General features: G+C 39.1%; 2 protein-coding genes across 2 annotated transcripts; one reads left to right on the top strand and one right to left on the bottom strand.

Moving 5' to 3' along the window:
* Window positions 1-5874: 5874 nt before the first annotated feature.
* Window positions 5875-7490, bottom strand: LOC129724625 (uncharacterized). Its single transcript, XM_055679673.1, has 2 exons — window positions 7073-7490; window positions 5875-7014 (listed from the first exon to the last, which is right to left on the bottom strand). The coding sequence occupies exons 1-2, from the start codon at window positions 7409-7411 to the stop codon at window positions 5899-5901; spliced, it is 1455 nt and encodes a 484-aa protein (XP_055535648.1). The 5' UTR covers window positions 7412-7490; the 3' UTR covers window positions 5875-5898.
* A 65998-nt stretch (window positions 7491-73488) lies between these two features.
* On the top strand, window positions 73489-281804 carry LOC129721924 (acid sphingomyelinase-like phosphodiesterase 3a). Its single transcript, XM_055675038.1, has 10 exons — window positions 73489-74330; window positions 120844-121798; window positions 148206-148274; window positions 159470-159629; window positions 202325-202533; window positions 203187-203650; window positions 242393-242591; window positions 242666-242775; window positions 242858-243036; window positions 278213-281804. The coding sequence occupies exons 2-10, from the start codon at window positions 121666-121668 to the stop codon at window positions 278580-278582; spliced, it is 1893 nt and encodes a 630-aa protein (XP_055531013.1). The 5' UTR covers window positions 73489-74330; window positions 120844-121665; the 3' UTR covers window positions 278583-281804.
* Window positions 281805-288358: the final 6554 nt, after the last annotated feature.

Here is a 288358-nt window from a genome sequence, read left to right as displayed (position 1 = left end):
GTCGCTGTACAAGATTCTGGAAAATTATTTCCAGAATCGAGTACTTGTTTACGACACGGAGGAGGGTCAGAAGTGCGTCCCAATTACCGCAGGAGTTCCGCAAGGTTCTATCCTGGGCCCGGTTTTGTGGAATGTCATGTATGACGGAGTGTTGAAACTCAAGTTCCCTGCAGGGGTTGTGATCGTCGGCTTTGCAGACGACATAACGCTGGAGGTTTACGGCGAGTCTATCGAGGAGGTCGAGTTGACGGCCGCGCACTGTATACGCAAGGTCGAGGACTGGATGCGCTCCAGGAAACTGGAGCTCGCGCATCATAAGACGAAGGTCACGGTTGTGAACAACCGTAAATCGGAGCAACAGGCGGTGGTCAGAGTCGGAGACTGCACCATCACCTCGAAGCGATCCCTGAAGCTCTTGGGGGTTATGGTGGACGACAAGCTCACGTTCGGGAGTCACGTCGACTTTGCCTGTAAGAGGGCCTCATCGGCTATTGCAGCACTATCTCGTATGATGTCCAATAGCTCAGCGGTTTATGGCAGCAAGCGAAGACTTCTTGCCAGCGTGGTTTCGTCCATACTTAGGTATGGTGGGCCAGTGTGGTCCAGAGCGCTAGGTACTAACAGTTACCGTGGTAAACTGGAAAGTACCTACAGGCTCATGTACCTGAGAGTTGCGAGTGCGTATCGTACGGTGTCATACGATGCAATCTGTGTCTTGTCCGGCATGATGCCTATCAGCATCGCCATTAAGGAGGACGTAGAATGCTTTGTAAAGGGTAGATGGACGCATCGACTTATTCCGGACGTATCCAAATGGGTCGGGAGGCGCCATGGAGAAGTTAACTTCCACTTGACACAGATTCTGTCAGGTCATGGTTGCTTCAGGCAGTATCTACACAGATTCGAGCATGCGGGGTCCCCCATGTGTCCCGAGTGCGCGGATGCGGAAGAAACTGCTGAGCATGTCTTCTTCGTGTGCCCTCGTTTTGTGCATGCGCGGAGCGACATGATGGTAGTGAGCGGGCCAGACACCACTCCGGACAACCTAGTTCGGAGGATGTGTAAAGACCCAAACATTTGGAGGGCGGTTTGTACAGCCGCCTCTCAAATAGTTTTAGAATTGCAAAACAGGCGACAGGTTGACCACCGACACGCCAGTGTTAGCTAACGGCCAGTCTCCAGGTTAGTTAGCTAAGTTAGCAAAGATACCTAAAGAACCAAGAGGGTGCACAGAGCACAAAAGCCGCTCCCCGAAGCAATACCTAGCGGTGGTCCCGGGGAGTATTATGGGCTGGAGACTGGAGGGGTTTTAGTGAGTCGGGTCACTGATTCAAACCAACCCCACACTCCCCGAGGTTGGTCACCTCAGGGGTTTGGATGCAATTTTCCCCTCCACCTGAAACAAAAAAAAAAAAAAAAAAAAAAAAATATATATATATATATATATATATATATATATATATATATATATATATATATATATATATATATATATATATATATATATATATATATATATATATATATATATATATATATATATATATATATATATATATATATATATATATATATATATATATATATATATATATATATATATATATATATATATATATAATATGAGCGGGGGCCTAGTGTGGTTGGTAACGTCTCCGCCAACCACGCTCGACGCCTGGGTTCGAATCCCACCGCCGGCATAGGTGTCGATGGTTGTGAGGTGGCGTGATCCACTCACAACCAACCCAACTGGTCTAGATTCAATCCTAGCCGACACCGGGAGATTTTCTGAGGCGAAAAATCTCTGGGATCACGCCTTCCATCGCATGAGGAAGTAAAGCCGTTGGCGCCGGTCCGTTAATAAACGGGTCGTGAGTTAGGGTCCTGGGTGTGGAGTCGCCTCCCTGGGCGTCGGTGATTGGCCACAACAGTGGCGGAACTAGACCGACGGAAAATAAGCGAGAATAAAAAAAATATATATATAATATATTATGAGATGCGATAATTTCTATGCCCTAGTTGTTTATAAACAAACTTACTCGCTGGCAATTTTTTTTAATATGGCCGATTCTGCTTATGACATACTGTTACACCATGTCTTTATACATCATGGTTCAAATCACAAGCTTTTAATTACAAATTGGGATAACCGAATCCAAAATTTACACATCTCCAAGGGTCACGTTATATCCCAAGACTATAGCCTAGGTACTATGGATTAGGGATTTGAGAATTTAATCCCAAGAATTGTGTCTCAAGTTTCAAATCTCAATTCCCAAAAACCTCTTCAGCTTAAATTCTAAGTTTAAAGTTTCAATTCGGAAGGTTAAAGGATCAAAATACTATTGAGCTTCAAGTCCCAAATTAGAAATATCAAATTCTGAAACTAAATTCAAGTTACAAATTTTGAATGCCTCCTCAATTATTATTCTATATTTTAATCATAACTCCTGAATCATAGATAAAAATTCTCAATTGCCAATCCGAATTCCGCAATTCCGAATTTCAAGTCCAAAGTCTAAGTCAAAGGTATGTTTCCAAATTCCGAATCCTGATTTGCAAACCTCAAACGTTATGTTCTAAGTTTCAAATTTCAAGGCCCAAGACACTAATCCCAGTAAATTCCCGATCCAAGTTCGCAAATCATGATTTCCAATTTCATAGTCTTACGTCACAAGGTCAATGTGGTAGTACGGAATCGAAAATCTTGAGAATCATTGATATCGAGTTTTAAATTCTGGTTTACAAGTCTCAAAAAGCGAATTTCGAATCATCATTCTTGAATTGTAAATTTTGAAAAATATAAATAAAATCCCATCAAAATCCTTGAACCTTGAATCAGGGATCCAAAACCAATTCTAATGTTTGAACGATCCTATACGACCAAACAAGTTCCAAATCTCAATTTCGAAGTCTTAAGTCTAAAATTTCAAGTAATTCTTAGTAACTTCTCAGTCCAAACTTTCACATCACAAGAATCACGTCTTTGATTTTGAATGCAAAGTCCCAAGTTTAATCCCTGATGTCTCATGACTTAAATTCTGAATTCTAAACCCAAATTCAGACTTCAAGCTCCTAAGTTACAAGTACATAGACCCAAGTTCGAAAGCTGAATTTTAGGTTTTCGATTCCGAATCCGCATTTTTAATTTTCAAATTTCAACTCCAAAGTTGCCAGTCTTAAGCCAAAGTCCCAAATTCGTTACCCAAAACCGTCAAACAGTAAATTTCTGGAGATGTTTCGAACAAATGTCCCTCTGACCAGTTTCATTGTACGAGAGGGATTTTTTTTGTCAAGAGGTATTCGTCAATGTGCTGTCAAGAGGTATTCGGGTCTATGCTCAGCGATGTCGGTCGGCTAGCTCTCCCACACGGTTGTTATGTTGTATTCGATTCCCGATCAGGTCGAAGATCTTTTCGAGCTGGAAATTTTCTCGACTCAGCACTGGGGTATCTAGTTGATCGAGATCGCATTAGCTCTCCAGGCTAGTGTGCGAAATTTTATTGTTTGCTGTAGAACTCAACGTAGAGGAAGAGTTAGTGAGGAACCTGAAAATTAAATCATGCTTAAGTCCGTTGACATTAAATGGCCTAGATTCTTCTCAAATTTAAACCCACAATTATCTGCTCGCCAAAGAGAGCTCTGTAAATTTGCGGTTACGAAGCTCTTTCAAGCTCAAGTTCTGGGTTCCAAACCCCCAATACTAAGGCGAATGCCCTCAATCTTGATTTTCAAGGTTGAATTTTTAAGGGCTTCAAATTTTCGAGTGCTCAACACTTCGGTCTCATATTTTAAATCAGAAGACTTAAATTTTTTGCTATCCGAATTCTGCTATCTTGAATCCAAAGTTTCAGTTCTCAATTTTAGGTTCTAAATGCGAATTATAAATTACAAATCCCAGTTCCAAAGTTATCAGTCGATGGGATTTCATCTTAATCTCATGTTTTTGATCGAGTTCATTGTTGTATGTTTTAAATTCCAAGTTCCTAAGTCTAAAGTCTCGATCCAAAATGTTCCATCGCGAATTATAAGTCTTATATCCCATTCTCAAAGTCCCAAGTTTATAATCCCAAGTTAGTAGCTTATGATTTGTGTATCAAGTCTCCAATCCCAACTGCCTGTTTCTCTTAAACTCCAGGTCTCAACTTTGAAGTTTTGACACTCGGATCCGAACACTTAATTTTTAAATCGGGAATTAGAAATCCTGTATACCGAAGCCAGTTTTTAAATGTCAAAGTTCAAGTCCTGAGGCTCAAATCTAAAATGATAGATTCCAAGTCTCAAAATCAATGTTTCAAGATTTGAGCCCCAGGACCATAATTAGGAGTACTAAGCTCGATTTCTGGATTTCAAATTCTGTAACCCTAAGTCATAAATCCTAAGCAGGTGCACAAGTTCCGAATACAAATTAGTCTTAAAATTAAAGTTTCATGTTTTAAATCCTAATTTTAAAATCTCATGTTGCGTATAATATGTCTGAAATCCAGAATCCAAAATCATATATTTATATCATGTCTGATTGTTTTAATTCTCACGTTTATAAACTTCAAAGTCCTGACTTAATATTTATGTCCCAACACTCCTGATTCAGGTCCTAATTCTGTAGTCTGAAGTTGAAAAATAAATACTCAAACATAAAGTTCCGAGTCTCAAGTTTTAAATTCCAAATCCTGATTTTCCCCAAATACAAACATTAGGTTTTAAGTCTCCAGATACAAAACCCAAACATCAATCTCGAGTTCTTGATTCCGGTTCCGAGTTTCTGAATCTCAAATTCTAACCTCAAAGTTTGAAATTAGTTCTAAAATCAAAGTCGTAGTACGAAATCCAAAGCCGCTAAATCATCGACACCAAACTCTTTGTTTTCAAGAATCAGATCTCAAAATATTAATTTAGAATTCCAAGTTTTTGAATAAAATTTTACGTATTCCGTATTCCATGTTACAAATCTTAGAACCTGCGTTTTTTGTAACGCGTTTTAAATTTAAAATCATCCTTAATTGTCCTAAGTTTTATTTACCGAATCCGAAACCAACTCGCTTATTTGAAATTATCAATGTAACTCGATTGATTTTTATCATTTTGAAAATATTTTTTAATCTTAACATTTATACTTGATCTAGGCGTTCTGAAGGTACTGTCAATTTGGAATTCAGAATTATATAGAATAACTAGACCTGGAAAAAATTACTCTCGATCTGAAACAATTTACTCTTGAAGCAGACAAAACTTGTGTAATACAAGAATGATACATATTAGAAATGTTCATTTTATTTGAAGTGGATTCTAATGCAGGAAATTCGGATCTTAAAGAAAAACAACTCGCAAAACCATGTGGAAATTGTGTAACAGACAAGAAAACTCTGCGAAAAATTTGCTAACGAAACACAACTGCATCTTCTAGTATAAATAAAATGCGAGGTCAGAAAGAATTAAAACCTCGTTCGAAGCTCGCAAAAAAAATCCCCGCTGGGAGTCTGATAATACGGAACGAAAACTCTAAACAAGGTATTATTAAATTGTGTGTTTATGTAAACTTAGTTTGCTGAAATTTGATGCTGAAACTTCTAAGTTCTGGGATCGAAATAACTGAAGCAATGCCATTGATGTTGAATTTTTCTTTAAATGAAAATGAATAGAACATGGTTAAACAAACTAAAACTTAAAACAAACCATTTTAATTGAATCCTATCCTTTCTCAAAAAACAAGAAACTAGACAAATATAATAGTTCCAAACTCCGTTCACCGCGGTGACCAAAACTCAACCAAATGACAATGAGGCCCACGTCGCAGGACAAAATTTACAGCGTCATATAAATGATAATTATGCCACGGAGTGCAACCAATTCGAGTCAATTTATTGCCGCATTCAAACCCACAAACTTTCTCATATTACGTCAGATTGTTCCGGCTCGCTGCGCTTCCGTCGCAAACAAAGTATCCTTACGAGCCAGCAGGAATTTTTGGTTCCGACGAAGAATGCTTCTCACTCGCTGCTCGTGACTTATTTTCAGGTCACACTGTTTGCAATTCACCACCTCAACAAACCAGTTTTCTTTGAGCACCTGAACTAACTTTTTGCCCCCGTTTTTGCCCAATGGAGTGCAATTCATGTGGAGTACCTTTAGCGACCGATGGAAACCAAGCAGTTGTACTACTCTGTAGGCACCTTGCGCCCCCAGCTCACAACCGGTAACGTTTAGCTCCCGCACGTGTTCCGTGTTTTTGATTGCTCCACCCAGCATCAGCACACCAGCCTCGCCGAAAGGATTGTGCGATAGGTCGAGTTTATCCAGAACTCCCTGGTAAACATTGATTCCATAGCTGAAATCTTCTAGCTGCTTATCGTTCAAAAAATTTCCCATCAAGTTAAGACAGGTTAGAGTTGCGGGACATTTGCTTATGTACCTTCCAAATAGAATGCCCGTTTCTACCCCCAAATAACAATAAGATAACTCTAACGATTTAAGTTTCAACTGCGCTAATGCTCCTAAAAGCACCTTCAGTTTGTCGGGTGACATTTTACTTCTAGCTAGAGTGAAACTCTCTAAAACCACCAACTTTGGAAGCGCTTTCGCCAAGTTTTCCATGTCTTCTAGGGAAAACTGGAAGAATCGTCGCTCATAACCATTAACAACACTGTCTAGTCCAAAAACTAAACTCAAAGAGGTGAGATTTGTTAGATGTTTCAAAATTTCCAGCGAACCATGGCTGCACAACTCCGAAGGTACATCGTAAACTCTGTACTCTTCATAACCCTCGGCAGCTTCGATTTTTTCCAAAGATAAGAGCTCCGATATGACCAACTTTCGCACAAACGGAGCCGAGTTGATTAGAATATCTTCCAGAATGCCTTCGAACCAGTATTCAGGTTTCTCCCGCTCGATCGCTTCCGCCACCAGCAATTCCATTCCCAGCGGTTTCCAGTGAACATCAGAATCTCTCTCATGTTTTAAAAAATCAACAAGACGCTTTGTTTTGGATTTTACAACACGTTTCCAATACGTTTCATTCTAGAATTTGAAAAACAAACTAATTTCAAAACATCTCATTTCCCAACCCGAAACGAACCTCAAACTCCAGTAAATCCAGTATGGGCAACTCCAACGGTAGAAGTAGCCCGAAATCACGCACCTGCTCGCAAGTCAATCCACTTGGCATCGGGCCACTCGTATGGGACTCCACCAAAGCCTGCACCGCCAGCATTCCCAGCGACTTCGGGTGGAAGGTCTTGGAATCTTCCTCCTCGGCGAAGGCGATTGCTTCCGCATAAATTAGTCGGCCCGTTTCACTTGCCAGCCGACGCGTAATGTCCGAAACCCGGTAGGTTTGCCAAGAATTCAGTAAATCTCGCTCTGCGCCACTGCATCTGAGATGGCAAATTTCCTCCAGCAAATCCAGTTGGGACATTCTTTCTCCACACTGACAGCGGTATTATTTCTTTTCTTTTTTTTTGTTTTTCCTGACCAGCGAAGTGTTGACAAAGTTGTCGCCCAACTGCCACATCATAAATTAGTAAGAGTTCACGACAGAGACAGCTTGCTTTGGTTCGCCTGATCTGGTCAGTTGTAGGCGGAATCTTCACTTCCGTTCGGATTTTTTATCGTCGTTTTTTCTCCTGTCTTATGGGCAAGAACTTTTAGGCAGTTTGGTCTCCAACGCACTGGAGCAACCCAGATCAACGATCAACGGTGGTGGCCCGGGAGGGGGATGGGGCGAGAGTTAATTTTAAAACATATTTTATGGTCGTCATAAAAGAAAAGTTCGCCTTGTCATAAAAATCCCCGGTCCGAGCAGCGACCGGTTTCCTTTCCCCTAGGGAGAGGTTTGGAGGTGCAGCACCAAAGGGAGTAGAATTTTTTAATTAATTTTGCATTTCTTGCGCTTTCAGTGCGAGTAATTTTCTTTTTCTGCTGACTGGCGTTCGGATTTCGATTTTATCTGGAAGTTATACTTTCTTTCCTATTGTGACCAGTTTGTAGCCGGGCTTACGACAGTATAATGTGGATTAACGGCCGGATATACTGCAGCAGTAGAGTACACTTTACCACTTGTCAGCGGTTATATACGTTTGGCGATAGGTTCTAGCGTTTTTGCCATTATTTTGAATCTTTTCTCCCGACGTACGTATTTTGTGGAATTAGTTAAACTGCCTCGTAACTTCTACTTTGTTAATAATCCTCATAACTTTGGCTAGACCTGAGTTAATTTTACTTTATCTCCTGTAACAAATCAGTATCATAACTTTGGTAATCAAATTCCATTCTACCATAAGAAAAAAAAACCTAAATTAATCCACCCAGCGGTCAGACCAAGCCTTTCTCATTCGTACTTATTATTTGTTAAAATAGATTTACACGACACACTTCATTTCAGAAAAAAATACCCCTTGATAATATTTGCTGGATTTATTTATCACTCTAAAATAACAAATCATTGGTAGCAGTGAAACCATACCGAACATTTAAAACATAATCTTCAAACATATATGAACATACATTAACACATGCGAATAACATGAAATATATATGTTTCAAATATATGACGCGAAATGTTTTTTTGATCGTGGTATAATCGAAACGTCACTGTACTCATATATAGGTTGGACTCGATTGTATGTAGGCTCGATATATCATTCGTTAAATTATAATTTTTGATTCGATTGTTTAAAGTAAGATTTTTTTTTTCTATATAAAATATGACTTGCTTTTCACAGCTTTTGAACCACGTGTACAATCATAATAATTCGTCAGTTAACCTTTAACTAGCCCGTTCATCTGAAATCAGTATTGTTCAAATCGGTTGTATAGTTTCTTAGATGATAAAGTTTCGTGATTTTCACATTTTGATTCATTACAGACGAAGTTAAAGTCCAATTACAGTAAAATTTAATAGGGTGTTATGAGAAAGTTAGACCTTTCATTTGACACTAATTTTGTGAAAATCGGTTCAACATTCTCTGAGAAAAGTGAGTGAGTTTGAGTAGTCTTCGGAATATTTTTTTTCTTTTCATAGCTGGATTTCACATTTTTAAACACAACAGGCAAAGTAATTGTTCGATTGCAGAAAAAATCAATAGGGTATCAAAGGGCAACTTTACCTTCCATATGACACTGATTTTATGAAAATCGGTCGAGCTATCTCTGAGAAACATGAGTGAGATTCAATAGTCTCCAGAACACGCTTCTGTCCATAGCTTTAGAACTACAAGTCCAATCTATATAAAATTCAAAAGTTAAGGGTTTTTTAGGAAGCCCGTTTATTTAAAACCAATTTTGTTCAAATCGGTTGTGTAGTTTCTGAGATAATGAAGTTTCATAATTTTTACATTTTGATACATAACAGATATGATTATAATAAAATTCAATAGGGTCTTATGAGGCAACTAGAAACTTCCCTTTGCATTATTAGTTTCATGAAAATCGGACTAGCCATCTCTGAGCAAATCGAGTGAGATTGGGAGAGCGTTACATACATACATACACACACACACCTATACACCCACACACCCATACAGAAAATGCTAAGCTCTTCGAACTAAGTCGATTGATATACGACATTCGACCCTTTGGAACACTTTTATACCTTTGGTTTTTGCAGTGATTGCTATACCTTTCTAGGAGAAAGGCAAAAATCAATAGAGTCTTTTGGCGCAACTAGACCTTCCATATGATACTGATTTTATGAAAATTGGTTCAACCATCTCGGAGAAATATGAGTATTACCAAATAGTCTCCAGAACACATCTCTTTCCATAACTTTTAAACCATATGTCCAATCTTTATGAAACTCGACTTTTAAGGGCTTTTTTTAGGTAGCCCGTTAATTTGGAACCAATTTGGTTAAAATCGGTTGTGTAGTTCCTGAGTTAATGAGCTTTCGTTATTTCCACATTTTGATACATAACATATAAACTAAAAATCCGATTACAAAATAATTTAATAATAGGGTTTCATGGGGCAACTAGACCTTTCATTTGAATTTTTTTTTTGAAAATCGGTTCAGTCATCTCTGAGGAAATCGAGTGAGGTTGAAAGCTTGCACATACACACACATACACACACATACACACACATACAGAAAATGCTAAGCTCATTGAGTTGAGTTGAGTTGGGTGATATATGCCATTCGACCGTTTGGAGCACTTGTACACCTTCGGTTTTGCCAGAGATAGTTATACTTTCCTTGAAGAAAGGCAAGAATTCGTGAATGATATAAACTCATCGGAAAACGTTTATATTTATAACTTCTGGACCACATGTTTATTCATTGTTAAAATCATCGATGGTTCTGAAGACAGCATGTTCATTTGATACCTGTTTTGTTCCAATCGGTTGTGTAGTTTCTGAGATGATGAAGTTTCGTGATTTTCACATTTCGTTACATAAAAGACAACGTTACAGTTCGATTATAATGAAATTCAATAGGGTCTTATCAGGCAACTAGACCTTTCATTTGCAACTTACTTCGTAAAAATCGCTCCAGCCATCTCTGAGAAAAGTGGGTGTGTTCAAGTAGTCTCAGGTTAATGTTTCTTTTCATAGCCTGATTTCACATTATTATACATAACGAACAAAGTTAAAGTCCAATTACAATAAAACTCAATAGGGTCTTATGGGGCAACAAGACCTTCCATATGACACTAATTTTGTGAAAATCGGTCCTGCCATTTCTGAGAAAAGTGAGTGAGATTAAACAGTCTTCGAAACACGTTTCTTTGCATAACTTTTGAACTACATGTCCAAACACTGAAAAGTTAATTTAGAAATGGTCCAAAAAACAAGCCCGTTCTTTTGATACCAATTTTGTTCAAATCGGTTGTGTAGTTACTGAGATATTGAAGTTTTGTGATTTTCACATTTTGGTACATAACATCGAAACTAAAAATCCGATTACGATAAAATTCAATAGGGTTCTATGGGACAATTGGACCTTTCATTTGCAATTAGTTTCATGAAGATCGGTCCAGCCATCTCTGAGAAAATCGAGTGAGATTGGGAGACCGTTACATACATACACACACACACACACACACACACACACACACACACACATACAGAAAATGCTCAACTCGTCAAACTAAGTCGATTGATATACGAGATTCGACCCTCTGAAGCACTTTTATACCTTTGGTTTTTCCAGTGATTCCCTTGTAACAATATTTGTTTTATCAAAGTTTTATAGCGCTTAATACAACCAGAACAGCGCTATAAAACTTTGATAAATTCAGTTTTGTTACTTGGGTGCTATACCTTTCTAGGAGAAAGGCAAAAACAATCCAGACGCTGATACTCTAGGAAAACCTAACGCTTACAAGTCTAATTTCAGGCCCGAGGAAGACAGCCCTATGTGCCAGTTCGTGATATCCTCGCTCAGCGAAACTTGCCATACATGCGACTTGTTTACAGCTATTTTAAGAGCAACAAGGTGCCCATTTAACAGCGAAACGAATCTCGGATAAAAAAATACATGTTAATTTTAGAAATAGATTTAATTCCAGCTCGTAGTCGGCAGCGAGGATAAAAATTTTTCCTTCAGCTAATAAGATATTTTAGACCATAAGGCATTAGACTTAATTGGCTCCGTAAAACATTAATTTGTATTGTGCCGTGTCAAATAAATGTTGTGTGAAAAAAAAGTCTAATTTCAAATAAAATTTAAGTGAGAAAAAACTAATGATACTGAATCCAGCTTTTCACAAAAATCTGTTTACATCATCAATTGGGCAATTGAAGTTAAAAACAGTTTGAGTTCAAGCAAAGGCTCCAGACCTAGTGGATAAAGCTTATAATTTGAAACTTTGACCGTGATATTTGAGACTCAAAACTTGGAATTTGTTACATGAGACCTAGAACTTGGAACTCGAAACCGAAAGCATTGAATTAGTAACATAGAAAATGCTACATAGGTATCACTTGTTTTGTGCTATTGATTTAAGATTTTCAGTTTCGGATTTTAGGATTTAGTTTGAGTTTTGGTAATTTAAGTATGAAACTCTGGCTTGACACTTGTGATCTGAAACATGGAGATTTTTAAACTTCGAATTTAAATTGAGGTTATTGATACCTATAAGACTTTATTTTCGGGGTGGTTCCTTGAAATTTTAGAATTGGATTTTCAAATTTTGGAGCTAGGATTTGTGATAAAGAACTTGAAAATGGGATTGATTACGTAATTGAGATTCAGGACTTGAAATTTAAAATTTAGAATTTAAAGTTAGGAACCCAGAGTTGAGATTTATATATATTAGAATCTGATATTTGGGATTGAGGTTCTGAGATCTGAAATTTCAAATTAGAAACTTTGACCTTAAAACTTGAGTTCAGGGATACGGAACTTGAGTGACGGGAACGTTGGGCTTTGCCTTGGGTTATGGGAAATGAAAAATAGGTCTTGTGACTGGATATTTGATACTTTTAACTAAGGGTTTGGAACTTGGGATTTGAGAATTAAACACTTGAGCTTGAGAATGAAATTTTTTAGGATCTAAAATATGTGCTTCAACTAAGGATACCCGATCAGTCAAAACTATCAGGATTATAACAAATGTTGATATTTTGTTATGAACTTTTTGTATCAACTTGTGTTCTAAACTTGGTCTCGTGAATAGTTAAACTATCAAAGTTCCTATCAAAATTACCTACTGATTATTACAAATTATAGCATGTTTTGTAAGGTTTTTGGCAGAAAAGATAAGAATTAGTTAGAATGTACAATATTCTGTTAATTAAAATAACAAATTTTGTTATAAACATGCTTTAAAAAACACACTTTTGAACATTCAAGTATGACATAATTCTGTACTTTTTATCATTCTGCCATATCAAGAATATTACAGGTTTTGATATTTCTATCAAGTTCAGATATGATTGTGTTACCCGTTTGTTATAATCGTTTGATCGGGTATTCAATATTAGATTAATACTGACTGAATGGAATTCCGATTCGGAATTAAGGATTCCACTTAACCCTAGTGTTGAGACCTGAATCTTGGGACTTACAAGTCGCAATCTGAATCTTGGAATTTGGGATTTAAGAATCGAAACTATTTTCTAATATATGTTCGCACCATCACTGTAAACAAACACTGACTATGAAAACAGAAAAACCCACAAGTCTACTGAGATGAATTTCAGGTAAGTTTATGTGACAAGGTGTGCTCATTTCACCCCACCTAAAGGTGACCATTTCGCCCCTATCGAATTAGTTAAAGTTAACATGAGATTTTAACACAAATTATAGCTTAAAACCAAAACTTCAATGATGGTGAAATTTGGGGTACGACCCATACGTAATATCGATGTGTCTACATACTTGATTGAGCCATTTAAACGACCGTAGAAGCTTATTTTGTAGTGCGCAATAATAATAATTTTTCCAACATCCGGGAACCAAGTTGATTTTTTCAATATATTTCCATATTTCAAACAGACAAACCACTTTTGTTCTACATAAAGAGATACTGTAGTAACTACGGAAGAGTTCCACATACCATATTGTATTAAAAAATGCGTAGTTTCGCATTAAAGAGGGGTGCCCATTTCGCCCCGTGTGTTCATTATGCCCCTAATCCCCCTAACTGCAGTCTATTGCGTCAGTTAGGAGGTCGTAAACAAACAATCTTTGGGACAACACTCTACGTTTGACTAGTGTGCTTAGTTGTATCAGCTGACATCGGTTCTCATAAGCTGGGAGGTGTAAAGGATCTTGCCATGGAAGCAGTATGGTTTATATAGGGTGTGGCAATGGTATTGCAGTTGTATTGGTGCCCTACATCACTTTTTAATATCATGTGCAAAACTGCTATGATGTTATTTACGCTACCGTTGCTAAGAAGGAGTGCTACGTCATACCAATGTTTTGGTTTCGTCTTCCTGCAGTGTTTTATTGTAAAGTGATGGCATTGTTTTAGAAATTCTGATAATTGTCCGCGAAAACTATAGCGATTGATTATTGTTTAAGTGTGCAGTCTCCTTGTAGTGTATTACTGACTATAGTCATGAAAAAAGACTAGTTAATACTGCTTCCCGGAAGAAAAAGCCTGGAGATTAAAATGGATACGGACACGTGTGCTCAAAACGTTCTCGTAGTTCTAGCTGTTTAATCCGTTCGAGTGCCGTCACATAAAAAAATCTGACCGAGAGGAACAACTGGAAGGGCGCCAGGACAGTCCTATATGAATTGTAGAAGAAATGCTAAGTATTGTTTTTTGGGTGACTGTTATTCATAATGAATTCGGATTCAAATATCGCGCAGGAATCTCTACCATTTTCAGTAAAATAACCGGTGGTGAGTTGCAGAACGTTGGCCTTTGCAGATTCAAACACGAATAACATTGGAATACTGTGCCAGAAAATTCACGAGGTATGAATTTCTGAAGGAACAAACCAGCAAGATTATTTTGTACAACGTAGTCACGATCTCATCGATATGCAAAAAAATATCCAAGTTGAGAAGAAATAGCCTCAAAATAGCAATAGCTAAGATAAATGACAAAATATTATGCATATCATGAACCGAATAAATATGATAAAAGGCTAATATTTTCTTCGATCATCGTATCAGACATTACTCATATCCGAAAGTTTTATTTAACCTTCTATCGATATAAATAAAATTATTTTGTTCTCAGTTCAAAATTAGCAGTAATTTTCGAAAGTAGTGCGGAAGATGTTATAATCGAATTGGCATGCATATTGGATTATGTTGACAATTTCATAATAATACCAGTGAACGTTTTCGAAATAATTTTGCGAATTTGGTACTAATATATCATTGCAAAAATAAGTTGATTTTGATATAGAACAGCAAAAAAAAGTGGTGCATGATCAGTACACTTCCCCGGTGTATCTAGAATATGTTTTCATATCAATTATTTGTGAAATAAACATGAACATACAAATCGAAAAACAATCTCCATAAGAGCACGTAAACCCATTTGTGTTATGACGTCACTACTGTTCACCCGGGCGTTGATGATATTTTTTGACTCGCCAACACAATCTCACGTATACTTCTTCCACACCCTATATAAACCATACTGCCATGGAAGGCGACGCAAAGCAAATCGAACGAAAGAACGTTGTATGCTTTCTATTTTGTTTATGAGTCCTGTGTAGTATGGTGCCCACACTGGTGCAGCATACTCTAAGAGGCTGCGAATCAAAGAGCGGTAGAGTGCTTTTAAGGCGTAGATATCTTTGAAGTCAGAGGAGTTTCGTTTAAGAAAACCAAGTATGGCGTATGCTTTGGATGTGATAGTGTTAACATGCTCGTTGAATCGAAACTTGCTGTCGATTGAGACTCCCAGATTCTTTATAGAATTGCATTGCTTCAAGGTGCTTTCGTTAATTCTGTACGTTAAAAGTTGTGGGTTGCGAAGCCGGCTAAATGTAATAATGTTGCATTTGTTCTCGTTAACTTCCATACCGTTTACTAGACACCAGTACAATAGGTTATCTACATCACGCTGCAGAGCATCACGGTCGGAAACTGATGAAATAGTGCGAAAAATTTTGAGGTAATCAGCGAACAATAACTTCTCGGAAGCAATGCAGTCACAAATATCATTCACAAAGAGTACGAAGATTAGCGGTCCTAATATACTTCCTTGGGGTACTCCAGAAGGAATGGGAAAGCAAAAGGATAGGCTTCCTAGAACATTAACGGAAGTCGTTCGACCTGTCAGATATGAAAACAGCCAATTGGTTATCCATTCGGGTAGACCTAATCGTTTCATTTTCTCAGCAGCTAGCATATGGGAAACCTCGTCGAAAGCTTTGGAAAAGTCTATGTATATTGCATCTACTTGTTGGCGTTTCTACATACTAAGTTTAGTAAAGCGGTCAATGCATGCAATTCGCGAGGATGCGAGAATGAACGGGAATAGAAGGTGTGACTTTTAGGCTTAGAAAAAATTTTCCCTCGTCCAGACGGGACTCGAACCCGCAATCTCCGTTGTCTCCGGCAAGGTGTTTTCGCCAATTATCGCGGCGTGCTGAGATACGGGAACACAATAGTAGAGGGTGATTCGACTTTGGTTTAGAACTAGTTATACCTTCCCTAGTAGTTTAATTGGCGAAAGCACCTTGCCGGAGACAACGAAGATTGCGGGTTCGAGTCCCGTCTGGACGAGGGAAATGTTTTTCTAAGCCTAAAAGTCACACCTTCTATTCCCGTTCATTCTCGCATCCTCGCGAATTGCATACATTGACCGCTTTACTAAACTTAAAATGTAAGTCATATGACAAAAAAATATAATAAATATAAAAATAACAAAAAATCATTATGGTAAGAACGCCAACAAATACGTTCTTGTTTAAAATGATCTGGACAAGTTTTTGAATGATTTTCGGTGAAATTGGTGAATTTAGATTATTTTGAAATTTATTAACTAAAACCTAAAAGTTGAGATTTCTTGAGATCTAACGTTTGCATTAAAAAAATGGACCAATTTCGGAAGGTGATAAAAAAAACTAAGACAGATAATTGAGTTCGATTAAGTTCCCATGAAAGGTAATTATATTAGCTTACGTGCAAAAAACTTCTACTTCCTTGCCAGCGGCCTTCCGGCAGTTTACCCGCACATGCACTATGGCGGACAAAAACATGCGTGTGTGCATGTTTTTGAGTTCTTTCTTAGTTTTATTTATCAATTCCTTATAAGTTTTCGCGACAAAATTTTTGGAGTAGGTCTCATGCTTCAAGTTTGCCCAGAAATTCTCGATAGGTCATCCACCTCCACCACCATCACATCGTGATTTGCCGGGAAAAGCGATTTAACCATCTTATTCAGCCGCTGCCGATGTGTCATTGCCTGTAACTCAGAGACCAATAATGGATGGGACTGCCGCTTTCTGACATATATATCCATGTTCGCCAGGTACTTTTTTACTGTTTGGCAGGATGCACCGACCTCCCGGTCCAGCGCACGTAGCGATGTAGCCACTTTTCCGTTGGTCTTCCTCTTCAGCATCCTTTGGAGCTTCTTGTCGCTCAGGGTCGTCGGCCGTCCGGAAGAGCTTTCTTACGATGCTCTGATTCTTGTCCAAAAGTGCCACTTCTGAACGGAGTAGCTTCATTGTTTTCGCCATAACGGTTAAAATTCGACTGATAGACCTGTCAATTTTTTTCTGCTCACTTACGGTTTAATACGATTGATGCTGAATGGGTGGTTTCGTCAGTGCGTGTGAAACTAAACCCTGTTACAGTTAGGCAGGGAATATTCGGGAACAAATAGGAAAGACGTCTACTCTTGCGTGAGGTTGAACTAGTAATGAGAAAATTTTATTTTTCATTTGGTTGCTATACAAACTACATAACAACCAATTGCTGAGAGATGTATGATGTTGCACTCCATCAAGGCGATGGTTGCCTAGATCCGTCAACAAACCCTTACCCTAATACATCACCACATACCTTCCGCATGGAGACTAGTACAGGTAGTCTTCATACCAAGAGCAGGGAAACGCGACAAGTCACTCCCAAAAGCATTCAGACCCATTAGTTTATCATCAATTCTGCTGAAAACGTTGGAGAAGGTTATATAAAAAAGCAAAGCCTTGGTGCTACATTCCGTATCGGAATTCGACGTTCTGTTTTACTATACACAGACTTCGCAGCCGACTGTTAAGTGTACAGAACAATTGCGGGGCTAGCGCTACGATCCTACTGACACTAACAGTCTCTCCCGAAGGGACTCGAACATACGACGACTGGCTTGTTAGGCCAGCATCGTACCTCGAGACCAGCTGGGAGATCATAAGGAGAAGGTTATATACAAATACCAAAAATCTGAAAACATGACTAAATATCCACTATCTGAGTTCCAGTTTGCTTATCAAGCTGAAAAAATCAACGATCACAGCGTTACACTCGCTTGTGATCAAAGTAGAAAAATCCCTCTCTTTGAAAGAAGTAGCTTCATATTTATCGATAACACAAGCCATGAAAAAGAGACACTTCGATAATTGCATAGTCGAATGGATCCATAGCATGCTCACAAACAAACAAATAACCTCAGAGCTGGCAACCATCGTGACTGCAACTAAAGGTTGCCCGCAAGGGGGCGGTTCTCTCTCTCTCTTGCTATAGTCATTGGTGGTTGACGACCTTCTAAGGGGCCTTGAGGCAGAAATTGTGGACTTTGCTGACGACCTAGTTATAGTGGTTCGTGAAAAGTTCGACAATGTGATATCAGATAGGTTGCAGCAGGCCCTAAACCTTACAAGCTCTTGGTGTATTAGAGAAGGGCTGAGCATCAACATCAATTGCTCCTTTCACAAAAACAAGAAAACTGCACCTGCAGTCTTTACATTTTAGTGGGATGGAAAGCAAGCATAAGCTCAAACGACAAGAGATGATACTAGACGGGGATAAGATAGGTCACTTGAAAATCTTGAATCTCCTATCTGCTTAACCAGCAACGAACATGAACAGTGATTGGATGGAACCCAGATTCAACTACGACATCCCATACTCAGTGTATGAACGCTTTCGCGCAGTATGGGATGCTGGAGGACCTAGCGTTCGTAATGGATCGATCAAGTTCTATACTGATGGTTCAAAATGGAGATCGTAACTGGGGCGGGAGTGTACGGTCCTAGAACAAAAATATCAGTAGCTATGGGAAACTAGCCAACAGTCTTCCCGGCTGAAATAGCCGCCATTATAAAATGTGCAAATATCTGCTCGAAAAAAAAAGTATAGACACGACAACATCTGCATTTTCTCGAACAGTCAAGCGGCACTTAAAGCCCTGAAAGCCTACAAGTGCATGTCTAGGAATGTCTGGGACTGCATTTGCCTTCTACAACAGATGAGTCAGCTTAATTCTGTAAATCTTTACTGAATTTCTGGTCACTGCGGAATAGAGGGCAGTGAAGTTGCAGATGAACTCGCCAGATTTGGTTTCCAATCAACCTTCATCGGTCCAGAATCGTTTTGTGGTATCTCAGACTGTGTCCTAAAGGCTGAGCCTAAGAAATGGGAACAATGAGAGATTACAGCCAATCTCTTAACCAATCAAAAAGTTATTATAACACCAAACACAGAAATTTCTAAATTGTTGCTGAGTCTTAATAAGAACGATCTCAGTATATTCACTGGCCTAATGACTGGTCACTGTCCAAGCAAACATTATGTTCAGAAAATTGGTTTCACCCAAGATGATGTTTGTTGTTTCTGCAACTCTGAAAGCGAAACCACGGAACATTTGCTCTGCAATTGCGGACTAGTTAGACGCAAACTTCAGTACTTCAATAAGGGCTCCCTAGAAGAACCCAAGGAAATCTGGTCTGCGCCGCCAGTCAGGGTAACTAGTTTCATAAAACAAGTTATTCCCGTTTGTCAATAAGTGGTAGACTAGCTTGAAGCGCAGTATAACAAATCGAGGTATACCTCAATAGTTCAAATAAATGGACGCAGTGGTTTAAAAAAACCCTCAACAGAAAAAAACATGAAAAATCGGCAATTTTTATCCAGTTTTAATGCAAACGTTATCAGCGATATATAGCCTCTATTACAGAAGACGAGGCGAGCAACTCACCTCGTCAGTAGTCCCTGAGGAGGCGAGCAAAATGTTTCATTAGGAAACGCGAGGGAAACTTGGCTGGTGACAGCTTAGTGACAGATGAGCTACTCGTCCCAAATTTAGCTGACTCGTCAGCTGCAATACCAAAATTGGTCAGACGAGTAACTCGCCACTCGCCTCGTCTTCTGTAATAAAGGCAATATCCACTTTTTAGTTGGCTTTCATAAAAATTTGTTTTCGCGGCTAAAAATCATAAATAGGGAGACATACACTCCCCCCACAATAATGGAACTCCCACAATTACGGATCACTTTTTTGTCTCATGTTATTTAACTCAGTTAAACTAACGGCTCGAAGGCATGTAACATTTTTGCAATAAAATATACCATATTTGCTAGCTTGGAACACAGAAAACATCGTTCTTATTCCTAGATTGATGTGTTTTCTATTAGCGAGAAATATTGTCTTCCAGAATCTATCAAAATATTTGTCGTTTTTCTCAATCAGTGTAAGTAGCACGCTCATCAATCATAAGGTTCATATGTGATATAATCGCTAATTCTCGTGCAAAAAATAACTCATACACAAATATCAAGGTAAGTTCTTCACGATTCATCAACATGTTGATGGTTGATAACGATTTTTCTGTAAAAACTAGTTATTTTCTAAGTGTTCCATAATAAAGACCGAGACAAGACAGTTCTCTATAAATTCAAATGTGATTTTTACCAATTAAAACACCCTCTCAACTTCTATTGAGCTCTAGACGTAAGCTCAACAGTGCTGAGCCTTTGAAAAATATTATTTCCAAGGCACGAGGGACAGGAAAACTACGTTAAGTGGGAAACTGATATGATGTACCGTATACAATGGTTCATTGCTACCTTCGGGAGCGACAGACCTGGACTCTCGATCTAACTGCAACCTCAAAAGCCACATAAAAGGTGACCAGGCCATGCGGGATCTTTAATACGATTTGAAATATGTTATTCCTTCAAATTACATAATTTCAATAAGGTTTATTGAATGAATTCGTTGCCAAAAGCTATTTTCATTATGCTGATCCATAACATGATGCGAATTGTTTCATAATTAGAACCGCTCTCAAAAGTGATCCATAATTGTGTATTTGGTGAGTTATGAAATAAATATATTTTCTATGCTCTCTTATACTCAATGAAGTGAAAGATTACATATTTCTGTGACTGAAAACATTTATAGATTACTTATAAACAATAAAATTGGTCAGAAATGATGTTTTGCATTCATACATCTTCTTAGGTGATCCATAATCGTGAGGGGACTGTATTTCATATCACAAAAAGTAAACCGTTTTCTAGTTCCAGAATTAGGAAAAAAATATTTGCTTTACACATACTTCACGTACATCCATGTGGTTCTGTTATGTCCATTCATATCCAATCGAACGAAGACTTCGTCTAACTTAAATATGACTACGTGTTTCTCGAATGGTCCCCCAGTCGATGGACCCAAACGCTAATCAGCAATTGAAACAAATGCCCACTAATTCCATTCACAGCCCCCGATTTGACTGCAATCACCATTTCGTTTGTTGTCGTTGATTTGGATCGTATCAAATAAAATACTGTTACGAGAGTCGCTTTCCCGTCGAATGGGCAGAAGCGACGCGCTGCTATAGTGCGGTCAGTTTACAGAGCTTTTTATGGCTAACTTTCTTTCTGCTTCTATCGTTGTTCTGCTGGACACGAGCAGAAGCGCATAGGGTAACTTAATTTTCCGATCTTCACGCCTTGATGATTTCATATGTATTCCCGGAAATGTAAGGTTTTACTAATCCGCTTGCCTCCACTGGACGACTCTATCAAGATTATAGTGTCTTATCTTGGTTGGTTCTGGCCCACAGAGGGGTGGGTTAATTCGAGTTGGGGATTTACGTTTTCTTTTCTTCTCTCTCTATCATATCAAGCAGTTGTAAGCTGGTAGTATACATATTTTATTGCCTAAGGACCGCCATGCCATCAAAGAGAGTTACTGGCAAGTGAGGAGTCCGAAAACCGTTGATGGCACTAAACTAATAAACATAAACGAGCGTTTTCGGATAGCTTTATTGGCAGAAGTCCTTAAGAGTGGTGTAATGAGATGACAGTGTCTATTAGAGGCTGGGATTCTGGAGCTGCTTCTGTTTCATGATTGCACTAGTGAATATTTATTTAATTGTTATATTGTCTTCGGGGCAAATGCAGGGTTTGATTACCGATATTTTTTCATAAAAACTTAACGATGTTTTCATCGTTTTATTTGTCCAAAGGTTCTGCGTTTATACTCGTAGCGAATTTATTTCTCGAGTGTCGTAATAAAAGAAAAGTGTAAATGTCCTCGGAGTCTGAATTATATGAAATCTCAATAGTGAAATCAACAACATGATTTTTATAAGGCTGAATATCCGACATCACAGAAATAAAATCTGTAATTATCGGCACTCATCCGACCCTGTCCTTATTGCTAATTTGTTTTCAATTGCAAACCCTGACTCGGACGATTCCAACGTAATTTAATTGAGTTGAAACTGATACGGTTAGTTAATTTTGCATGATCGGTATGTCATCGATGTTATTATTGATATACTTCCGACATGCTTTTGATGAAACAAAAAATAAACCAAATGTGGGAGCGTAGCTCAGTGGGACATATTATTGCCTATTAAGTTCAAGCTTTTATTGGAAGAATTAAAATGTGTTTTCCACAGTACGGAGACAGTGAATAATATACTGATTGTTTTACATCTCAATCGATACACGGTATTGTTTTTACATAAATTATGTAAAACCAGCTTGCAAGATGTACCTCGAAAACTCTGCACTGCTCAGGGGCATCATTATTCGAAACTAATTGCAACAGCTCCTGTTATGATAACCTGAAACCAAAAGCTTATTCGATCAATATCAATGTCGGTTGGAAATGTCGACAATAGCACGCATAACTAACCATCCGTCAGGGCAGACCATTGATTGAGAGCGAATATTGGTTTGAAAAACAGACAACAATAATGGCATTCCGCAAATCTCTGGTCTCGATGCAACATTGGCTAGCTATAATAATGTTTGATTGCTGTCTGCTTTCGACAAATGACTTCTCCAGGCCGTTACTACGTAACTGCAATTATCAGTCACAATGGTCTTCTCACACCATACCGTGCCTTCCCAGCCACAATGGTGAGCTTCCAGCAAATTTAATAAAATATTAATTCGGTTTTAATTGAACACTTGGGAGGAGACGAGCGGGTGGAGCCTTATTCGCATACCGATAATGGACGATGGATTTCGAATGTCTTCTGCTTGCAACTGGGCCGAAATGATTGAAAATGATGCAGCCACATCGTCTTCACTTGATCGGTTAACATTTACCTGAGAAAGCTAACCTTTCTAACTGGATGCTGCCTCCCAGCATCCCACCGCAGCACACACAGTAGGGCTGTTGGCAATTTTCCTCTCTGCAGATGCAATAGATTTCTCGTCTCTTCATTAGCACAAAGCACTGACGTCCATTGCCGTACGATATCGTTTCAGACGGGATTCCGTCTTTTAGGCCACCTAAGTCGGGTGATGAAGGCCTACGACGGAGCCTGGGGCAAGCAAGGATCAACTTTTGATAAATTCCGTAATTGAAATGCTCCACCGGTTTAAGGGTGCTGGAAGTTGCCAGGTACCGTGCAACCTGATAGCCATCAATTCCATGGCAAACGTTGATTTGGATTCGCTGGCAGCACTGTGCGGCTAACCGTCCCCCAGGCTGCAAGAGCTGGTATTCCAGCGGGGCAACGTGGTCAGAGCCGTCTGCCGAGAGGTAGTTCATAAAATATGAAACGAGCTCGGAACGAACAGTAAATGACCTCTCGTCTCCAACTGCTTTCGACTGCTGCTGCTGCTCCAGTGTATGCATTTATAGTGAATTTTCTAGCCATGGGTGTTGAAGTTGTTAATTAAAGGGCTTTGACAGAGGTCAAACTGCAGCAGTTGGTCATTTGCGGGTAGGCGGCTGGCTGGCACGATTCAGGCGATGCGATGCGATGCGGGAATGAGAGGGCATGCGGTTATTTTAATAATTGCATTTGAGTGAATTTATTTGACAACCCCGATGGAAGCAGGACAAGTTTAGTTCGAAGGGTCAAATTATGTGGCAGGAGAGTGCAACATAAATGTCCGAGCGGGCGAATATGAGCTTTTGGGACTGGCTAGTAAAATGTTCCGTACATAGGGAGACTAAGGATGGGCCGTTCTCCGCTTTGGCTAAGACTGGTTCTCTACTACGGTTGGACTATAATGAAAGTAGTTTAGCGACCGGTTAATTTTGGCACTTGAATTTCGTTGTGATATATGCTAATTGAGGAATTATAATCGTTAATGTAATGTGATAGAAGTTATATTAGCAATAATTTTATTGACATATTAGTTAAGTTCGACACCACCGAAACTCCAACAGTTGACAACAGGCCTGTCCTAGTTCAACGCATAGGCACCTGCACGGAAACATCGAAGTCAACAATACCGGTGCCAGGTAGCAACGGACGCATGGTAACATCGATCATCAGAATCGGCGCGGACAACGTCACCAACGGCTCATCGATAGTTTGTGCAAGGCAGGCATCGGGAAACCACAGCACTCGAAAGCACATGTGGCCCATCTGCTAACAAACACACCACGCAGGGCATTTTGTATTACTTTTCGTCGCGAGCTCAAGACAAAACACTGGAGAGCCATTCGTAAACACGCCAACCGAGGGTTTTTAACTTCGGCACATGAGGCAACCGAGAGCTTGCAGTTTCGGAGAACACACAAGCATTAGTCGCCACTAAGAGATTGACAATGGAAAAATAATGGATGGTTGGATGTTAGCCATCGCATACAGTCACCTGCAATATTTGTTTCATATGTACTTTTGAAAAAATGAAGCGTTTGTGAAAACACGTGTAGGCATGCGGGCTCCCTCGCGAAGTTAAGAACACTCAGGTCTGTGTTTGCCGAATCTTTCGAAGGGCTGTTTTATCTAGAACACTGCGGGTTTTTTGTTTTGTATACGCACTGAAGGGCAATCTAAATACCCTCCGTGGCATCGCTTGAAACACACACGCCGTGGTGTGGTGGGTTTAGACATGTCTGGTGCGAGGTCAGCAGTTTTAGGGACAAAGCCAGGGCATGTATCTTCGGAATTGGCAATAAAATCATTCTCAGTTAGACCTTCTAACAGTTCAGTTCTAGTTTTAACTTTTTCAAAAAGACTCCTAAACTTCATGCAAACTTAAGTTATTATAGGTACTCATATAGAAAAAAAACAGAACTTCCTATCAACACTTGAGTACACTAAGTGGCAAATAACACACGCTACGAAGGCCATATACAACCGTACGAGTCAGCAGGAAGATCCGATTTTTATACCATGTTATGCTTCAATAGACTGGCTTCAGGAGTAAAATTTGCTCTTAGCACATTTCAAAAACCTGATCACTGGCAGTGAAGAAGTAGAGTCTGCAGAGCCGGATTTAAGGGGGGGCCCAGGGGGCCCGGGCCCCGGGCCCCCACATTTTCAGGGCCCCCACGAAACGAGAAAAGTACTTTTCTCTATCAAAAATGAGATTCAATCAAAAATTTGAACAGACCATTTCAATTTGAAACTTTTCTTCAGTGCTATTTTTTCGCGAGCGCCAATATCACGAATGACACACATTAACACACCATTTGAATCGAACCAGCGCGCATGGGAGATCAAGCAGGAAAGAAAATACATAATCCACAAGTTTTTATAATGCATTGCTGTTGATTCCGAAAATAAATTTACTTGTCCGAATCAGGGATACCAGATTTGCGTTGTAAAATGCAGATTTTCAGAGTCCGTGTGCAGATTTTATCGACCTGCAGATGTGTGTAGTTTTTTCCTAGTTTCTGTAGATTATTGCCAGCGTAGCCTTATATTTGCGCAGTTTTACTCAAATTGTGTGCAAATTTTTGCCTGCGGATCGCATATTTTTTTTTCAAATTGGGGTAGGTTTTTTTCAGATATCAAGAAAAAATTTCCGGATTTCGAGCAGTTGCAGACATCTTTCGAAAACATCTGGCACCTCTGGTCCAAATCATTCAACAGTTAGATCTGTCTATAAACAGTGAGCAAGAACCGAATTTATTATTACATTTATTCAAAATGAGCTGTCACCACAAAACCCCGCGTATATCAAAGTGGAGCTCAAAAAAGATGATTACATGAAGAAAAAAATCAAAAACTCGTTAGTGCCTTGCAAAAATCATTTTATTTAAGGATTTATTTGTGCCTAATGATCTCGAACGCAACTGGAGAAAGGTCTTTTTCGAAGATGAAACTGATTGAAAATAGGTTGCGTACGACTATGAAGAGTGAAAGGCTGTCAAACTCAGCATTGTTAAGTTGAGAGTACAATATTCTGAAGGAGCTGAATTTTGATTATTCAATCAATAAGTTCTCTGCAAAAAAAACTCGTAAAAAAATTCTATCAAATTTTTGGTAACTTTTCAATAACAAATAAATGTTTTTAACTCGTACGATGAAAAAACGGGTTTGTTTTATTTTGGGGCCCCCACTGTAAAGTGGGCCCCGGGCCCCCACAATCGTAAATCCGGCTCTGAGAGTCTGTCTGAATGACTTCATTATCCACACTTCTAGGAAACCAATTCAATTGGACTACACCGGTATTTGTACTACCTAGTAATCGTCGTTTCTTTCATCAAGTGGTAACAAATCTTCCACCATCGAGAATTCTTGAGAGAGTTTTTTGCAAGGTTTGGAAAACCTGATACAATGGTTACGGATAAAAGAAGCCTATTTAAGTGGGATATACAAGGAGTTTTATGAGTCCGAAATCATAAACAGTCAAATGAGCAGGCGGACCGATTTGTGGACAACTCCAAGCTTACCTTACCTTACCAAGCAGTCCTAAACCGTGGTGTTTTTTTTTTTTTTTTCAAGGTGGTAAAGAATATACTATCAGACACCTGAGAAGACAACTCAGGGAGTGAGGTTGAGTTTGTTAGACCCGACCCACTAAAACTTTCAGTCTCCAGCCCTAGTAATGTATGCTCCCTGAAACTACCGGTAGGTATTACTTCAGGGAACCGGCTTTTCTCTGATTGGGCTAACCACCAGGAGACAAGAAGTTAGTTTACTCCAGAACTTCGATTGTTGTCCCGTCAACGAGTGCCTTGTAGTGCTTGGACTATCCGGGAAGCAGTCGCGCTGACCGTTGTACAGATGCTGCTTCGTATGACACAATGCGGTACGCGATCGCAACAGTTTACCTCTGTAACAGTTAGTACCGTCTTAACTCAAACTTCGAACACTTTACAATAAAAATCGAATTATTGTAAAAGTGTAATAAAAAGTATGATTATTATATACCATTTCGTTCCTCGGAATGTCCTGCACCCAATGGTGTATAGCTCTTTCCTGTAGGGCCACTTCCAGGTAATTAGCAGGCGTTGAAAAAGTGACAGTCAGTATTCAGATTTGGTACGTAATTTGTTTGCGCAAAATTTTTCTTCGGGTAAATAGGGTAGAGCGGGGTTAGTTGGTCATTTTTGGTTAAAATATTCTGTAACTTTTTGTAGGGAATGTTTTGGCAAAAACTCACTAGGGGCCATCCACATACCACGTGGACAGATTTTTAACAATTTTGACCCCCCCCCCTTCCCCCTCCGTGGACAACTGTCCATATAAATTCTAAAAAAAATATATGGACCGTGGACATTAACCAACCCCCATCCCCCGCCCCCAAAGCTGTCCACGTGGTATGTGGATGACTCTTACATGAAAATGTTGCGTTAAGTCTGTAGCTTCTAGAAAAAATATGGACGACTCGAAACAGTCTACGATTTTGCGAATATTTTATGTTTTTTGAGTGGATGTCAAATTGGTCAACTAACCTCCAAGTTGGGGTGAGTTGTTCAGGGTGTGGGGTAAATTGACCATTTTTATTTCGGAAGGACAATTCAGTTATCCTTCCTCACTGCGTTTGCGGCAGCCTGTAGCGTCTCAGCGGAAGTCAAACCTCTTCCGGTTTTTTGTTTATACGTTCGCTTTCCGAAGTCTCAAACCATGAGATAAGTACGCGGCACGTATCCTTCGCGTAAAGAGCGACTTTAGTATAAATGGCTTTGCTAAGCACATGCTGTTTGCGCTTAGTTTTAGTTTGCATTACGCAATGCGCCGTTCCTGGAACTGCATATACTTGGCTACTTGAATTCCTTGATGATGTGCACAGGAGCAACCAGCCCGCTTGTTTGTGACAAACTAGCCCCTCATGTATTCAATATAAAAATAACTTGAAATATATGAACAAAAAAAATTTTGGCGAAAATTTGCTTTACACAACTTGAAACTAACAAAAAGAACATTCATTATGCATTGAAGAAGGTTTATTTCAATTTGGCTAGCTTTGTTTAGACAAAAAGCTCCAAATTGAAAATCGAGTAGAATTGAAGACCAATTTGGCACCAACCTGTATTTATCATACGTCCTAAGTAAAACTGTACTTCATTTTGTCATTGAAATTCTCTGGTTATCTGCTACATATCACCCATATTACACGATTTTTTTGATACGTAGATTCAAAGATATTCTCATTGACTAACTTACCCCGTAACCAACTGGCCCCACTCTACCCTACTTTTGTTACGCTATTACACTATAACAAATATTTGTTCAAAATTCTGTTTGCTCGAATGACATCAAAGTCTCGTCGCTATTTTTTTGCAAACATATCTGGTGTCGTTTCAGAAGTAGGCTGGTCCGATCATGGTTTAAAGCTGGTCCGTTCATGATACAAAACAGGCTTTCGCGTTTCACCAATAATTGTTCCTACATTGAAATTAAATGTTACAGAAGCATATTACTGGAAAATATACTGCAATCTTTAAATATTCGATTCTAAAATCACTGCTTGAAAGCAAGACTTGGTAACAATTGTAGAGGCAAATTGTGCTTGAAAATAGACCATTTTTTAAAACTATTTTAATAATAGTAATACTTAAGTTATCTGAATGAAACCTTCTGAACATCATCAGAAGAAGTTTTTTGATGACGCGGGTGCATATTTGATACAGTTTTTTTATTCAATAGTTGAGAAATCTCGCATATGAAAAATGGTCCGATCATGGTACATTTTCTGACTGGTTCGATCATGATACAACACCCTGCATACAGTTGCAATTTAGGAATTGTAGAAATTCATTTCATATATTTCCGCTAATTCAAGCATGTTTTTGGAAATTTGAGGTGAACATTTCAAAGATCAAAGTATTTTTAGTGTAGTGAGTGATTTTGTTTAGTGATTAAAATAAAGAGTGGTTCACTAGTGATGAAAAAAACTTTGGTTGGCTGCTGAACGAGTCCCGTTGTAGTAGTATAGAACAATGCGCGGATTTTGTTTTCTGAGGTAGTTGATTGAATTAAATGAGTTTTCGAGTGCAGATGCCCGACTGTAATATCATATTTAGTTCTTTTAAGTGAGTTTTTGAGGATTATACTGTATGAAGAATCTAAAGTGAACTGAGAAGAATCCATTCCATAGATTAGCAGATTGGTTTAAGAAGAAAATATGCGTTTTTCCCTGTTTTCAATTGTGTTTTCATGTTGTATGAGATGAATATATGGGCTGAGATGAACAATGGAGCAGTTCCCCTATGTCAAGTCGCATTTTCGAAAAATCAGATCAATTTTCAATGTATTAACATCGATTATAGATTAAATTGACCATATTACTTGAACCTTCAATTATATCTAGTTCAATTAAGTTCGATTTAGAGATTAAATAATAATTAAATAAAGCATGACTTGTAAATTTGGTATTAATATTTTTTTTTAACGATTCAAGAAACCTTTACTTAAGTAGAATTATACCAGTTTCACGTGTATTAATAACTACAAGGACTACTCTCATCAAGTAGAAGCAAAACATTTTAGGTAAAGTGACATCCATTTGCTCCAGTTTGCTCATACCGAATTTTAGTATGAACAAAGAAAAAATACAAGCAAATATTCGGTCGGTTGTGACCTCACTAGCAAAGAACGACATTAGACGAATCATATATTTGCCTAGATTTTTTTTTTAGCAAATATGATGGCAAATATTTTCCATCAAATAATTCAGGCAAATACTTTGATATTACACGGGCAAACCAATATTGACCGTCATTTCAGGCAAATATTTGCTTCGTGTAATATCCGCTTTAACAATTACGTTGAAGTGTTAGGAATTTGAATCTAAACCTAGTTCTGAATTCTCGGTATTTTAATATACAAAACATATTCAAAGCTATCACAATTATCACAATTGAAATTTATGAACGATTCTCGTGATTCTGGCGCTAAGTTTAGATAAGATTTTATTTCCAAAGGAAGTTTTCTCCCATATAACATATAAGGAAGTTACATATGAGGAAGGAATCCCTTCATCATTCGCATAAGTTGAGTTAATTTGACTGGTGGTCTACTAAAGAACTTGGTTCATCCAACGTATTTTTTCCCTTATCTGCAGCAGAATCACGAGAAATAGTTGCAGCTCAATTCCAATTTATGGTAAATTGACCTTTAGTGGACCTCTTTCTTCTAGTGCAGCGGTTCTCAACCTCTTTTTGTCCTCATATCCTTCGACGATATTTTCCCAATCAATTGTACCCCCTAGGTTGAAATGTTCTCGCAGTGTGGGAGTAAATTTTGTCGTGGTAGTCTAGTTCAGGTTTCAAATTGAACTATGGTTTGTTTGATTGCTACAGACATGTTTCAAGAGCAAGTTTGAACAACAATTGGAGTATTATAAAAAAATTGCTTTGTCTGCCATTACCGATTTTTCTTTCGCGTACCCCCTGAAGGCTTTCGCGTACCCCTAGAGCAGCGGTTCTCAACCATTTTTTGTCCGCGTACCCCTTGGCGATATTATTCAAATCAATTGTACCCCCTGGCTTGGGATGTTCTCGTAGAGTAAGAGAGAGTAGTGGTAGATCATGTTGTGGTAGTCTAGTACAGGTTTCAAATTGAACTGTGATTTGTTTGATTGCTACAGACATGTTTTAAGAGCAAGTTTGAATAACAAATGAAGTATTTAAAAAAAAAATGCTTTGTCCGCCATTACTGATTTTTCTTTCGCGTACCCACTGAAGGCTCTCGCGTACCCCTAGGGGTACGCGTACCCCAGGTTGAGAGCCGCTGCCCGAGAGGTACACGTACCCCAGGTTGATAACCGCTGTTCTAGTGGACCACCCACCAGATTAACTTAATTTATGCGAAAACTCGAGCGATTTTCAGAAAACTTTTACCGGGAAATATCTTCTCCAGCCGGTCTGCATCACAAACATTTGTAAATTCTTATTTATATTATCATAAATTGAATTAACCTGTCGGGTGGTCCATTACAGGTTGACAGAATTAGAAGGTTCACTATAGGTTGATTTACCCGGTAAACTGGACCCCATTACTTTATTCACCTATAGTGGACCACCCATCGTATTAACTCTATTCCTTCAACAAAAATCGGAATTTATAAACGTTTGTGATGCATACTGGCTGGACAAAATATTTCCTGATAAAAGTTTCCTGAAAATCCCTCGAGTTTTCGCAGAAATTGAATAATTCTGGCGGGTGATCCACTGAAGGCCGTGGTCCACTATAGATTAATTTACTTTAATTTATGTATGTTTAAGATGCAGATTGGCTGGATAAAATGTTTCCCAATGAAATGTTCTGATGTACCACGAGTTTTTGCATAAATTGAGTTACTCTGGCAAGTGGTCTACAATAGGAAAGAAATCCACTATATATTAATGTACCCTTTATAGGGTAAAAGTTTTAGTAGTCTTAGGGTAAATTAAATTATAGGAATTGTGGTGCCCCTAGCCACCAACATTTTTTCAGTGCCTTGAATGAGTTTTCTTGTAAACATAACGTTGAAGCGACGAATCCTGCGAGCAGTTACTATGCGAACTCAAGTTGACGTGTTTTGGTAACGTTTAGGAGAACTAAAACTCACAGGAATGGTTAAAAAGCTATAACACTGGGCAACAATTTTTTTGCCTCGGCTTTTATGCATGATTTCTTATGTATTTTGACGCAAAGTACAAATTTCCCCGAGTTTGAACACAGTAAGGTGCAACAGTGGCGCCAGTTTGATTTTTTGAAAAATCGGAAATTTTTTTTCAGTCCGCAGGACTGAATTTCAATATTTATTTCCAAAAAATTTAGTAGAGTATAACGGAAACCGATAACTATTTCTTTGATTGATCTCAATCACTCTGCTAAGACGCACGTTATAGATTTTCTAGATTTGACATCATTTTGTTTAATGCCAAATATCAAAATTTCAAGAGTTTGTCCACATATGACCATTTTCTCACCCAGATAACAGATCTTAAATCGGACAAAAACTGAGCTCAAAATGGTGATTCTACGAAAACTATAGTATAATAATATCGAGTATAGGGGATCTGCTCCATTATTAATTGAAAACAATTGAAAACAGGAAAAACGCATATTTTCTTCTTAAACTAATTTGCTTATCCACGGAATGGATTCTTCTTAGTTCACTTTAGATTTATCATAAAGTATAATCCTCAAAAACTCACTTAAGACTCTAAATTTGATATTATAGGCGGGCATCTGCACTTGAAAACTCATTTAGTGGAACAACTGAAAAACCTGTGCAATTCCACGCAACATAGGCCAAGCACTTCAATCAATTATTTTTTATCTGGCTGATACTTTACACAGATGTTTCAATGGGCTAAAAATGTCGTTTTGTGCTAACGTATGCGTTAAAAAAAGGACTTTTTCGGATGGTGATAAAAAATGAATAAGACATAATTAGGTTTGATAAATCTCCTATGGAAGGTAATTATGCTACCTTACTGGCAAAAAAAAATCTTGCGTGCGGAATTTCGGCAGTTAACCGGAACGTTCACCATCTCGGACGAAAACATGCGTGTAGGCATGTTTTTGAATTTTTTATTCATTTTATTTATCAATTCTTCTTCAAATTTCGCGACAAAATTGTTGGAGTAGATCTTACGCTTCAGGCTTGCCAGAAATCCTCGATGAGACGCAACTCGGGGACGTTCGCCAACTTGGGTACCACATCGACATTTAGCCGTTCCAACTCCGTGTCTTCGGCCTACTAGTTATTTATAGTACTTCGTACTATAAATTCCCCCGTTCACGGCCAGTCCGGAGCGAAAGGAGAGCAGCTTTGACATCCCCTTCTCGCCGATTGTCAGCCACAGCAGCACCGTCTTGAGGAACTTGGTGTGTGGAAGAAATTTCACCTTAGTGCTTACTTTTTTCGGGGGGAAATAAAATACTAAGTGCCCTACCAGTCGTTGCCAACCAGGGTGAGACAGGTCTCGTCGTTCATTACCACCGCCACGTCGTAAATTGCCGGGAAAATCTATTTGACCATCTTATTCAGGCGCTGCCGCTGCGTCAATGCTTGCAGCTCCGAGACTAGTGAACGAGACTGCTTCCTGACATGTATGTCCATGTTCGTCAAGCACTGTTTGGTCGGTTGCACCGACCTCCAGGTCAAGCGCACGCAGCGATGTAGCCACTTTTCCCTCGGTCTTCCTCTTCAGCATCGTTTGGAGCTTCTTATAGCTAAGGGTCGTCGGCCGTCCGGAACCGGGCTTTCTTTCAATGCTCTGATTGTTGTCCAATAGTGCCAAGATGTTATGAATGCTGGAACGGGCGTATCCGGTGTCCACGAACTACCGCACGATGTTTGTTTTCGACGCGGCGAGGGTACTGTTATTTAAACTGGCAAATCAAATTTTTTCTGATGACTCACGGTTAATATGATTAATGCTGCATGCGTAGTTTCGTCAGTGTGTGTAAAGGTAAACCCATGAAAAATTTGCAATTTTTGTCCATTTTTTTAGCGCAAACGTTATTTAATAACTCTAATGGAGTTATTTAAAAAAAAATTCTGCACCAATGCCAACAATTAGGGGGGGGGGAAGGGCCCCCTGCCCCCCTCTGGGTACGCCTATGCCTAGGTTACCAATTTTGCACGTAAGCAACTGCAGCGGATATCTAGGTAACCTACTACGACGGGCTGCGGCTACGTTCATTCATGATAATGTGATTCATTCATGATTATTAGTGTGATGGATATGGGGAAATCGTGAGATGAATAATTGAGCAGTGATTCAAGTTTTTAAATGGATATGGAAGCGTTGTGAAAAATGGTTTGTTCTACAAAATTCAGGATAAATCTAGCTATTTTTACTAAATTTCCAATGCTTAACGATTCCATAAGAGCACGTAAACATGTTTAGTTTATTTGTTCAATGATTTCGTGAAAATTCGGTGTGTAATACGTGCATTCTTAGTGAATATCGACTTAATGAGATGAATAATGGAGCAGTTCCCCCATATACTCACAGAAAATAAAAATAAAATTAATTAAACACTATAATTTCTGTGAGCTTTTGGTTTTCGTTTTTTCAAGCTTTTGGGTAAATATTGCAGCTAAATAGTTTTGATAATTATGAATAAACTTTATTGCAGCGTGGCATGGATTCACGACAACTGTACTATGATAAGTTCAGCGGTTTGAGATCGAATTTAGAAATATGTTTTGGCTGAAGTGCGTGTTTGCATTCTCAGAAACTCGTAGGGCTTTGGATGCATGGAATTTTGCCAGTTTTTCAATTTTAATAGATAGTTTTTGCGTCAACAAGTTCCTGCCTAACCCTCAATCCAACTCCGCAATACTTCCGAGAGTTTTTCTGAGTCGGTGGCCTCTCATTAAGTAAGTATTACATCATCAATATCCTTTCTAATATCCCCAAGCTACGGTAAAGATGATCGTGGCCAGCAATGATGACTATCGGGCCTACTTCACCTCAGATTGGTTTGAATGTTACTCCCAAACACCTCATACAATCCGGGTGAAAGCGTTAACGAAAGCATAAATACCAGTTTCACTTGATTTTATAAAAAAAACATCTTTTTGTTGCGAAACGTTGGGTTGTGGCATTGATAAGCGTAAAATTGTTTAAGGATAGCACATTTCTCGGCAGATTTGTCTCAGCAGGTTTCTTTATAGAATGTTGTTGATAAAAATTTGAAACATAATCATTAATTGTAGTTTGTAAATTTTCTTTTTCACAACATTGTGAAGGCAAAACTTAAAAGCAGAAAACTTATGTGTTGCACGGAATCAGCGAACTAAAATTATCCGTAAAAGTAAATTCACAACTTTGCGCCAAAATTGCTGTTTACTAAAATATTTGGCAGCAGAACAACAATACAATTAATACTAATAGCATCGACATCTTAAAACAGCCCCCACCAAGTCTAGTCCACTGTGAGCCCGCTGCGATTCTGTAAACGGAGCAGTTTTCACTATCCAGCATCGGAACGAGGACCAGTAAAGACGTTACAAAAGCGTGGCAGCAAGGGGTGCTAAAGGCCAAGAGGGGCACCACTGCAACAAGTTCACCACAAGTCGAGACAGCCATTGTTGTTATTGTTGTTGTTGTCGGTGCTTGGTGGGGGTAATAAAAAAAAGTAGATGAAACTACAAAATATGTAATAAACACACCATAAATCAAACGTATTTTTTGTGCTATAAAGGCTCCTCCAGGGGATCGGTAAAGTTACCGGGAACTCTTTGTGTTGGTGTGTGTGTGATGCAAGGAGTGGATAGTGCATCACCTTTTTACCGCAGTGCTTTGTTCGTACGTGAAGTCCCAATAGTGGGCATCTGGGAGGGGAAGGGGGCGAACGGGGGCTTCGCTTAAGGGGTAGTAAACCACTCGCTTTCTATTGTTTTTGAGTGTTAGTCTAAAACTCTTTCCGTGTTGGCTCCTTTGAGCCTGGTCTCTGTATGTATACACGCTGTTGCAAATACGTATATGAATAATAATGCCCATTCGGGAGGCTTGGAGTGCGGATCGGAGGTCAAAAGCGAAACATGCACCATAAAAATTCTGAAGATGAATACAAAATGGCGTTGACATTATTTATGCAGCTGAGGTTGTGGTGTGGAGCAGCCAGCAGCGGCTGTGACATTTGGTAGCCGAGACGATGCCAATGGCTGGGGATAATAATGGCTTCGGGAATTCCCTCGTTGGCTGGTACCATCACCTTTCGCCCGTAATAATTCCGATGATGTTTCCGGGTGTCGGAGGAACGACGGTCGACGGTCGAAGCACAGACGCCATGAATATTCCATACGAAGAGTGAAGCATATGAAAAGCTTTTTATGTCGTGTTCGGCAGGTTTCACACAAACAATGGTGGCAGAAATTTGAATCTCCGGCGGCATCCCGGGTCGGACGAGGGGGCGCCGAAAGAAATGCATACCATGTTTGATTCACAAGCTTTTAGCGCCCTGAGCTTGATGCCCTCGGGTGGGTGCGGTTGAAGTGTGATGTGCTTAAAAAGTTCAACAATGTGCAATAATTTGAACAACTGCATCATTTTGTGCGGCCTTTCGCGATGATGGTGTGCGTCACTGTGATTTCAGTGTCGCGATAGTAGTGGGCTGGCTAATTGAGAAATAGTTGAAATTGTACGTAGAAAAGGCAATCAAATGCATTCCGCGTTGTGTATAAAAGTTAACTGATTTTTTTTCTTTAATTTTACTGTTGACGATTAGAAAATTACAATAATTTAAAGTGCTGATCAACACGTTCAAGACAGCTAGTCGAAAATAAGCCAGCCAGTAAGTCAGCTATTTTCTATGAACTTCTTACTTCTGCACACGTCAATTGAATCTTCGGCTCGAATTATTGATTTGAATGGATTAACACCAATCGCCGGTTTATCCTCAAACAGCAACCATCGATGTTGTTTCATTTTCAGAAGTTGACGAGCTTTCACTCGAAGTGATGCTCTTACTAGGCCAAACATTATTTACACCATTGCTGCTGCAGCGCTAGAGGATGGGGGAAACGATCCGAAAAAGGATAAGCCGCGTCATCATTTAGCAGACGGCAAACGTTAGACTGGGTATTTATTTTTCTGCTTCCATTCAATGCTTCACGATGATTATTAGTGTGACCAAAATCAATCAGGCGTTTATTTTAAATTGATCTGATAAAAAAATAATTACAGGTCACCCTATTTGAATTTTCGCGAAGCAAAATAAAAAAATTCCATAAAAGCGAGACTATGGTTTGATTCCGGTTCCGGTTCATGAGCAGAGCATGAGGCCTTCCTCGGGAAAGCTGATGAAGCTCGCGCCGGCGGTCGCTCCATAGTTCTATAGTGTGCTTTTCCATCAAAAGGATTTGTAACATCATCATTTTTATTGCATCGGAGCGGGATTTGCGTATAATAAAATGTGTTCTCTACTATTGATTGATTACTCCCGCGGATGCCGTCGATGCGTTCCACAGAGTAGAGTTACTGTCATCGGAACCTTGGGTGAGAGGCTCGGTTTTCTGTTTGCTGTTACGAAGCAGCGAAGGAAGCAACCTTTGAAAAAACTTAAATTTAAATATTCGCTTGGCTCATGCTGATCTGGTGTTCACTCTGGTGTGATAATCATAATAATTTCCAACGCGTAATGTCGCAAACGAGTGATGCATGAAGCGCAACGACGGTGGTTCCCACTGGCGATGATGGGGATGATGCTCGAAGGCAAATACGGTACCGATTTGCGTATTTTCACACCCTCTTTGCGCCGTAGCAAATACGAGCCAGTGAAAATTACTAGCAGACTGGGGCGGCCTAATTGTGCGTGATGATTTGAGTTCGGATTTGATGAAACCGCAGTGACGCAGGAAGGCGGCAATGAAAAACTCGAAAATGATTGATTGCGACCGATCGAGACAGAAGACGCGCTTCATAGTTGACAAAAGCGTATGGTTACTAACGCACTACAGTGTCAGTGACAATAAAACTAGATTCAATATCATTCAGTGCTCATTATTAACGTTTGCAACATTCATTCCAATTGCTTCGTAGGATGCTTTTCCCGTTTACACAAACCAACCATATTCAATTACCCGCACTTGCCCTCACACTCCGGCAACCCAGGACACTAGGCCGCCCATAATCATTTCGGTCAGCAATTGACTCGCTCATCACCGCACAAGTATCCCATGGAATACTCGAAGAGGCGCACCAGAGAAACGAGATCAGTTTTCAAATATTTACTCCCACAAGGACCATTCCGATCTTATTCGCTCTGATTACCGGTAAGGCTGCTGCTGCAGTAGCAATCCGTTTCGTAGGATCCGTATCTCAAAGTGAGGCACCGACAAGTCGAGCGACCGCACACAGCTTCATAGAATATAATTATTATGAAGATAGAAACAAACACAGAAACTTCCCGATACGAGCGGGGGAAACTGCGTGTGACCTTTTCCTAGTTTGTGGAAGGCGTACATTTTCTCTCTGTCTCTCTCCGAAATGGGATAGCTAACTTGGGCTATTGGCATTTCACTTCGACCTAATGGTATCGAGTATAATAATAGTAATAACAATAATAATAATAACGACAATGTTGGCTGTTCATGACACGCCAACGGACGATGAAGATGATGACGATCCTCTCGGTGACGACCGACAGAAGCGATGAGGACGAGAATAAGATTGTTCTGATTGTCGTTTTGCTTAGTGCAGTGCATGCTGAGTGGCTAAGCGCAGGATTCCAATAATTGGCGCAGTTCGAGGTTGTAATGATGACATGTTACAAGTCATGTCCTACCGAATATTTTTTTTCAGGCTTTATCAGGGTTTTACTTGATGATGATATAGATGGTAGAGTAGTGAGGGGCAAAAGTACGCACGGGGTAAAAGTACGCATTAGCCTTTTCGAAGCATACGAGCAAAATAAACTGGCAACATTGTATGAATTTGCAGTATTATAACGTCAGTTAATCACACATGTAAACACATAAGATTCCGTTTAAATCAGAAACTACAGAAACTCGAAAACAACTGAGCCCAAAAAACTCTTGTATAATTGTGATTTGTTGTGCCGAAAATATTCTGATTTTTGTCATACTACTTAAACCAGTTGGAAAACTCATTGTGGGGCAAAAGTACGCATAAACCGCGGGGCAAAGTGCGCACTAAGTGCCATTAACCGTAATGAAAAAATGTGCTTAATAACGATGTTTTTGTACAGAAATTACTCAAAAATAACTAGTGATATGCGGATGTGCTTCGAAACTGAGGAATATTGTGGTTACATAATTTTTTAAATGGAATCTTACAACCATTTTTAAAGTTTTGTTGATATGCTTTCAAAATGGTCCTTCCGGTATAGATAGGGGCTTCTAGAAGCCAAAGAAACAAATAAAAACACAAGGCCAAATACCATCCAATATTTATTTTCGCAACTGGGGTGATGTCCACAGCTCGGAAAATGGCCCAGACGCCATTTTGAATTTCAAGATGGCGACTTCCTAGAAAGACTTTCTAGAAAGCAACCTAAGATGGTCGAATACCTTACAATATGTGATCAAATACTAGGTAATATGAGTATTTTCGGAATCGGAATGATGCTCTGACTTCTGAGACCATTAAATGACCCCAGACGCCATTTTGGATACCAAGATGTCGACTTCCGGTTTCTAGGAAATAACCCAGAATGGCTGAGTACCCCCCAATATGTGTATATATTAAAATCAAATGACGCCCTGAGACCGGAAATCGACTTAAGACGCCATTTTGAAATTCTAGATGGTGACTTCTGGTATGTCTGGTATTCAGGTCTTTTGGCATCATACTCATATGCGATGGTATTTGGTCAATTTTGGATGTTTTCCAGAAACCGGAAGTCACCATCTTGAATTTAAAAATCGCGTTTGGAGTTTATTTCTGGTGTCTGCGCATCATACCGATCCCTGAAATACTCGTATTGATATTCGGCCATTTTAGGTTGTGTTCCGGAAACCGGAAGTCACCATCTTAGAATTCAAATTGGCGTCTAGGATCGTTTTCAGGTCTCAGGTCATCATTTCGATTCCGAAATAACTCATATGGGGTGCCATTTGGCCAATTTTTACGTTTGACCGCAAACCGGAAGTCACCATCTTCAATTCAAAAATAACGTCGGAAGTTGATTTTTGATCTCAGAGCATCAATTTGATTCCGAAAATACCAGTATTAGGTGGTATTCGACCATTTTTGGTTGTTTTCCGGAAACCGGAAGTCGCTTTTTTAGAATCTAATATGGCATCTGGAGTCGTTTTCGGGTCTCTGTATATCACCCCGGTTCCGAAAATAAATTTTATTAATTTGTTTCTATGGCCTCTAGAATCCCCAGTGGAATCTCTTCTGGAAGGTCCAGTTTTGGGATATAACGCAGCTAAAAAGATTCAGTGCAAAATCAGCGAAAAACAATTAACTTTTTTAAGCATACCGCGACGACGCGAGACAGGACATAACACTTTTTATTCTTACAAAACAAGAAACAAGAGTTTTGTAAGAATAATAAGTGTTATGTCCTGTCTCGCGTCGTCGCGGTATGTGATTTTTCTTACGTTGGCACAAGAAAATTAATAGAGTTTTTTAAGCATAGTGTAATAAATACACTGTTCATACAGTGCGAACTTTTGCCCGCTAAACTGCGTACGTTTGCCCCGCATACTGGGTAAAAGTTCGCATCTGAGTATTTTTTCTAAAAAGTGAAATTCTCATGCTACAAACAAATTTCGAAAAACTCTGGTAGTACATTTTGGAGGCGAAAGATTCATGTACCGCTTGGAAACAAAACCGAATTTTACATCAATCAAGTGCGTACTTTTGCCCCTCACTACTCTAATGACGATGAATATTTCTGTGCATAATTCACCACTTTCGAAGCATTTTTTTGAAATTCAGAGCTTATTTTTTAATTTAGCCTTTTCTGTCCCTGGAAAACACTTTTCGTAGATTCTAAGCTCAATTAGGGAGTATTTTTTATTTTGGCCTTTTCTGAGAAGAATTTTGTTGCCGATTATGAACTAAGTTGGGATCATTTTCTATTTTGGCCTTTAGAGAACAATGTTTCCTGAAGACCAGTTTTCGGCGAATCTGAGCTCATTTTGGGATCATTTTCTGTTTTGGCCTTTTCTGACCTTTAGAAAAGGTTTTCAGCGATTCTGAGCTCAAATTGGGATCATTTTCCATTTTGGCTTTTTCAGACCTTCAGAGGCACTTTTCGGCTGTTCTGAGCTCAGTTTGGGATTATTCTCTATTTTTGCCTTTTTTGACTTTTAGAAGGGGTTTTTAGCGATACTGAGCTCAACTTGGGATCGTATTCTATTTTGGCTTTTTCTGGCCTATAGAAGCTCTTTTCGGCGATTCTGAGCAGGTATGCAAATGTTACAGTCTTTTTTTACTGTCTTCCAAGAATGTGTTTATTGTTGCTATTTGTTCGTGATACCCATTCACGCTGGCAGTCCGATAGTCACATAGAGAACGTATTGGCAACAGAGCATCACAAAAAGAAACGAAAAATGTACTCCGTGTGTCGATTCGGCATTATTTGGAGGATGTCTTCGAAATTGCGAATGTAGAAAAGAGAAGAAGCTGTTTTTTATACAGACGTTCGTGTCCGCACTACACAAACAGTGTGTTTCGGTAACAGCCCGAATACACCGGAGACATTTTCCCTCTCTTTTTTTATTTGCTTATGATGGATGTTGGGTGACGGCTGTTGAAAAAGGCTGTGGGAAGAAGAAGCATAAGGACTGCTGGGCAACTCACCGATAGCCTTCGTGCAGAGAAAAGCAAACTCGGCAATAAAGCGGCTGTGCACTGAAGGATGTGTGCATCGTATACCGAATGTTATATGCAACCATACATGAGCAATTCTCGCTAAAACTAGGCCACTAGGTGCACAAGGTCTTTTGAATTTGATATGAATGGACATAGTTGTAGAAATAGAGAAAAAATGATAATGCCATTTTTGTTTGATCGATTTTAGTCACAAAGGGGCGGAACAGTTTTCAGAAAAGTTGAAATTTTAGCAATTCTTGATTTATTATTTGAGCTATGTCTGTAAAATTCGTTACGTGGAGTACTACAAGTAGCATTTTACTGTAAAAAGGAATGATAGGGCTTTCATTTGAAATGATCAGAATTTGGGCCGCCATCTTGAATTTGACCGCCATCTTGGATTATATCAGAGAATAGCGATTTTGACAGTGTTCGCACTGCCGAATTTCGACCTGAGACCAGCATTGGAAAGCTGAGAAAAAATGCTTTAAGATGAAAGAAAAAAATTGGGTGAGTATCAGTGTTAACCAATCAATTGAACCTATTTTCCAAGCTGAGTTTTAAAGTATTCAACGTACACCGAGCGATCAACCTAGTAACCTGTCTATTGAGACCAAGTAGATGCACATGTCATAATTCTACTAGCTCCATATATCATAATCGATCGATGCTACAACTAGTACGCCACTACTGATTCTTTTGAGTTTAGTGAGAATAATGAAAACAACACTAGCATGTTTGATACTAACAAAGCGTAAGGTTTTTCATTACTGAGCAGTTCCACAAAAAATGTCCCAGTTTTAATATTTTATTTGTATTGTCATTTTCGATTTGGCTGAAACTGTGCATAGACGTTTCTATAGGCAAAAGATGTCATTTTATACTATTGGTTCAACTTTTTGGAGCACAACTCATTTTTAAGGAGCTATTGAAAATGCTATTTTGGGAACGTTTGTTTGATCGGTATGAAGTCTTCGATTAAGTTGCAGATAATAATTTAATACGATCAAACAAAAATGGTATTATCATTTTTTCTCTATTTCTAATAACTATGTGCGTTTATATCAAATTTGACGACCTTGTGCACCTAGTGGCCTAGTTTCAGCGAGAATTGCTCACATGCTCACATGTGAATAAGGGGAACAAGAAAAGAAAAAAAAACATTCGTGTACGGGGAACTAGAAAACAACGTTATATTTGCAATATATTACGTATAACGTACGAATAAGTAACAACGAAAAGAAAGATACCAAAAGATAGGTCTTCGAATAATGAACAAAATGGCAAGAAAATCCCACATTCGAAAAAATGGCCTTTATGTCACTTCGTCATCTCACGGCAGCATAGGGGGACGCTCTCAATATCAATATCGCACGCTAGCCTGGGGGCTAATGCGGTCTTGATCAACTAGATTAGCTGAGAGAATTCGTTATCGATATTGTTTTTGGCACATTTTGCATGCCTAGGATAAGTACAACGATACGACGTGCCCCAGTGCTGAGTCGAGAAAATTTCCAGCACGAAAAGATCCTCGACCTGACCGGGAATCGAACCAGATATCACAACCGAGTGAGAGAGCTAGCCGACCGACATCGCTAACCACAGAACCACGGGGACCTCTCGGACGTCATCAAAAAACTGTCATCGCTCGGTACATTTGTTCCCCTGATCCTGAGCTCAATTTGGGATCATTTTCTATTGTTGCATTTCCTGGCCTTTAGAAGCGCTTTTCGGCTGTTCTGAGCTCAGTTTGGGATCATTTTTTATTTCGGCTTTTCCTGGTGTTTAGAAGAAGATCCCAGCGCTTCTGAGCTCAGGTTGGTATTACTTTCTATTTAGTTCTTTTCTGGAATTTTGAAGGGATTTTCAGCAATCCTGTGCTAATTTTGGAATTTTTTTTATTTTGGCCTTTTCTGGCCTTCAGAAGCACTTTTCGGCGATTCTGTGCTCAATTTGGGATCATTTTCTATTTTTGCCTTTCCTGGCCTTTAGAAAAACTTTTCGGCGATTTTGAGCTCAACTTAGGATCATTTTTGTTCTGGCCTTTTCTGGTCTTTAGAAGAGGATTTCAGCGATTCTGAGCTCAATTTAGGAACATTTTTTTATTTTAGCCTTTTCTGACCTTTAAAAGAGGTTTTAAACAATTCTGGAATCAATTGAGAATCATTTTCCATTTTGGCCTTCAGAAGGGTTTTTCAGCAATCCTGAGCTTTTGTGATTATTTTTCGTTTTGGCCTTTTCTGGCCTTTAGAAGCACTTTTCGGCTAATCTGGGCTCAATTTGGGATAATTTTCTATTTTGGCCTGGTCTGGGTTCTGGTCTTCAGAATCTGAACTCAATTTGGGATCATTATCTATTTTTTTAGCACTTTTCGGCGATTCTGGTCATTAGAAGGGGATTTCAGCGATTCTGAGCTTAGTTTGGGATCATTTTCTATCTTGTCTTTTTCCGGCCTTTAGAAGGGGTTTCAGCATTGCTGACCTCAGTTTGGGATTTTTTTTTTGCCTTTTCTTGCCGATTCTGAGCTCAATTTGGGATCATTTTCTACTTTGGCTTTTTCTGGCCTACAGAAGCACTTTTCGGCGATTCTAATCTCAATATGGGACCATTTATTGGGCTTTTCTGTTCTCTAGAAAGGGGTTTCCGCGATTCTGAGCTCAGTTTGGAATCATTTTTTGTTTTGGCCTTAAAAAGCAGTTTTCGACGATTCTGAGTGTAATTCTGGATTTTGGAAGCTCTTTTTGGCGATTCTGAGTTCAATTTGAGTTTTTGCGTAATTTTCTATTTGATTTGGTTTTTGATGATGAGGATGAGGATGAGCAAGCCCTGCTTACATCGGTCGCGTTTGGAGCTAGTATTCGAGAGCTTGTGGACCAGTCATAATCTCTCGTCGACTGGCAGTCAAACCAGTAGACAACGACCAGATGTCAATTTTATGCGCTGTACATTGTACGTTGGGAACTAACGGGTTCCCATCACAGGCGAGTACTCGTCTCAGAATTATCCTTCTCAGTCACTCAATTGTCATGTGTTATAGCCCGCCGGTGTCACTCCGATTCTCGCCCACACTGCCGCGTCTGTCGATCTACTACCGAAATGTCCGAAGTGTGAGGACTAAAAATGATGACTGGTGATCAATAGCAAAAGTCGTTAACGCGCATTCTGTCAAATCGCAGTTTCGGTGCTATTGCATCGATAAGTGAACAGAATTCTAAATGTCGATATAATTGAATTTTATTTATTTGAGTTCTTAACTTAGGTGCCGTCGGTTATGTTCTGTCGCTTTGATGTTGATTTTGCTGCGCCACTCTCAGCCATTTTCGCTCTACGATGGACTTTTCCCTATAGTTTGGAAGTAATCGTACATGGTTCCCGACGAGAGAAACGTAAAACATTATCGAGGCATGACAAGCCTATCTACAGCATCAAAATTATTAGAAATTATCATCAGTGATGTGATTCTTAACCAGTCAAAGAGCTACACCTATAATGATCAGCACGGTTTCGTACCTGGGAAATCTGCTACCACGAATTTGCTGGACTTTACCACAATCTTCTTTAATGCAAAATGTGCCTGTCCTGTCGGTATTATTTCGATTTAAGAATTGTAAGATCATCGAGCGATCACATTATAGTGAGTTTTGACTGTCAAAAAAACTCAGGTGGGATTTTGAGAAAGCGATATCATTAGCGGGAAAAATTTGGATAATTGGTCGGGAGGGTTAAAGCATTTTACAAGAGTCGATGATTTAATACTAACTTGAAGGATGAGGCGCAAACTCCATGAAAAGAGTGAAAAAGGCTGGAGACAGTAAAAAGTCGAAGAAGAAAAAAAGAAAGTGTAAAATTGAGAAGTTATAGGTAGAGAAAACAGGCGTTACGGAAATCTAACGACTACACCCCGTAATTTTATATTTATTTTATCCGGATATCCGGAATCGGATATCCGACAAATATCAACCGGAAATCCGGATATTTTCCGAGCATTCGGATCAGAGCATTCGGATTTTCGGATAGTCGGACATCCGGATTTTGTATCCGAACATAGTTTAAAGATAATTAGGCCGTTACAAATTTTATTTTGGTTTTATGCCACCCCCCTTTCCCCCTCCTTACTTTCTACCAGTCAGCTCCAGGCCGAAGTGTCCCTTGCTGTTCGAAGAAGTCGTCTCCGTTCAACTCGGTCCAAGGCTGCAGCTCGCCAGCCATGTCGTCTGCGGAGGCCCCGCAGGTCGTCTTCCACTTGATCGAGCCACCTTGCTCGCTGCGCGCTCCGTCACCTTGTTCCAGTCGGGTTGTTATCAAGAACCATTTTCACCGGGTTGTCGTCCGGCATCCTAACGACATGCCCAGCCCACCGTAGTCTCCCGATTTTCGCCGTTTGTACGATGAGTGGTTTTCCCAGCAGCTGATGCAACTCGTGATTCATCCGCCTCCGCCATGATCCATCTTCCATCTGCACTCCACCACAGATGGTACGCAACACCATTCGTTCGAAAACCCCAAGGGCGCGTTGGTCCTCCACGAGCATAGTCCAGGTTTCGTGGCCGTAGAGGACTACCGGTCTGATCAGTGTTTTGTAGATGGTTAACTTCGTGCGGCGGCGGATTTTATTCGAGCGGAGCGTCCTCCGGAATTTCTCTGCTGGTGTCGTTGTCAGCAGTCATCAGTGAGCCCAGGTACACGAACTCGTCTACCACCTCGATTTCATCACCGCTAATATGAATTCATGGCGGGAGGTTGACACTGTCTTCTCTGGAACCTCTTCCTCTCATGTACTTGGTTTTCGATGCGTTTATGGCCAGTCCAATTCGTCCGGCTTCAGCCTTCAGTCTGATGTACGTCTCCGTCATCTTTTCAAGGGTTCGTGCTACAATATCAATGTCATCGGCGAAGCCAAAGAGCTGAACAGACCTTCTAAAAATCGTGCCACTCGCGTCGATACCAGCCCTACGTATCACACCTTACAAAGCGATGTTGAATAGCATGCACGATAATCCATCACCTTGCCGTAACCCTCCTCGAGATTCGAAGGGACTCGAGAGTGTCCCCGAAACTCGAACTACGCACATCACCCGATCCAACGTCGACTTGACCAACTGTGTCAGTTTATCCGGAAAGCCGTAATCGTGCATAATCTGCCATAGCTGGTCTCGAACGATTGTGTCGTATGCCGATTTAAAATCGATGAACAAGTGATGTGTGGGCACGTTATACTCACGGCACTTCTGTAGGACCTGCCGTACCGCGAATATTTGGTCCGTGGTGGCGCGGGCACCCATAAATCCCGCTTGGTATTGCCCCACGAATTCCCTTGCAAACGGTGATAGTCGACGGCACAGAATTAGAAAGATTACCTTGTAGGCGGTGTTCAGCAACGTGATTGCGCGGTAGTTGCAGCAATCCAACTTGTCGCCTTTTTTGTAGATGGGGCACACTGTACCCTCCATCCACACCTCCGGTACTACCTCCTCCTCCCAAATGTTGGCAATAACCCGGTGCAGCGCCTTAGCCAGTGATTCACCACCATGTTTTAACAGCTCGCTGGGGAGTTGTTCAGCTCCAGCGGCATTATTGTTTTTCAGCCGGCCGATCTCCTCTCTAACCTCCTGGAGGTCAAGGGCTGGGATTCTGTCGTCATCTGCGCGTACACCGAGATCTACTACCACTCCGTCGTCGTCCTCTGCTACATCGCCATTAAGGTGCTCATCGTAGTACTGCTTCCACCTGTCAATCACCTCACACTTGTTCGTGAGAAGGCTGCCGCCCAGGTCCCTGCACATGTCGGCTTGTGGCACATAGCCTTTGCGGGAACAGTTCAGCTTCTCGTAGAACTTTCGTGTGTCATTCGCACGGTACAGTGCCTCCATCGCCTCGCGATCTCGATCTTCCTCCTGGCGCTTCTTCTTCCGTAAGACCGAGTTTTGCCTGTTCCGTGCGCGTCGGTAGCGCTCCACGTTCGCCCTCGTTTGGTGTTGCAGCATTCTCGCTCGTGCTGCATTCTTCCCTTCCACTAACTGTTTGCACTCGTCGTCAAACCAGTCGTTTCTCCTGTTCGGAGCCATAGTACCAAGCGCCGCTACAGCAGTACTACCTATGGCTGATAGAATGCCCCTCCAGCCATCTTCAAGAGTAGCTGCGCCAAGCTGCTCTTCCGTTGGTAATGCTGCTTCCAGCCAGAGTTGCCAATGTTCCAGTTTAAACTGGATTCCTCCAGTTTTATTTTTCAAGTGATCCAGTAAAATAGTTTATTTCCAAAATCTTCCAGTTTTTTCAGATATTTGCCAGTTTTATCCAGTTTTTTATTCACTGAAGCTCTGATTGATTTTCGGAAATATCTTCAAAAAGTAAATTTTGTAGATTGATAAATTATTTTGACAACTCTTAACAGCATTTTCAGTACTCTATCTTCTCGCACGAAACACGGTCAAATTAAAGATTGCATAGCATGGTTGAGATAAAACCAAGCAAATAGATTTTACCAGACCATGTAAAAAATTTATATTTATTTTCTGTTGCGTAGCAGTTAAAAAATAGTTAGGAGAATTAGATACCAAAGAATAGCGAAGTCAGAAATAATTGAAAGTTAAACTTCACTGATGTAACGTAAGAAAACGTTGCTCTATTTTCTTAATTTTGAGATAGATTGATTGCGTTATTTTAAATTTTGCTGCTGTTAGAGGAAATTTGTCAGTCCATAATTTTAACAAAATGTAAGTCCGAAACAAAACAGATCTGATTAAAATGAGTAATTTTTTGCGAAGAGTTATCTCTTTAGTTTTATTTGGAATCCAGTTTTTTCCAGTTTTTTTCTCAGCTTTTCCAGTTAAATCGAAAATTTTATTGGCAACTCTGCTTCCAGCTGCTGCGCGTACTCCCGTGCAACCTCGGCGTCCCGTAGTTGCCCGATGTTTGGTCGCGGTGGGTGACTTTGACGCGTGTTTCGCACCGTCGAAACTTTTGAGCGCATGCATACTGCAACAAGGTAATGGTCCGAATCAATATTCGCACTGCGGTAGGTGCGAACATTGATGACGTCAGAGAAGAATTTACCATCGATTAGAACGTGGTCGATTTGGTACTCCACTTGTAAGTCAGGTGATCTCCAGGTGGCTTTGTGGATGTCTTTGCGGGGGAAGAAGGTACTTCTGACTACCATACCGCGGGAGGCTGCAAAGTTCACACATCGTTGGCCGTTATCATTTGATGCGGCGTGCAGGCTATTCGGCCTATCACTGGTCTGTACATTGCCTCCCGTCCTATCTGAGCGTTCATATCACCGATGACGACGTTGCGGACAGCTATCATACACCTGCTCCAGCTGCGCATAAAACGCTTCTTTCTCATCGTCGGCTCTTCCTTCGTGTCGGCAGTGCACGTTGATGATGCTTTAGTTGAAGAACCGGCCCTCAATTCTCAACTTACACATCCTCGCACTGATCGGCTGCCACCCGATCACGGTTGGCGCATCCTACCCAGCACTATAAAGCCCGTTCCAAGCTCGTTGGTAGTGCCACAGCTCTGATAAAAGGTAGCCTCTCGATGTCCGCTTTTCCATACCTTCTGTCCCGACCAGCAAAGTTCCTGCAGTGCTACGATTTCGAAGTTGCGTGGATTTAGTTCATCATATATGATCCTGTCGCAGCCGTGAAAGCCTAACGATCTGTAGTTCCATGTACCGAGTTTCCAATCGTAGCCCTTATTTCGTCACCTAGGTCTTTGCCGATTGTTCCGATCCGTATTAACTTCTTCGATATTTGCAATATTTGGTGTTTTTCGGGGCGGCTTGTTGGGCCTTCCCCAACCCCCTGTCTCGCCGGAGGGCCATCGTGTAAGCTCTGATTAGAGTCCCACGCTGACACCAGGACGTTGATCAGCCGCTCCTAACATGGAGATCAGACGCTGTTTCGAGCCGCACCATCTTGGTGAACAGACGCTCGGGTTGGGTTACCGCGCCAACGATCGCGTCGCACCTTCTCACTTAGCTATTTTCAGATGACAACATTGCCCAGGCAACGCCAACCAGTTGTGTCCATGTTTTAACTGGTAGTCTATTGTATCATATGACTCGCGGAGGCGTGAGATAGGAACTTGTGAGGACCGGAGCTAAGTTTAACGCTCCTTCCAAGTTGTCGACTCACCATTTGATCATTTGGGCCATTTTGATCATTTTATTGGTTTTTCGAGCCTCCCCAACTGGTCTCGAGATACGATGGCCTAACAAGCCGGTCGTCGTAGGTTCGAGTGTCGACTCGGGAGAGACTGTTAGTGTCAGTAGGATCGTAGCGCTAGCCCCGCAATTGTCCTGTACACTTAACGGTTGGCTGCGAAGTCTGTGTATAGTAAACAGAAGGTCAAGTTCCGAATCGGAATGTAGCACCACCCAAGTAACAAAACGGGTTTTATCAAAGTTTTATAGCGCTGTTTTGGCTTTAGTGAGCGCCATAAAACTCTAATAAAACCAATATTGTTACTAGGGCAAGGCTTTGCTCTTTTTTTGGTTTTTCGACAGCATAAATGCTTAATTTAGCAACAAACAAGTCCAGTGACAGTGAGAGTGTCGTCAAAAGGCAAGCGAAATAAATAATAATAATAAAGTGTTATTTTTCAACATTTATTTGAGTGCAAGTTACAAACGTCATAGCTGGCACACAAACTTTTATCAAAGGTATTTCTTTTTTTCGTCTCGGTGTTATTTATTTTTTGCCACCCCCTTTGCTAACTTTGATAACCTTGGACTTAAAAAGAATTCAAAATTTGTATCAGCCTTATGTAAATAATTACTAGCGAGGGATAGTGAAAAAAGCCATTTTCCGTGTTACGTTATATTTGACGGGGCTTTTAAAGACAGAAGTATTTTTAAATATTCCGATAGTTAATATCCGGATAAACAAATTCCCAACTATTTGATTGTCCGTATCCGAATATCCGAGTATCCGGATAGTATTCGATTACCCATCCGTGATCCGAGCTTCGGATAACCGGATAACGAGTGTACCTGGTTAAAAGTCCTAGCACTAATCGCTACGACGCCATCGCAGCGCCGCAATTACCAGCCGTTTTGGCTCTAACAATTACCAGCCACTTAGATATACATCCCGAGACCACCGCATTACACCATATAGAACGGCCGATAGCGCCCGGCCCCCACTATCCGGTGACCAACTCGTGAATAACTTCCGGCTACAAAAAGGTCTGAAAAACTTATGTCACTTTTGTCATCTTACCCTTAACCCTCTTGTGCCCAAGTTAATTTGTAGACGGGCTTCGATAGAATGACTATGAATCATTATAAACACTTTTTCAATATTTATTGAAGCTTTTTAGAGGTTTGACTGAAGCCCGCCAAAAGGCGGCATTGGGCACTAGAGGGTTAAACATCCTATTTTACTAAAGTAATGATCTGAATTTTCAGCAAATCTATCAAGTCTAACCCGAGCTCTTGCAGTTTTGGTGATTTTGACGGCATTTTGGAAAGAAAATCTACGAGGAACGTTTTACCCCAAATAGCTTATCTTCTGGTAAAGTAGGTAGTTCTGATATAGTAGAGTAATTATCCAAATTTTCAGCAAAATCTATTAAGCCTAGCAGTAAATAATATGATTTCAGTGATTTAGACGGTTTTTGGAGAAAAAAATCTGCATGGGCCGTTTTACCTCATTTGGCGTGCTGGGCTTGTACATAAAATTAAATCTCTTGAGTTGCTCTACAAAACGCTATATTCAGATATTTTCTCTAGCGATGTTGAGAAGAGTAGGGTGACCCTGAAAATTAGCTTCTTTGCCATACATCGTTACCTCTTTGCGATATATTGTTACCATGCGTTTTGAAGTACTCTTAGTGTGGAATAATAACACAAATTTTGAGAAAAATCTATCAAGTAGTTATTGCCCTTTTTAGTATTTGGACGTTTTTGGACATATCATTTTCAAGGGCCACTTAAATTCAATGAAAAAAATTGAAATTTTTCAGAACTTCCTACCTTGAATAGTCAAACAAACGCTGAACATTTCATCGGAGAACATCAAATCAACATGCGGTTGCCCCTCTCGCGAACTGGCTCCTCAAGGGTTTAGGGGTTCTCAAATTTGCTAGAGAGGAATCTGGCCCGTAAGTAACAATATACTGCTAGCCAAACTGTCTTGTTTTGGATCGTCTTCGAAGCTGTCTTCGTGGATTAGGTATTATTTAAAAGGTCGTGAAATCCGTGTAAATGTTGACTCCTGTGTATTCACGAGTTTTTGCAACTCAACCGGAGTACCCCAAGGCAACAACTTAGGTTCGCTGTTGTTCATGCTATTTTTCAACGACGTTGCTTCGAAGTTGCGTTTGGGTTGCAAACTCATCTACGCCAATGACTCGAAAACATATTTTATTACTCGTTCGATTGGGGACTGCCATTGTTTGCAAACCCGGAATTGAAAAAAGAAAATTTTTTCTTTGATCTATTGACACAAAGTTTTGATCACCGTGTAATTTTATGTTCTTTGGACAGTTGGTTCGTTCCGGTGAATGAAACAAACTGCATTTGTTTTAGCGTAACGTTTCAACATCGACATTAGGTCTAACAATTTATTCAGAACATTATTTAACTATTTCATACAATTTAAATTCGAACCTACAAGGCAAGCAACATTTTTTTTCCACCAAAATGGTTTTCTGTCCAATTTTTTTATTGGTTTAGTTTTCCCAATTTATCACTTTTATGCTGCCGCTTTGTTGATAAAATTCTATCCTACGCAACAGTGTGCGATATCGCTCGTATTTTACGCACTAGGTCATTGTAGGCACCACATTCGCGCTGCATGTTAACCATTTTATCATCACCCACTCGCCGTATGTGGAATGCTTCCGCAATGGTTTTGTCTCCTAGTTTCCGAGGCGTTCTAGTATTTTTGTGTTGTGAAAATCAAAATTATGTCCTTGATCTGAGTAGTGCTGTACAAACACTCATCTTCAAATCTTCATAAATTCGAGTGTTTATCGAGCGTAAATTAGTCAAACCTCATTTCACGGAACCGCGACGACAACTTTAATATTATTTATTATTTGATGAAACTATTCCCATCCAGGAACCAAATCGCGTGCAATAAATTATTCAAATGTTTCCTAGTGCAGGCCGTGGCGAACGCTTTGACGCCAGCCCTGCGCTGTCTTCGGGTTTTGATGTGGTCTTCTTCCACTTAAGGGACGCGACGCTTGTTTCGTTCGTTTTCTTCCGGGCCATTGCAGCCGGAGGACGGAAAACCAGCAAACCAACCACCCGCAGAGCAGCGACGCGGAAAAGGAAAAACGCGCGAGCCCAGATCCGGATCCGGAATGTGCGACATTAAAATTCAATGTTCCACCGAGGGAGCCGGAAGGAGCGGTTTACTTGAAGGTGCGAAACTGGAACAAATCTGCGGTTGTAATGCGACGTAATTTGCATCAGATTGAGTCGTTTTCCCCCGTTGGGCTGTGCGCGCTCTGTGAAGCTGATGAGAGGAAGACAAAAAAATATAAAATAAATCCAGACTAGAGTCCGTCTCCGACGGCGGGCAAACGAAAGAACAATCACTTTGGTTTTATTGCTGAGCAAGTTGTCAGGCCGTTATTCGTTACCCATCTGGCAATGTCTGGGGATACGTATGATTATCTAGCGTTCTTCATATCCGGTCGAATTGAAGTTAAGCACGCCTTTGGGTACGGCCACTGTCCTATTTCAGGCGCTCTTGTTCAGACCATGACTGCAGATGTGTCTTGCTGGAGGCAGCAAAAAAAGTAGAATAATAATAAACGTCAATTTTCTCTGTCAGAGAAGTGACATCAACCCTCATATTTTGTCATGAACGAAACCAAGATGATGCGGTGCACTAAAGTCGCCACAAGCCTTACACATATTTCGGGTTACAATTTCGTAGGAGTTGGATTTTGTGCGTGACATGTGTGATTACGCTTCGGCCGGAAAACTTCCTCTGATTACTCACCCGATAGCGGTTGACCGCAATCGAAAGAAAAGGAGCATCTTGCAGCCGATGGGCCGAGAGTCACCCGTTTCGGTAAGGCTCTTTATGATCAACGATGTTGTTGCAGGCCTTTTGTCATCTTTCTCGGCAGAAGCAAAAGTTGTTGTTGCTATGGTAAGAATGAACGGTTCGAGTTGTGGCAGAACATTAGCGTGCACAGGCTGATGTAGTAAGCATTATTCAAAAGCAACGCCCCCCAGCTGCATCACTGGTATGTACATACGTTCGTATGACTAAATGAAATTCGGCAGCTTAGAAATTAATTTCGCTCTTTTCTGGGGCGGAAATGTATTCTGTGTTTGTCCATCTCCAGCCGATGGGCAGCTCGTCAGATATCGCCGGATAACTTTGCGCTTTTTGCCTCAACACGAATTTGTAGGTAAGAAGGAATCATTTGGCACAAACCTAATCATCTATATCGCTCCGAGTCAGAGCATGCAAGCTCGGCCGGGAAAAACACAATCATTCGAATTCCTTCAGTTTCGTTTGGGGCTTTTTTCCGGTTCAGTTGACCGGTCGGCTAGTTAGCCATTCAAGCTGCCCAACGACCTCACTGCCCATTGACAGTGCCTAGACTTCCGAGCTGTGGTTATCGGGCACAGAGAATGATGATATCAAAATGTCATCATCGTAGCAATTCCTCCTAATCACAAATGCGCACTGTTGGATGTAACGGCCCTACCCACACATCAAGGGAAATACATCGTGTTATCATTTCAACCGGATGCTGCTGCCGATGACAAGTCCCACAGGACGACGATGCTGGTTAGGAAACTAGTAGAAAAAACGAAAAAGAAAATTATGCTGGAAATGATGATGCACACACGGGGCATACCGAAAAAGTCGAGCATAGAACGCAACAACAGTGTGCGCCACAGTGATTCCCTAGAGATGATTTCTTCAATCGTAAATCGTCTTGGGAAATGAGTTGGGTTGATCATTTCAGTTTGTTGGAATTTGGTCGGAATCCAGCTCGATGTCAGCGGTTTACCCAAACGATAAAAGTCCACGTGGTTATTGATGATTTATACCAGTGAACATTCAGATTTGTGTTCATAACTTCACCCTTATCAAAGTTCACGCATATCTGCACTGTGTTGTTGTGTTGAAATCAACAGTTTTCCACCCCTTGTGGGTAACATTTCTTTGTCGCTTTGTCTTGAACCGAAACCCCAGTGCGGTGTACGTCTCCGAAGGACAATTTTATGTTTTGTTCACACGGTCGTTTTGCAGATGGCAAAAAGCAAATGAAAAAAAATCAAACATCACTACGTCAAAGGGGTAGAAATTCCGACGAAACGGTTCATTGCAAGACCAAAAGGAGTTTTACTCAAGTTGGGAAAGGTCTAAAGACGAGAGAGCTGCTGCAGCCAGAAGAATGGTGATCAAACATGATTGTCGAAAAAAAAAACAAATTCTGCCAAACCGTACAAACCATGGGGCAGACCGAAGCCGAACGGGGAAACGGAACGGTTGGAATTGTTTTGTCTGATTCTGGATGGCTCCGTAAACGTTGGAAGAATGATGAAAAAGGTTCCACACAGGGTTCATCGAGCCGTTCGGACTGTCTTTAGTGGCCAGCTTCGATGCTCTTCGATGGCTTCGATTGTCATATGCAGTGGTTTGTCGCATTGGTCGAATTTTCTATTGTGATTCTGAAGATCAACATTCGCTGCCAAGTTTCCATTCCGTGCTTTGGAATGTGGTTTGCTTAGCCGCAATCGGGTTAGTACCTGCACCACACTGCGTACTGAGTACTAAGGCGAGAAGGTGAATTTGTAGATAACTGTGTCACTCCACTGTTTCAGATTTAATGAGGGCGGATGGTGTTTAAATTCGAATTTTCCGTTTTAAGATTGTTTATTTTTCTAACTCATTTGCGTAAACTTGACGGAGCTGTGTTCGCGATGATCGTTGGGAACTTTACAGCCAGTAATTACATTCAAACTTCCATTTTAGAATACAGTCCTAGAATTTTTCTTTTAGTTTGCAAAAACATATTCGCTACTTTTCAAGGAGGTACGAAGTTATTGTTTTTCGTGTTTTTTGCAGACAGTTGCAGAAAAGTTTCGATATTTTCTTATTCTATTAGCAAAAATGGAAAATTGCATTAGAAGCATTAAAGCTAAAACTAAATTGATATATTTTCCTCATAAGACTCAGTTTCTTTTCTCATATCAAATAATAACCACGTTTTTCAATTAATGAGGTTATTTAAAATTGGTCTAATAGGGCTATGTACTTGGGACTAATTTACGATAAAAAAACTTATTTTCAAAGAGGCTACAGTGTTTAATTATGATTAAGGCTTGACAATTTCCAAGGCTTGATTACGTGTTTCAGTGCCGTATTGTAGCAGATAACATAAGATCCCGCTGTCAGTTACGCAACATTTTATTAGGCTGTGTTGGGTTTTGTTGTATATTGTTGAAGGAAAAGAAAATTCATTTCGTGCTGAGACGTTCAAATGAAGTCGAATTTACAACCGTCTTTGAGAAGGGTTTTGAAAAATAAATGTAATAAATAAACGACGAAATATTAACTCTTCCATCAAGAATATATTTTGTTCTCAAAAGGACAATTTGTTGTTAAATTGACTATCAGCTGGGGTGCTGATCGCATCTCTATGCTATTCTCGACAGAACATTTGAAAATACATAATTTTACTGAACAATAAATTCTTCATCTGGTACAGAGTGACAGGGTATTTTACTTAAAGGTTACTTAAAAGTTAGTTTTTTGTACCTAACTTTTTTTTCTGAATAGAAACTTTGGCAGACCACACATCTTCATGACTTTTCCAAACAAAGTTATGTTGAATTTTAGCTTATTTTTTCGATAAGTTTCATATTTTTAAATATTCTACAAATTTGCTGAATCAACCAGTCCTCTATCTCCTAACACAAAAAAAAATCTTTTTTATTTTGAGTATAGTAATTCTGGCAACTTTTAAGAACTTGTAATTATGCGAGTCATTCTGAAGACACTATTAAGCTAGAGTTAAGGTGAAAGGCGCCATGGAACTTAGTTCCACTTTTTGCCTTATTGGACCACTGTGAATTGCCTCTTCTGATACCCGCTGCAGCTACCAGCAGCACTGTTGCTACTGTTGCTATCCACTGCTACTTGATTAGGACCGTCCGAGTCGCCATCTACTAGTAAAACGATAAGTTGGAGTAGAAACAAGCTCTTTTCTAACCAACGAGTGCACTACCGGTTAACTAGGTTTATGATTCTGTCGATCCCCGATCAAAAGAGCATAACTAAAAAATTACAAAATTCTATCAACACGAGATACAAATAACAGATTTTAATACGATTCTGCATTTTTCCATATGCTTTCGATATCAAAATTGAATCTGAATGTGTTATAGAAACAAATCCTGAAGTGAAGTTGTTCTGAGACAAATCTAACATTTTCTTCGTCTCTATCAAATCCTGTTGTTTTTAACAATGGTTGTTATTATACTGTTCTATATGCTATCTAATTTTGTTAGAAAGCTGATACGTAAGTTATAATGTTCGATATGGGTTTGATATTAGTAGAATATTTTTTGTTACAAGCTTCTGTTACATTTTTGTTTTGTCTTTCTAATCGGGTCGTTCTAGAGAAAGCTTAGCTAAGTGCTTAGCTAGAATTCTGTGTTCAAACAAAGCTTGATAATATTCAATACTACAAGTGCTCGAATAAGCAAATTACCATTTCCGATTGCTTTGAGCACGAAAAAAATCCATTGAAAAATAACCGATTTGTGAGCATATGGAATTGGACATATTTTGAAGTAGAATACTTCTCTCAGGAAGTTCGGCTACATAGGGATGTGAAATGAAAATCTAAAACCGAAAAAAGTGAAAAATATGTCCAATTTCAAATGCTAACAAATCGGTTAGTATTCGATGGATTTCCTTCGTTCTTGCAGCAATAGATTGGAAAATCTTTTAAGATTCTTCCCAAAATAAGATAATTGTAATTTTATTATTCACACTATTGTACTATTGAAAATAGTCAAGCCTTGTCAAAACGAAAAATTCGACCTCTGATTGGTCGTTATATGCTTGCTTCCCAAGCACGGTTGACAGGATCATATACCTTGCAATTGAAAACATGCTATTTGGCCTATATAAGAGCCTGTTTCAGCCGGAGTCGCTCATAATAGTTCTAGACAGCGACAACAGCAGTCGTCCTTCCTTAGCAGCAGCACTAGCCCTGTGGTTGGTCACCACGTCTCAGGAGCAGCGCGGTTTTTCTCAGCGTGTGTCGCCAGACAGCCATTATTCTCCCCGTGTTGGGGCAGCATGAAGATTGCCATCAGGAAATCTAATTCTGGAAATCAAAATGTCTTTTTCAAGGCAAATAAACAAGTCATTGAAAGTTAATAATTTTTGTCAACGCAAGCAAGCATTCTGTGTTGCATCCTAGCAATTTAAATCTGTCGCACCCGTCGAATTTACTGAATCTAACGTATGAGGAAAAAAATCCGAACAAACTTTCAATTCCAAATTAAAATCTTGCGCAACCCTTTTTTTATACTTGTTTGTTTATTCAAGTAATGTAACTCATTCACAAACCTTATAGGAAAAACTCAGCTCCACATCGCGCTGATTTCCTGATACTTTGGGGTACTTGCTTTATAGCTTCCTGAATTCCGGATGTTTCAATTGTTTTGAGCTCCATCTTGATTTTTCTCTCAAACAATCGACGTTTTTTGCTCTGTAACCTTTATGGTAGACCATTCGCTTCAAATTTGCTCGGAAAACTTCGATAGACTGCACTGCCGCTCATAGCAAGTCCGTCCCATTTGCGTTTTCGTGCTGATGAGAAAACAGCAATTAAAAATCGTAACGCTTTGAAAGAAATATTGCACTCTTATGCTGTTTTAAACAAGACCATCGACAGAAATTGTTACTGCAATGTCAATTAAATACTTTAGCATTATAACCCGTTCATAAACACCAAAATTCGATTAAATTATGTTGCAAACCATAAGCTGGGACCCATATGCGATTACTTTTTCGATACCTAGCCAGAATGATAGCAAACCAGTCCCATAGCCACCTACGACTGGTGATGAAAAGCAAACTTCTGCAAAGCGATCCCGATGAGAGCTTGAATTTGAAACAAATCAGCTGCTGGACGATCACCTTCTTGCGTGCTTCCACAGAATCGATTTTGTAGTGAGAAATGTATTACAATATGGTTGTATAACTTGCCCGCTTGTTTCTTCATCTAATACTATGATTAAATTCTCAATCAGCTCAGGTGGAGGAACTTGTTCTAAAATTTTTCGAAAGCGGTCAAAGTGTGACGGCGGCGGACAGCTTTCACGCATTAGGCAGGGAAACCAATATAATAAAGACCCTTCTATTACTCATTTAGATTTTTACTACGTTGTGAAAAAGCTAAGAAGCGTGCTGAAGTATTCGGTATGACTGTTGACACGTTGTTCAAAAAATAAACCACCGTTTCTCAATTGTTATCCACGGCCCAACATGGATAAAAGGGGGTAGTATTATTGTATATTGATTGGATGCTCTAATTAACAGTACAGTGACACACCTAAAGGCGATGGCAGAAATGCTGTTCATTCAAAAAAAAAAAAAAAATAGATGAAAGAAACTTAGCATTGATAAATTTTTGTAGTTTTACTTTTAAAATTATACAAAGACATTACCAATCAACTGTCAAACAATAGATTTTAATTTTTATCCCATCCTCAAATACACACATATGTAATTAGCTTTGTTCTCTCGTGATTACCTATAACAAGATATCGGCACAACAACTAACGATTCCAGCAGATTATAGAAATCAGGTTTCTCTTATAGAAAACGAAATGTTCTATTTTTGCAGTTTTAAATGCGAAACTATAGTAAAATTCGATCGGACCGCCTATTGAATTTTACTTGGTCAACTGGTACATCGAATTCTCCAATTCATAACATGTTTCATAATAAATTTTTGGCTGTGGGACTGATGATTTGTTCTATGGGACCGACTTGCGATCATTTTTGTTATGGGACAAACCGACTTGCTATTTTTTTCATAGTTCCTCAGAACAAAGTATTCAAAATTATGTGTTCGATCGAAAGTAGATGTAAAAAGGTGATGATTCCACCAATAAAGCCAAAATTGATAAAAATGCAATTGGGACGGACTTGCCATGAGGGGCAGTGCAGCAGTGGCACATTTTGAGGATTGTTTTCTTTCGGAATAAACCCGATATTGCCTTGCCACAAATCCGCTAAAGTTGCATTAGCATAGTTTGACAATGCAAGGTCTGGCCAAAACATTATTTTGTCATTTTTATGGTACTTATATTTATAGTTTTAAACCCATTTTATGCAGATACTAGTTCATCGTTTTATAATCAATCGGTTATTTATTGCCCAACTCACGATATGATTACGCGCACCGACCAGGCGTTTCCACCCTTAATTTCGCTCGAACTTTGCTCACTTGCAAAGTGCATTTTCGTCCGGAACCAAATTTTTTTAAGGTATTTCCATTCTCGAAGCGTTTGTCAATAATGTATATAAATGTTTTTTTCTATATCCAAGATCTTGAGAATAGTGGAACACTTCACTTATAGATTTTTCTTCATTTCGCTCACAAAAATTGCAAATCAATTTACGACGATCTTCTTTCGACCACGCCTTTTTCCCAACTAAGCGTTACTTGACAGAATCGACTAGTCGTGTTACCAGTTATATAAAAGTGGATCTTAATTTTGTGGAAAAGGATTTTTCGATTTGTTCAGCACTTCGCAATCGCAGACCAATTTAAAAGTTGTTCGGATTTTTTTCCTCACACGTTAAAATAGCTTCCACAGTGCATGTTGTCCGTGTATCTTAATTCCCCCAATGTTAGGGCAGCTCAAATGTTGTAATCAGTAACCGATTTTTTACCGCAAAATGCTTTTTTCAAGGCAAATTATTAATTGAAGGTTAATAATTTTCTGGCATCAACACAAGCAGACATTCTGTGCGGGATGCAATCAAATTCTGTTGTAGTTGTCTAATTTTCACTTTATTTAGTAAACCCCCCACTGTAGGGGCAGCGCAAAGGCTGCGATCAGCATGACCAACATTGAATAACAAACGGTTAACGTTTATTCACTAAAAGTTCATCCAATTCAAAACAGGTTTTTGTCTGAGTACAATAATTTGCACAAAAAGACATTAAAAATTTTACCGCATTATCAGACGCGTTTCTCCAGTCATGCTTCGTGAACGTGTAGGTTCCCTTTCACAGACATAGATTTCGTGCTCCAGCACGTTACAACACGTGGAAATTGTCTTTTCAAGTAGAATACTTCTCTCAGGAAGTTCGGCTACATAGGGATGTAAAATGAAAATCTAAAACCGAAAAAAGTGAGAAATAAGTCCAATTTCAAATGCTAATAAATCGATAAATTTTCGATGGATTTCCTTCGTGTTTGCAGCAATCGATTAAAAAATTTTCTAAGATTCCTACGAAATGCAGGAAATTGCAATTTTATTATTCGAACTATTGTACTATTGAAAATTGTCAAGCCTTGTCAAAACGCAAAATTCGACCTCTGATTGGTCATTATACGATTGCGTTCCCAAGCACGATCAACAGAGTTATAGACCTAGTAAATTGGGAATGCATTATTTGGCCTATATAAGAGCCTTCGTCAGATATCAAACAGACATTTCATCAGATATTAAATTAAACAACTGAAATTTGAAGAACACAAATGAATATTTGAAGAGTTAACATTTTCTCGTTTTGCGCTATAATCCAAAATTAATTATCTTCATCTACATGCTGATACTCTGACTATTATTACGTGTTTGCGCCGCTTAGTGATTGGTTACGGTTATGCAGAACGAAAATGACGGCGCGATACGATTCGGCAAGATGAAATGTGTTGAAATGTATAGTCCTACTTCGCCGTAAAAAGAGCTGTACATTTCACCACGGTAAGGCGAATCGTATCGCGCCGTCATTTGCGTTCTGCATAACTGTAGCCTTCGTTCCGTTCCTGTTTAATGATGTCGTATTAATATAAATTACAATACTGCCAATGAACGGTCAACGTTTATTTACTAGAAAAAACACAGCCGGGTTATCTTTCTTGTAAAAGTATTCTACTTCAACCTTGCGGTCGTGGCTTTGCATACAACCCTCCTGTGATTTTTCCCTTTCTCCGTTTTTAGATTTTCGTTTTAAACCCCTATGTAGCCAGATTTCTTGAGAGAGGTAGTTTTTTGTTAAAAATTTCAGTTATTTCATTTACCTGATTTTAGGACCACCCTTATTTTCAATTCAATTTGTATGTAAAACTACTTATAAAAAGCAACTTCTTCATAATATGATATGGCTCCGGGATTACAAAAAAAGCAAAACTCCATTTCTGCCTAAATTATACACGGCATTTAAAAGAACAGTATTATTTTTACTGCGGATTTCGGAATTCACACGGTATTGTTACGCGAATTTCCCGGATTCAGAGTGTTCGATGAGCTTACTTAAAGGGCAACTCTATACTCTTAAGGGTCGAAGAATAATGAAGTTTCGTGACTTTTTTCGGATGTTCACAGTAATGTGAAGTGTTTGGGTGTTTTGGCTGTTGGTTAAAGTATATCTGAAGATCTCAAGATCTGTTGGCAGCTGGGAACGTGGATGCCCTCTCAAAATCAGTACCTAACTGTTGGTATGCTTTTCTCAGTACCGTGGAATGGGGTGAAATGGATCACCTGAAAATTCGTGATAAAAATTACTAATCAAAAGATACTGATCTTCCAACACTAGGCAATGATTACGTGCCCTAAAATGCAACTTTTGAAAGATTCACATACCTGTCAAAGGTAACCTTTGCATGCCCGGTGCAATTTTACATATTTTCGAAAAATTCTTCTAACTCACTCAAAACTCAATCAAATTTGATCAAACAAGTTTCTAAGTATTTTTCGAACTGAATTTCTATTTTTAACAACGGCTTTTCCCGTTAACACGCAAGTTCATTAAGCAGACAGTATATGAAGTAGAGAGAACGAAAATTAAGCGAACTGGAAATAAGATACAGATTTAGAAAAATATACCGCATCCCGACGGGACTTGAACCCGCAAACTCCCTGTCTCCGGCATGGTGTTTTGACCAATTAAACTACGGGGGACGGTGGTACTGTTCCACAATCTATATCGTATCACATTCCGCTGCCGACTTATTCTATTGCTCATCCCTAACTACACATACTGCTGTGCAAGCATTATTTATAGACTGAAAGGAATGTCTCATCACACACAGAAGAGTCAGCTGATGCTGATAACTCTTATAGACCTATGTGATCGAGAGTTTCTATGTAATCATCGTTAGATCGATTTCTTTTTGTTTCTAAGCAACAAAACAAGTATTGAATTTATATAAAGTAATCTTAATTGAGGGTTAATTACGTTAAATTTGGAGATGTGAGTAAAGTTTGATAAAAGCTCAAAAAATATAATTTTCAACAATGGTTTTTCCATACCATCAAAGTAATACTGATGAATTCGCATGAAACCATAAAGATTTTAATCTCATAGCTAGTTTTCGAGCTTTTGCAACAAACCGAATTGAAATCGATCTAACGATGATCAAATGAGAGCAAATTTAGCAACAAGCAGCTCGTGAACCAAAATGAATAAATTTTAACCTGAAACGTCCATTTTTATCGTAGCTTGGAAATATTAGAAAGGATATGGATGATGCGGTACTTACTTTAAACGAGGCCACCGACCCAGCGACACTCCCGTAAGTACTACAAAACTGGAAATTTAGGGGATAAGATAGGATTCGCATCAAGCAAGCGGTATTTGAGTCTTTCTAGCATTGCCCAAGTTGCACCCCGGGGAGACAGACTCTTTTGCAACTTTCAACACAAGTGAAGGCCCTAGACCTCAAACTGGAAATAATATGAAGATTTTAACTTTTTAACCATTTTTGAAAATATTGTAAAACGCAGAGTTATTGCGCGCCGGGCATGGTGCCGGTACGTTTGCTTATGGGAAGTGTTGCTCCAAATAACAGGGCTAGGAAAAAGTTATTTTTGAAAATTACCGAATGTTCGGGTTATCGAATAATGATTGGAGCTCGAGCTTGTCTAGGGTCATTCCCTTTAATTCAAGCGTAATTTGGTTTCTAATTTTTCTCATTTAATCATTCTATTCGGCCGCATATTCGCATATGTTTTTGACTTAATGTGTATTACCCTAGACAAGCTCAAGTTTAAACCATAATTCTGTAAACTGTAAATTCGGTACATTACACAAAAAATCTTTTTCTCTTTTTCATCAGAATTCTCAATAACAGTTAAAAAGCTATGGTAAATTAACCTACAGCGGACCCTTTTTTTGTAGTGGATCATCCGCCAGATTAAACTAATTGAAAATGGGAAGCGAATACCGCGTAAAAATTTTGTGTTAATTTCCAAATCCGTGGTGAAAAAAAATTTGTGTAGGTATTTGTATCTATATTCTATGCAAACAATTTTTCAACAACTATTCTCTTCAAGAGTAACGAATGACTCAAAGTCAAAGTCACTATAACTATATAAATAAATTAATAACTATTTCCTTTTGTTAAAAATTGGCATTCGTACAGCGGTATCCGCTTTTGCTGTACTTCGTTGTGATTCGGGTATGACATATGATTTTGAATGCAGTGCATAATTTACATGCAACTTGGACACGACCATCACAGATTTTGCTCAAAGTTGGGGGAATTATTCATCTACTGTCTCTTTGGAAAAATCCCAATTTTGGTATCTATTGGAATACCCCCCGCTCTCTAAGACTCCCCTCGTTATTGCAAAGTCGCGCAATTTTTGTCAAAAATCTCTTTTTTCTTTTTCTTACAATTCATAGAAGTAAGATGTCCGAAATACTGATAGATGCTTTTTGAAGAAAATGAACCAATGGAACCAGAAAAAATATAAGTTGTGACCGGAAGTGTTGCCAGATAATTTTTTTTGTATTTGAAAACTAAGTTTACATTTTTCGGCAAATTCAGCCATTTTGATTTTAAATTTGATAATTTCATCGTGTTCCTTGAAAATTTCACATAAGTCACAACTATCATCCCGAGGTAATATGAGCCAATCTCGAGATATAACATTTTTACGAAAAAAGTTGTAAACTTCGTAATTATTTTATTTTATAATTTATAGACATAAGACACCCGAAAAATAGTGATAGGTGAATTTTGAAAAAAATAAACCAAGGAATCCAGAAAAAATATTATTTTCGACCGGAAAAGGTGCCAGCTAGGTTATTTTTGTATTTTAAAACTAAATTTGCATGTTTCGGCAAATGCAGTTAATTTTATTTTAAATTTGATAATTTCATCGTATTTCTTGGAAAATTTTACGTAAGAAACACTTATCACCCCGTGGTAATATGAGCCAATCTCGAGATATAGCATTTTTACGAAAATAGTTCTGAATTTCGTAATTAATTTTTCGAAAAATGTTATATCTCAAGATTGGCTCATATTACCACGGGGTGATAAGTGTTTCGTACGTAAAATTTTGGATTTTTGACAAAAATTGCGCGACTTTGCAATAAAGAGGGGGGTCCTAGAGAGCGGGAAGTATTTCAATCGACACCAAAATTGGGATTTTTCCAAAGAGACAGTAGATGAACAATTCCCCCAACTTTGAACAATATCTGTGAAGGTCGTGTCCAAGTGGCATATACACTTCTTTTGAAATGACCCATATTGTCAAGCCTTTTTTTTCTTCATCTATAGTTTATTTGACACGGCACAAATACAATTTAATGTTTAACGGCGCCAATCATATCTGGTAGCTTACTTTCTAAAGTATCTTAATAACTAAAAGCAAATTTTTTATCCTCGCTGCCGACTACGAGCTGAAAATAAATCTAACCTAAAGCTAGAATGTTTTGCATTAAAAGCACTGATTTGTTGTTTGATGGTTCTCCATCGCAATAGGTAAGCAGCATATTGAATACGTTCCGCTGCTGGGCCAAGATATTACGGACTGGCATATTGGGTTGTCTCCCTCGGGGCCTGAGAGTATCGTGCGGGTCTAGTTGCTGTTTCCGGATCCGGGGTCTTAACGTGTTCTTGTCGTTTGGTTGGATGTAGGCGGAAGGGAATAGGATTAAACTGGGGCGTGGATGGATTTCAGGAAAACGTATATAAGGGACATGTAGGATGGGTCACGGCTCGCCAAGACATCACGAACAGGAACAGCCGGCTGCCTACTTTCGGCCTGCAGGAAAGCTATTAATTTAGACCTGGCGTCACGGTGTACAGGGCATGACCAAACCACATGCTCTATGTCGTGATAACCCTCACCACAGGTACCACTTTCCCCGAGCCCAACACGACGGAGATGCGCGTCAAATCTATAGTGATTGGACATAAGCCGGGACATCACGCAAATGAAATCCCGACCTACATCCAACCCCTTGAACCACGGGTTCGTCGATACTTTGGGGATTATGGAATGTAACCACCTTCCCAGTTCCCCTCTGGTCCAAGCATTTTGCCAACTGATGATCGTATTCTGACGTACAAAGGCGAAAAATTCATTAAAAGCTATTGGTCTTTCATAAATATCACCGTTTGTTGCGCCCACCTTAGCCAAAGAGTCCGCTTTCTCATTACCCGGTATCGAGCAGTGAGAAGGGACCCACGCTAAGGTAATCTGAGTAGATTTTTCGGATAAAGCACTCAGATGTTCCCGTATTTTCCCCAGGAAATACGGAGAGTGCTTAACATCTTTCATCGATCGGAGAGCCTCAATGGAACTGAGACTGTCCGTAAAGATGAAATAATGGTCCGTGGGCATTTTTTCGATAATCCCTAGGGTGTACTGAATTGCAGCCAATTGTGCGACGTAAACAGAAGCAGGATTATCAAACTTATGGGAGACGGTTAAATTGTTATTGAAAATACCGAAGCCAGTGGACCCATCAAGAAGTGATCCGTCAGTGTAGAACATATTGTCGCAGTTGATGTTTCGATATTTATTGGAAAAAATTTTGGGGATCTGCTGCACGCGTAAATGATCCGGGATTCCACGAGTTTCTTCTATCATGGATGTATCGAAAAACACAGTAGAATCAGAAGTATTTGATAAGTCAACACGATTTGGAATATTCGAAGAAGGGTTAATATTTTGGGACATGTGATGGAAATACAATGTCATAAAACGGGTTTGAGAATTAAGTTCGATCAACCTTTCAAAATTTTCAATCACGGGACGGTTCAAGACCTCACATTTGATAAGAATACGAGAAGACAGGCTCCAAAAGCGGTTTTTCAATGGTAGTACTCCAGCTAAGACCTCCAAACTCATCGTATGGGTCGATTGCATGCAACCTAAGGCGATACGCAAACAACGATATTGTTTTATTTTATTTATTGTTTTATTGTTTATTGTTTATTTATTTATTGTTTATTGTTTATTGTATTTATTGTTTTATTTTATTGTTTTATATTCGCTCCAGTTTGATCAGATGTGTGTTTGCTGCGGAGCGGAAGCAGAAACACCCGTATTCAATAACAGACAGTATCGTTGTTTGGTAAAGCCTTATAAGGTCTCCTGGATGGGCTCCCCACCATTGTCCGGTTATTGTACGAAGAAAATTCACTCTTTGTTGACATTTTTTCATCAGATACCTCACGTGACAACCCCAGGTGCCTTTAGAGTCGAACCAGATACCAAGATATTTGTGTACCAAAACCTGAGAAATCGTTTTACCCATTAATTGTGTTTGAAGCTGAGCAGGTTCATGCTTCCTAGAAAAAACTACTATCTCAGTCTTCTCCGGAGAGAATTCGATACCTAGCTGTAAAGCCCAAGCAGACAAATTGTCCAAGGTATCTTGCAATGGTCCTTGCAAATCGGCACCTTTGGCTCCTGTAACAGAGATTACACTGTCGTCTGCAAGTTGTCTTATCGTGCATGAATTTGCCAGACATTCGTCGATGTTATTTACAAAAAGTTGTAAAGAAGGGGGCTTAAACATGAGCCCTGGGGTAGACCCATGTAGCTAATGCGAAAAGTTGCCAAATCGCCGTGCGTAAAATGCATGTGCTTTTCAGACAGCAAATTGTGCAAAAAATTGTTCAAAATTGGAGAAAATCCTTGTCGGTGAAGTTTACCCGAAAGAATGTTAATTGAAACGGAATAAAAAGCCCCCTTAATGTCCAAGAACGCAGACGTCATTTGTTCTTTGCGAGCATACGCCAGCTGAATATCTGTTGAAAGCAACGCAAGACAATCATTCGTCCCTTTGGCACGGCGGAAGCCAAATTGAGTATCTGATAGTAGACCATTTGATTCGACCCAATGGTCTAAACGACGGAGTATCATTTTTTCCATCAATTTCCGGATACAGGGTAGCATTGCAATCGGCCTATAAGAGTTGTGATCAGAAGCTGGTTTCCCTGGTTTTTGGATGGCGATCACCTTCACTTGCCTCCAATCCTACGGTACAATGTTTTGCTCCAGGAACTTATTGAACAAGTTCAACAAGCGCCTTTCGGCATTGCCGGGTAGATTCCTCAACAAGTTGAATTTGATTCTATCTAACCCAGGCGCGTTATTGTTACAGGACAGGAGGGCAACTGAAAATTCTGCCATCGTAAAAGGTGATTCTATCGCGTCGTGGCCCGGAGACGCATCGCGAACAATATTTTGCTCAGGAACAGAGTCCGGACATACTTTCCTGGCAAAATCAAATATCCACCTACTTGAAGACTCCTCGCTTTCGTTGACCGTTACGCGATTCCGCATTCTTCGGGCTGTGTTCCAAAGAGTGCTCATCGATGTCTCCCTCGACGTCTCGTTCACGAACCGACGCCAATATCCGCGTTTCTTTGCTTTAGCCAAGCTTTTAAGCTTGAAATCATGCTCCGAATACCGTAAATAGTCGCCAGGTATACCTCCCTTCTGGTAGGCCAAAAACGCGTCGGATCTTTGCGTGTAGACATCGGAGCACTCTTAGTCCCACCACGGAGTGGCAGGCCGCTCTTTAATCGTTACGCCGGGATATTTCTTCGTTTGGGCTTGCAACGCGGCGTCGAGAATCAAGCCCGCGAGGAGGTTGTATTCTTCAAGTGGTGGATGATGTTGAATCGACTCGACCGCTTTTGAAATCATTTCCTCGTATAACTTCCAATCGACATTCCGTGTGAGGGTCATACGGAATGTCAACTGGTCGCATGCGAGTTGACCCGTTATTAATTGAAATAAGAATAGGCAAATGTGAGGATCGAGGATTACCTTCCATGTGCAATTCAACCGTAGCGACGTCGAACATAAGGATAGATCCAAAGCGCTTGGGCACGCTGGAGGTTTCGGGATACGTGTCATTTCGCCGTTGTTTAAAATAGTCATGTCGAAGTCATCGCAAAGGTTATAGATTAAAGAGGAGCGGTTATCATTGTAAGGGGAACCCCAAGCCACGTCATGAGAGTTGAAGTCTCCCAAAATCAAACGTGGCGAGGGAAGAAGTTCTATTAAATCAAAGAGCAGCCGTTGCTCAACCTGTGCTCTGGGAGGAATATATATTGAGGCAATACAAAGCTCTTTACCTTGTATTGTCATTTGACATGCGACAACTTCGATGCCTGGAATCGAGGGGAGGTTAATACGATAGAAAGAATAGCACTTTTTAATCCCTAAAAGTACTCCTCCATATGGGGTGTCTCGATCAAGGTGAATAATATTAAAATCATGGAAGTTGAGATCAATATTCGAAGTAAGCCAAGTTTCACAAAGGGAAAATGCATCGCATTTGTTTTTATTTATCAAAACTTTAAACGAATCAATTTTTGGTAAAATACTTCTACAATTCCACTGTAAGACAGAGATAGAATCCTTCATATACGCAGTTGAATTAGGCATCGAAGGATACAATCGCAGCAAGGAGGGGCCATTGGGCAGTCAACTGCTTCAAAAATGATCTAACTGTTGGGAGAAATGCTGTAAGAAAAATTTTAATTGGATCGGGTACATTGAAAGTTTCAAAAGTCCAGTCCACAATGTCAGAAAATTTCACTAATCCAGAGTTTGTTTCATCAACTGGATGTGCAAAAGGAACAACTGGGGTTTTAGATGTTCCTGGCAGTGCTGGGAACTCCTTCTGAGACTTTAAATTTGCAAGCCCAGGAGGAGTTTGCTTCGGTTTTTCCGCAGCACTGTTTGGTTTGCTTGTAACTTTCATTTCACTTTGAGAAATCTTAGGACCTTTTCTGGGAAGTTTAGGAGAGGAAATATTTTTCCTCTTTCTAGACTCCCCAGGATTGGCGTAAGATGTTCCCGCTGGTGAATCGTCAGAATCGGTTTCATCAGAGGACAACAGATCATAAGGGTTTGATGTAATGGTAGAAGTGATAACGGTCTTCTTCAGCATCTCAGCGTAAGAACGCTTCGAACGCTCTTTGAGAGACCTCTTTATTTTATCCCTGCGCTGCATGTACACCGCACATGTCGAGAGCTCATGCTGACTCTCCCCACAGTGAATGCATTTTTCAGCATTTTTACTGCAGGAATCATCCGCATGATTCTCCCCACACTTGCCACAACGTGCCTTATTGCAGCAGTAGGCGGCGGTGTGGCCTAACTGCTTACAATTCAGGCAGTTCATGACGCGAGGCACATATAATCGCACAGGGAGACGAACCCGGTGGATCGAGACGTGGCTTGGTAGCGCTGACCCGGCGAACGTAACTCGAAACGAGTCTGACGGGGTGTATACTGTTTTGCCACCGATGATCGATGCTGACCGCAGTTGCTTGCAGTCGAGCACCTTTACATCGGGACAGGTTTTGTTTTTAAAGCACCCTTTGGCACTTTCCAGTATACACTCGACGGACAGACTCGAATCGGTTATGACACCGTCGATCTCCACGTCTCGTGCGGGTATGTCAACGCGATACTCGCGTGTGAAGAGCTCAGAGCAAGCTATATCGTTGGCCTCTTTCAGGTTACAGACCACGACACGGAGCTTGTTAGGCCGGACCTTGGAAATTTCGGTCACGCCCTTGTACTCCTTCGTCAGGTCTTTAGAAATCTGCAAGAGGTTCAACTGTTTCGATTTCGGTCCCACCTTTGGCCGAAAATAGACAGTATAGCTGCCCTGGGCTCCGTCTGGGTAAAGCCTGGGGCGAGGGGGGACTGAAGAATGAACAGGGGAGGGGGTAACAGAAGGGTCAGGGTCAGAGGGGTTCGGGGATGGTGGCGCGGGAGGCGAGGGATCTACATCCATCTCGCTAAGTCTAGCGCACTAGCGCCGACAAGAGCACGTACCTTTTTACTTCTCCCTTCCAGTAAGGTTGGTTGTCCGATCGTTCGAAGTTGCAGCCGTTACAGCCAGCAGCACCAATACAGCAGCACCAAACAGCCACCAGCAGTGAGCCAGGTGTGAGATCACTCCACACAGCGATACAACTCACTGTCAACTGATGGCTTCTTCTTTTCCCTCTTTTGTGTCTCGTCCACTGCTGTAGCACAATTCAGCCAGCAGCCAAATCGGCTTACGCACCAGCTGGTAGTCACGATGCGAAACAGTTGCACAAAGGCGCGACCTTGAACCCGGATTTATTTCACTCGACCAGGCAAACAATGCCAACACTTGTTCACACGTCTTTTGTTTTATATTCTATCGGAGCGATCACCGATCACACGTCCGATACTGATGCGTGTTCGGCACAGAATGATTGTCAAGCCTTGTCGAAACGCAAAATTTGAGCAGCACTAAGCACTAAGCTTTCCCTAGCACGGTCGATAGATTCATACACCTAGTTAACCGGGACTGCACTTTTTGGTTATAAAAGAGTTTGTCTTTGCTCCAACCGATCATTTAACCAGTAGATGGCAACGCGGACGGTCCTAATTAATAGTGAATTTCTTTATTCCACTGCGTCAGGGCAAATCTGCCGAGCAATGAGACAACGGCATCGCGATTTACGACGCAAGTAAGAAAGAGATGCCAGATAATTGTTTACGAACTAAGCACGTGCGGTAGTGGGTTGAAGCTGACAATATTTATAGTGCGCTTCGGGCAGCACGCTAGGTCAAAACTAGGTCAAAATCGAGCGAATAAAAAAGGGTTTTGACAGCAGAGGTGAGCAATTCGCTATAAGTAGCAATGGGTAGCAGCAGTAGTGGCATTAGCGGCAGCTGATAGCAAAGGGTGCTGCTGGTAGCTGCAGCGGGTATCAGAAAAGGCAATGGCAGCAGCGGCAGGTGCAATGGTACTTCCTCTATTAAAAAGCTGTTTTTGTGTTCTAATGAAAAGCTGCCGTATTTTGACCACACACAAACGATTTCTGATGCTGGCAATTTATGTGCTGTCAAATTTTCAGTGTGAAAACAGTTTTTCACTCTGTTATCAGGAGAATTTATTATTCCCTCATAAATAAATTTCGATTTATTTTTGAAGAAATTGTGTTAATCTGACGGGTGGTCCATTATTTAGGTTATTAAAGCGAAGGTTACTTTACCCTATAATCTTACAAACCTGCTTTGTCAAAAGCAAAAAAAAATCCTTTGAGATCAAACTGGAAAAAATGAAAGATTAAAGTTTTTTTGCCCTAAGCCAGCTCGGAATGCATAAAGATTTCAAAGATTTAAATGAAGTTTTCTCGCAATCAAACGTGACGGACCCGACGAGCAGTAACTATGTATCCTTTTGACGCACTTTCGAGTTGGTTAAGGGAACCAAATTTCACAAAACTGGTTGAAAAGTATAATCTTCTATATTTTTCTAGGTAGAGCTTTGAAGAAAAATTTGTATTGTCCAGTGAAATCATATGAAGAGATTTTCGATTGTTTGGTATTCATTCATCCTAAACTAGTAAAAGTATCTGCAAAGTAATAAAAAGAGTGTTGTAAAACATCTATGAAATAAATTGCTGCACTGAACAATCATCGGAAATTGTGTAAATTCTCAACAAACATATATTTTAAAGGGACGACTGATAAATATTTTAATTCTAGATTTTTGATTGACATTGCACACAAATTAATAACTCGTAAGTTCCGATATATTCGAAATCATAGGAAAAACAGAATTTTGCTTGTAATTACTTCTATCCTTTAGCAGTTTAAAGATAGTTTCGTCTGAAACGTTTTGATAGAAAGAAAAATTCGTTAGTAATAGTTAAAAGTATGTATGAAAAAACGACTCTATTCCTTTTTTCCAATCCAGCAATTTTGTGATATGAAATTAAAATTTATAATGCTTTTTCAGTGACCTATTTGTTTAGCCATCTCAGAACTTATTATTTAAACAAGAAAAGTTGAAATGAAATAGGTATATGCGCATGCAAAAGTGTAATTAAATCGAAATAAAGTTGTTCGGTGACGTTGCTCAATGTGTACAGATTAAAAGTAATTTCAATAGTGTTTTCAAAATGAGTTTTATTTGTTTCTAGTTTATTGGTTTCAACGAATGAATGATTGAAAATCCCACCAACTAAAATAAACCCTTTAACTAAAAACAGAACTACTAATCCTTGACCTATTATGCCATGTCCCGCGTGCAGTTAATTCATAGTTTTTAAATACATCTAAACTTTCTTCGTCAGCACCATCATAAGCCTCGTCATCCTCCCTCAAGCGATACACTCTACACTGTTAAGCCAAACAGAACTTTCGTCTGCCGTGCCATGCAAGACACGTTATATTGAAGTTTCAACGGAATTATGTCGACGATATCTTCCCTTTCGTTTCTCTTTGTCTAACGTTAGCCAACCAGCCAGCCAGCCAACAAACCGGAGTCAGTCAGCCAACCGACAACGTACAGAAACATGTTGGTTATGTTTCCTACGTTTGCTCCCGGTTTCGTCATTCTTCCGAGGCACCATGAATAGGGAAAGTCTTATTCAAGCCAAACAAACACACGCCAGAATCCACCGAGAGTGTGCAATCGGTATTGTCTTGTGCACTGCTTTCCCTTCGCCGTTTCGTCTGAATCTAGGTTATGGTTGTGGAATCCGGCAGCAGGGGAGCTTTTTTCCCGAACATCAGATGCAACAGTGTCGGCTTAGAGCTCTTACTCTTGCAGGTACTCACGGTTTTGACAGTCCGGTTCGGGCTCCTTCCAGCGGGCATGCGCTGATCCACCCAAATAAGCCGATTGCTCGCGGAGAAAACTTCAAATCATCATCTGGAAGCTTTGCGCTCTCTCTCTCTGTCGTGGCCAACAGGACGACAACAGGAGGCCACTAGGACGACTTTCGGCCGCTGCTATTGAATTGATCAGTTTAATGTGATACCGTCAGCCCGTTCGGACGTGGTTTTCTTCCGTGGTGTCCTCGCGGTACGGTTGTTCCGACCAGTGTGTGTATGGTCTATACCACATCAGCTGGGTGTGCTTACTGTGTGAGTTTTTCTTTCGGGAAATCTGTTCGCCCAATTGGCCCATTTTGGGTGCTGTTCACATTTCCTAGGATGCTTTTTCCAACGGTCCCGAGCGGAACAAGCAGAGATTAATTTCTTTTGAAAATTTGCCAAAAAGGTAGAGGCGAAAAAACGTGTCGAAACCACATCACGGTGCGTAGGACGACGACGTGTGACGGAACGCCCCTATAGGAGGAAGTGTCTGTCGGTTCGGTGTGGTGGCGTTAGTAGGCTCATACGGATCATACAAGGATACGTAGCGCTAAGATATGAACGTAGCGCAGGTAAAAGAAGGTGTGTGAGTGTATGCCCGATTTGCATTAAACATAGATTTCTGATTAACGAAAGTGGCGAAGGCAGCAAACGGCGGTGGGAAGCGAGCTCCGGTGCCAATAAGAAGGAAATATTTACGGGTCTCGAGCCGGGAACTCGTTAGGAAGCGTGATTCTTCCTTCATAAGGTGGTTCGATCGAATATTCTGTGCGTTAGGAGTGAGTGTGTAGTATTTTTTTTTGTTCAGTTCTGCTTGCTCCTTTCACTTTCTTCGATGACTGAGAAGATACTGAAGTCGCGAAGCACGGTGCGGATAATCTGAACCAGGCGAAGAGTAAACTGGAGAAAGACTGCATTTTAACCAACGGGGGACCAATTACCGAAACGTTCCAGCTGGCTCGATGGCGGAGGCTCGCTAATGGTATTTACGATTCTTTTTCGATTTTTTTATGAGATTTTATTCTACTGCTGCTTTTGGGTGAGTTTTTTGCTTTAGGGAAACACTCGGCTTGGTTAACGAGAAACTTTTGTTCCATCAATATTTACTGCGACTGTTTTTACACGCGCAAGTAGCGAATGGGAAAAAGTATGAGAGGATTTTTTTTATTTGTGTTGAAAAATGAAAGTGGTGGCATGCTAGGTCACATGATACTATGCTCACGGCATGACACTGGAGAAGTACCTATAGAAGCTTTAGTACTATTTTTTAACGGAAGTCAAATATGTCACAGTTTAATAGTTTTTGTGGAGTTTTATCTGAAGCTTCAAGTTAAAATGTCGTAAAACCAATTTTTTTTTAAACCTTATAGCATTTTTTCCTGTCGAGTTGAGTATTTGGACTGTGGAGAAAATAGCAACTAATTCCGCTACGTTCTTTTTCAAAGGAAAAAAAACATCAAACAATAACCTTAACTGCACGCCACAAGGCTAACAATACACGAACCCCTCCTCGGTGAAATACCGCGAACGGATCATATTTAGCTTTCCGTTCACGCGAAACGTTCAATTTCCACTATTCTTTCCGGACTGCCGGAGGGAGAGTAGCTAATCCAACCGCAGTCAGTCCGTGCCGCAGCACGAAGCAAGAGGCAACCGGCCCCGGGCTTAGAAATGGTTCGAAACCGAGCTTGAATGAGTGGTTGTTTGGGTCTTGTTGTGTGGAGAGAATGAAAAAAAGGAAATTACTTCATACTCGTGTCGACATATTACGAGTTTTGAAACATATGGGGGGGAGCAGAGGGCAATTAAAACGCTTTGCCATAATATTTCCGATTGAAATTCGCCACTTGATTGAGATGTTCTACTACAAAGTTCAGACTGCGGTTATTGATACAATATCAATTTCGCACGAATTGGCTTAACGGAAGAATAGTGAACTAACATTAAGCTCAAATTCTTACACACGCGTCAACTTTCATGAAATCTGTAGGAAAAGCTGTAGTAGCACAAAATTGACGAATAATAATTTCTATAGCTGTGGTGAATTTCTCCATTATTTGTTAGTGGGATTTGGGTGAAAAAAATTACACATTAATCTTGTTTATAGCGAAATATCAATTATTTCTGACGTACAATGGAAGAATTTTTGGAAAACAGAATTTTTAATCGAATATTAGGTGCTTGGTAATAAACATTTTTTTTAAATATGATTTTTGTTATTTTTCTAAAACTTTCGGTGTTCTTATTTGGTTCTTTTAGTAAAGGTTTGCCCAATTTGCAGTTTAACCGGTTTATTCTGGTCAGTCTGGAATTAAAGCGGTGTAAATTCGTAGGATTAATTTCTAGTATTTTTTTGATTTTTCAAATTTTTAATTTGGTGCAATTAAAATTTAAAGAATAACGATCGTTTAATAATGCTAGATGGGACGTTGAATTAAACTCGTTCAATCAGCTCCGAGTTATCAACATTGATTCCCAGAAGATCAAAAATAAACAAACGTTTACTGCAACGTTACTCCAATTTGTCAGATTGGGCAGTTGTAGGAGGGCGTGTTCATAAACGAGACAGATATATTCAGAATAAGCGGAATATTTCTTAATTGATTGATTTGTGTAAAATGATATTTCAAAGCATCGAATTAGTGTTTACTCTTGCATATAATTATTGTCAAATATTTGTAAAGCAGAGTTTCGAAACCATATTACCATAACGACACATGGTCGTTTAGAAGCTGATTTCACTGTCGATTCTTTCGAAAGTACGGTACTTAGTTGAGCCTGGACAATTACGGTCAATTAATACGTGTCTTAAAGCTTGTGAAATCCTCACGCCTTCCATGATTAATTTTCCGAGCATTACTTCAGCAGGAAGAGGAGTGTTAATTCTTTTCTTGATTGGATTATTTTGGAGGAACACCGAGTAGCACACCAAAAGCTTTGAGGAAGAGAAAAATTTGAAAAAATTATAGTCGACTTCATTACGTCAACCAGCTTATTAAAATTTCCTGCAAAAACCAATCGAGTAAAGCTACAATAACGGCGGTATAATCGCTAGTCATTAACGCCGACTTCGGTACCACATCGATATTCAGCCGCTCAATGTCCTCCAACGATCGCTTCGAGTAGTGGCCCGACGCCAAATCTGGCCAGAACACCGTGTCTTCGCCCTTATGGTATTTCTTGATGAACGACGCAACTTCTGGCAGGCACTTCGTACTATAAATTTCCCCGTTCACGGCTAGCCCGCAGCGAAAGCAGAGCGGCTTTGACATCCGCCTACTCGCTGATTGTCAGCCACAGCAGCACCTTCTTGGGAAACTTGGTGTGTGAAATAAATTTCGTGGGAGAAGTGAAATAAAAAGTACCCTACCAATCGTTGCCATCCAGGGTGAGACCTATCGTCGTCCATCACCACTGCCACGTCGCGATTCGCCGGGAAAATCAACTTGAGCATCTTATTCAACCGCTGTCGCTGCGTCATTGCCTGCAGCTCAGAGACCAGTGTACGGGACTGCCGCTTCCTGACATGTATGTCCATGTTCTCCAGATCCTTTTTCACTGTTTTACCGCATGCACCAACCTCCCGGCCAAGTGCACGCAGCGATTTAGCCAGTTTTCTCTCGGTCTTCCTCTTCAGCATCATTTGAAGCTTCTTGTCGCTCGAAGTCTTTGGCCGTCCGGAACCGACCTTTCTTTCGATGCTCTGATCGTTGTCCAATAGTGTCAAGATGTTGTAGATGTCGGAACGGGCATACCCGGCGTCCACAAAGTGCCGCACGATGTCCGTTTTTGACGTGGCGGGGTACCGTTTTTCGAACGCGCACACTTCTGAACGGAGTAGCATCACTTTTTTCGTCATCACAGTTAGAGTTTGACTGATAGAGTTTTCATTTTTTTTTGCTAACTCATGGGTTACTATGATTGATGATGCATAACTAGTTTCGTCAGTGCGATTAAAGGTAAACCCATAAAAAATCGGCAATTTTTGTCCATTCTTTAACGGAAACGTTATGTTTGCAATTCACCTTACAGATTTCGAGTATTTCGTGTCAATACACATGACGCCTAGAGCTGTTTAAAACATGTTTCCTGCCCTAGTATGGACAATTAAAATCATTTGATTGATGACTCTAGAACAAGTGACAGATGTAGAAGAACATTAGTTTTATATTTGGTTCTGTGGTTTGTAATCAGAACAAGTAGTAAACGGAGTGTTATTGCTTGGTTTCCCTCCGGTTTATTAAATAGTGTATTGAAAGATCTTTGATTGCTAAGAAGTTGAAGTGCTAGAAGCTGCAACCATTATTATAAGAATCGAAAAAAAAAACATTTTATATGAGCTATTCTATGACTGTAGCTTAAATTCGTTATCACCACATATGTGACCAATAATTCTCATCTCTTTCTATCGAATTATGTTACATCCTATTATAAATTTGAGGGCCGCAGATCAATGAGCACCATTAAACAACCTAAATTAATCCACCTAGCGGTCAGACTCAGCCTTTCTCATTCAAACTTATCATTTGTAAAAATAGATTTACATGAATGCTTAAATCCAATAAAGGTATATTCACTCTTTGGGTTCTAAAACATTGATGTTGTTATTAAAGTATAAAATAAGAAATTTAACGTAATGTTAGTGCTGAAGAAATAGCGAAAAAAAAGAAATGGCTCTTAATTTCGAACAATTTAATCACGAGCGATACCGGGAACGTTCAGATAGTACGATATCACATTTAAATCACGTTGAGGCCATATTGATTAAAGCAGGTATATTGTTGAATAGTCTTCTTAATTCATAATTCATCAGTTAAACCTTTACTAGCCCGTTCATCTGAAATCAATATTGTTCAAATCGGTTGTGTAGTTTCTGAGATAATGAAGTTTCGTGATTTTCTCATTTCGATACATTACAGACGAAGTTACAGTCCGATTACAGCAAAATTCAATAGGGTGTTATGAGGCAGCTAGACCTTTCATTTGATACGAATTCTGTGGAAATCGGGTCAACCATCTCTGAGAAAAGTTAGTGAGTCCAAGTAGTTTTCGGAATATGTTTCTTTTCATAGCTGGATTTCACATTTTTAAACATAACAGGCAAAGTAATAATCCGTTTGCAAAAAACCAAAATCATTGGGGTCTTATGGGGCAACAAGACCTTCCATATGACACTGATTTTATGAAAATCGGTTCAGCCATCTCTGAGAAACATGAGTGAGATTAAATAGTCTCCAGAACACGTTTCTTTCCATAACTTATGAACCACAAGTTTAATCTTCATAAAATTTAGGTCGCCCGTTCATTTGAAACCAACTTGTTCAAATCGGTTGTGTAGTTTCTGAGATATTGATGTTTCGTGATTTTTACATTTTGATACATAACCTTTACACTAGAAATCAGATTACAATAAAATTCAATAGGATCTTATAGGGCAACTAGACCTTTCATTTGCAATTCATTTCATTGAAATAGGTTCAGCCATCTCTGAGAAAATCGGATGAGATTGGGAGAGCGTCACACACACACATACACATACACACACATGCAGAAAATGCTCAGCTCGTCGAATTGAGTCGGATGATTTACGACATTCGGCCCTTTTGAGCACTTTTCTACCTTTAGTTTTTGCAGTGATATCTATATATCTTTCTATATATCTTTCTAGGAGAAAGGTAAAAAGTGAAATGATAGATATGAATTTCAATTTCAACTTCAATCCCGAGCAAGGCCGTAAACATTAAATTAGTACAATATCAAATTTAAATGATGTTGAGGCCACATATTTTGATCGTAGCCACACTGCCCTTCCAAGCATAGTTGTCCCAGCGTGCATAAGGTTTGTGTAGAAAATGGTACTACTATGATTGGAACGGCAGTACAGTTTTGAACAGTCTGCGGGTCACGCTTCTTTCTATAACTTTCAAACCACATGTTTAAACATTATGAAATTCATTGTTTAAGGGTTTAAAAGCCCATTAATTTTAATTCAACTATGTTCATAGCTTCTGAGATATAAGAGCGTTTTTCACATTCTGACGCAGCGCCAAAACTAAAAGTTTGATTACAATGAAATTCAATAGCAACCTAAGCGGCAAATAGATCTTCGATTCGACACCAAGATAGAAAGAATCGGTCAGACCATCTCTGAGAAAAGTGAGTGCGAAAGAAAGGTGCACATACACACTTACACACCCACACACAAACTTATACACTTATACATGCATACATGCATAAATGCTTGGTTCGTCGAACTGATTCGAGTAGTATATGACATTTGGCCATTTGGATCGCTTTTCTACCTTTTAATTAGCCAGTGATCGTTAGGAGATAGTCAATATTTTTACTTTCATTTTGTGATTTCACATTTTTATGAACAACGGACAAAGTTACAATTCGTTTGCAATGAAATTCAATAGCAACCTATGGTGCAACTAAACCTTTCATTTGACACTAATTTTGTGAAAATCGGTTCAGCCATCACTGAGAAAAATGAGTGAGTTTAAACAATCTCAGGTTTACTTTTCTTTACATAACTTTTGAACCATATGTTCAATCATAACGAAATTTAAAAGTTAAGGGTTCTGGAGACAGCCCAATCATTTGAAAGCAGTTTTATTGAAATCGGTTGTGTGGTTTCTGAGATATTGATGTTTCGTGATTTTTACATTTTGATACATAACCTCTAAACTAAAAATCCGATTTCAATGAAATTTAATAGCAACCTATGGCGCAACTAGACCTATCATTTGCAATCAATTTTATTAAAATCGGTCCAGCCATCTCTGAGAAAAGTGAGTGAGAAAAAAAAGTTGCACATACACACACACATACACACTTACACACATACATACATACATACATACATACAGAAAATACTCAGCTCGTCGAAAGGGGTCGAGTGGTATATGCCATTCGGCCATTGGGACCACTTTTGTACCTTTGGTTTTTCCAGTGATTGCTATACCTTTCTAGGAGAAAGGCAAAACAAAATGATCATAAAAAATGATTATAAAATTTTCATTTCAATGAAATCACATGTAGTTTGAAAACAAATAAACTCTACATTTTATCATCTATCTCTTTACTTTTAATTGTCATGAACTTCTTATTCATAAATTACCTCCTGTTATTCAAGGCTTCCCGTGAATTAGTTAAAGCCTGTTCCATAGGCGAAAAACTCCGAATTGCTTCATTCCAGTAGGCAGGTCTGTCTTTGATCTCATCGCTTTACGAGCATCTGCCGCGGTAAAATCTTTCATTTCGGCTTCTCGGCCTGAACTGTTTAACGCGGGGATCAAAGCGAGCGCATTCTTTGGTTTAAATCACCTGTTTCAAAATCCAATTCGAGAAACGCATCGAAATAAAGTTAGCACCTTCTACAAAATTATTTTTTCTCATCGTTTTTGTCATATATTTCAAGAAAAACCGATTTTTGTTATATACCTACGGCATTTTATACCCTCTATTACTCTAACAGTATGCTCAAAATTTTGGCAGTTTTTTCATTTTTATCAGTTTTTGTTCATACAGTTCTGGAAAGGGGTATTAAAAAAATGTTAGTTCTTTCCGATCCAAGAACATCGATAGCACTTCCCTTGGAAAGGTTGTTACGGTTTTCTTCGACTGATTTTTAATAAAACATCTTAGTAAATTATGCCTGTATTGAGCACAAAAGGTTTGCACATACTCAAAGTACATTTTCGAAACAAAACAATGAAACTGAATATTTCGCGCTGCCATTTCGATTCCAACAGTTTCATTTTCGTTTTCTGGTCTCCGGGCGTCATCCTGGTTCCAGAAGCACCAATATTAGAAACCGGAAGATTCCATCTTCAAAAGTGGCGTCTGGAGTCGAGTTTTGGCTGCTGTGCATCGACCCTATCATTTTACGCTGTTTACGGGAAAACCTGGTTGAAATATCTGCTAAATTTGTATGGGAGACATTCCTCCCCTTCCAAAGTACGGAGGAGTGCCAAACCACCATAGAAATTTGTGTTTGATTTATATATAAGAGCCCACCCATCCAGAAGTGAAAGGGGTGCCGAACCACCATGAAAATATTTTTGCCTCCAAAACCTCAACATGCCAAATTTGGTTCCAACCCAAGTAACAAAGCTGGTTTTATCAAAGGTTTATAGCGCTGTTTTAACAGTATTAAGTGCTTTAAAACTTTGATAAAACCAATATTGTTCTAGGGAATTCTTGGTTATTCCTCAAGATATGCAGTAATTTGTGTTTCATGTGAAGGAAACCCCTGTCTTCCAGAAGAGGGAGGGGTGTCAAACTATTATGGACATATTTGTTACCACTAAAAACATTCACCTTCTAAATTTGATTCCATTTGCCTGGTTAGTTTTCGAGATGTGCAGAAATTTGTGTTTCATTTGTATGAGACCCCTCCCTCATAGAAGAGATAGGGGTGTCAAACCAGTATGGACATATTTGTCACCTCTAAAAACATTCACATGCCAAATTTGGTTCCAATTAGTTGGTTAGTTCTTGAGATGTGTAGAAATTTGTGTTTCATTTGTATGGAACCCCTCCCTTCCAGAGGAGTGAGGGGTCTCAAACCAAATAGGAACCTTTCTCGGTCTAACAAATCTCTACATACAAATTTTCACGTTGGTAGATTCTGTAGTTTCCAAGTCTATATAGATCAGACAGACAGACAGACAGACCGGACTGCATTTTTATACGCATAGATATATTTTGCATTGAATATTTTTGAAATTTTACCTTCCGAATTAACCTTCGGAAAGGCTCATTTTAAAATAGATACAAGTTTTTTGAAACACGTCCAGGAAAAAATCTGTGCATGTTTGCGCATTTATGATGCATCATGATTTTATTCCTGCCAGTATGTGAGTCATTAACCACACAAGAATAATTGAGAAAAAGCACAAACATAAAATTAAAACCAGATAATCCTATTACTAGAAAATCTTATATGCTAGAGGCAAATTTTTCATCTTCGCTGTCGAATACGAGCTGCAACTAAAACTAGAACTGAAACTAACGCCTGTTTTTTTGACGTAGGACTACGTCTAACCGCACTATATCAAGATACATTTTGCGGAAAACCAAAACCAAGGTGTGACGTTGGAATGAAAGATTTCAAACGGTAATACTGATGTAATCACATGACGGTTTACAACAATCAATATGTCTTTGAAATGATAAAATGATGGACAAATTTGTGATTCTTCAATTATCATTATTACTTCATTGTTAAACAGTGAAAATTGATAAAAATTTTCAAGGTCAAATTTCCACGAGCAATGTACCAATCACATGCGAGCACACCTGACACAGACTTCATGTGTAGACACCAGCTGCCCGTTATGACAACCTCTATATCAGTGGCAAAAAAAATTTACAGAATCTTCCCGTCCCAGTAGGTCAACAACTAAAATTTGCTTCTATGAGCCAAGACTATTTTGATGTCTTGAAAGTGAAGCTTTTTCGGAAAGTTCGTGACAACCTCCTCTATTATGCCTTGTTCAGACTACGCCGGATATCACCTGATATCGCCAGATGATATCGGATATCACTTCGAGCGTTCACATTACAGTGAGCTAATATGATTTGACATTTGCTTGGAAATTGAAAAAAGAAAACAAAAAAGGCAATGGGATTAGGATAGAGATGTCAGCTAGTTGGCTCGCACCAACGCAACTATCATATGCAATTGTTAAAATGTGCGGCATGAAAATAGCAAAAATATTTCCTTCCTTGTTTCTCGCATGCAACGTGAATTGCGAACTTTGTAGGGTTGCGTCAAATGTCTGTTGGCCGTGTTGCCAACTGCTGGAAATGTGGTTATTATTCGTTTTCGAACATGATATCCGCGATAGCATGTAGCCGAGGTGATATCCGTTGACAGCTCGATAGTATGGGATATCAGGTATCTGGATGGTGATATGGCCTTGATAGCACGAATCGCTTAATATCAGGTGATATGCGGTGTAGTGTGAATGGGGTATTAGACAATTAAACGATCTGCTGTTAGAATGTTATTAAAACTGATGTCTTGAAAGAAAACATGCTGGCACAGGTCACAGTACTGCACCGAGCCATGAATATAGTGCTGGTCGCTCGTCGTTAGTGTAGTAGAACCAGGCTTCTTCCGTTCTCTTGATTTTTGCTCAAATGTACTTCTCTACCTGGCAAACCCCTTGGAGAACTCGACTTTCTCTCACACAGAGTGAGTAATTATCCACATTTAGGCGTAGAGTATTTCAGTCGCAGAGTCCCTTTTCACTTTTAATCATCGCATGTGAGGGGTGAACATTTGTTTGCTCTCTCAGTTTAAGAGATAGTAGTTTTCGTTAGTTTACTCGTTAGTTCCTCTACTAGAAGAGAAGTTGGCCAAATATCAGAACATTTAGGTTCACATTGAAGCCACATTCTAACCGTTTTCGAATTTAATATTATTCACAAGATTCACAACTCACCATGGGTGCGTATTCTGCAGAAAGTTCGATTTTATACTGTTTTTGCCGCACCCCAGAGCGATGAGAACGGTAACGCAATGCTCAGTTGAATTTATTTTGCTTTTCTTGTTTGCGCGGATGAGCAATTTACAAGAGTTTCACTGGGTTTTTGCTCTGTCAAATTAGGAGTGTTTTTTCGTCAGAGAAACTATTACTCTGCGCTCTCTCTACAGCAGATGGTGTGATGCACATTGTATGTAAGCTCAAAGTTTTTAGGAGGTAAGAAAACTGTTTTCTCATTAAGATGAAGATGAGCAAAACAAAGCCTGGTTCCAACCTCTAACTAATAACACGTTGATCTGTTTCCCTTACATGACGAAATCGACGCCTCGTTCGCCTCTGATGACGCCAAGGAGAAAAACAGACAATTTCAGACATTATTCTAAGTTAGCATACGACCTAGTTTACCACCAAGGATGGGACCCGATCTTCACTAAGGTTACTCTTACCAAAGTTAGCATCCCGAACAGGTAAAGATAGGGACGTTCTCGGAAGAAGTGACAGGTCGCAGCAGAGCCTTAAGTAACACTAAAGTCTAAATTTTCTAGTCAACCAGCATTTTTGAATCAATTTACCCATTGAGTAACAAATGCAGGTGCTTCGCCAAATATTTTAGTTTGAAAAAGTGCTCCTTCGAGCAAAAGATCTGGGAACCCCTGATCTAGAGTTATAACATTTTTACATTTATTTTTTATTTTATTTTTACAATTTGAAATTTCTTAATTTTCATCATTTGTTTTGAAATGTGTGATAACTTTTTCACCCAAATTCTTCACTAAACATACATCATCAAAATTGATATTTTTCAAAAACTGAAACAGATAGAGAGTTGGTGTCAGAAAACGAACTGTAGAGCGGTTTTAAGGGTTTAATTTGATTATTCCTTTTGATTCGGTTAAGGATCAATGATTTTGATTACGTTTTTTGTGAGACAACATTAGAAGACAATTGAAACAACATCACTTTAAAACATTTTTGCGTCCTTAATATGAAATGTTGTATTGAAAGAAAATTCTCTTAACCTTCAAATAAATACAATAAAATTGCTTCAAATGTATACATGTAAGTTTACAGTCACTTCAAGAAAAAGCATTCAAGAAATTTAAAAGTTGGATAATTCTGAGAAGATTAACGTTAGGGCATATGCATAGCGGAGTTTTTCTTCATCAAATATGGCCCTCTATCGATCTCTCAAATAATCCCAACAAGTAACTCATCCGTAATCATAAAAGCGCTCACATTGTACAAAATTTATGTGAAAAATTATGTCTCTAAAACGCGCACGTTTGAACGTGGCGCGTCGAATGTTATAACCGATCATCCTGAAACCCGAAAAAAAATTGATTGAAAAGAAAATTGCCTATTTGTACAAACAAACAGACCGCCAAATTTCCATCCGTCTACCGACTGTAGGCATTCAGCTCTCTCGGAGGCAGGGCAGCTTTTTTGGTAACAAAAACAATAACATGGCACAAAAGCCCCTGAAAGCCGCTCTGAATAACCCTACCGTAATGGGCAGCTATAACACGGGCTTCAAGGCCCAGCCAGAGTTCAACAGAGGAAATTGATAACCAGCTCGAATAAATAAATAGGATTTTCTAGCCCACGGGGACAGATGGGCGAGGCTCGTGTGCAGCAGCGGTGTCTCGATCGATCATTGAAAATTCGATTTTACTTTTTGTAGCTCCCTAGTACGAGTGCGAGTAACATCAGAAGGTCCCCTGGGATTTTCTAAATCCAAAAAAAAACAAAAATAAAAACGCTTACATGTGTGTAGTATATTGTGATCAATGTTGGCAAGTGTTGTGCTTTTTATTCGCGTTCGGCCGGAAGTCAGGTTTTATATTTGCATGAAACAGAATAAAAACATATGCATGCCGGGGTTAAGAAAAATACCGACTAAGATAAAAGCAATTTTATTGCGGCACCACACACGAACGGTTTTATTGATTAGTTTTTGTTACGGCAGAATCGTTTTATCCAGTAAGGGGTCGCTTGTTTCTACAAATGGTTCGCAGTAAATTTTATGGGAGCATAAAAAGTTTGCGAGTCAGAATCGTAAAGGTCACTAGTCGAATTGTTGGTGGAGTTTCGATTTAGGCAAATAAATTACCAGCAACATACGGTTAGTTCGGCGACAAATTTTTGTTCCTCCAGAACAGAGACCAGTTCATCTTTAAGATGATACGGAACAAACCGATTGAAGAACTCTACTTACCACTCACAAACAGGTTCTAGTATCTGCTTACCTCGGGAATTCCCCGTAGAGTACCCTTCAAGCGAGATACCAACTCCCTAACAATGACTATACGGCGATGCTCACCTGTTAAATTAATAGGGGTCTTCACATCGAGCTCGTATACAAATACCCAGCCGTAAACCGTGTATCTTCCGTTACTCGTCAATGGAGGTGAGTATTTTTACGGCTGGGTATTTGTTTACGAGCTCGACATGAATACCCATAATGATTCCTTGCGATTTACACACTTTCGCCTGAACGTGACGCCACTCATTATTTCGTTTTTTTTTTAGCCGTCTTTTTTTGTTGTGCTCTTGCGTGGAAAATCCCGTAAGCCGACAAACGCCCACGTTCGGCGGCACAGCCGGTAGCAAATAGAAAAGTCCTAACGACGACGATGACTACGACAACGAGAACGTCGATGGTTAGACGAAGAAGAATTGACTTGCCGATTGGAGTGCTCACGTCAGCACAGGTGTCAGAAGGTGTCTGTTCCGTTGCGGCCGACGAATCGAATCAGACACTGGAAAAAGAAATTATCAATGAACGAGGAGAAAATAACGGGAACATCATTACCGAAATTGTTTGTTCTGCTGCCGGTGGGGGTGGGAGGGCCGTGAAAAGACTTTCCGCCATGACTTGACAGCCGTGGCAGGCTTCACGGACGGAACCAACCGACATCCGGTGCCTACTGTGAGGCAGCACATATGATGGAAATCGATTTTCACCCCGTCGTCACCGATGCGGGCTCACCCGAAAAAAAATGGGAATGTCGGAATGGTAAACTGGATTCGTTCGATTTTATCACGTTAATGAACCCTTTCATGGCAACACCAACGGGTGCCGCTATTAAGTGGGATTGACTTTGATTTGGCATACGGTTGGACAGTGTTTTATTTGTTCTCACTCCACCCATGGATCTAGTGTCGAACGAGCAATGGAGTTGGAATAGTTATACGATGCCACCGACTGGCAACACATTCGGAAATATGCGGAATGCATCAGTTGAATTCAATTATTCAAAACGAAAGCGATTGAATTTATTATTAAAGCCATCTGGGATTAGATGCATGCTCTGGATGCCTCGGTATTGTTCCGATTTTGATTGTGCAACCACATTCGAGATATGACTGCAAGGTGAAATAGTCCACTTAGATCTTGAACAAACCATTTCAAATTGATATATGATGAGGGATTTCTCCTGGAGAGAAATGTATGGTAAGTTTAAAAAAAAATCTGTTCATTTACAACCAAAATGTTTTAGGTTCACGGCTTAGTAGTCTCTTCGATTCGAACAACATCGCAGTTCATTACAATAATAAGGCTCATGGGTTCTGAAAATGCTGCAAGTGAGTGATAGAAGTTGAATTGAGAACCTAAATTTATATACAGGGTGATTGGTTCTCTGTTGGGGGTGTTACAGGCGCTAAAAGAGGGCCACATTTGATGAAAGAACTCATCTACACATATGTCCTAACGTTAACCTACCCGAAGTTATTCATCTTTTATATCTCTTGGATACTCTTCCATAAAGTAGCTGTAACTCTAAGTGTGTACCACTTAGAGCAATTCTAAGGGTTTTATGCTGCATGAAAAATGAAATTTGTCGAAAGCTAACGCAGATAGAGAGTTTGTGTTAAAGAATGTAGTGAAGAGCGGTTAAAAACGTTTAATTCGAGCAAAAAAATAATGATGTTAACTACGGTTTTTTTTTAGATAAAACATAAAAACACGTTCAAAACAGTACTACTTATTATTATTTTTGCTCTCAGAATGTTACTTTTAACATTTATTTAGACATTTAACAGTTGTATGTGGTAGAACATTCAGCGTTCAAATGAAGCTAATGGAATTGTGAAATGTTTTACACTTGACGTAATAGTTACTTCATGGAAGAGTATCCAAGAAACTAAAAAATTGATTAATTCCGAGTAGATTAACGTTAGGGCGAACGTACGGGTAGAAGAGTTTTTTTCATAAAATGTGGCCCTCTATTAGCCCCTGAAATACAACAAGGAACCAGTCACGATGTATGTTATTACTCCAATACACATTGAACACTTGAATCAACAAAAAACAATTCAATGTTTTGCAGTTTGCGCTACACAAACGAAATGGCGTTAGGTGTGAATAGCTCATGATAAATATTTTTCTGCGTGGTAAAACAGAACACTCGAGTTTCGCGTATCATACTATCGAACCTAAGAAATAATTTATGTTGATGAAAGCAATATTCCATTATTTACATTTAATTCTGATATATTTAGTTTTCAAGGCAATTGAGAAAAATTATTTATATATTTTTCTATCTATTAAAAAGCACTGAGAGATTCATTGTCTTCAAAATCACACCTACTCCCGCGAATTGAAATTGAATATAATTTTCTGGCAAGAGAAAGCAAATAAAATTTCCACTACAACAATGCTATTCCACAAATAACTCCCAATACTTACGATTCAGTATAGCTCAAAAGCCTACAGTTGATGATTTTTTCCACGAGGCTTAGACGAGGCTTGTTGTGGATCTTTTTATAGACTGACTCAACCGATGCTTTGACGAAACCAAAATTGAGGGCTAATTTCGTTATTTTTTTCAACTCCTAAAAAGTCAATTTCGCACACCGCAATTAGTAACGAAGTAAAATTTTACAATTTGTGCTTTTCACATGCGATTTTCTTGAAATTCACTTTAGGAATGACTTCCTAAGGTTTTATGTCTGTTTTCAATTATTGCGGCAGCCTTATTGTCGTATGCACGCTGAAAAATTAGTTGACCAATAATCACAACCAAAATCAGAGTCCGCGATGACAAGCGGGTGGTCGTAAGTTCGATTCTTAATATAATTCAGGCCAATCGATTTGAACGGACCTTCCTCTCGTTACATTTTACCCTTCATTCAACAGTGATATTGCTAATAAAAGAAGTGCGAAAAATACCAAAAACCCAAACAGTATATCACTTAAGATTAATGTTTGAGATTGCAGTTTGGGGTTCATACAGAAATAATAACTGCACGACTTTCAAGATAAAAATCGTTTCCTTTCGATGTTGGCAACCCGCTTGCGAACTGATATAAAGTGCTAGCCCAGCATAACATCGTTGGTGGAAATCGGTTCAAGTATTTAAAAGTTATATACAGGTACATATAGATCCTGAATTTTAAGTAAATTGAAGGATTCATTACGAAAATAAGGGGAAAGATGCATTAAGTAACAATTCTGAGATAGGAGGACTGTTATCCTTACATTTTGCTGCAAGTTTCGAGAAACAAAAAATTTGGAAAACATCATAATTTTTGGTTTTACAAGCTCACCCCGGTTGTGGAAAAACCGGTGAACGTGTAAAGAAGTATTTGAATTCTTTTTTTAGTTGCCTGTAACTTTTTAGAAACAAAAAGTCTTTTTGTTTTAAATAAGGGGGGTTGTTAGAAGTTTAAGTAATTATGATAAATACTATTATAAATGAGTATGTGTGTCCAATCACAAATGGTGATTTCTCAACACTGTTAGAAAAATTGTAATTTTAATTGTTAAGATTTGTTTGCTTTCGCAGAAAGGACTTATCAATCGTAGGGATTTAAACTCACTTGTCAAAAAGGGGAAGTAGACTTACAACTAACTTTATTGCTAATTTATTGGCTATAAAGAAAGCTTATCGTAGCAATTAAGGATTGATACCAAACCAAGGAAGACGCTTCAAAATCATTTTCAGAATTTTATTTTGAATTTTTTGCAGCGTTTTCTTCCTTGTTAAACAACAACTTGACCAAATCGGTACAGCATAAAGTATGCACTTTTCTGCAATCGAATGCAAATGACACGAAGACTTTTTCCTTTTACATATACCATATTATTGATAATTTGTTCTTAAATGACATTATCTTGAAAAAAAATTTTTTTTCTTGAATGTAGTTTTATTTATTGTTACATCGATTAATTAATAACATTTGTTATAACATAACAACATTCTATTGAGAGGTGCGTTCTGGCCAAAGTTAGTTCTTCGATTACAGATATAAAATAAGTAGCGTAAATCGGGGTAACATTGATCATTTCTTTCACTTTTTCGTGGGTATTTATGTATTTCATAACTGAAATTACTGGTTTCATATTTTTAAAACCAATACTGGCATCCTTAGAACTTGAGAAGTTAATTTTTAAAGCCCTTCGAAAATCTTGAACATTACTTACTTTACTTTTATGGCGACAGATCATTAAGATCCTATGCCGAATCCAGAATACGTTTCCACAAAACTTGGTCTTGGGCTGCTACTCTCCAGTCTCTCCTTACACCCGCTGCTCTGGCATCCTTGTCGACAGCACACATCCAGCGCGTACGCGGTCTGCCTCGAAGTCGTCGGCCTCTATCCGGTTCTCTATTAAATATTATCTTTGCCGGTCGCTCATCCGCCATCCGTGCTACATGGCCAGCCCACTGTAATCTGCCGTGTTTCATCAGCTTGACAATATCAGCGTATTTGTATACTTCAGCTCGTGATTTATGCGCCTGCGCCACATCCCGTTCTCTGGTTTGCCTCCGAGTATTGATCGCAGGATTCTACGCTCGAAGACCCCAAGCGCTCGTCGATCGGCCTCCTTCCACGTCCACGATTCATGTCCGTAGAGCGCCACCGGGAGGATCAGAGTCCTATAGAGCGCAAATTTCGTACGGATCTGTAGGCTACGGGACCGAAGCTGGCTACGCAATCCGTAATAAGCCCTATTCGCCGCCGCAATCACATGTCACATGTCACATGTCACGAGAGTACCAAGATAAATAAATTCGTCGACCACTTCGAAAGTATCCCCATCCATCTCCACCGCAGCACCAACACCCGTAGAACTACCACGCTCTCTGCCAGCCACCATGTACTTTGTTTTGGCAGTGTTTATGGTGAGTCCAATTCTCGCAGCTTCCCTTTTGAGAGCCGTAAAGGCCTCTTCAACTGCTTTACGGTTAACACCAATTATATCAATGTCATCCGCAAAGCCCAGAAGCATGTGAGACTTAATGATGATGGTGCCGCTCCTCTGCACACCTACCCTTCGTATCGCACCTTCCAAAGCTTTGTTGAACAGCAAGTTCAGAGCCCGTCACCTTGCTTCAGACCATCTAACGTCACAAACGCGTCCGAAAATTCACCCGCTGTCCTGACGCATGATGTGAAACCGTCGAGCGTCGCACGTATCAGTTTAATCCGTTTAGTTGGGAAACCATGTTCTAGCATTATTTGCCACAGCTCGTTGCGTTTCACTGTATCGTACGCCGCTGGAAAGTCTATAAACAGATGATGTGTCTGCAGGTTGTGTTCCCGAAACTTGTCGAGGATCTGTCTCAAGGTGAACATCTGGTCCGTTGTAGATCACCCCACTCGAAATCGCATTGGTATTCTTCAACAAAGGCTTTCTGCACCGGCCTCAGTCGCTGGAACAGGATACGGGAGAGAATTTTGTAAGCGGAATTGAGGAGGGTTATGCCTTGATAATTACTACACTCGAGTCTATGTCCCTTCTTGTAGATAGGGCATATGAGTCCTTCCAACCAGTCCGTAGGTAGCTATTCCTCAGACCATACCCTTAGGATAATCTGGTGAATTGCACTACACAGCCGCTCGTTCCCAACTTTGAAAAGTCCGGCCGGTAAGCCGTCCTTCCCAGCGGCTTTGTTGTTTTTTAGCTTTTTGCAGGCATTCTTCACCTCGCCCAATGTTGGTGGGTCCACAGCTTGTCCGTCCTCCCCAATTTCTATCCTGTTCCCCTCGACGACTCTCCTCCCTTCCTCGCCGTTCAACACCACTTTGAAATGTTGCTTCCAACGCCTGGCCACCTGCGATTTATCGGTAATCAGGTTCCCCTCCCTGTCATTGCACATGGCAGGTACTGGCACGTTCCGGTTCCTGATTCCGTTGATCGTTCTATAGAAGCTCCTCGTGTCGTGCCTGGTGAAGCAATTCTCCACCTCCGCGAGGACGCGATCGTAGTGCTCACGTTTCTTACGGCGATGCAGCCTCTTTTCGGCAGCTCTTGCCTCCCGGTATTTCTCCCGCATCTGACGCGTTACACGATTAGCTGCTACTAACTTGTTGGCGTAGGCTCGATTATTCTCCTCCGTCACCTCTAGGCACTCAGCATCGAACCACCCACTACGCATGGTTCCCGTTGTCATGCCTATCACCTCTCGCGCTGTTTCGCTGACCGCATCATGGATGTGCTTCCACTGCTCGTTCAGGTCCACTTCAGTTGGTTCACCGATCCGTCTATCAACTTTCCGAGTATACTCTGCAGCAACTCCTTCCGCTGATAACCTCTGGATGTCTAGATGTATCTTCCTCGCCGATCTCGATTTAAATACATTGGACAACCGGGCGCGAATCTTGCATACCACGAGATAGTGATCCGAGTCGATGTTTGGCCCTCGAAAGGACCGCCCATCTATGACGTCTGAAAAGTGCCGGCCGTCGATCAGCATGTGGTCGATCTGGGAGCAGGCCTCTCCATTGGGTTGTCTCCAGGTGTGCTTCCGAATATTCAGACGTGCAAAATGGGTGCTACAGATGGTCATTCCCCTGGCCGCGGCGAAGTTCACTAGCCTCAAGCCGTTGTCGTTGGTGGTAGAGTGAAGGCTTTCCCTACCAATAACGGGACGAAAGAACTCCTCTCATCCGACTTGTGCGTTCGTATCTCCGATGACGATCTTTATATCGTGCTGTGGGCACTCTCCATACGTTTTCTCGAGGAGCTCATAGAACTCCTCCTATACGTCATCGGTTTTATCGTTTGTCGGCGCGTACACGTTGATAAGGCTGTAATTGGAGAATCTGCCCCTGATCCTCAATACGCGTAGACGGTCATTAATAGGCCTTCACCTAATAACACGCTTCATTTGGTTTCCAAATAGTACGAAACCGACACCCCGTTCCGCTCTTTCGCCGCTACTGTAGTAGATGTGATACTTGAAAGAAGTGCCCGCGGTCGGATCGACCGCCCGGAATTCACGTTCCCCGGTTTTAGGCCAACGCACCTCTTGTATGGCTGCTACCTCCACTTTTGCCTTCCGTAGCTCTCTGGCCAAGATGCCCGCACGTGCCGGTTCGAGCAGAGTCCTAACATACCAAGTGCCAAGTTTCCAATCGTTGTCCTTTTTCGTTTGCCTAGGTCTATACCGATTGTTCTGATTCGCAATATCTCTGAATTGTTCGTAGTACGTTTATTTTCAGCATGCTGCCTTACTAGGGCTGCGATGCCTAGTCTCGCGACGGGGCTGCCGTCTTGGGTGTAGCTGGCGAAACACCGCATTTCAGAGTACAGCCGTCCGCTCCGGATCAGTCGCTGTTTGAACCGCCCCTGACCTGGGGAACAGACGCTCAGGCAAGCTGCTCTCCAAGGAGAACAACTCCCCCTTCCCTGTCAGCATACGACCAAGTTCCCACCGGTTCACCGATCTTCCCTTGGTTGCTCGTATCCCAGTCGGTACCACGTGGAGGTAGGGATAGGAGTTGCTGGGCATTATGCTATGGACCACACTGGGGTCTATTCTATGCCAAATAGTACGGGTGTACTGCTGGTACGCATTGCCCAGCCGTTTACCAACCATCTTGAACATTAAAAACATTTTTTTTTCGTCGTTGTTTCAATTTTCCTTATTTGGGGTAACTTTGATCAGTTTAAATTTCGAATAGTTTCGAAACCTTTTTGAACTAAAAATTTTAGATAATGCTATGATAACATGTTCAGAGACGCTTCCCGGATTGACATCACGTTCTCCTTGACTCCTCATACTGCGGAGAATAGTCCTGTCCTTGCACCTAGCCGCGGTATGTACTGCGAGTTATTTTTATGCCATATGTTATTTTACCTTTCAATGGTGAAAACGTTGGTCACGAAATGTGCCAGAAGTATTTTGTAAGTCAGCAATCGTTGTAAAATGTTTGTGTTCAGAAAACGGATGTTGATTATGATCAACATCCGTTTTCTGAACACAAACATTTTTCTACGATTGCTGATTACAAAATACTTGCAAATACTTGCAAGTTCTACTTACAAATACTTGCAAGGTCTTTCGAACAACGGAGGTATCAATAGGCCAGCTCTAGTCTCTTACGTTCTATGCTCTAGCCAAGACAACATCCTGGCATAGGCCAAGATGGTGTCTTGACTAGAGCATAAAACTGGACTTTCTTAACAAATTAATTAACTGTAAATGTAATAAATTTGATTAAAGTTTTTTCTAGTTGATTGATAAAATTAAATAACAGATTTGGAAAACATGTCAATGAATACGAAATGTTCAATATTCGACTAGTATAAAATGCTTTTTTTGGCACCTACTGAGAGTAAGCAATATAATGGTCAAATTAAATTCAAAATTTGGTCATCAAAACCATAAAAAATTCAACCAATGCAATATTGTTCAGACCTCGAATGACACAAGACTAAGATGTTATACTCAAATTTAGCAAAAGTAATCACGGAGCACTTTTATTTCAACTATTCATGAGAAGGGTAAAACTGATCAATGTTACCCCACTGATCAATGATACCCCGTTTGACGGTACCTACCTATTTCTTAGAGAACGAGTGGAGAAAAAGAGCAAATTCGCTAGGACAAAAGTTGCTTTTGTACTGACTGGATACGATTCACATATGTATGGCGACCAAACTATGCCACAATATACAAGCAAGAGCTTAACGTGGGCAATGTACAATATTTTGATTGTGTATGGATCTTTGAGGTGCAAACTAATTCTTTTTGTAGCTCCAAGCATTCTTTCTGCCTTATACATGTATAATGTTTTTATAATGATCAACATAGGTTAATTTGAAATCGAATGTTTACTGTTCCCTTCAAGTTTTTATGTCTGTAGTCTCTTGCCCTATGTATTATTCTATGTTTCTTAGTAAAAGAAATGGAATTACATCCTTTCACATTGGGCTCCAACAGACTCTTTATGCAGCATGTGTGAAGATTATCAACTTAACATTAATACCTCCAGAAAAGAATCTTAACGTACTTCAAGGAAAAATTTCATGTTATCTGCGTATATCAAACCAATTTGCTTACAATGTGCACTGCATCGTTCACAAATACGTTGAATAATAGTGGACCTGGATGAGTCCCTTGTGGCACACCGGATGTTTTATTTTCTACGGATGATAAGCTACTTTTGAACCTTACCCTCTGGGTTCTATCAGTCAAGTATTAATAAATCCATTTTAAAAGTCTCGGAATTAACCTTATCTTAGATAATTTGAAAAACAGGGGAGGGATGTCAACTCAATCGAATGCCTTACTAAACTCAATATGGGTCATTCCATACGAAGTGCAGATGTCACTTGGACACGACCATCACAGATTTTGCCCAAAGTTGGGGAATTATTCATCTAGTGTTATTTAAAAAAAAATTCATATTCTAGTGTCGATTGGAACACCCCTCGCTCTGATAGTGCAAGTTTTTGTCAAAACCACTTTTTCTATTTTTTACAATTTAAAGAAGTAAAACACCCAGCTTCCAGCTGGTCTCGAAGTACGATGCTGGCCTAACAAGCCAGTCGTCGTATGTTCGAGTCCCGGCTCGGGAGAGACTGTTAGTGTCAGTAGGATCGTAGCGCTAGCCACGCAATTGTCCTGTACACTTAACAGTCGGCTGCGAAGTCTGTGTATAGTAAAACAGAAGGTCGAATTCCGATACGGAATGTAGCACCAAGCCTCTGCTTTTAGACGTAAAACACTCGAAAAACACTGATAGGTAATTCTTAAAGAAAACAATGTAAGGAATCCAAAATTGTATTATTTTTGACAGGAAGTGTTGCCAGATATATTATTTTTTTGTATTTTTAACTAACTTTGCATTTTCGACAAATGTAGCCAATTTTTTTAAATTTGATGATTCCATCTTATTTTTCGGAAAATTTTACAAAATTTATCACCTCGAAGTATTATGAACCAATCTCGAGATATATCAATTTTACGAAATTAGTTGTAAATTTTGTAATGTAAGACCCCCGAGAAATACTTATAGGTGATTTTTGAGAAAATAATCCAAGGAATTCAGTAAAATACTATTTTTGACAGTAAATGTTGCCAGATAGATTACTTTTGTATTTATAAACTAAATTTGAGTTTTTCGGAAAATGTTACGTAAGAAACACTTCTCACCCGTGGTAATATATCGAGGGGGTTTTCTTCACTAAAACAAATTTGTTGACGTTTCGGTCTACTTGTCCTTTATTTCGACCATCTTCAGACTAATATTTTTTTCAAAATACACATAAACAAGAGAAAAAGAAAATCAATAACAAAACAAACCTGATATTTATTTTGTTTTTTTTTTTTGTAATTACAGAGCTCTGGGTTCATGATATAACTATATACTGTGGATATTGAACTTTTAATTCAGTTCTAGTGGTTAAATTTCAGTTTGTAATAATTGTGGTTACTGCTGCGTGATAAAGGTTTTAGCATTTATGTTTTTGATTAAAAATTAAACACTTTTGTGTTTCGACTTCCAATTTTGCATTTTAAATTATGAATTATTACATTTTAGTGCTCTATTTTTTCACAAGTTATGAGTACCAAAAATGAATCCTGTATCAAAAATGGAATATCCTCGGATTTCATTTTTGCTTTTGCGGCAAACCCGAAGGTATAAAAGTGCTCCAAAGAGTCGAATGGCATATATAACTCGAGTCAGTTCGACGAGCTGAGCATTTTCTGTATGTGTATGTGTGTGTGTATGTGTGTGTGTGAGTGTGTATGTGTGTGTTTGTTTGTGTCTGTGTGTATGTTTGTTTGTGTCTGTGTGTGTATGTTTGTTTGTGTCTGTGTTTGTGTGTGTGTGTTTGTGTATGTGTATGTGCAACTTTTCAATCTCTTTCGATTTTCTCAGAGGTGGCTGAACCGATTTTCATAAAATTATTCTCAAATAAAGGTTCTATTTGCCCTATAAAACCCTGTTGAATTTTATTGTAATCGGACAACAACCGATCTACACAACCGATTTTACAAAACTGATTTCAAATGAATGGGCTACCTAAAAACCCATAACTTTTGAGTTTTACTTTGCCTTTGCCCCTATTATATTGCCTGTTATATTCCAAAATGTGAAATCCAGCTATGAAAAGGAACATATTCCGAAGACTACTTGGACTCCCTCACTTTTCTCAGAGATGGCTGATCCGATTTACAAATTTGTCAAATGAAGGGTCTAACTGCCTCAACACAATTCTGTCGACTAGCCACCGTAATGAGCTGCTATTTCAAAATAGCGAAGTACTGCTATCCTCCAAGAATTAGTCTTCCTTTATTAGCCGAGTTTAGAACGAAATTCGTAATCGATCGGTGTAATCAATAAAAGTTCTTGCTCTCGAAGCTAATCATAATAAAAAGCCAAAATTACTTGCAACATGCAACAACCATCAATGTTGGCCAAAGCACCAAAACTCGGCACACGCGTATCCCTCCGAGGCAGGAGCAAAGAAAAGCACTATACGGCAGATGAAGAAAATAGAGAAAAAGTACGGCCTGGGGGCCACTTTGCGTAACCTGCCTGCATCAAACGGCTTCGGTGAGTCCTCGTTGTAGAGCAAAACAAGTCCGCACGCTGGGGCAGATGAAGAGCGGGTTAATGAACAGAACATGTGTAATTTTCGTACCACTTCAAGGCTGCTTCCTTCGAACAATTGCCGATAAATTACGGATCCGATGCTCCCCCGGGGGCCCAATTTTCGGCCTTCGAGTAGAGCTGTAGGTATTTACGGACTGCTGTGGTGGAGTGCGCCTAACGGGAACAGGACGGCCGCTTTGATGGGATCGAGTTAAATTTATGCCTCCCCAAGTGTTATGTACCGGATAGGGTCTGCTGTTGGTTGCTAACCAATGGTTGTTTGGTAGGGTGTCTCCATATTTTATTGATGATAATTTGATACCGTGTTTCATTTCTAAAGAATATATTTAGGTCACCCTAACTTCAACCAACCATGGCTTATGTTCGTCTCCTGGCTAACTGTGGCACGAATAGAAATTCCCTTGCGGCTTACAATTACTGTGTAGATTGGCAATCGGGCATTCTGAAATGCGGGTGATAAATTGGCTGCGGCAGAAAAGAGGTGCGTTCGGTTCGTGCTGCTTAAATTGGATAGTGATATGGTGAACCACCAGCTCACCATTTTTGTGGCGCAACGTTCGTCAGTTCATTGGCTGGGAGGCTTAATTGGGTGGTAATGAATGGGTTGGGAGCCATGATTACAATAATCAAAGCCTGTTGAAGAAGGAAAATCTTAGTGATGTGGTATCACGAGTGAATCGTCTGATGTGGCTATCGTTAATATTTCCATCGTCTAGAGCCTTTCTCCTGTTGCTTACCAACAACGATATCGCTCATTGAAACGTAAGAGTTTTGTGAATCAATTTCTGAGCATAAATTAATTTCATTCAATCAACCCGGCTAAACAGTGAACATTTTCTGCAGCAAGTTGTTTTCTAGAGACGCAGATTCGTGCTTTAAGTCACGCTTTGTTTCACGCACCAAACAACGAGCTTTCTGTCGAAATTCTTCGAAATTTCTCCGACAGGAACATTTTTCCGTCATGAGGTGTAAAAGTTCAAGGCCATTATCCAAATTTGCCGGTGCCTCGAAAGTCGTCTGCTTCGTATCCGACAGAAATCTATCGTTTTTCATGCTGATGAAGTAAATTGAATTTTCAACTCGTTTCCGCAAGGGTGAGCGAAAACCTTTTAACAGCTAAATTTTCTCTTAGCCTATGTGTCGTCTTTTGCTGCAAACGTAAACAAACCGTTCCTCGGGCCCCGGCTGGCGTAACGACGTCCGGAAAATTAAATGAATAAAATATCCACATTTCGCTTCTCGCACCGTTGCCGGTTGATTGTTGTTTCCCATTTCTAGCTGGCGAACAAATTCCGACTCATTACTGACGAACTGAACCACGCAAGAAAGACCGCTTTCTTTGGGTCCCACCTCGGCACCGCTGTGAGCCAGAGCCGGTGCCTTCCATCCACGCCGCGACCCGGGGGCTAGGAGAAATAGTACGCTTATTTATTTCATGGCATCCGGACATTAGCTACCTTTTTATCTTCTGCTGTGCCATTTTTCAACTCTTTCTACTCAACGCCGTATTTCTTGCTTAGATGCTGATGTCCGGACCGTACTTCCGTTTTATTTTATTTTTTTTTTCTTTCTGCTTTTCTTAGTAATGTGGCAACCCATTGGCTTTCTGTGGGTAAATTTATGTCCCCCTAGATTAGGGTGCTCTGTTTGTGTAACAAACACAAAAAGCGCACAGTTTATCATTTGCTTTCAAAAGGTCGGACGGCTGCCGCTAGTCCGGTGCTAATCCAAACCGAGCGAACAACTTATTCACTAGATAAACATAAACATTTTCACACATTTAGCTCACCCTAAGGCAGTTGTCGTCCTTAACGAACACAGTACCGGATCGGGAAGCGACAAACGAGAAGAAAGTAAAATTTTCGCTAGGACCATTTCGTGTTTGTTGTCGTTTCCTCCGCTGGAGTCGCTCCCAGCGGGGCGTTTCGGTATTCCAACCACCACACTAGCTGATGATGATTTCAACTTCGAGGCTCTGGGCTTGAGATAAAAGGACATTCGCAGCGCACGGACAGCAATCGGCCAGAAGTTGGTGCCGATGATAAACAGAACACCGAAACGCGACAGCTAAAGCCAAACAATGGTGGTCAGGGTGATTACCGGGTTTGGTCTCTTGCGGCGAAATGGGTCAGCCACGTTTGGCTCGGACGACGGAGTGGGGGCGATAACTTGGACGTGGTAATGCGGTTAAACCTTTAATGTTATGCTTAAAGATGAACAATCATCCGGGAGGGTAGGAAGTCTTTGGGTTCTTGGTGCGTTAAATTTGTGGTCGACAATTAGCAATTTATTAGATGATTAACATCTAGTGGCCGATTGCGGAAGAAGAACCGAAACATGGAATTAGAATTCGAAAATTCAGATATCATTTCCTGAGTTCAGAAACAGAAACGGAATCCCGTCCATTCGCAATTGGAACCCAAACATTTAATATCACAATTCAAAAAATTGATCTGCAGGTTCGTAAAGAATATTAACCAACCCTGGGCTACCCTACTACGGTTAGACTCTACGGATGTGACGTCTCAGTGGAAAATAATTTCCTCTCAAGAGACTCACTAATTTACTACTACATGCAAATGTCTTTACTACTGGTCGATAAAATGAAAAAAGTGCATTCCAAAAGCTCAAACCGGAAAAAATGAAGATTACAGCTATTCAACCATTCCTATGAATTTTGGTGCCCCTAGCCATGCGCGCGTTGATGATAATCAAAAGTTGACAAATCAGTTTCTGTTAATACGAAAAAAAGCATACTAAAAATTAATTGAATTATTCCGACATAATTAACTGCACTGCAGTGCTTACCTAGATTACCAATTTTTCGCGTAAACAATTAAAGTGGATACCTAGGTAACCTACTACGACGTTATGCGGCTACGTTCATTCACAAAGTGATTAACAATGTTATAAATATTGAGGTGTCGTAAGATGAATAATTGAGCAGTGATTTAAGTTTTGAGAAGAATATGGGAGACTTGTGAAAAATGGTTTGTTTTACAAAATTCATGATAAAACTAGCTAAGTTTACTAAATTTCCAATGCTGGGCGATTTCATGAAAGCATGTAATCATATTTTGTACATTTGTTCAATGATTGTGTGTAAATCTGGTGTTTAATCCCTGCATTTTTCGTGAACGTCGGCTTAATGGGATGAATAATGAAACAAATACCCTACTTCACTTCATTGAAGAAACTTTTTTTTTCGATAGGTATGATATGTTCAAACCAACAAAGTGTTGGGTCTAAGGTCAACCCCAAGTATTGAAATTGTACAACTTTCTCGATTTTACAAGCTTTAGCTCAACATTCCCATGCTGTTGCACAGGCATTTTAGGAGGGTGGAAGAATATGCATTTTGTTTTTAAAGTATCAAGTGAGAGTAAGTTGCATCTGAAAAAATTTAAAAAAGTTTCAAATCACTATATATGTTCCGTACTATAAGTTCAATATCACGATGTGGATAATAAAGAGCAGTATCGTCTGCAAATAGGCGTGGAATGCCTGTCAACCGGAACCTGTGCATGTCATTGGTATACAAAAGAAAGAAAAGCGGACCTATATCACTTCCATGCGGTACGCCCACTTCAATGGTCGTCAAAGAACTTTTGCATATATAAAATGTTTTTCTTGCTGACAGATAGCTACGGATTATATCGTTTGCGATACCTTTAATTCTATAGCTTTCGAGTTTACCCAATAGAATGGAGTGGTTTAATGTATCGAATACTTTCCGTAAATTTAAATATAGTATATAATTAGAATCAATTCCTGAGATAAAATCGTCTAACAGTTCAGCAATTGCTGTAGCTGTACAGCTTCCTTCCCAAAAACCATACTTTAGGTTATACAATACACTATAAAGTTTTTTTTTTTCAAGAATTTCATTAAGAGCCAGTTCGCGAGAGGCGCAATCACTTTTCTTTAGTTAAGTGAGGTAAAACTTAAAGATGTTAAGTCCAAAAACGTTCAAATACTAAAAAATGCAATAACTCCTGCTAGACTTGATGGTTTTTTTTTCTGAAAATTTGTGTTTTTATTTTATACTTAAAGTACACTTACACTTAAAGTGACAATTTTTAAAAGAAAAATGCATTTTTTTCGTCATGTTACCTCTCTGCCATATATTGTTCCCATGCGTTTTGAAGTACTCTTATTGTAGCATAACAACACAATTTTTTAGAAAAACCCATCAAGTCTAGCAGGAATTATTGCACTTTTAAGTATTTGGACGTTTTAGGGCATATCATTTTTAAGGGTCATTTTACTGCACTTAACCTCAATGAAAAAAAAATGAAATTTTGCAAAACTTCTTACATTGAATAAACAAACAAACGCTGAAAGCTCTATTGGAGAACATCAAAACAACGTCCCTCAGAAAAGTGGTTGCGCCTGTCGCGAACTGGCTCTTGAATACCGACGGCGTTGAAATCGGACGATAATAGCTTGAATCGCTAGTGTCACCAGATTTAATATTGGAAACTTTCTCATCAATTTTCAAACAAAATGAACTATGACAAGTTTTTTTTTCTTGCTGTCGTGGTTGAGTTTGCCCTTGGGGTGTAAAATTTTTGCATGGCTTTTTGCTTGAAGTAGAGGGTGATTTACCGCTCTTTTTTTTTTTTTTAAAGGGGGGGGGGAATGTTTGTAATGATTTATTTATGTACTAATATCTATTCAGAATTAATATTGTGTGTTCTGCCACAAATGGTGACATTTCAACACTATTATATATATATATATATATATATATATATATATATATATATATATATATATATATATATATATATATATATATATACATATATATATATATATATATATATATATATATATATATATACATATATATATATATATATATATATATATATATATATATATATATATATATATATATATATATATATATATATATATATATATATATATTTGTACGCTTTTTTATATTATTGAATGTTATTAGCTTTCGCAGTTAAGTTAATGTAATTGTAGGAAAATTATTAAACCTACTTGTCAAGGAAAAAAAGGAATAAAACAAAACTTGAAATAAACTTAAAACTATCTTACTGACTATAAAGTGAGCTAATCGTTGCAATTGAGGATTGCAACGATTTTTGTCGGAATAGATTTACCACTCTTAGACAAAGAGTTAGCACAGCAGCAGAAATTTAACACGTAAGAATCCAAAACCGAGAACCCGGAAACCACCCGATTCTAGTTTTCGGCTAAGAAATTAAAATTCTAGATATATTTCATTCCGAAATTTTTCGAGGTACTTTTAACATGAACTATTTTTTTTTATAAAAGTGGTTCGTCGATATTGTTCCTTGGTGATCTTCAAGTAGTCAATTTAGATGTTCCTGGAAGTAGTAAATATCGACAGACTTAGCAGCGAGCATTGTAGGGACTCCCTGATTAACTGCCTCAAGGTCGGTTTGCTTAGGGGAAATTTCGCGAGTTACAGGAAAATGCTTGTCAGAAATTACAACTTTTATTTACAGCTTTCTACCTTTCTTTTTTAACTATTCTTCTTCGAGGCCCCGTCAAAAGTGGATTTTCGACGCTTTTTAATAAAATACAGCGGGGTTCTGGGGAATATGCGTTGGATTTTGCCTAATTAGCTAATTGGGGATAAGGTAATTATTAAGGGACAAGGAAAGTGCTTCCCCTGCTGTTCACTATTGCCCCACACTTTTTACTTTTTCTAGGTTTACTTGTGGATTTCCGTTCACTTTGGGATCTGATTAACAATTGCACATTGTGGCAAGTCAAAGACCTTGTCTAAATTTTCGCGCCAATAATCGTAGCGTAGCTTCACTTTTGGATCTATCCCTCCATTACTTACCTTACTTACCAGTCAGTCCCAGGCCGAAGTGTCCTTTGCTGTTCGAAGAAGTCTCCATTCAATTTGGTCCTTGGCTGCAGCTCGCCAGCCATGTCGTCTGCGGAGGCCCCGCGGGTCGTCTTCCACTTGATCGAGCCACCTTGCTCGCTGCGCGCCCCGTCGCCTCGTTCCAGTCGGGTCGTTATCAAGAACCATTTTCACCGGGTTGTCGTCCGACATCCTAACGACATGCCCAGCCCACCGTAGTCTCCCGATTTTCGCCGTTTGTACGATGAGTGGTTCTCCCAGCAGCTATCTCTCCATATGTCATCCATATTTTCGCCTGCTCTAGGGGCCTGAGAAACCAATGGGTGGTGGGCTGCGAGCTTTAGGATGTGGTGGTCTATTCAAGGCTTATCTCTGTATGCATTTCATTCAATTCCTCACCCCGCATAATTTAATACTGCAGGAATCCTCAGCATGATTTACCAAAATGTTCTCGGCAGACAATACGCCGTCAATCTCTATGTCCCACACGAAACTCACGTGCGAAGAGCTCAGAACCAACTATCTTGTTGGCCTGTTTCAGGTCATTAACCACGACACGGAGAATTGGATTTGAATTAAATTTTGATTGAATTTGGAATGGATTTGGATTGGATTTCGATTGGTTTTAGATTGGATTTGAATTTAATTTGGATTGGATTTGGATTGTATCGGATTGGATTTCGATTGGATTCGGATTTAAATTGGATTGGATTTTGATTGGATTTGGATTGGATTTGGATAGGATTTGGATTGGATTTGGATTGGATTTGGATTGGATTTGGATTGGATTTGGATTGGGTTTGGATTGGGTTTGGATTGGATTTGGATTGGATTTGGATTGGATTTGGATTGGATTTGGATTGGATTTGGATTGGATTTGGATTGGATTTGGATTGGATTTGGATTGGAGTTGGATTGGATTTGGATTGGATTCGAATTGGATTTGGATTTGATTGGATTTGATTGGATTTGGATTGGATTTAAATTGAATTTGTATAGGATTTGGATTGGTTTTGGTTTGGATACGGATTGGATTGGATTTGGATTGGAATTGGATTGGATTTGGATTGGATTTGGATTGGATTTGGATTGGATTTGGATTGGATTTTGATTGGATTTGGATTGGATTTGGATTGGATTTGGATTGGATTTGGATTGGATTTGGATTGGATTTGGATTGGATTTGGCTTGGATTTGGATTGGATTTGGATTGGATTCGAATTGGATTTGGATTTGATTGGATTTGATTGGATTTGGATTGGATTTAAATTGAATTTGTATAGGATTTGGATTGGTTTTGGTTTGGATACGGATTGGATTGGATTTGGATTGGAATTGGATTGGATTTGGATTGGATTTGGATTGGATTTGGATTGGATTTGGATTGGATTTGGATTGGATTTGGATTGGATTTGATTTAGATTGATTTTAAATTAGATTTGGTTTGGAATGAGATTGGATTTTGATTTAAATTGGATTTGGATTGAATTTGCATATGATTTTTATTGGATTTGGTGTGACCTTTTAGCTGAAATTAGATTGTATTCGGGTAAGTTTCGAGTTGGATGTAGATTTTATTTGGGTTTTGATAGGAATTAAATTACATTTGGATGAAATTTTCACTTGATTTGGATTGGATTCAAATAAGATATAAGTTGGTTCTGGATGGGATTACGATTGGATTTTGTTTAGATTTTCATTGAATTTGGATTGGAATTGTGTTGGATTCGAATTGAATTCAAATTGGATGTAAGTTGGATTTAGATTGGATTTTGAATGAATTTAAATTGAATTTTGAATTGGACTTGGATTGGATTTGAATTGGATTTCGATTAGTTTTAGACGCGATTTCGATTATCTCTTGATTGAAATAAAAATTGATTTGAGATTGGATTTATATTGGATTTGGATTGAATATTATTGAATTTCAATTCGATTTGAATTAGATTTGAACTGGACTTTAATTGAATTAGAATTAGATTCAAATTAGATTTGGATTTGATTTCGGTGGGATTTTTTTAGATTTGGATCGAAAAGGGATTGGATTTATTTTGGATTTGAAATGCATTTTAATTAGACTTAAGTCGGATTTGGATTGTATTTTTTTAGACTTTTCTTAGATTTGGATTAGATTTTGAATGGGCTTGGATTGGATTTGGAAAAAAATTCAGTTGATTTCGGTTAAACTTGAATTGGGTTAGGATTGAACTTAATGGGTTATATACCTTTTTGCTCGAGAAAAAAAAGTTAAGTCTGAATTTTTTTTAAGCGTGTAGCACCTTTTTTATTGCATAAAAGTAGTAATTTTTAGAAATACAGGTATTCAACAACAACAAAACACGTTTGTTTATAAGAAATTCCAATTATTAGTGGAGTAATGACCGTTTCCCCGAAACGCTGTATTTTTTGCAGAGGTTTGCGGTGTTTACGATAGTGACCCAGAAAATCAACTGAATGCATAAAACTCACATTATTTCATTAGTTGAGAAGTGTGCCGGGTGTTTGAACATTTGGTGAGCTCGGTAGCCGGTAACAGAGTCTACTTTGGTTAGCGTGTGGTCGTGGGTTTGAATCTTAGTAGAATCAGGCCATTTGGTTGTGAAAGGACTTTTTTTTTCCCCTCCCTTCAATCTGAATTCTACAACACCCCTGTTGACTCTCCTTCTAACAAAAATAAGTCTCTATTATAATAAAACTGTTGTGAGTATCGTTTAAAAGTTCTCTCCAGGGAATTGCAATGAGGCGATGTTCTTAGGATGGACAGTGGATCGGTATAGTAGAGCAGTAAGCTTGAAACGGAAAGGTAAAACCTACACACAAGGACGGATATAAATGATAAGCGTATCATTTACTTCAAAAGTAATACTGCCAATAATGTGAAGTGTGGAGCGGAGAAAACACCTGGGTAATATTACAATAGATCTAATCTCTGGTCGCAGTGATGAGTCCACACAGGGAAAAATTTTTCATAAGTGTTTTGTTTCCAGTCTAAACGGGAACGTTTTTCCCGAAAAAAAATGTTTTGAGCGTAGAAAATTCCACTCAAAATTTTTGTTCGGCAAAGTTTAGCTTCGGGTATCAAAAAACAATCGTTCAATGACCGGGGAAGTTAATAACGAACATAAAAAAAATTAAAACGGTTTAGTAGTTTGACCCCAATCGTAAACACGGCATAGTCATTTTTTGAGAAACACCATTCCGAGCTAAACGCGTATAAAGTTTCAAGTTTAGTTTATGCGACCGTAGGGAGGCGCGCTTCAAATCGCTCTAACTTTCTACCTGTTGCTTAGATCTTTATTAAAATTTGTAGAAATGTTCTCGAGAAAATGTACTTCAAGACAAAACAATAATATAATCCTCAAATATGGTTAAGATTGAATTTGGACTGAATTTGAATTGGATAGAATTTGATTCCGGTTAAATCTGGATTGGATTCGATTATGTGTTTCTCAAAAATTAAGTAAATAAAACAAGAATCGAACTGTTTATTAAGTGCAATTCCCATGTCAAAAATGGAGAAACAAACCAATTTTGCTATTCTGGAAGTAGTGAGAAGGAGGTATTTATTTTTATTTTAGATCAAAGTCACTGTAACCACCATGCGTCTCGATTGAAAAATCTACTACAATGCTGATCGTTCACGAAACTCGTTCTGGAAGCGGATTTGTTGGATGCAGCTCAACTGCAAATATTTACTCACGATTAAGTTTAGTTTTTGCTTATAGTTCCTACTTATACTTACAAACTTCAAGTTTCATTGCTATCTGCACGTGAAAAAACTTTCTTTACACCTTTCCTGGATTTTTTCAGCTATCAACAATATATATTTTTATTTAATTCCACCTTCTGTCTTTTCTGTCTCTACTCACAGGTTATTACAGGTCAAAAGTTGCCAAATCAGTTTCTGTTAATACGAAAAAATCATACTGAAAATGTTGAATTATTCCGACATAATTGACATAAATCTACTGCACTGTAGTGGTTACCTGGGTTACCCATTTTGCACGTAAACAACTTCTATCTTTTGCTCTACTTACAGGTTATTACAGGTAGTTTGCGGATTCAATTTTTTCGAGTGTACGGGAAATTCAACACGATTCTATTTTCACTTTATCAAATCTCTGCTGATTATCTACTTGAACACTTCCTACGTCTCATTTAGTCTTTGACAGATCCGTGAAGGTTTTTCTAGCTGGAGACTGACAGATTAGTCGTCGGTATAAGCAAATTGCAAGGGTTGTCGGATTAAAGACTGGTAGTTAAGCTGTTAGGCTTGACAGCGTTGTGCGAAACGTTTCAGCGGCAACAAATGGAAAAATGTCAAACTAAAGGATTTACTAGATCTCTAATCTTCCAAAGTGGCAAAATATGGTTTGCATGATGATACTGCATCGCAGTAGCTTTTTTAATGGAAACGCATGGTGGTTCTGAAGAATATAAGAGATCACATGAATTCCCACTCCAAAATAAAGACATGTACTTCAAATAATGTTTGATATTCAATGTAAAATTTTCTGAGGAATCCACAAAAAAATTGAAACTATAGGGTCTCTGGGTCTCAAACTTGGAAATTGAAAGTTTCGAAATAAAAAACAATTTACAGAAAATGTAAGTGTGAGTCTGAAAACATGCAATAGAAAACAACCATATCAAATTTAAGTATGATTGGAGCCAAAAACATTTTCGAATAAATTCGATTTTGCAAGAGATCGCTGATATATCAAAAATAAATGATAATTAGACTTATCGCATTCCGTATTGCATCAAATTTCGAACACTTAGGATACGATATAGCTTTCTGCATTAAAAATTATTCAAAATTGGGTTTGATTCAAATTCCGAACACTTCAACGTAATCGCTAAGATATAGATAAGCATACCGTCTAAATACTAATTGTCACTTTTTCCAACGACTCTCCCTGGAAGTGTTCCTAAAATAAAGAGCTGTATACTGCCGGTACCCGGATAACTGTCCCATAATGAAAAACAACATGTTGAGAAAACGGTGGTTTTATATTATCCGTGAATTTTTGGATTTCCAGCAATTATATCCAGAACCAATGACCATAACAGTTTCATGGCACCACAAGATTATCGTTGAGAACAAAAAACCATGGATGGAATTGGTTTTACGTTGTATAACTTGAAAAAAAAAGACAAAATGGGACAAAATATGCGGGTACATTTCAAAAGTACTCGCATATTTTGTCCCATTACATATAAATTCAACAAGTAACCGGCAGTATCATTGGCAACGTAGATTGTACTACTGAAAAACAACACTAATTAAATGACATACTTCTATATGCCTAAAATAATCCGATATACACTAATCTGGAGCAAATTTATATGTTTGCAGTTTGTACCACTATGCAGTGGACGGTAATGCGGGTACTTTCAATATGGGACAAAAATAACATGGTATTTTTTCCAAAAGTATCAATTTTAATTTTTTTCCAGAAAATTTGATAACAAAAGTCGATTCCCGATGATAACTTAAAAGTGACCAAAATCAGTATGGGACAGTTATGCGGGTACCGGCAGTATACCCAAATAACAATGTTGGTTTAATCAGAGTTTTATAGCGCCTAATACAGCCAAAACAGCGCTATACAACTTCGATAAAACCAGTTTTGTTACTTGGGTATCGCTGTGTAAAGGACTTTCCAAGGAACGGTACATAATAATCATACTTTTTATTACACTAGTTATAATAAATCGATGTTCATTTTGAAGTGTTTGAAGTGTGAGACTGTTCGAAGTTTGAATCTGAAATTTGTTTTCATATTTTTCTTAAACTTTAAGTGAATGAATTTTCAAGTTGACATTCAGTATCTACAAAAAGTGTTTAAAAATTTCAATTTACTAACCCTCAATCGATCCAAGTGGAAGTCATTTAACACCGTTTCCGAGCAACCATATCTCGGACTCTGTTGACCCATCATCAAGCAACGGAATTCACCCTCGAATCAACAAACCAAAAAAAACAGAATGACGCAAGCCGAAACCCCGAACCAGAAATGAAATTTGTCTCAATTACGTCCCATCGTTCCCCATTGCACATGTCGGGCCTCCACCGAAGGACAGCATCAGAAGACTCGCAACGAATGAAACCCACGATTGGTTTAGCACAACAAACCCGTGTGCCCCGCCTAACGCTCGGTCGGTCGACCGTTATCGCATTTCTTTGCCTCGGGCCTCGAACACAATCGTCTGGGATATTGGAATTCCGACAGAGTTACCAGTCAGTCCACTTTTGACGGGTGGAGCGATCCGAAACGATATATTATGCTTACTTGCAGAACCAGAATTATTAGATACGTTGGTTATTCCGTCCGAAGGATGTCATTGTTGAATCATTCGCAAATTCTATTCTCTCCGTGGAAGAGACGATTGCAAAATTCAATCAAGCTTCACGGTGTTTCAACTGTTGTTTTTGAATTATCTTCGATATGCTCAATCACCCTTTTAGGGACCTTCCGAATGTTGGGGAAACATGTCGTCTCATCGTGTTTCAATGCTTGGTAAATATTTACCCCGCCCAAATCTTTTGTACTTTGGTCAACGAAACAAAAAAGAAGAAGATTTGCATGAAGAAAGTCCGTAAACTCATTTGAATCATTTGTCCAATTGGAACGGCAAAGATGTACGATGGAAAGGGGATGCCAATGACGTTGGCGCGGGTTACTGTCCGTGTCGTGTGATGGATGGTTCTTTATTTATTCAGGCTTTCGTATATTGATTTAGGTCCAGAACGGAAAAGTTCAAATTGTCTGCGCAAAAGGGTAACAAAAAAAGCACAAGCTATGCTGTGGATCTGAAGAGTGAAGAGACCAAAAAATGCGACAAATTTGCTGGCTCGATTGAAGACAATGCCGCTGGGTGAAGATTGCGTTTTTTGTTTGTTCTATTTCTTACCCTGGTTTAAAGATGAATTTGAAAATGTTGGGATCATAGGGCAGAATCAGTGCAACGAATTTGTGTGTTGCCATGGGCATTGCAGTGAATCGAGAAGTTGGAAAACATAATTTAAAAACCCATTTGTGGCGATTTGTGTGGTTATTCTTGTTCTATGGAACAATGGAATTTGGGTTACTTTTTACTTTTTTACTACAGTGTAATCAATTGATGTTTAACAAAAGGAGACTAATAATTACACGTTTCTCATGAGTAGTAAATCATTACGAGTAACTGTTTAAAAAAATGATAGTTTGATTATTTTATTAGTAGAACTTGCTATTCTCCAAATCAAGTCCAGCGAGAAATGCTTTCTTATAAAAAAAAGCGTCTAATCACTAGTTTGAATATAATATAAATGGAGAATAATGTCACAAAGTAAACTGATCCAACTAACAACGATTTCATGCCAACAATTCCTCCTTCTTTTGCCAGCTCTAATCAAACTGAACGTCATTCCACGCAACGCGACTGAAATCGGCACAACAAACAGAGCCATCGATCGCTTAGGTTACCGTGAAAACGGTGTGAAACCACCCGGTGAGCCTAATCCACTCGTCGCCGTGTATGAGCGAAGAAAAACAGAAAACTGATTATCGATAACGATAAGACGACTTAATCGTATTACATAAATGACCGCCGAGACTAGACCCGACGCTTTCTTTGCCGGCTTGACCATTCTTGGCATAAAGTAACAATTAAAGTGACATTCTACACGCGGCGGTTCTTATGTCACATTGTCTGCTTCGAAAAAAAAGTTCGGTAAATATCCCATGGGAGCTTCGACGTCATTGAAGGCTACGCTATACACAATTGCAACCGAACTAAGCGTACCTACTATACAGCTCGCTAAAGTAGAGCATTCCAAGAAGATTAAAACTATCGCATTACCTGACGGGGGACAATAATGATTAACATATTTCTTGGTTCTTCGCCGCGGTGGCTTTTACTTTGACGCGCTCGTTTATGCCATTATTTCTGCGAAAATATCCTTGAGCGAAATGTAAATATGTCATGCGTGCCGGGTAAAATTGGCGCAGTCGGTAAGTGAATAATAAGTTGCTCAGTTCTGCGAAACATGAGGTTAGTAGATTTAGTTAACCAACTATTTTCTACGGTCTCAACAGTCGACTCAATCCCATCCGGATAGACGGCCGCTGTTAGCAGCGACGGAGCTTTGCTTCTAAAGTTGGTAGATTTCCATTTCGTACTTCGTTAGGCGTTCGTTTTCTTCCATTCAGCAATGACTGGCAACGACTGGCAGAACTGCCTGGAACCTGTCTCCGGAAGATTAGACTTCTCACTTGCCTGTCTCGGGGATGTGCGATAATGCGTCAAGCGCACACCGGGTTGGTACTTGTTGGCTGCCTACCGGCTCCAGGATATGTCCCGAGCCGGGACCCGAGCATTTGTATAAAGTTGAACATTCCATCCGAATGCTTTATCTTTTAATTATTATGCAATCATATATAAATGTTTGCTCACTTGCCACAAGGCTTCGCTGGCTGTAAACTAGACAGCGACGGAAGTAGATCTTGCGTGACAGATACGAGAAGTTTGGTTGGGCTTTTATCTTGATTAGCTACCGTAAAGTTACTTTCGACCTACGGATGAGATTTCCCTCCAAAACTATCTGTTTTTCGCTTAAATAACCCACCAGGATGATAATAAATTATTGATTCGAACAACAAGCGAAACCGTCGAGGAACACAGCAAATAAAACATTTAAATGTTTTATTCAAATATGCAGAGCCTCAAGCACACTCGACATCATCACTTCATGTTGGGTGGGATCGTGGATGTGCCGACGAGTAAACTCAGCCATCTCTCCTCCCCCACTGCCTTCTAACCTCTTTTAATCTGGCTTGAATGTGGCAACTCATAAGCAAGTCGTCTCCCGTGTAGGTAGATGCTGTGTAACCGGTTTGGCAAACATCACCGCTCCCACATTTTTATGGAGACACGTTTGTATTTTGATTTGACAACCCAAACCGGCGCGGCGGCAGCGCCCTGTATGCCACCCAGCCAACATTTACGCTCAACATTGTGGAAAAGCGGAAAATTTGGAAAATGAATATGAATCAGTTGTAAACCCCTACGCTTGCGCTGATAGGCAAGGCAGCCTTGTCTGGTTGAATGATTTAATGGTTTCGAAGATGCTTAGAAATCTTCCTGCGTGGTTCGGGATCGTACCGCGGTAAGATGTATTTCCCGTACGGAAAAGGATCGACTGTTGTTTCGTGTGATTTCGTAAGACAGTGCCGGAATGTGGCTTCTTGTCGAACTCGCAGCTAGAGAGTGGCCGGTTGGGCGGGCGGTTTAGGAATCTGCTCGGTTTGGCGCGGGTGGCAGAGAATTATGTGATTTATGATAGCCGTTTCAGTAGTGTTTTCGGTTGAAATTTTCGGGTTATAATGGTTGCCGAGTGGAATATTCAGCAGATATTAATGACTGTGAGGAATTCGTAAATGGGAATGAAGGCTTGGGTTCTGGATAGTAGTCGGGTTCTGTGTGTTCGTTTGTGGACGCTGTGCTTTTGTTACAGGTTGTAATATCTTTCTTTCCGGTTTACTCGGAGAGTTCGGATATAAGATAAATTTTAGTCGGTAGCCACAAAGTTAGAAATAGTTCATCATTTTTTGTTAAAAATGAAATGTATGATTCAGCATAAAAGATTTTTTTCAAAGTTTTTCTAAGAAACATTTACATTACGTTATTATGGACATGTTTTGAAACATTTAAACTTGTTATAAAAATGCCTCATGCCCAGTTTTCTGGTCTTTCTATTTTTTTTTGTGGTATTATTTCGAACATTTATAACATATATAGCATAACTTTGAATTGCAACTGATCGACTGATTTTGGTAGCCACAATTACGCTAATCAGCTAACGGCGATTTAGCAGAGTAGACAAACCACATAAAGATTTTTATTGTGCCCAACTCTTGCAGTATGAATAACAATTCCATCAGCTTAGAAACTCACGATTCATCGCTGTTTCGTGAACACCGCACACTCTACCAGAGCAGGCTACAATGATATTTAGACATAGAACTACACCTCTCAAGAAGTGGTGTAAAATGCAAATCTAAAAACGAAAAAGGGACGAAACTTGTTCTTTTTTTAAAATATTCATAATTTACTTAGTTTTCAACGAATTACCTTGCATTTTTGCAGAAATTGATTGAGAAATTACCAACACATCTGCTAAACTGCAGACAGTTGTAAATTAAATATGCAGACTATTGTACTATGAACAATTATCAAACCTTGTTGAAACACAGATTTCGACCAATCAGAGCTGAGCTTATCGCTTGCTTTCTCTAATTAGGTCGACAGAATATTATACCTAGTAAACCGCGTATACACTCTTTAGACTTTACAAGAATCTGCTTCTGGTCGAATCAATCATTCTACTATCCGATGCTGCGTTGATCGGTCATAATTTAGTAGTCGCTCCGAGTCTGTTTCCGGCTCTAACAAATTATTTTATTTGCGAATTATGGGACGGAGGCAGCGGCAGTGGTGGCAGCAGGCTTTCTGAGTCTAGTTTCAGATCAAACAAAGCATTTTACTAGCGGGACGGACGATCATTTCTTTCCATGAAGCTCTGCCTTTTTTAAGCCAAATTACAAGCATGCTGGACTCTGGCAATCAAAATCACTGTCGGTTGCATAATTTTCAGTGTGCAAACAGTTTTCCATTATGATGTCAGGGTGTCTTATTCATTATTATTATCGGGTTTTCAAAGAGAATCACATCCGTTTCAAATTCACCACTAAACTGTGCTTTTCAGGACAAAACAACTGAATGATTGGAGTTTAATATTTTCTCAAAAGGTTTTGCGCTAGAATTTGAAGTGAAATATTTGTTTTTATTTGCATGCACTCTGACTGGTAAAACTTGTTCTCGACGCATAGTGTTTGTTCCATTCCTGTGAAGTTATGCCGTATTTTTATGAGCAAATTAAAATTTGGTAGCAATTCAATACCTGGTACTTAAACGAAAGTCGAAACATTTTCAGTTCAGTTTTGTTGGTTCAACCAGCGCACACTGGAAAAAACACGGACCCAGTTTCCCACTCAATTAATGCCGCTGAGCTGGCAACCTGAAACATAGCATTTCTTATGTAAAATTGGTCAATAAATCGATTGGTAATAGTTTCTCCTGTGCAGGGTACGGGAAAAGGCCTATATTCCCAAAAATACGCAAAAACAGGGTGAAAAGGGGCAAAATAAACCATTTTCCGTGTCCTGCACAAAATGAAAACATGTCCAATCGATTTATTGACCAATTCTACATAGTAAATGCTATATTTCAGGTTGTTGGTCCAGCGGCGATTGTCTAGTGGATAATGGATTCCGGTTTTTCCACTAAAAAATCGCTGCTAGACTGGCAACCTGAAATAAAGCATAAATTTCTTATGTAAAATTGGTCAACAAATCGATTGGTGATAGTTTTATTTCGTGCAGGGCACGGAAAATGGTCTGTTTTGCCCCTTTTTACCCTGTTTTCGCGTGTTTTTGAGAATATAAGCTTTTTCCCGTGCCCTGCACAGGATGAAACTATCACTAATCGATTTATTGACCAATTCTACATAAGAAATGCTATATTTCAGGCTGCCAGCTCAGCGGCATTAATTAAGTGGGAATTTGGGTCCATTTTTTCCCAGTGTGCAGCGGCTAGCGCTTGTGGTTATTCAGTGCAGCAGTAACAGCATTCAGCATAGTAGTCACTATATGACTCCCAGCTCTAAAATGACGTTGGTTGTGCTAAGCAACCTGCTTGCACGAAAATTTCCAATTTCGAAAAATTATCACAGTTTCATACCCCCCCCCCCTCATCATGCAGTACGTAATTTGTATACGATGCCTAACGATTTTTTATGGCTCACTTTGAGTGACATCAAAACGTTAAAGCCAAAAACTTGAACGTCGAAAACTGTTCTAATCAGGACAAATAAATGAATAATTTAAATGTTGTTGTGTCATCCTTACAATCAGAGCTTTGCACATATCCTTTGTAATTTTTGTTCAAATTGCAGTGTCAAGTTTTTTTTCAACACGCATGCTAGTAGGCCATACAAGTTATAGCTACTCTATCTTTCAATTCAGTCACACACTCCCCCCAAATATGAAAATTATGAACAATATCAATATCGTACGCTTAGCCTTGGGGCTAATAGCGTTCTCGATCAACAAGATTAGTTGAGAGAATTCGTTATCAATATTGTTTTTGGCACACTTTGTATGTGTAGGATAAGTACAACGTAAAATCCTCGACACGATCGGGAATCGAACCCGATATCACAACCGTGTGAGATAGTTAGCCGACCTACATCGCTAACCACTGAGCCACGGGGACCACACACCACAGAAATTATGAAATGAGCATAGCAACCAATTTCACTTAAATCTTTTCTGATCTCTTTCTCCACTTGAACCAGATTATATTTGTCTGCGAAAATTGTCATAAAAAAGCATTAAAACGGTTTATGAATACTACTAAGTGATGGAAATAAACGTTGATAACACTTGTCAACACTTACACTAACTTTTTTTCAGAGACCTCAATGAGTTTACTCGTGAAAAAAAAAAATCACAGGAAGGTTGTATGCAAAGCCACGACCGCAAGGTTGAAGTAGAATACTTTTAAAAGAAAGATAACCCGGCTGCTTACGTGTCAGTCATTTTTTCTAGTAAATAAACGTTGACCGTTCATTGGCAGTATTGTAATTTCATTTTGTTTGATATTTTGAATGAAGTGTATTGAATATTTTTAAAATTTGGCGCAAATGAGCAGTTGAAGTGCTGCCGAATTGTAATATGCACATTAAATACGACAGGCTACAGGCTACAGTTATGCAGAACGCGAATGACGGCGCGATGCGATTCGCCTTACGTGGTGAAATGTACAGCTCTTTTTACGGCGAAGTAGAGCTATACATTTCAACACATTTCGTCTTGCCGAATCGCATCGCGCCGTCATTTGCGTTCTGCATCACCGTAGCCAAACACTAAGCGACGCAAACAAGTAATAATAGGCAGAGTATGCATGTAGATGAAGATGATTAACTTTGGATTATAGCGAAAATATTAACTCTTCAAATATTCATTTGTGTTCTTCAAATTTCAGTTGTTCAGTTTAATATCTGATGAAATATCTGTTTAATATCTGATGAAGGCTCTTATTTAGGCCAAATAATTATTATTCAATTTACTAGGTCCATAACTCTGTCGACCGTGCTTGGGAAAGCAATCGTATAACGACCAATCAGAGGTCGAATTTTGTGTTTTAACGAGGCTTAAGAATTTTTAATAGTACAATAGTTCGAATAAAAAAAACGCAATTTCCTGCATTTGGTAGGAGTCTTAGAAGATTTTCTAATCGATTGCTGCAAAAACGAAGGAAATCCATCGAAAACTAACCGATTTCTTAACATTTGAAATTGGATATATTTTTCACTTTTTTCGGTTTTAGATTTTCATTTCACATCCCTATGTAGCCGAACTTCCTGAGAGAAGTATTCTACTTCAATGGACAATTTCCACGTGTTGGTACGTGCTGGAGCCCGAAATCTATGTCTGTGATAGGGAACCTTCACGTTCACGAGGCATGACTGGAGAAACGCGTCTGATAATGCGGTAAAATTTTTAATGTCTTTTTGTGCAAATTATTGTACTCAGACAAAAACCTGTTTTGAATTGGATGAGTTTTAAGTGAATAAACGTTAACCGTTTGTTATTCAAAGTTGGTTATGCTGATCGCAGCCTTTGCGCAGCCCCTACAGTGGGGGGTTTACTAAATAAAGTGAAAATTAGACAACTACAACAGAATTTAAATGCATCCCGCACAGAATGTCTGCTTGTGTTGATGCCAGAAAATTATTAACCTTCAATTATTTTTTTATTTGCCTTGAAAAAAGCATGTTGCGGCTCAAAATTGGTTGCTAATTACAACCTTTGAGCTGCCCTAAAATTGGGGGAATTAAGATACACGGACAACATGCACCGTGGAAGGTATTTCACACTCAGTAAATTAGACGGATGCGACATTTTTAAATTGCTAGGATGCAACACAGAATGCTTGTTTGCGTTGACAAAAATTATTAACTTTCAATGACTTGTTTATTTGCCTTGAAAAAGGCATTTTGATTTCCAAAATTGGATTTCCTGATGGCAATCTTCATGCTGCCCCAACACGGGGGGAATAATGGCTGTCTGGCGACACACGCTGAGGAAAACCGCGCTGCTCCTGAGACGTGGTGACCAACCACAGGGCTAGTGCTGCTGCTAAGGAAGGACGACTGCTGTTGTCGCTGTCTAGAACTATTATGAGCGGCTCCGGCTGAAACAGGCTCTTATATAGGCCAAATAGCATGTTTTCAATTGCAAGGTATATGATCCTGTCGACCGTGCTTGGGAAGCAAGCATAACACGACCAATCAGAGGTCGAATTTTTCGTTTTGACAAGGCTTGACTATTTTCAATAGTACAACAGTGTGAATAATAAAATTACAGTTATCTTATTTTGAGAAGAATCTTAGAAGATTTTCCAATCTATTGCTGCAAGAACGAAGGAAATCCATCGAATACTAACCGATTTATTAGCATTTGAAATTGGACATATTTTTCACATTTTTCGGTTTTAGATTTTCATTTCACATCCCTATGTAGCCGAACTTCCTGAGAGAAGTATTCTACTTCAAAACGTTGAAGCGACGAACCCGACGAGCAATTACTATGCGAACTCACACATAATTTGAAGCGTTTTGCGAACTATCACGTAAGTTGGCTAGGGGCACTACAATTCATAGCAATGGATGAATTCCAATGGCTATTGGAATGCACTTTTTTTTAATTTTGTCGACCAGTGTAATTTTGCTAAGGTGATAAATTATCAAAAAGCGCGTAAAAAGCGTTCCAAGAACAATCCAAAAGTCATTACTACCCTAAGAAACTTTGTTTTTGTTATTGTATTTGTTTTTGAAAATTTATCTGAACTAATATTTGTTAGGTTGCTAGGAGATTTCATTTTAAGAATTTCATTTAGAATATTAAAAGAATTGATTTCTGCATACCACACTAAACAAGTTCATTTAAAACAAAAACTGATTTTTACAAAATCGGTCACCTCAGATTTGTAATTAAAAACCGTATTTTGGATAGACAACCTCGTTTCCAAACGCTGTTCTGAACAAATTGAATACACTTTCAAAAAAATAGTTTCTCTAACAAAAACTTTTTGGGTCTTCCTGAAAGTACGGCAACAACAAAAGTTGGAGGAAAGATGCCACGACATGACTTCTAAAAATTTTTCGGACCATTCATTTTAAAACATTAAAAACTCTAGTAGTTCTGGTAGTTCCGTATAAAAACTAGCATGCAGAAGCTTAGTTTCTATTGTAAAACCGATAACAGCAGCAAAAAAAAACGGTTGACTTACTGGAAACTGGCTCAACCCGCAACCAGCAGTGCAACAGCTGATCTTAGCGCAGCAGGTGACTTATTCGGTCGCAGTGTTTCACAGCAGACGGACCAACCGGACCGAAGCACTGCATAGCATTGCTGAACATGTCCGAACATGTTTTGTCGAACATTTTGTTCAGATCGGTCGCGTCGCGTTTGCTTTCAGTCATTTGACCATTGCCAATAGCTATGAGTGTACCGATAGCGTGTGTGTATGATTGTTGTCTTGTTTGCTTGCTTGCAGTGTGTGTGGAGGGGAGAGAAACGAAAGAATTAGAATCATCCCGTGACATCGATAAATGGTAATACAAAATCAATGCTTCTCTTCAAGCTTACCAGTAAATTATTAAGAAAGAAAGTTGAAAGAGAACCATCACTGAAATTCATCGCTTCCCATTATTAAATTGATTAACCCCAATCGAGTGTATTCCAAAATCTATTGCAAAAAATAAATTGACATAATACAGGTTGTTGTAATTCTACATTAACCTTCAATCAGTGTCTTATAAACAACCTCTTCAACTATTAGATAGACAATTTAACTATCTGAAACTCTTCTGAACAAACTAACTTTCACTTTTTTGCATCTGAGGCCATAACTGTAACCGTGGTTACGTTTTTCTAACCAAAACTTTTTCCAACTGAACAAAATTAACGATTGGAGCTTTATAATCGTTTCTGTGAATTTTATTGCTTCTATTCAAGTCGGAAGTGCGAAATTGTCAATTTTTTAAAAAGATCTTAATTTTTTTTAAAATATCTGAATATAGCGTTCTTTAGAAATACGCAAGAGCTTTAATTTTATGTATAAATCATGTGCGTCAACGGCCCTAGAAGGTTTTTAATCCTGAAACGGTCAAAATCGCTGAATTCACAATATTTTTTTAAATTTTTTTCTCCAAAATGCCATAAAAATCACTTCTATTGTCTCATTGCGGGCACGCAATTTATTTATAATCAAATTAATTAGGAATTTCAACTAAGGGAGGAGTACCAGTTATGACAATATCTAATAAATGTACAAGTTATGGCATGAACCAGTTATGGCCTATGGAGTAAAGGTGTATTGCCATAACTGGTACCATTGCGCTTATGCAATATAACCATAACTGGTGCACTTGCCGTAACTGGCTCATCTACCCTACTTTATTATAAAAAAAAATTTTTTTTTTTTTTAAATTATTGTAGATACCAGCGCCTTTTCTTTATCTAACGAGATATCAATGACTGAAGTCCGTTCATTGGTAACATTTACAGATATAACATAAGCATTTGAAAACTTTTAGTCTGCCGTTTCACTCCATCACTGACTTTTTAGGTTGCCATTTTACTAAAGTTAGACGTAATTCTACGTCAAAAAGTGCGTGAAAAGGCATTCGGAACGCACAATCCAAATATAGATAAAAATATCCCAATCCAAATCTACTCCAAATCCAATTCAAATCCAATTCAAATCGAATCTAAATCTATTCCAATTCCATTAACATTTTGCAGTTGTGAAATACTATGAGGACACCACTACATTAAACAAGTCAACAATATTTTTTCATTATTCCTAGAACCCGTAAGTAAATAAAAGTTCATAGTGATAACACATTTGATGGGCGTGTTATCTGAAACAGTTAAATTGACATACGCCTTTCGGCTCGACAGAACACGCGCATTCATTTTTACATTATTTACCAAAGAGTTTCTACTGCTTCAACTTCAAACACATTCTTCGAGAAATTCAAATCACTCGTATCCTATTATCGTGATGTCCGGGCCGGTAGCTATCCTCTACTAAATCATGCATGTTTTTTTTCTCTCTTTCCTTCTCAATTCTCTTTCCAGATTGAAACCGAAGTGGCCCTGCCCGAAAGGTCTCATTACATTATCGCCAGTGTACCGTAACGGGGGATCCGCGTGCCAAGTGCCAACCCAGTCCATCATTGTTTACATTTTTAACGACTCAGGAAGGTGTGCTCGAGAGGACTCGATTCGGAGAACGGTGGAAGTTTAGTCACGAAGTTCGTTTGATTACATTTTAATCGATACGCGGTGAAAAATTCTAACCAAAAATTCCAAAGCCATCGCATTCTTGTCGTGAAAATTTAATGAATTTTTCTCCTGAATGTATGAGAACGTTGATTCCCTTCGGAACGCAGGCGAATTGTGTTGTGTTAAAGGCTGAAGGAAAAGTTTTGCTGGGCGCTGATTTTGCAGACGTCAGACAACGCGTGAAGTACTTTGAGAATAAAGCAAACATGTGCGCGTAGTTGTGGAAAGTGATTTGCTCCGTTTACCTGTCCGTGTGCAAAGAAATAAAGTAATTATTTTTCCACCGCATTTTCCAGCATTCGCTGCCAGCGGATAAAAGTTAACTCCAACAAGCAGCAGCAGCAGTCCCACGAGACACACTCTGCGGAGCAGAAACAATGTGAGAAAACAAACGTTTGTTTCGAGAAGCGTTTCAGTACAGTACTACAAAGTGGGTAGAGATTTAATCCGGAAAAAAGTCCCCATAGCGGAAGCTGTTCCGCTGAGCGTGATGTGGTGAAAGAAGATTTTGCTCACTTATCTAACAGGAGAAAAAAAAACACGAAACCAGTAACAACAGAACGGTCGCGAAACGAGCAAAAGACGCACGAAAAGGGCCACCCAAATGTCGAATGCATGAAACATAATGGATTACCTGGGCAACTTAAAATGGACCTCCACAGACGATTGAAGGTTTTTCCGGTCGTCGCCTTAACATGGGTATGCTTAGTTGCACTATGCTGTGTTAAACTGACGGAGGCGAGAATTGGTAAGTTATTTGATCGCTTTCAATAGCATATACACACAGTAATTGAACCGTCTAGCTTGAATTTGGTCCCTTATCTATGCTAACACAATCCATATATAACCGAATGATCCCCCCTTCGAATTTGGCACCAACTTTTGCAGATAACAATTAAACGTTTGCCTACCAAAACAAAGACCAATAATCTCCCAGTCACGATGTTTATCCGGCAGCCAATGAATATTCATACATCCGCCTGACCTGTTCAACCATATAGCGGGATCGTGTTTTCCTAGCGAGCGATACAAGCGGACAATAAAATCGTACCGCCCCGTGCCCGGGCCTCGGGCACAACGACGACAGTTCGATTTCCCATGTGGCAGCAAACGGGAACGACAACGACAAATGACTGCTTATTGATTCTGTCGTAAATAAATGCCGTGCTGCTGCCCTTCCTACTATCGCTGTCGGCATTGCCATCGAGCGAGGCTGCTGCGGTTGTCTCTGCGCTACAACGCTACTAGCAGGGAAATGGGCTGAATAAAAACAAGCGATTGACTTCTAACGCGGGAATCCTCTTCTTATCGACAAATGTCACGACGACGACGACGGTGGGTAGAAAGAAAGCATTCCGGTGGGAACACTGAACAAGCGATTAACCTTCGCTTCACCGTTAAATCTCCACTGGGAATAAACGACAACCGACGCAAAAACGTGCCCATTGTTATCGAAGCATGCCGTGGCGTATCGATGGGAAGTTCGGAAGCGGTAGGCTATGCGTGTTGAATCTATTCAGTCGGCTGTGACATACCATGCGTCTCCTCCAATGATGATGATGAAAGGGGAAGCGCAATGGCAGTCAGCATTTTCCGAATGTTTCACTTTTTCTGCTGTGTATGATTCAGGTTGTATTACCAGAAAATGGTTTCGTAATTGAGATAATCCAACGGTGCAGAACGGATCACGTTTCGGGTTGTGACGTGATGAAAACATCCCGCGCGCTTTGTACTACGTCTATCAGCACAACTTTGTGGAGTAAAAATGTAAATGTTATGGATTTCCGAAGGCTGTTTCAGTTTCGCAACCTACGTACGATTACGCAGAGACTTGTTCATACGAGGAGAACACCGATGGAAGGGTTCATTTTCGTTCGGCTACATTATTTACTGGTTACCCAGAGACAGGAAAAATTTTATGAATAATTTCACAGTGTGCTTTCGATGTCTTGACAAAAAGACCAAATAATTTAAATTCGTTGGGGGCTTACTTGAATTTTGTTGGTTCGCCCTGTCAAACGATATAAAATTTTAATGTGACATACAATTTAGGTTTTATTCAACTCTGTTACCACATTTCTAGAGTGCTTGAAATTTTAAAATTATTCAATGGGAAAATGCTTGAAATAGTATGTACTTTTCTGCATTTGCAAAAATATGCTTATGTTTTTTTACGTAAAAAGTGGTAAAAAAACACCAAGCTGTTATGTTACATAGCGTGTTACATAGCATAAGCCGCATAATTGTCACACCACTTTTCAACTTTTTTTTGTCAAAAATACTGACAATAAAAATCCACACCAGCATCTGGAACTCGAAAGATATTCTGGTCCGGTAACCAACCACCGGTGATCCGTTTTTTTGTGTTTAGCTCATGTTCATTGAATCCAAGAAAAACTCCATTTCCGCTGTGATATATTTCGGAAGAATCCCAAAAGTGACGGCATAAAAGTATCGCTGTAAAATTTTTAACAAATTTAACTTCAAAAGTGATACAAATACTGCTTACGTTTTACCACAAAGACCCATTTCAAAAATTCAGGAAAAATGTGGAGTTATACATAGGTAGATGAAACTTTGCAAATCAAATTAAAAACTTCCTAATAAGTTGGTACAACTACAATGCACATGATAGACTCAAATGTACTGAATGGGAATGGGAAGTTTTAGAATAAATAAAAATGAACTTTAAAATGCATATGGCATTTGTTTGCCAAGTTCCGAAAAACATGTCAGTAGTGCGCGGTATGTCACACTGAAATAAATAAGTGATCTTATATTACCAACATTCACTTAGAGTCAGTAGTGATTGTTGTGCTGCTTTCTGCTGCTGAAAGCATTAATTGAAATAAGACAAAGACGCATTACCATCGGAATACATGTATAGTTTACTGGAGAAAACAACTAATTTATTCGGTGCTTATGAAAAACAACACTGCAGCCTTTACCCAGACGTTTGTTTATAAAGTCATTCAACGCAGAAGTTATGTGGAAGCTGAAAATTATTTTATATACTTGACACGCTATTGTTATAAATCAATCTTTGTCCTTAAACTTTTACAACTAACATACAAAACACAGAGGCTAGTAATGAAAGGGTATGACGAAATTAATTTATCCGGTTTTTCAAAATCATTAATCAGTGTTAATTTAGCAATTTATTTAAATTTATGCATATTCACTTATCAACTTCATATATCAGTGAAAATTTTAGAAAACTCCGAGACCTCGTTTGAGGCAAACATAACCGTAAACTGAAAAAAGGTAATAAATCTGCAGTAGTTAAATTTAGGCCACATGCGTACAAGGATTTTTTTCATCGAATAGGCTCCTCTATCACCCCACCTAAATGATTTCAAGTGGGCTCCCTAACACCCCGTATAAGTTAAACCAAATGACAAAAACGATTTCTTTATCTTCGTCCTTGCAATCTTCTGTGACGGAATCTGATGACGCTCTAACGGCGATGATACTACAATGACAGCGGCAGCGTAACGCTTTCCAAATATTGCCATCCTGTGAACTCACACTGCTCATTCTGAACACCTCGCTAGCCGGCACGGCACACGAGTACGCCCTTCTGCTCATACAACTTGGCTGGCCCCGAAATTCCACAATTTTAAAACGTGAATAAACTCATCTCTCCCACGCAAGAAACTATCTCATTTTTCCCAAAACAGCACATTTTTCACTTCAGTAAAGTTCTACAGCGCACATCTGTTTACCATTCACACGCAATTTTTTCTGCATAAATCACCTCGAAAGCAATAACTTAACGGAAAGATTTCACTTTCGTCACACACTGTATTTTGTCTGAAGTTCAATCGCATTATATTTTTTTCTCATTTTGCGTTTTGATGTTTTTGAACAAATAAGATTTTTGATTGACCCACCTGAAATCAGAAAATTTTTTACATAAAACAATAGTTTTTTGCAGTTTTTTTTTCATTTCTAAGTGGTAAAAAATTGAACAATAAGCCACAACTTGTTTTTTTTTTTAATTTTTTTTTTCAAGTTATTTTAACTTTTTTTTTGTTCATTTCAGATTTTTTTTTATTGTCTTCAATTTATCATATTTTTTAATTTTTTTTAAGTAGTTTTAATATATTCAATATTTTTAATTTTTTCATCATTTTTTGTATATTATTTCCGATTTTTTTTGTGATCAAAATGATCATTAAGCAGACAGTATGTGAGGTAGGGAAAGCGAAAAAAAAGCGAACTGGTAATATGATACAGATTAGGAAAAATAAACCGTATCCAGAAGGGACTTGAACCCGCAATCTCCCTGTCTCCGGCATGGTGTTTTGACCAATTAAATTACGGGGGACGGTGGTACTGTTCCACAACCTTTATATCAAATGTTACAAAATTTTTTATTGTGCTATTTTTAATTTATTTATTTTTTGTTTTAACTTTTTTTTTGTTTTTATTCATTTTTTGTTTTATTTTTTTTTGTTTTATTTTTTTTTTCTTCATGATTATAAGGAACGTCGATTATTTACGCAGAGCATAAATAAATATTTTCGACACCCTATTCTCATGCAAAGATTCTCGAAATTTTACACATGGGTTGCAACACTTCATCAGATAATCCCCCTTCCCTCTCCTAAAGTTCTACGTATTTTATGGACGTTTTCTTACGAAATTTAAGCTTTATATACTAAATATGCCATGTTATAAATAAAGCTTTATATATAGCTTTATTTATAACATGGCATATTTAGAATAACAAAAAAATTCCACAATAACGGGTCTAAAATTATATATAATCGATTTATATTTATTCTAGTCCACCCTGTATATGACATATCTTTCATATATGACCAACTTAAGTGTGCAAAAAAAAAAAACAAACGTGTCATTTACCTCCTCAAATTTGGCTCATATTTTGTGGAATGGTTAATTCGAGATCAATTTGCAAAAAATGCCAATTTTGATACCGATCGGTCCAACCCTCGCCCCGTTAACCCCTCTCCTTTTTTTAAAAAGGTGAAATTTTAATCAAAAAATTATGTTTTCTTTCAATTATAGCTTCAGAAGCGTGATATTTAGAAATTAATTGATACATGCATCTTAAAAAAATTTTCGGATAAAATTATCTCAGCAACACGATGCATTTGTCGAATTTGAAATCAAAATATACTTATTAGCCGAAAAATGCAATTTAATTTTTCAACTGTAAAAATAACATATCTGGCAACACTGCCGGTCGAAATTGTTATGTTTTTGGATTTCTTGAATAATTTTCTTCAAATTTCATTTTTCAGAATGTCCAGAATTAAGCCAGTTTCGAAGATAATAGCAGAATATAAGAAATGCTATAACTCGAGTTTTGCTCATAATTCCTCGGAGTGATAAGTGTTTTTATATAAAATTTTCTCAAAAACACGATGGAATTATTTTTTTTTAAAATCAAAATATACTAAAAAAATGCAATTTCATTTTTTAAATGAAAAAGCAATATATCTGGCAACACTGTCGCTCAAAATAGATATAGAAATAGATTTTGTCGACCAGCGTAATACAGCTGATACCGTATATGACATATACAGGTTGGACTCGATTATCCGGAGTTTTGAAAAACATTTCGCTCCGGATAATCGAATCTTCCGGATAATCGAGCCATTTTTAATTTTTTAATTTTTAATATCTCTCATTTGAACAAGTGAGTTTTCTATCATAGTATGTTGTACACAATACATGTGCCGACAAAAAAAATTTAGAATTGTCTTTAGACTGTTTTTTGGCATCGATAAATGTTGCAAATGTCAAAAATATCAAAAATGTCAAAAATGTCAAAAATTTCAAAAATGTATAAATGTCACATATGTCGAAAATGTTAAAATTCCAAATGTGCCACAAGTATCGAAAGTGACAAAAGTCTCATGAATGTTAAACTTTTCAAAAATGTCAACAAATATGACAAAAACATCAAACAATGTGACCTGCCCAACATGGTCAAATATGTCGAATATGTAATACAGGTCGGACTCGATTATCCGGAGACTCGATTATCCGGGGGCCCGATTGTCCGGGGCTCGATTATCCAGAGAAAATGGCTCGATTATCCGGAGTATTTTTTTTTCTTCTGTATTTCTATAATGTACTTTTGTCTTCCGGGTCATTGGGAGTTTCGGGGTTGTTCAAAATTGTAACAAAAAGGCCGCGTTCTGTTTAGGTAGTTCGTTTTTAGCAGTTTTCTCGTCGTTCCTTCAACCAATTCTTACTCAACAACCTCCAACAGCAAGGTATTATGGTTTTTAGTTGCCGATGAGGACAACCACTATTGGTCAACCGATTTCGAATTTGTGCCGGAACATATTTCTGTAATATAATGGCCATGATCAATGCAGTACTTAGAACCACAAGCTGGCCTGTTTCGGTGGTATCCCGGATACTCCTGGATTATTGAACCCAAACTCATCAAGCGAAATCAATAATGATTTGAAATCCGCAAAGTAGCCCATTAGTGGCCATATCGAGCGTCTAGGTCGTTATAGGTCACTCAGGAAAAGGAAAAAAAATCATGGGTGTTGTCAAAATCCAACAGGGTTTGTATATGTAACACCTCAATTTTTCTTAATATTTAAGATAATAAAACAGATAAATACCTAAATCAAATCAAATTCTATAATATTTTCTGGAAAATATTTCCTTTAATCTTTCGAAGCAAAAGCTGTCTTTCTAATGTTAGTTTTGATTTATTTTGTTTGGTTCTTACATTTTCGAGATAATCAATATAACATAATTTATTATTACGTATATATGCATAACAGACGCCGACAAACAATCTAAAGACAATTTTAAATTTAATTCGTCGGCACATGTATTGTGTACAACATACTCTAATACAAAACTCACTGTTCTAAATGAGAGATATTAAAAATTAAAAAATAAAAATTGCTCGATTATCCGGAGGATTCGATTATCCGGAGCGAAATGTTTTTCAAAACTCCGGATAATCGAGTCCGACCTGTATTACATTTATGACAATTTATTACATTTATGACATTTATGACATTTATTATATTTATGTTTTATATGACATTTATGACATTTATGACATTTGTGACATTTATGACATTTACGACATTTATGACATATATGACATATATGACATTTATGACATTTATGACATTTATGACATTTATGACATTTATGACATTTATGACATTTATGACATTTATGACATTTATGACATTTATGACATTTATGACATTTATGACATTTATGACATTTAAGACATTTATGACATTTATGACATTTATGACATATATGACATTTATGTCATTTATTACATTTATGACATTTATGACATTTATGACATTTATGACATTTATGACATTTATGACATTTATGACATTTATGACATATATGACATTTATGACATTTATGACATTTATGACATTTATGACATATATGACACTATGACATTTATGACATTCATGACATTTATGACATTTATGACATTTATGACATTTATGACATTTATGACATTTATGACATTTATGACATTTATGACATTTATGACATTTATGACATTTATGACATTTATGACATTTATGACATTTATGACATTTATGACATTTATGACATTTATGACATTTATGACATTTATGACATTTATGACATTTATGACATTTATAACATTTATGACATTTATGACATTTCTAGATAAACATTTTAAAAGGTCCTATCTGTCTCCATTGTTTTTCTGAAGCGTCTTTTCATTTTGGTAATTGTTAAGCTTTAGTAACTCTCCCAAGCGTGTTTTTTTGTTCAGAGGCTAGAGTGATCCCTCCGCTATCAACTTGTGCAAAAAACGTGTCATAAAAGGTTTTAATAAGTTGTGATCATTGAATGAAAATAATCGATCAATAAATCGATCGAAACAGATAGGACCGTCTGAAATGTTTTTCTAGATTTATGAATTCTATGACATTTATGACATGTAAGACATTTAAGACATTAATGACATTTATGTTATTTATGACATTTATGACATTTAAAACATATATAATAAACTGTGTGAGATTATATTTTTAGACATTTTTTGACAGTTGCCTAGTTTTTCGCAAAGGAGTAAAAATTATTTTAAAAGCAAAACGAATGAAATAAATTAAAAAAATATAAATGTTGTTCACAAACTTATTTCAGAGTGAATACTTCGAAAGATTAGAAATTCATTTTTGGTTGTTTAATAGTGGAGAAAATAGAAAAAAAAATCAATCGATAAATTTTATTTCATTTGTCTTATACTGACGCATTATTGAAGACAATAATTTTTTGTCGAAAAAACACATACCTCAAGGCAAAAAAATAAGAAAACAACATAAAAATCCTTCTCTTAAGCGCAAATATTTAAAAACATTCCACTGCTTAAATATTTGCTTTTTTTTACGAAAATTACATAATGTTAGCTTAAACTTAGCTTTAAAAACATTCCACTGCTTAAATATTTGCTTTTTTTACGAAAATTACATAATGTTAGCTTAGCTGGAAGTTGTTTGAACTGGGAGAAATATAAGATAAAATCTGAGAATTGTTCTAACTTTTAACTAATTTGATCATATCTCTATTATTAGCTCACGAACAATGTTTTTTAATATTTTATAGTATTCATTTGAAGAAATAATTTTTTTCAAAAGTAAGCTTTACAAGATAATTCATTTAATTTTTTTTGTTGATTTTCCAAAACAAAAAGGTTTACTTTTCTGATAAAAAATGCGAACTTCGATAATATTGAAGAGAGAGGCATGTTGAAAGAGATATTAACCCATATCAATACGGGTTGTGCGTAAGAATATTGAAAGAGAGCGAATAAGAGAGAACAATGTAAAATAAGAAGTGTTTTCCTGCTCTCATTAGCGATACCGCTTACCGTGCAACGCACGTGATGTTTGAATAAACTGTTCCGTAGCTTAGTCAATAGTCAATTGGAGAATGACAATATTTGTTTATCATCATGTCATGTCATGTGAACCATAAGGTTTTAATGAAAATCTACTTTTCGAATTTTGTTTAGCAGTAGAGCTCAAGAATTTCGTTTCCTCTAGGAAATTCCCCATGCCAAATTTCCGCTCAATTGTACAGCAGCCTCTCTACCAGAGCCAGGTATAAACATAAAATTCCATTCCCACAGGCAGACAGACATTCAATGCAATCTATCGGTGCGTAGTCTAAAATAGTATATTTTCCCATTCTTTCGCTGAAATAGAGAGCTGATACTAGACACCTTGCTGCCTGTGATAGGAGGTTCAAGAAGTTCTGTGCATTTCTAAGACATTTGGTATTAATATAACCCAATTTCGGCAACTTCATTATGATCAATTGAACTTTATCATGAACAATTTCTGTTCATTTTTTCATCGATCAAAAAAGTGGAACTTTGACCGAGCTGCGGAGCCTCATCCCTAAATTAGGTTGAACTGAAAGTTTGCATGGTGACTCGTCTCGAGAAGACGAAGTATCCGATTCCTACGAAATTCGACTATCTAAACGAAACGCAATTCGACTGAAAATTTTTTGCACTCTAATTAACAGCAATGCAGGACCCTAAGGCCTCCCCCTTTGCTACGCCTTTGAAACAATTTAAAAGTTGCGCATCATTTACTTATGTGTAACGTTGTCTGCAAATATCTACTGAATTTAAAACTAATTTCATTGAGCGAGAGATTTCTATTGAATTTTACTACAAGAAAATCGATATATAATAAGATTTAAAAAACATCTACGCTACATTTACATTCGTTAATTTTATACAGTAGAATTGAGTGGAAATCTTTCGATAAACCAATATAATGTATTATTTTGAACATAATAAATCCTTAATCTCGACTCAATCACATATATAAAAACCTATACTGGGGTTTATTGGTCCCTATTCCGCAACCATACGCTTTGTGAAAACAAAGTTATAATTGCATAAATTTCGTCGAAGTCGCTTTAATCACTAATTGCGTTATTTCAAAACCTTCCCTGAACTGACAAGACGTTCGATCAGTAAATAAATTCAGATAGCTAGACTTCTCAAATTAATTGATATTTCCAAGATTATCAAGGTTCACCGCACCAAGGGTTACCGCACAGACACTCTTTCTCTCTCTCGCTCTTTCTTCTCTCGCGTTAGAACAAACTAAATTATCCTGTTTATTTTCCCACATCGTCAAGCTCGTCTTCAATGCTGTTTTCCAATTCTGATTCGATCAAATAGGTGAAAGCACCGAACTGCTTCACAATTCTTAAGCCACACAAGTTTCCCCTCTGTACCTGATGCTGTTAGCATTTCAAGAAAAAATCTGAAGCATCATCGTCATCAACATCGAGCGAAACGACCATCAAGGGTTCAGCGAATCTTCCCTATCTCAATGCTGCAATTAAAATTTGTCTCCACGCATATTTTACTACACCAGACCCCAAACCGTCATCGGATGGACAAACAGACAGTAAATCCTCGGAATTCGAGTAAAACATTAAAGTGGAAATGCAATCATCATTGCTTCGAAACTGACTGCACACCTAGAATGTGGAACACATTTCTCTTACCAGCATACGACGTGCGAAGAGCGTGCGGCTTTCGGATGCGTCTTCTTACTGCCGAGTGCCCAGGAAATTTCGCATCCGAAACAGAGTGAAACCGAGCTCTGCACCTAAATGGTACTACTGGAGCAAATGTTGATTATAAAGTAGTAAAAGATGAATGCGTGAAGGAGAAAGGAAGGCAGGAAAGTACTAGTGTTGGCTGGGGCTTCTAGCTGGAATGGAATGGGAATTATGGAGTTTCTAGCATAGTCTGGGGCAACATCCTTGATGGTGATGCTGCACACTTGCCCACGTCTGGCGAACCGGGCGAAGAAGAAGTTCTAACGAGCTTAGATAACTTTGTTTGTGTATGCAGAAACGAGGGATCTCCGTACATTGCACACGATGCGGTATGGCTCCGCATCCCGGGAGACTTCCATGTTATGAGAGATTATCCGTCGGTTTCTCAACAGCAAAAAAGAACAGCACTATGCCATGCGGAGCAATTTAAAGGGAATGCAAAATGATATTACTCGTGATGTGTTAATTTGGGAGAGATTACCCTGACTGCACGGTTACGAAGCTCATTGCAGGGAAAAAACATCTTTTTTCATCTGAACATTCCTCGGTTGATTTAAATTTTAATACATAACGACAATCATTTCCCGAGCGCGCGAGTTTATTTCCACGACTGTAAAAAAGTAATTATCTGACTCGCACAATAACGCTCCACTCGCAGTGTCTGTGTTATTAAGTAATTCATAAATCAACATCGTTCCCGTCGTTAATAAACACGTCCATAACTAATAAAACCACTTATCGAGATGTCGGGAAATTCGTAACACCAAAATGTCTTTTTAACGACAGCGCAGTGACGCGGGAAAAGCTTCCCGTGTGGAAGATTATTATTGCGAGGATGTCTAGCAGAAGAAGGAAAGCTCCCACTAGGGCGACATCCTGTAGGCGGATGCTGGCAGCGTATCCATCGGATAACGGCAAAATGACCTATTGCTAGCTATAATTGTATATGGCGACCATGTAATGTGTCCAAGTTTTTCTTGTTTCGGTTGTTGTCCATTTTCTGGGGCGGTCTCAGCTATGTTCAGTTCTACGTAATGGGCTTGTTGTGATGAAGTAAATGTCCGTTTAGGCTATTTATTAACGGGTCGCCCTCGTTTTGTGTGTATTGGTTTTTCGTTACACCATGGTTTTAATAGTACTATAATACGAATGACTGTGATAGCTGGTGATTTTCGGTATTCCCGTATTGGCGACTGTCAGTAAAAATTTCCTACGGTATCGACGTCCTTTGTTAAGAAATTTAGAAGACAATTTTTCATGACACGAAATCTCACTTCAACATTTTCTTACTCATTTTAAATTATTTGAGATTTTCAGTAAGCTTGAAACAACACAAACTTTTAGCCTAACCCCCTAATCCGCTAACGCTTCAAACAACCTGCGTAACAAACAATCAATTACGTCAATTGGGTGCTCCACAGCTAAATCTAATTAATTGACGGTACCACGAGCTGCGCTTGTCAGTCAGTCACTACTAACTTTGGTCCCACAATTGAATTTTGGCATCGGTTTCATCAAACTTTCCTCTGTGTTGTATTTCGCAAGCGCCTTCTAAAAATCCGATTCTACTTGAATTCTAAACGGCCTGAAAGCTGATAGCTGGCTGGGTGGTCCGGTGGTGGCTCCCGGAGCGTCCGCCACTCGACACGACTTGACCTGCAACACTTGTCTTTGATCGTCTGCTGATCCACTTGTTCCGCAAAGGCAGTGGATTCTATCTAATCGAATTACAGTCTCTCTCTGTCTCCGCCTCTTTGATAAAGCGAAAAGAATGTCTAGCCTACGGAAGGTACGAGTGATTTTTTGTGTTTGAAACGCTCTGATGAAAATACCGACAAAAGCTCTCGACAAGTTCATCCTAATAATGCCGGGCCCGAGCCTGGTCGGAAGAAGCCCGGCCAGTGAAAGCCGCGCGGGCTTGCGGAAGAAAGCAGAGGATTCCAAATAGAGAAATGAAATTCTACTACTTCCCAGGATGCTTGTCTTGTAGAGTTTGCGTTTGTCAAACTTCGAGCACACGAACGAACGTAAAAGATGATGTTTCATGGGCTCGCGCAGATTGAGAGCGATTGATTGTGTTTCTGGCCAATTTAATGGCCGCTTGAAACACAGTAAGTAATGGAACAAGCCAACGCAAAAGTTTTGTGCATTCGGATGAGTTTAGTTTGTTTGACTTGCAAAATTCGTTTCAGCCGTGATCATAATTTTTGGATTGTTTTATTATGTCGGACATCCTTATTTCAACGCTCTCGGGGAAGCCGGATGTTAGCCTGTGAATAAAATTTAGAGAAGAAGTAGTTTACCGATAAATTTCATTCTGCGGCAGCAAAAAGTACATTTTTTTTCTGTATGCTTCTTCTCAAATATCCTGCAGTGTTTATTGCGTATCTGTTCGGCTATGAGCCCATCCGGGTCTCTGGCTAGAATTGAAGCGAGCGGCTATTGGAAATTGATTGAACGTCGATCAAAGTTTTGCTTTCGAATGCCTTTACGCGGCCTATGCGGTGCAGTGCAGTGAACAGAGCAACACAGTTCGAATTCTGTCTGAAATAGAAGGGAAAAGTTTATGTTGAGCTCGTGCTCGGTTATCCTATATGGGAGCCGGCGGGGTGCGGTCAGTCGATGCGGGGATTGTGAAAACGTGTTCAGCCAACGACGAAGCAGATTAGTTCCAGCGTAGCGCGCAAATAGACAGCATTCCGTGCACGGCCAGCAAAGCGATTTATTGATTCTGAATTGGTAACTGAAGCTTGGTCAACTGTTTGTATTCAAAGTAGTTCATATTCATGCTTTTGCGTTTCCAGTATAAGAACTAAATGAACGGTAGAAAGTTACTAAATTATAACTAATATATTTTTAAACTAAAACTAAAACTGAAAAACCCAAATTTAATCCACGTAACGGTGAGGCTCAGCCTTTCTCTTTCGGATTTATTAACTGTTTGAATAAATTTACATGAAACCTCCAATTCATAGAAAAAATACACCTTGTTAATTTCTGCAGGATTTATTTTTCACTCTTATTAGCAAATTTCTGGCAGCCAAAAGCAAAACTATACCGAACATTTTAGAAGAAACATGAAAAAAATATGTATTAAATATATGCAATTTTTTTTGTTGCTGGTATAATCGAAACGTCAATTTTTTTTTTATTCTCGCTTATTTTTCGTCGGTCTAGTTCCGCCACTGTTGTGGCCAATCACCGACGCCCAGGGAGGCGACTCCACACCCAGGACCCTAACTCACGACCAGTTTATTAACGAACCGGCGCCAACGGCTTTACTTCCTCATGCGATATAAGGCGTGATCCCAGAGATTTTTCGCCTCAGAAAATCTCCCGGTGTCGGCTAGGATTGAATCTAGACCAGTTGGGCTGGTTGTGAGTGGGATTCGAACCCAGGCGTCGAGCGTGGTTAGCGGAGACGTTACCAACCACACTAGGCCCCCGCTAATCGAAACGTCTACTCATATGTTAGTCGGACTCGATATACAATATATTTTGAATAATCAATTTCGTTTCATCCCATAACTTTTGAACCACGTATCAAATCACTATGAAATTTGTTATTTGTACGTTTGAGAGACAGTCCGTAGTTATGTTTGAATAAGTCGTGTAATCTTTGAGTTAGACTTTCGTTGTTTTTAGAATTTATTATTACAGACTAACCTTTCATTTGACAGTAAGATTGTTGAAATTAATCCAGCCATCTTTGGGAAAACGAATTTGTTTTCACAACTTTCGAACCACATGCCTAATCATTATAATTTTTTTAGTTTACCCTTAACTAGCCCGTTAATTTGATACCAATATTGTTTAAAGCGGTTTTGTAGTTTGTGAGATAATAAAGTTTCGTGATTTTCACGTTTCGATACATTACAGACGAAGTTACAGTCCGATTAGAATGAAATTCAATAGATTGTTATGAGGCAGCTAGACCTTTCATTCGACACTAATTTTGTGGAAATCGGTTCAGCCATCTCTGAGCAAAGTGAGTGAGTTTAAGTATTCTTCGGAATATATTTCTTTTCATAGCTAGATTTCACATTTTTAAACATAACAGGCAAAGTAAGAGTCCGATTGCAAAACAATTCAGTGGGGTCTTATGGGGCAACTAGACCTTCCATTTGACACTAATTTTATGAGATTCGGTTCAGCCATCTCTGTGAAACATGAGTGGGACTAAGCAGTCTCCAGAACACGTTTCTTTCCATTACTTTTGAACCACATGTTCAATCTTTATAAGATTCAAAATTTAAGGGTTTTTAAGTAGCCCGTTCATTTGAAACCAATTCTGTTCATATCGGTTGTGTGGTTTCTGATATAATAATGTTTCTTGATTTTTACATTTTAATACATAACCTCCAAACTAAAAATCCGATTACAATGAAATTTGATAGGGTCTTATGAGGCAGCTACACCTTTCATTTGAGAATAATTTTATGTAAATCGTTTCAGCCGTCTCTGAGACAAGTGAGAATAAAAATCTGCACTTGTACACACACACACACACACACACACACACACACACACACACATACACAACACACGGGTAACGGTAACGAGGTTGCGGATAAGTCCAGTATGGCGGCCATATGTATGACTAGCAAGTTTCCGGTTCAGGAGGTTGTCTCAACCTCAGAAGAAGGGTACGTAGTTGCTAAGGTGAACAGAGTGTTCTACTGCAGTTGCTATGCTCCGCCACGTTGGTCTACCGAAAGGTTCACCCAGATGGTCGACCTCCTGTCCATGGAGCTAACGGGCCTAACGCCGTTGGTGGTGGCGGGCGACTTCAACGCATGGGCTGTTGAGTGGGGAAGTCGCTTCACGAACCAGAGGGGGCAGATCCTGTTGGGGGCTTTAGCAAAGCTCAACCTAGATCTGGCCAACGTTGGGAACAAAAGTACATACAGCAGAAATGGTCCGGAGTCGATCATCGACGTGATGTTCTCCAGCCCAGGACTGATTAAGAACTGGAGTGTAGACGATGGCTACACTACTAGCGACCACCAGTCGGTCTGTTATAGTGTAGACAACAACGAGAGGCGGCATGCGACGGGTAGAGTCAACACTCCGACCGTTCGCGGAAGACATCGCACTTTGATGCCGAGGTATTCGAAGAGGCAATGAGAAGGGAGCGCGAGGGGGGCAGTTGGCTCCGCCCGACTGCTGACCAACTAGTTGCTATGCTATCGCGGGCGTGCGACGACACCATTCCTAGGACTCGCCAACCAAGGAATGGAAAGCCACCAGTTTACTGGTGGACGGACGCAATAGCCGACCTTCGCAGTGCGTGCCTTCGTGCAAGACGGAGGATGCAGTGTGCGCGAAACAAAGAAGAGAGGACAGGCGCCGCGCAGCATTCAGTTCGGCAAGATCGATGCTAAAGAGTGCGATAAAGGCCAGCAAGAGAACTAGCTTTGATAGGTTATGTGCGAGTGCCAATACAAATCCGTGGGGTGACGTCTACAGGATCGTAATGGCCAAGACTAAAGGCGCGCCGGCGCCTGCAGAGCGATCACCAGCGATGCTAGAGCGTATCATCGAGGGACTCTTTCCGCGCCACGAGCCAAGTCCTTGGCCTCCGGCGGTCGAGTTTCATATCCGACGCTCCAGTATCTCAGACATAGACCAGGGATGGTCGGCCAACCTGCCGAGCATCCAATCCGTGAGCGACGACAGCCGTGTCGAGGCAGGGGAGGTGGCAAGGGTTACGAATGAGGAACTCATCGTGATCGCCAAATCCCTAAAGGTGAGCAAGGCACCGGGACCGGTTGGTATCCCAAACCTGGCGATCAGGCTGGCGATAAAAACGGCCCCCGGGCTGTTCAGGGCAGTCTTGCAGAGGTGCCTGGATGACTGTCTTTTTCCTGACAAGTGGAAGCGGCAGAGACTGGTCTTATTGCCGAAGGCTGGGAAACCGCCAGCGGACCCACCGGCATGTAGGCCCATCTGTCTGCTGGACACCGCGGGCAAGGTGCTTGAGAGGATCATCCTCAACAGACTGCTGAGGTACACGGAGGGTGTACACGGTCTGGCATGTAACCAGTTCGGCTTCCGGAAGGGCAGGTCCACGCTGGATGCAATCTCTTCCGTCATCAAGACGGCGGAGGTAGCAATCCAGCGCGAGAGAATGGGAATACGCTACTGCGCAATTGTCACGCTCGACGTGAAGAATGCGTTCAATAGTGCCAGTTGGGACTCCATAGCGCTCGCGCTCAGGAGCATCAATGTACCGGTGTCGCTGCACAAGATTCTGGAAAATTATTTCCAGAATCGAGTACTTGTTTACGACACGGAGGAGGGTCAGAAGTGCGTCCCAATTACCGCAGGAGTTCCGCAAGGTTCTATCCTGGGCCCGGTGTTGTGGAATGTCATGTATGACGGAGTGTTGAAACTCAAGTTCCCTGTAGGGGTTGTGATCGTCGGCTTTGCAGACGACATAACGCTGGAGGTTTACGGCGAGTTTATCGAGGAGGTCGAGTTGACGGCAGCGCACTGTATACGCAAGGTCGAGGACTGGATGCGCTCCAGGAAACTGGCGCTCACGCATCATAAGACGGAGGTCACGGTTGTGAACAATCGTAAATCGGAGCAACAGGTGGTAGCCAGAGTCGGAGACTGCACCATCACCTCGAAGCGATCCCTGAAGCTCTGGGGGTTATGGTGGACGACAAGCTCACGTTCGGGAGTCACGTCGACTATGCCTGTAAGAGGGCCTCATCGGTTATTGCAGCACTATTTCGTACGATGTCCAACAGCTCAGCGGTTTATGGCAGCAAGCGAAGACTTCTTGCCAGCGTGGTTTCGTCCATACTTAGGTATGGTGGGCCAGTGTGATCCAGAGCGCTAGGTACTAACAGTTACGGGGTAAACTAGAAAGTACCTACAGGCTCATGTGCCTGAGAGTTGCGAGTGCGTATCGTACGGTGTCATACGATGCAATCTGTGTCTTGTCCGGCATGATGCCTATCAGCATCGCCATCAAGGAGGACAGAGAGTGTTTCGACCAACGTGACACAAGGGGCATACGAGGTACCAGAAGGTCATTCTCGATGCTCCGCTGGCAGCGGGAATGGTCCAACTCCACAAAGGGCAGATGGACGCACCGACTCATACCGGAGATATCCGGCTGGGTCGGGAGACGACATGGTGAAGTGAACTTCCACCTGACACAAATCCTGTCAGGCCATGGTTGTTTCAGGCAATATCTGCACAGATTCGGATACGCCGGGTCCCCCATGTGTCCCGAGTGCGTGGAGGATAAGGAGACTGCTGAGCATATCTTCTTCGTATGCCCCCGTTTCGTACGAGCGAGGAGCGACATGATGACTGTGAGCGGGCCTGGCACTACTCCGGACAATCTAGTCCGGAGGATGTGCGACGACCCGGACATCTGGAACGCGGTCTGTGCGGCCGCCTCTCAGACTGTCTTGGAGCCGCAACGTGTGTGGCGGGTCAACCACCAACACGCCGCTAATTACCAGTCTCCAGGTAGTTAGCTAGGAGGTTATAAGAGTAAAGAGGGTGCATCACGCACAAAAGCCACTCCCCGACGTAATACTTAACCGTCGTTTCGGAAAGACCAGGGCTGGAGACTGGAGGGGTTTAAGTGGGTCGGGACAGAACTCGATATTAATTCGTGTGCAGCCAAGCCAAGTTAAGACTACATTACACGACGCACAGTGAAGCGTGTTTGCTTAATGCGTAGGTGTCGTTTTGCGATCTGGAACACAATCGAATTGTCATTTGAATTGTCTTCTTCTTCCTGTTGTTTCGAATAGTAGCAAATATCAGTATTCAATATGATTCGGGTGCCGCAAAATACGCTGCGCCACCGGAGACAACAAAATTCTGTACGTGTCGTTAGAGGCAGATAGCAGGGGATTTATATTTGGTGCATCGTAGAGATAAAATGCGTTGTTCATTTTTGAACTCTACACTCCGTTTTTTTCAGCGGTGAGCCATCTTTCACAAGACAAATAGATACAGAAGGAAGTTTTATTTCTACTAAATCGTACCCAATTTATTATTTTATAGAAGCTTGCCTTTTCGTGTATTAGAGAAAATTGACTGTATTCGAACTAAGGGTATTCATCAATGTTAAAGAGAATTTCTTTTTTAATCTAAAATAGAGTTCTGCAAATTAATAAACAAAACACAGAGCCCGTCCGATTTTGCCAACACGTCAGAATATTTTCTGTTGCCAAAATCGAACCCTGCCAAAAATGACAGGTATCTTTTCGTGACTTTCTAAATGGCCAAAGACGACCTTAACAGTAGATATGGCCACCAATAAACTAGTTTAAGTTCCAAGTCATTTGAGGTGTCACTTGATGAATCTTATGCTGACTACCTAGATACTTGATATTACCACCCGAGTAATTAGAGGTATAATACTACTTTGATTATAATCATTATATTACCGGAGCATGTCCCGGCGATTTCTCAGGAACCATTTTAACGATTCCGGTCATCCGCTTCGACAACATAAAGAACCAACATATCTTTCTTTTGAAGGATGTTAAGCATAAATTGGTTGAAAAAATCAAGAAAACTGAAAAAAAAAAGATTAAACATATTCGCTCGTTTTTGGCACATGTGTACCAAAATCGAACCACGCCAAACGTAAAACGAGCTCAAATCAAACAGAGTCTTAAAAGGAATTATAAAACTATTGTAGTTTAACGTCAATAATGCGGTCGTGTCTTGGATACCACCCTTCTACTTTTTCTTTCCCTATTTCTGAATGGTTATTTCTGTTCATAGTTCAGGATGGTGGTTTCATGTTTCAATTTATTTTATTTCTCTTTTTCTTTGCTTTGAGTTATATGCATACATCTACTTACAGGGCATACTTTTTCATCTCAATTATTTTCTGTTTGGCATTTCTTTTCCCCTCTGACACCTTAGATAAATTTACTAAACAACATTTATGCAAAGTTACTAAATTTAGTGAGGCCTACACACCCACAAAGTTTCGTTAAACTATGAGAGAGTGCTACCAATATCTAGTCGAGTTTGAGCAAAACCCGCCCTGTTTACATATAACTTACCATTTTCGAGGAGTAGCCGAACGAGAGCACTATATAACGCCTTCAAGCAATGGGGATCCATAAAGTCGCGAGCAATTTCCGAAACGATACCAAGTTGTTTCGTGGCTTAAGCGATTAAGTTGGTACGGTGCAAATTAAACGTAAGTTTAGTATCCATCAAAACTCCAATGTCACTAATGTGGTCAATACTTGTTAGGTCTTGATTACCAATTTGATAGTTGAATACAATTGGATTAATTTTGCGGTGAAAGTTAATCACCTGACACTTATTAATGCTCATCCAGTTTTTGCGACACCAATAAACAAATTTATCCAAATGCTCTTGTAGCCGCCGACAGTCGTCGATGGAGCGTATTATCAAATACAGCTTAAGATCGTCTGCGTATACTAGTTTACAGCCAACATCCAGCAGTAAGGAAACGTCATTGAAGAACAGCGTAAACAGCAAAAGTCCTAACTTGCTACTTTGTGGAACACCAAAGGTGTTTGAAAACTGTGACGAAGGTTTTTTTAACAATATTAATAATATATATGGGATGATCAAATGCTGCCTTCAAATAGATTACGTCGATTTTAACTTTTTGTTCCATGTGCGATATAGAGTAGTGAGGGGCAAAAAAAGTACTAAGTGCGTACTGTTTTTGCAACAGAACTATTGCAAACAACTATCATAAAATTCGGTTTTGTTTCCAAGCGGTACATGAACCTTTCACCTTCAAAATTCATTACCAGAGTTTTCCGAATTTTGTTTGTAGCATGAGAATTTCCCTTTCCAGAAAAAATACTCAGATGCGAACTTTTAGCCAGCATGCGGGGCAAAAGTACGCAGTTTACGGGGCAAAAGTTCGCACTGTATGAACAGTGTATTTATTACACTATGCTTGAAAAAGTTAATTGTTTTTCGCTGGTTTTGCACTTATTCTTTTTGGCTGCGTTAGAGCGGTGCCCCGAAATAATTTTCTTACTTCCGGAAATTCGGTTTTCTGGGGATATGTTTGGGTGTTTTGGTGATAAATCCAAAAAATAGACCTTCCTGACGAGATTCCACTACAAAACCTGAATACGACACCAGAAGTCACCATCTAGAATAAGAAAATGGCGTCTGAAGTCGATTTCCGGTCTCAGGGCGTCATTTGATTTTAAGATATACACATATAGGGGGGTACTCGACCATTCTGGGTGGTTTCCTAAAAACCGGAAATCGACATCTTGGGATCCAAAATGGCGTCTGGGGTCATTTGATGGTCTCAGAGCATCATCCCGATTCCGAAAATACCCATATTACCTAGTGTTTGATCACATTTTGTTGTTTTCCAGAAACCGGAAGTCGCCTTTTGGAATCAAAAATGGTGTCTGGGGTCGTTATCCATTCTCTGGACATTTGGTTGCTTTCTAGAAACCGGAAGTCGCCATCTTGAAATTCAAAATGGCGTCTGGGCCATTTTCCGATCTGTGGACATCATCCCAGTTGCAATAAATATAAATATTGGCCTTGTATTTTCCATTATTTGTATTTTTCATTATTTAGTACTTTTGCCCCACAATGAGTTTTCCAACTGGTTTGAGTGTTATGACAAACATCAAAATATTTCCGGCAAAACAAATTCATCCTACAAACCACAATTATACAAGAGTTTTTTGAGCTCTGTTGTTTTCGAGTTTCTGTAGTTTCCGAATAGGGCAATCATAGTTCCCAAAACTAAGAAAATTAGATCGAAACTGCTCGAAACACAACTTTCCTCATAGCTTCGCCCCATTTAAACGGAATTTTCTGATACTTTTTGAAGTATTTACTCAAATACTATAGCAAATTATGAAAACAACGTAGTTTTTGAAAAAAAAAAACTTGACTGACTGACTATTTGATGATACATTTTTTATGGAGTAAGGAATTTTCTAGGCAAGAAAATTGGCTCTCACTGCATCGATGAAAGGACGAATTTTGAAGAGCTTGTCATATCCGAGTTCTCCTATTTTCTTCATCTCTGAGTTGCCATGTACCTAGATTTTGGCTTGCTGCTTTTCCCAGAAATGGTAAGTTTTCGTTTTTGGTCCGCTTTCAATGCCTTTAGACCCACTTTCATTTCTTTCTTGGCCCGTTTTGCTGGTGTCTCTACTTCTGCCTCGTTTGTCTCGGAAAAATACTTATGAACTTCATCGGGTAATGGATCTATTGCAAACATAGCGACTTCATCTTCAATGTTACTTCCCATCTCATTAGCTTCTGATTCACCTCCTTCTAGAATCACCACGTAGTGAGAAAAACGGCCAGCTAAAAAATGAAATCAGGTATACAGTTTATTTAAAGCCATCGGTCTTTTTTTGTCTCCTATATGCCCAGTGGTGCTCTAAGGCACCATTTGAAAACTTATGGAACAAGTGAACAAGAACAAAAATTGTTAATTTTATGGACCGTTACACTCAGTGAACAATAGATCTACGTAAAAGTTATTTTTATTATAAAAACGAATAATGAATGTTATAGAAAAACAGTTGCTAAAAACACACATTATTTTTTTATCGTAAAATTCGGACTTTCTTCTGTAGTTTTCTTGATAACAGTTCAAACATTGAATCAATCTGACATTTGATATGCCGAGTTGAGAGTACATTAGAAATGCAAGATTTTGTATAAAAAAAAAGAATTCAAAATAATATATTTTTTGTCGAGGTATGGTCATTACAATTCTTGGTGCTCTAGAGTCACCATATGCGGGAAAGGGTTAACTTTTTTGCAGCAGCTTTCATCGTTTCAGCAGAAAGGTGAAATTAATCTAGGTCCAGCAAATCGACAGGAACAGAGCAGTCTGAGCATCGAGATCAAATGTAGTATTATCGGCAAACACAAAAGCGAAAGACTGGGCAAACATTTCACACGTGTTAGAGTCGGATTTAGGTTCTACATCATCGAGGCATACGTTTTTGGGAATTGTAGCACATTTTCGTTCAAAGCTCACAAAATTCCGAAAATTTTCGAGATTTGACGTAGGACTTATATAAGAATGCTCAACCGCAGATGCAGAGTGAAATAGATGCAACGTGCTTAATACGATGGAAAAGGAAATGCAATCCAATTCTAGTTTGTGTCACTCTGGAATTGCTGATTTTCACGGAAAGTTCCATTTTGTCTGCGTAAATTAGTATTTTAGTTTTTTAAGTATGGAGGAAAAGCAATTCACATACAAAGCAAAAGAAAGTGGTTCCAAATGCTAACCCTGGGGCACCTCAAAGGTAACTGAAATGACTTTCGAGAGTTTATTTCGAAACCGCACTATTTTTTACGTTCAAGCTGGTCTTGAGGTACGATGCTGGCCTGACAAGCCAGTCGTTTTATGTTTAAGTAACGCTAGCCCTGTACATTAACATTTGGAGACGAAATCTGATAAAAATACAGGACTCTGCTGTAGCTCAAGATAAGAGGAAGCAGAAGGAAATAATTCTATACGAAACTACTGTTCTGAGTTAAAATTAAGTATGTATCATACCATTCTTCATTTCATACTTTGATCAGAATCCAGAATAACCGTTCGAATCAGATTGTTTATGAGTGAAACGTTAAACAGAGCAGATTAATATAGAACAATTTTCAACCAAATTATTTCTAGAAATCTAAATACCAAACACAAATCATGTGAGATGCCATGCCTTTCAAAAAAAAAAAACAAACTTTGAAACATACATACTCTTCCGAAATATTACACCGAAGCTGCCATAAATATCCATTAGCGGAGCTATAAGGGCGTAAACAATTTCAGCGAGCTGGAATTACAACCGAGTTGCGAGTTAAATTCATCAAGTTTAAAAAAAAAAGACTGAATATTTATTTATACACACACACACACATATACTCCAAATTCCAACCACCAACCGAACCGCAGAACAGAAAAAGCTTTATCGCCGTTTCAGTTCACAGCTGGATCTGCATTCCTTCTACTCCATTTAACAAATCCCCCCCTAGTCCGGTGAAATCGCTCGGAATGTCACTGGCACCACTCGCATACACACACACACGTATTTCCCCGTCCGCACAGGTTTAATTAAATTGAGCATATACTTTTAATTCCGTCTACCACCGCTGCCCTGCCACTGATCTGAGGCACCTGACGACGACGACGACGAGGAAGACCCGGAAGGATCACTTTCCTGTGTGCGACATCTCGGGTCACTTGTCCGACATTTCAGGAAGTGGAAGCCCAAGTTTGTGGAAAAAGCTAACGTTTTCTCGCTGCATTTCCGCTGGTTTCGATTCTGCTGACTGTGCCGGGGCCTGGTTTTCTCAAATGACACGTTCACCGACCCGTTCCCACACAGCTCTTATCTTTCCACTCAAACGCTGTCACTAGCCGACAGGAGTCCGCTCGTGTAAACACGTGAATTCTTGTAACCTTTTAGCAGTTCTTGTCCCCATCAAAGGCAGTGCAAATTGGCTTCTCGTGTTTCTAGCTCCGGGAAGCAGGAGAAAAAAGTGCAAAATTCGAAAGCACAAAGGGCACGTTTTTCGTGACTTACTCCGTGCAGCCTTTTCCGGCTTCTTTACCGACCCGAACGTGGTAAATCGATGCTCGAAACCTATTATCTGCAGTCGAAATCGAGTAAATGGAATGCACTTGTGGATCGGACAAACGGCCAGTACGTGATCGGTGTTGACATGGTGCAAGTGACTTTGCCTCAGCTTAAAACAGGCGTTTGAGTGCACAACCGAAACAATATTTTGCAGTTTCGTTTCTTCGTGTATCTATTTCTTGCTCTTGGTTGCTAAAATACCAGGCTTCAATGGTTTCATTAGCTTCTCTCATCGCAGAACCGTTTATCGAGCAGCTTGCCGAAGCCTCGTTCGAACGGTTCAACCTCAACCGACATCAACATAATTGCTCCGGGTTCTCCGACAGATGCACACACAAATGTAATACTAACAGGCCCGCAGCTGTGTTACGCCGGCCGACTCCATCGGTCATGTTTGAGGTTGGTAGAACCACTTCCTGTCACCAGCCCGGCCTACGCCACTTTGCAGAATAGGAAAGCAGCCTTACCGCTTTCACCCGATGGCAACTAATATGTTTTCGATCATGTGCTGACATCTCTAGTGCAAGTTAATTTATTCAAATTTGATTTTCTCTAACATTGTTAATATTCAAATTCAACCAGCAGGGCTCTTCATCGAATTTGCAAAACGACTGCGAAGGGGGACGTACGTGGAATAAGCTTTCACATGAGGAAGGTTTTGTTATTAATAGCGTGGAAAATTCGAAAATATTTACTAACTAATGATAAGACTTAATGCTAATTGTGATGATAATGATGATGAGAAATCAGATGTGTATGGAATAGGATTCGATATCGTGTGCAAAATTCTGATCATGGCTTGAAAAACTTTTCACAAAATGCGAAAATTACGCTGTTCATTCTCACTCAGAGTGGATTTGAAATTCTGTTTAAATTTCATTTGGTGTTGAAGAATAATTCAGACTCCGACTTCATTAATATTAAGATGAAACCTTTAATGTTGATTTATACTTTGGTCTGGCTTAGCAATCAGAATGATTTCTCTTAATTTGGAACAAGATTTGGAAACTAAATTAGAACTATTGTTTTGGTATACAGATCTTTATACAATATCAAGCGCCTCCATTGGTCTCCGAGAGCGAGGTGAACGCTTGGTTGTTCATCTCTAAATTTCGAATAGCTCTACTATTGCTGTAATGCGCTCGAATAACTCACAATTTAAACAAATGGAAAACTCCACAATGCTTACGAGAAGCGAGCTTGAACAACCCTCTGAAGAGACATAATCGAATGAAATCCCTAACCTTTGCGGTAACGACACAAATTAAAAGGAAATGTGTTGAATCTCAAAGCAAAACATTATACCGTACAATGGCGACGCGAAAAAGTGGATTCCTTACAATCCTCGAATCTTCATCGTATCGCTTGAAAAGATTTCGCTCCGACTATTCTTTCACTTCCTTAGATGATGATGATTGTTATCCTTGAAACAAAGACCAACAAAGAAAAAAGAAGAAGAAAAGAACTTCCTCTTGACGAAGGTGGTTTCAGCTGTTCGGTTGTCGCCTTGAACAAGTAGCAAAATGCTTCAGAGCTTCAGAAACCAACCGTATCTTTTACGGATTCAACCTTAGGAATTAGCAGAAGCGGACAAAAAATCCCCAATAAAAGAGAAAAAAAAAGACGAGCAGCAGCAAACACAATCCGTGTCACCCTGGTGAACTGGTTTTCATCTTGCCAGGCAGGAAACGAATCAGCGGTGAAAAGCTCAATTGTTTAGCCGTCGAAAGGCAAAGACTTCTACTCTCCGTCTGTCGAAGACAGCAAACACATAGCGAGCAAGGTGTGAACTACAGTTCCGCGGAATGGAAGCTAAGGTTTCCAAAAGTTCATGCCTCCCGCGCGCCATGGTCGAGTGGGACCGGAAAAGAAAAACGAACAATAGCCGCGCAAAAGCGGCTGTCGGAAGCGGAGGTTTTTGAGATCAGACCAAAAGACAATGGCTCGGGAATGGGATGACATTCCAGGAAGCGCACAAAAGATCTTCTCCGCTCATTTTCAGCTGATAGTAATGGGGCACGAGGTTCCGCCCTGACGACCTCTGCTCCCATCGGGAAAAGGCAGGACACGACAGGTCAGGCAGTGAATGCAAGTGTTGCGCACTTTAAGAGCAGATTGTTATTTAAATCAGCATCCGCATCGCGTATTGTTCCTTTTGTTGCTTGGTTTCCCGGTGAAAAGAGATGAGAAAAAAATCTTAATTTAAAACCAGATAGTTTTCCTTCCGTACAGTGAGTGTTGAGTTCAAAGTGCATTTTTTTCTTTGGTGTTCCCTATTTAAAAAAATCCATGCTATGAACAACAAATCTTTTCAAATTTTACACACAACAGGGTTGAATGGAGTATGAGTTCGCTAATGAACTAAGTGGAGAAAAAAACCGTCAACATGCCTGGAGTACCAATTATGCACTTGGCATGAAAAACATTTCCTCTTTTCGGTAAATGGGCTCCAGCAGTGAGTGACAGTGGAACGAGAATCGATATTCAAACGACGACGTTCCGGTGGGGCTTCGGTAAGTACAGGGGGACAGAAGCGAAAACCATATCTTTTCCTGAGAAGCAATAAAAATAAGAAATAAATAAGATTTTTCCTCGGAGGGAATCTGTGTTTCGTTTCTGCAAACACACACCATAAGCAAAAAAGAAGCGAAAGAAAAAACGTCGGCACAAGCACTAACAACGTATCGATTGCTCGACTTCGCAGATGAACAGAATGATGAGAGCCCAATATAGCCGAAGCCAATCGTTAGGAATGAAGCTCCCAATTCCTGCTTGTGAGAAAAACTTTGCTCAGTTATTTCACTGATGTATGTTGTATATGCTAGACGGTTGCGATTGTGAATATGTGTACCAGTTCGATTTGCTGTTTTATTTGGATTCAACATTTACATGTTCTTATACCGTTTTCTCTCTTTCTTCTCCCAATGTTTGCAGGATATTTCTGGCACATAACGGATTTACATTTCGAACCGTATTACACTACCAAGGGAGATATTTTTCGAAGTAAGTATAGTACACTAGACCGTAACACAGCAGCAGAGGCAGAGGAACTTGTTTGTCCTCTTGTGCCTCTTTGGGTCGGTAGGGCGAAGCAGGGTGATTGCGGATCGGATTTTCAGTACTGTTGTGGGTGCAATAAGTCTTTGCGGCTCCAATTTCAACGGATTCGTGATTGGATTTGATTCGGCAACCCAAAAAGGGTTTGCCAATCCGAACGGCAGCAGAACTATGTCGTTACGGGAAACGGAAACTTTTGACGACAAGAGAAGCTAACTATTTCAGAAGCCGATACGTCCGTTAAAGTTTTGGTCTGAATTATACTGAAGAACCGTTCGATACTGCTGTACGGTATTTATTCTTTGCCAGCTATAGAGTAGCTATGAAGATCTCAACTTTCGGTTAAGCAAAAATTTATACCCCAGAAACAAATCAAAACACAGTAGAAGTGTCACTTAAAATTCTATAGCACGCAACAGCTTTCGAAATTAACGGAGCACACAGAAACAAAAAGGAAAGCAGAATGATACTATAAAACAAAACAACGACCGCTGCGCTGAGATCGATGATTTCCAGCGGGAGTTTTATCGAAACGGCACGAAGAATTATTTGGCAGAGCGAAATTTATTTCAATTTCGTGCTTTGTGCCGTTTTGATTTCTGGTCGTTTTCAAGAAACGCACCAAAAGCAAAACTAAAAAGGCACATGTCGTGATTTATGATAAACTCGTATGCGAAGCAATATATAATCACCGATGAATTGCTGTTTGATCAATATTTTTCTCGCAAACTTTTGCTGTGTTGAGATGTATCAAATTTTTTTAACTGGTTTGCAGTAGATAATAAATAATAATTAAACATAACTCAGACGTTTTGCAAAGTCCTGAAAGTCTCGATAGTCTGTGATATGTTCTTGTAAATAAATAAAAACTTTTTACCATTCGTGGTAAATATTTTTAGTGATTATGAAACGGAAAGTTTCAAGCAATACGTAAAAATGGTTGAGAATAATGCCGATTCAAAATATTCAATTTTTTTTTTCCTGAATTTTCACGGTTAACATTAGACCTGAAAAGAAATTAGAAATTGGCTCGAAATTGTTACCAAACATGAAGATCGAAATACTAGATTTTTTTTCAACAAATGCACCATATATTTCGTCATAATTGTTTTCTTAATATCTTCATCGTTTTGTCATTTTGTCATTTTCAAACTTTTGTAATATATTTTGTTTTAATTTTTATGTCATTTTTATGTCGTTTTTGTTATGTTGCTTAGTTCTGTTACTTCTACATATAAAAATAGAATATAATTACGACCATTGTTCTATTTTTATCATCATCTTGTCACTATTATCGCAATTGTCAATTCTGATATATTCGAATTTTAGATATTCGTTTTTCAATTCTGTCATGTCCGTCTTTTTATTTTCATATAAATTTCTCTTCACGTTTTTATTTTGTGCTCTGTAGCTCGGTGATTTTTGATAGATTTGTATTTTCTCTCTATCTTATTTGTCATGTTGAAAGTGGTTGTTTTATTAGTCATTTTTGTTTATTTTAATATTCTTAATGTTTCAGTCAGTCTCTTATTGAGTGTTGGGGATTCTATTACACAGCCAGTTCTATAACACAGCCAGTACTTGAAACGATCCTGGAAAATGATATCCACTATTTTAAAAAATGGTTTCCATACCATGGAAAGGGTAACTGGTTCTTTTCATACCAAAAAAAGGGAAATTCATGCTATATACTATTTATTACGCATCATCGATACGGCGCAAACCGACGAACGTTGAGCCCCATTGATGAACGACTTACAGAAGAAGGGGAGAGGGACATATCTTGATGACACGATGACGATGACACGCGGTCCGATCGATGACGACGGGTCGGGAGATTCCCACGGCTCGCACAGCAAGTCCGAACCTGGCTCACCCAGAAGATCCGCCGCAGCAAGGTAGAAGGCCTCAGAGCCAGGTGGACCGCCTCCACAACGCCCACGTGTTCGAACGACGATAAGGATGTAAACGCCCGGGAGTTGATTCCGGCCACTCGTGGCCTTGTGCTGAAGTCCAAGGGGGAGAGTCGGACGGATCCCGGTAGTCGCCCTCTGACGAACGTCGTTCCTCGGAACTGGGATGGATTGCACTCCGACTCAACCGCCAACTCTGGCTGACAAAACTTGTCACAACTCCTGCCAGTTTTTATCACCTTTTCTTTTATCACCTCTTTCTCTCTCTCTCCTTCTCTTTTTCTCTCTCTCCCTCTCTTCTTCTTCCTCCCTTTTTCTCTCTCTCCCTCTCTTTTTCTCTCTCTCCCTCTCTTTTTCTCTCTCTCCCTCTCTCTCTCTCACTCTCCCCCTCTCCCTCTCTCTCCCTCCCTCTCTCTCCCTCTCTCTCTCTCTCTCTCTCCCTCTCTCTCCCTTTTTCTCCCTTTCTCTCCCTCTCTCTTCCTCTCTCTCTCTCTCTCTCTCTCTCTCTCTCTCTCTCTCTCTCTCTCTCTCTCTATTTCTCTCTCTCTCTATTTCTCTCTCTCTCTCTCTCTCTCTCTCTGGCGTGAACAAATAACGCCAAGTTAACGAGAAAAAAAAGACAATTTGGCGAGTCGAAAAGGCTTCGCATTAAATTCATCATTTCGCTATGAAATTCACCAATGCACTAAATTCCCTTGGGTCAAGGGAGCCAAATTGATAATTTCGTCAATGATGTGTGAAGGCAGCAGACGATCGATCTTCTTATTTAGCGTGCCCTGCACTGCTTCTCACTGTTTCTTCCGTTCCGTGACTATTTCTTCTTCAATTTCTGTAATGTTCTTGGCACTTGCCATACAGGAACTACTGAATGGGACCATTTACAGGGTGTTAAATCACCTAATTATTTAAACACTGCATTTTGGTTGTCCAACCAACGAAAAATGACAATTTTATTCTTTTCTTTACTCGGGTTTAAAATTTGCACGCGCAAACTTTTTTACGTCCATCCACGGTCCAGAAGTGTGTTGGGGGTTCTATTACGGACAAAAATTTGAATTCAGAACTTTTGGTAGTTGGTAACATCTCCGCTAACCACGCTGGTTGCCTGTGTTCGAATCGTAACGTCGCCATAGGTGTGTCGATGGTTGTAGAGTGGCGTGATCCACTCACAACCAACTCAACTGATCCAGATGTAATCGTAGCCGACACTGGAAATTTCCTGAGATGAAAAATCTCTGGGATGACGCTTTCCATCGCATGAGGAAGTAAAGCCATTGGCACCGGTTCATTAATTAACGGGTCGTAAGTTAGGGTCTTTCCTGGGCGTCGGTGATTGACACAACATTAGTGGCGGAGCTAGACCGGCGAAAAATAAGCAAAAAATCCAAAGAATCTACCTAGCGGTGAGGTCCAGCCTTTCTCATTCAAACTTATTATTTGTTTAAATAGATTCACACGAACACTTCAATTTTCAGATAAAAAAAACTTCAAATATCATTATTTGCTGGATTTATTTATCACTCTGAACACCACCCAATATGGGTTTTTCCGGAATCAAATTGATGTCAGAAAAACAGCTGAAAATGACCGAATACAACCCAGTAAGGGTATTTTCAGAATAAAATTGATGTACAGAAGCCAAGAGTCGAAGATTTTGTCATTTCGATATAACCAATCGTTTCAAACGATTTATCTTTTAAATTTGATCATTTCCTTTGGCCGTTTCATCGTGCATTTGCAGCCTTGAAGCAAACCGCAAGCTATCAATAAATTTAGAAACTTTGAAATTATTAAATTAAACACAAAAATGGGCAGGACGAAGTTTGCAGGGTCAGCTAGTAAATAATAAGTTCGAATGTGAAAGACTGGGTCTCACCACTAGGTGAATCAGTTTGGATTTTTTATCGTGGTATAATCGAAACGTCACTGTACTCATACAAGGGATTGTCAAAACAAGTAGGGTAGGTAAAATTTTGAAGAAATTTGAAATACTGTAGCTTTGCCAAATAGGGAAACTGCTCCATTATTCATCTCAGCCCATATATTCATCTCATACAACATGAAAACACAATTGAAAACAGGAAAAAACGCATATTTTCTTCTTAAACCAATCTGCTAATCCATGGAATGGGTTCTTCTTAGTTTACTTTAGATTCCTAATAGAGTATAATTCTCAAAAACTCGCTTAAAAGCTCTAAATTTGATATTATAGTCGGGCATCTGGTTGGCAAATGGCTGGACACGTGTAACTTAGACACTAATGTGGTCATTTATCTCTGTCCAGCAACTCCTATCCCAACCTTCACGTGGTGCCGACCGGAATACGAGTAACCTTAGCGGAGATCGGGTAACCAACCCCGGTGGAAACTATGGTCGTATACTGACTGGAAAGGGGTTGTACGCGGCTGTATCCCCATAGGAGCGGCGTACAACAGCGTCTGACCCGGAGCGGGCGGCTGAATTATGGAATGCTGTATCCCGCCAGCTACACCTAAGATGGCAGCCCCATCAGCAGGATGTAGGTATCGCGACCCTGGTAAGGTAGCATACCGAAACCTTTCATCAACCAAGAACAACGAATTTAGAAATACGGAACGGATCAATCGGCAAAGACCTTGGCTACGAACACGGAAAAAGATTAAGGTAAACGATTGGAAATTGGGTACTCGGAACGTCCGATCTCTCAATGAACCGGCGCGGGCTGGCTTGCTTGCCCGAGAACTACAGCGGCAGGGAGTCAAAATCGCAGCGATTCAGGAGGTTCGGTGGCCAAATTCCGGAGAAAGAGAATTCCGTGCAGTAGACCCTATTGCACGCACTTCCTTCAAGTACCACATCTACTACAGTGACGACAAAGCAGCGGAATTCTTCAACTACCGTTTAATCAACACCTACGCACCGACAAACGACAAATCCGATGAAGTCAAAGATGAGTTCTATGACAAGCTTGAGCGAATCTATGACGAGTGCCCAAAACACGACGTAAAAGTCATCATCGGAGACGCAAATGTACAGGTTGGGAGGGAGGAATTCTTCCGTCCGGTCAATGGAAGGTATAGCCTCCACTCGTCAACCAATGAAAACGGCCTGAGGCTGATAAACTTTGTCGCAGCCAAAGAAATGGCCATATGTAGCTCCTATTTTCCACGTTTGAATATTCGAAAACACACCTGGAGGCATCCAAATGGAGAAGCCTGCTTCCAGATCGATCACGTACTAATTGACGGTCGGCACTTTTCGGATGTTACTGATGTTAGGTCTTTTCGGGGACCAAACATTGACTCTGACCATTATCTCGTCGTTTATAAGATCCGCGCACGGTTGTCGAACGTGCTGAAATCTCGCACAGAGAGGACGACGCGTTTCAATATTCAGCGCTTGAAAGCTGATGGCGTGGCAGCAGAATACGCCAGAGAGCTGGATCAACGGATCGCAGAACAGCAGGAGGAAGGAGTGGAAGACATAAATGGGCTGTGGAGCAGTATCCACGGCGCCATCGAAACGACTGCGAGAGAGGTGGTAGGTACGACGCGTGGAAGGCAGCCTAATGGCTGGTTTGATGCTGAGTGCCAGAGAGTGACAGATGAGAAGAACCGTGCCAGTAGCCGCATGCTCACTGCGGCTACGCGTCAGAACAGAGAGAGGTACAGGGTGGTAAGAGCTGCCGAAAATAGAACCCACCGTCGGAAGAAGCGCGAGTACGAGGAGCAGGTGCTCTCCAGCGCAGAGGACAGCTATGCTCAAAACTGTTGATGTGCAGACCTAATCTATTAGTGTATAAAGAAGTCCAAGTAAGCTTTGTTTAATGAATTTTCTATAAATACCCCCAGCTCTGTTATATATCTAACTAGTTGCCAATAAACCATCACTGAGATAACAACCCGTATTTCTCTACAAAAACGACGTGCGGAGATTCTATAGAACTGTCAACAGAGTCAGAAGCAGGAATTTCCCTGTGCCGGTCATGAGTAATGACAAGGACGGCAACCTGCTTACTGATAAACCGACGGTTGCAGCCAGGTGGAAGGAGCATTTTCAGGCGCTATTGAACGGTGAGGAGCCTGATGAGCAGAGCAGGAACAGGATGACGATTATGAGTGACGAACACGCTTTGGAGCCACCAACACAGGAGGAGGTGGAAAAGGCGATTAGTGAGCTGAAAAATGGCAAGGCCGCTGGGAAGGACGGTATTCCGGTCGAACTTCTAAAAGCGGGAAGCGAGCGGCTGTACTATGCGATCCACCAGATAATACTAAGGATCTGGGCGGATGAACAAATGCCGAACGACTGGTTGGAAGGCCTCATATGCCCTGTCTATAAGGAGGGCCATCGATTGGATTGTTGCAACTATCGAGACATAACGTTGCTCAACTCTGCATATAAAGTGCTCTCCCGTATCCTGTTCTTCAGATTGAGACCGTTAACGGAATCCTTTGTTGGCGCATACCAGGCTGGTTTTCGGCAGGGGCGTTTCACGACGGATCAAATCTTCACCCTGCAACAGATCCTCGATAAGTTCCGGGAGTACAACTTACCGACTCACCATCTGTTTGTGGACTTCAGGGCGGCATACGATTCAGTGAAAAGAAACGAGCTGTGGCAGATCATGCTGGAACACGGTTTCCCTACAAAACTAATAAAGCTGAGTCGTATGACACTGGAGGGATCAAAATCGTGCGTGCGGATAGCTGGCGAGACATCAGCCGCGTTCGCAACGTTGGATGGACTGAAGCAGAGGGTGCAGTACGAAGAGCAAACGTCGAAAGAAACGGTACGATCATCACGAAATCTCACATGCTTCTTGGTTTTGCGGACGACATCGATATCATCGGTATCAACCGTAAGGCCGTGGAAGAGGCCTTCGTACCTTTTAAGAGGGAAGCAGCGAGATTGGGGCTTGTAATTAACTCTGCCAAAACGAAGTACATGGTAGCTGGCAGGGAGCTTGGGAGTTCCCGTGGTGTTGGTGCTGAGGTGGAGATGGATGGGGAACGATTTGAAGTGGTTGACGAATTCGTTCATCTTGGTACGCTTGTGACATGTGACAACGATATGAGCCTTGAAGTGAAACGACGAGTTGCAACTGCGAACTCGGCTTTCTACGGACTGCGTAACCAGCTAAGGTCCCGTAGTTTGCAAACTCGCACAAAACTGGTGCTGTATAGGACGCTGATACTCCCGGTGGCCCTTTACGGACATGAAGCATTGACGCTGAAGGAAGCTGATCGACGAGTGCTCGGAGTTTTTGAGCGTAAAGTTCTGCGATCGATAGTTGGCGGTAAACTGGATGAAGGAGAGTGGCGCAGACGCATGAATCACGAGTTGTACCAGGTATACAAAAATGCTGATATAGTGAAGGTAATACAGCGGGATAGGCTTCAGTGGGCTGGACATGTAGCCAGAATGCCTGACGAGAGAGCCGCCAAAACTATCTTCAGTAGAGAACCAGGAAGAGGCCGTCGGCTCCGTGGTAGGCCTCACACGCGGTGGATGTGCGCGGTGGAAGGAAATGCACGATCTGCTGGTGTACGAGGAGACTGGAGAACGGCTGCCCAAGACAGAAGAAGCTGCACATCTCTAATTCGGTCGGCCCTAGACCGGTTAACGGTCCGTTAGCCAACAAAGTAAAAGTAAAGTAAAGTATACAATGCTGATTGATTCCATAAGAGCACGTAAGCATATTTAGTTTATTTGTTCTATGATTTCGTGAAAATTTGGTGCTTAATCCGTGCATTCTTCGTGAATATCGGCTTAATGAGATGAATAATGGAGCAGTTCCCCTATTATGCGATTTTAATAATTCGAACACCATAAAACTGGGAAACTTTTAAAGTTTCATTTTCAACTAGTTATGTTTAAATCGGAAGAGTAGTTTCTGAGATAATGATGTTTCGAGATTTTTACATTTTTAAACATAACCTCGAAACTAAAAATCCGATTACAATAAAATTCAACAGGGTCTGATAGGGCAACTAGACCTTTCGTTTGCAATTAATTTCATGAAAATCGGTCCAGCCATCTCTGAGAAAATCGAGTGAAATTGGGAGAGCGTTACACACACATACACACATACAAAAATGCTCAGCTCGTCGAACTGAGTCGAGTGATATACGCCATTCGGCCCTTTGGAGTACTTTTATACCTTTAGTTTTTGCAGTAATTGCTATACCTTTCTAGGAGAAAGGCAAAAACATCTCCAAAGTCCACGCATTAGTTTTTAAATTCAAACTTTATTTTTAAACTTGATGTTCCATCTACTGTAAGATCTTGAACTTCGCTTGGAAGAACATCAATTAAATAGTCTTTTGTTCTGTGATTCAGAGAAATCATCAGATCATATGTGAGTTAAAGGTTCCCACATGTTCTCGGGGTACGATGGTGGCCTAACAAGCCAGTCGTCGTAGATTCGAGTCTCGGCTCAGGAGAGACTGTTAGTGTCAGTAGGATAGTAGCGCTAGCCCCGCAATTGTCCTGTACACTAATCAGTCGGCTGCGAAGTCTGCGTATAAATAAACAGAAGGTCAAGTTCCGAATCGAAATGTAGCACCAAGGCTTTGCTTTATGTGAGTAAAAGGCATTTGAAACATGTTCGATGTTCACTAGGCGGTTGAGTTTTTTTGAGTGAAATTCTCGATAATTTTCGACAGGTTTATTCCGTGCCTCTTGAACTTCTTCTGACATCGTACCAAGAGGCAGAATACAATGCCGGATGATAGAGGACCGTACATTAATACTCTGTAAATTGTCGGTGAAAATGGGTAAAGAGAATACAACTCAGTTATGCGTTATTGATTAGCATCTTGAAAAGTTCATTGTAAATATTGTACTAAATATTTTTAAACCAAAAAAGTTATTTTTAATTCTTTTCAATATCTCCGTAAACATTTGGCATAATATTCGATAAAAATAGCACGCTAATTTCTAATTTTGTTGAATTTTACAAAATTTCTCATAGAACAAAAGCTCCAAGGAGTTTCGGGCAGAAGTTTTGTCTACAAACACCTAGTTGAATATTCTTTCAGCCCTGAGAGTTTCAGGATGCGCTTTTGTGCGCTAAAGGAGATATGACATTTGAAATATATCATCGAAATTTTCGTTTTTTTTAATATCTCAAAAACAACAGGCCATAGCCATCCTATTTTTGAGACAAAGTTCAAAGTTTAAATGATTTATACTTAGAAACTCATAGAGTTTGTTAGTACACTTAAAAAATAAAAATAAAAGTTTTTTGCTTCTTGAATAGTTGTGTCTTTGGAAGTGTTTCATATTATTGGCCAATAAACAACTTTGTAAAAAAAACATCCTTCTGAATTGAAAAAATGAAGAAAAAAAATTAAGTATAGCTTAGTACACGTTTAGTACAAATATTTTCATACAAAAATATTCCTTGATGATTCTCATAAACATTGCCGAAAACACTCTCTCTCAAAAAAAAACCAACACGATCGGGAGTTATTAATTTTGTTCCACTAGATTGCGTTCCTGGACCACTGTGCACTGTGCGTCAGTTTTATCTCCAGTGCTTCTTGAGTCTGTAAAGCTTGCTTTGGATTATCGTTTACTCCTTGAGCAACTTTATTTCTACCTGAAAACGAACTGCCCGAGCACTGGTCGTGGAGCTATGCATAACCGATATTCTTTTCTCTAGCTTCATGGAATCTGACCTAGCCAAGAACGGATGAAGAAAGCATGAAATAGTGATTGGATAGCGTTGGATATTTAGCTTAACACTCTTTCCAGAAGTAGGTCATACTTTTGATGGAGTCTTCTACGCCCCAACAACTGTTAGAACTTCGAGCCGTAGCACGCAAATATTTCTTGATTCCCGTATTCAAATTCTTGAAAATTGTTGGGGTGGGAGGTTCTGTAGGTGGTTTCGAGAGCAAACACCCATTTTGTAGCTTCAATTTCATGCTCAATATTGAAGATTCTAGTCCTTGAGATGTTTATAACCATACACGCAAAAGTTGGATGGTGCGAAACCAGTACAAAATTGTGCGTTTTTAGCGCAATTGTTGATGTTGTTTGGAACCAGTACAATGTGTTGTGTTGGGCATAACGCAAATAATGCTCTAGCGTTTTTTTTTTTCAATGTATTTGTCACCTCCAAACTACTACACCTGAACAGTTTCAGCTGGCATCAAGCAGCATTGCAAAGCGAGCGAGAAGCAAAACCTTTCTCCTCCTTTCTGCTTGAGAACGAGACATATGCTACGCTTCTCAAGTCTTTTGCACACACGCTTTCCCCTGAGTAGCAGCAAGCACGCATCGACAGTATGAGTGAGACTAACAACACTGGCATCTAGTATGTACAGCACGGGTGTCTCGCTTATTTCGTGAAGCGACGAGACATCGTCTTGCGCGTCGCAACCCGAACCGAAAAAGAAGCGAAAGATCAACCTGCAAACTATATGTGACATATCTAGTCTCGTCGCACGTACATGGAAAATCTACGAGCAAGAGTGAAAGAGCAGTCACTAATACACTCGATGTGAGAAGTAAAGTGTCGGTATATGATACATATTCTGATTTCAAGCTATGTCAATGTATTCGCAGTACAACTGTTGCATTATGCGTTTCACACATTTATTGTGCGATTTCTGTGCAACATTTGTGCGAATCGAGAAGACACAATTATTGTACAAGACTTCAACTTTTGCGTGTAGTGATAATTGTATTCAACATTTTAGGTGCAAAAACCTTTGTTCGGTCATAACCTACAATTTTCGTGTTAGTTTTCAAATGTGTCAGCTTCACCTCTTTTGTATTTTTTGTTAGTTTTGTTGTATATATTATTACATTTTTGTCATATTTGTCATTTTTGCCATCTTTATATAAAAAAAGAGTTCGTTCCACGATAATGTAATTTTGTGATCCTGCTAGTAAAATAATATCGAATTTCACCATCATGCGCAGATTTTACAATTCGAGTAAATAAATTACTCTTAGAACTTGAAAAGAACTGAATAAAATAAAAAAGGGCCAATAAAGAAGATAAATTCAGTAAATAACGATAATTAACGTATGTAACACTATTCGATAAATCATTATTATCTTTTAAATATTTACTAAAGATACCAGAGTAGATTAGTCCTAAACTCTGGGTAGTCGTTCTATGCCAGATTTTATTTGCCATCTGTTCGTGGAATTTCTTTTATTGTTTCATTTTCAGTAATACGGAGAACGACTGTCTAAATATCCTTCTGTCTCTTCCCTTCCTCCATCCAGGCTGCTGGTACAACGAGCACCGTGCCGACACGAACAACGTCAAGCGACCGGGAACCTTCGGCGACTACATGTGTGACAGTCCATGGAGTCTGCTGGAGTCGGCCACACAAGCGATGAAATCCAAACAGGGCGATAACGTCGAATTCGTACTCTGGACTGGGTGAGTAAACAGAGCTACAGATTGGATAATTCTCTCCCCTTTCGCCAATTTTTCGAACCCCTGTACTGTTTTGAAATCATTTTTCAATTTCCAACCCGGTAAGTGGCGCTTTACCGGTACTGAAATCGATCTCGAGTGCCTATAAATTCACGAAGACGAATAAATCAAATCATCGTTTTGGGGCGAAAATTGCACGAGAAGCCTGGTGATGAAAAAATTCCGCTTTGCCACGTTGTTTTTTTATTGTCTCTCAAGTGAGTTTTCATTTCCGATGGCCCATTTCTGTCGAATCTCAACCTTAACGTGGTGTCACCCGATATCGACCGGGGACCGCTTTTCCGATTCTGTTATGCGTCATCTACCGCGCGTTGAATATTTGATCACGTAGGGCTCCGGAATATGTTGGGCCTGGAATGCGCGTTATGAATAAAATAGTAGCTCAGCGAGTGAATCTCCGGGTTGGACCGACTGTCTTTCCCGGTTTTGGCAGACGTGAAGAAAGCGCCACATGCCTGCGCGAGTTTGTGTGGTGAGCACACGCGAAGAAATGAAGACAAATTGTGCCTCGCAAACGAAGGTATTGTTGCCACGTGCGTAGGGTACAGCGTGTCGGAGTCTAGTAGTAAAATGTGACACCGAAAATGAAATAAAACAAAAACGGAACAACGCTGTCATTCGCTTCATTGAAGGTATCAATCATCACCGGCGCCAGGTAACGGGAAAATTTAACACGTGGAGGGTTCGGGTATAAATAGATTGAAGCATGCGGGAATTTGTCAATTTTCTAGCAAATATGTTTTACTTTTTAGAGAAAAAAGTTCGGCTGCTGTCGATTTTTTAGATATTTTGGGGGAGTGTCATATTAAATCATTTTCATTCAGTCTCAAAATTTTACGAAAAAAACTGATAGCGTAAGCGTAAAAACGCCAAGAATAACATACAGTAAGACATTTATTCTCCACTTTTCTGCCCTCATTACGGAATAATAATCCCAAATTACATCCCCCCACTGAACATCCGGTAGAACAATAGACCGATTGAGACGATTCCTGCCCTCATAGATTGTACCTTCTTCTGCCATCGCCTGATTGAGAAAATAATTTGCCAATTGTTACGCACAGGGCCGGATTTACGATTGTGGGGGCCCGGGGCCCAGTTATAGTGGGGGGCCCAAAATAAAACAAAACTGTTTTTTATCGTACGAGTTAAAAGCATTTATTTGCTATTGAAAAATTACCAAAGATTTGTTAGAATTTTTTCTTAAGCTCTATTTAGAACTCCAAGCGAAGTGAAAATCTCATACAACATGTTCATTTTTTCACGCTCGTGAAAAATGCAACCTGCAAAAAAAATCACTTCGCTTGGAACTGTAAACAAATTCGATCCAGCGAAATCGATGGTTGTGGATCTCATCTTTTTCACTTGGGTTTATTTCTTTCACGCATGCAAGCGCTAGTGAAAAAATGAGCAGCAAGCGAAATCTGTCAGTTGCAGCCAATTTTCACTTCGCTCGGAGTGTAAACTCGTGAGTTTCACTTCACTTAAACTGTAAACTGCAGGGTGGTGAAATACCTGCGTGTTCCACAAACGGGTTGTCACGACAGATTTCGCACGCGAAAATTTACGCTTTTTCACTTGTCAAATTTTTCACTTCGCTTGGAACTGTAAACTATGCTTTACGAGTTTTTTGCAGAAAACTTATTAATTAAATAATCAACATTCAACTTCTTCAGTATACTCGTACTCGAAACTTAATGCTAAGTTTGACTGCCTTTCATTCTTCACAGTCGCACGCAACCTATTTTTAATAAGTTTCATCTTCAAGTTTTTTCTTGATACCTGAAAAAAAAAACTACCGCAATTTGAAAAAAAATGCGATCCACAGACAAAAATTTGCACACAATTTGAGAAAGACGGCGCAAATATAAGACGACTCTGACAATAATAGAAACTAGGAAAAAACTACACACATCTGCAGGTCAATAAAATCTGCACACGAGCTCAGAAAATCCGCATTTTGAAAAGCACATCTGGTATCCCTGATTCGGACAAGTAAGCAAAAGCAATGCATTGCCCCCCTTAAATCCGGCTCTGGTTACGCAGCTTGTTCTTTAATTTCCTTTTTTTTTGTGTGTGTTCCACTACCAGCGAGTTCCAAGCCTTATACCAACTGTCGATGCCGTTAATTTCCGCATTTAATTTCCACCTTTAGCACTTTGCATACACATCCGACCGACCCGGTTACTTCGGAGCGACGGTGCCGGCAACTCACTCGGTTCCCTCTGGCGGTGGTCTCAAGTAGCAGAAAATTGAATCCAATTTAAATTCCATTCCATTATTTCCCCTGCGATTTTTATCTTCCTTTCGTAATATCCTTGGAGTTTATTTCCAGGAAGGTGTCGAGTCTCGTTACTCTATGGCGATCGGCATGGCGCCAGCTCGATATTTCGCTCCCGAAACGACGCAGCTCCATATAATTAAATTATTCGGCTCAATCTAATTTCACGTTAACGATAAAATTGATTATTTCTTTCTTCGCTCGCTCCACCTGCGGCAACCGTTCGTACTGTTCGGGGCCGGGAATCGGGAAGGAAACTTGACTCTCCTGGGAAAAAAAGTCGGATCGGAAAGATTTTCCGAAGGCCAGCCAAGAACCGCCCGCCAGAGTGTGAACTCGACCGTTAATTTTGGAAACAGCGATTACCGGTGTGGTGTCCTTCGGGCGGTCCGTACACGGCACGAGGGGACGAGTCATAATTTTCCCATCGCTATAGCCCGTTCTGATCCGTTGTACCTCCCATGTTCTGCCCACGGGATTCACGAAACTTTAATGAAGTCATTGGACGTGATTCGCATTGTGGGAAAAGCACCGGTTGAGTTTATTTATGAGGGTTGTTGTCCCGTTACGTTTTCCTGCTCATTAAAATGCTAACTTATGCCGCGTAACCTTTTCCGGTCGTATTTTAGGCGCCGAGAGAGGATATTTTTGGATTCTAATGAACTGTTTACGGGGTCGCTTTACGACGGAAAACTGTATCTATTTCAGGGTTTGAATAAATTTTTCGGTCTACCGTAAAGCTACAATTTGTACGCGGATGGATTTGATGAAGTGAAATAATTAAATCGGGTAAAAATAGTGCCGGAAAGAAAGCAACTGAGTAAATATAGTTTGGTACAATCGATGAATAATGTTTCACGAATATTAAATAGGTCGTACGAGCCCTCCAGGGATCCTTCTTTTTCGGTGGATGAATAACCTGCATCCACTACTTAATGCTTCAGGTGAAAGTAAATCGCGTTTTCACACCCTCGCCGAGAAAAATCAATGTATAGATATTAGGGTGAGGAAAAATGATCGATTTTCCAGAACCAAGTTTTTTTGGTTCCTTTTGGGGCCCCACACAACCTTCAACTTACCGGGAGTCGATTGGTTTTGTCTCCGCTTGGCGCATTGCATTTCAAATTTGTATGAAAATTTATATGGGAAAACCCACTTTTTTGCATTTACCTTTCTAGAAAACTCAATAATGCTCTAATAATGCACTACATTATGTTAAAGTATAGAATTTTAGATGCCGAACAACTTTGCAAAAGACACTGAAGAGCTAGAATGTCCCTAAGAAGAGCTATAGCTGTTCAAAGTTGATATGTCGATTCAAATGCAGAAAATCTTGTTTTCTTCCAACATTACCAATGCACCGGTGTCAGTAGGATTCCCATCAGAAGTAATCTGTTGTAACGAGTTTATACACTCAACTGGATCAAGCAAACAAATTTAGGTCAATATTCTAGGCGTAGAAAAAATCTACAACGTGTTTCAAAGGCTACTTCTGATGGAAACCTGACTGACGCCGGTACACTGGCAGTGTTGGCAGAAAAAATGATTTGCAACATAAATTTCGACATACTCAACTTCGAACAGCTCTAGTATTTTTTGGGACACCCTAGCTCTTTAGTGTCTTCGGCCAAGTTGTTAAGCATCAAAAAACCTACCATTTGAAGTTATGAAACCTATGGTTTGAGCCATTTTGAGCTCTTTAGAATGGAAGATGCACAAAAGTTGGTTTTTCCATACAAATCTCCATATAAATTTGAAATGCAATGCGCCAAGCGGAGACAAAACCAATCGACTTCCGATAAATTTAGGATTGTTTGGGGCCTCAAATAGAACAATAAAAACTTGGTTCTGGCTTTCCGCTATCAAGCTTCGTTTTTTCCATATAACGATTCCCCACCCTAATAGATATGTTTCATTTCACGATTGAAGAATTTTATTTTTTCAATGCTCGTATAGAATGTTATTTCAAAATGTTCGCAATACGACATCCTCGCTCACTGTTAAAGTTTTTTTTTCTGCTGGTGTGAATGTCATTCATTCCGGGTCTGAAATCTATTGAAGTTGTAATCGATTTTATCAAACAAAACCAATCGACTGTGCTCGAGTGCTCGAGCTTGAATTTGTTAGTTTAAAATTCGTTCGATTGGAAATGGTAATGCAATGAAAATCAAATATTCATTCTTTTCTCGTTTCACTCCCATCTCACTAACCGCCCACTATCAAACCCATCGCATCCGTTCGTACTGTCCGAGTTTCATAAAGTGGTGCTTAAATCTGCAATCAAATGCGCCGGATGATGGCGTTCGAGTTGAAATTAGTGCTATCGTTAAATTGGTTTCATGAGTAGACACACAGACACACACAAACAAACGCTGTCCCGAGTAAGTGAGGCAGTAAATTTGGTGGCATGATAATAAATTGGTTAGAATTAGTATTTATTGACCTGGCAAATCATGTGACTGACTCATTTGAATAGGCATCGAAGGCTCGGATAATTTATTAAATTCGCTGCAAAATGGTGATTGCTAGGTGATTCTGCAAATGGGCTATTTGAGGCGTTCAATGAATTATCTTTTAAATCTAACCGTTGTTTGTATGGCTTCCTAGCTTTATGGCACTCTAAATATTCAATTCTCTCTCTATCGTCGTCGCTCCATCGGGTTTCCTACGGAACGTGAAAAACCAAAAGTCGGAATCACAAATATGATCTGTTAGCGAGGTTGCCTAGGTATTTATGCATTCATCTGAGATATGTCTGAACGATTCGATTTGATCTACGTCTTTCTTTTTAAACTTTATCGCCATCTGTTCACAGGTTCCAAAACAAGTTTCGGTTTGATTGATGATTAATCATAGTGGGAAAAAGAAGCCACTAAACCATTTTGATACATGTGCTTTTTGGTGACTAGCCTAACATCACGGCCTTACTGGAACCATTTTAATAAGCTACAGATCATAGGAGATGATCGAGATTGAACCAGAAAATCATCCATGTCCATAATACGAAACAAAAAAGTATAAGCTCATTTTTCTTATTCTATTTTTCGCATCACAAAAAAAAAATAGAAAGCATAGAGAAAGCGATAAAAAATAAATTTGGTCAACAGATCCAACAATGGAAAAGAAATTTCCGAATCAAATCAGAGTTGATTTTAACATTCCACAGGCCAGAAAAGACGTAAAACATTTCGAACTTTGATATTAAACTGCTTTTAAAACTGTTGTGGAGCTCATAAGCATCCAAAGAATACATGAAGCGATATTTGCCGACTATTTGCTGCTAAATTTGCAAGTGTTTTTGTCGATGAATCTCTTATCACTACCCAGATATCCGCAGCCGCCAGCAAAGTCGCCCTTTCAAGTAGCTCCATCGCCTCGATCGATATCGACGATCGCGCAATTCTTGCCGCTGTGAAACTCTAACTCTTGAAAAACTCTAACTGCCCCGGCCCTGATGGGATCCCTGCCACATTTGTTACCGTTGAGGCACTTTGCTCATTTTGCTTGTCAATGTATTTGTTAAGTAGTTAAAAAAAAAAAATTAAAAGCTGAAAGTAGGATAGTTTAAAATTAAATATACACTCCCGTAGAGCAGTTAGAAACAAATCCACTCGATACGCAACCCTGATGCTGCTGAATAAAATGCACCACCCAAGGAGGCTGTCAGAAGAAATGCTCCCGGCGATATAATGGGAAATTTATATTAAGGAAAAAAAAGGGAAATTTGGGCAAGCTACTGGGTCCAACGAATAGTAGAGTTCTTTTACACTTGTGCTACCATCAAAGAAAGGTCGAATGTGCCAAGAGTTAAGTGGCCTGAAAATAAAGTTCAATTTATTAAAAGAAAATAGAAGATACTCCTCTACTATTACGCAAGTGCAGCAAATTGTGCTAATTTTCGGAGAATTGTCGAATCAGGTATGCCAACGGACCTTGAATTAGAAACCCAGTAGCCCTGACCCTACAATGTCTAAACCCCAAAATTATCCCACGTGTTTGCATAACCAGGACCCAGAATTGTATCTTAGATACAGATCGGAAGTAAGCGGTTACCAGCAGCCGACTTGGCGGCAAATACTCCCTTGGTCCGGTTTCACGGGACAGGTTAAGCTGATTAGGCCACGAGAGCCTTATTCCGCCCAGGAAACGCACCGGAGATGGGACAGCGTAAACCCCTAGCCCATTAGAGCGGGAATAAACCGTTCCCCAAGTACCCAGCAACAGCAGCAGAGTCCGATCAACGGCAGCAGAGGCAGCGGCAGCGTTAACCGCTGCGTGAACGAGCCAAGCAGCATAAAAGTCCAGCAGCAACGAGCATCGTCAGCACCCGAAGCAACAGAAGCAGCAGTGAAAGCCCGGCCGGCACAGTAAAACTTGCGATCGTGTAAGTGGATAGCAGATTAATATAGTATTAAAATTAACAATTGTCCGTTTATTGCCCGAACATCCAATTCTTTGATCAGCCCTTCGATGTCAGAGCCGACCCTGAGAGCGAGAAAGCAGCTCACGGCCGTGCTAGCCGTTTAAAAGAGGCTAGTGTTGCCCACCCTCACTAGATCGCCGATGGTGTTGCCCAGCGATCGAGGTTTAGCTTTGGTAGGTCCTCCACCGACCAAGTTATAAATGGCGCCCAACTAAAATACATAAGCTGATCAAGGTTTTGGATAGTCGACAGGATCTGGAGTGTATGAGGGGTTAGGAAAGTCTTAGGGAAATTAGGAGTAGTGCCAAAAGGGTAACATGGAAATTATTTCCCCCAATTCAAAATTGATTTACATTGCACAAGCTTACTAGTGCGCGTACGCATGCAAGAGCGAACAAAAAGTGTAGTTATTACATCGAATAGCGGGAGTAGCGATTTTTCAAATAATTTTGTATCAATTAATGGGTCTTGATTCGATCAATATATTCATACAATTTCGTTGTTTCAAACAAAGCGAATTCATTTCGGTTTTTTTTCTCATTATTTATTACCTTCCATAAACATTTAGAGAAGTAGTTGATTCGGTTAAAGTGTGTCTCAGTAATTATAGAATATAACACGATGGATTTACAACAGCTCTACAGAAACTTGGATGTGTCTCATCTCTCAATTAACGAGGTTGAGCATGAATTAGCGGTTCGAAGTGTTCCATTTGATTCCAAAGAACACGAAAGTGTTAAAAGAAGGAAGTTAAAAGATAAGATGCGAATTGAAAGGGAGACTGAGGTTTTTTCTTTTGCCCCAAGCCGAATGAAATTAGTTGAAGAAATTTCAATGATTAGTACGACATTGACGATTATTGCCGATCTACTGGATAATCCAAAATGTGATATCCGGCAACGGTTAAAATTGAAAACACGAGTGATTCACTATAGAGTACGTATATTTCTGCTTATGAAATCTCCGGGAGCAAATAAATATCAGTTAGAGGTGGTGAACATTGGCAAACGAGCCAATGAAATTTTTCAGGAACATTTTGTTGCGGGAAAACCCGAATGCAATACACCCGCACCGAAACCTTTAGAAGATGATATATCCGTAGCTTTAGAGGACGTTCGATCTGAAATTGAAATTTTGAATGAAACTGCAACAAAAAAGGATTTGGAAAATGAGATGATAGAAGATGAAGCAAGTGGAGGAATTGGAAATAAATCATCAGAATCAAAGAAAAAAGAAATTGTATTAGCGATTGAAAGGTCAGAAGACGTGATGAAGGTATTGAAAAACTACGAGAATGGTTCTTTGGATAATGCAACAGAATTATTAAAAATCTTTAAAGATTTTGTAATACAGACTTCAGAACAACAGAAACAAATGAAGGAAAGAGAAACTGCACTAGAGAGGAAGAAAATAGAAGAAGCAGAAGAGAATATGAAAAAGAAAAAACGACTAGAAAAATTATTAATTGAATTGAACAATAAATTAAAACAAAACGAAGCACCGAAAACCGACTCGATTGTCGAGCCAAAGCGAGAGAATGATAAAGAAACCGCGTTGCCCTCAGAAAAGTTTAATATAAATGTTAACGAAATATTCTATAATAACGTTAAGGAAAACTATGAAACACAGGAAAGTACCGATGAATCATCGGATAGAAATCAGAAAAAGAATACAAGGAAAACAACTAAAAGTGGAAAAAAGAAACAGACACATTGGAAACAGAGCAGGAAACATACTCGTTATGTAAGCTCTTCGCCGTCTAGCGCAAGCACAGCAGAAAGCTTTAGTGAGAGTTCTGAGACAGAATCAGACTCGAGTTACACTAAACATAAGAATCGGAAACGGAAAACAAGAAGGAACAGTTTGAAAAGAATTCCTGTTTCAGAATGGAGAATTAAGTACGACGGAAAAGATCAAGGACGAAGGCTTTCGGAATTTCTTAAAGAAATTAAAATGCGGAGCAAAGCGGAAGACATTCCCGAGCGAGAACTTTTTCGAGGCGCGATCCATTTATTTTCCGGTCGAGCTAAAGATTGGTTTATGGATGGTTTCGAAAATCGGGAATTTCGGACATGGGCAGAATTAAAACGAGAATTGAAACGGGAATTTTTACCGCCAGATCTCGATTATCAAATCGAAAGTCAGGCTACCAATCGTCGGCAGCAACTTAGAGAAAAATTCGTGGACTACTTCCACGATATGCAAAAGCTATTTCAATCGATGACTAAATCGATCTCAGAAAGACGACGATTTGAAATAATTTGGCGGAATACGCGATTCGATTATAAAAATGCGCTGACCGGCGTTAGAATTAAAACTCTCTCAAAATTAAAAAAATTTGGTCGCATCGTGGACGAAAACAATTGGAACATGTTTCCAAAATCGTCCGATATCCCCAACCGACCAAAATATAACCAAATTAATGAGCTCTACTCTACTAAAACAAAAACTTCTGGTGGCAGTTTAACAGTAAACACGCCAAATTTCGCTAAAAAACAGTCAAAAGTAGAGACAAACGTTCAGAATCGTTTTAAGGAATCAGAGGGGGGAAGAGAGGGGAAAAATGTGACTCTCTCAGATCCAATGGAAGGATCTACCAAGAGCACATTGAAAACTTTAGCTGAGCAATATAAAAGGCCTCCAATCGGTACCTGTTATAATTGCAAGAAAACTGGTCATCATTACGTGGAGTGTCCTGAAAACAAACGAAAGTTCTGTAGACTCTGTGGGTTTTCGGACGTTCTGACACATTTGTGTCCAGTCTGTCAAAAAAACACGCAGAATTCAGCATGAGGAGGCAAGCTGAATTACCACCCCCAAGTCCTCCCATTAACAAATCGACAACATACGATCAGTTGCTGATGAATGGATTCGAACCCTATTCTGGGAATGAATACCACTCAGATAACGAGATAGAAGAAATTTTAGTGCGACTCGATGGAGATAATAGACCGTTCGCTAGAGTGTTTGTAATGGGGATAGAGATGATAGGATTATTAGATAGTGGAGCGCAAAAAACAGTACTAGGTATTGGTTGCAAGAAATTGATAAATTTAATGAAATTAAAAGTGTTTCCGACTGATGTGTCTATTAAGACTGCCTCAGGGACACCAGTTGAGGTTGAAGGCTATGTGCATTTACCTATAACCTTCAACGAAGAAAACAAAATTATACCTGCTCTGGTTGCACCCACTTTAAAACGACAATTGATATTGGGGTACGACTTCTGGACTGCGTTTCGGATCGAGCCAGCTGTGCAGGCGTCGCGAACTGAAATGACAGTAGAAAATTTGGACGCAGAAGAACTGCAAGTAGATGAGCTAATTGCAAAGGGGAACGAAGGGGGCACAGTTCTGCTAACTAGCGATCAAATTCGTCAGCTCGAAAAAGTGAAAAAGCAATTTAAAGTGGCAATAGATGGAGAAGCGCTCGGAGTTACTTCTCTCATTACTCATAAAATAGAGCTTCAAGACAACAGCAAGAACTTACCACCTATCAGAATCAATCCTTACCCCACATCGCCTGAAATGCAGAAGAAAATTAATTTTGAATTGGATAAAATGATAGAGCAGAAAGTTGTTGAGGCAAGTAGAAGTGACTGGTCTCTAAGCACAGTGCCTGTTATCAAACCAACAGGTGAGGTTCGTTTGTGCTTGGATGCCAGACGGCTAAACGAGCGGACGAGAAGGGATGCATATCCCCTCCCACACCAGGACCGTATACTAAGCAGACTGGGTGCGAGTCGGTATTTGTCAACTATTGACTTAACCAAGGCATTTTTGCAAATTTCACTCCACCAAGACTCGCGCAAGTATACGGCATTTTCAGTGCTGGGAAGGGGATTGTTTCAGTTCACCAGACTACCTTTCGGGTTGGTCAACAGTCCAGCCACTTTGGCTCGACTAATGGACCAAGTACTGGGGTATGGTGAATTGGAACCGAACGTATTCGTGTATCTCGACGACATCGTCGTCGTGAGTGACACATTCGAAGCTCACCTTCAAACTCTCTCGGAAGTAGCCGGTCGACTAAAAGCAGCAAACTTATCGATAAATATTGATAAATCTAAATTTTGCGTGAGTGAGCTTACATATCTGGGATATATTCTTTCGCCTGAGGGATTACGACCGAATCCCGAGAGAGTGGAAGCGATTGTCAATTTTGAGCGCCCGGCTTCATTACGCGCTCTTCGTCGCTTTTTGGGTATGGCGAATTATTACCGCCGCTTTATCCCCAATTTCAGTACAATGTCCACTTCTCTTACCGATCTTCTGCGAAAGAAACCCAAGACACTAAATTGGACACCAACAGCTGAGCAATCATTTCTGCAGCTTAAAGAAAGCTTGATTGCCGCACCCGTGCTTGCCAATCCGAACTTCGATCTGCCCTTCCAAATTCAGACTGATGCAAGCGATAGCGCAATCGCAGCAATTTTAACGCAACAGCACGATACAGGAGAGAAAGTTGTTGCCTACTTCTCTCAAAAGCTCTCTCCAGCGCAGCAGGCATACGCAGCTTCTGAGAAAGAAGGGCTAGCTGTTCTGTCAGCCATTGATAAATTTCGCCCGTTCATTGAAGGGACACATTTCATGGTCGTGACGGACGCTTCCGCTCTTACACATATAATGAAAGGGAAGTGGCGTACGTCATCTAGACTGAGCAGGTGGAGCATAGAACTACAGGGTTATGATTTTGAGATAAGACACCGTCGCGGGAAAGATAATGTCATCCCCGATGCACTGTCCCGCTCAATAGAGATATCAGTATTGGAATCGAAAGATGACGTATGGTACTCAGATTTATATAAAAAAGTTCTTGCCAGCCCAGATGAGTGCCTGGATTATAAAGTAGAAGGGGGCAAGCTGTATAAATTTGTACCATCTAAAACCGAAGTTTTAGACTTTCGCTTTGAGTGGAAGCTTTGTGTTCCGGAGACATCACGGAGTGATGTGCTTCGAAGAGAGCACGATGAAGCATTTCACATCGGGTACGAGAAACTTTTAGATAAAGTGCGTAAGAGATATTTTTGGCCGAAGATGGCTAGCGCTGTTCGAAAATACATCGACAGATGCGTGATTTGTAAAGAGTGTAAACCCTCATACACGTCACAACATCCGACGATGGGCCATCCTCGTCTCACTACTAAACCGTTTCAGATGTTGGCAATTGATTTTATTCAATCATTGCCCCGTTCGAAAGCTGGAAATACGCACCTGCTTGTACTACTCGACCTTTTTTCCAAGTGGACAGTTTTGGTACCGATTAAAAAGATATCCACTCCGCTGGTAATCAAGATTCTCGAAGAGCAGTGGTTCCGTCGATTTGCTGTTCCAGAGTTTCTTATCAGCGACAACGCGTCGACTTTTCTTAGCAAAGACTTCCAAAATTTCCTCCGTCGATATCAGGTGCAACATTGGGCGAATTCGCGGCATCACAGCCAGGCCAATCCGGTCGAACGGCTGAACCGGACTATTAATGCGTGCATACGTACGTACGTTCGAACCGATCAGCGACTTTGGGATACGAGGATATCCGAAATAGAAGCTGTCATAAATAATACCTCACATCATTCTACCGGCTTTTCTCCCTACAAAATTCTCTTCGGGCACGAAAGAGTCGTCAGTGGGGAAGAACACCGGCGAGATACGGATAAGGCTGATGTTTCTGAAATAAACAGGCAAGAAAACAGACTCAGGGTGAATCAAGTCATATATGACATCGTTCAAAAGAACTTGCTCAAAGCACACGAAAAAAGTTCCCGATCATACAACCTTCGGTTCCGTAAGCCTGCTCCAGTGTATCAGGAGGGACAGAAAGTTTTTAAGCGGAATTTCGCTTTATCCTCAGCAGGGGATGCGTATAACGCCAAGCTTGGGCCAATGTATGTACCTTGTACCATTGTGTCACGGCGGGGAACAAGCTCATATGAGCTGATCGATGATCAAGGCAAAAACCTAGGGATTTTCTCCTCAGCAGATTTGAAGCCTGGTAATTCAGGATAGATATAAAATCTCATAATTTCCTTCACTTTTTACAAACTTACCTGTACGCTAATTCAATAGTTTATTCAGTTTTTGTTGAGATTTGTAGAGCCATTGTGGCGGAACGTGTCATTGCGGTTTGTTGAAATATACGGTTATGTTTATAATTGTTGTTTGTAGCTCTAGAGCTAAAATAATTTTGATAGAGAGAGAGAGAGAGATGCGGATCTGATCAGACGCAAATTAAAAGCCTATTCAAGGACCCTCTCGCACTTTCGGTCAAGTAGCGTAACGTCACAGAAATAAAATATCATGTACGAATAGAAGCGTTTTTGAGAGACACCACCGATCAGAGCAATAGGAAATGTAGATTAAATTCCGAATTCGCCATTCACAGGGATTTACCGGTATAACCTGTAACTATTCATTACAAGAGAAACAAAAAAGCGTTCGTTTGAGTACCCGAGAGCGATTGGTCCGACTAGGAATATTTTAATTAAATAACGCGTCATCAGGAATAAGTTCGCCAACTAATAGGAGCGAGAATTTTTGCTCTTCCTTCAAACAATGAACTGTTTGAGAGAATTGGGAGATGTACAGATTCAGTAATCGATCCGCGATTGTGGTCTACGAAGATAGCCTCTCATGAGTGACACGAGAGCAACTATTTGATGATAGAACACACAAACGTTGTTTTGTTTTGTGTGGTCCGATTGCATATAAAGGTGCAACTCAAACCTGGGTTTGTTATATGTAAATAAATAAAGGTCGAAAATTAATTAATAACGAGATTATTAATTAATTTTAAGGGGGAGTATAGGGTAGTGTTACCGTTGAGGCACTTTGCTCATTTTGCTTGTCAATGTATTTGTTAAGTAGTTAAAAAAAAAAAAATTAAAAGCTGAAAGTAGGATAGTTTAAAATTAAATATACACTCCCGTAGAGCAGTTAGAAACAAATCCACTCGATACGCAACCCTGATGCTGCTGAATAAAATGCACCACCCAAGGAGGCTGTCAGAAGAAATGCTCCCGGCGATATAATGGGAAATTTATATTAAGGAAAAAAAAGGGAAATTTGGGCAAGCTACTGGGTCCAACGAATAGTAGAGTTCTTTTACACTTGTGCTACCATCAAAGAAAGGTCGAATGTGCCAAGAGTTAAGTGGCCTGAAAATAAAGTTCAATTTATTAAAAGAAAATAGAAGATACTCCTCTACTATTACGCAAGTGCAGCAAATTGTGCTAATTTTCGGAGAATTGTCGAATCAGGTATGCCAACGGACCTTGAATTAGAAACCCAGTAGCCCTGACCCTACAATGTCTAAACCCCAAAATTATCCCACGTGTTTGCATAACCAGGACCCAGAATTGTATCTTAGATACAGATCGGAAGTAAGCGGTTACCAGCAGCCGACTTGGCGGCAAATACTCCCTTGGTCCGGTTTCACGGGACAGGTTAAGCTGATTAGGCCACGAGAGCCTTATTCCGCCCAGGAAACGCACCGGAGATGGGACAGCGTAAACCCCTAGCCCATTAGAGCGGGAATAAACCGTTCCCCAAGTACCCAGCAACAGCAGCAGAGTCCGATCAACGGCAGCAGAGGCAGCGGCAGCGTTAACCGCTGCGTGAACGAGCCAAGCAGCATAAAAGTCCAGCAGCAACGAGCATCGTCAGCACCCGAAGCAACAGAAGCAGCAGTGAAAGCCCGGCCGGCACAGTAAAACTTGCGATCGTGTAAGTGGATAGCAGATTAATATAGTATTAAAATTAACAATTGTCCGTTTATTGCCCGAACATCCAATTCTTTGATCAGCCCTTCGATGTCAGAGCCGACCCTGAGAGCGAGAAAGCAGCTCACGGCCGTGCTAGCCGTTTAAAAGAGGCTAGTGTTGCCCACCCTCACTAGATCGCCGATGGTGTTGCCCAGCGATCGAGGTTTAGCTTTGGTAGGTCCTCCACCGACCAAGTAATACATTACTGGAAAAATGCATTCCTGGACTAGTAACTGCCCTTACGCATTTGTTTCGCCTATCAATGATCTCTGGAAGATTCCCCTTAGCTTGGAAACAGGCGTACATGTTTCCGGTACATAAAAAAGGTGATCGTAGCAATATTGACAACTACAGAGGAATATCGGCGTTGTGTGCTACATCCAAATTGTTCGAGTTAGTCGTTATGGAACCAATATTTGCTCATTGTCAGAACGCCATCGTGGAGGAGCAACATGGATTCCTCCCTAAACGTTCTTGTGCGACGAACCTTATCTGTTTCACCGGTTATGTAATCGATAGCTTCGTTGAGAGGTCTCAAACCGACGCAATCTACATTGATCTGACTGCTGCATTTGACAAGATTAACCACCGTATTGCCATTGCAAAACTGGACCGATTTGGTTTCACTGGCAACCTGTTGAGCTGGCTGGATTCTTATCTCTCAGGACGGACGATAAGTGTGAAAATTGGCGACGATTTATCTGAATCATTCTCTGCAACTTCAGGGATTGCACAAGGAAGTCACTTGGGCCCGTTAATGTTCCTGCTTTTTTTTCCAACGACATTATAAAATCACTAGTTGAACGTTCCCGGCGATGCTCGGGATCAAAAGTTTCAATATTAGGAATCATTTTTTATGATTCATTGCATTATTAACACAACTCACTTCAAAAGTATTTCACATCTTATACGTCCATCATCACTTTAAGTACTTTAACATTCTGAGAACGCACAAAACGGAAATACCCATATTGGATTGCATTTTGTGATTTGAGGATGTTTTACAGAAACTGGAAGTTGCCATTTCGGATTTCAAAATGACGTATGGAGTTCGGAAGTTTCGAAAGTATTGAAATGGTTGGCCAAATACCACTTTAGATTATTTTTCTGAAACCAGAAGTCGTTATTTTGGGAAATGTTATGTGGGGTCATCCCAGTTCCGAAAATACCACACTCGGGTGATAACCGGATATTCGTCGATCGTTCACAGTAAAACCTCTTTTTATGTAACTTTTAGAAGAAAGAAATCAATGTAAGAAGAATTTAGCGTGACCATTCATGCTTAGTTCTCCTCTATAATCATATCTAAATAGATAACATGTGAATTTTTTATAACGAAAATGTTTGTGGGTGTCCAAGGAACACGTCTGAGAAGAAGTTATCGTTTTAATTCACATAACTACGTAGAAATTAAAAAAAAAGAATAAACCAATGAAATGTGGCCTTTCCTCCAGCCAAATGTCCCAAGATCTAGTTTTGGTAAAAGTAAAAAAGTATTTCGAATCCCGTAATGTGTTACTATTCACAAAACTACGAAAACATCAGAAATGTAATTTTTTTGTGCTCGTCTCGCACCAAATTAAAATATAAGTTCTTCTGCAAGAAAATATTTGCAGATGTTGGAGGAACAACGAACATTTTATTGAAAAAATAATTCAATTTACAGGCGAATTGAGCTCATGCTCAAAAAGTCAAAATTTTGCATGTAGTATATGTATAATATATAAATTTCAAAAAGAGTATTTTAATGTATTTTTCTGTATGCAGAAAAACGTCTTCAAACATACCTAGTTTTTACACAGTTTTTTTCATGTTTTACTTAGTTTGGTGAATAATATCTCTATTTTCAGTTATCAGATAACTATTATTTCTTCTCGAATGTCATTCCTGAGTATTAACGAACTTTTCATTGAAAAAATCACGTGTCATCGCTTTGAATTCTGATTTAGAGACAAATTGAGCCTGAAAAATTATGGTTTTGCAATTTTCATGTGGTTTTGTGGAAAATATTCAAATTTCAAATAATCAGATATTTATTATTTTTCCCTCAAATATCAAATCCTAAACACAACGAACATTTTTTTATAGTAAAAATCACAGATCACTGCTTCGAGTTTTGATTTAGAGGCAAATTCAGCATAAAAGTCATGATTTTGCATGTTTCACGTAGTTTTGTGAATAATATCTCGAGTTTTAGTAATTAGATACCTATTATTGTTTCTCTAATGTCTTTCTTAAACATTAACGAACATTTTAATGAAAAAAGAATCACATGTCATCGCTTTGAATTTTGATTTGAAGACGAATTAAGTATAAAAAGTCATAATTTTGCATGTTTTACGTAGTTTTGTGAATAATATCTCAAGTTTTAGTGATCAAATACTAATTATTTTCCCTCAAATGTCTTTCCTGAACATTAACAAACATTTTAGTGAAAAAAGAATCATATGTCATCGCTTTGAATTTCGATTTAGAGGCAAATTTAGCACAAAAAGTCATAACTTTGCATGTTTTATGTAGTTTTCTGAATAATATCTCAAGTTTTAGTAATTGGATACCTATTATTTTTTCTCAAATGTCTTTCCTGAACATCAGCGAACATTTTCATGTTAAAAAACCTACATGTCACCGCTTATTATTTTTGATTTAGAACGATTCAAAATGATGATGATTATTGTACACCTCCGAGAGACTGAGGGAATAATATCAATATTATCAAGCGTTACGGAATTCCATTTTTATATAGTAGATTAAAATGTCCCCGACTGGCATTTGCGGACGATCTGAAGTTATTTCTCAAAATCAATAATAACAGCGACGCTCTATTTCTGCAACAACAGTTAAACGAATTTTCACACTGGTGTGAACTGAATCGCATGGTTCTTAATCCCACCAAGTGCCAACTAATTACTTTCACGAGAAAAAACAACCCACTGAGTTTCGAGTATAATCTGAACGGCGCACCATTACAGCGTGTAGACCATGTTAAAGATCTTGGAGTTATTCTCGACGCTAAAATCACATTTAAGCAACATGTCTCCTTCATCGTTGCGAGAGCTTCCAGGCAGTTGGGACTGATTATTCGAATGACACGCGACTTCAGGAACATTCACTGCTTGGCTTCTCTTTACATTTCACTGGTTCGGTCCTGTCTGGAATACTGCTGTCCAGTTTGGGTCCCTCATTACAACAACGCAATTCATCGCATCGAAAGCATCCAGCATCGGTTTATTCGCTATGCCCTCCGTTTGCTCCCGTGGAGACAGCCTATGCGGAATACTCGGTACGAAGACCGTTGTCAGCTCCTCCATATTGACACACTTCAACTGCGCCGAGAAACAGCTCGCGCCATGGTGGTTTCCGACGCCCTCACCGCTAGGATTGATTGCCCTACAATTCTCCGTCAGATCAATTTAAGCGCACCCTCAAGAGTATTACGCAGAGTTTCATTGCTTCACATTCCATTTCGCCGCACCAACTACAGATCAAACAGTGCCATTATTGGCCTTCAAAAAGCGTTCAATCGTGTTTCATAAGTGTTCGATTTTCATCTGTCTGCTCGCGTCATCAGGTCTAAATTTGTTTCAATGTTCCGTAGTTTATTGTATTGATGTATTAGTTTATTGATGCTTTAGTAACCACTAGGGCTATTTCTGCCTGTTGGTAATTTGTAAATAAATTGTCATTTTCAATTGAGAATCGTCATGTGAGAGTGATGGTGATAATCTCCGCTCTCAATTGAAAAGCGTTTGTATCAAATTCAAGCCCTTCAGTTGTCAGAATCACAGCAAGAGCTTTTCAGTTGAAAGCGACGTGTCAAAGCGCCACTATAACCTGATAATTGTCAATTGAAAATGACTTTGTCAGGCTCTGCTCATGTTTCTCAGAGATAGCTGGACTGATTTTCATAGAATCAGTGTCATATGGAAGGTCTAGTTGTCCCATCAGACCCTATTGATTTGTTTCGCAATCGGACTTTTACATCGCCTGTTATGTTTAAAAATGTGAAATCCAGCTATAAAAAGGAACTTATTCCTAAGACTACTTAAACTCATTCACTTTTCTAAGAGATGGCTAAACCGATTTCCACAAAATTAGTGTCAAATGAAGAATCTAGTTGCCTTATAATATTCTATTCAATTTTACTGTAATCGGACTATAACTTCGTCTGTAATGTATCAAAATGTGAAAATCACGAAACTTTATTATCTCAGAAACTACACAACCGATTTGAACAATACTGATATCAACTAAACGGTCTAGTTATGGGTTAACTGATTAATTTTATTAATGATTGAACACGTGGTCCAAAAGTTGTGAAAAGAAAGTCATATTTGAAATAGAAATAATATTCTACTAGATGTATTCGAAACAAAAAAGATTTTTTATCAAATGATATATAACCGAGTCTATATATAATCGAACCCAACCAAAATAATGGTATAGTGATGTTTCGATTAAACCACGATCAAAAAAAAAATCGCGTCATATATTTGAAACATATTTATTTCATGTTATTTGCATATGGGTCATTCCATATGAAGTGTACATGTCGCTTGGACACGACCATCACAGATTTTGTTCAAAGTTGGGGAAATTATTCATCTACTATCTCTTTGGAAAAATCTCAATTTTGGTGTCGATTGGATTACCCCACGCTCTCTAGGACCCTCCTCTTTATTGCGAAGTCGCGCAACTTTTATCAAAAATCTCTTTTTTCTTACAATTCATAGACGTAAGATGTCCGAAAAATACTGATAGATGATGTTTGAAGAAAATAAACCAAGGAATGCAGAAAAAAAAATATAAGTTTTGACCGGATGTGCTGCCAGCTAAATTATTTTTGTATTTGAAAACTAAATTTACATTTTCGGCAAATGCAGCCATCTTTAATTTAAATTTGATAATTCATCGTGTTTCTTGGAAAATTTCACATAAGAAACAACTATTTTTTTATTTTTTTTATTCTTATTAAATGTAATAAGATGAAGGCCCAATCGCAGAGAGCATAACGGGGCAGAATTAATTGTTGGAGTAGGGAAAAGCCTGCTTGAGTAAAATTAATAAATATTTCTCCTCAAACAGGCATAAAAACCCTCTAATAAATTACAAATCATAAAACACAATCTTGATAAATATGGTTCCTGCAGCTTCAAGAGCCCACTGTAATTTCGGGAACGTCTTATTCCTAGTTAAGCGCGTAAATAGAATCTGAAAGGAAAACAAAAGTGTTCTAAATAGGAACATCAATTGATTTAAGGAAGGAATATAGAAGACGCATATATGGGAAATCTAAAAATGCTAAGACATCACGAACAGGGACATTTGGTTGTTTATTCCGAGCTTTAAGAGAATTTTCTAAATTGAATCTAGCTTCACGATATAACGGACATGACCAAACAACATGTTCAATATCGTGGTAACCCTCGCCACAGGTGCAAAGGTGATCCTTTGTGAGTCCTATAAGAAACAACTATTATCCCGATCTCGATGTATAACATTTTTACGAAAAAAGTTGTAAATTTGGTAATTATTTTATTTTATAACTCATAGACGTAAGACACCTGAAAAATAGTGATAGGTGAATTTTGAGGAAAATAAACCAAGGTTTTCTGAAAAAATATTATTTTTGACCGGAAGTGTTGCCAGATAGATTATTTTTGTATTTTAAAATTAAATTGGCATTTTTCGGCCAATGCAGCTAATTTTATTTTAAATTTGATGTAAGAAGCACTTACCACTCCGTGGTCATATGAGCCAATCTTGAGATATAACATTTTTACGAAAAATTAATTACGAAATTCAGAACTATTTTCGTAAAAATGCTATATCTCGAGATTGGCTCATTTTACCACGAGGTGATAAGTGATTCTTACGTAAAATTTTCCAAGAATTATGATGAAACTATCAGATTTGAAATAAAATTAGTTGCATTTGCCGAAAAATGCAAATTTAGTTTTAAAATACAAAAATAATCTATCTGGTAACACTTCCGGTCAAAAATAATACTTTTTCTGGATTCCTTGGTTTATTTTCTTCAAAACTCACCTATCACCATTTTCCGGGTGTCTTACGTCTATAAATTGTGGAAAAAATTAATTACGAAGTTTACAACTTTTTTCGTAAAAATTTTCGTCGTAGTCCTGAGATTGGCTCATATCACCTCGGGATGGTAGTTGTTTCTTATGTGAAATTTTCCAAGGAACACGATGAATTTATCAAATATTAAATCAAAATGGCTGCATTTGCCGAAAAATGTAAATTTAGTTTTCAAATACAAAAATAATTTATTTTGCAACACTTCCGGTCAAAACTTATATTTTTTCTGGTCTGATTCCTTGGTTTATTTTAATCAAAAATCATCTATCAGTATTTTTCGGACATCTTGAACCTATGAATTGTAAGAAAAAGAAAAAAAGAGATTTTGAACAAAAAATGCGTGACATTGCAATAAAGAGAGGGGTCCCACAGAGCGGGGAGTATTCCAATCGACACCAAATTTGGGATTTTTCCAAAGCGACAGTAGATGAATAATTCTCCCAACTTTGAGCAAAATCTGTGATGGTCGTGTCCAAGTTTGTGCCTTTTCGTGGTCACTTCGTAAGGAATGACCCATATGGTAATGTTCGTTCATAGGTATTTGAATGTTATGTTTTGAATGTTCGGTATAGTTTAGCTGCTGACTACCAAAAATTTGTTATTCAAAGTGATAAATAAATCCAGTAAATGTAATCAAGGTGTATTTTTTCTGAAAATTGAAGTGTTCGTGTAATCTATCTGAGCGCATAATAATAAGTTTGAAAGAGAAAGGCTGGGTCTCACCACTAGGTGGATCAATTTGGGTTTTCACTCTGAAAATTTGTTACAAAAAACTCTTACTGTAAAAAAAAAATTCTTCATCAGCAAAAACTACTCAATTTACTTAGGCATGGAATTATTTCTATAATAACCATATGCCAAAAAGTTTGAGGTACTTGATTTTCACGAAATTACAACGTGTATCAAGGAGAGGATAGATTCATTTATTTGTTTGTTCAATTATTTCGTTAAAAAAATATAGAAAATATAAATTATTCCGATACACTTACTTATTTCCAGAAAGATAGTGAAGGAAATACCGTAAACGTACAAATTAAAACGAAGAGGCCCCAAGTTAGAGCCTTGAGGGGCAACACAAGTGACTTAAATCGAATCATAGTTTCGTTGAATTTATTAATTAGTCGACAGTAATATTAATATGATTCAGGCTTGTTAGGGAGTACTTGTTTAATAGCATTTTTTTACAGTTTTAAGAGTATCAAATGCCTTGCTCAAATCTATACAAAAAGCTTTTTTTGTGGTTTCTATTATCCATTGCATTGAATGTAAAATTTATAAATCCAAATAGTCGTCGTTGAAAGGCCATCAGAAAAGTTATGCTGCACTACCAGTTTTCTGGCTCACCTATTAAGGCATCTAAATTTTTCAACGTCTGCACAATATTGGCGTAAGAATTAGCCAGACTTGTTAAATTGATAAATAACTTAATATCTCTTTAAATGAATGGTTTTTTAAGTTCAAAATTCGAAAAAGTGATTTCTACAAACTGTTTGTGAGTATATTTTAAAGAACGGAAAACCTATCGTTGCTAAAATACACTCATAAAATAAGAGTGGGAGGTCATTTGGGTAAATATTAATGAAGTGTTTTTCATCAGCAAACAGTCTTTGCTGTTTACCCTCGCCATTAAGCAAATGATATACCACAGAACACAGCGAGTGGTTGTTATATCTGCCGTCTAGGTTTTACATCGAAGCTCAACGCTCTACCGAAGCAGAGAAAAGTTGTTCCGTCAAGCATGTGTGTGGGGGACGATTCTTATAATGATAATCCTCACCAGGGTACTGATCTGCCAAGATGGTTTCGAGAGAACTGCAAGAAGCGAAGACGATATATAAAACACTGTTTGAAGTAATTACATATTTATTTCCACATAAAATCATCCCCCCGGCTCTGTTCCTTTACCGTGCGTGTATGGGAACATATATGTGAGTGTGTGTACTCCAGAACCGCATGTGAGCAGCTCTGCACAAACTCCGGGGATGAGCACAAGAATGCCGAGCAAGGTTGAAATCTCGGTTCCCTCCCTTCTTGCCAGTATTGTGTATAGGAAGTATAGGAATTTCAACATTCTTGCTGGTGGAAGACAAAACTACACGATGCCACTCGAGTCGAAGAGAGCCACTTTAGGCACACTTTAGCCGTTCCGCCCTAGCGCTTTCGGTTCATAGTATGTTGTATGCAACGAAGAACGTTGTTTCTCGTGGAAGAAATTTTCTGTACTGGTGTGTACCGCATCGAGTTTACCAGAACACTTGAAGAGTGAAAAAAAGCTCTCCTGTTTTTATATAAGGAATTATAATCGCAAAGTTTTACCCAAAACCGAATCTGTGCCGCATTTCCCAGAGCACCCACAGGAGCTAGTCGTAATCAGCATCGGTGTTAAGCTCGACACACACGTCTTCACTACTTTGGCGTCGTTCTCGGCCCGGTTCTTTGCTGTTGGTCCAGAAGCAGTTTTCCCAGTGATTACTCCCATGTTGCAACATTTCCCTGCCACAGCGCGTGCTATAGCTACTGTGGAAAGTTAGCTTAATCCTGCATCAACCATCAAGATACAATGTTGAGAGCAGCCGGAAATTAACTGATTATCAATGCATGAAGCATCAAGATTACCAGCGTTCCGCCAACACATGCACAGAGGCTTACACACGCATAAATATACCCGCGGCCCTCAGCGCCGACAAAGGAGAAGATAAAACCCCTTTTGAAACGAGCAATATGGGATCACTTCGAATGGGAAAATGGTTCTTTACGTCGAGGAAAGTTGAAGCCTCGAAGGGCTCAATCGATCCCTCCTTAATAGCGGGCTTATTTAGAGGACTATTTCAAGCCGCACTCACTTCGAGTCTAAAACCAGAAAAACTTAAGAGAAAAAAAACTTCGTAACGTAAATCAATTGCATTACCCGCCTCAATGTTCAAAGGCAAATGGAGCACCGAACCTGGAGCAAAGCAAAACATTCAAAAATGCTCCACGTTAAGTACTTCGGGAGCTTCTGGTACTGGAACTTAGTCGAATATTAATACCGGTGATTGAAATTAATTGCTGCAGGAAGAAAGGAATGAAGGAATACCGGGTTCTGCTCTGTGTCATCGTACCACACAACCCTGGTGACCTGAGTTTTTTTCGCTCTCTCTGCGCTGGCCACCCGGACGACAACCGGTGGAACAACGGTGGCTAGCCGCAATGTCCCACTAAATTTCGCTACACTTTTACCATCTAACCCCGATCACGGTGGCGGCTGCGGGCCTGCCTGTCGACTGGCCGACCGGCCGGCCGGCAAGCGCACGTTTCAAGTGAACAATTTTTGCAATTAAAATTAGAAAATATATCCTTGCGGGAACCGAACGACGGTACACCCCAATGCGGTTGGCAACAGGGCACTGACCAAGCTCTACTAGCGGTGGCCACTTTTCGTGACGTGCACTATGTGAAAGTTGAACAACGGCGCGGTGGCCGGACGGTGAATCAACGGACGACGAATCAAATAAGCGACGGCGACACGACATGCACTGCATTAGCAAAATATGAAAATGAGTGCGAGAAAAAAAAAAGCTCGTGCCTTTTGGTCCCCTCCCCAATTTTTTGGAGGAAATTGATTTTGCCATTGTCGTGCGTTGAATGTGGATTTAGGAAAAGAAAGAAAATATAAATTGCGACACTTAGGCTTAGTTGAAGGGAAATTCGAATTCACAATTCGTTTCTTGCCAATATCAATCGTTAACAAATTTAGCTCAACCAGGCTCGTAACCGAAGTCGTGCACGGAATGTTTGCTCAAGAATCACCCATTTGAAGGCAACTGAGTTCATTTCTATTTTTCGGACAAGCTGATAATTTTTTTTAAATAAATTAAGTTCCATGTGACAGTTGTAGATTTTTTGTGGGTGCTATAAGGTATAGTGTTAGACTAAAATATGAAAGTCATTTTTCATAGTGGCTTTCAGGTTTTCTCATATTTTTTTTATTAGCCTAACATTTTTTTTGGTTTCTCATTGTAAGCTTCCATCGACTTAACGTGGGTTTATCTATTTTGGCTTCCAGGTTTTACATATTAACCCTCTAGTGCCCAATACCGCCATTTGGCGGGCTTCAGTCGAAGTATTGAAAAGCTTCAATATGTACTTAAAAAGTGTTTATAATGATTCATAGTGATTTTACCGAAGCTCGTTTAGAAATTAACTTGGTCACTAGAGGGTTAAAATTATCAGATTTTTCATAGCTTTTACCTGGATAAACATAAATCAACATTGAAAAAAGTCACATCAAAACAATGTAATTGAAAACAGCAGCAAACTGAGTTTCTTCTCTTGACAAGATTAAATATTTCGTTGCGGACAGCAAAATAATGACCGTCATCGGAAACTTCCCCATTCAGCGCTTCGCACACCAACCGTGCAGCTTTCGATGCTGTTATTTTGGCTCTCAGCAGCTTCAGGTTCCGCCCACGTCCATTCTAAAGTCTCCCCCCTGATAGTCGTGGGAGTAGAGCCATGCGAAAATCGCAAAAAGTACAACTGTAAGCACTCCAGCGAAACAATATTTCTTCAAGTGGGGCGTTCTCGTGGGGCGGTTCCGAACCGGATGCGCCACCTCCATCACCACCGGCACCCACCAGAACGAGATCATCATTGGAAATGCAAGCCAGCGGCGAATGTCCGAGGCGAAAACAAAAAAAAAATAACGGAGCCGCACATTTTAATTGCCAATTTAATTAAAGCGTAAAGAAGCTTTTAGCAGGCTCTCTCCCACACGGAGGAGTAAGAAGGTTTATCTAATGACGGATGTCGGGGGTAGTTGTTTATTTTTCGCTAAGTGGAATCCTTCTGGTGAAAAGTAAACACTTTCTGTTATGGTTGCTCTGGAATAATTCCCTCTGGCATTTTCTAGTTGGGATGAAATCACCGAAAGAGTTTTTACGACATAACATAGTTTAGAGCAAAAGGATTGGTATGTTTCCCAATCTTGGAAGCCTGCAAGTAATCGTTTATTGGTAGTGAATGGAAATGAGTTCATTCACCCGGAGCTAGCTTTTCCGGTCGGAACGATTTCTGTGCTTTCCGTTCCGTGCAATAGAATGCGTCGAAGTACATGCAATGTACTTTATATAAGAGGAATTTCATCAGCCAGAAAAAATGAAACCAGACGAAGCATTAAAAAACTGCCACCCGGACAGTGGGGTAACGCTTGGAACGGTCTTGTCGATACACGACAAACGGGTTGCAGACGTGTGGGGACTGCATGGAATAATGGAAAACCATTATAGCCATATTCGGCAGATTGGCACTGCCAGAACAAAATGGGCGTTGGCTGAATTTGCTTCGAAATGCAATTCCTTTTTCTGATTTATCAGCTGCAGGTTGCTTTTAAAAATGTGCTGACCTAAATAATCCGAAATACTGTACCGAATACATGCCACAGCACTAAGAGATATATAAACCCATATATTTGAAAATTTAAAAATCTCTGAAGTGGCACAAGTAATGATCGAAATACTTAATTAGTATTAAATATCACTGACAGACTGAACAACTTAAGAACTCGTTTATTCATTCTTTTACTCTAACTCACTCTCTCACTAATTCTCTCACTCATTATCTCACTCACTCTCTCACTCTAACTCACTCTCTCATTCTCACTCGCCATCTCACTCACTCTTTTACTTTCACTCACTCTCTCACTATCACTCACTTTCTCACTCTCATCTCACTCACTCTTTCACCCTCACTCTATCACTCTCGCTCTCACTCTCACACTCTCACTCGCTCTCTCACTTTCACACACTTTCTCACTTTCACACACTCTCTCACTTTCACACACTCTCTCTCACTCTCACTCTCTCTCTCACTCTCACTCTCTCTCTCTCTCACTTCCTCTCACTCTCACTTTCTCTCACTCTCACTTTCTATCACTCCCTCTCTCTCTCCACTTTATGCCAGTATTCTTTGTTTTGTTCGCGCATGTTCAGTTCTTTTAAAATTGGCGTCGAAACAAGAAGTATTACGCAAGCGAAATGAGTTGCACAAAAATGTTGGTAGAAAAATACCGTTAAACCATTTTAAGAGCGAAAATCTTCCGGTTTCGACTGTGTATAATATTCTGCAAAATTCAAAAATAACTCGCCAGGAATACTCACAGGTAGTGGAATACTCACCAAAGTTATGGACTAATAAAAACTCCGTTCTTCTTATCTAAATCATGGTGCAAGGCCAGTGGTTTAGGTATCAATCAAGATATGTACCACAACGAACGTTTGAAGGAATTTTGATTCCATTTCTTCAACAACTTCTTGACGATAGAAAGTATGTGTTTTGACCAAATAGACCAAAACCACAAACGTTCCTGAACAACCACTTGATTCCATCCAGACCTGAAATATGCAACCCAACAAATCAGCCTCAGTGCCGTTCAATTGAAGATTCCTTCAGAATTTTGAGTTCCTTGATGGATAAAAAAAACTGGAGAGCTTCAAACAGTTAATTGGTGGAATCAAGTGGTGCATTCGAGTCCATCTCTTATCCCTGAACACGTCAAATTTTTACTTATTCGTTATATATCAAACATATAAAAAGTCGTCAATGGTCAAATTTTCATGTTTCTTAGCCCACTGAAGCAGCTTTTTCTTATTTTTCGTCCGTATGAAATATATTAGAACAGCAATCCTGCCGTGCAATACTGCTGAACGCAGCCTTCATTTAACCGTATCTACAGAATTGTTGTTTATTATGACAACATTTCAAACTGCAGTAATTTCTTTAGTTGTTCATCTTCTATTACATGTCCCTTTAGTAAAATTGAGTATATCGGCTTTCCAGTCATCTGCTTATCAAAACGAAAATTTATTTTCTATTTCCGACGTTTCGATTTAATATAAAATCTTTTTCAAGGATTCTACAAATATACAAGTTGTTACAAAAATTCAATAATCAGAAAACAGTCACTTACAGAAAGGATATCGTTTTTTGTCTAATAGCTTTATGTTTTGAGCATCAACGGTCAGAGATTTAATTGTGGCTAGCATTCGTTTACTGTAACCGGGTTGTGAGGACAAAAAATTATAATTATAGGGCAAATTTTTCTAAAAAAAGTATTACCGGTTTTGCATTTGAAATAAAATAAACTTGAACTAAAAAAATATATCACTCTAAGCTGAATTCGTAGTAGCACTTCTCACTGCGTATAACTGTATATTCAAATTGTTAAATTCTAGTTCGGTGAGCTGGTTTGGTGAGATGAACTGTGTGAAAACCACAGTATACTGATGTGGATTATAATTCTGATCTATTGCCTATTTTGGTCTTTAGTGTGTGTAATATTCCTGCGTAAGTCGAACTAAGACAATCGACATCAGTGCGTTTGTTTACGGTATGCTCGGTGTTCATGATGTGACAAACTTCGAGAATAGGAAGTGCAGACGGTCGGCGATGATGGTCCAGAATTATTGTTTTTTTCCAGGTTAAACCAGTGATTGCTGTCTATGCTGTGTTGAAGAAGTGCTGTTTTCTCCTTCAGGTGTGCTATTTCGTGAGTGTTGGTGTCTCTAGTGTGTTCCTGGTTTAGGAGTTGTTCCAGTTTGTTAATGTTCGAACGGTGGTTGCTAAGCCTTTTCTTGAGCTGTGTTGTCGTTAGCTCTACATAAGAGGCATCACAATTGCCACACGGAATACGATAAATCACGTTGTGTTGGTTTTCAGCTGCTAATTTGTCTTTCATATTTGTGAACATAGCTCCTACCGTGCGTTCGTTCCGTGTTGCTAAAGTGGTGTTTGGCAAATCTGTTCGAAACAGCTTTGTTAGTCTACTGCAAAGATTCTGAACATAAATCAGTGGCTTATATGTTTTGGGCGAATCTTGCGAGTGTGGTTGGTTGATTGGTAATGATCGTTCGTTGATTCTGTTGGTATATCGGTTTCTTAGATGGGTGGGATAGTGGTTAATTTTCAGATGTCTATCGATGATTGTTTTAACTTCCTTTGGTGATAAATTAGTGCTAAAATTTTTCACACGTCGCATAAAGTTAGTGACAACATTGTTTTTCATGTGCAATGGGTGGGTAGAGAAATAATCTAAAAACCGTCCTGATGCCATCGGTTTGGCATACCATTCGGTTTTAACGGTCTGATCAGGCTGTCGAACTAAAACCATATCCAGAAACGGGAGTCTCTTGTTGTTCTCGATTTCGCAGGTGAATTGAATGTTGCTGTTGTACTCGTTGAATGTGGAAAGAACGTCGTTCACTTTGTCCTTCGGAAGGGCCAGGCATAAGTCGTCAACGTACTTCCTCAAGACAGGAATCGGAAAATCAAGTTTAGCAATAACGGAGTCTAAAAGCGCTTCCATGACTAAATCGGCAACAGTGGGGGACAAAGGGTTGCCCATCGCTGTTCCGAAGACTTGCCGGAAGTGTTTTCCACGGTATGAAAAATAACTACATTCCAAACAAAATGTGGTTACTTCCAGAAATAGATCCAGATTAATGTTTGTATTCAGCTTAATATCTGTCCAGCGTTCAATGATTGTGTGTGTGACTAGTTCTCGGGGAATGCATGTAAATAGTGATACAACATCGAATGAAACCAAGATATGATCTTCAGGTAGTTGAACGGAGTTAATAAAACGGCAAAAGGAGAAAGAGTCTGATACGTTATAGCGGCTGTTGATCGATGCCTGTAGTATGCGGCCAATGAATTTGGATAGCATATATGACGGCGCGTTTATGTTGGGCACAACTGGTCGAAGTGGGAGACTCGGTTTGTGTGATTTGGGGAGTCCGTAAATTCGTGGGCTTTGGGCTGTCTGGGTGGAAAGTTGGTTTGCTGTTTTCTTGTCTATTAGTCCGAGGTTGTGCAGCCTTTTTACTAGGTAGTTGTTCTGCTGTTGGTAACCTGATGTGGGATTCTGTTTGATAGGTTTATATGTATTTTGGTCTGATAGCATTTCGCACATCTTACTGTCGTACTCCTTTTCATACATTACGACTGTCTGTTTACCTTTATCTGAGTTGACAATGATTATATCGGGATGACTTTTGATAAAACGTTTGGTAGTTTTGCATGCATGTTGTAGAAAGCATGATAGCGAGTCTCTTGGATTATCATCAAAACTATGAATGAAATTTTGTATGATATTTACTGCGTCGCATCGCTTGTATTCTCTAATGTTTTTCTCAGGGATGCTCGTAAGAATATTTTCTATGTCAGCGATGATACGATAGAAAGGAATGTCATGTAGCGATGTGTACGGTAGGGCAAACTGTGGACCGAGACTAAGAAGAATTTCGGTTTCCGGTGGTATGGTAACTGTGGTAGCATTATGTATAGCTCTGGCATTGCAGGTAGGTGTAGGTGGGTTGGTGTGGGCCGCAGATACCCGAAGGAGCTGCTGAAATTTTTTCTTGGTCTTAGTAGACATGATGCTCAAGTAACTCTTGGAAAACTTCTCTTGAGTATAAAAGAAATTTCTAGACGTGTCACTTGACACTGATTCGGTGATCGATTTCTGCAGCTCAGACAGTTCATGTTCCAGACGTTTAATTTTGTAGAATGTCTGTTTGATTTCGATGTTCAATAGCGCTTTTTTAAATTTGTTGATGCTCTTCTGTAGGTCCTTTAAGTAGGGACTGTTTTCTTCGAGAAGAGGGTACACGCATTTGAAACTGTTGATTATATGATTCGGAAAAATTCCTTGTCGTCGACATCTCAATAGGAAATTTTTACGACTAATCATATTGGCAAGCTTTCTTGTGTTGCTTGCGTAGTGTTTAAAATGACTTTTTGTTCGGCTACCAAATTCATTGTCAATGCAATTGTAAAAACTTGTGCTAGCAATATTCGCCATTTTGAAAGAGTTTCAACAACTTACGACTGATAATTGCTTTAGTAAAATTGAGTATATCGGCTTTCCAGTCATCTGCTTATCAAAACGAAAATTTATTTTCTATTTCCGACGTTTCGATTTAATATAAAATCTTTTTCAAGGATTCTACAAATATACAAGTTGTTACAAAAATTCAATAATCAGAAAACAGTCACTTACAGTCAATCGAAACGTCGGAAATAGAAAATAAATTTTCGTTTTGATAAGCAGATGACTGGAAAGCCGATATACTCAATTTTACTAAAGCAATTATCAGTCGTAAGTTGTTGAATCTCTTTCAAAATGGCGAATATTGCTAGCACAAGTTTTTACAATTGCATTGACAATGAATTTGGTAGCCGAACAAAAAGTCATTTTAAACACTACGCAAGCAACACAAGAAAGCTTGCCAATATGATTAGTCGTAAAAATTTCCTATTGAGATGTCGACGACAAGGAATTTTTCCGAATCATATAATCAACAGTTTCAAATGCGTGTACCCTCTTCTCGAAGAAAACAGTCCCTACTTAAAGGACCTACAGAAGAGCATCAACAAATTTAAAAAAGCGCTATTGAACATCGAAATCAAACAGACATTCTACAAAATTAAACGTCTGGAACATGAACTGTCTGAGCTGCAGAAATCGATCACCGAATCAGTGTCAAGTGACACGTCTAGAAATTTCTTTTATACTCAAGAGAAGTTTTCCAAGAGTTACTTGAGCATCATGTCTACTAAGACCAAGAAAAAATTTCAGCAGCTCCTTCGTGTATCTGCGGCCCACACCAACCCACCTACACCTACCTGCAATGCCAGAGCTATACATAATGCTACCACAGTTACCATACCACCGGAAACCGAAATTCTTCTTAGTCTCGGTCCACAGTTTGCCCTACCGTACACATCGCTACATGACATTCCTTTCTATCGTATCATCGCTGACATAGAAAATATTCTTACGAGCATCCCTGAGAAAAACATTAGAGAATACAAGCGATGCGACGCAGTAAATATCATACAAAATTTCATTCATAGTTTTGATGATAATCCAAGAGACTCGCTATCATGCTTTCTACAACATGCATGCAAAACTACCAAACGTTTTATCAAAAGTCATCCCGATATAATCATTGTCAACTCAGATAAAGGTAAACAGACAGTCGTAATGTATGAAAAGGAGTACGACAGTAAGATGTGCGAAATGCTATCAGACCAAAATACATATAAACCTATCAAACAGAATCCCACATCAGGTTACCAACAGCAGAACAACTACCTAGTAAAAAGGCTGCACAACCTCGGACTAATAGACAAGAAAACAGCAAACCAACTTTCCACCCAGACAGCCCAAAGCCCACGAATTTACGGACTCCCCAAATCACACAAACCGAGTCTCCCACTTCGACCAGTTGTGCCCAACATAAACGCGCCGTCATATATGCTATCCAAATTCATTGGCCGCATACTACAGGCATCGATCAACAGCCGCTATAACGTATCAGACTCTTTCTCCTTTTGCCGTTTTATTAACTCCGTTCAACTACCTGAAGATCATATCTTGGTTTCATTCGATGTTGTATCACTATTTACATGCATTCCCCGAGAACTAGTCACACACACAATCATTGAACGCTGGACAGATATTAAGCTGAATACAAACATTAATCTGGATCTATTTCTGGAAGTAACCACATTTTGTTTGGAATGTAGTTATTTTTCATACCGTGGAAAACACTTCCGGCAAGTCTTCGGAACAGCGATGGGCAACCCTTTGTCCCCCACTGTTGCCGATTTAGTCATGGAAGCGCTTTTAGACTCCGTTATTGCTAAACTTGATTTTCCGATTCCTGTCTTGAGGAAGTACGTTGACGACTTATGCCTGGCCCTTCCGAAGGACAAAGTGAACGACGTTCTTTCCACATTCAACGAGTACAACAGCAACATTCAATTCACCTGCGAAATCGAGAACAACAAGAGACTCCCGTTTCTGGATATGGTTTTAGTTCGACAGCCTGATCAGACCGTTAAAACCGAATGGTATGCCAAACCGATGGCATCAGGACGGTTTTTAGATTATTTCTCTACCCACCCATTGCACATGAAAAACAATGTTGTCACTAACTTTATGCGACGTGTGAAAAATTTTAGCACTAATTTATCACCAAAGGAAGTTAAAACAATCATCGATAGACATCTGAAAATTAACCACTATCCCACCCATCTAAGAAACCGATATACCAACAGAATCAACGAACGATCATTACCAATCAACCAACCACACTCGCAAGATTCGCCCAAAACATATAAGCCACTGATTTATGTTCAGAATCTTTGCAGTAGACTAACAAAGCTGTTTCGAACAGATTTGCCAAACACCACTTTAGCAACACGGAACGAACGCACGGTAGGAGCTATGTTCACAAATATGAAAGACAAATTAGCAGCTGAAAACCAACACAACGTGATTTATCGTATTCCGTGTGGCAATTGTGATGCCTCTTATGTAGAGCTAACGACAACACAGCTCAAGAAAAGGCTTAGCAACCACCGTTCGAACATTAACAAACTGGAACAACTCCTAAACCAGGAACACACTAGAGACACCAACACTCACGAAATAGCACACCTGAAGGAGAAAACAGCACTTCTTCAACACAGCATAGACAGCAATCACTGGTTTAACCTGGAAAAAAACAATAATTCTGGACCATCATCGCCGACCGTCTGCACTTCCTATTCTCGAAGTTTGTCACATCATGAACACCGAGCATACCGTAAACAAACGCACTGATGTCGATTGTCTTAGTTCGACTTACGCAGGAATATTACACACACTAAAGACCAAAATAGGCAATAGATCAGAATTATAATCCACATCAGTATACTGTGGTTTTCACACAGTTCATCTCACCAAACCAGCTCACCGAACTAGAATTTAACAATTTGAATATACAGTTATACGCAGTGAGAAGTGCTACTACGAATTCAGCTTAGAGTGATACATTTTTTTAGTTCAAGTTTATTTTATTTCAAATGCAAAACCGGTAATACTTTTTTTATAAAAATTTGCCCTATAATTATAATTTTTTGTCCTCACAACCCGGTTACAGTAAACGAATGCTAGCCACAATTAAATCTCTGACCGTTGATGCTCAAAACATAAAGCTATTAGACAAAAAACGATATCCTTTCTGTAAGTGACTGTTTTCTGATTATTGAATTTTTGTAACAACTTGTATATTTGTAGAATCCTTGAAAAAGATTTTATATTAAATCGAAACGTCGGAAATAGAAAATAAATTTTCGTTTTGATAAGCAGATGACTGGAAAGCCGATATACTCAATTTTACTAAAGCAATTATCAGTCGTAAGTTGTTGCATGTCCCTTTATATGATCTGTCAAAATTCGACCCAGTTACACGACGTTGGTATAGGCAATAGTTGATTTTATCATTTTGAACTTTGCTGATATTTCCCTTATAGAAAGGCGGTATAAGTAAATGACAGTTCTTTTTTTCTCGATCGAGATTGACGTGTGTAGGCTTTTTTTTTGCATTCTGGGATGAATGAACTAATTCCCATCAAACGAATATTTGCGACCCTTCTAGCTGGTCTTAATGTACGATGCTAGTCTAACAAGCTAATCGTCGTAGGCTCGAGTCCCGGCTCGGGAGAGACTGTTAGTGCCAGTAGGATCGTAGATCTATCCCCGCAATTGTTCTGTACATCACACAGTTGGCTGCCAAGTCTGTGTATAATAAACAGAAGGTCAAGTTCCGAGTCGGAATGTAGCACCAAGGCATTGCTTCTCTTTGTGGAGTTTGGACGTTCGAATTCGCTGTATATCTTTTTCATTGAATGAGTGCATGTATCATGCCTTGTCTATACATCTTTGGAAAACATTTAATTTATTCTTACATAACTTTTCGAGCATTCTCCAGAAACACCCTATGTGGGTTGATTGATGAAAAACTTGAAGAAACCCTCGAATGACCCCACATAAACACTCGATCTAAATGATAAGATGTCAACCGAGTCGCATCAAAAGCAGTCAGGCTTCAAAAAACGACAGAGTTGGTTGAACTAAATCATAAAATTTTCAAGCTGGCCGGAAGCTTCGCATTCATCCAAACAAAGGATTTACTGATCGCAGTGATCAAGGTTAGGGCCGCCAAACGCAAATGCTAAGAAAAAATGTTCTATTGGAAGAGTTGAGCTTCGCAGTATAGATTACTCAAAAATTTGCTGGGAGCAAAAGCGATTTCCAACATTATAAAGAGCATATTTGACGATCCTTCTTTGTTGTTAGCTAAATGTAATTTATTTTAGATTTTCTGTGTGTTTTTTTTTATTCTCGCTTATTTTCCGTCGGTCTGGTTCCGCCACTATTGTGGCCAATCACCGACGCCCAGGGAGGCGACTCCACACCCAGGACCCTAACTCACGACCCGTTTATTAACGGACCGGCGCCAACGGCTTTACTTCCTCATGCGATAGAAGGCGTGATCCCAGAGATTTTTCGCCTCAGAAAATCTCCCGGTGTCGGCTAGGATTGAATCTAGACCAGTTGGGTTGGTTGTGAGTGGATCACGCCACCTCACAACCATCGACACCTATGTCGGCGGTGGGATTCGAACCCAGGCGTCGAGCGTGGTTGGCGGAGACGTTACCAACCACACTAGGCCCCCGCTCAGATTTTCTGTGTTCTATGTAACGAAATAAAGTTCAAAATATGCCCTGGTGAAGATTTCAACCAACCGGATCGAAACGTTGGCGATGAGAGATCATCTCTGTTTTCATTGAGACTGCTATGCCGAAACAAAATCAAATTTAATGTCACAGTCGAATCCCCGTATGTACTTCTAAAGAGAATGATCCAAAAGACGCTTTGAATGCTGCAGAATCTATTATCGGCAAAAAATGTTCACCAACACTAGCTTTTACTATATTTTTAGAATTTTTTCTTAAATTTCAGGGTAATACCCGATCAGAAAGAAAAAACAAAAATGTAACAGAAGTTGTTAGTTTGTTACGTGAAAAACCTTACAGGTTGTGTTTTCAATTTGGTCCCGTTAGGTGTTAAAACAACAGAAATTATAACAGAAATGATTCTACTAGTATCAAACACATATCAAAATTTGTTACTAATATATCAGCTTACTAACAAAATAAGATAGTATATAAAACAATATAATAACAAACATTGTTAGAAACAACAGGTTTTGATAAAAACGAAAAATTAGTTAGACTTGTTTCAGAACTACTTCATTTCACGTTTTGTTATTATAACTTATTATTATTATTATTCAGATTCAATTTTGTTATCAAAATTATATGGAAAAATACAAAATTGTATCAAAATATGTTATATGTATCTCACGTTGATAGAATTTTATAATTTTTTAGTTATGCTCTTCTGATCGGGTAGCTAAGGAACTACATCACTGTGATCTAAACTAAAGAAATCATGTCAGTAATATGTTTTTATGTCTGAATATAAAGTGTAATAGAGATGAAACCACATTAAGACACATTTGATATCTAACAACCCATTATAATAATTTTGGCCAGGTTTTTGTTCTACGTTCTCCTTGGTGCGCTGCACGTACACGATGGTACGAGACGTGGCTTGGCAATGCAGATTCGAAAAGCGTAACACGAAACGAATCTCATGGTGTATAGTCTTTATTATAACCGATAAGCGACGTAAACCGCAGTTGCTTGCAGTTCAGTATTTTTACATCTGAAAAAGCAGGATATTTGAAACAACCCACGATGCTCCCACAGACCGTTATTATAAAAAAAATGCACCAAAGAATCTGAGTACACCATTCGATTCGTTATGACGTCCAGAATCTCTAGTCAAAATTTCAAAATCATCGTACGGTACATTTTTGAATAATGCCCTTTTGAAGGTCGTAAAGTACAAAAAAGTTATATAAAAACGACGAAATACTTATTGTAAAGCACTTATTTACCCACCATTTTATGAAATAACTTCCAAAATAGTTTCTACACATTCCAAGGGTTATATTTCAAGACATTAACAATTGGTGAAAAGATTTATTTGAAAATCCCACAGTGCACAGTGGTCTATGCTCGAAAAATCGTGATCATCTAGATTTGTCTGTGAAAAATTGATTTTACGTATTCAATGTCTTCAGCGAAATTGTTTCATAGAACATGGCCTCACTTTTGGTGTTTTTAGTTTTTCGATCAACCCACCTAACAGTTAGATGAAAAAAATATTTTTTCTAATTTTCAATACACCAGATAGCTTCCTTCAGCAAAGTTGTGGAAAATTTAAAAAAAAAACAATTGCTGAATACTGCGATGACCTATCTGTACGTTGGACACGACAAAATAGAGTTTTTTGTAGAACACCCCTCTTCAAAATCAGTTTTTTGTCTATAACTTTTTCTATGATTGTCGAAACAATAAATTTTATAAAGTTTTGAGAGAATCTTAGTTGAACGAATGAAATCTTAGAACATTTTGCATTGTTTTGACCATTACAGACAAGATGGTGACATCCGCTTTCTAGAAAATAGCATAAAATGGCCAGATGTTATCCATACATATTTTCGGAATCGGGATAACATTCCAAGATGGCGACTGTCGGTTTCTGGAATACAACCGGGAATAATTGAATTTTAAATGTAAAATTCCGGAACCAAGACTGCTTGGAAGCCGAAAATCGATGTCAGACATCATTTTGGAATTTTTCTTTCACAGCCTCCGGTTCTGTGTGGAGATTGTAGCCGCATGGTTATAGAGTCCGCTTTGATAAGCAGATGGTCGTGAGTTCGAATCTTGTAAGAAGTAAGCCATTTTTGATTATCAAAGGACTTAAGCATAGGTTTATTCTCATCAGTATGCAGGGATCATTGGAGATGCACATCGAATAGCTAAATCCCAAGCAATAATTGATAAATTCGATGTGCAATTCTGGTCTATCCTAGTCAGTAACGAAGTGGCAACCAGTGGTGATCAATCAAGCTCAAGCTCAAGCTCAGCCTCCGGTTCTGTATTTACACAGTGACGATAATCAGAATGCATGTTTTTACTTCAAACTAATAACTCCAGATATTCGGAATTTGCGTTTGCCTAGATTCCATCTCAATTATCTTCATCTGATTGCGATGCGTGTGCTGCACATCTAACGATAAGTTGAAAAGTCTTTTTAGACATTACTTTAATATAATATTTAGTATGCATCTAATCAACTCTCCATAGGGGTTTGGTCTATTGTATTTATATAAAAGCTTTCCATCGGCCACTGAAATGATCTTAAATATTACTTTAGCTAACATTTGGTTTTTCAGCGTCAACGGAAGTTTCAATCTGGAGAATTTGATAATAAAGCTTTGGACTTAGAAGCGTCCCAGATTTGTAAGACATGAGTTTCTGTAGTTGATTAAACAATCCAATCCATTCCAAAGGATCCAGTAAAAAAATTTCAATACATCTTTCACAAGTCACACGACATCATTCTTTCTACTGGAACTTCTTTGGAATCAGTCCCATTTCTTGTAATAACTGGCCATTTACTATGGCCAACTACCTAATAGCCTATTAGTAATAGGTATTAGCTAAAATATCCGTTGCTGGATCTAGAAAAAAATCAGCATGTATCCGATTGAAAGAATGTTAAATTGATATACATTTATGCTGAAAGATAACACCTGAGTTCAATAGTTATACTTGGTTTAGCACTATATCCTGAAAAATAAGATAACTTTCCAGTTTGTGGTGGTTAGCGTAAATATCTGTAAAATAATTTTCAAGCTTTTCCCTTCGTTTCTTCATCATATACGCGGTTTTTCGGGAAACTAATGAAAAAGAAATAGGGGAAATTATTGAGCGAAATTAATGCTGTTAAGTAAAGGCTATCAAATTATTCTGGAATTGGGTTCCTTGTTATAAATCTTGGACAGAAATGTGCATTGCTCCTCACCATTTGCGATGCGTGGTATGAAATTTTAAACCGATTGATTCCCAATCGTTGTAGCCGCGTTACAAATATTGCACACACCTGATTTATCATAAATTCCCACCAACTGTGGTCAGTATAAACGGTAAATTTGTGCTCATATGAATACTTGAGGAATATTTTTATGACTCTCACAAAAACCAGCACCTCCAAATGCAACATTGAGTATTTTTTTTCACTGTCATTCAACGTAGCTTTTGTGGGTCAGAAAACACCAGTAGATTTCCGTTCAAAAAGGTTTGTTCACTTTCCTGGAAGGCGGAATCTGATTTTTCATCCAACATAAACCGTACATGTTTACGCAAAAGGTTGTACAACACACTTAGTCGGGTTAATAAATGAGGAATAAATTTCCCGTAAAAATTTATCGAACCCCAAAGAAAAGGGCAGCATCTCGAATTGTAATTATTTTGTTTTCTCTATGGAACGTTATCTAGTCCATATTTACTGAGAAAATATAGATTGTCAAAACGCTTCGAAAGACTGGGTAAAAGTGAAAGATTCTGGCTTTACAAAAACGATTTCCAATGAACACAGAGCACCCATTTCATGGCAATTATGTTTGTACAATACAAGGCACGTTCAAGATAAAGGCTTTTCATATTCTGGGGAAAAATTCGAATTCCTATGCCATGCAGTCAAACCAGAGCAATTCCGCTAAAAAACGGGCAACCAATTTCTATAGGCAAAAGATGCCATTTTGTGGTATTGGTTTAATTTTTTGGAACACGACTCATTTTTGAGAAGCTATTGAAAAATGTTATTTCCAAAAGGTATTGATGATTACAAATATTTTTAGGGCTAAAACGGTTTGTTTGATCGGTGTGACGTCCTCGGTTAAGTTGTAGATAATAATTTTTTCTTACAAAAAATATACGCTCTAAAACTTTTTTTTCAAGTTAATAGAAAAATTAAAAATTAATTTTCTAAAAAAGCTAATTGTCAAGAATCTACATTTTTTTATATAAACTACAAAAGATTATCTAAACATTGCAACTGGTCTGATCACGGAGAAATCAAGAGAAAAAAAGTGATGATATGTTGAAAAAAAAATTTTTTTTCGAAGGGCATATTGTTTTTTGAAGGACAAAATTGTTATCTAAATAAAAAAAATTGATTTTCAAAAAAAGAGCTTTTTAAGATAATTCATTTTTAATTTTTATTTTAACTTTGAAAAAAAATTTTTTTAGAGTGTATATTTTTTTGGAAAGACAAAATTATTATTTACCACTTTGCCGAAGACGTCACACCGATTTGTGAAATATTTGTTATCACCAATACCTTTCGAAAAGAGCATTTTCCAATAGCTTCTCAAAAATGAGTCGTGTTCTAAAAAAAAACCAATAGCACAAAATGGCATCTTTTGCCTATTGAAACGTCCATGCAAAGTTTCAGCCGAATCAAAAATGACAATTTAAAAAAAAATATTAAAACTGAGACATTTTTGCCTTTCTCCTAGAAAGGTATAGCAATCACTGGAAAAACCAAAGGTATAAAAGTGGTCCCAATGGCCGAATGTCATATACCACTCGACCCCTTTCGACGAACTGAGCATTTTCTGTATGTATGTATGTATGTGTGTATGTGTGTGTGTGTGTGTGTGTGTGTGTGTGTGTGTGTGTGTGTGTGTATGTGCAACTTTTTTTTCTCACTCACTTTTCTCAGAGATGGCTGGACCGATTCTCATAAAATTAATTGCAAATGAAGGGTCTAATTGCGCCATAGGTTGCTATTGAATTTCATTGTAATCGGATTTTTAGTTTAGAGGTTATGTATCAAAATGTAAAAATCACGAAACATCAATATCTCAGAAACCACACAACCGATTTCAATGAAACTGGTTTCAAATGATCGGGCTGTCTCCAGAATCCTTAACTTTTAAATTTCGTTATGGTTGAACATATGGTTCAAAAGTTATGTAAAGAAAAGTTATCCTAAGGTTGTTTAAACTCACTCATTTTTCTCAGAGATAGTTGAACCGATTTTCACAAAATTAGTGTCAAATGAAAGGTCTAGTTGCCCCATAAGTTGCTATTGAATTTTATTGCAATCGGCTAGTAACTTTGTCCGTTGTTCATAAAAATGTGAAATCACATAATGAAAGTAAACATATTGACTTTCTCCTAACGATCACTGGAAACTTTTTTTCTCACTCACTTTTCTCAGCGATGGCTGAACCGATTTCAATGAAATTAATTGCAAATGAAAGGTCTAGTTGCCCTATAAGATCCTGTTGAATTTTATTGTAATCAGATTTCTAGTTTAGAGGTTATGTATCAAAATGTAAAAATCACGAAACATCATCATCTCAGAAACTGCACAACCGATTTGAACAAAATTGGTTTCAAATGAACGGGCTACCTAAAAACCCCTAACTTTTGAATTTTGTGGTTCAGAAGTTATGGAAAGAAACGTGTTCTGGATACTATTTAATCTCACTCATGTTTCTCAGAGATGGCTGGACAGATTTGCATAAAATCAGTGTCATATGGAAGGTCTTGTTGCCCCATAAGACCCTAATGATTTTTTTTTTTGCAAACGGATTATTACTTTGCCTGTTATGTTTAAAAATGTGAAATCTAGCTATTGAAAGAAACATATTCCGAAGACTACCTGGACTCACTCACTTTTCTCAGGGATGGTTGACCCGATTCCCACAGAATTAGTATCAAATGAAAGGTCTAGCTGCCTCATAACACCCTATTGCATTTTGCTGTAATCGGATTGTAACTTCGTCTGTAATGTATCGAAATGTGAAAATCACGAAACTTCATTATCTTAGAAACTACACAACCGATTTGAACAATATTGATATCAGATGAACGGGCTAGTTAAGGGTTAACTGATGAATTATGATTGAACACGTGGTTTCAAATGTTGGCTGCTTTATACGTTCCCTTTTCATTTGATTATAATCGAACTTAAGCAACCGTTATGTATTAAATTGTTAATAAAACAACGAAAGTCTATTATCTCAAAGATTACATGACTTATTGGAACATAACTTGTGTCATACGAACGAGTCATCTCTCAAACTTACAAATGATAAACTTCATAACAATTTGATATGTGGTTCAGAAGTTATGAAAAGTAAAGGAATTAAGAGACTATTCAAAACTATACCTGCTTTGATCAATATATGTGACCTCAACATAATTTAAATATGTTATCGTTCAATTTAAACGTTTCTGATATTGCTGATGATTGAATTTAATTCAAATTTCAAATTGTATACTTTAGTTACAACATCAATATTTTAGTACCCAAAGAGTGAATATTCCTTTATTGGATTGCAGCGTTCATGTAAATCTATTTTTACAAATAATAAGTTTAAATGAGAAAGGCTGGGTCTGACCGCTAGGTGGATTAATTTAGGTTTTTGTGGAAGAGCTCACCAGTCAAATCAAGTTATTCATTTCGAATAATTGCTTTCCTCTTTTCACTGTTTGTGTTTTGTTAATCATTGTACTGATATAACATGTATACTATTCGAGGAAGGTGGATTTTATTTTAATAGAAGTATGGTTCTTAAATTTTCAAAGAAAGAATTTCCGGGAGAATCAAACGGAATCCAGAGTCAAATGCGAATTCCTCATAAACCATTTGAAAACTGTGGAGGTGAGAGCAGTGAACTTTGCGATGAATAAGCAATCATTAATTTATGGCTCAATAAGATTTTTAGCATACAATAATTGGGCAGTGCGCTACCGAACCATCAAGTTATTGCACTCATTAACAGGAATGGTGTGATTGAGAAAAATTTAAATTCAATTTTCTTTGCACCTAAAAATATGGATAATCTACATTCATGAAAGTTTTCTAAGGTCGTTCAACCCGTTTTTGCAGCAATTTTTGTTGATGAAATGAATGCATGTTGACGATAAGATTTGTATGTCCCTTTGCTTTTATAGGCCAACTTCTAATTAGAAATAAAAACTCTTGGCTAAATGTTGGGTGTAGACGTGGTACGTGAAATTTTTAATTGGAACAACGTAGTTTACTGCCTATTCGGGCCAATTCTATCCATCATTCACCATCGTTTAATTCATAATTACAGCCGTTTGGTCTCATTTTAAATTTTGCATTAGAAAAACTCTCTTTTGTATACCGGTGTCATTCGCAATCTTCCGAATGAATCGCAGTTTTTAAAATCAATCGAATTTCGCTGAATGGACCGAAAAAAACTAATTTCCCCTCCCATCTCTTTTTCTTTCTCTTCCCTACGTAGCGATGGCCTGTCCCATTCGGCCAAACGGCTGCACGAAACGAGCCGGCTGGAGCTGCTGAGGAACATCACCGAGCTGATGAGTCGCACCTTCCCGTCGCAGTTCGTCTTTCCGGTGCTTGGCCACGAGGACGGCAGCCCGAACTTTGTGCAGCTGGGTGAACTTTGGCGCCACTGGTTGCCGTCCGAGGCACTGCAAACGTTTGAGAAAGGTGAGTTGAGCCGGTCCGCACAAACGAACGAACAGACAAACGGACAGCAAGACGAAACCGAAGCGCGGTACAGTTTACTTCCCAAATACGAACAACGATACAGATGCAGATTAGAGCAAGGTGAATATTTGATTGCGGAAGTTGTTTATACCCTCCGGAGAGCTCCTGAACGTTGTTGCTGTAGGAGGATCAGCAAGGCTCACGAAAAGTGCCCGTTCCGGCAAAAGTGGCACCATGAAAGTAAGAAAGTACAAGTAACACAATTTGCATAATTGTGTTATTGTGCTTTTCTGCCTCGATTCAAGTGGATGATTGCTGCCATCCCAGGTGAGCAATCGTTTCGAAATAGTTGAAGATGAATTTCTTATCGTCCCCCAGTTGGCCGTAATGGAGATCGGTCTGAGCGCAGATGATGTTTAGAGTAATTTTCTTCCTTTTACTTTGACCTCGATTTTTTTTGTATGTCGTTTGACATTTGTTGGTGGGGATTGCATTAGACCAATTTGCCACCGACTGCGGCATACACTTAATGCTAATTTATTCCTTTTCGGACAAAGGCGACCGACCGAAACCGACCGACACACACTCACATAGCCCCGACTGCAGTGAGGGTCTTTAAAATGTTTCTTCCCGTGTTCCTCTTTTCCGTACAGGCGGATACTACACAATCGAGCAGACCAAGAGCCGTCTGCGGATAATAGCTTTAAACACAAACTACATGCGCCACGACGCTAAATTTTCGCAATCGCACTCATCGGCAGTGAAGCAGCGACCGGACGGATCGATTCACTACACCGGCGGCATCGATCACCGGTACGACCGGGACCACCATATTGGCCTCGGCAAACACTACCACCGGGGGGACTATAGTGGGCCCCCCGGTAGCGTGGGGAGCGGCGGCTATCCCGTGTACAGCAGTGATAGGAGAAATAGCTATAGCAGCAGTAGTATCGTAGATGGCGGCAGCAGCAACAGCGGCGGCAGCAGCGGAGGTAGTAGTAGCGGTAGCAACGGTGGCCACGTCAGTGCATTATCGGGATCGGGCAGCCACGAGTCGGAGAAACAGTGGGAGTGGCTCGAGGATGTGCTAGCGAAATCCAGTAGGAATAAAGAAACTGTGAGTATTGGCCATAGTGTGAAGCTGATTTTTTTTTTTGCATTTCAAATGTGCGAGAATGTTGATTTAAGCTGCTGAGTAGAAAATACCAGAAGAATTTTTCCGGCAATATTCCATTTATCCTTGGAGCTATGATTTCTAGAAGCAAAAAATGTATTATAAAACCATTCATGATGTTAGGATCTAAAGAATACCTGACGCACCTAGACGCATCTCTCTGACTTTCAATTGATGGAAAACTTAACACATGAACGCACTTGGCAGATTGCGGAATTTGGGAACAAAAGCGCCAATTACCCAAAAATTCTCCGAAACGATATTAGAAAATATTGCAATATATCAAAACAGCGAAATCAAAGCGTATAGTTCCATCTTCCAAAAAAAAAATTGAACCAGCAATTTTCCATGCTGTACCAAACTGGTCAAGATGTTGTTCAAAAAGGAAGAAAAGGCTTCAAATTTATCAATGTTGAATGTTATTCAACACGCAGCGAGCTTTATTTGTCGTAAGACGATGTGAGGTCCAGCCTAGCTTATTAAGAGCATATAGTAGAAATTGCTTTTGTATTAATTCTATTTCTTCTTCATGTACACCTGAACGTGGAGGCCACACAATGCTGCAATATTCAGTAATGACCCCACATAGGCAATACACGAAGTTGAAGATTGTAATACGTTATTTGTAATTACAATGTTGGGCGCTGTTTAGTTTTTGTTAAAAGAGATTCCATTACAATTTTCAACATTCAATCCCAATCGGCGTTTACGAACAAAATAGAAAGAAGTGGTCCTTAATGGGAGCCTTGGGGGACACCTGAGGTAACTTGAACACAATCTAATTCCTTCATTAAATTGTATAATTTGTTACCTGTTTTTTCAAATATGATCCAAACCACTCCAAGAGACCAGACTCAATTTCTTTTTTTTTGTAGTTCAAGAACTGGTGTGTCTATACGATCAAATGCTTTGCTAAAGTCTGTATGAAGAGCTCAAAAAGGTTCCTATAAATGAAGCCATTGATGGTCCGTTCCTCCGGCATTCTAACAAACTCCCTGGCAAGGATCGTTTAACTACTCAGAGCTGTGCAAAAAGGAGGAGAGAGAGATTTTCTATCTGAGAGTCAGAGATCGGGTGCTACTCGTTTTTTTTACATGCAAAGCACACGCCGTTGAGAGACTGCACATTAATTTCTAAAGAGACGAGTAAGTGCAGTTCGCATGTCACAGCACTTTTCATCCGACTCTTGCCAGAGATGTCTCTGTGCAATTATGTGCAATGAAAGCGTTCGAAACTTGCTACGAAGGTTGCTTTAAAATCTATGTACGAGCCAGCAGAAAGACGCAAACGGACAAAATTTTCATACAGCGCACAGTGGTTTAAAACGCGAAAAACGTGATCGTCAGCTTTTTGAGCATGAAAATGCCATCTAAATGCTACAATGTATTTGACAAAGTTTTTGTAGATCTTAAGGGGCATCTTTTGATGTAAATACATTTTTGATTAATTCAGCTAAAAGTGAGTTGAAAATTTTATTTTTTTATTTACTTATCAAATCAAAACGAACTCTTCAGCAAAGTTGTAGAAAAACTTTGCTGAAGACACTTTGGTTCTATCTCTTGAAAATTTACCACATACAGGTAGTTTTCTACGCAGACATCTTTAAGGCTTCTAAAAATCGAAATATATCAAATAACTTTTTCTGAAGTGATTCCAGAGGCCTACTATGTTCTAGATATTTTTTCATATTTAAAAAATACACCATTCTGCCGAACATACCTTGGGAAAATTTTTAACTTTTTCATAGGGTTTAGGACATTTTAGATAAAAAATGCACTTATAAAAATAAAATTTCTCGAAAAGCTGCAAAAACAACAGTCTTCACTCGGAAGACGGGGATTAGTACTAGCTTCTCCAGGTGGTTTCACTAGTTTCTTGCAGTCTCTTAAAGACTTGAGCGTGGGTGAAACAATTAGTTTTTTTTTTGGTTTTTCGGCGTTTTTTCATGTTTTTTTCTCAAAAGATGTACAAAATCGAAACGATTTTTGATTTTTCATTGGAAAGTAAGAAAAGCATTTATATTAACGGCACCGTGCATTATTTGGAAAACATACATAATAGGAAAAAGTTATTTTTTCCAAAAATAATTGTTATGTCACTAGTGTATGCTAATGCCAAGGTTGCCAAAAATAAGGGTATCTGTTTCTGAGCTGACATTTTCTTTTCAGAATTCAAGCATTGCAAAAACTTCAAAGAATGTCGCTAATTTTGTTAAAAAAACCTTGGCATTTGCATACACTAGTGACATAACAATTATTTTCGGAAAAAATCAATTTTTTCTATTTTGTATGTTTTCCAAATAAGGCACGGTGCCGTAAATATAAATGCTATTCGTACTTTTTAACGAAAAATCAAAAATCGTTTAGATTTTGTACATATCTGAGAAAAAAACATGAAAAAACACCGAAAAACCAAAAAAAAAAACAAAAAAACTATTTGTTTCGCCCAAGTTCTTAAGAGACTGCAAGAAACTAGTGAAACCACTTGGAGAAGCTAGTACTAATCCCCGTCTTCCGAGTCAAAACTGTTGTTTTTGCAGCTTTTCGAGCAATTTTATTTTGAAAAAGTGCATTTTTTTATCTAAAATGTCCTAAACCCTATGAAAAAGTTGAAAATTTTCCCAAGGTATGTTCGGCAGAATGATGTATTTTTTAAATATAAAAAAATATCTAGAACATAATAGGCCTCTAAAATCACTTCAGAAAAAGTTATTTGGTATATTTCGATTTTTAGAAACTTTAGGGATGTCTGTGTATAAAACTACCTGTATGTGGTCGATTTTCAAGAGATAGAACCAAAGTGTTTTCAGCAAAGTTTTTCTACAAAAGATTGATTACAACTTTGCTGAAGACTTCGTTCTAATTTGATAAGTAAATAAAAAAATAAAAAATTTTATCTCACTTTTAGGTAAATTAATCGAAAATTCATTTACATCAAAAGATGCCCCTTAAGATCTACAAAAACTTTGTCGCATACATTGTAGCATTTAATTGGCATTTTTATACTCAAAAGACTGACGATCACGTTTTTCGCGTTTTAAACCACTGTGCAGCGCAGGCATAATCAGGGTTGCCACTCACATTTTTAAATAATCTGTTGGAATGCTGAACTTAAATTAAAAATGGTAACTAAAAAATTACAAACGGTCAACATTTCGTTGGAAAGTCGAGAAATTTCGTAGTCAATAATATCTTTAAAACGTCGAATTAAAGAAAATAGGGAGCACTTAGAAAAAGAACAAATTTCTCTCTCAAATATGTGATAAACATGGGTTTTGTTGTAAACTAAATTAAATTTTAAAGTCATCCCTACAAGTTGTTCTTTGACGCCAAGCATCTCTTTAAGTTTAGGTGCTATTTCACTTTAAAAGCAATAAGCTGTGTCTTCATCTAGTGTTGTAAGATAAATTTTCTTCAATCTGCATGTTGTTAAACATAGAAGCATACCTTTCAAAACAATAACAATGTGCGTCGAACGGTTTATTTTTCACTTATTGAAAAGGTGTGATCCGCATCCTCATAAAACCCAGAAAATCTTTATCCGTGAAAACGTCGAAAAAAAATATATGTATAACCACAGATAAATCTGAATATGTGGCATCACTGGCTGTGATCAAACACCCTCTCAACAAAGAGATGCACAAAGACCAAGAATATTTCTGAGGTAGGAACTACCATGACTGCGGGTAATTCCGCGCACTCATCTTAAAAAACTATTTTTCAACAGTAAATTTCACTAAAACACCGTTAATTTGTGTGCTTTACCGTGTGCACAGCATAACCTGCGATAATAGTATGGAGATTAGTTATGTTTTAGTAAAATTTACTGTGGAAAACCAGTTTTTTAAGCTGAGTGCGCGGGAAAATGTGCTGCGCAGAATTACCCACAGTCACGGTACGTCTTTCTGCACTATTCGCGACTACGAAGTTGAAAGAGATTTTAAAGGCTGTTCGCACCTAGGCGAATTCTCATATGCAATTGTCAAAATGTGTGTGATGAGTCATCACTGTTGACAAAAGCAAAAATATTTCCTTCCTTCTTTTTCTGATGCAAAAACCAAACAAATATCAGCACCTTCGTAGTCGAAATACTAGGGTAAATTCTTTGAGGTGACCTCAAAGATAGATTCTACGGATTTTTATGGATTTCTACGGATTTCCCATGTTTTCTTCTTTTTTCTACGGATTTCTAATCCATTTGTAAATCCGTAGAAGTGAACAAATCCGTAGATCTGGCAAGCCTGTTGAGGTCTCCTGAACGACACGAAAGCGATCCGAACTGCTCTTACTCGTCTCTTTGGAAAGTAATGTGCAGTCTCCCAACATCGTGTATTCTACTCGTAAAAAAATGAGTAGCACCCGATCCCTGAGTAAGAGACATCTCCGGCAAGAGACGGATAAAGTGTGTTGTGACATGCTACCTGCTCTTACTCGTCTCTTTGAAAATTAATGTGCAGTCTTCCAACGGCGTGTGCTTTGCACGCAAAAAAATGGGTAGCACCCGATCCCTGCTCCCTGGAGTCTGTTGTTTTTGATTCGCCTGACTATATTCGCGAATGGTATGCCTGCGATGTTGAACAATAAGTTTGACAACTTGTCATCCTGCTTCAAACCATATAATGCCGCAAAAGAGTCATATATCTCACCGGTAATGCTTGATGTGGAACCTTCATGAGTGGCATGTATCAGTCTAAACAGCTTTGTTGGGGATCCATGCTCGAACATAATCCCCCATAAACTATTTCTCTTAACTGATTCGTACGCTGCTCTGAAGTCTATTAACAGATGGTGAGTCTGCAAGTTGAATGCTCAAAGTTTACCGAGAATTTGACGTAAGGCAAACATTTGATCCGTAGTTCAGCGTCTACCTAGGAAACCTCATTGGTATTCACAAAGAAAGATTTTCCGCAACGACTTCAATCTGTCGTACGTGGTGCGGGAAAAGAATTGAGTGCCTCTTCAGGGAATTGTGATTGTGACGCGGTGTTGGTAGGAGGAACGAGATTTCGATAAGACTCCTTTCGCTTGACAAAATAAGTTCTTCTTATAATAAAACTGATCTCAGGAATCTATATATCCTCTACAGGGAATTGTAATCGGCGATATTGGCACGGGGAACGAGGTTTCATTAAGACTCCTTCCTCTTGACATAATAAGTCCTTCTTAGAATTAACCTGGTCAGAAAGGAACGTTAGGTGTAGCCTCAGTTCAGGGAATTGTAGTTGGCGATATTGGTAGGATAGAAAGAGCCTCGGTATGGTAAAGCGGTAATCTTGAAACGAAAGGGTAAACTCTAACACACAAACACGGATATAAATGAAAAGCGTATCATTCACTTCAATAGTGATACTGCCAACAATATGAAGTGCAGAGTACAAAAAACATCTGGGCAATATCCCAATAGATCAAATGTACCTGGTCGTAGTGATAAGTCCACACAAAAAAAAAACGTTCAGACCTACTCTATGATATTTTGCTTTGTGAAAAACACTAAAACCATGCCAAAACCGGTTTCCTAGAATCACCGTTTTGAGCTCAGTTTTTGTTCGATTTCAGATCTTTTTTTGAAAAGATGGGTAAGAAGATGCTAATATGTGGACAAACTCTTAGAATTTTGATATTTGGTCTTAAAACAAGATGGCGTCGAAAAAACAAAAACAATTTCCGAATTCTCAAAAATTCTAAATGGCGCCATTGTTGTTGTTGAAATATGTTTAAACTCTAGGAAATTTGGTTTTGCATCGAAATACACCTAAAAATTATGTATAGAATCAAGGCAGAAAAAAAGTCAATTTTTGTTGCCCTGTGTCATTTTTGGAGTTTACTTGAACAGTTTTATAAACTGAAATTGAATACTGCCAGAGAAAAAGATAGCTGACATATGGAAAAACCTCTGCTTGAATTTCGCCCTACACAAGTATTTCGTTTCAATGCACTGCGCTAAGCTGCTTTAAATATGAGCCGTTGCGGAACAGAGTGGTCTAAAGACCATTTTTCTAAAAAATGAGTTTTTTATATACTGAAGTTAGGAGACTCGAAAAATTTCGAAAAATCGAACTTTAAAACTGATTTATACCATGTTGCAATTTCGTTCGAAACAGAATGGCCATTCTTGTCCTGTAACATGTTAAACGTGGTGTCCTGTAACATGTTAAACGTGATTGTGCTACTAATCACGTTACACGTAATGTAACACGAAAATTGTAACATGTCAAATATCAAGTAATATGTAACATGTTGTGTTACATGTAATGTTACACGTCACATGTTACATGTGACATGCCATGTACATCATATAACATGTGACACTAGCTATATTATACAAGTTAACATTATTTTTATTTATGTTTATGTACATAGACCACTCTGTTCCGAAACGATACGAGGTTTCCAGTGAAATATATATGATGTTAGAGTGGTCTATGTACATTAGTATGGTGAAATCACTTATTTCGCCAAAAAAATGGTAATTTTATGTATTTACATGCTAAACCACTTCATAACCTTTATATTAGAACATTTTGTTTGAAAGAATCCGTTGAACAGAATTTTATTCAGAGACAAATTTGCTCGATGGCACATAGACCACTCTGTTCCGCAACGGCTCATATGTTCCTCACCCTATATAGTTTTTCAAGCATTTCAATTTAAACTCATGCACAGAACATATATTTTGTGACAAAAGTTTTCTCTAGGAATAAACATTTGTTCACCTTGGACTATCAATAATTCTGTTGAACTGCAGGAAGCAATTAATTCTGGCTCTTTAAACACTTGCGTTTAATAAGAGCGAAAAAATTTTCAATTTAAATTCAACTTTCAAGATTTGTTGTCTGTTGACAAAACCAAAAGGAGCTCTTCCGGTAGCCAAATTCTTGTTACCCTTACTTCATTCGAGTTTGAAAGCTGTCGAACCATTGCTTGATGATAGTTGAATTGTGAAAACTACTTCCATTTGTCATATTCTCCTTGAACTATGAATTAGAGATGGTCGGGTTTTGGAAATTTGTTACCCGTACCCGACCCGAACCCGAAAGAAAAAAATTCAGTTGTCAACGATTTGTGATTAATTCGGTGTATGAATAGAAAATTTTAGTGGCTCAGGTAAGTTAAATGAAATTCAACGGTGCATTTGAAATATTCATCAACCAAATTTATTTGAACTCTTAGACATCTCTGATTCAGCATTCGAAACCAATATACCACCAGCCAGAAAACCCAGAATTTAATTATCGCAATACAACGCGATTTAACTTCAGAGATTTTCTTGAAACAATTGTTGGCGGTTGGCAATGGAGAAGTACCTGTTAAAGTTTTCATCGGACTACTTTTGGTTTCGGAAAATTTGTACCGTGTAGATTGTATACGTCAGTAGAGTGTATGAATAAGTCAATAGATTGTATAAATAACTAAGAAGAAGTAATCAACTATCCAAAAAAGTCCCCTAACTCTTCTAGATCATCCAGCTATTCCCTGATTCACAGCAGTGCACATAATTTACGGGTTGAAGTTTAAATCTCATTCACGCGCCCAGAAACCTGAACCAAAGAAACTCATGTAATTGGACAAGATTGGTCGTAAATCGTCCTAATACCAATGTAGTACAATAGACGATACTTGAAGGCAAATTGAGAGCTGCGTAGCCGCACGGTTACAGAGTCCGCTTTGTCAAGCAAATGGTCGTGGGTTCGAATCTTAGTAGAATCAGGCCATTCGAAGTCAAAGCTGGACTTTAGGTATGGGTTCATTCTCAGGCTCCCACCACTTACCCTTCCTTCACGCTGAAATCTATAACACCTTTGCGTGACTTCCTCTAACCAAAAACATAAGTCCATCCACAACGAAACTTCTCCAGGGAATTATAATTGGTGATATTTGGTACGAAGAACGAGCATCGGTATAGTAGAACAGTAAGCGTGTGAAAGGATGAGTATCACATTACACACAAGCACTGATAAACAATAATAATAAGCATGCCCCTTTCTCAATAGCGGTATTGCTAATAATAGAAGTGCGGGATACAGCAGGCATGCGGGTATATCTCACAATAGATCTACGATTCTGGTCGCAGTGAGGAAGTCCATACAGGAAAAAAAGGCAAATGCAAAATCCGAAAACGATATAGCTTTTGAGTTTAAACGTAATGTTTGAATTTGAAACGAATATTTAAAAATCACAAAGTCAATCTTTGGAAGCGTCGGGAATCAATTTAGAATTCTCATGCTTTTCATACGTCCTGTAATATATTGAAAAGTTCTCCTGTTTATTTATTTTCGAAAAAGGTAGAAACTGTTCCTTTTCAGTTACTAATAAAAGCCTAGGAGCTTCGAATATTTGAAATATACACATGTGGTCAGCTAGTCTCATATATTTGATTCTTACCAAACATCTCAATGCAGAGTGGGGAATCGCTGGCCATCAGCCTGAAAAAAATTACGTCAGCTGTTCCATTTAATTTTTCCTTTATTACTAAAACATTCAAGTGCACACATCCAAAATTTGGGTGTTATTTTAGGAAATTTGTTTTTTATGATTTTTCGAAGTTTGGCATACTGACATTTCTCGACATATTTAAAAAAAAAAGTTCATTACTTTGAAACGCTTCGTAGCTTCAATGAAAGCTTGGATTTTTTTTTTGACGTCGAACAACTGTCCGAATAAATATTGGGCGATCTCTCTATGAGTAAGAATAGGCGATTTCATCTCTGATCTTTCCGATCAATGACACTAAGAAAACACCTAGGCTTGAAATTCTCATAATACACGAAACTCGAATTACCCGTACCCGACCCGAACCCGAAACCTTGGTTTTTAAATTACCCTTACCCGACCATCTCTCCTATGAATGTCCTTAAAGAATTGATGAAAAAATGGGGCTTGAGAAGTACCTACTGGAAATTAATTCTAAAGGATATTGAGAGGACGTTACCATCAACATCTAAGGTAATATAATTTATATGCTGAACAACTCATATACCATGAAAAAGAGGAATTATTCTTTAAGATATGGTCGCATCGGTCGAATGTGGTTTTGCTTCTTCTCTACTGTCTTCATTTAAAACTGAAGGGTCCACATTGTTCCTTCTTCAAATCTAGCAAATTTGTGGTGCAGTTGTGTTAACAAAATCATTAGCCAGAAGACAGCAATCCGACAGAACGTCACCACAATGGGAGATTAATTAACCATCAACTTGTCAACACTGCTAGTGAAGAGTACCCGAACAATGAAACCGATATCATCACCACCGGAACTCACTCCAAAGAAAAAAAAAACACTTCATTGTTCATCTGTCGTCAGAGTTGTCTTCATCATGCCGAACAACCGAAGAGAGCACAGAATCGGACAAATTATTGCTGAAAGGAAAATACGAATCATACTCCAAATTTTAACCCTCCCAAAATGCCGATCGGGTTAAAAGCAAAATGACACAAGCATAAACCGTTCTGATTGAAATCACTGAAGGGTTCGCTGTTTGTGCTTTTCTTTTTTCATTTTCCTCCCTTTTAAGCCGGTCAAAAGAAATCAGATTTCCTATCGAGAAAAGATTCGAATAGACTGGGGAAAACACAATTCTTATGCCGGCCAATCAGGCAACCCTTTGGTTCGGTTCGGTTCGTTCGTTCGATTGCTCCGTTTTGTCGGAAGCCCAGCCATGTTCAAAACCGGGCAAGAAATAAGCCTTGCATTGTAGTGGGACGAATGTTAAGACGTGTCTTTCATCCAGCTCGAACAGGATGCTCTAGGTTGCTGGATTTTAGCTCAATCATATCGTTTAGGTTTTCGAAAACGCAAACCGATTTGTTGCCACTGATTGATTGAATCCGACAAAAGGATTGTGGGTCCGAATAGTCTGTGGGTGCGGGCAGTGCTGAGAAAAGGATTCGAAGCATAATTAAACAGAAATAGAATAAGAAACCATTATCGGATTAAAATAAATTGGAGCAACAGTCCAATTTGTGGAGGGATGCTGTCTCATCGACTTCGAAACTCTGACGAATGCAGTTCAAATATTGAAACTCGGAAAGTTGAAGTTTTTCCTGTCGCTTCTGGAGCGCATAGCACAAAGCTAAACATCATCCCCGTAAAAACGATAGGGGTAAGCGAGGTAAGACCGCCCCCTTAAGCAATTCTGTTCATAGAAAAAAAAAAGTTGCGGCTGCAATTTCATTTTTTCTTCGCTAAGAGGTTCTTCTATTCAATACCCGCATTTAAAAAATAAGAACTGAAATATTTTTGTTTATTTTCCAGCTTTTTTTTAAATTTTAAAAATTCATTGAAAATGTGCAGATCTTTTTCATGCGGGGTAAGCCCGCCCACCAGCGGGGTAAGATCGTCCAACATTTTTTGAGGATAAACAATATTTTTAGGGCCGAAACGGTTGATTCTATCGGTATAGTGTCTCTGACAAAGTTGTAGATGGTATTTTTTTTCTTTTTAAATAAAATATACACTGTGAAAAATCTGAAAAAAAAATTTTTTTTCTAAGCTTTAACTTATTTTATTTTCTGATTATTCAAGTTCAAATCAATGTGCAGGTAACTTTTTTGGTTTTCAAAATAAATAGATTTTTCAGAATTGGGGTTTTTCATAATATTGAATTAATAATATACCTATCTTTAAGCTAAAAATTAAAACTCATTAAACCTATCTGTATGATTCTTTTGAAGACTTATTATGTATAGAAAAATACTAATAATTATTATTTCTTCTATATAACCGTCAAAAAAAAAAAATCTTCACAAAAATTGAGCTATTAATATTTTTATTACTCCATGATCCAACAACCATATAATTTTAGCTTACCTTTTGTAGATTTTACAGGCAAAAACATGTTTTTTTCAAAAAAAAAAATAAAAAAATATATTTTTTATTCTATTTTCATATTTTTTCTTAAAATTTTTTTAGAGTGTGTACTTTTTTCGAAAGTAAAAAACTACTATTTTCAATTCTGCCGGAGACGTCATACCTATCAAACACACCGTCCTGGCTCTAAAATTATTTTGGTTCATTAACACCATTTTCACACAGGTTTACTTTTTTCAAAAATAAGTCTTGTTAAAATATATTACTAGAAAAGCTTAAACCAAATCGAAAATGGTCGACTAACATCGATGTCTTATGTGGCTTGAAGTTGCTTTACTGATCCTGTAAATATTCCCTCTGTGGTGTCGAGGCATTTGGGTCTTGAAGTAAAACAACAAGCAGTTGGATTCGTGGCGGTTTTACCCCTTTTATAGTGGGCGACTTTACCCCCCAGTGGAACATTTTCATATTTGACCGAAAAAGTAGCCAGAATTACAAGATTACTCACGGCCTTCGATATTTCCGAAAGAAGATAGACTCAGGCAAGCGATTAAACGTATATTCACGAACAAAACAATAGACTTTTCACTTTTTATTCACTTTCACTATTTAATTCTATCACTTTTCACTTTTCACTTGCAAATACGTATTTCGGCACTGACATAGTGCCTTCGTCAGTGCTTATTTGGACTGTGGAGAAAATAGCGAAGCCCCAAGAATTTTATACCTAATTAGGTATACGACTGGGGCAAATTTTAACTCAGAAAACGTCAACAACTTGAGTTAGGTAGAGAAATGTGCGGCCTGGTGATCCATGCCTTGTCGGGGAGTTTTCGGTAGAAATTTAAAAAGCCAAGAGAAATGATTACCCTGATCTTTGTTAAGGAGGGTAGCTGCTTGTTTGAAAATTTCTAAACTTTCTGCGATATCTAATTTCCAAGGGGATGTTACTGATCGAACTAGACTAATGTTGTCGGTAGTCATAGCGTGATCTTCATGAAATATATGTTCGGCTATTTTGGATCTGAAATGGTGAGTTATTCCTTTTTCTGAGTCTTTCTTAGCCTTTAGAAGTGTTAGGTATTACCCGCTTAGTATGTGTGGGTTTCCAAAAGATTTCGAATTCAAAGTGGTTGGAGTTTTTAACAACAACTACACAGTAAAAAAAATTTACATCACTTTTAATGCACATAAATGGAGCATTGTAAACCATGTAATATTCCGTGTGGTATTATATTCACATGCAAAGTAAATGAATATATTGTGAATTTGCATGCATATTTATAATCGAAGCTTTAAGTTTATATCAATTAACATACAAATTTACATGGCTTAAAACGATTCTGTATTGTGCATTATTAACGGTGTGAAATTGTATATATTATTCACTTTATGTGCTAGAAATCGTTATGTGCTTTGATTTGTATTAGTTGTAGATTTCATTTTTTGGTACTGTGTACATCTAAAAATGGAAGCCTGTTGTTTTGTTCAATTTCCAAAGTGAACTGGATATTTTTATGAAGACCATTCAAAATCCCCAAAAAACTTTCCAAGTCCCCCTGTTGTAAAATACAAAAAATTTCATCAACATACCTCCACCAACGATCTGGTAAGCAGTCTTTTTCATTTAGTTTATTTTCCAAATGTAAAATTTCCCACGAAATGAAAAATAATTGTCTTCCATGCAAAGTCGAGTTAACTTCAAGTAACTGCGTACTTTAGTTTTCCAAGGGTTGTCACATTGTTGGGAAAGAAGCCAATCTTCCAAAAGATTTATAGCTTCTTTCACTGGAACACTCAGAAAAAGTGCTGTGACATCAAAAGAAACCATTATCTCGCCAGTGTTGATGCCCCCCAATGATTTTAAATTTTCAACAAAAACTCCTGTGCTCTTAACAGATCGACTAGGAAATTTTTTCGGCATTGATTGAAATTCCTTGACTAACCATTTTGTCAATTTTTCTGTTGGTGCCCCCACCGCAGAAACGATTTCTCTCATTTCCTTACCAGGTTTTATGTACTTTAGGGAGACATTTTATTCTAGGAAGAGAAGGGTTCGAAACACGAAGATTTTTTCAAAGCGTCACCAAAAATAAATTTTCAAAGTTTTTCACCATGTCGGTAAGAGGGGGTTGACTCTCTGTTGCCTGTATGGGCCATTATTAATTTTCTCCAACATTTGTTGATCGTAATCATTTTTGTTCAAAATAACAATTTTATTCCCCTTATCAGCTTTATGTCAGTGCTGAAATACGTATTTGCAAGTGAAAAGTGAAAAGTGATAGAATTAAATAGTGAAAGTGAATAAAAAGTGAAAAGTGTAGTGAAAATTTTTCTATCAAGACGCTCGAACATAAGTGAATAAATCAAAACAATAGATTTTTAGACCGTTCGTGCACTATCAAAACAGAAAAACGTGCAAAATGTTATGTAATTATACTGTAATAGACACGTTAAAGAAATTTTTCAATTATTTTATAACTTGGTAGTAAAACTACGGTGGGCGGTCATACCCCGCAGGGCGGTCTTACCCTGTTTACCCCTACCAACAATCAGCGCCGGTGGCCAAAGTCGGAAAAACAAGCAACTCGAAGCTGTAATTAATTTCACTTCCATCGGTTGGATGACAGCCGGCAAAAAAAAGGATTGGCAACTTTTTTCCCCGTTTTCCATTCATGGAGTGGAAACTTTTATCAATAATCTTCTTCTAAACCGGCGAACCGGGTCCGGATATCAAAGGATTGTTTGGTTTTCCAGTTCGAAATATTGCACTACTTTGTTCCTGTTTGAATAGCTACTTACACTTGGTCCTCTTCGCTGGTTTCCGTCTGTCATCCTCCCTGTGGAATGGAAACTTCTCGCACTATCGCGCTCGGCATGATGATGCAACAGAGCAGTATCTACATTCTTTTGGTCCTTTGTAAAACAACGAATCAGCCACCACTGCTGGGTGTGTATGTGTAGGGATGTTTGTTTGTGAGTGTGAGCGATGGTGAGTGGAGTTGAACTAAAACGCATTCGTGCTTTCCTCGGTGCGTCCTGTGAACAGCCGCCCGGAGAGAAAATGGCACAGGAAAGTAAAATTAATTAAAAAAGTCTTACGGCAAAAAGTTCCGACTTGGGTATAATCCGGGCGTCCGGACTGCTGTAGCGTTTTTTTTCTTCGCTTCGCCTTCTTTTGGATGGAGTTTGAGGTGAACCAGCGTCGCGGAGATTCCGCATGTCACTTTTTTTCTTCTTTTACACTTTCTTGTCCTCTATATTTCGTAGCGGGGGAGTTTGGTTTGATTCCTTCCGGTCAACTTGCCGATCCGGATGCAGTTTGGTGGATATTACTAGGAGGTCGTGGGAGGAAAAAAATATTTTGTGTGTTTAACAAGCTTAAGATCTCAGTTGGTAATGCAAAATCTAGGTTTTGCCTCGTTCAGAGTTGTGTTTGTCTTGTTTAAAGCCCCAGGGCGGGCGAGCTAATAGTCGTAATACTCTTAAACTTCATTTGCAAATTTCTCAGATTCCAACTAAGAAATTTTACATTTTTTTCTTCAACAATTCCGAATCAAAATCCTAACTCTTCCAAAAAAACAAAACTGTTTTCCACTCCAAAGTGCAATTTACGTAAAATCCCTCGACAGGTTGTGAATGTGCAAAAAAAATTGATTTCTAAATTGGCCTTAGGGGCACTTGTTTACGAAACATAAAATGGCAGCTTGTCAACAAACGAAAATTGATTGGCGGCAAATTTGATTTACAAATCAGCTTAGTTCGAAACAAAAAAAAAAATCTGTTTACGGCTAAGACGCCAATTGTTTTCCGTTCTGTTTGAACCGACAACACAGGGGAATAATTGCCCAGTACCCGCGCGGGTTTTGCATCTCGAACGGTATTTGAAGTGTAAACAACTTCGAGCTGTGAGAAATAAAATTCAATTTGCCAAAAGTTCTCCATTCTTTTTTTTAATTTTCTTTAATTGACTGTCTTATCTTTGACACGAATTTTAGAATGTAAGGGGGGAAAATTTAATTAATTTTAACATCTGATTACCATCTCCGCACGGTGGACAAATGTATCCGCCTGACAGTGCTCGGACAGACGACGAAAGCACAAACAGACCCAGACACTTCTTTCATCTCACGTAGCGCATATCGAAATCTGCATCTAAACGGGGGTAAGGTTCGACACCACCCGGTCACTAAGGGAGCTTCAGTTAATGTATAGAAGAATTTTCCATCATTTTACTTCTTCCCAAGATAATCACTTAGCACGTATACTTCAGAGCCAGATTTCTCATTTCATTAAAATCTGGGCAAACTGTATGATATGTAAAGTCTACAGACGCATTCTTTTCAACAAAAGTAATAGAAAACTTTTTCTCCGCACCGTGAGCTGCGAAAAGGAAAGGTTTTTTTACTCTACCACATCCTTGGACTATATTTAATGAGTTTAACTTGCAGTGACTGTTACGACGAGTGATGCGCGCCAGGCTCTTTGAAATAGTTAAAGTGTGTGCTACGGCATACCAGACAGTGAAAGAACGGACCTTTGCGATGTTCGACATTCTACTGCAGGGGCGAGGATAAGAAGGGATGAAGGTCGGCAAAGGAGCACAGTGTATGCGACAGGAATTCAGTCAACAAGGATGCCTTCTGCCTGTAAGCTGTGACAACTTACAAGCGCGGAAAAATGTTGCCTGCTATACACAATGTTTCCGTCAGACTGTGCACTGCTTGTACCTACAGCTTGCGTTGGTCTAATTATGGTGCAATAAGCGAACCTACATTGTGAGTTAAATTAACAAATTGTTAACTTGTTAACATGTATGGTTCTTGTTTCTGTTTTTATGCAGTGTGTATATACTTACTTAGGATTTGCGGTTTTGAGTTAGCTTTTGGAATGAAAGAAATTTCGTTTCATTTTAGCTGTTGATGACACTCGAGAAAAGAAAAGGTTCGCTTTGATCACGCTAAGGGCATCTGCAGCGGTGGTCTATTTTTGAAACAACTTTATACTAGATTTACACCAGCGAAACCTGAATACACGCAAAAGTTTAAACTTTAGCCCAATGTGTCCTTTCAATTCGCACAGGATTTGCTCTGACTTCGCACAACCAATGCGTAATACGCATAACGCAAAAGTTATACAACGAATACATTGACAGAGATCAAAATCAGAATATGTATCATATACACAAAAATCGTAATGTCTCGGTAAACTTCGGCTTCGGGCGAACGATCAGTTTCGAGGCGCTCAAAAAACCGTTCTTTACTTTTACGAGCCGGTGCGTTTCAACAGCTCGTGCATCCCTAAAAATCGTCAGCAACCGAAACGGCCAATGGCGAGCCTTGTTGCCGCGGAAGTTATTGACGCTGGTGCCAGTAGCGCAGATCCGAATGCATGTGAATTAAACCAGAGTCATAATTAAATGCAAAAGTGTTGGTCTCATGTTTTTGTTTATTGTTAATGATTGAATGATGTTTTCAAATGACCTGATTCATGAAAGTGAATCGATCAGACAATAATTTCTTCAATGGAGTCAGTACCGAACTTATCAGTATTGATTGCTGGTTGCACTGTTTTAACGATGCCAACCTTCTGAACATAGGCTGATGCTTTATAAGTGTAGTGGTTTGGAGCTGCGCAATACATTCAAAATACGCTAGAGCATCAAATGCGTTATGCCCAACGCACATGCGTTGTACTTGTTCCAATTTTAATCAGTAAATGCGCTAATTTCGCTCATAAATGATCTGGTTACGAACACTCCAACTTTTGCGTGTAGAACTAGCTAATATAGACCAACTTTTCGTTCTCCACAGAGGTGTTGTATATCTTGTTGTATTAAAACGCTGACATCTGTCACACTGTCAACAATTCAATACCCCATGTTATCAGTTTATGAGACTTGTTGTAATAAAAAGCACTCAATATTTAATAAACGGAAATTCGATAATTCTTAGGCATATTAAACGAATACTTTGGCAAGACACTTTATATCCACAAGACTTTACGGATTTGACGGTTTGACCCGAGCGTCAGGATGGATTGGTATAATCGAAAAATTTCTGCTACAAGTAGGGCTTCGGAGGATAGCGAAAAATATTTGATCGCGTAGATGTTCATCTTCCGTTTTCGTCTCATCAATCTTTCAAAATCTTGCAGTTCTTCAAACTTGCTTTCGGTTTTGAGGATATTGAAACAAGCCTGCATATTGAACGTTTTCAGTTCAGTGTCTTCGAGGAACATTTTCCTGGCTTCTTAAGGTCTTCTCTAGTCTCACTACAATTAAGGCGATAACAAATAGCCAACATGTTTGTCATCCTGGTGGCTGATGGTTGCAAACCAAGTAGTTGAACCTACGGTTATGGTCTTCCAGAATTCGCTCTTTTGCTGGTCGGTTTCCTTGAAGCCAAAAACGACAAACCTGCCCATTCTATTCATTTTATATAAAAAGAACTGTGAATTGTCATAAAAAATCTTTTTTTATTCTCAAACGCTCGCAAAACGCTCATATGGAAATAGCTAAAAATGAGGTATTCAATTAAAATATGACATTTTACCCACCTTTTGGTAGCGTACAAAGGATTTTAGAACGATCTATTTATTGTTACAAAAAGTGACAAAAATAAACCAAAACGTATACCAGTTTTAATTTTTTTCAATTTAGATCTGGTATAAAACAAAATTTACACCAACGGTGCAGCAGTGAATTTGAGTTTGTACCAAAAAAAAATAGAACAAAAAACGATTTGGACCACCGCTGAAGATGCCCTAAAAGTAGTATTGTGTCCACAGAGGGGAAAGTCTACCATTCTGCAATAAGCCTTGCAAATTTATTATCAGTATTTTTTTCGGGCTGGCTAATTTCTCCCTATGTAAAGAACAGTCCATGAATGGCCAACCCTCTAACTCCTAACCGTCCAAGTGAAATGTGGATCACCCTTCCCCCTTTTTATGTTTCGAAACTCAGTTGACCTCATTCTGGTAAAATCAATAAAGTGAAACTACAAATTTATCAAAACAATTAAGTGATCGATGTTACTCCGGATTGAAAGTCGATGTTAAAATTTTAAAACAATTTTGAAAACGGCGGAGTTGCTGCTAAACCCTTGAGGTGATTTTTAAAATAATCAGATTTTTCATTCATAAAAATAATCACGGTCACCAATCAGTAACGTCTTCATCAATCACGTCACTATTGCAGATTTCGATATCCAACATTAACTATATTTCTAATATATTTTTCTACTTATTATGATAAAGACAGGTTACATAAAATTATTTGATCATCCTTCCAATGGCTGCTCACCCATTTTTGAAAAAATTTAATTACCTACAATGTGTAAGGAACATGTTTGTCAAATGTGGTAAATATCGGTCAAAGTTTTCCAGAGATATGGTGGATGCGATTCTACTACGAAAGAAAAGTTTTTTAAAGTGCATCAGTTTTGCTAGAAATTACTCAAAAAATATGCCTGTATTTTTATTTGCCCATTAGGGTAAAAGTAAAAATCTCACTCGACTTTTTTTTATTTGCATACATATTGAGCAGCAAATAAATTACTTACTTACTTTACTTTTATGGCGACAGATTGTTGAGATCCTATGCCGAATGCAAAATACGTCTCCACAAAACTCGGTCTTGGGCTGCTCCTCTCCAGTCTCCCCTTACACATCTAGCGCGTGCGAGGTCTGCCTCAAAGTCGTCGGCCTCTATCCGGTTCCAAGCTAAATATTATCTTTGCCGGTCGCTCATCCGCCATCCGTGCTACGTGGCCAGCCCACTGCACTATAGGATTTCAGGTGGACAAAAATCGGAAAAGTGACTGTCGCCGATCTATTTCTTTATATTTTTTATAGAAAGTAGACACTCTAACTAAGGAAAGTTCCAAATTTTAAGACTGTAGCAGGTACTATACCTGAGATATCGAGATATGAAGATGAAAAAGGGTGGGAAAATGCACTTTTTCTTCGAAAAAAAGTAAAATATAAAAAAAAAATTTCACGCACAATAACAGAATAACTATGCAGTGTATTATATTTTTGCAAACGTTATTGATTGGACTTTCAGAAAAATGTGTATAGGGGGGTTTTATGGGTGAAAAAAAGAAGAAAAAGCACAATAAAAAGAAGAAAATGAAAAAAAAATCATCATTTTCAGTATTGTTGGACAGCATCTTTTTACTCCCAAGAGCCCCCGTGCTGGGTCCTTGTTTTTTTCATCTTTCAGGTGTCTACTAACGAATTCAAAAGAGTCTAGCTACGACCACCTGCGACCAAGCGTTTAAACCGACTTGAGAATTTTTGGTTTTCATAGGAAATATTAAATAAAAAAATCATTATTTTCAACTTTGTTGGTCGGTATCTTTCAACTCCCAGGATTTTCAAGGCTAAGTCTCTGTTTTTATTCAAGTTTCAGGTGTCTACTATCGATTTCAAAAAAGACTAGTTGCGATTACCTGCGACTAAACGATATAACTTTTTTGGGAAGTGATCAATCTCTGCTTTTTGAAGTAAAATCGAGGCACGTTAGAAAAAAACGTTTTTTTTGCCCATAATTAACTCTAGGACGCCTTGATCGATATTCACCAAACTTGACACACATGTTCCTTATACATTAGAGGTTGCCAAAAGCCTATTGGAAATGGTGGGGCAGCCACTGAAAACGAGAAGTGCTGGATTCCGAACGAATCCATGTTTTATTTCCTCTTTTTATACCAAAAAATACTCCCTTCTATCAAAATTTGACCGTAATATTGTCACAAATGATACTAAATAACTTGCTTTGTACATAACAAGTAGTAAAAATACCCGAAGCGTAGAAAAATGATGAAAATATTTTTGTCCGCCTGCTTGTAGAAAACGTCCCATAGTGCACTGTAGCGTGCCGTGTTCTATCAGCTTGACAATATCAGCGTGTTCGTATACTTCGTACAGCTCGTGATTCATGCGCTTGAGCCATACCCCATTTTCTAGTTTGCATCCGAGTATTGATCGCTGGATCATACGTTCGAACACCCCAAGCGTTCGTTGATCGGCCTCCTTCCACGTCCAGGATTCATGTCCGTTGAGCGCCACCGGGAGGATCAGAGTCTTATATAGAGCAAATTTCGTACGGATACGGATCACGAGAGTACCAAGATAAATGAATTCGTCGACCACTTCGAAAGTATCCCCGTCCATCTCCACAGCAGCACCAGCACCCGCAGAACTACCACGCTCTTTGTCTGCCCCCATGTACTTCGCTTTGGCAGTGTTAATGGTAAGTCCAATTCTCGCAGCTTCATTTTTGAGAACCGTAAAGGCCTACTCAAGTAATGTCGTCCGCAAAGCCCAGCAGCATTTGAGACTTTGTGATGATTGTGCCGCTCCTCTGCACACCTGCCCTTCGTGTTGCAGTTTCTAGAGCTATGTTGAACAGCAAGTTCAAGAGCCCATCATCTTGCATCAGACCATCTAACGTCACAAACGCGCACAAACATTCGCCCGCTGTCCTGACGCATGATGTGAAACCGTCCAGCGTCGCATGTAACAGCTTAATTAGTTTTGTTGGGAAACCATGTTCAAGCATTATTTGCCACAGCTCGTTGCGTTTCACTGTATCGTACGCTGCCTTAAAGTAAATGAGCAGATGATGTGTCTACAAATTGTGTTCTTGGAACTTGTCGAGGATCTGTCTCAGGGGTAACATCTGGTCCATTGTAGATCACTTAACTCGAAAACCGTATTGGTGTTCTCCAATAAAGGCTTCCTGCAACGGCCTCAGTCACTGAAACGGAATACGGGAGAGAATTTTGTAAGCGGAATTGAGGAGGGTTATGCCTAGATAATTACTACAGTCAAGGCTATGTCCCTTCTTGTAGATAGGGCATATGAGTCCTTCCAACCAGTCCGTAGGTAGTTGTTTCTCAGATCATACCCTAAGGATAATGTGGTGAATTGCACTAAACAGCTGCCCGACTTTGAAAAGTTTGGCCGGTAAGCCGTCCTTCCCAGCGGCTTCCTTTCGATGACTCTCCTACTTTCCTCACCGTTCAACACCACTTCAAAATGTTGCTTCCAACGCCTGGCCACCTGCGATTTATCGGTGTTCAGGCTCCCCTTCCTGTCATTACACATGGCAGGTACTGGCACGGTCCGGTTCCTGACCCCGTGGATCGTTCTATAGAAGCTCCCCGTGTCGTGCCTGCTGAAGCGATTCTCCGCCTCCACGAGGACACGATCGTAGTGCTCACGTTTCTTACGGCAGTGAAGCCTCTTTTCGGCAGCACTTGCTTCCTGGTATTTATTCCGTATCTTATGCGTCACACGATTAGCTGCTACTAACCTGTTGGCGTAGGCCCGGTTCTTCTCTTCCGTCACCTCTAGAAACTCAGTATCGAACCACGCACTACGCGTAGTTCCCGTTGCCATGCCTATCACTTCTCGCACTGTTTCGCTGACCGCATCATCGATGTGCTTCCACTGCTCGTTCAGGTCCACTCCAGCTGGTTCACCGATCCGTCTGACGCTGTAACCTCTGGATGTCCAGACGTATCTTCCTCACCGATCTCTATTTAAATACGTTGGACAACCGGCCGCAAATCTTGCCTACCACGAGATAGTGATCCGAGTCGTTGTTTGGGCCTCGAAAGAACCGCACAGCTATGACGTCTGAAAAGTGCCGGCCGTCGATCAGCATGTGGTCGATCTGGGAGCAGGCCTTTCCATTGGGTTGTCTCCAGGTGTGCTTCCGAATATTCAGACGTGCAAAATGGGTGCTACAGATGGCCATTCTCCTGGCCGCGGAAAGGTTCACTAGCCTCAAGCCGTTGTCGTTGGTGGTAGAGTGAAGGCTTTCCCTACCAATAACGGGACGAAAGAACTCCTCTAGTCCGACTTGTGCGTTCGTATCTCCGATGGCAATCTTTATATCGTGTTGTAGGCACTATCCATACGTTTTCTCAAGGAGCTCATAAAACTCCTCCTTTACGTCATCGGTTTTATCGTTTGTCGGCGCGTACACGGTGATAAGGCTGTAATTGAGGAATCTGCCCCTGATCCTCAATACGCATAGACGGTCAATAATAGGTCTCCACCTAATGACACGCTTCCTTTTGTTTTTGAGTGGCACGAAACCGACGCCCCGTTTCGCTCTGTCACCGCCACTGTTGTAGTAGATGTGGTACTTGAAAGAAATGCCTGCGATCGGATCAACCGCCTGGAAGTCATGTTCTCCGGTTTTAGGCCAACACATCTCTTGTATGGCTGCTACCTCCATTTTTGCCTTTCGTAGCTTTCTGGCCAAGATGCCCGCGCGTGCTGGTTCAAGCAGAGTCCTAACATTCCAAGTGCCAAGTTCCCAATCCTTGTCCTCTTTCGTTTGCCCATGTCTATACCGATTGGTATCATTCTCTGAATTGTTTGTAGTTTGTTTATTTCAGCTTGCCTCCTTACTAGGGCTGCGATGCCTAGTCTCGCTACGGGGCGGCCGGCGAGACACCGCATTTCAGAGTTCAGCTGTCTGCTCCGGATCAGACGCTGTTTGAGCCGCCCCTAACATGGAGAACAGACGCTCAGGCATGCTGCTCTCCAAGGAGAACAGCTCCCCCTTCCCTGTCAGCATATGACCAAGTTCCTACCGGTCCACCGATCTTCCCTTGGTTGCTCGTATCCCAGTCGGTACCACGTGGATGTAGAGATAGGAGTTTCTGGGCATTATGCTATGGACCACATTGGGGTCTATTTTATGCCAAATAATACGGGTGTACTGCTGGTACGAATTTGCACAGCCGGTAACCGATTACACTTTCTATTAAAACAAATTACACTAAAGTCGTTTTTTACGCGGGGGATACGTGCCGCGTAAAAAACCACGTAAAAAATCGCGTAAATTTCGGTATCCGCGTAAAAAAAATACCGCGGAAATTCCGGAAACCACATAAAAAAACCCGCGTAAATTCTGCAATCCAAGTGAAGAGAAACCAAAATCCGCGTGAAAAAAATATCGCGTAAACTCCAGAATCCGCGTAAGTAAACTCGCGTAAATTCTGCAATCCAAGTGGAGAGAAACCGAAATCCGCGTAAACTCCGGAATCCGCGTAAAAAACGCGTAAATTCCAAAATCCGCGTGAATTCCGGAATCCGAGTAAAAAAAAAAACCGTGTAAATTTCGGAATCCGCGTGAATAAACCCGCGTAAATTCTGCAATCCAAGTGAAGAGAAACCGAAATCCGCGTAAAAGTATACCGCGTACATTCCGGAATCCGCGTAAAAAAAACCGCGTAAATTCTGCAATCCAAGTGAAGAGAAACAGAAATCCGCGCAAAAAAATATACCGCGTAAATTCTGCAATCCACGTAAATTCCGGAATCCGCGTGAAAAAAACGCGTAAAAAGCGACCTTAGTGTATATTGCATTTTACCACGCTCAGCGTTAGAAAGTTTATTGCATATCAATTAACAAATGTATTCAGATGCTGCTAAAACTCCAAATAATCGCACTGGCAGTTTATAATTTTGAATATTCTTTTATCAACCCCATGGAATAGTCGACATTCGGGTTTATGAAAATGGGGAAGAGCAGCGAGTTCAAGTTGCTACCTTGAGGAACTCCTGACATGTTAGAAAAACGATTTTAAACAAACTAACCTATTATCACACACACACACTTCGATCAGTCAGGTAAGACTTAAACCAGCATACGGATTCCAATAAGACACCGAGTCGCTCTACTTTACTGTTTTATGAAATCAAACCTTTAAAAAACCTGCTAAACTCTACGCTAGCAACCACCCAAAACAACATAAAGATGTGAAATTTTATGAGGAAAATCTTCCCAAAACAGCGGTTCTCAAACTTTTTTTGTCCTCGTACCCCTTGGCGATATTTTCCAAACCAATTGTGACCCCTGGCTTGGAATCTGCTCGTTGAGTGAGAGAGAGTATTGGCACAGAACAGATATGCAACTTCGAACAAAACTCTGCAGCAAATTGGTGCCCAAGCTTTCGCATTCATTTTTTGCTGTTCCATCCTACATTGATTTTACAGTGCATCGTTCGAACAGTTCGCTCCAATAGTTTGAACATGCACCAACAAACTATTTTTTTTTTGCTTTAATAACCAGGCAAAAAGGTGATCTTGAATAGTTGAATCTATCAAAATCAAGTTCACAGGACCGACCGCACTTAACACAGGACCACATTCAAGAGATCTTTGAAGTGGAAATTCAGTAACAATTCACAATCAACGTCAATAGAACGATTTAAACTAAAAATCTATCAACCATTCAAACATTGTCTAACAAATTTTCTTGGATCGTACACCTCACGACTGTTGAAACTATTTTAACCTGTTAGTTGATTTACTTGAATATTTTCGTTGGGCTTGGAAACTGAATTTCTCGACCAACGACAATATTTTTTTCTCGTACCGTTTTTTTACCTAACATTGCTACAAATGCATATCAGACGCGCTGTACCAGCACTGCCTACGACATTAGGTACAATGTGAAAAAAAAATTGTCGTTAGTCAAGATATTCAGTTTTCAACTAGGGCAACAATGAAATTCATTAAAAATATATCTACATAAAAACCGTTGCACGTATGCGGGTGGCACTGTACGTTTATCATGAAAACGCACCCTCGCTATATCAGCACCGGGGAGAACAAAGAATTCTCTCGACGAAAAAGCGGCGAGAGCTCATACGGTCCTTTTGTTGAATGAATGGAATATAAGCGTGATGAATTTTCGAGTGTAAAATGCATTCTCTCCACCGCTAGATGTCGATACTTAAAATAAAGAGATTCTGTCTCGTTTTTGGTTCTTCAGTTGAACAGATGTGGTATTGGTAAATCATGTTGTGGTAGTCCAGTTCAGGTTTCAAATTGAACTATGGCATGTTTGATTGTTACAGTAATTTTTTGGGAACAAATTTAAACAACAAATGAAGTATTTTAAAGAAAAGCTGCTTTGTCCGCCATTACTTCGGGTACTCCTAGGGGTACGCGTACCCCAGGTTGATAACCGCTTTGTAGGTTTCTGATTATAATGAACTTGAAAAAGATGAGAAATTAGATAAGAGTTAAGCGGAATATCGATTACGATAGTCGAAAAGATTCATACAACCAAGTCGTGAGAAAAATCTTACGCTTCTTACATAAGAACAATAATAAAATTACTCACTAAGTACTGTCCACAAACTTCAAGATGATAACTACTACTTTTGTGTGTAACAAATCCTCCGCTGACCATCTCTGCAATTATCATCTGATTTTTCTGAATATCTAGCTTTCATAAATGATCTTTGTTCACTTCTTTACCATAACAATAACTTTTAAAATATTTAAAACCACTCCTATATAAAGTTTCTTTATTTCACTTCAAGATGTTTTCACTTATTTCTGCACTTTTACTACTTGGTTTTAATTATTCCTATCAAACTAGTTAAATTTCATCGAAAAATTATAACTTGAAACACTTCATAGTATGTAGGGTTTCTATTCTTTTTTTTTGTTTTTTATACTGATTTTTTTTCAAAATTCTGAATAATATTCAATAACATTTGTCATGAGCAACCTGTTCTTAGTTGAAATGCGCACGTCTACATGATGAATCAAACAAACAAAAAAAAGAAGACTTTTGATTGCACCATGTGCATAAAAAATGTAAATTTTGCATCAAACTGAATTGTGTTCATTGGTATGTTCATAAATAATTTGAAGTAATTTTCCATATTTTACTAATAATCATACAGAGAATAACTTTATTTATCCAACATAAAAACCAATCTCAAACTCGATTATGCATTGCTTTATAAAAAGAAACCCTTCTCTCTGTAATCCTGATAACATCACTGAGTCTAAGTGGAGTTACTTCTCCAACAATCTACCGAACAGACAGGTTAGTATGTTTCACCTGCCCTCAGTCCAGTTCGTTTGCCCTCTCGTTTACACGTTCAGAGCTTGAGGATAATTGAACGTTTCCATGCTAGCTCTGTTCGCAATCGCACACATACCCATACACACAAATCTGAATGGAAAATTTTAAATCGCTCGCCAGCTTCTTCAGGTCGAAAAGAGCTGTGAAATCGTCTCGAGGCTATGAGCTCAGTCAGTCAGTCAGTCAGTCAGCTTCTGTGATAATACAACGGAACAATATCTGTTCGACGAAAGTCCACGGCGGAAGGAAGCGAAGCAAAAACAGCCTCCGGGCAGGACATATTAATTTCCGTTTATCTTGGATGGAAAATCCCCTCCCCGAGATAGCCGAGTCGACTGGAGAAAAATGGCTTCGATTTGTCCGATTCCGAACTTTAAGACATATTGTGGAACTTGTTATCTTATCGAGGAGCTTAACACTGTGGTGCGAGGTTGGGAAATTTAATAAATCCCCAGATAAAGCGGTGACTTTTGCACTCAGCGCAAATGTACAGCCGAATAGTCTTGGCAGGGTGAACCGCAAGATGAAACAGACCGATTTTAAAATTGGTGCTGGAATTTACATCAAACTCGAAACTTTTCTCATAGCAAAAGTTTCCGCCCGGGGGAGTAAAACAACCAACTTACTATTTATCCCAGTTGCTCATCTAGTGAAAAAAAAAAGTTCGCAATCTTATCGCTGGGACAGCTGTCCTACTTTCATCAGCAGTGTCTTTTTCCAAATTCCAGACCAAACCTTATCCTTCGCTTTCTTCCCACTTCCTGACACCGACCGACTGACTGCGGTGACAAAGTTGTCAAGGGACCCCCGTCCACTGCTGCTGCTGCTGCCATTACCAGCTCTGTTGGACAGCAAATCAGTGGGGTTGAGAAAACTTTTCTCATTCAAACCAGGCGAGGTCACGATCCGGCCAGCTGTCACCTTAAGATTTCAGGAGAGGAAAAAAATTAAAAGCAATTATCCCTCAACCAAGCTCAGCGCAGACCCTTGCCACCCCATTACGGATTGTATTTTATTTCCCGACTCGATTCTGTGTAACAGAGCTGTATGTTCTGCTGGCAACTCAACAAAACAAGAACACCGCAACTTGAGAGCAGCCTGGTGAAGGGGTTGAGAAAAATTAAATCTAAATTAAAAATCGATTAATGGTGTCGTTTCGGCTCGGAATAGTCAAGCGACCGGAAGGCGACCTAATTATCACGACTTGTCAGAGGATTATGTTTTTATTATTCACCCGGCGAAAGCTGTTTGCTTCGTTGTGGTGAATATTTATTTTTTTGTTTTCCTGCCCCCCTTTCAACCCATTCAACCATTGCACGAGGCGGTGTAACAGGGTCGGAAAATGATGATGGCATCTCATCCCCACGTTTATCTCGGGTCGGTCGGTTGGTGGGTCCGCATCAACTCAAGCACAAATGACTGAATGAAAGCGTGCTTCTTTTCTACGGGGTACAAAATTGATTATCTTCTATCTGGGCTAAGATTTATAGCAGTAATTACAGGGCCGGTGGATTTACTGCCTCGCGAAGCAAGAGTTACGGCTGTAACCTAGCTGGAATGGTCCGAAAGGCTCCCGCGGTCCGCTGCTCGGGGTGACTTTGAAAACATACTTAAAAATCTGATACTAAGAGGGAAACCTCTTTTGTGATTGAATGGATGAAATGGAGACGGAAATGATAATATCTGGTTTTTGCTCCCGTAAACGGATCGGTTGTTTGTGAATTTAATTCAGATGTTTTGTATAAAGGACAAGCTGACGTTTCATTTAAAGCCTGGGGTAAATATATTCAAAATTTGAATCTCGATTTTGTTCTCATAATGTCCCAGTCAAGATTTGTTCAATTTGAAGATTTTTTAACTGTAGAGAACACTGGAAATTCCATAAAAGCAGTTTGAATTGAAAAAGGAATATAGGTTGATTGGATAAGTTTGTTACCACAAATGTTCAACGACCTTTGCCATCTGGTCGTCGGTGATCGAAACTGATCTGCCACTAACAGAACAACAATCGCCCGAAGCAATCGTATGTGGACACAATTTTTGACTCCACTTCGTTAAAAAGGGAATCAGCGACGGTATTGCAAAATCTGGTGGAGAAACTCGTGGCAAATGTCAAGTAACAACATCATCTGGACGAACGTACGAAATCATGAGACATTCTGCTCATTCGTATGCTTACTTCTCGACCAAATCCGACACTCACCTTCATGACAACAGATCATAGATCTCCTATACCGAATCCAGAATAACGCCTCCATAAATGTTGCTTTTGGGCTGATCCTTTACAGTCGCCTTTTACACCTGCTGCTCGGGTATCCTCTTCGATAGGTTCATACCCGAAGGTTCATACCCGTAGAGCACCATACCCGAGTTGATCAGCGTCCTGTAGAGAACAAATTTCGTGCGATTTCATAGGCTACGGCACCTACTGTAGGTAGTTCGTTTTGGCAGTGTTTATGGTAAATCCAATCCTCGCAGCTTCTCTAATGAAAGCCGTAGAGGCCTCCTCTACTGCTCTACGATTAACAACCGATTATATCGATGTCGTTTGCAAATCCTAGAAGCATGTTAGAATGCGTGATGCTGGTGCCGCTTCTCTGCACTGACGCTTGATGTGAACCCAACAACTTTCAAGCTGTTTTGCTGAGAAACCATGTTTAAACATAATCTACCACTACTTGTTGCGTTTCATCGAATCATACGTCACCTTGAAGTCAGCTGTGTTCTCGAAACATGTCGAGTATCTGTCTCAAAGTTATCAACTGGTTCGTTGTAGCTCGTCCCGCTCGAAAACCGTTTCAAAACCATCATCCGATATGAACGTACGAATTGAGAACTCTAACGTACGTCACGAGTCGTGACTCACATACAAGGCCTCCTTTCTTGCCACTCGGGTACTAATTCAGTTTGCAGATAACGAAGAACATTAATTTCCGCTTGCAGTAAAGGCTCTAGAAACGGATGTCTACGTAGATGGTTTCTTTTCTGGTTACGAGATCATCCACGAGACCATTCACGAAGGAACTCGGCACACAACTGGATGCACTACTAATGGAATCGCGAAAATCGCACTCATCAAAATTCTTGAACTGCACTGGAAACCAGCCTCAGATTGTCTTCGATACAAGACCGACCACCCATCCGACGCAGAATACTAGCCTAATACCAACCAGATTAAACTTTCGTTAATCGCTCGTCTCTACGATCCGGTTGGCCTATTAAAAGCTATCGCTACTCACCAAAATTTTCACACAAAACCTGTGGAATCTGAAACCCTGCGACGGATCTTGAAGTTGAGCGAGGAACTACCAAACGAAAATCAGACTCGCTGAGCTACCTACAAGTCGCAGCTATCGAGACTCAACGAACACCGTATCACCCACTGTATTCGCTTACCGAATCCGTGAACATCTTCTCCGATGATTCGCTGTTTGCCTATGAAGCCTGCATCTACATAAGATCGACCAACCCTTCTGAAAGAATCAAGGTGGCCGTAATTACTGCGAAATCAATGTCTGATGTCTTGCTGATAGTCTTTTGTGGCTGGCCCCGATTGCCGTGCACAGGTTATGGATTGCTCGTACTCATTGATGGAGTAGAGCTGTTTTGTTGTAAACCTGTAACATGTAACCTGTTAGGTACAACATAGTTGATGAAACTAATGACCTGCTTGGGATTAGAGATCCATAATTGGTATGGAGTTAAAAAGTAGCTTATTAAGAAGTTATACCTAGAAGAAGCAAGTGCTCCGCGAAAGCAAAGTAAAGGCTCTGAACTCTCTGGTTCAGGTTTGATGTCGTTCAACACTACACCGATTTTCTTAAAAAAAGCGGGACAGTGTCCGGTAAGGAGTCCCGTGATTATCCGTAGTTCATTACGATTTAGACTAAGTAACTTTCTGGCGGTTCCGGGGTTCGGATAGATTAACTTTTTAGCTTGTCTACAACCCTGTACCTGTTGCCATTAAGATGCTATTTCTAGCCATTTTCAAGTTAGTAGTTCGCTTTTGATAGCGGAATAGGACGTCCCTTGAAACGACTCGGGGGCAATAAACCGCTGAGCTGATCTCTGTCTTGCTAGGTAGTCAGCGTGTTCATTACCCTCGACTCCGCAATGTCCGGGCATCCAAAACTGAGTTCTGCCGGAAGAGTTCCCGTAGAGTTTCAATGCATTCCCAAACAAGTTTGGAAGCGAATTTGACGGACTTAAGAGCTAGTAGTGCTGCTTGACTGTCCGAGAATATACCGATTTTCGCATGTCTGTAGTTGCGTTTCAGACATATTTTTGCGCAGATATATATGACATATACCTCTGCTTGAAAAACGGTGGGCCATTTGTTCAGGGAAAATGTTTCCCTGATATCGGGTCCGTATGTGCCAGATCCCGTTAGGGAACCCATTTTCGAGCCATCCGTATAAAAACTAACGATGCCAGGTGGAAGATTAGGCCCTCCATTGTTCCACATAGAGCGGTTTGTTTCCATCACTCTGTACGGAATATCCATGTTGTTTCTTACGTCCATCCAGTCGGAGACTGCAGTTAATAGCGAAGTTAGTTTGAACTTCCTAAGTATGCGAAGGAATTGGTCCCCGTCGAGTATAGTTTTCCTCCTTTGCAACCTTAGAGCGCCAAGCTCTGCTTCCTATTTCACATGAAGATGTAGAGGCAGTAGGCAGAGCATTGCTTCCCTGGCTGCAGTTGGAGTTGTTCGCATAGCACTGGTAACCGAAAGACATGCAAGTCTTTGAACTTTTTTGAGTTTGGCTTGCGCAGTCTTTTCGTTCACCTTGGACCACCACACGAGGGCAGCATAGGTGATTCTTGGTCGGGCAATGGTCTTGTAAGACCAGAGTGCCAAGTCTGGTTTCAGTCCTTAGGTCTTACCGGACAGAGTTCTGCAGGCCCAGATCGCCGAGATAGTTTTCTTAGCGGCATGATCCAGTTGTGCAGACCAGTTCAGTTTCTTATCCAGAATGATTCCGAGGTATTTAACTCCATTGCTGAAGCCCAGTCTGAATGGAGTGAATGGAGTGTTGGAGGAGTGATGGAGATCTTCCTTCGTCTGCTGAATGGAATTAGGACTGTTTTTAAGGGGTTTATGTTTAGACCCTCCTGTAGACACCATGACGTGGTGGTATCCAGAGCCGTTTGCATTCGACTCGACAGAATTGCGTCATCTTTACCTCTGACGATGAGGACGATGTCATCGGCGTATCCAATGACCTCGTATCCAAGCTGTGGAAGCTTGTTGAGAAGTGCGTAGACAACTAGTAACCATAACAAGGGCGAGAGAACTCCTCCTTGCGGACATCCCTTGACCACTGACATCTCCCTAGGGTGCTGTGATCACTCTGCTAGAGAGCATTGCGTGTATCCAGCTCCTTGAAGTGTGGTCGATTTCCTTATTGGAGAGAGTCGTTTTAATTGATGCAAAGGACGTGTTATCGAAGGCCCCTTCTATATCAAGGAAGGCACATAGCGCCGTCTCCTGATAACTCAGGGACTTTTCAATAAACTTCAGTAAGCTGTGAAGAGCAGTTTCTGTTGACTTGCCGCTTTGATAGAGATAGTGGTTCCTATTCAGCGGGGAGTCTTTACGAAACTCATCACGGATATATTTATCCATTATTTTCTCCATCAACTTGAGGAGTGATGAAGTCAGACTTATGGGTCTGAAAGTCTTAGGTAAAGCTTTATTCTTTCTTCCAACTTTGGGACTAAACACTACCTTCACCTTCAGCCAATTATCCGGAATATGGCCCAGGATAAAGCTGGCTCTGAAGAGGTTTATGAGTTCGGACATGATAGCTGCGGCCGATTTTTGTAGAAAGATGGGTAGTATGCCGTCTGGACCTGGAGACTTCATAGGGTCGAGTGAGCTTAGAGCCCAACCTATTGAAGCTTCCGTGAACAGTCGGCGGGTCAGCAGGATGAACTCCCGAGACGCCATATGTCTCGAATTGTCCCGCCGCGACCCATCACCATTCAGTTTTTCGGTCTCTGTCGATCCCGGAAAGTGGGTGTTCATGAGAACCTCCAACGTTTCCTTGGTAGTGATAGTGAAGCATCCATCCTCTTTCCTTACTTGTCCTAAACCGTTAGTATGGTCTTTGGACATCGCCTTTTGGAGCCGCGTAGCTTTCGGCAGAGTTTGGATTCTTTCACAGAAACTAACTCTGGATTTCAGTTTAGCCTTGCGTAGCTCGGCGTTGTACTTAGTTAGGGACGCCCTCTAGTCGTCCCAGTTAGACGTGACTTTTGCCCTTGTGAACAACCGCCTAGTTTCCCGACGAAGGTCACTAAGTTGATCATTCCACCAGGGTACGTCACGGCATACTGACCGCTGTGTTAGTGGACAGTTAGCGTCGAAAGCATCCATGATTCTGTTTTGTAGATCATTTGCTGCCGAATTCAGGTCAACTGAATTCCGAATGTTGCTGTAACTAAAAGTTCGTGAATCGATCACTTTTTGTCAGCTGGATCGAAATGCTTCGAAATCATCATCAAGGATATGCCGTTCAGCTCGTGTAGAAACTATATTAGCATCTCTCAACATGGATTCTTTTCCAAATGTCCTGTGGACACTAACCTGGGTGAATTTTCATCATTTTGTATCGGCGCCATATACAACGATATGAGGGCCGCGTTTGACACCGTTATTCATGACCTTCTTCTTGCTAAGCTACACCGGCTAGGTATTTGCGATAGAATTTACCATTGGCTTCATTCTTACTCGAGCAACAGACAGCTTCATGTGAAAGTCGGATCAACAGTATCTGACAGTTTTATCTTATCCTCTGGCGTGCCTCAAGGAAGCAATTTAGGCCCACTGCTGTGTGTGTTATCTTTCAATTATGTAACGATACTTCTTGTGAACGGTGGAATACTTTTTCCATCGGTCGTTTGATCACCATATGAAACTATGTGGAATCCATAATCGAATCCATCCTGCACAAGCTTTTCCGTTGTGCGTTAAGAAGACTTCAGTGGCGTAATCCTTCCGACCTGCCACTCTACGAACATCGATGTGCCCTTCTTTTTTTTATTCTCACTTATTTTCCGTCGGTCTAGCTCCGCCACTTTCGTTGTGCCAATCACCGACGCCCGAGGAGGCGACTCTACCCAGGACCCTAACTTTCGACCCGTTTATTGACGGACAAGCGCAAAAGGCTTTACTTACTCATGCGATGGAAGGCGTGATCCCAGAGATTTTTCGCCTCAGAAAATCTCCCGGTGTCGGCCTAGATCAGTTGGGTTGGTTGTGAGTGGATCATGCCACCCCACAACCATCGACACCTATGTCGGCGTTGAGACTCGAACCCAGCTCACAAGCGTAGTTATTGGAGATGTTACCAACTACTCTAGGCTCCACGCCGATATGCCCTGCTTTGAATAAAACCGCTTGAGACTCGTCGAGACATAAAACCAGCTGTATTTGATGCTTAAATTTTACGTGTAGTAATCAATAGTTCCAGCTTGCTATACGCAGATGATTTCAAGAAGGTCATCAAGTCTTCGACTTCAATGTATTTTGTGACAGCTCTAGGCAACGCCTACGCTCTATATTTTTATTTTGGATTTTTTCAAGAATTTTTTATTAAGAACACGATGTCAGATGAGATTTAACAAATAAATGTAAATGTAAATCCTCAGACAAGAAATAACTTAAGCTGTCATATATTTTTCACATATAACGATATCACGACTATCGAATTATGACAGTTGAAACTACACGTGAAATATTTACGTGTCACTTCAGAAGCAACAACGAAAAATTCTCCGTCTTGTAACAAATTTGTTACTAAAAAATCAATAAACTTCATCTGCAGTCAAGTAACTGTTTCATATTTTGTTTATGTTACACTAGTTTTTTTTTTTTGCATCTCATCTAGTATAGTTGGTTCATCGTACAAACATGGAGTAGAGAAAAATAAGAAATAAAAGCTGCCGGGTATATTTTTTTCCGTCATGTATGACGGATGCAAATGTTGATGATTCCAAAGACTTTATATGGTTATTAAAATCATACCACGATCTGTAGATTACATTAAACATAAAGATTGCATAAAACATAAAGATTTACTTTCTGCAAGCGGATGTAAGACGTGTTGAAAATATATTTCAATAAAATTATGGTAGCCAAATGGATTTGTGGTACCGCATGTAATGAATTATTTACATCTTTAGGCTATTTTATTGCCTAAATTTCATCGTGTTAGTTGCGTGAAAAACTCAATTGAGCTGGTTTGATATTAAAAATTAGTGCAAATATAGAAACCCTGCATTTACTTTTTTATTGCTTTTGATTTGATTTCGGCAACGCTGCTCGCAATGTTATATTGGTTAAATTTTCAAATAGTAAACAGTTTAGGTGTGGCAAAACGGGTAGTGAACGGCATTAACCAGCTCAAAAGGTCAAATCTAAGCAAAAGAAAAAAACTGTGAGATGAACTAGTGAACAAAACATTGGCGTTTCCAATTAGACATTTGAGCCTGGAGCGCTACGGGAGAAATTCTGCTTATTTGTGAGTACTAGAGACTGATATGAACCTGCACGTTGCACCATTTTTTTTTTCAACACACACACAATGCGGCTCTTAGTTGGTCGGTTATTTTGTTACTTTGACATTGTTACTTTTTGTGTCTAAATCGTGGTCACAAGACATGAAAGTGTGGTAACTTGTTAACTTTGGTAACTTTGGTGTAACATTCAGATTCGGTATGATGCTTTTCTTTTAACTAACATGTAATGCGCTTGTTTGTTGTTATTCATCCTCAAAAATTCATTCAACTTCCTACATTCTATTGATTGGTGGAAGGAGCGATAAAGGTTCGATTTTCTGCGAGAGGAATCGCCGCTTGAACAAACTGAACGAGAGAGCTCGCCTCCGTAAATCTGAAGTAAGGTACATATGATTTAGAATGTGAGAACGTCTGGTTCTGCCAGGAATGATGGTTTAAAGATTTCTGTACATGGGTATGACACGTGGAAATGATTTTCAAGGTTCATAGGTGTCATAGTCTACCCTCACAGCTGGTCTAGAGGTACGATGCTAATCTAACAAGCCAGTCATCGTAGGTCCGAGTTTCAGCTCGGGAGTGACTTTTAGTGTCTGTAGGATCATAGCCCCGCAATAGTCCTGTACATTTAACAGCTGGCAGCGAAGTCTGTGAATAATAAAACAGAAGGTCGAGCTACGAATCGGAATGTAGCACCAAGACTTTGCTATGCTCATGCATATTTCATGTCTTTGAACTTTGACACTTGTCCAGGAATATTAATATACTACACCTTCCCCCTTTTGGAGAATGATGTAATGAAATTAAGTCATTCGATATAATTTTTTTCCAAACTCGTTTACAAGTTCAATTATAATTTGAAATTTTGCAACTTCGGTTACAATAAATGGGCCTACAGGGTGGAGAAAAATTATTCGTGTTCAATGTTTTAGTCATAATTTTATTTTTTTAATATTAAACAACAAGTAATATGTGAAAAAAAAACAACATATTTATACAAAATGTAGATACACTAGCATGGTTTGTAATGTTTACATCAAGGACTCGTAATGCCCACTCTTGGCTTCAACGCACGCCTTCAATCGTTTAGGGAAATTATCGACGATGGACGATAGTTTTTTCACAGATATTGCATCCTAGGCTTTGGTTAGACTAGCTTTCAAATGATCCAATGATTTGTGTGGTTTAGTGCAGGCTCTAAATTCAAGAATAGAGTACATTGGATTTAAATCAAGAGAGTTTGAAGGCCATTCATCTTTAGTCAAATAGCTAGAAAAAAGTCTGCTACAGAGTTAAAGTGTTTGGAGCGATGGAGCCCAATCTTGCCGTATTGTCCATTTAGTTTTACCGGAATGTACACGTGCCCAAGGTTCCACTGTGTCGGTTAAAAGCTAAAACAAATTGATTGATTTTACACCCTTTTTATTGAATATTAAGGGGGTTTCACCGGTAGCCGTGATTCCCGCCTAAACCATCATCGAGCTACATCAATAAGCTTAGAAGAGCCTTTAAGCAAAAGCTGACGGTCATTTTGGTGGTTATGAAAATGCTCCACAGTTTTCTCATCGGTGAATAAAATTGGGCGATTGTGTCCATCGATAAATTTTTTCAACAGAATCTTCGATTATAGGTACCGATTTTCTTTCATCCTGTTATTTAGGTAATGATTTTTTGAAAATTACGATCACGGTTAATCCAGTGACGAATAATTATCCGGTTCCCAGGGATCCTAGCGGTTCTTTTTCTGCCTCTTTCTGAACAGTCCTCTCAATTTCCCAGCTCATTATATCGTTTTATAGCGTCTCTAATGGTTTGTATAGACATTTTTAATATACTAGCGATACTTACTGGACGCTTTCCTTGTTTATACAACTCGATCACCGCATTGCGTAATGAACTTGATTTCAAACTGTTTCAAAGGAGATTTCGTGGTTTTGTTTACACATAGTCAAGGTTACAAATTGCATAGGTAAGCTCATTTCAACATCTGTCAAATTTTAGTTATACACTGAAACAAAAAACACGGATAATTATTCCTCACCCTGTATGCAATATGGGTCCAATTTTCTCGGTTTTAGAAATAGGAGATATGCATTATCACCTATTTTTAAGTTTGAAGGATTTGTACGTCCATTACATATCTCTTGTCATGCATGTTTCCTGTCTTCGACGCTCGTTTTGGAATATTTATGTACTATAAATGTAATAACAAAATCTTCTTCGTTTGTTTTAGGTACATCTAAAACGAAAATCAAAACTTTGAATCATACTCGGGATTTAATTGATTATTCTTGATTTATTTTGTAAATTTTTCTTCCGGACAAGAACTCACCCAAATTAAAGAATTTCAATTAATTAATAAATAAATTTTGCAAAGTTACTCAAATATTTCTCCTTTTATTTGCTTTGTTTTATCTTTTCAAACGAACAATTTAGAACTGTGATATTTAGAGAAAATTTTTCATATTTATAAACATATAAACAATAGTTACCATTTTCATTAAAATGATGATACCGAATATATAGTTTTGAGCAAATTTCATTATGGTAATATAAAAATATTATCATACCTGGATTTGATTTATTCAAAGATCATGATATGCTCATATTTTTCAAAACAAACATCAAATATGCGGTCATTTATGTTGTAAGAAAACTTAAATTTCGATTCAAGAATTCTGTCTGCATCACACTCAATGTTGAATCATTAATATGAAAAAGAAAAATATTTCAATTCAGTTTTCAAAAACAAGCAACATTTTTCCAGGAAGACATGCCTCGAAGAATAATTTGTTCGCCTGCAAACAAACAAGAAAACTCTCAAAATAAACAAACCTAGACCAATTTCGTCGCCGATCGATTCCGAGCAGAATCTTGCTGCTATTCATTTGCAGCCACTAGACACCGGGATGCAACGACATGTAAAATGTAATCCCCTGACAGGCCCTCGGTGCCCAATCGGACTCGGAATCATCATCGTCGACATCAGATGTGGCATAAGATATATTGGCTGTGACCGCACCGGCCGCCGTGACTGTGGCTGGTATCTATTTCGGATTAAATTATTCATTGGAAGATATTGATCTTGTTCTGCCGTCAAGTTGAACGTCCGAGTGGAGTGGAGAAAATTTGCATTTAAGGTGCTTCCAGTTCCAGCGTGTGGCCGGAATAGGTTTGCACATCGTAACCGAGCGCCAGACGATGGCGGGGAGGATGCAATGCAAAGATGGAGACACAGAACCTGTCAGACCGCAAATTGACTTTATTAATTCATGGAATGTGTATTTGATTTATTTTGCAGTCGAACCGTACTCGAAACCTCATGATTTGATCATTGCTCTTGTCAGAGTAAAGCGATTAGATTTGTGATATTGTTACGCTTTAATATGATAACTAAAATCTAGCTCACTGTTTCTGTTTTGGATTGCAAAGAAAAAGATTACCTTTAAATTCTAGCTTTCGGTTTTACTCAAGTGCGCAAGCACGTGCCATTTCACATTTACTTCAACCACTAAATTTTATTACTTTGCCTACTTCTGCACCCTTTGTTTCTACTCTCCACCCGAGTGAGTAAGCATACATATATTCTAATACGACCCAAGTTCAACGAATCCATTAGTCATTTCTTGTTTGATCAACCGAAACGATCCAGCAGAGAAGAAGGGCAGCTGCAACATTGGTTACTGGAGCAAGTAAATCGGTGTTAACATGGGAGCCCCGAGGAAAAATTCATTATTCTATTCCATATTCGACCCACTGTATCAAAGTAGCTTCGGATGGCAGGAGATATGATTTTATTCGTTTTGACTCCATCGGCAAGGACTCGAAACAACCATCCTCCCTTTCAGAGCCGGGGATCAATTTCAGCAGACGCCGGTGAGTGATGAAGACGAGTGTATTTCAAAAGCCTTTATAGGTCCGGCTTTTTGCTTCGAAAGGGTGACCGCCGCCGGCGGCCCAAGCAAAGGATGATAAATGAAACCTTCAGGATTTTATTTCTTTTTTATTGATACCCACATTCGATCCTTTTCCATGTGTACAAACAACAATAGCAGACAGATCAATTGGACGGACCAATGTCAGGATCTGCCTTTTTCATGTTCGGGAATGAGAGCCTCCAGTATGGAGGAAGGAAAAGAAAGTCCATGGAGGTGTGATGTTAGTTTCAATTTTCTCCGAAATCAATGAAACTCGAATAAAGTATAACGGCTTTAACTTGGCTGCAAAAGTTTTTATACTCAAAGCCGATGAAAGGCGATATCCAGTGGGGGAAAATCTTTTCGGGATAGATTGAAATGAGCATTCAACTTTAGTATAGGAAAGGTTCCTAATTTTATGTCTGCGATTGAACTCCGCCATCTGGCGTCGATAACAGTTAAACAACAACAAACATCAAAATGATTACATTTTCGCTTACTTTTATTGCTTTCCCTTTCTTCTCTCCTGCAGGTGTATATAGTAGGACACATACCACCAGGCTCGGATGAGCGCCACATTGGGCACCCGATGCCGTACGGACACACGAGCTTCACCGAAAAGAACAACCTGCGTTACCTGCGGCTGGTGAAAAAGTACTCGTCGATTATTCAGGGTCAATTCTTCGGCCACCTGCACTCGGACTCGTTCCGTGTTGTCTACAGTGACAATGGTATTTATTTCATTAACCCCCACCCCCCTCCCGCAAAACCTACTGTATAATCTGTCGTTCAAAAAACCTTCCAGGCAAACCGGTCTCGTGGATTATGATTGCCCCCTCGATAAGCCCACGGAGGATGGGCGAGTCGAACAATCCCGCGATGAGGTTGTACAAATTCGACACCGACACCGGGCAGGTAAGATTTCTTCCCGCTTGGGCACAGTTGCACTCTGGAGTCTAATGTCATCATTGCTTTCGATTTTCCTCTTTTCGAATAGGTGCTAGACTACACTCAGTACTATCTGGATCTGGCGCAGGCCAACCTGCAGGAGGAAGCGGTGTGGATACCGGAATACAATTTGACCACCTACTATTATGGCCTAGGCGAGGTTTCGTCGGTGGCGCTGCACAACCTTGCCGATCGGTTCACCACTGCGGACGATACGCAGTTTATCAAGTGAGTGCTTTGCCGCCAATTTGTATTTTTAGCAATTGTTTATAGTTTGGATTCATTCAATGGTTGTTAAAATATGTTGTTTTACGAGGCTGAAAGTGGTGTTTCACAATTTTCATTAGAACTGCATTTTGTAAAATAATTGAAAAGGTATAAAGATTGAACAGTGTGACTTGAGTTTTAACTTCCGTAATATCATGGAAGACGCAAAATCGGAAAAGGCCGAGAAATTGGCCTAGGCATAACGGTGGAATAAAATTAACATTATTTAAAATCATTTCCAAATTGAACTCCTACTGACTATTGGAAATGTTTTTCAGCGATAATAAATATTACAGATAATTTACGATTTTGGTCGTGAGCAATATTTTTTTTTACTGGTTTACTTTCTAAATTAGACTTTTGTAGGTGTTAAGATGAATTTTCTGTAAATTTTAGACCTTTTATGAAATCATCCGTTTCGGCGGGTCCGTGAGGCAGTTGATCTTACCGATACTGATACTGATTTCTTACTTCGTTTATGAGATTATAGAACCGACAAAAGCGAAAAAATGCTGCTGTAAACCTCAAAATACTCGCCCCACAAAGGTTTTAATCATTCCTGTGATGTGTGATGCCTCTAGCCATTGTCAAAAGACTTATAGTGATTGCCAACCGGATTCATCGGTATAACGTTATGTTTACTAGGAAACTCATTTAAGTCTCTAAATAAATAAATTTTTTATTCATTTACTTAATTCTTACTACTAAATACTAAATACTAAATACTAAATACTAAATACTAAATACTAAATACTAAATACTAAATACTGAATACTAAATACTTAATACTAAATACTAAATACTAAAAACTAAATACTAAATAATAAATACTAAATACTAAATACTAAATACTAAATACTAAATACTAAATACTAAATACTAAATACTAAATACTAAATACTAAATACTAAATACCAAATACTAAATACTAAATACTAAATACTAAATACTAAATACTAAATACTAAATACTAAATACTAAATACTAAATACTAAATACTTGATACTAAATACTAAATACTAAATAATAAACACTAAATACTAAATACTAAATACTAAATACTAAATACTAAATACTAAATACTAAATACTAAATACTAAATACTAAATACTAAATACTAAATACTAAATACTAAATACTAAATACTAAATACTAAATACTAAATACTAAATACTAAATATTAAATACTAAATACTAAATACTAAATACTTAATACTAAATACTAAATACTAAATACTAAATACTAAATACTAAATACTAAATACTAAATACTAAATACTAAATACTAAATACTAAATACTAAATACTAAATACTAAATACTAAATACTAAATACTAAATACTAAATACTAAATACTAAATACTAAATACTAAATACTAAATACTAAACACTAAATACAAAATACTAAATACTAAATACTAAATACTAAATACTAAATACTTAATACTAAATACTAAATACTAAATACTAAATACTAAATACTAAATACTAAATACTAAATACTAAATACTAAATACTAAATACTAAATACTAAATACTAAATACTAAATACTAAATACTAAATACTAAATACTAAATACTAAATACTAAATACTGAATACTAAATACTAAATACTAAATACTAAATACTAAATAATAAATACTAAATACTAAATACTAAATACTAAATACTAAATACTGAATACTAAATACTAAATACTAAATACTAAATACTAAATACTAAATACTAAATATTAAATACTAAATACTAAATACTAAATACTAAATACTACATACTACATACTAAATACTACATACTAAATACTAAATACTAAATACTAAATACTAAATACATACTAAATAATACAATTCCTCGAAAGTTTTGCCAATTTTCATATTCAGCGAACCAAAAAAATAACACTGTGCTCATCTGAATATCCATTGATTGTAAACAAAACGATAAAATTGTAACTGATTGGTAACGATGCAATTTTTTGTCATCAACACAGTAAAAAATTCAGAATATTGCACGTGTTGAAGTTCAGTCTAAATGACTCTGTAAGTGTATGCAAAAAAATTGCTAGGCTCTACTTCAACACTATCGTCTACTTCCCAACCACGGTGATTTATATGATCCTTGGTGAGCCAGTTTGTGAGCTAGAAGTTTGATTTCAGCAGTTTATGAAAATAAGATTATTCAGAACAATACTCGTGAGTAATAAAACAAATAGATTAATAGCAAATTCATAAGGTCAAATTCAAAATAGGAAAAACTTTACAGTAGAGAAGTAAGAGCATACGGGGTAAAGTGTAATAAAAACATGTTATTTGTAAGCTAATTATGAAACATTTGAATCGAACCTAAATCTAAATAATTTATCTGCAGTTGAGCTGCACTGACCAGTCTGCTACGGAACCCTCGTTTCGTTCTCCGTGTATCAAAAAACATATCACGTACATTATGTTCTCATTTCAATTTCAGTTGCTTCTGACGTGACACACAATTTTGGGAACTGTCGTTCAAATTTGCATGATATTCCATGGATTTTTCTATCATAAGCGATAGAGGCCATTTTTTATATACGATTCGACATAAATTTTGGCAGACTGGAATGCCTAAAACGATCAGTTCCAGCCTTTAGTGGATCCTTAATGGTCAAACTCGAATCGGTGAGCACGTCTACTAGCAGCAATCTCGTTTGCTTGCATAAGGCTTGATACCAAAATACGCAGCTTATTTGGGCGACTTTTGGTGATCTCGGTCGCAACTAGAAACCGTTCATTCATACCTATCGAAATTTGCATGATTTTTAATGTTTTAACTTTGGGCCGAAAAAACACAACCCAAAATCCCGTTGTCTCCTTCGTATACAATTTAACACGATGCGTCAATTCTTTTGAGGCTATATTTTTGACCATCTGAACCTTAAATTCGGAAGATCTGAACCCCCGAGAAAGCTCGTTTATAAAATCCAAACAATAATGGGGCAGTGTGAGCTACTTCGCTAATCGATACTGATCGGTCATTTTCGTAGGTCCTTTTGTAACAACAGTCGTGAATCAACATGAACAACTGATATCATAAAATGACCTTATTATCGAAAAGGAACAACTGTGCTAAGTTCCAGCGAAATAGGAAATGACATGTTGAAAAATATATTTTGTTTTATTCATTTGTTACGGAGCGGTAGCAGCGGTTTCTTTGAGCATTGCTGCGAAAGTTCGCTTTTAATGCTCTTCCATAGACTGCTTGATATTCTATAGGCGTTCGTTATTCACGGGGCACAGTGCGTTGACCAATAGACAAAAAATGCGATGATACTTTTCTTCAATTTAAACTATTTTTTATGTAAGAGCTGCCTTCCACCATAATCAGTGCATTTGTAGAAGTTTTTGTTGTCTCTGACATGTGTCCCAGTCAACATTTTCATTTGGAATATCCGTACCGTAATCTGTGGTGACTTTGATCAGACTTTGAGCACTCTACCTCTTTTTTGAATTTGTGATCAAAAACGCTCATAGAGTTTGATATTTGTCATAATCTTCAATGATAGTGTTCTACATTGCTACTATTCATGCATTTTCTGTTATCCAATGAGTGTTTCTCATGCTTAAATAAGGATTGAAAATTGAAGAGATTTTCAAAGATTTTTTTTGCATACAATCGGTTCAAGCAGATTCCAAACAACAAGCTACGATACGTAAAATTTGTTAATTTTTTTCCCAGATTAGTCTTTAAGATAAGAAAACAATAAAACAACGATTTTTATTATTATTTTTGCAATTTTTTCCTCAATGGCAATGTTGAGCCCCAATAATCTCTACGGTGTGTTGCATGTTTTCTTCTCAACTACAACCCAAAACGTTACGTAACATGAAACTTTCAACTTTTGTATATGCTATATTCCTCGAGGACTAGTTTTAGGTGTTTTAGGACCTCCTTTCCTCTCCATGGACAATCGTTGATACAAGTTCTAAAAATTTTGTATAATCTTGGACATTCGCCTACAGGGTGACAAAAAAGTCTGGTCACAAAGGGAAAATCTCAATATTTCAAAGAATAAGAAGAAAATCTGAATCTGGCTTTCATCTGGCTTTCAGTAACTCATTAAGACACTTCACAGACGATATCTCGGAATTACACCACCTTTCTCTGATCGAACCAACTTCAGACGTCTCGGAAAGTCGTCGCAAGCGGCACGCACGTGCTCTATCGGCGTCTCGTCCCAGATTTTCGTGATAACTCGCTTGAATTGCTCCAAATTTGTTATTTTATAGTCGTTCAGCTTCGACATCATGTATCCCCACACGAAATAATCCAGTGGATTCAGATCCGGAGACGACGAAGGCCATTCATTCTTCGAAATGAAATCGGTCAAGTTTTCCTCACACCACGCCTGAACAACCTTTGCGGTGTGGGATGGGGCGCCATCATGCTGGAAGCAGTAGTAATCGTCTTCAAACAATAGTTCAGCTTGAGGCAGAACATTTTTATTCAAAACCGTGTCCAGGTAGTACGCTGCGTTTATTTTGACCCCTTTATCGATAAATATAAGAGGCAGTTTACCTCTCTTGCAAATGGCTCCCCAAACCATCACTGACGTCTTATTTTGGAACCGGGAAACGTTCAGCTTGTCCGCAGGAGCTTGCTGGAGGCTCACACTCCAAACTCGATCATATTGGCGATTGACTGTTTGCTCCAAAACGAACAGCTTCTCGTCCAAAAAAAATAATCTCGTCATCTGCGCGCCAACTCCCGCGACCGTTGGTACCTCTTGTCCTTTGTAGCTTTGGTAACCCCATGAACCACCTGTTCTGACGTAGAACTACGTTTTTCTTTAGCCTACCACATAAGGATGTGAATAGGAAAACTATTAACGAACAGGGGACGAAAAATGTCCCTTTTTAAATGCTTATAAATCGGTTTGTTTTCAACTGATTTTCTTGATTCTTGCAGCAATTGATTGGAAAATTGTACACGCATCCTCCCAAATGTAGAAAAGTGTTGATTGATTATGCAAACTATTGTAATATTGAAAATTGTCAAGTCTTGTTGAAACGAAAATAACGTCCTCTGATTGGTCGTTTGTTGCCTTTCCCTAGAAAGGTCGACAGAATAGTATAACTAGTTAACCGTGAATTGCGGTAGTAGCAGCAGCGGGTTACGCCAGTAAACAAATCACATTACGTATCTAAGCAGTAGCGAGGTAGCATCAAACGTCTCGATATGCCAGTTAAGGGCTTCGGTATTCTTCCCGCGATAAAGTTTTGCTTTATCTTGGCAACAACAGATTCGGTGCTGAATTCAAGAAACACAATCTGATGCGGCCGTCTTATTTACTGATTGCGAAAACATCTTTTACAGATTTTAACAGCAAAAGGTCTTTCTCAAGGCAAATAAACAAGAAATTGAAGGTTAATTTTTGAAATTGAATTTTTGAATTTGAAAATTGAAGGTTAATTTTTTGGCAATAACCCAAGCATTCTGTGCTGGGTTCTAGCAATCAAATTCTGTCGCGATCAAAAAATTTACTTCATTTATTTACCTTATGCCCCCCACTATTGGGGCAGCACAAAAGCTGCAATCAACATAACCGATTTTGAACAACAAACTGTCCTGTTCTGTTAGAACGCCTGAACAAAGGTGATTAATTCGACTTTACAAGAATAAATTGAAGTCGATTCAATCAATCAACATGAACAGAATTTCGTCGTCTCCTAGCTTCTCAGTTGCAACATGATGCAACACGCAACAGCAAGCAAACGAAATCGCTTGATGTTACAAACCGCAACACGATACGGGATAAAATCGTTGCGTGTGTGAGAGCACCATCGGTGTTTATTCGCTGTATACAAAAATCAAATGCGAATTGTAGAATAATTCGTCTAAAGAACATTAGAGAAACCTAACAGAAAGGCCTATTTCGTAGCAACCTTCGACTATGAAAGAGTGTTTCTGGTAGAATCAGCTACATTCATTAGTCGGAAGGTAAGCTGGCTGGACTGTCCACAACGTTGACAGCAGTAGCAGCAGATATTAGCACTCAGCAGTAACAGCGTATTGCAGCGGGTGGCATCTGTGGCTGCCTTTAAATCAAACAAATCACTTGTCCTGTGGTTGAGTTTAAGATTTTGAGCAGCAAAATGCCATTCTTAAGGCAAATAAACAAGTATTTGAAGGTTAACCATTTTTTGACAACTCAAGCGAGCAATCTGTGCTGGATAGTAGCAATTTACTGAATGGTAAACAGCTTTTACCGCTCATGTTTTCAGGGTCTTTATTTCCCCACTATTGAGGCAGCACAAAGCAAGCGTTTGGAGACTTTATGACTCATTAATGAAACACTTACAACAATGCATTTGTTAATAGTGTGCGTAGTTCTACGTCAGTTATGCGGTCGTGTCTTGGATACAACCTCCTACTTTTTTGTACGGTGTAAGTTTTAAATCCTTGCACAGAAGCAGGCGGATTGATTCTCAGTTCATTTTAAAATTCCTGGCCAGCTTCCGTGCAGATTGGGCGGGATTCCGGCGAATCCGGTCTTGTATAATCTTTTTCAGCCTTGGAGTTCTCACAGACCTTGGTCGTCCAGATCGTGCCTTGTCCTCGGTGCCTCCGGTCTCTAGGTACCGATTTATGGTCCGGTACACGAATTTTCGGTTGATTCCGAGCGGTTTCAGGTGTTTGAATATGTGTCCGGGTTTGTACCCTTTCACATATTCAGCGATAACAGCTGCTCCTAACTCTGCCATTCATAGCACTGTGCGGCGTATGCGAACAGTTCTTGCTTAGTCTGCCCACATTAAAGACACTTTTCAGTACTTTTATCACAGGTATCATCCGCATTTGCCAAAACGTGCTTTATTGCCACAGTGTTAACCAACTACATTTTGCACTTGAGGCAGTACATTACCGGCTTCTACAAGAAGAGCAAAAAGCAACAGCTAGACCCACCTTGTCCACAAGCACATAGCTCGGAAGAGTAGATCCGATGAAAACCGCCGAGATTATTATTCAGGCTGTGTATTTCGGTATTCAGTCATTTGATTGTTTTCACTTTGAGTCGAAAAAACACATCCCAAAGACCCGTTATACCTTACGTATACAGTTAACACGAAGCGTCGTTTTTTTTTTCTTTTTTTTTTTGAAGCTCCATTCTGGACCATCTGAACCGTTTATTCGGATGGATTTGACAGAGAAATGGCTATGCAAAAATACCACGTGAATGAAATCCTATCAATAGAACAATAATCTCTCCTACTTTTCACAAAAAGTAAAATAAGGTGACCGAAACTTTCGGATGAAAAAAAAAAATAATCGTAGCCAAGAGGGTTAACGGTTCGGAGCCTTTAATTTTGATTTTTTTTTTATTAATAGCAGAGTTTTGCATATCTGTTTATTAGAAATATAAAATTAAGCCTTCGCCTAGGACTCAATAGTTTCGCAAAAAGATCACATGGAAAATTACAGCTTAATCATACTTCGACATGTGAAGCCTCAAAGCGGCCAAAGATCCACTTGTTTGACCGATAAAAAAAATGCACAGACATTGTTCATGATGAAATTCAATTGGTTCTCCTGAAATTGCCGAAATCGATTCTTGTGAGCCAAATGTTTTAGAAATGCATGAAATTTAGAAGATCAGCCGGAATACCGTTCTTCCTAACGGCCTTGCCGTTTTTCAGCTCACTAATCGCCCTTTTCACCTCCTCCTGTGTTGGCGGCTTCCGCTCTTCTATTATAAACAATATACTCTAATACAATATACTACTCAAGCAACAATTGAAACATAATGAAAAAATAAATAGTAATCAGTTGTTGCACTAACGAAATCCTAAGGTTTCAAGAAATATTTTCTGTTACTACGATGAAATTGTTAAGATACAAGCAACAAGCGATCTGATGTTGTCTCAGAAACAAATTAGTGAATACTCGATTTTCTAGGAGAGCTTTAACGTTCGAGAATTTTCAGACTCCCAGAAATCGATTTGAAAAAAAAAAATTCAAAAAAACGTTAAAGGTTCTTAATTGCGGCGAAGGAATATTGGGAACATATCGAAAATTTTATTTAAATAGTACGTGCCAGTAGCGTAGCTAGGGGGGTGCGGTTGGTGCGGTCCGCACCAGGCCCGCCACTCAAGGGGGCCCCAAAATCTTGCGAACACCGAACCGGTCTAACTGCCCATCTGAACTTAACCTCATGTATTTGTACTCGCCACTCTGCTCTCGTGATCCACACGGACAAAGAATACGTGATACCGGTGTTCATTGTTACCATGATTCGTGATTCGACTGACGCCGAAGTTGAATGTTTTACGACCGCGGAAAACATTCGATGCAACGTGGAAACACGCAACGAAGGAGCGATTTTTTGCAATCCTGAAAACCAGACTTAGTAAAGCACGCACCGCACTAGAAGTGGAACAAAAATTGAGCTCTTGCTTGCTAGGTATCACGCACTTGAGCTGGGTGCTTCCGTCGATGATTCGGCACGCGAAGAATGAAGAATACCACCAGCACCACAGAGCGGATTTCTCTTCGTTGGTGCTTTTCTAAAGTTACATAGAGCGCATGGTGTAGCCCCAAATCATTTTGCTTACTTTTTTGCTTCGTGGCATCTCCGTCTTCTTGTACTTTGATTCTCTTTGCTATGTATATTACACATTACAGCTAGTGCAGAGGGTGAGCGCTGACGACGTTTGCGGGTGAGTGGGTGACTTTTTGTTTGTGTTGTTTTTGAAATTGAATGTCGTGAATTCAATGAAATGAAATTTAATGTAATAAAGCAGCACAACAATGTTCTGTTTAATAGTTTCAAAAGAGCATGCCGTGAAAATTATTTACCTGCAGCAGTTGCAATTACTTGGATTGGTTTGCTTCGTTTAAAAAAGCATGCGTTTCGGTAAATATTTCCTGTAATATGAGGTTTAAATTGCTTTATATTTTTGAGCCTTCAGCCAGAAAATACAGTGAAATACAATCAAGACACTATTCTGATACTTTCCGTCGTTTCAGGAAGCATAATCATCAATCTTAATTAATAAAACGAGTTTATATTTAAAAAAATATTACAAATTCCTAATCAAACTTGGTAAAGTACGCACAGCATCTCAAGCAGAGCTTGATTGTAGCTCTAGCTCTATAGCCCACACGCACTCGGGCTAGGTGCTTTGGTCTCCAGCTTGGTGCGCAACAAATTAAGAAAAGCATTACACAGCAAATATCTCTTCACGGATCAAAACAAAAAGAAAAAGAAAAAACGCTCAACGTGCTTACAGGTGACGAACACAAGATTATCGCACTACATTCGTTGCTTTTTTAGCTCTTGCGCCGAGCTGGTGCTTGCTACGAATGTCACAAAAGACGATAATACGCTCGTGGTGCTTGGTGTCTATAATTTGGCGATGTCACCGAGCGGCTCGGAGCGGTGCTTTTACCAAGTCTGGAAAACGCTGTCTATCTGTGTTGTTGTGTGGCTAACGAAAACATGAACCAGAGCGAGGGAAATAATCTGCGTTCACGCGAGACTATATACACTCGAAAACAGTTGGCTCTAAGTTAAAGTTGATCAAGTTTCTCTAAGTTAAAGTTGATCAAGAACTATTTGAGGTCAACGATGAGTAACTTGAGATTAACAAACCTTGCCATTTTATCAATCGAACGTGAAATCACTGATTCCATTGATTTTGAATCTTTAATTTCTGATTTTGTCAACCAAACGGCTCGGAAAGTGAGTATCTAAATACCTAATTATTGATTTTGCGGACAACGAAATAAATAAGTAAAAAATCTAAGTTTTTTTTTGTCTCAATTCCTTTTATGGAAGAAAAAACTGCCCAGTCATTTCCATTGGGGGCCCACATTTTTGTTACCGCACCAGGCCCACCAAACCATAGCTACGCCACTGTTACGTGCGTTGCTAGGTAAGCGGTATCGCACAGCAGAAAAATACTTTATCTTTCACGTTTTCTCCTCTATTTTATTTGCAATCCAGATTTAGAAAAATAAAATATGATATTGAGCTAAAGACAAATTTGTAATTTTGTTGAGCTTAGAGCTTGGTGACCGCACATTTCGTAGATGCTCCTCCGATATCCACGAGAGCTAATGAAGTTGCACAAGGAACCACGTATATGGGTACTTGAGACTAGTTTGCCATCTTCAGTGTACAACAATTCAGTAGCTACCGCTTACCGCGCCAGTCACGCCCTTACGATCGTTAGGGTAAGGGAGGATATTGTAAGGAAGGAAGTGTAGCAGTCGTTGTTGTCGGAGACCGAGTTTACTCCTGTATCTCCACGACTGTGATGAACAGGAAGGGTTGTATCACCGTGGTAGGTGACCGAGTCGGTCAGTGCGAAGTTAATTCTTTCCGAAGTCCAAGAGCTTAAATATTTGTCTATTGCTATTCCCGAGTACTCTCGAGAAAGCTTCGGCAGGCGTGAATTTTGGAAGTAATATGTGTTATTATAGAATCAACGAAAACGATCTAAAGACAAATTTGCTATTTGGTTATAAAACTTCTCTCAAATTTTGAATTTTTTTTTTCATTTAAACTGTTCTGAAATCTGGAGTATCTATGCAATCCTTCCAGTGATTCTCGAGGTCGATGCTGAGCTAACAAGTCGGCCGCCTTATGTTCGAATCTCAGCTTGGGAATAACTGTTAGTGTCCGTAGAGTCGTAGCCCCGCTTTTTTTCTGTACACTCAGAGTTAGCCGCGAAGTTTATGTATAGTAAACAGAAGGTATAGCTTCTATAGCAGAATGTAACACCAAGGCTTTGCTTTACCTAGTTTTCAAGCAAATTTGTTAAAAAATTTTTATTTGTAGCGATTTTTGCCGCATCCTATACTTCAACAAAAAGTTGGGGGAATGTTTGAATTAATTTTATTACGGAATTGACAGAGTGTCATTCAGAATTGGAGAAAGTGTTGTGGAAACGCTAGTGAAGTGAAAATTTCTCTGAATAATTCTGATTGAACTTATTTTAAATTCTCTTATGCTATTATTTCAATAAAATGCTAGAAGCAAATTATATATAGGAGCCAGAAAAATAACATGTACTGGAAAGTAATGCGCATAATTCAATAGAAATTCTAATTCGTAGATCTGGCATTCAGTCAATTAAATTAGTATTTGAACAGAAGGTCTTCCTATCATCAGCAATAGTTATTTGTTTGATTTCAGAATATAATGTTGTGATTCAACCCGAGCAGGAGAAAATATCATTATAATATTACCAGATATTGGGAATACACCTCATTTTGATTCTAATATGGTTAACAAACCACAATATTATTCTTGATATTTCAATAACAAACCAAAAAACAAAAAAATTATCGATTCAGATATTTTCAACTTATTGAACACTGAATGCATAACTGAATATATTATAAATACTCAGTAACGAACAATTTTCACTTGAAAACTTTAAACTTTTAATGAGATATTTTAAAATCAACTCAAATATCTCATTAAAGGCATAGCGAGATATGATATCTAAATTTCATGATATTTTCATATGCATGTTTGAAACGTGAAAATCATTCGAATAAAGTCCCCATAGCTAAATATGTTATTGATGAGTTATTATTTTATTATGCTCTCCTGCCCAGGAAGCTTGTATAAAGCGAAGCAGTCGGAAATATATGGGCTAGATTGAAAATCACTTTTATACACCTATTTGATTGTCTGGATCTTTTTGAATTTTGGACTTGATAGCATGTCCCCAGATAATGCAAAATCGCCAGCAAAAAGATTCGCTTCAAGCTTTAAGTTTTCAAAATCATTAATTAATAATAAAGACAGGAAAGGACCTATGTTGCTTCCTTGAGGAACTCCGCTGTCAGTCGGACGTGGAGTGCCTGTTGTTACAAACTGTTTCAGATTTGTTAGATAGTTTCTTATTAAATTATTGGCGACTCCTTCTACACCGTATTGTTCAAAATTTTCAGCAGAATTTCGTGGCCTTAAATAGGTCGCCAACGATTGTTCTTTGATGTATACGATATATCAACATCGTCGATAAGCTCTATAATGGCAGTTGAAGTTCTACAACCTCACCGGAAACCATATTAAAACTTATATAGAACATTGTTAGCTTTGTAGATTTTTTGGCCTGATCAGTCCGTGTATAGAAACAAACTATTGTTTTTGCTTCTATACACGGACTGATGAAGCCAACAAATCTACAAAATTAACCACTACAGCCGGCAATCAAACAAGAACGTTGTTAGCGCAAAAAAAGTTAACAAACCGATTCGTAAGCAGTTTTTCAATTGTTTTGTTCAAAATCGATAATGTCGAGATTAAACGAAGGATAGGGAGGTCATATTGAATTTTTGTCTAATTTTATGAGAATGTATGTGTTTTTGAAAAGACGAAATAATTAGATACAACTTTGCCGAAGACGCTATACCAATTAAACGAAACCATTTTGGTTCTAAAAATATTTTTTATCATTAATAGGTACTCGGCTTAATCAATGTTTCTTCTGCCAACAGGTAATCTAACTTTAGGAGCTTTTCCTAAGCCGATTGACAAATAATGATTAGAGTCAAAATGATTCGTTCGATCGTTATAGTGTCTTCGGAAAAGTTGTAGCTAATAATTTTGTCCTTGCAAAAATAAAGTTGCAAATAACAATTTGGTACTCAGAAAATAATGCAATATAAATTGTTTAATGCCGATAAGTTTAAACTTAGTCTTGACTGAAGTAAATTTTTGTTTTTCGATGATTGAAAAAAAAGCAAAATTCACAATAAAAATAATTATACTTCTAATGAAATATAGTAAACAATTTATAAGAAATTGATTAAGTTAGTTCGAATTCAGTCTGACTTCGAATCGATTCCATATCAAAAACTGCAGGTTTGATACAACTTAATTAAATGAACCTTAACTCCATTGGTTGTCAATTCACTTTGAATTGTTTCCTATCCGTTCACTCATTTTAGACATGTGGTTTACTGACGTATCAAAAACTTTCCAAATTTTAATAAAATAAATGACCTCACGAAAAACTGCGGTTGTGGCCAGGCGTTATCGTTGAAAAAACCCTTCACTATTCAGCATATCGCTATCCATTAACACATTAGGACAGTCCCTTTTTAGCAACTGTGATCCCGTGAGCATCCTCAAAATCGTTCCAAAATCTGCCCCCAAATGTAAAGCCAATTTTTCACCAATTATGCACCCACTCGGCTGGAAAGCCAGATCGCCATTTGTACGCTGAGTAAATCTCACTTATTTCGCGCACGTGCCTTGGAAGATCAAAAATCGTTTCCCACACAAAGTAACCCCCGGGCCTCAGAGTCTACGGGGTGGCCCCGCTCACGTAGCTCTCTCACTTGATAAATCGCGAAATCCGAACGAACGAACGAACGAACAGAGCACTAGGCTGAACTTCGGAATGTTTTATCACCATCACCAACTGGCATCGGATTTGGGATACTCCACGGGGCCTAGATTGCCAATGGATTTCCGCCTACTTTTCCCCCATCGGTATTCAGCACGCGCATAGGCTTTGTACACGGCGAAAGGCCAATTCCGAAAGCTAAAGATCAGAAAATAAAACCACATTCTGCTCGGAAAATTTACAATCCCTTGAGTTATTTGCACTGTCATTCGGGTGGATTTTCTAGGCAGAATGGGGAGGAAAAAAATTTGAATAAATAAATCGGTCGCCACGTAAAGCTTCGATTGGTGCTTGCCGCAAAAGAAGTTTGTATTTCCAGCAGGGAAACTTGACATTGTTTAGAAGTACAAAAAATGTCGGGTGATTTTTATGTATACTGGAATTTATTCGACAAAACACAACAGGGGAGATTATTTTCGATTGGAAACTTTAAACGATGGATAACTCCTAAAACCACTTATCGATATAAATATTGGTTCGGTTCAAAGGCTCCCCAAGCGTTAGGGTCTACCAGCATCGTATGTCAGTCGATTTTACGACCCGAAAATGTTCGAGAGTAAAAAAAATCCTGTAACCGATAGTAATCTAGCTTGGTTCGAAGAGATTAATTCACTGTCGGCTGTGCTTGAACTTTAGTCTGCCTTCCCGAAAAGGCAAAGAAAATAGATCCAACCAATTCAGATAGTTTCATGATTTACTAACTGTTTTGAGCTCCATTCCTCCATACGACAAATCATGGCTACCATAGTGTCACTTAGTTTAAATTCTCAAACCACCCTAAAATCGCACCATCATCTTGACAATTCGCTCTGAACGTGTTCTCGAGCGACAAAACCACCATCAAAGAAGAGTGTGCGTAGTTAAACTTCTCCCCCAGAAAAAAACCCAAAAGCTTTCCAAAAGGCCGTTGATAAAAGGATATTTAGCCCTTGCTGGCTACCGTACAATAAGCTCGAGAATTTCGGAAGAAGTGGAGAGATTGCCGCCCTTGTGAAGCTGCAGTTCTGGAGGAATGCTTGCAAATGACGCCGCTTATGAGGAAATGGAAAAGTTTTCCGATTTCACACAAGAAAGATTATTATTCGCTCATTTCTTTTACGTAATTCGGCCCCTTCGGTTTCAATGCTCTCGAGTTGGTCGTGGTTAGCTGGAAGGGGTGATGGGGGTTGGAGAAAAGCTTGATTCTTGTTTTGAAAGAAAGTAAAAATACACATCATAGAAGGGAAAAACCAACGACGATGGTATTGGATTAGGCGAAATGATGAAAAGTACGCTATTTGCTTTTTATTTTGTTTTGTCGAAGTTGTTTGTGTGCAACCACGGGGTACGAATTTCTATCCCGCCCTCCGATGACCTTGTTTTCAAAGTTTTTTTTTTTGTTTTGTTTTGCTGTGATGTACTACATAACAGAGCTTGGATTTTTAGTATCAGGTCGTAGCTATGAGACGAAATAACAGTAGCGCCAATGTCGCTGGAAGAGGGCAGAGAAAATCCGAAGCTGATTATGATTATCGTAAAATAACTGTAGAAAAGTTGTGTGCAGTATGAAACTTGCATTAGCTGGGATATATTTTCGTGGGGAGTTTCATCACAACCATTCGTGCACGAAAAAAATGACAGCTTGGTTTGGAGTTGGAAGCTATGTAGAATTTCGAAACCTTTAAGGTTTAAGCTCGTGTTCATTATAAGCGAAAAAAATACTTTCTTAATTCGAAAAACTACTGGTTGTATTGTTTATCTTAAAGAGTTTTATAAATGGTATTATGTAGAATGAAATTGAAATAGTTCAGTTGGAAACTCGGCAAATTAATGAAAACCGAATACAGAATTTGAGATTTAATTGACGGTTTTTGGCATTAATTTCGTTAATTTAATTGTAAACAAAATTGAAAATGAGCTGAGTTTATTAATTAATATAGTTAGGTAAACATCAATATAAAACTGAAAAAAATTAGAACTAAATAGTAACTAAATACAAAAAAAGAAAAAAACAGTGATATTTATCAGAAACTAATATGAGAATAAATTGAAACACTAATAAACAGATTCAATTAGAACTAAGCTAGGATTGCATTAAAATTCAAAATGAGAATTGTTGCTCCCTGCCACAAAATTCAAGTAAAAAAGTCCAAAGTCGAACAAGTGACTCCAAACATCCAGGAGTTTTCCAAACATCCAAAGTTGAATTCTAATTTTATTGATAATAATATGATATTAATATAACCATAATATTAATATAATTGTAAACGAAGCAGCAAAAACGAGATCAGATTATTTTGACCTCAAAAAAAATCATTCTATATCATTCTATAAAATCTTCAACAAGGTCGTTTCATTAATAATTCGACTTTTTGTATAAATTACAATTTTGTAATTATTCAATCTAAAAGTGAGAAACAAACATTACTTTTCCTATACACTGGATTCTCTATTTACGCGATTGATGCGTGCGCGCAAAAAAAGAATCGCGTAAAAAAATCGCGTAACTTCGAACAAATCGCGTAAAAAAATCGCGTAATTTGGAGCAAATCGTGTAAAAAAAGATCGCGTCGTTACAAAATCTTTCGCTATGTGGTAAGTGTGTGTGTATGTGTGTATGTATATGTATGTATGTGTATGTATGTTTGTGTGTTACATCTTGGCTCATAAACAAAATTTCCAATGTCACATATCGCGTAATTTCAAGAAAATCGCGTAATTTCGAGAAAATCGCGTAAAAAAAATGTTTAAAATAAAATCACGTAAAAAAAGTCGCGTAAAAACAGAATTCAGTGTATTTGTATTTGAAAATCCACTTTGTTAGGCAAAGCTGTGCCCTTTATAATCGAGTTTTTCAATAAAAGTTTTTTATATAGGTTTTCTGCATTTTTTTAATGATTTGCTATACCTAAAACTTTGCTATAACAAATATTTTTTAATACAGATATAGACATTTGTCTCTCGCTGTCCCTCGCGTTTGAAATCATGCGCTCAAATATCGACTACTCAGTTCTGTTGAAATTTCCCAATTCTTTGAGATCAGCTGGAAGGATATATATTTAATACGTCAATTCTAAATCCCAAACATAAAAATATAATCAAACTCCATTTGAAAACTCGAATTCCGTTTTCCAAATCAAACCGCAAATCTTAATCCAATAATCTCAATCCAATATTAATCCCAATATTTAAATTCAAAACTACTGTGCTACAGCATGAATCCCAATGCTAATCTCGAAATCTAGCATTCCAATCAGTTCAAATTTCAACTCTAATGAAGCAAAGTCTCAAATATATTAAAAGTCTCATTCCAAATTCCAATCATAAACCAAATCGCTAGCTAAGCTATGTCCCATTTTCAAATCAATCCAAATCTCAATGTCATTCTCATACCCAATCTTAACTAAGGTTCCAATTTTTCTCTAAATCCTATTGCTGATTCACAATCCAATTTCAAGTCCAGCTCCAATCCCAAACTTATATCAAAGCTCTATTTTGATTCAATTTAATTTCTATCTTAATTCCAATTCCAATCTTATACTCAATACAAAATTCAATTCCATTTCCAATCTCAATCCCAATCCTTATCCCGATGACAATGCTTTTAATTTTTTAATGTCAATTTTAATGTCAAATTCTAATCCCGATTTCAATCCAAATCCAAATCCAAATCATTATTTCAACCTCTAATTTATTTTCAAACTCGAACCCAATCCCAACACCAATGCAAATTCGGTTTCCAAACCCAATTGTTATTCCAATTTAAGCTTCATTCCTAATTTTAACCCCAGCTCCAACATGCATCCCAAAGCTAAATTTTATCATCGTCGGTCACTCATCCACTTTACGTACTCCGTAGCTAACCCACTGTAACAAGCCGTGTTTCATCAGCTTGCCAGTATCAGCATGTTTGCATGAAGTTTTATGCTAAAGTATACATACAACTCGTGATGCATGCACATGCTCCACACTCAATCTTCTAGTTTACCACTGAACATGATGCTCGAAGACCCCAAGCGCTCACCGATCGGACACCTTCCACGTACACGAATAATATCTGCAGAGTGTAAATTACGTATAGCATCTTCCAATGCTATGTTGAACAGCGCCTTGCTTCAGATCATTCAACGTCACAAACGCGTTCAAAATTTCGCCCGGTGTTCTGGCGAGTGATTTAAAACCATCCAGATTCGCACGTTGGGAAACCATGTTCAAACATAATCTGCCACAGTTCGTTGTATTTCACAGAATCGCACGCCGTCTTGAAGTCTATGAATATATATTGTATCTGAAGGTTGTTTTCTCGCAACTCGTTGAAACTCAAAGTAAACATCTGGTCCTTTTTAAAACGTCCTGCTCGAAAACCGCATTGGAAACGTTTTCATTGGAAAATTGCCTTTATCGAATGGTGATAATAACCACCGCCACATCGTGACCTGGCCATACTATTCAGCCGCTGCCGCTGCGTCATTGCACCGACCTTTTGGTCAAGCGCACGCAACGATGTAGCCATTTTCTCTTCGGTCTTCCTTTCCAGTTTCCTTTGAAGCTTCTTGTCGCTCAGGGTCGTTGGTCGTCCGGAACCGGGCTTTCTCTCGATGCTCTGATTGTTGTCTAATAGTGCCAAGATGTTGTAGATCCCGGAACGGGCGTATTCGGCGTTTGTCCGTTTTCGAAGCGGCGGGATACCGTTCTGTAAACACGCGCTCTTCTGACCGGAGTATAGCTTTTCGCCATCACGGTTAGCGTTCGACTGACAGATCTTTCAATTTGTTTCTACTGACTCATGGATTACTATGATTGATTGAGGCTGCATGGGTGGTTTCGTCAGTGTAGTTGAAGGCAGTGCGGTAAAATTTCTTACTCAATCGAAAATGTACAATGAAAATGAACAGTATGATCACTCTATTTCAAATGAAACAGCTCCCAATCGTCTCATATTGGTAAACATTTCATTTGAGTAACTGCAGTTCAATTTCCCTTGAATAGCTGCACGTATTCAATTGCAAATGAGTTACTATGGTGCGTCGCGAAATATTGTAAACAATAAATCACTATCGAAACCAAGAATGAATGTAATGTTTTCAGCCTAAGTACATTGGTCTTGACGACGAAATTGGAGGAAGGAAATATTTTTGCTTTTGTTTTCACACATAAATCGACAATTGCATATGAGAATTCGCGTAAGTGCGACATTTTATTCTCTCTCGCTATGCGCGACGAAATGAGAAACGTCGAACATCTCAAAAAGTAGTCATCGGTGCAGTTTATACGTTCTGCTGTTGACCATTGTGAAGACTGGAGGATCTGGCAGTTATTGATAGTCGAGGGAGATTGCAGATTGATGAATACATACGCTAGAAATTTAAACATGCAGCTCCTGAGCACGTTCAAATAAAATTAATATTTAGTTAGTACTATCTCACTAGTGGTTCTGTAGGAAAAGTTATGGTGTCTTCATTATAGGACAAAATATTTGCCAGTTCCATCAGAGAGAGATTCATCAGTATATTATCAGGATGGTAGAGCAGCCTTTGAAAGACCCAGCGATGCACTAATTCAGGAGTGACTTCCAAATCAACAGCAAGGTCATCCGTGGGAATAGCAGCGCAGTGTCATCAGAGGAAGATACTATGTGCCTTGTTTTTCATTTAGGCCTTATATTTTGGTTAGTTTGTTCTTTGATCATGATTTCTGTCGCGTGAATGTGCAACTTGAAATTAAATAAATATAACCGCAAGAAAAATTTACACAGTAGTTATTTGAAACGTCTATTTAACGAATCGCGTCGAATAACCCAGGTTTAATTACCCTGAAGCATTCATATTCCTATCACCATTTCGCAGTTCACATTCAGTAAGTATTATCCCACTAGTGGTTCTGTAGAAAAAGATATGGTATTTTCATTATAGGACAAAATATTTGCCAGATCCTGTGCATCAGAGAGAGATTCATCAGAATATTATCTGGATGGTAGAGGAGCCTTCGAAAGGCCCAGCGAGAAAAATGGCATGAAAGAATCAGGCACTGCAAAATAGTAAATGGAATAAGAATGCTTCGCGGTGTTTTTCTTATTGTCCAACCTATTTCAAACGGCGAGCTGTATGTTGCATACGGCAGCAAATAAACGATATCAGTTTTGTCAGTTCTCCGTTCAAAATAGCTTAGGTCCATTCTGGAATAAATTTAGTCCAGCGTATTTCACTCGCGAAAATCAGTTGAAACACAAATGACTGACTCAAATGAAATGATGCTTGTTTAAATCTAAAGGAAACTCGAAAGAATGTGTGGTCACTCAAATGAGTGAACAGGTGAAGGTTTGTTACTGGGTTACGAATGAATTAATTTGGCCTGTCAAATCAAGGCTTCTATGAGTAAACATCACGTTAAAAGGATGGTTGCGGAACTACTTATGCATCATCAATCATAGTAACCCATGAATTAGCAAAAAAATTTGACAGCTCTATCAGTCAAACTCTAACTGTGTTGGCGAAAAAAGTGAGGCTACTCCGTCCAGAAGTGTGCGCGTTCAGAGAACGGTACCCCGCCGCGTCAAAAACGGACAACGTGCGGCACTTTGTGGACGCCGGGTATGCCCGCGACAAGAAGCTTCAAAGGATGCTGAAGAGGAATACCGACGAAAAAGTGACTTAATCGCTGCGTGCACTTGGCCGGGAGGTTGGTGCATGCAGCGAAACACTGGAAAAGTATATGGAAAACATAGACATACATGTCAGGAAGCAGCAGTCCCGTCCACTGGTCTCGGAGCTGCAGGTAATGACGCAGCGACAGCGGTTGAATAGGATGGTAAAGTCGATTTTCCCGGCGAATCGCGACGTGGCAATGGTGATGGACGACGAGACCTATCTCATCCTGGATGGCAACGACTGGCGGGGTACTTCGTATTTCACTTCTCCCACGAAGGAAGTGAGATCCGAGGTGAAATTTATTTCACACACCAAGTTCCCCAAGAAAGGTGCTGCTGTGGCTGAAAATCAGCTAGAAGAGGATGTCAAAGCCGCTCTTTTTTCGCTCTGGGCTGGCCGTGAACGGGTAAATTTAAAGTACGAAGTGCCTGCCGGAAGTTGCGTCGTTCATCAAGGAATACCATAAGGGCGAAGACACGGTGTTCTGGCCAGATGTGGCGTCGACCCACTTCTCGAAGCGATCGTTGGAGGAAATGGAGCGGCTGAATATCGATGTGGTACCGAAGTCGGCGAATCCGTCCAACGTCCCCCCGCTGCGTCCCATCGAGAATTTCTGGGCAAACTTGAAGCGTAAGATCTATTCCGACAATTTTGTGGCGAAAACGGAGGAGGAATTAATGAAAAAAGAAGAAAGAGCTTAAAAACATGCCTACATGCATGTTTTCAACCGCCATGGCGAATGTTCCCGTTAACTGCCGGAAGGCCGCTCGCAAGGGCGTAGTATTTTTTTGCAAATAAAATAATATAATTACCATTATTGGGAAATTTATCCAACTCAATGATCTGTCCTAGTTTTTTTTTTCATTATCATCTGAAAAAAGTTCATTTTTTTACAGGCAACGTTACTTGGTCTTCTACGTATTCACTCTAAATCCAACCTTTTCTGCTTCACGGTTTAGCTTGGTGTACTGTTCAGCTACCCCCTAAAAAGTCCGTCTGACAAGATCCACGTCGTCAGCGAAGTAGATACTCCCTGCTTCCACTCCTCCGGTATCCCAGATCCTGATTCTCAGGTGATGCAGACAGAAAGCCAACCTATCCGGGTTCAGCTTAATAAGTTTCGCTGCGATTCCATCTCTTCCAGCTGTATTGTTGTTTCAGAGCTGCTCAAGCTACCTTAACTTCATTTATCGTGGGTGGGCGATATGTCTCCCTCATTCGCTTTGCTTACGAAGTCGTTCCTTTTGCCGTCTTGGTTCTCTGCCTCTGCGCCATTCAGGTGTTCATTCCCAAGAAACACACGTTGGTATAAAATAGTTGACGTTACCTATTCCATGACATCAATATCATCAGAAAAGTGCAAAACATGAAGGCTAGTAGAACAAGTACCGATAACTGCATGAAAGCAAGCCAACTTGATATAGTTAAGTGGCAAAATACATCTCGAGTACTAATACGGCAAAGCGCAAATCTGTTGCTATGACAACTGTTAACCAGCGCATGCGCAAATGTGTTGTGTCTGCGCAGTGCAACTAGATCGGCAATTTCCTTTATCAGTGGCAGTTTTAATTCATTATAAAATGATGACAAAAAATAATATTCAACCTTTCAAAAAGAGTTGTTTCTTTCGCTTGAATATTGAAATTGTTTTCGCATAGTTTCAACGTTATCTGGATATAAAATCTAACAAAACTATAAAACGTTGTTAGATATACAATAACAAAAAGCTGAAGTGATATTGGTTACATTGCAAGCGTTTTGTTTATCTTTTGATGGCGCGTTTTGACCCGCTTCGAATAAATATAGAAATCGTTCGTATAATTTAAATAATAATTTGATGAAATAATTTTAAGTTGGGTGTTGAATGCTACGACTATTGTACTAAGGAAAAGCATTTTACAGGTACGTAGTGTTGTTATTAGGTGGTGTAATGTCTTACGAAAAGACCAAGTGATAGTGATTGTCATTCTTAAACTCATGTTATTAAAAACATCTCCAAAACCAGAAAAAAACGAGGTTGTTTTCGAAATGCGATTGTATTACTGATGAAAAACAACTTCAAACACAATATAAAAACACAAGTTTTCAATTGCGCTTGTAGTACACTTTTATGACTTTATGACTAGTTCTCCGTTCAAAATAGCTTAGGTCCATTCTGGAATTAATTTAGTCCAGCGTATTTCACTCGCGAAAATCAGTTGAAACACAAATGACTGACTCAAATGAAATGATGCTTGTTTCAATCTACAGGAAACTCGAAAGAATGTGTGGTCTCTCAAATGAGTGAACAGGTGAAGGTATGTTGCTGGGTTACGAATGAATTGATTTGGCCTGTCAAATCAAGGCTTCTATGAGTAAACATCACGTTAAAAGGATGGTTGCTAGGTTTTACCGATTCGTTTATATTTATCATTTTCAAATTAGTGACTGGAAATTTTACTGCACTGGTTGAAGGTATTTCCTATCCCTCAAGATTCCGCCACTCGGTTCATGGCAGATAGTCTCTAGTTTCTTGAGCGTCCTACATATTCGAGATCTTGCTCCACTTGGTCCATTCATCTAACTCGTTGCTCGTCTCTACTTCTTGTACTGGCTGGATTCGAGACGAACACCATTTTTGCGGGATTGTTGTCCGACACTCTTATAACATGCCCCGCTCATTATGTCCTTCCAACTTTAGCGACTTTCCGGATACTGGTCTCGCTGTACAGTTGCACCTGCTCATGCTTCATTCTTCGCCTCCATACGCCATCCTCACGTACTCCGCCGAAAATGGTCATAAGCATACGTCGTTCGAAAAGTTCGAAAAGCCAGTACTAGCAAGTCCTCCACGAGCATTGTCCATGTTTTGTGCCCGTAGAAAACTACCGGTCTTCTGAGCGTCTTATACATGGTGCACTTGGTACGGGGGCGAAGTTTGCCAGACCTCAACGTCTCGTCGAGTCCGTAGTAGGTTCGACTTCCAGTTACCATACGTCTGCAGTTATTGTCTGACGTTACAAATGATTCGAGGTACACAAATTCGTCAACCACCTCGAACTCATATCCGTCGATTACTACGCAGATAACATTTGCGGTAAAAAATATGGACAAAAATTGCCGATTTTACATGGGTTTACCTCAAATCGCACTGACGAAACTACTTATGCATCATCAATCATAGTAACCCATGAATTAGCAAAACAATTTGACAGCTCTATCAGTCAAACTCTAACTGTGTTGGCGAAAAAAGTGAGGCTACTCCGTCCAGAAGTGTGCGCGTTCAGAGAACGGTACCCCGCCGCGTCAAAAACGGACAACGTGCGGCACTTTGTGGACGCCGGGTATGCCCGCGACAAGAAGCTTCAAAGGATGCTGAAGAGGAATACCGACGGAAAAGTGACTTAATCGCTGCGTGCACTTGGCCGGGAGGTTGGTGCATGCAGTGAAACACTGGAAAAGTATATGGAAAACATAGACATACATGTTAGGAAGCAGCAGTCCCGTCCACTGGTCTCGGAGCTGCAGGTAATGACGCAGCGACAGCGGCTGAATAAGATGGTCAAGTCGATTTCCCGGCGAATCGCAACATGGCAGTGGTGATGGACGACGAGACCTATCTCAACCTGGATGGCAACGACTGGCGGGGTACTTCGTATTTCACTTCTCCCACGAAAGAAGTGAGATCCGAGGTGAAATTTATTTCACACACCAAGTTCCCCAAGAAAGGTGCTGCTGTGGCTGAAAATCAGCTAGAAGAGGATGTCAAAGCCGCTCTTTTTTCGCTCTGGGCTGGCCGTGAACGGGGAAATTTAAAGTACGAAGTGCCTGCCGGAAGTTGCGTCGTTCATCAAGAAATACCATAAGGGTGAAGACACGGTGTTCTGGCCAGATGTGGCGTCGACCCACTACTCGAAGCGATCGTTGGAGGAAATGGAGCGGCTGAATATCGATGTGGTACCGAAGTCGGCGAATCCGTCCAACGTCCCCCCGCTGCGTCCCATCGAGAATTTCTGGGCAAACTTGAAGCGTAAGATCTATTCCAACAATTTTGTGGCGAAAACGGAGGAGGAATCAATGAAAAAAGAAGAAAGAGCTTAAAAACATGCCTACATGCATGTTTTCGTCCGCCATGGCGAATTTTCCCGTTAACTGCCGGAAGGCCACTCGCAAGGGCGTAGTATTTTTTTGCAAATAAAATAATATAATTACCATTATTGGTAAATTTATCCAACTCAATGATCTGTCCTAGTTTTTTTTTCATTATCATCTGAAAAAAGTTCATTTTTTTACAGCAAACGTTACTTGGTCTTCTACGTATTCACCCTAAATCCAACCTTTTCTGCTTCACGGTTTAGCTTGGTGTACTGTTCAGTTACCCCCTAAAAAGTCCGTCTGACAAGATCCACGTCGTCAGCGAAGTAGATACTCCCTGCTTCCACTCCTCCGGTATCCCAGATCCTGGTTCTCAGGTGATGCAGATAGAAAGCCAACCTATCCGGGTTCAGCTTAATAAGTTTCGCTGCGATTCCATCTCTTCCAGCTGTATTGTTGTTTCAGAGCTGCTCAAGCTACCTTAACTTCATTTATCGTGGGTGGGCGATATGTCTCCCTCATTCGCTTTGCTTACGAAGTCGTTCCTTTTGCCGTCTTGGTTCTCTGCCTCTGCGCCATTCAGGTGTTCATTCCCAAGTAACACACGTTGGTATAAAATAGTTTTTTTTTTTTTTTTTTTTTTTTTAAGGGGGGATTTGTTAGTAGCTTAAGTATTTATGATAAATATTAGTAAATAATGAGTATGTGTGTCCAATCACAAATGGTGACTTCTCAACACTGTTAGAAATTTGTAATTTTAATTGTTAGGATTTGTTTGCTTTCGCAATTAGGACTTATCATTCGTAGGGATTTAAACCTACTTGTCAGAAAAGGGGAAGTAAACTTACAACTAACTTAATTGCTAACTTATTGGCTATAAAGAGAGCTTATCGTAGCAATTGAGGATTGCAACGATTTTTGTCGAAAATTGTTAATAATTTTATTTGACATAGCTTCTAATGGTTCAACACCAGTAAGTCTATGTAATTCGAGTGTACCAAACCAAGGAGGACGCTTCAAAATCATTTTCAGAATTTTATTCTGAATCCTTTGAAGCGTTTTCTTCCTTGTTGAACAGCAACTTGACCAGATCGGTACAGCATAAAGCATTGCTGGTCTAAAAATTTGTTTGTAAACCAAAAGTTTGTTCTTTAAACAAAGTTTAGAATTCCTGTTAATGAGAGGATATAAACATCTCGTATATTTGATGCACTTGGCTTGTATACTCTCAATGTGCTCTTTGAAAATAAGTTTTTTATCATAAATTAGTCCCAAGTACTTAACCTTGTCGGACCAACTTAAAATAACCCCATTCATCTTGACAACGTGATTTTTGTTTGGCTTGAGGAAAGAAGCCCTAGGCTTATGCGGAAAAATTATCATTTGAGTTTTAGAAGCATTGGGAGAGATTTTCCACTTTTGCAAGTAGGAAGAAAAAATATCTAAACTTTTCTGCAATCGACTGCATATGACACGAAGACTTTTTCCTTTTACGGAAATGCTTGTGTCATCGCAGAACAATGACTTTGTGCATCCTGGAGGCAAATCAGGAAGATCTGAAGTGAATATGTTGTACAGGACTGGACCCAAGACTGAACCTTGAGGTACACCTGCTCTGACAGGAAATCTATCAGATTTTGAATTCTGATAGACAACCTGCAGAGTTCGATCAGTAAGATAATTTTTTAAAATTTTGATTAGGAAAATTGGAAAATTAAAAGTTTGCAATTTCGCAATCAAACCTTTATGCCAAACACTGTCGAATGCTTTTTCTATGTCTAAAAGAGCAGCTCCAGTGGAATAACCTTCAGATTTGTTAGCTCGTATCATATTAGTAACTCTGAGCAATTGATGAGTTGTGGAATGCCCATGGCGAAATCCAAACTGTTCATTTGCAAAAATTGAATTTTCGTTGATGTGTGACATCATTCTGTTAAGAATAATTCTCTCAAACAGTTTACTTATTGAAGAAAGCAAACTGATTGGTCGATAACTTGAAACTTCAGCTGGGTTCTTATCCGGTTTTAAAATGGGAGTAATTTTTGCATTTTTCCATAATTTGGGAAAATATGCAATTTTGAAGCAGCAATTGAAAATTTTTACTAAAAATTCCATTGTGCTCTCAGGGAGATGTTTGATTAGTATATTAAAGATTCCATCGTCACCAGGTGCTTTCATATTTTTGAAATTTTTAATAATTGATTTAATCTCATTCAAGTTAGTTTCAATTATTTCTGCAGGTAAAAAATTCTGGGAAGAAATTAAATCAAATTGACGTGTGACTTCATTTTCAATTGGACTCACAAAATTCAAATTTGAGTTATGAACACTCTCAAACTGCTGAGCAAGCCTTTGAGCCTTTTGTTCATTGGATACAAGAAAATGTTCACCATCTTTTAAAACTGGAATAGGCTTTGAAGGTTTCTTAAGAATCTTCGACAGCTTCCAAAATGGTTTTGAATATGGTTTCAATTTTTCAACTTTAGTCTCAAAATTTTGATTTCTCAGAAGAGTAAATCTATGTTTAATCTCTTTCTGTAAATCTTTATAAATAGTTTTAAAAACAGGGTCACGAGAACGTTGATATTGACGTCTGCGGACATTTTTCAAACGAATTAGAAGTTGAAGATTTTCGTCAATTATTGGTGAATCAAATTTCATTTGAGCCTTTGGAACAGAATAATTCCTGGCATCAACAATTGCACATTTTAATGCTTCCAAAGCGGAATCAATATTCACTTCGTTTTGCAAATCAAGCTCATTATTGAAATTTCTCTCAATATGAGTTTTGTATCTTTCCCAATTAGCCTTGTTATAATTAAAAACAGAGCTCATAGGGTTTAAAACTGATTCATGTGATAAAGAAAAAGTTATTGGAAGATGATCAGAATCAAAGTCAGCATGTGTGATCAAATCACTACATACATGACTTTGATCTGTAAGCACCAAATCAATTGTTGAAGGGTTTCTTACAGAAGAAAAGCATGTAGGACTATTCGGAGACAAAATAGAATAGTATCCTGAAGAACAATCGTTGAATAAAATTTTGCCATTGGAATTACTTTGAGAATTATTCCATGAACGATGTTTAGCGTTAAAATCGCCGATTATGAAAAATTTCGAACGATTTCTGGTGAGTTTTTGTAAATCACCTTTAAAATAATTTTTGAGCTCGCGTGTGCATTGAAATGGTAAATATGCTGCGGCAATAAATAAAATGCCAAGTTCAGTTTGAACTTCAATTCCCAAAGTTTCAATAACTTTCGTCTCAAGATGGGGAAGAGCACGATGTTTGATTCGGCGATGAATAACAATTGCAACTCCACCGCCGGAACCCTGAATCCTATCATATCTATGAACCACGTAATTGGGATCATATTTTAATTTTATGTTAGGTTTCAAAAATGTTTCAGTAATAATTGCAATATGCACATAATTTACTGTTAAAAAGTTAAAAAGCTCATTCTCATTGGCCTTCAATGAGCGAGCATTCCAATTTAATATTTTAATTGTTTTATTTAAAATCATTGCTAAATTTTAAATTAGAAACAATTTTAATAGTAAAATTTGTGCCTATTTGAATGGCTTCAAACATTGATTTTGCCTGCAACATGGCGTTCATAAGATCGAACATTGCCTGTTGCAAAAAAGAAAGTTTACCTGCCGTAATAGGCCCCAAGCAGTTGACATTAGAAAAAATATTTTCGGCAGCAATATTAGCTGGAGTGATAGGTGTACAATTATTTTCTAGCCTGTTTTGCTTACCCATATTAACGGTCATTTTCGAACTACCAACACTAGGCGGTATAATGTTCGAACTACCTGTAACCTGTGCATAAGTTAAACGGGTATGCAAAGGAGTAGGTAAACTATGCGTCACTGGTACGCTTGGAGAATTTTGTTTTGAAGTTGGTTTTAATTGAGAAATTGAATTTTGTTTACCTTGCCTTGCCTTAACAATTGCTAAACGGACTGGGCATTGATAAAAATTTGACATATGGTTGCCGTTACAATTCGCACAGCGAAAATTTTTACTCTCTTTCACAGGACATGTGTCCTTTTTGTGAGAAGAGTCTCCACAATTAAGACATTTTTGGTCCATGTTACAGAATTTGGAACCATGGCCATAACGTTGGCAAGTACGGCATTGGGTGATATGCTTTTCACCTCCGCCATACTTCCTATAAATTTCCCACTTTACACGCACATTATACAAAGCATGTGCTTTTTCAAAAAATTTTAAGTTGTTAACCTCATTGCGGTTAAAATGAATTAAATAATTAACAAGGGAAATTCCAGTTCTCTGACTGTTTTCGCCTCGTGATTTTTGTTTCATTAGAATTACTTGGGTGGGGGCTATGCCAAGTAATTCTGTTAAAGTAAGTTTGATCTCATCAACGGTTTGATCGTTGGTGAGACCTTTCAAGACAACCTTGAACGGCTTGGCGTTCTTGGTGTCATATGTAAAAAATTTGTACATCTTGTCAGTTAAATACTGAACAAGACGATCACGACCCTTTACTGAGTCGGCTAATAAGCGGCATTCACCTCTACGGCCAATTTGATAGGTAACTTTAACGTCAGAAACAAACGTTGAAAGTTCCTTTTTGAACATATTAAATTCAGAAGAAATAGTTACCACAATAGGTGGAACTTTCTCCTTTTCTAAAGATTTTATATTTTGTATAGTTTCGTTATTAATAACTTCCATTTCACCAGCTTCTTGCTCAGGCAAAATATCAAAAGGATTGTCACTACAGACACTCGATGTGTCAGAAAGAGATGCCTCTCTTTTCCTCCCCGCAGCGATGCGAGGTTTCTTTTTTCGTCCAGCCATTTCAGGTGATACGAAAAAAGTTAAAATAAATGTTAAATTCAAAAGTAGGTAGTCTTGAGAAAGACTGATGGGAAATAACTTTCAGGTAATCTTTAAAAGACACACTGACAAAACACAAACTTTGAAGCTATAGGCAGTCAAAGACCAGTCCACAAGCAACCGAAAAAACGTCTGATCTGTAGGACAGTTCAAGACGCACTGGTATAAAATAGTTGACGTTACCTATTCCATGACATCAATATCACCAGAAAAGTGCAAAACATGAAGGCTAGTAGAACAAGTACCGATAACTGCATGAAAGCAAGCCAACTTGATATAGTTAAGTGGCAAAATACATCTCGAGTACTAATACGGCAAAGCGCGAATCTGTTGCTATGAGAACTGTTAACCAGCGCATGCGCAAATGTGTTGTGTCTGCGCAGTGCAACTAGATCGGCAATTTCTTTTATCAGTGGCAGTTTTAATTGATTTTAAAATGATGACAAAAAATAATATTCAACCTTTCAAAAAGAGTTGTTTCTTTCGCTTGAATATTGAAACTGTTTTCGCATAGTTTCAACGTTATCTGGATATAAAATCTAACAAAACTATAAAACGTTGTTAGATATACAATAACAAAAAGCTGAAGTGATATTGGTTACACTGCAAGCGTTTTGTTTATCTTTTGATGGCGCGTTTTGAACCGCTTCGAATAAATATAGAAATCGTTCGTATAATTTAAATAATAATTTGATCAAATAATTTTAAGTTGGGTGTTGAATGCTACGACTATTGTACTAAGGAAAAGCATTTAACAGGTACGTAGTGTTGTTATTAGGTGGTGTAATGTCTTACGAAAAGACCAAGTGATAGTGATTGTCATTCTTGAACTCATGTTATTAAAAACATCTCCAAAACCAGAAAAAACGAGCTTGTTTTTGAAATGCGATTGTATTACTGATGAAAAACAACTTCAAACACAATATAATAACACAAGTTTTCAATTGCGCTTGTAGTCTACTTTTGTTGTTACTTATTTTCTATCATGTTTTGTGTGTTACTTGGGTTGTAGTGCTGCTTTCACGTGTCGATCACCTCACGTTCATTCGTCAAGATTCCTCCATCTTTATCCTGGCACATTTCAGCTTGCGGCACAAAGCCTGCGCGGGTTGCATTTAGTTTCTTGTACAATCTACGTGATTCATGAGAACGATACAGCTGCTCTATTCCCTCACACTCGAACTCTTCCAGGCGGTGCTTTTTGTCCCGGAAAAGATGGTTATGCTGTCTTCTTTTTTTCTGCATCGACTCTCGTCATGACGAGTCTTTCACTGCAGCATCAATACCCGCACTGCAATCTTTTCGACAAGAATTGTTTGACACTCCTCGTAGAACCAGCCGTTACGTCGATTCCTCTAGACGAATCCAATAGCAGCGTTGTTAATGGATGCTTCCACAGTACTTCATCAGTCCTCAGGGGGGTAAGCTCTCTCTCATCCGCCAACGCTGCCTCAAGGCTTTGCGCATTCTCAGTAGTGACTTCGGGGAGTTCAAGCTCCTGATCATATCGCGGCGGGCGACGGTAGCGGATGTTGTTGACAACCGAAAGTCTTTGGCGTATTTTAACCATCAAGAGATAGTGGTTAGAATTGACGCTTGCACTACGATAGGTTCGGACGTCTATAATATATTCGAGAAGTGCCTTGCATCAAGCAAAACGTGATCGATTTGTGTTTCAGTCTGTTGTGGTGATCTGCAAGTGTACCGATATGGAAGGCTATGCTGGATGCTAGGTAGGTACTACGTATGGCCGTGTTCTTAGAGGCGGCGAAGTCAATGAGTCGAAAGCCGTTTTCGTTCATGAGCCGGTGTGCGCTGAACTTACCAATAACCGGTCTTAATTCCTCCTCCTGGCCAACATGACCATTTTGATCTCCAAAAACGACGTCATGTTTTGGGCAGCTATCGTCTGTACACTCCAGCTGCGCGTAAAAGGCGTCCTTATCACCATCGTTACTTTCTAGGTGAGGGCTGTTAATGATGCTAACGTTGAAAAAACGGCCTCTGATCCTCAGATCGCAAATTCTGTCGATTAGCCCCCACCCAATCACGTGCTTCTGCATTTTGCCCGTCACAATGAAAGCTGTGCCCATTTCGTGTGTGTTGCTGTACCTCTTGCAATGCTACAATTTCAAACTTGCGGACCCTCAATAAGTCGGAAAGAATACGGGTACTTCCCAAAAAAAATAAAAGACTTGCATTTCCATGATCCGAGTTTCCAATCGTTCTCGTTGCTAAGGTCTATGCCAACTGTTCCGGTCCATATTAACATTCTTTGCTTCCTGTACTGTTTTTGCGTGTGATGGTAAAAACTCATGAAAATTAGGCAATTTTCGTCCCTCTTTTTAATGCAAATGTATCCTCCAACAAAGGTTTCGTGCAACGGCCTTAGTCTATAGAACAAGGTACAGGAGAGAACTTTATATACAAAATTGAGCAGGATTATGAGGCATATGACTCCTTCCAAACAGTCCGTAAGTACTTTCTTCTCAGACCATTGGGTTTGCTAAGGATAAAGGTTCATGCCGCGTTTGATCTGAGTAAAACTATAACCTAAGACTCTATAACAACGGCACAGGCGTCAACTGCTTACCGAGGTGATTGCCGAGATGAAGAGTTTTCAGGTCATTGGGAAGGTAAACGGCGATTATCGTCAACGGGAAAGGGTGACTGATTTTGATAGCGACCATTGAGCTTTATCGATGTTAGGATCAGCGACATCGTATCGCTATCGAATGGTAGATATTTTGACCAGCTTCCAGGGTCTCCTCGTATTACCCACCTGAGGAGCGGTTCAGTCTAGCGATGTCAACTCTATGAACTTCTTGAAGCGCCAGAATGGTTGGTGCGTAGTTCTGATGCGATTTTACATGATCGAGTTTATTGTAGAAGCCGTTGACGTTCCATTGAACAGCTGGTGTAGCACCAGTAGGAGAGATTGGCATAGTGTTTCTCTGGGAATTTTTTTTTTTCGGTATAGGGGGCTTCCGAACGTACTTGTAGCATACACGTCGAGAAGAACCTATTTTCGTTTTGTAGGGGAATTGGGGCAGAATTGATATGTTGCTGACATTTTAAAAGAACCAGACACCGAATTTTTTGATTGGCATAGCGTCTTTGGCTAAGTTGGAGATAATAATTTTGTCCTTCCATAAAAAATATACCCTATATTTTTTTTTTGTTTTTCAAATTATCATGACTTTTTTTCCTGATTTCGCCATGATCGGACCGGTTGCATTGTTCAACTAATCTTTAGTAGTTTTCATGAAAAAGAATCTGATTTTTTAAAAATGAACTTTTTTTAATCATCAATTTTTAATTTTTCTTTTAACTTTTTACAAAAGAAAATGATTTTTTCAAAGTGTATTTCTTTTGAAAGACAAAATTATTATCTACAACTTTGCCAAAGACGTCGCAACTATGAAACAAACCGTTTTGACTTGCAAAATTTTTGGGATCATCAATACCTCCCAAAAATTGCATTTCTTAATTGCTTCTCAAACATGAGTCGTGTTCCAAAAAATTAAACCAATAGTGCAAAATGGCATCTTTCGTCCATAGAAACATCTAGGCAATGTTTCAGCCAAATCAAAAATGATAATAAAAATGAAATATTAAAACTGGGCCATTTTTTGCGAAACTGTGCATGTATCACAGCCTCGATAATCGTACCAAGGCGCATCTTACACACCTACAGGAATGACAACACTAGTATTATTTTTTTTTGGAGCTCGCGGAACTTAAAGAAAGACCAATCTGTTTCTCGTGAAGACACATTCATTATAATTATTAACGAAAAAAAAAAACATTTGACAAGGTCCATAATAGGCATTCCAACGAAATTACTCCATGATACCGGAACCAAAGGTGGTGTACGGCTTTCACGTCGACTTTTTGAATGCATCTCTATCTCTATCCTAGATTCTACCAATCAACTGTTTGCAGTTCGTTATACTCCAATTATTTTTGTACACTAAGGGCATCTTCAGCGGTGGTCTATTTTTGAAACAACTTTATACTAGATTTACACCAGCGAAACCTGAAAAGAACCAGCTAATATAGACCAACTTTTCGTTCTCCGCACCGGTGTTGTATATCTTGTTGTTTTAAACCGCTGACATCTGTCACACTGTCAACAATTCAATACCCAATGCTTTTAGTTAATGAGACTTGTTATAATAAAAAACACTCAATATTTAAAAAAACGAAAATTCTATAATTTTTACGCACATTAAACGATTACTTTGGCAAGACACTTTATATCCACAAGATTTTATGGATTTGACGGATTGACCCGAGCGTCAGTGACATTTCTCAGGATGGATTGGTATGATCGAAAATTTCTGCTACAAGTAGGGTTTCGAAGGATAGCGAAAAATATTTGATCGCGTAGATGTTCATCTTCCGTTTTCGTCTCATCAATTTTTCAAAATCTTGCAGTTCTTCAAACTTGGTTTGGGTTTTGAGGATATTTTGAACGTTTTCAGTTCAGTGTCTTCTTTTTCTGGCCTCGTAAGTTCTCCTCTGGTCCCAAAACAATTAAGGCGGCCAACATATTTGTCATCCTAGTGGCTGATGGTTGCAAACCAAGTAGTTGAACCTACGGTTATGGTCTTTCAGAATTCTCCCTTTTGCTGGTGGTTTCCTTGAAGCCAAAAACGACAAACCTGTTCATATTCTTCTTCAGAAATGCCACAAAAATGAATTGTGAATTGTCATTAAAAATCTTTGTTTTGTTTATTCCCCAACACTCGCAAAACGCTTACATGAAAATAGCCAAAAATGAGGTATTCAATTGAAATATGACATTTTACCCACCTATTGGCAGCGTACAAAGAGTTTTAGAACGATCTATGTCTTGTTCCAAAAAGTGACAAAAATAGACCAATACGTATACCAGTTTTAAATTTTTTCAATTTAGATCAGGTAGAAAACAAAATTTACACCACCGGTGCAGCAGTGAGTTTGAGTTTGTTCCAAAAAAAATAGAACAAAACAATGATTTGGACCACCGCTGAAGATGCCCTGAAAAACTCAAAATTACAAAGAAATTTCGATTGGGCGCCACTGCGATAGATTCGTTTACCTGCGTATTTTTGGGTATAAATAGGCTCGAGTTTTCTAAAACACAAACCGTCAATTGGGATGGCGTTTTTGAAGAAATTTTTTTTCAAGCATTCGTTCTGCTACTCATCTTGATTGATATCCAATGCGCTGGGCTTGAACCACGTTGTAGACAAAATAAAACGAAGTCCTTTTTAGATCGTTATTTTCAACGGTCTTCCACTACCTGCCTGTCAAATTATTGTAGAGTTTTGGGGGAAATTATACACAGTTGAAACAGCATGATTTACGCTTACAAAATGATTTACCTTGAACTTTTTGCTAATATTTATGAGCAGATTAAGCAGATTGTTTGAGCGCCATTTTCTAAAGAACTGGCATACTTAAACAAAACAAAAGATAGTGGCATAAAGAGGAGAAAGAGAGAACTTACATATACATATATACATGTGTTTCTTGTGAGAAGGAGAGCCTCAAAAAACAATATTTTTTTTGTAACCCGTTACTTTGAGCGGCGTTGTGACAGAGTGCGTTTGCTTTTTTTCATTTTTCGGAACTTTTCCTAATAAAATTATTGAGACGGAGATTAGGAATGATTAAAGCCAATCGATGAAAAAAAATATTTTCAATAATCAAAACCATTTTAAAACCAAACCTTTCCAAAAAATGAACGTTTGAAAAAAAAACTAACAGTACAAAATGACATCGCTTGCCTATAGGAACAATTGTGCAAAAATATTAAAATTGCCACATTTATTTGGAACTGTTCCATTATTTTACATAATGAAATATTTTTTCAACAGTGATGATATGCAAAAGCGAACCTAGTGATGTCTTGAGTTGACGAAAAATAGATGGAATTTCATTGCTAATTCCGCTATTACGATTGAAGGTGTAAATTACATCCAATTCGATTACTCTGGCCCTCTCCTTGAGCCGTCAGTCAGTCATTAGACGTTGAGTGATCGACGTCATAATGAAACCTTCATGCCGGCAAACAACCTGTCAATCCCCTTGCAATGACAGGAAATTCCGACAGTTGACATTGATTTCCTCTAATGCTTCCTTCTTCTCTCTATTCAATTATCTCTCGTTCCAGATACTACCGCGCCAACTCGGTCCGGCACCAGACGCAGCCCTGCGAGGGTGTCTGCCAGCTCAATCACTACTGTGCCATAACGCGGCTGGATTACCGCGACTTCCGCAACTGTCTGGAGTCGGAGGCCAAGGCGATGGCCTCCAAGAATGGTGCCGCCGCCGGTGTAGGTCGCGGTTTGGCCGGTACCGTCATCACTCTGGCGGTCCTACTTTCGTTGCTCATCGGTGGCTGTGCTAGCAGTTGGTGTCCCGTAACCGTTCGCCTAGCGTTGCTCGGTGCGACCGCAAGGGTCGTCGCTCTGCTGCTGACCCAGGCTGGCGGTTCGTCGCTGGCTAACCAGTGCGAACGCTTCCAGGAGATTCGTGGTTAAGCGAATGTGAACGAGATTATTTAGCGTGCGTATTTCAGCATAACGTCATGTTCCCCTTTTTTATAGCTGTTCAGCTGCTGTTGTGTGCGAAGGTGACCGATAGTGAGAATGCTAGAGAAGAAATGTTTTACATATGCATTATATTTATTGATTTTTCCGCCGCGGCCGCTTCATCTCGAGTAACAAATTACTGTGGAACCGCACCGGGACTACATAGGAGGGAGACTTGGGAAATCGGCATAAAAACCCAAAGCGTTACCGGACAATGTGAAATTCAAACAAATAAAAGCCAGAAAATTATTTATTCTGTAAACGATAACAGAAAATACCCGACAGCACCCTGAAAAACGTGAAAAAGGATTACTATGAGCTTGTTTCTATTAGCGTTGGGTTTGCGCTTGTGTTTGTTTTTTTTTCGGCTATGGTCGACAAAACGACAGCCGTTTCTATCTTGCTCTTTTTTTTTTGCTTTGGCGTCCACATTGGGCTCGAAGGTTTGACCGATTGCAAGTGGTTGCATATCCACGCTCGGGTTAGCCCAACTGCCAGCTTCTGCACCATTGGGGTGTAGTCGAAATTATTCGTTTTTATGTGGGAATTTCACGCCGAGAATGAAAAAGTTGAATTAATAAAAAGTTGAACGCAGTTTTCATTAGGTTTCAGTAATATTTTGCGGCCACCTTGGTATATGACTGAGGTTTGGCGTTATTTTATATTGGTACCGGACTGAATATTCATAAAAGAAGTAGTCGATGTGATCATTATGATCAGTATAATCATCAGGGTAATCAACCAAAACAGAAATGCTCCCCCTGACAGTCATACTGGAATACAACCTAGAAAAAAAAATCGTTTCGGATTTTGTTTGCCCGTTGTAATTGGGATGTTGGCGCTCTTCACTGGAGCCCGTTTTGGGGCGTACGATGGGATTTACCGTTTTTTTTATAATCTTTCACTCGACAAACAGCGCACAGTCACATAGGCGAAGAGAAAGAGGGTAAACGAAAGCCTGTGAGAACTGATATGTTATTTCATTTCAACGCGTTTTTCTATACCTTTCGTTTTTCGGTTAACAGAACGCGAAAGGATTATCCAGTGGAAAAGTTGAAACGGCACGATCCCGGGAAATTGCTTTTTTAAGGACGCTCTGCTCGCACAGGGGCTCGGCCATTCCATAATACAATTAGGCGAGTTGATCTGCCAGAAAAGCGGATGGTAAACAAAAGGTCGCTCCATTCGGGGTTGATCAATGGAAAATAAAAAGTACTTCTCTTTTCACATTCAAATTTTAATTAAAACGAAAAGCTATGCGGTAACTATGACTTCCTCAGTCAGGCGACCGGTTCTGATCTTCGACGAAAAGCTAGCTGCCTGCAAACTGCATGCCGGTGAAAAGCAGTCGGAAGAAATTTTGTCATTTTGAATTCTAGTCGTGGAATGATGGAAACGAAAAAAAAACGATATTCGGCAGTTTCTGGTATTTTTTTTCAAGAAAGTATAAGTGATACGTATGGCTTGAACCTCATAAATCACACTACTTCTGACATTCCGTGCCTCGCAAAACTTGGGGTGAGAAAATTTATAATTCATTTTACGTAATGGCACATCCTCTAGATATGGGAAGAAAAGAGCAGTAAATTAATCTTGAAAAAACCCATCTAAATAAGTTACAAAAATTGCTCCGAATCAAACGCCGATAAATCAACCGGTGGAATCTGCCGACCAGGAGAGATTTCATCGTCCGCAAAATTGAGCTGAAATTAAATCCGGGACCAAGCATGGAAAAAGGGTAACATTTATTACCAACTGGCAACCGAGTTAAATGGCTGCCGCTAAGATGCGCAGCCCATCGAAAAGCTGGAGGAATTTCGAATAAGAAAAAAAAACTCCAAGCTGCCGTTCCGCATCGAAAGCATCCAAAGAAGTACCACATAAATCTCTGGAATGGCTTTTCCGTAGCTAACCTCAGAAATAAAAATTACTGAAGAGAAAGAAAGACGAACTTGGGCAAACAGTCTGGCGCACCTTCTGTGACCTTCCCCCATGCCGCTCCCTGTGTTCTCCCAAGAATAATACAAATAAATCGATCGAGATGAAATTAGGCAGTGGGAAAAAACAGTTAAATAAATATTCCCAAAAAAAGTAAAAGAAACAAAAAAGGGAAAACCTTCATTCAGCGTTATTTATTTTTGCTAAGCGAAATGAAATTTAATGTGATACAAACTGATTGATTGAGAGCCTAAAAAACCATAAAACATTCAATGATATGGAACGAACGAACGAACGGCCGAAACGCAAATTCAAGCATGCTAACTAACATCCCGTGCCGTTTCCTTCCCCCTACCCCTCCTAGAATGGGAGGACTAGGCGAAATCAGGAACGACAGCCAGTGTAAATAAACCCTTCACACAGACAGAGGCCCATCATCAAGATCAACTTTAGCATATAGGTAAATAGCGTAGCTAATGGCATATGGACAGTTTTGTTGCGTCAAATCTAAAATCTATACGAAAATTAAACCAAAATATTTACTAAGCAAAGTTTCTGTTCCGAAGCTATTATCATATTAGAGCAAAAATTCGTGCGTAAAAACCAAATTTCAAACATTGTAAAATCTAGCCTGTAAATCTAGCTGCTCCTAGGTAAATAAACAATGTGTAAAAACTTCCGCAAGTGAAAAGTGAACTCGATTTTAGCTGCTAGCCGGTGTTTGTCTGGAGAGAGAAATGGGACACTAAAAATAAAACTACATAATGAAATAAAGAAGAAAAAAAAAACAAAGAAAATCCTATACCAAATTTGTTAACTGTTTGGAGGCGATTATATTTTGCATACATCTCAACAACTGGAACTTTTTATTGCTCGGCCTGACCGTGGACAGTTTAGATGAATGCAGTTTGTAACTAAAAACAAAACAGATACTATTTAATGACATTTAAAATTACCATTATCAAGATGGTCGTACTTTGGCCAAACTAAGCGGGAGATGATAAGCTCATGTAAGAATAAAGGAGAAAAAGTAAAACATCACTCGCCTCTTAGAAATAATTCAAACAAAAAATTGCTACAAAACCGGAAAGGTAAAAACCAGTGCGCATCTATATTACTGCAGAGAGTATGGTGAAAAAAAACCTGGCAAGTCAGTCGACTGCTGGGACATCGGAAGAGCAAGAAAAAAAAAACAAGATAAGTTCAATAAAGAAGTAAATGTTTTTAAATAAATCCCTACCAGGGTCTGGGTTTTGTTTGGCTTCGAAATTATTCCTTAAGCGATCGTAAACTGCAAGGTAAGTGTCGTTTCAACACCAGTGCTATTTAAAAACTCTATTAAACTAGATCACGCAAAGCAGCAGTACCACTTGGAGAGCTCTTAAAACCGAAACTGACAATATCACTTTTCCATGTTACATCGCCAAATGAATACTCAACTTTTATTTCGGCAAATGACGTTTGCTGAGCGAGATTCAATTGTTATTTCTTATTTTTTTATTTTACAATGCTGATTCAACGATTGAATCTAACAATAAATGTTAAAACATTCACTATCCGACTTAGCGGTTGCAATTTGCCATAGTTTTGACGATTATCGGCGATGAACAATCGATCCTTCCAATACGAAAGTCTCGATTCTTTTTTTTTATGAATTCAAACTTATATATGAGAGAATCGTAGAAAATTGATTTTACGATTTAAAAAAATACTATACACTGACTCATACTTTTTATGATATTATACATTTAAACTAAAAATAACAATTTTTATTGTACTTAGAATCAAAACACGTAAATCATGAGTCCTCTTATCGTAAGGTTTCATTAAAATCAAAAAACCTTCAGCTATTACGGAAATTTGCTGGAAATAATGCATAAAATCAATTGCTAAAATATCAAAATAAAATAAAATCAATAGTCATATGCGTTTCCGAAATTTGAGGCTTTTGTAATTCAATAAATTTTAATGCGATTATTGGGCCTATTCTGAATCATAAAATTTAAAACAATAACAAATATTTCAATTGCAAAGTTTCATTCGAACCGAGGACAGTCAGTATATTGATAGTGGTTTTTGATGACATTCGAGAGCGTCCCTCTATGACCGTAGTGATATTGGCAAAATAAAGACAGCCGACAGATAAAATATATTGCGACTATAACGTTGCCGTCGAGTCTCCGATACACGAATGTTTTTTTTTCTTTGCTGTCCACCTTATTCCCATGTCGACGATAGCATGTATGGTAGTAGATAACATTTGGTATGGGATACACACATCCTTCAGTGCACAGTTGCGCTATTGCCGAGTTTGCCTTTCTTTGTACGAAGGCTTCTCGGTAAGGCGCCGAGCAGTCCTTACGCTTCTTCTTCCCACAGCATTTTCAACAGCCGTCACACGACATCCATCACAGGCAAATAAAAAAAGAGAGAGAAAATGTCTTCGGTGGATTCGGGATGATACCGAAACGCGCTGTTTGTGTAGTGCGAACACACGGAGTACATTTTTCGTTTACTTTTGTGATGCTCTGTTGCCAATACGTTCTCAATGAGGCTACCGGACTGCCAGCGCGAATAGGTATCACGAACAAACAGCAACGGAAAACATAGACTTAGAAGACAGTAAAAAAAGACTGTAGCATTGGGTCAGTACAGATTGCTCTGTTTTGAGTTAATTTAACTTGTTAACCTGAGTCCCGTCGTGTGATTAAGAATTCATTCAATTTGTGTTTATTATCTTCAGAATTGTGGGGGATCAACGAAAAGTTTCTATTAAGTATTACCCGACACTAATTCAACATTTGGTTTAATATGATCCAAAAACATTGGAGTTCGGAGCTGGTCTCCGAAGACCAATATATTTTAGAGAAAAAAAAACACAAACTTTTCCGATAACACCAAATCTTGACGTTTTATGAATTTCTAAGGCATTTAACACAAAGGAAAATATCTCGATTTTAAAAATATCATTTAATCCCCTATTGTTTACTTATATTTCAAATAAGTCAAAGTTTGACAAAAAACGTTGTCAAAACTTGGTAATAACAAAAAACGTTCGCAAGCTTACAGTAAAAATACCATGTTTTTCATGGTTACAATAAAAATTATTGTCCATTTACTGTTCTCACCACAAAATACATCGTAAATTTTTTTTCGGGTAGTGCTCTCAGGGTTTGAACAATCGGTTTTCGATCTTCTACAAAGTTGGGGCTTCAATTTGGATGTTTGAATTAGTTCGGAATTTAGCCGCAAAGGTTGCGTTGTGATGCCAACTTCTTTCCCTTACACGCTAGTGATTTGCGGGTTTCGACAAAGCTGTTGATCTCATAGTTTTCTGAAACTTTACAGAAGGTACAAAATTTCTAACTCTTCACGTTCCAGAAATCTACGAGTTTTTATAAAATTTACCTAAATTTCACGTTTTATTGTGATAATTTTAAGAGATAGCTCGAATTAATTTGTTACACATTTTTTCTCGATAGAAATAGAATAATTACGTAATTTTCTTTCGAGTACAGTTTTTTAAGGACTTGAGCAATCAAAAAAAAAATACACAATTTTGTGAAGTAGATATCTTATCGGGTAGCAATTATTGGAAAAACCAAGAAGTTAACCACATGATGGATAACAATAACCAATATGTTGTTGGATAGATAAAATGTAGAACAATTTTGTAATGTGCTAGTTATCACTCTAATTCCATTACTAAGTAGTAAATTGATAAGAAGTTTCAATGACAAATTTACGCGAAAAATGAACCAATTACATGCGAGCATTCCTAGCACAGACGACGTGAATGGACACCAACCGTTCCCTGTGATAATCTCTGTATCTATATAAAAAAAAAATGACAGAGTCTCCACGTCCCAGAAGGTCAATTCATTTTTGCTTTCATGAGCTTACACTAATTTGATGTCTCGAAGGTAAAAGTTTTCCGAACAGTTTGAAACAATCTTCATTCTTGAGCAATTCCTAAACCTGCTTTTAGAACCTAATAACAACTGATGTCTTGACAAAAGACATGCTGGTAAAAGCAACAGTACCAGTGGAGCAGAGAGCCACAGGTCTCTCGTCGTCCATGATTGCAGCGTACACTTCTATTCGTACTGCAGCGGTACTTTTCGTATTGCAGTGGTACACTACTAGTCGTACATTTCTATTTGTCTGCAATCGATGAAAAACTGCAATTCTGCTGCTGATGGCGATTGAAAGTTTATCTCATAAATATGATTACCAAAAATTATTCAACAAGAATTGTACATTTTTGCAACGGTTATCAGTTATATTTATCTAATTTTATCCTCGATATTAATATCGAAAGAGTGAATTCTCAAATTTACAAATTTATAAAGAGTAAGAGCCGGCGAATGCTTGTGAATTGTTGGTCCATTTACTAAGATTCATTCAGAGTCTTTTTTTACATTTCAAAATTGTTAGATGATATATTATTTTAAACTTTACCATAATATACGTATATAAGCTATCTTCGTAATACAGTGAATGTATTGTAGGTAAATGGAAAAAATTGGTAAGCGAAAAACAAAAATGGAATTATTGATTGTTACGATTTCTTGCGGAAACTTGTTGATAATTGTGTTTGAAATATCTTCTTATGTTTGCCATTTATGAACCTATGCAAGGGTTTCCATAGTATTTTGAGAGTAGGATCCATATTAAAGATTTGATTTAATCATGGTTAAATAAGTCAAAACCATCCATTATGATAACGTAAGTATTATTGGATTTGGTTTTTGAGGATATAGAGCTAATTTTGATTTTGACGCATTACGAGAGAAGTTTGGTGCTTCTTCAACAATAACGATACGCTTGTGCCTTGTCAAATAGATGTTGTTTGCACAAAAAATACTACAGGCATAATACCACTGAATCTGAGCGATATTGTTTCAAGTGTTGTTGGATATATTTCTAAAAAGTTTTAAGAGAAGGCTGAAAATTAAAAAAAATGTAAGTCACTGAACAAACATATTGATTTTGTCTACGGACTCTGCATATTTTGTAACAAAAAATCCCTTAATTTCAGTGTTTAGTCCCACGTCACCATTTCATACAACCCAAGGGCTGTATACCTTGTAATATTTTTTTTTGCTGTTCACCTCCGCCTCCAGAGTTCTGACCACCGTGCTCAGCGACGTGACGAACTTCTTGGCCGGTTTCCTGTTACTGGCGCCGATCTTGTTCTTGGCCGCATCTTTCAATTTCGTCCGCTTGGTGGTACTTATTTCGCTCCATCACATACAGTAGCAAAAAATTAAATTTCCATTTAGCACATAACGGTTTCTAGCACATAAAGAGAAAAACATATACAATTCCACACCGTTAATAACGCACAATACAGAATCGTTTTAAACCATGTAAGTTTGTACGTTAAGTGATATAAAAGCTTAAAGCTTTGATATGCATTGAAATTAACAATATATTCATTTACATTGCATGTGAATATAATGCCACACGGAATATAACATGGTAGTCAATGTTCCATTTAAGTGCATTTAAACAAATGTACAATTTTTTTACTGTGCACAGTAGTTTAAAAGATGACAAACGTGATCGTTATTTTGAGTGTAAAGATGCCGTTTAAATGCTATAGTGAATTCGACAAAGCTTTTGTAGATCTCAGGAGGGACTTTTTATGCAAATGTATTTTTGATTAATCCATCTTAAAGTGAGATTTTTTTTGTACTTGTCAAATTAAAGTGAGGTCTTTATGTTATTTACAAAAATGGTGAGCACCAATCTAGACATGTTTTCTAACTTTCAGAATGTTTTGTTCAGGCACCATCAAATGCTTTTGGTACAGTTGGTTACTCTGCTCTTTTTGTTTCAAGTCACTTCTCCATCTAATCTAAATTTTTGGTTTGTTAACATGAATACTTTATTTGCGTTCCTCTTAATTTTTTGTTGTTTTCGACACCAAACATCGGACAACATAATTCTAAATAAAATTTGAATCACAATACAATCGACATGGAGAAATACCAGTTCATCAATGATTAACAAGCTTTTTCCGCTCATTTTTCGTCGATATAGTTCCGCCACTGTTGTGGCGCCGGTGCCCAGAAAGACGACCCCATCCTGTACCCTAACTTACGACCCGTTGATTAACGGACCGACATCAAAGGCATTACTTACTTATGCGATAATAGGCGTGATCCCAGAGATTATTCGTCTTGGAAAATCTCCCGGTGTCGGCTAGGATTGAATCCACACCAGTTGATTGGTTGTGAGTGGATCACGCTACCCCACAACCATCGACACCTATGCAGGCGCTGGGAATCGAACCAAGGCCTCTAGTGTGGTTAACGGAGAGATCACCAACTACTCAAGGCCCCAGTCTTGATTAACAAATTTACTTCTTGGATAATAAAATAGAGATACTAATTTTGCACAAATCGGTGCAGTCATTTTGAGTTGAATTTGATTGGAATTTGAAGTGCAACGGTAAATATAACACAAAAGTGATGGTCCTAGGTGTAAGCCTTGGGGAGCACACGATATTGATATCATTCGAATACGATTTGATATTTTTCATTGAATCTGACTATGTGGTGGCGATCGGATCAATACGACTACGTCAATTGCAATTATTGCAAAATCATGAATCGGTATAACTTACCTGAACGGATAGTCTTGTTACTCGTATAAATCCTGATGGAATTGTTTGAATCAATATCATTTCTCAGGTCAAAAATATTTGAAATCCCGATTATGATCGAAAAATTTAGTTTCTAGAAAAAATATTGTGAAAAGATAAAAATACACTATTTCAACCTACTTTTTCATTGAAAGTCCTTATTTCGCTTCCAGTTCTTATGTTATGCACGGTCAAAGTTGCGAAAATATTGGAGTGCAGTTAAACTCTGATATATTCAAACCAGTCTCAAATTTAGTTTTCATTTTTGAAATTTTCGGAATTGTGTGTCTTAAGCAGACTTCCCGTGCACGCGCTTTTTTTTCAAGCGACGAGAGAAATCTTTCTCTCGCTCGTAGAATTTCCATACATGTGCGACGAGACGAGACACGTCACATGCAATTTGCAGGTTGCTCTTTCGGTTCGGATTGCGATGCGCAAGGCGATGTTTCATCGCACTACGAACTGAGCGAGACGCCCGTACTGTACATACTTGATACAGCTCGTGCGCTACAGCTCGTGAGACTTTCTCGTGTACACAGACTTCCTGTACACGCGCTGAAACGACGAGAGGTTTCTTTTCTTTTTTTTTCTTCGGTAAGAGACTGCGGCGCACCACACGTTGTCTTATCGCTTTACGAACTGAGCGAGACGCCCGTACTGTACCTAAGTGAAACTGTATATTAGAGAAATGACAAAGCACTCACCGTTGAGGAAACTGTCAACATCAAAACGGGCAAGCTGTATAATTTTGCATTGCCGCTATCCGTTTTGATGTTGACAGTTGCCTTAACGGTGAGTGTCTCTGCGTCTCTCTGGTGCATAGGCTGCCAACCGTACCTACATACGATATATGCCGTCAGACCCTTCTGAAGGTGTATTAATCGGAAGAATTCACAAAACTATATTACTACCATCAGATTATCACGAACCTTCAGAACCTGATTTGCAATATCTATACACTAAGGTCGCTTTTACGCGGTTTTTTACGTGGATTCCGGAATTTACGCGGTATTTTTTTTCTTGCGGATTTTGGTTCCTCTTCACTCGGATTGCAGAATTTACGCGGGTTTTTTTTTACGCGGATTCCGGAATTTACGCGGTTTTTTACGCGGCATGTATCCCCCGCAAAAAAAGC

This window comes from Wyeomyia smithii, chromosome 2, assembly GCF_029784165.1.
Source record: "Wyeomyia smithii strain HCP4-BCI-WySm-NY-G18 chromosome 2, ASM2978416v1, whole genome shotgun sequence".
NCBI classification, from domain to species: Eukaryota; Metazoa; Arthropoda; class Insecta; order Diptera; family Culicidae; genus Wyeomyia; species Wyeomyia smithii.
This window is presented reverse-complemented; position numbering and strand designations above follow the sequence as displayed.

Excerpts from the sequence above, each read along its gene's own strand:
- LOC129724625 (XM_055679673.1), bottom strand. The coding sequence starts at position 7,411 with ATGTCCCAACTGGATTTGCTGGAGGAAATTTGCCATCTCAGATGCAGT. Across the intron at positions 7,015-7,072 it reads TGGATTTACTGGAGTTTGAG|AATGAAACGTATTGGAAACG; the intron begins GTTCGTTTCGGG and ends TTCAAATTCTAG.
- LOC129721924 (XM_055675038.1), top strand. The coding sequence starts at position 121,666 with ATGAAACATAATGGATTACCTGGGCAACTTAAAATGGACCTCCACAGA. Across the intron at positions 242,592-242,665 it reads TGTTGTCTACAGTGACAATG|GCAAACCGGTCTCGTGGATT; the intron begins GTATTTATTTCA and ends AAAACCTTCCAG. Across the intron at positions 243,037-278,212 it reads GACGATACGCAGTTTATCAA|ATACTACCGCGCCAACTCGG; the intron begins GTGAGTGCTTTG and ends CTCTCGTTCCAG.